At 41.8% G+C, this 230000-nt stretch overlaps 7 protein-coding genes and 1 long non-coding RNA gene across 14 annotated transcripts; 4 read left to right on the plus strand and 4 right to left on the minus strand.

Moving 5' to 3' along the window:
* Positions 1–17376: 17376 nt before the first annotated feature.
* Positions 17377–19687, plus strand: LOC123746935 (uncharacterized). The gene is made up of 3 exons (XR_011225656.1): positions 17377–17438; positions 17726–17830; positions 19479–19687. It is a non-coding gene; the product is annotated as an uncharacterized lncRNA (long non-coding RNA).
* An 11050-nt stretch (positions 19688–30737) lies between these two features.
* LOC123747028 (arrestin domain-containing protein 17) lies at positions 30738–166656 on the minus strand. Of its 6 annotated transcripts, none has more exons than XM_045728978.2 (11): positions 63765–63870; positions 61843–61962; positions 59249–59395; positions 58416–58630; positions 53725–53907; positions 50867–51049; positions 49409–49898; positions 45615–45764; positions 43147–43290; positions 39539–39590; positions 30738–35915 (listed from the first exon to the last, which is right to left on the minus strand). In XM_045728978.2, the coding sequence occupies exons 2-10, from the start codon at positions 61952–61954 to the stop codon at positions 39562–39564; spliced, it is 1653 nt and encodes a 550-aa protein (XP_045584934.2). In that variant the 5' UTR covers positions 61955–61962; positions 63765–63870; the 3' UTR covers positions 30738–35915; positions 39539–39561. The 6 variants fall into 6 exon arrangements, with proteins under 6 accessions (XP_045584934.2, XP_045584931.2, XP_069173507.1 ...); XM_045728979.2 differs by having other exon boundaries at positions 35774–35915; positions 39543–39590; positions 63765–63871; XM_045728975.2 differs by lacking the exons at positions 39539–39590; positions 63765–63870 and adding an exon at positions 166192–166656.
* LOC123747030 (anti-lipopolysaccharide factor) lies at positions 67567–72648 on the plus strand. The gene is made up of 4 exons (XM_045728981.2): positions 67567–67715; positions 70548–70675; positions 70777–70910; positions 72003–72648. Exons 2-4 carry the CDS (start codon positions 70557–70559, stop codon positions 72116–72118), a joined length of 369 nt encoding a protein of 122 aa, XP_045584937.1. The 5' UTR covers positions 67567–67715; positions 70548–70556; the 3' UTR covers positions 72119–72648.
* On the plus strand, positions 83702–106077 carry LOC123747029 (growth arrest-specific protein 1). Its single transcript, XM_045728980.2, has 5 exons — positions 83702–84192; positions 98500–98917; positions 100127–100323; positions 101137–101464; positions 104365–106077. The coding sequence occupies exons 2-4, from the start codon at positions 98507–98509 to the stop codon at positions 101462–101464; spliced, it is 936 nt and encodes a 311-aa protein (XP_045584936.2). The 5' UTR covers positions 83702–84192; positions 98500–98506; the 3' UTR covers positions 104365–106077.
* On the minus strand, positions 117150–117749 carry LOC138358891 (golgin subfamily A member 6-like protein 7). The gene has a single exon (XM_069317246.1). The coding sequence runs from the start codon at positions 117747–117749 to the stop codon at positions 117150–117152; it is 600 nt and encodes a 199-aa protein (XP_069173347.1).
* Positions 166657–170615: 3959 nt separating the features above from the next.
* On the minus strand, positions 170616–182181 carry LOC123747027 (elongation factor 1-beta'). Its single transcript, XM_045728973.2, has 4 exons — positions 182013–182181; positions 176745–176994; positions 176353–176542; positions 170616–170863 (listed from the first exon to the last, which is right to left on the minus strand). The coding sequence occupies exons 1-4, from the start codon at positions 182093–182095 to the stop codon at positions 170709–170711; spliced, it is 678 nt and encodes a 225-aa protein (XP_045584929.2). The 5' UTR covers positions 182096–182181; the 3' UTR covers positions 170616–170708.
* A 5219-nt stretch (positions 182182–187400) lies between these two features.
* On the minus strand, positions 187401–207825 carry ND-75 (NADH dehydrogenase (ubiquinone) 75 kDa subunit). Of its 2 annotated transcripts, none has more exons than XM_045728971.2 (15): positions 207729–207825; positions 204990–205155; positions 203725–203832; positions 200946–201104; positions 199917–200060; positions 199026–199163; positions 197057–197191; positions 196706–196895; positions 195290–195369; positions 192244–192462; positions 191121–191288; positions 190359–190568; positions 188837–189013; positions 188458–188592; positions 187401–187952 (listed from the first exon to the last, which is right to left on the minus strand). In XM_045728971.2, exons 2-15 carry the CDS (start codon positions 205143–205145, stop codon positions 187797–187799), a joined length of 2175 nt encoding a protein of 724 aa, XP_045584927.2. In that variant the 5' UTR covers positions 205146–205155; positions 207729–207825; the 3' UTR covers positions 187401–187796. The 2 variants fall into 2 exon arrangements, with proteins under 2 accessions (XP_045584927.2, XP_045584928.2); XM_045728972.2 differs by having other exon boundaries at positions 207634–207775.
* Positions 207826–221730: 13905 nt separating this feature from the next.
* On the plus strand, positions 221731–227844 carry LOC138358892 (uncharacterized). Its single transcript, XM_069317247.1, has 3 exons — positions 221731–221820; positions 227313–227475; positions 227594–227844. The coding sequence occupies exons 1-3, from the start codon at positions 221731–221733 to the stop codon at positions 227842–227844; spliced, it is 504 nt and encodes a 167-aa protein (XP_069173348.1).
* The last annotated feature ends 2156 nt before the right edge of the window (positions 227845–230000 follow it).

The following is a 230000-nucleotide window of genomic DNA, read 5'->3' on the forward strand; positions in this document are numbered from 1 at the left end:
TACTCAGGTGTTGTTGGTGTTACTCAGGTGTTGCTGGTGTTACTCAGGTGTTGCTGCTGTTACTCAGGTGTTGTTGGTGTTACTCAGGTGTTGCTGGTGTTACTCAGGTGTTGCTGGTGTTACTCAGGTGTTGTTGGTGTTACTCAGGTGTTGCTGGTGTTACTCAGGTGTTGCTGGTGTTACTCAGGTGTTGCTGGTGTTGCTCAGGTGTTGCTGCTGTTGCTCAGGTGTTGCTGGTGTTACTCAGGTGTTGCTGGTGTTACTCAGGTGTTGCTGGTGTTACTCAGGTGTTGCTACTGTTGCTCAGGTGTTGCTGGTGTTACTCAGGTGTTGCTGCTGTTGCTCAGGTGTTGCTGCTGTTGCTCAGGTGTTTCTACTGTTGCTCAGGTGTTGCTGCTGTTGTTCAGGTGTTGTTGGTGTTACTCAGGTGTTGCTGGTGTTACTCAGGTGTTGCTGGTGTTACTCAGGTGTTGCTGGTATTGCTCAGGTGTTGCTGCTGTTGCTCAGGTGTTGCTGCTGTTACTCAGGTGTTGCTGCTGTTACTCAGGTGTTGCTGCTGTTGCTCAGGTGTTGCTGGTGTTGCTCAGGTGTTGCTGCTGTTGCACAGGTGTTGCTCAGGTGTTGCTCAGGTGTTGCTGCTGTTGCTCAGGTGTTGCACAGGTGTTGCTCAGGTGTTGCGCAGGTGTTGCTGCTGTTGCTCAGGTGTTGCTCAGGTGTTGCTGCTGTTGCTCAGGTGTTGCACAGGTGTTGCTCAGGTGTTGCTCTGGTGTTGCTGCTGTTACTCAGGTGTTACTCTGGTGTTGCTCAGGTGTTGCTGGTGTTGCTCAGGTGTTGCTGCTGTTGCTCAGGTGTTGCTGGTGTTACTCAGGTGTTGCTGCTGTTGCTCAGGTGTTGCTGGTGTTACTCAGGTGTTGCTGCTGTTGCTCAGGTGTTGCTGGTGTTACTCAGGTGTTGCTGCTGTTGCTCAGGTGTTGCTGGTGTTACTCAGGTGTTGCTGCTGTTGCTCAGGTGTTGCTGGTGTTACTCAGGTGTTGCTGGTGTTACTCAGGTGTTGCTGGTGTTACTCAGGTGTTAGGAGGCTGTAACTTCACCTTGTGAATGTTCACATGACAGAGCACGAGGACCACAGGTGGGCGACCAGCGGGTCTCTGGCTCCAACTTGTCCAAACTTGGTGGTTTTTGGCGCCATTTTAAGAAACTTTAGACTCGTCTTTGTCCATGACGCTTGATAAAAAAAATTATCGTAAATATGTTGAGGATGTTTTAATAATTTGTAATGTGTGGGTATATGTGGATATGCTTCTTTTTGGTTTGGATTATAAATATACGTTATATAATTGATAATTGATAGTTATAAAATTGACTAACTACTTGATAGTTATATAATTGATTATATATTTATAAAGGTAAGCCTAATTTCATCATATACTCCCTTGATTCATTAGATACTAATCAGTGTTTAAATCAGTTATTTTGAATCATTGTAAACATCTATAGAATTGGGATTATATTGTTTTAAGCTTTGGTCCAAAACTATTTAAGAGAAATAATATTTCGGACCATAAGACCTTTGCTCGGCTGCACCATATTGGATGTGGAGATCATTTATGTGTTTTTTATCTAATACTTTTCCAAGCTAAAAGTTAATAGAGTATTGAGGAAACTTGTCAATGCTAAATTGTCACATCTTGGGTCTCTCTCTCTCTCTCTCTCTCTCTCTCTCTCTCTCTCTCTCTCTCTCTCTCTCTCTCTCTCTCTCTCTCTCTCTCTCTCTCTCTCTCTCTCTCTCTCTCTCTCTCATTCGTAAATGATGTATTATGTGAATTACATGTTTGTTTTTTTTCTAACGTTCAAAATTTTTTTTATTTTGTCTGTAATGATAAGACAGTAGATTGATCAACAGTGTTTGTGTGGGGAAGTTTGTATAGATCATCTTATTTAGTATATCTGATTTAGAACATCGTATTTAGAACATGGGATTTAGAAAATGTTCTTTAGAACATGTTATTTAGAACATCATATTTAGAATATGTTATTTAGAACATCAGATTTAGAACATGTTAATTAGAACAGATAATTTCAAAATATTGTTGGAAAATCAAATATCTTTGTCATGAAGAATCGTACACAAGTTTCTGGACCTAAGCCAAGATGGCGTCAATCATTTCATCCCTCCTTGTTTATCTTGTCTTTGTCCTGCTCTTAATTCCTTATTTCCATTTCATGTGCTTTATCTTATTGCCTTTTCCCCCCTTGCTTTCTCACTGTTGTTGTTTTTGTAAGTGTAAAGTGTGGCGGAGAGAGGAGGAGGGGGAGGTGAGGTTGGCGGGGCGGAGACCCCATCTTGGCGCCCACTCTTCGTGTCCGCCCTCACAAACTTTGTCTTCGGTTGAGTCTTTCATCACGTTCGCCCGCCCAACCGCCCACTCTATGCCCGCCCACACCCTCCACGCCCGCCCAACTGTTGAATTGAATGTCACGACGTTTCTGTCCGTCCAGGACCACTTAACAAGTCCCATCGACACGGCATATCAAAGTTCCTGGATGGACCGAAACGTCGTCACGACTTGATCAGGTGACTGAATGGACCGAAACGTCGTCACCTCACTTTCACATGTGTGGGTTGGGTATTAATTTCCAGCGAGGGTGTAGTAAAGTATTCCCTGTACATGTGAATATTATCCTCCCTCCGCCATTTTTCACAGCCATCAGCCGCCAATAATTTATGCTTATTAAAAATATTGAAGGTGAAATGTTTATTACATTTTTGTCTCGTTTGGCTTTTTAAATTATATAATATAATGGGGAGATGTAGCGGCCAATTTTTTAACGATGTGGCTTAAGGTATTTGTCTGGACATTATTTGTTACCTGTGATGGTTTCTGGTCAAATCCTGCAGTATCTTCTTGAGGTTATCTTGAGATGATTTCTGGGCTTTAGTGTCCCCGCGGCCCGGTCCTCGACCAGGCTTCCACCTCCCAGGAAGCAGCCCGTGACAGCTGACTAACACCCAGGTACCTATTTTACTGCTAGGTAACAGGGGCATAGGGTGAAAGAAACTCTGCCCATTGTTTCTCGCCGGCGCCTGGGATCGAACCCAGGACCACAGAATCACAAGTCAACATGTTTTGGATAAATGTTGTGGTATGGGAGGCTTTGTAGACACCATCTGTGGGCAGGTTTTTGACCAACAGCTCAGGTCGATATAGACCATCAGTTTCTGGTCACTGTGTGTGATCTCCAGAAGCCTCTGACCAACACCTGTGACCGAAGACGTCTTATGTCCAACACCTGTGACCGAAGACGTCTTATGTCCAACACCTGTGGGTCAGTTACAGCCTATGGTTAACATTTGGCTTCTCTAAATATGTTGAAGCCAACATGTTTAGTCTTGGAATACATTTGCTCACGTGTTAATCTCTGGGGACCAAGATGGCTACTAGAAACACGTCTTGACCAGGTGAGAGGATGCTCTTATTCGCCTCTGTACGTCCAGGTGTACCTGGAATTTACCTGAAGTCAGTTCTGAGAGTTCCTCTACTCGACTCCCCAACCTGTCCAAGCTTGTCTTGCGATAACTTGATCTAAAAAGCTGTTGCTGGGAGCGACCTGCAGGCCCAGATAGCCTGGTTAAAGTAGCTTGGAGTCAAACTCAATATCAGACTCCGCAGGATATTATTAAAAGAACCATTGACACAGTTCCACAGGGAAGAAGTGCCTTACTGGCATTCAATAAAGATTTTTTGCAAGAGTCTGCAAGCTGGTGGGCCCCCGGTGACTGGAAATTGAACGTTGCAGAATTGCAACGATGCAGGAGTTCTTGTTGGGGGCGGCACAGATAGCCCGCTGTCAATTGTTTGAAGACAGCCATCACAGCTCTCTCTGATGGATGACAAGATGAACCTCAACAAGACGTTTTACTTTTCCTTAAGAGTAGGACCATTAAGGGGCCCAGTATACCGGTGACCATGGTGGCTAAGGGGCTCAGTATCCTGGTGACTATGGTGGCTAAGGGGCCCAGTATCCCGGTGACCATGGTGGCTAAGGGGCTCAGTATCCTGGTGACTATGGTGGCTAAGGGGCCCAGTATCCCGGTGACCATGGTGGCTAAGGGGCCCAGTATACCGGTAATAATAGTCGCTAAGGGGCCCATTATACCGGTAATATTAGCAATTTAGAGGAATATAATGATTTCGAGGTGACTGCTTCTAACTAGTGGTTTATGGTCCAAGTGGCCTGCCAGCCGGTCGTTATGGGCAGGTAATCACACGCGTTAATCACCGTCATTATACTTGTACCACCTATTCGCGTTGGTCGTATCGTGCGGCCGCCAGCACCAGCTAAGGGGGCACGCTGCCTGCGTCGCTGCCGATGGCTTTGTTAAGTTATCGTACAGCACAACAACAAAAGGATATAGTAGATTATTACTGCAAAATAATCTATAATATTTATGTGTACCTTTGATCAACTATTCTTGTTAAACGTACTAGAAACAATTGTGAATCTGAGTGGCAAGGGACAACATAAAATAAAATTAACAATTTAAGGGTTTACAATGGGATTGAACTCCCTTGCTTGTCATTTGTTTTCAGGAGGTATGCTCGTGGTGTCCCGTCTTCCCATCACTCTTTGTCGTATAACGCTTTGAAACTACTGACGGTTTTGGCCTCCACCACCTTCTCCCCTAACTTGTTCCAACCGTCTACCACTACGATTGGAAAAGAACACTTTAATATTTGTTCGGCATCTTTGTTTCCTTGGCTTAAATCTGTGTCCTCTTGTTCGTGAAGTTGTTGCTGGTTTCTGGAATTCCTTTTTGTCAATTTGGTCGACTTCAGCTAGTATTTGACAGGAATAGTACCTGTATAGTCTGCTGGTAGTGTGTGTACTCACCTAGTTGTGTTTGCGGGGGTTGAGCTCTGGCTCTTTGGTCCCGCCTCTCAACTGTCAATCAACAGGTGTACAGGTTCCTGAGCCTATTGGGCTCTATCATATCTACATTTGAAACTGTGTATGGAGTCAGCCTCCACCACATCACTGCCTAATGCATTACATTTATTAACTACTCTGACACTGAAAAAATTCTTTCTGACGTCTCTGTGGCTCATCTGGGTACTAAGTTTCCACCTGTGTCCCCTTGTTCGTGTCCCACCCGTGCTGAAGAGTTTGTCTTTGTCCACCCTGCCAATTCCCCTGAGAATTTTGTAGGTGGTTATCATGTCTCCCCGTACTCTTCTGTTTTCCAGGGATGTGAGGTTCAGCTCCTTTAGCCTTTCCTCGTAGCTCATACCTCTCAGTTCCGGGACCAGTCTGGTGGCATACCTCTGAATCTTCTCTAACTTTGTCTTGTGTTTAACTAGGTATGAACTCCAGGCTGGAGCTGCATATTCCAGGATGTGTGTATGTGAGAGAGAGAGAGAGAGAGAGAGAGAGAGAGAGAGAGAGAGAGAGAGAGAGAGAGAGAGAGAGAGAGAGAGAGAGAGTGAGTGAGAGTGCGAGAGAGAGAGAGAGAGAGAGAGAGAGAGAGAGAGAGAGAGACAGAGAGAGAGAGAGAGAGAGAGAGAGAGAGAGAGAGAGAGATAATAACATAATACCCTTACATCTGTCACAGTTAATATCTTCCTTCATAAATGTTTAAAAAACTTAATATAAGACATTAAAAAAAAATAGTCACAAAATCTACGAAAAAATCTGTATTCAAATTACGAACCAGTCCTCAAATGTTCACAATAACTTTATGAACACAGCTGAACATACCAGATAGCAGAGACGTTAAATAAAAATGTTCAACGTGAATGGTTAAACAATTATCACGTCTGTCACTTCAAAGAAATAAATTTAATTTTGAATTAAAATATAAATGTGCCAGTTTTTAATAGAGGAAAAAAATCATAAAAAACGGGAATCTTAATTTGTGTGAAAACGGAGTTGAAAAAATATAAGTGAGACGAAAATAAAGAGTTAATTGTGACTAAGTGTTGACTTATATGTGTGTGACCAGTACACACACAGCCTCCAGTACACACACAGCCTCCAGTACACACACAGCCACCAGTACACACACAGCCTCCAGTACACACACAGCCACCAGTACACACACAGCCTCCAGTACACACACAGCCACCAGTACACACACAGCCTCCAGTACACACACAGCCACCAGTACACACACAGCCACCAGTACACACACAGCCACCAGTACACACACAGCCACCAGTACACACACAGCCACCAGTACACACACAGCCACCAGTACACACACAGCCACCAGTACACACACAGCCTCCAGTACACACACAGCCACCAGTACACACACAGCCACCAGTACACACACAGCCACCAGTACACACACAGCCTCCAGTACACACACAGCCACCAGTACACACACAGCCACCAGTACACACACAGCCACCAGTACACACACAGCCTCCAGTACACACACAGCCACCAGTACACACACAGTCACCAGTACACACACAGCCACCAGTACACACACAGTCACCAGTACACACACAGTCACCAGTACACACACAGTCACCAGTACACACACAGCCACCAGTACACACACAGCCACCAGTACACACACAGCCTCCAGTACACACACAGTCACCAGTACACACACAGCCACCAGTACACACACAGCCACCAGTACACACAGCCACCAGTACACACACAGCCACCAGTACACACACAGCCACCAGTACACACAGCCACCAGTACACACACAGCCTCCAGTACACACACAGCCTCCAGTACACACACAGCCACCAGTACACACACAGCCACCAGTACACACACAGCCACCAGTACACACACAGCCTACAGTACACACACAGCCTACAGTACACACACAGCCACCAGAACACACACAGCCACCAGTACACACACAGCCACCAGTACACACACAGTCTACAGTACACACACAGCCACCAGAACACACACAGCCACCAGTACACACACAGCCTACAGTACACACACAGCCACCAGAACACACACAGCCTCCAGTACACACACAGCCTCCAGTACACACACAGCCATCAGTACACACACAGCCACCAGTACACACAGCCACCAGTACACACACAGCCTCCAGTACACACACAGCCTCCAGTACACACACAGCCACCAGTACACACACAGTCACCAGTACACACACAGCCACCAGTACACACACAGCCTACAGTACACACACAGCCTACAGTACACACACAGCCACCAGAACACACACAGCCACCAGTACACACACAGCCACCAGTACACACACAGTGTACAGTACACACACAGCCACCAGAACACACACAGCCACCAGTACACACACAGCCACCAGAACACACACAGCCACCAGTACACACACAGCCACCAGTACACACACAGCCTACAGTACACACACAGCCACCAGTACACACACAGTCACCAGTACACACACAGCCACCAGTACACACACAGCCTACAATACACACACAGCCTACAGTACACACACAGCCACCAGAACACACACAGCCACCAGTACACACACAGTCACCAGTACACACAGCCACCAGAACACACACAGCCACCAGTACACACACAGTCACCAGTACACACACAGCCACCAGTACACACACAGCCTACAGTACACACACAGCCTACAGTACACACACAGCCACCAGAACACACACAGCCACCAGTACACACACAGCCACCAGTACACACAGCCACCAGAACACACACAGCCTCCAGTACACACACAGCCTCCAGTACACACACAGCCACCAGTACACACAGCCTCCAATACACACACAGCCACCAGTACAAACAAGTGAAATATTAATACAGGAGAAATTATAAAAATATATATATTTGAGTCTTTTTGCACCCAAAAAATCAAATCGAATTTTCATTCCAACTGAAAAGTACTTTTGAGCAATTAATCTTCCATTTTGTCATAATATTCGACCACTGCGAAAGAGAAAGTGTTTTTCTTGCATATTGTTAATTATTTGTCAAGCAGTTTACAAATAAAATAAATTAATAAAGTATTTTCGCACTCAATTGCGAAACGTCAGGTTATTATCAGGAGAAAGCACTAAGCCATTACAAACCTATAGCACTGGTAAGGGATCAGGATAGGGATTTGGGATGGGACGGGGGGAGGGGGAAGGAATGGTGGCCAGGCACTTGGACGGTCGGGGATTGATCCCCGGCCTGCAAGCCGGATTGACTGGACACCACTCGACATCTGCAGCTGTAACAATTATTCTCGCATAATAATAAATGGAAAAAATGTGCTTCCTTTCCCCTGACCTGCCGCAACCACTTGGGCTCGCTGGAGCAACCACGGCGTCGCTTCTTGCAGGTCGGCGTTCGGTTCCTGATGGTCCAAGAGGTTGAGCACCAATCCCCCCCCCCTCCCATCCCCAGATCCTTGTTGCCATATCCTTACCAAATGCTACATAGTTGCAGTGGCGTAGCACTTTGTCCTCATAACTACCTTCCCCCTCACTACCTCCTGTGAGACAGCGTCTCAGAAGTCTCCCATATTAAGAGGAAACTTTCGCCTGGGAGCTCATAAATTGTGTTCTTCTCATTGACACGTTTTCTTTTTATGGTGATGGAGGTAATCAAAGTGGAGAAGACAGCGAGTGTTTGGGTGGAAGGTCGTGTTGTCTGTCACAGTGACCCGGGAGGCGAGGTGGAACCCAGGAGGTAGAGTCTTGATGGTGTGTGAAGCCACTGGAGGACTCTAGAGAGGAACCTCATCCCACTGCCTAAGATGTGTTAGTGTGTAGTGCTGTGTAGGGGAGAGGCCAGGGGCCAGATTTACGAAGCACTTACACCAGTACTTACGAACGTGTACATCTTTCCTCAATCTTTGACGGCTTTGGTTACATTTATTAAACAGTTTACAAGCATGAAAATTTGCCAATCAACTGTTGTTATTGTTATAAGCAGCCTCCTTGTGCTTCGGAGCTCATTAACTGTTTAATAATTGTAAACAAAGCCGCCAAAGATTGAGAAAAGATGTACAGGTTCGTAAGTGCTCGCGTAACTGGTTCGTGAATCTTGCTTCTGCCTCTGAGCTTGCAGGTTGGGGACAAGGGCGGGAGAACGTCCCACCAACACTGTTTTATGGCGTGAAAAAATCCACTTTGAATGTGAGCGCGACTCTGGTGGCGACTACTGCAAACACACTTCCACCTCTGACTCCTCTCAATCCACGGGATTACGACGATACTTGAGGCTTATAATTAGCTAAAAATATATACAGTATTGAAAACAAAAGACTGGGATCTCGTGACAATACTGTTGAAACAATCAGGAGTGTATGGGGAGTCTGCTTTATATTATGTCTGGAAACTTTGGAAAGTACTCAGAATACGTATAAGCACAATTGTACTCACTTAGTTGTATTCACCTAGTTGTGCTTGTGGGGGTTGAGCTTTGCTCTTTCGGCCCGCTTCTCAACTGTCAACCAACTGTTATTAACTACTAACTATTTCCCCCCCCCCCCCCACACACAGACACAGGAAGCAGCTCCGGGACAGGTGTCTAACTCCCAGGTACCTATTTACTGCTAGGTAACAGAGGCATCAGCATGAAAGAAATTTTGTCCATTTGTTTCTGCGTAGTCCAGGAATCGAACCCGGGCCACAAAATTACGAGTCCTGCATGCTGTGACTTATTTTTGAAAAGTTTTTATTTAAAATAAGAAAAGTCTTAAAAAAAAAAGACTTATTTGACTGAAAATTACGAGTCACCAGGCTGTGACTCATATGTGAGGCTGCGAGCAGCCGCGTCCAACAGCCTGGTTGATCAGTCCAGCAACCAGGAGGCCTGGTCGACGACCGGGCCGCGGGGACGCTAAGCCCCGGAAGCACCTCAAGGTAACCTCAAGGTATGCTGTCCACTCAGCTACCAGACCCCCATGTGTGTGTGTGTGGTGACCAGGATGCATGCCACAACAGGTGTCTCACTCACAGGTAACTATACATACTGGTGGGTAAACTGACGCCTCAGGTGAAAGAAAGTGTGCCTAATAGTTTCTGTTTATATGTAAGCTACATCAAGAAGTTCTTTGTAGCTTCATGTATATTTTACCACGTGTATTTCATATTATGATTGTGTGTGTGTGTGTTTAGATACATATTCCAGGATACATCGCAGAATACATATTCCAAGAGAGACACACGTCTCCCCCGCGTCCATTCCGCGCCCTCCATGTTCCCGCCCCATGCATGGAGAGTGGAAACCACGTCCTCCATAATAACAGGTGGGTGTCCTGGCCCACCTCACTCACCTGTTATGCGCTGACGGAGGAGGCGACAGGGACCAGGTGAGAGGACACACACACACACCCTTCAGGACACGATTGCAGGCAAGACTGCACCTAGCAGGCTGGCCATGGTGGCCTAGCCCCACGTAGCATGGGTGCTGGGTGATGCTAGGGGCTCCTAGGGACGACAGGAGTATTTACATCCTCACAAGTATCTTAATCTCTTCTTATACACGTGACTCAAAACCGAGTCATCGGAATATATTATTTAGCTTCTATTGTTAGATTTTCCGGCAGGTTAGATAGTATATTGATATTAAAGAAGCTAGTGAAATATATATTTAATTAGCATGAATGCATAGCAATACATGAGTTGTAATTCACACGGATTAGTTTCCCAGCGAAAATTAAGGAGATTTTCATGCTTTAAACTCAATTTGCGACGTTTGCTACATTCATCATTCCCAGGGGCGTGACACGCCCACGCTACACCGCCCTCTCACGCCCTCACTGCACGCCCACGCCCACCACCGCACTCAAACAGTTTTTTGGCAACTTTCCGCGGCTAAGTGCCGGGGGAGGAGCGTTAGGAGAGTGGAGGAAACTCTAAGGAGAGCGCGCGCCGTCTTTCATCGCCGGGGTCCAGAGCCACACTGAGGGTCCCTCTGTCTGTGGTCTGGGAGAGGGAGAGGGAGAGGGAGAGAGAGGGGGAGAGTAGTGGGGGAGGGAGGAGACAAGAGTGCCGACAACTCCTACTTTCAATTTACTGTGGGGCGACATTCTCCACCACCACCGCACCCCCACACACATTAGTGTGTGTTTGCGTGCGTGTGCGTGTGTTGGCGTGGGTGTTTGAGCGGTTGCGTGAGGTCGGAGATGACAGTGTTATGTGGAACATCAAAGAGAGGAGAGGACACGGGAGCTTTAAGTCGGCCTCGTGACCTTTCACCTCACGACCTCGATCTATAACCGATCTCCACCATTCACAAGGAACTTGGAGGCAAGTCATTAATCCATACCTGGGAATCATCAACCATTACGTAGTGGCCTCTTACGAAACCTGTACATCTACCTTCAATCATAGCAGCAACAGTGGCATCTTTTAAACCTTGTTATGAGCGGATCGCCTCGAGGTGGACTGTATCAATAGTAGTTTTCCGTTGCTAACATTTCCGAACCAGTAATCTGTTTATCGAGAAAAGATGTAGCGGTTTCGCAAGTGGTGACAGGATAACAGTGTGGTCATGTGACAGGATAACAGTGTGGCCATGTGAGAGGATAACAGTGTGGCCATGTGACAGGATAACAGTGTGGCCATGTGACAGGATAACAGTCTGGCCATGTGACAGGATAACAGTGTGGCCATGTGACAGGATAACAGTCTGGCCATGTGACAGGATAACAGTGTGGCCATGTGACAGGATAACAGTCTGGCCTTGTGACAGGATAACAGTGAGGCCATGTGACAGGATAACAGTGTGGCCGTGTGACAGGATAACAGTGAGGCCATGTGACAGGATAACAGTGTGGCCATGTGACAGGATAACAGTTTGGGCATAAGGAACAGGATCTGTGAACCCGTGAATATCACAGATATTCACGGGGTCAGACTGAGCTCATGAACATGAGGAACGAGATGTCAGACCATATGATCATGAACAACCAGAACTCAGCCATAACCAGTATCTGGAAAAAGATTGTTTACTTCAAGACCATCAGAATTGAAATTGAAATAAGTTTATTGAGGTAAAATACACACAAAGGGATGAGGTAGCTCAAGCTATTCTCACCCCGTTCAGTACATCGTGTTCATACATATATAAACACACATCACAAACAATAAACATATTACCAAACATTCTTAGAGATAAACATATACATTTCCTCCTTGAGACAAGTAGTATGGTAAGACCATCAGAGACGACAGTTATCTGATGAGTGGTGTTGTTAACCTCAGCATCCTAAGGGTTAAAGGTCTAGTACACAGGTGTGTACACTTATAACACTATACTACAGTATAGTGTAGTCTACACTATACTACAGTATAGTGTAGTGTACACTATACTACGCTCTGTTCAAATAATCTCACACTCGTTCTCGTCAAATCAAATGATTAAACGTTTGTGTAGGTTCGGTGTATGGAATTTCTTCATTATCTGGTAAAAAGTAGATCAGTTTAGATCGTAGTTTACGACTCTTTATTGAAAAGAAGTTTTTGTTGTTTGGGTTCGTCTTCCTTCATGTTAGTGGTGAGTAGTGTTAGTTGGGCTTTCTGTACCCTTGGGTCATGTGTTAGGTCACAACTCTACACAATATTGACTGTTGTATGACTAATGGGGAAAATGTTCAGTATACTAACATTCGGTATATATATACATATATTTGTATACTTGGGCAGCAGGCGGGTCCTTCACACATATTTAGTTAAGTATGATCGCAGCGAAGTGTAAGGTTTGTATGCGTCTATTTATGTTAGTATCATATTATGAAGAGCAATCGACTTGAGAATGGTCCAGGACGGACCGAAACGTGGTCGTCCCTTCACCTTCTAGTGTGTGGTCTGGTCAACATACTTTAGCCACGTTATTGTGACTCATCGCCTGCATGAAGAACAATGAATTTACCAAAAATCATGGTAAAGAAACGTAGTTATAATTGAAGGATTTACTTTCCACAACGTTTCGTTTCCCTGTAGAAGATGTTCCGGTAAAAAAAATGAATACATAAGGTACAATGTTTAGTTAAATATGCTTGTGAAGGAGTCGAACATATGGGGTAATTGAGTGATAAAGAAGATTAAGCCACCACAGAGGTGGCACCGGCATACCTGGTTGATACCTGGTTGATGGGGTTCTGGGAGTTCTTCTACTCCCCAAGCCCGGCCCGAGGCCAGACTTTACTTGTGAGAGTTTGGTCCACCAGGCTGTTGCTTGCAGCGGCCCGCAGCAGGCCCACATACCCACCACAGCCCGGTTGGTCCGGCACTCCTTGAAGGAAAGAATCTAGTTTCCTCTTGAAGATGTCCACGGTTGTTCCTGCAATATTTTTGATGGTCGCTGGTAAGACGTTGAACAGCCGTGGACCTGTGATGTTTATACAGTGTTCTCTGATTGTGCCTATGGCACCCCTGCTCTTCACTGGTTCTGTTCTGCATTTTCTTCCATGTCGTTCACTCCAGTACGTTGGTATTTTACTGTGCAGATTTGGGACGTGGCCTTCCAGTATTTTCCATGTGTATATTATTTGGTATCTGTCTCGTCTCCTTTCTAGTGAGTACATTTGGAGAGCTTTGAGACGATCCCAATAATTTAGGTGCTTTATCTCGTGTATGCGTGCCGTATATGTTCTCTGTATTCCCTCTATTTCAACAATCTCTCCTGCTCTGAAGGGGGAAGTGAGTACTGAGCAGTACTCAAGACGGGACAACACAAGTGATTTGAAGAGCACAACCATTGTGATGGGATCTCTGGACTTGAAGGTTCTCGTAATCCATCCTATCATTTTTCTGGCTGACGCAATACTTGCTTGGTTATGCTCCCTAAACGTTAGGTCGTCGGACATCATAATTATTCCCAAATCCTTGACATGCTGTTTTCGTACTGTGGGCAGAATCGATTGTGTTTTGTACCCTGTATTATGTTGAAGATCCTCATTTTTGCCGTATCTGAGTACCTGGAAATTATCATTCCTAAACATCATGTTATTTTCTGGTGGCCAGTCGAAAACTTTGTTAATATCTATTTGTAGTTTATCAATGTCTTCAGCAGAGGTAATTTTCATGCTGATTTTTGTATCATCTGCAAAGGATGAGACGAAGGTATGACTTGTGTTTTTGTCTATATATGATATGAGAATAAGGAACAGTAGCGGTGCAAGGACTATACCTTAAGGTACAGAGCTTTTAACTGCGGTCGGACTCGATTTTACTTGATTGACTGTTACTCTTTGTGTTCTGTTCGACCGGAAAATGAGTATGAAGCGTCCTACTTTACCAGTTATACCCATTGACCTCATTTTGTGTGCAATCACTCCATGGTCACATTTGTCGAATGGCTTTGCAAAATCTGTGTATACGACATCTGCATTATGTTTTTCCTCTAATGTCTCAGCGATTTTGTCATAGCGGTCAAGTAGCTGTGAGAGGCATGATCTTCCTGGTGTAAATCCATGTTGGCCTGGATTGTGGAGGTCATTGGTTTCCATGAATGTAGTGACCTGACTCCTGGTCACTCGATCAAATACTTTTATTATGTGGGACGTTAGTGCAACTGGTCTATAATTGTTTGCCAATGCTTTGCTACCACCCTTGTGTAGAGGATCAATGTGTGCTGCTTGAAGCGCATCTGGTATCTCCCGCGTGTCCAAGCTCTTCCTCCACATTATACTGAGTTCCTGTGCTACTGGCACTTTGCATTTCTTTATAAATATTGAATTCCATGAGTGAGGACCCGGGGCTGAGTGCATGGGCATATTGTCAATTTCTGTTTCAAAATCTGCCGTGCTCGTGTTGATATCAGTTATATTTACAGGAGTTTGAGTATCATTCATAAAGAAATTGTCCGAATCTTCCATTGTCATGCTGAGTATCAGAGTGCTAAACATGTCTTCATACTGCTTTTTTAGGATTTCACTAATTTCTTTGTCATCCTCAGTGTATGAACCTTCACTAATACGAATAGGTGCAATACTAGCAGTGGTTTTCGGTTTTGATTTAGCATATGTGAAGAAATATTTGTGGTTTTTGTTGATGTCTTGAATTGCTTTCTGTTCTAGTTGCCTTTCTTCATTCTGATAGGAATGCTTCAGTCTCTGTTGGATTTCTTCAATCTGCCTGTTTAAATTATTTCTTCTTTGTATGGAGAGTCGTGTCTGCTTAAGCATTTCCGTTAATTTCTTCCTTCTTTTGTAATGTCGTGTGCGTTCTCTTTCTACATTGGACCTCTTTGTGGCTTTCCTCAAAGGAACATGCAGACGATGAGTCACAATAACGTGGCTGAAGTATGTTGACGAGACCACACAGTAGAAGGTGAAGGAACGACGACGTTTCGGTCCGTCCTGGACCATTCTCAAGTCAACTTGAGACTGGTCCAGGACGGAGCGAAACGTCGTCGTTCCTTCAACTTGTAGTGTGTGGTCTGGTCATCAAAGGAACATGTTTCAGACAGACTTGATATGCTTCAGAAGTCAGTTTTTTTATTCCTTGTGTATGATTTGTATTTCTTAGAATATTTTCCCATTGAATGTTTGTAAGTTCCCTGTTTATTTTCTCCCAGTGTATCCTTTTATTATTAAAATTGAAGTTATTGAATAGCCCTTCTCGCTTGTTGTTTCTCTTGGGCCTACTACCGTTATTAATGTTAGTTTGCACTTGAATGAGCTTGTGGTCCGAGTACGTAGTGTCTGAGACAGTAATGTGTCTGATTAGCTCATCATTGTTCGTGAATATCAGGTCCAGCGTGTTTTCGTTCGTAGTTGGTTCTGTAATCTGCTGACTGAGCGAGAATTTGTCACAGAATCTCAGTAGTTCTGTGACCTGTAGTTGGTTATTTTCAGGTTGAATTGCTGCTATAATGTTATTGTTTACTATTCTGCATGTTAAACTTGGTAGATTGAAGTCTCCGAGGCAGATGATATCTGGTACTGGGTTTGCTAGGTTATCAAGGATCTTCTCTATTTTGTGGATGTGTTGAGTGAATTTCTCAACTGTTGCATCTGGCGGTGTGTATATTAAAATAATAAGTAGAATCATATTTTCTGCCTTGATTCAAAGTACCTCTACCACCTCATTGGACGAGTTCAAGAGCTCTGTGCATGCCAGCTCCTCTTTAATATAGAGACTTACTCCTCCATTTGACCTAATTCCTCTGTCACATGTATATAGATTAAAAATCGGAATCCAGATTTCAGTATCCATGTGGTCTTTTTTGTGGGTTTCTGTAAATGCACCAAATATTTTTACGGGCATGAATAGCCCGTAAAAATATAGGGTGAGGTGATGTGGGTATTAAACAAAGGATACGGGAATGGGACCAATTAAAGAAAGAGTAAGGGGGGATAAGGGCCATGAAACATATGGCAAGGAGATAGGACCAATCCAACATTGTTGGGTAAGGCTTACGGTAAATGTATGGTAGTGTGGGTGGGCGAGGGGGGGGTGGGGTTGGGGGGGGGGGAAACGTTAGAGACGTCATGATGTGACGGTGTTCGTGTGTAAGTGTTGACTAGGAATCAAAGTCGTTATTGAGTATATTTAAGGTGTTTGTTTATTTCATTAGTATAGTTTCCAGGATTTGCAATGTTATTTAGTCAGTGCTACAATGCAGGATTTAGATATTATGTAGTAGGATGTTCCTAGTGAGTGTTGTGTTATGTTCACTTTTGTTTTGTAATATTAATTTATATACGAGAACAAACCTTTACTTATTTATATACAAGAAGATACATTGTGGGGTTAAGAGACTAGATAGTAATGACGAGGATTGACCATTCTTGCCAAGCCATTAAGTTTACTATTTAATAGTTCACCTAATTGAATCACATATAATATACACATATTTAATAGACGTTATGTTGAAATTGGTGTGGGTATTGGGGGAGGTTGGGGGAGGGGGGGGGGCTTTAACGAGTGTGGCGTGAGGACAGGTTGTGAAGCAGTGTTCGAGACATGTTCGATCATCACTTGAGAATCGTGTGTAAAATGTTAGCAAGAATGAGTAGGTAAATTTGGTGCTAGATTTATCCAAATGAAGTTATTGGTAGTTTATATATATTGCAAAAATAATTGGTGCTAAATTAAAGTGGATAAATTTTCAAACCCGAAAAAGAATTTTGTTTTACGATGTATTGGCCGGTGGATGGTTATTACGTTTATAACAATAGCCTTGTAAGCATCAAAAATAATGTTAGTCTTGAACATAGTTCACGACTAAAGTAAACTGTGTGTGTATATATACAGATAAGGTGGGTAAACTTTTGAGAGTACAATGTGAAGTTGAAAGAAATAATTGTTTGTTATCACTAGGCTATGGAATCAGGCGGAGCCGACCAATTAGAAGTGATAAACCGCTAGTTTGAAAAATGACGTCAAGTCAGGCAGGAAACGTGATTGGCTGATGAGTCGAGGTGTGTGAACGGGAGCGACGGGACGTTATTTTCCCCGCAGTAGTCACGGGTGACGGTTGTGTAGGTGTGGTGGTAGTAGTGGTCCTGTACCCTGATGCTTGAACCCAATTATTGTCGAGACTGTTTGTGGGTCGCTGGGGCCTACAGACCCATACGTAAACCCAATTAACTTATACACCGTCAAAACGTGACTACTTTGTTACGGGCTAGAATGAGCCCGTGCTACATGGACAATAGTTTTTGTATATTTCTATATACAAGAAATCTTGTTCTGATGCACAATGTTAGTGATCCCTCCCCCTATGTAGTTTTGTGTATAAATTTATTGATAATGGTTTGTTTTATTTGCAGGTGAAGGCGTTGTGGTGACCGTAACGGCTTTGGCCGTTGCAAAATGGCCACCGAAGTGGACTGTTGATATTGGTGTTAAGTTATTGGCGAGGTAGCCGTGTTAAGGTAAGCCAAAGTGTGCACTTTGTGGGTGGACGTGTAGTAGGTAGTGTCTGAATAGTGGGACGAGAAGTGTTAGCTCTTGAGGAGAGGAGTATTGTGGTTAAGTGGCCCCAGAGGGGCAAAGTACAGTGGTAAATTGCCTTTACGATAATTTAGAGGCGTAAGTGGAGGCCAAGCAGGAGTTGATGTGTTTGGCAGTTTGAAAGGCAGATGTTAGTGATACATTTATATACAAGTTTGGTATAGTTAAAAAATTAGCAGGGGGTGGGGGTAAATTATACGTAAGTGTACGGTCGCTAAAACTATATAGGGTATTTGAGTTATAGTTGTTCATAGCCACTATTGTGGATACGAAAGGGTAGTGTTAAGGTTGGAAAGAATAGTTAAAACGTACAGTTTTAGTACTCTGAATAGATGGCGTACTTAACGTTAAACATGTTAGGAATATGCTAGTATTTAATGTTTAAAAAAATCTTGGCTACTTTTATATAGTAAGACACCTAGCATGACTTATTTGGGATAGTTGCAAGTAGGGATAAGTGTAGGTAGTGTTGTATTGAAGGGTCAAAGGGGCATTTTAGGTCGAAAATATGTACATTGAATGTATTGGGGGTGACGGCAAGTACCATAGGAAATTGTGTAAACAAGATTACCCTTGTACTGATTACAAATAAGGGATACGTTAGTGGTTTTAAACATTTGCTGTAGCCACGTTCACTTATGCGGCACATCTGAGGCAGCAAGTCAAATGAAATTTACCCCAGTTAAGTTTGTTAAAAACTTTGAGGAAAACTGTTAGTGTCGTGTTTTAGTCATGGTTGTACAGAAGCTTAATTCTCCTACTCCGGGGTGCCGAACATGAAAGGGTACAGCTAAGATTTGGGTGATTGCATTTATCGAATAAGGCTTGACGACCTGTTTAGCGATACCTTAAGGTATGATGTAGTACAGAATGAGACACTCGTAATGGCAGGGTAGTGTAGTGTTCATTTTAAATTTTATTGTAGTAAATAAAGGTGTGGGAACCATGGGTTTGTAAATAGGGTTGAATAACGTTAGGTTGGCGACTAGTAGAGGGATCGTAGTTAAATGGCAGTGTTGAGAACTGGTCGAGGTGGCATTTATATTTGGAGGTTGAAATGTCTTGTTAACAAGAATAAACAAAAATGATAAAATTCCCCACCCCAATCATTGTACAATGTCACGATATCAGCATATCACGTGGAGGTGGATACATGTTTAGAGTAAAGTTTACGTATCCTCCATTGCTTGTATTTGTGTTGAGCTTTGAAATAATCAATATGGGGACAATATTTAGAATAATGAATAGATAACGTATATTTGGATAGTTAATTTGAAATATACGTTGAAATTGAGGTATAGATATTATAGGATCGTATTGAATGTGAAAAGGAAATTGTGGTAATTGTGTGGAGAAAAAAATTTCCTTAATATTTTTAGTTAGTGAGCGTAACTATTTAACGCTGAAACTATGAATGAAAGTTGATTGAAACATCATTTTAGCTGGAAACAATGTTCCTACACTCAGTATTGAAAGTAGTTCTCTATACATTAAATAAATCACATGTAACTGATTATGAATAATAGTGTCACATTATTGATGTATTAATTGCCTTTCTTTGTTCCAAAGGGTACAGGAGGAATGAGCGGGGCGAGCAGATCATGAAGGTTGATATAATACTGCAGGAATGACGAAGTAGCCGGAGGAAGCAAGAAATCTGGTGCATAGCTTGGACGGTGTCGTGCTGCATGAACTGTACCGGCCAAATCTAGCTTTAGGCTATCAACAGTATTAAATGAGTAGGAAAAGAAATGTAAGATGGTAAATAAAAAGTAATAGAATAAAATGTTATGACCCAAACGTACGACTAATGATTGATACCTGCACACGTACTAAATCTCCTGTCAATGTTGCATGAACTGTACTAGTATACAGATCATTAGTAGTTCCACTCAAACTCTTTTAATGTGAGCGTAGGTGACTCCTTCGTTGGAAACACGCATTAGTTAGGTTGATTTCAAAACGTAATGTGTACATACCTTTAGTACATGTTATTTGTGGTACCAAACGGCAGTTTGACAGCGACTACGTAACGTAAATTTGAAATACTTTGACCTTACAGGTAATAAAACGTTGTCAAACCATGAAAATAGTTAGGAAATAAGTATTGTAGATGTTGAGGTAAATCTGTTTACATCATTTACCATAGCTTGTGTAGAATTGGATGCTGGACAGTCGTGACCGCCATTACATGTCGAGTCGATATAAGGCCGAACTGTCTCGTATTTGCCATCACCGCCTCAGGTGCTTCATATCTATGAACCTTAGAAGCAAGCCAGGCTAGACTGTTGTTGATTACGTAACGTGAATTGCAGTACGTGTAGTATAATATACAAGGCAAATGTCTGGTGCAGCATTGACAGGTGTACGTCATGTATATAGGTTAGCGTAAAATTACTTCAGGTATATTGAACACATTCAGTCATAACATTTCATATACAGAGTCGTATGTATGCCAAAACACTATTTGAGGAATACTTTAAAACCCTTACATATATGTAGGTAGTTTAGATATTCTACATGCCGGCTAGTTGATATATATTCTTATATGGAATGTTGTACAAAAACAAGTATTGTGCCCATACTTTATTTATATTATCTAGATATATTAATCTGATGATTTCCGTATTGTCTACTAGATATGGGATATCCATCAAATACATATATTCCAGATATGCAGACTAAAACATTATATTCCTATATATAATATTAAGGCTGTAGAATAAGAATATAGCATATTATAATAATCTATATATATTAATGCATATATAGCAATATATATAGAATTACATATACAGGTTATAATACTATTTTATATCAATAATTCCATATATAGCTTAATCCATATATAAGAATATGTAATAGTATATGGATGAATATACTATCTAGATTGTATATATGATATATAATAGATTATTCTATATATCGAGATGTATATATATAATATCTTATATAGATTATTATACCATAATATAGAGAATATTCTTTAATATATATATACTATAATAATCTATAATAATAAATAACGTCTATATATAGTATTATATAGAAAGAATATTCTAGATATAGTATTATATATGTATATTTAATAATAGACTATATAATAAACTATTATATATATACACATGATTCTATATATACAATATTATGATACATTATATGTATAATAGATTATTATATATATACACAGATACATTATATGTATAATATTGTATATAGTATCATTTATATATATAATAGTATATTATGTAGTATACTATATAGAATATTATATATATACAATAATAATATTGTCTATAGAATACTATATATATAATCTATATAGAATAATATATATACAGAATATTCTTTCTATATATATATTATACTAATAGGTATAATATATATTAATTAGTATAATATATATACAAACAATATTCTTTCTATTTATATATATATGATGATATATAAAGAATATTCTATATATATACAATATTTATATATATAATAATCTATGATATTATATATATATAGAATATATATATATAGATATATACAATATTATATATATCGATATATACATTATTATATATATATTCTTCTATATATAGAATATTATATATATATTCTTCTATATATAGATTATTATATATATATTCTTCTATATATAGAATATTATATATATATTCTTCTATATATAGAATATTCTTCTATATATAGAATATTCTATATATATACAATATTTATATATATAATAATCTATGATATTATATATATATAGAATATATATATATAGATATATACAATATTATATATATCGATATATACATTATTATATATATATTCTTCTATATATAGAATATTATATATATATTCTTCTATATATAGAATATTATATATATATTCTTCTATATATAGAATATTATATATATATTCTTCTATATATAGAATATTATATATATATTCTTCTATATATAGAATATTATATATATATTCTTCTATATATAGAATATTATATATATATTCTTCTATATATAGAATATTATATATATATTCTTCTATATATAGAATATTATATATATATTCTTCTATATATAGAATATTATATATATATTCTTCTATATATAGAATATTATATATATATTCTTCTATATATAGAATATTATATATATATTCTTCTATATATAGAATATTATATATATATTCTTCTATATATAGAATATTATATATATATTCTTCTATATATAGAATATTATATATATATTCTTCTATATATAGAATATTATATATATATTCTTCTATATATAGAATATTATATATATATTCTTCTATATATAGAATATTATATATATATTCTTCTATATATAGAATATTATATATATATTCTTCTATATATATATCGATATTCTAGATATATAGAATATCGATATATATATAGAAGAATATATATATAATATTCTATATATAGAAGAATATATATATAGAATATCATATATAATGATATTCTATATATAGAATATTATATATATATTCTTCTATATATAGAATATTATATATATATTCCTCTATATATAGAATATTATATATATATTCTTCTATATATAGAAGAATATATATATAATATTCTATATATATAAGAAATATATATATTCTTCTATATATAGAATATTCTATATATATAAGAAATATATATATTCTTCTATATATAGAATATTATATATATATTCTTCTATATATAGAATATTATATATATATTCTTCTATATATATATCGATATTCTATATATCTAGAATATCGATATATATATAGAAGAATATATATATAATATTCTATATATAGAAGAATATATATATAATATTCTATATATAGAAGAATATATATATAATATTCTATATATAGAAGAATATATATATATATAATATTCTATATATAGAAGATATATATAATATTCTATATATAGAAGAATATATATATAATATTCTATATATAGAATATCATTATATATGATATTCTATATATATATTCTTCTATATATAGAATATTATATATATATTCTTCTATATATATATCGATATTCTATATATCTAGAATATCGATATATATATAGAAGAATATATATATAATATTCTATATATAGAAGAATATATATATAATATTCTATATATAGAAGAATATATATATATATAATATTCTATATATAGAAGATATATATAATATTCTATATATAGAAGAATATATATATAATATTCTATATATAGAATATCATTATATATGATATTCTATATATATATTCTTCTATATATAGAATATTATATATATATTCTTCTATATATATATCGATATTTTATATATCTAGAATATCGATATATATATAGAAGAATATATATATAATATTCTATATATAGAAGAATATATATATAATATTCTATATATAGAAGAATATATATATAATATTCTATATATAGAATATCATTATATATGATATTCTATATATATATTATTCTATATATATATAATATTCTATTTATATATAAAATATTATATATATATTCTTCTATATATATATATCGATATATACAATATTATATATATATATCAATATATACAATATTATATATATATATTCTTCTATATATATATCGATATATACAATTAATATTGTATATATCGATATATATATAGAATAATATATATATATAATATTGTATATATTGATATATATATATAATATTGTATATATCGATATATATATAGAAGAATATATATATAATATTTTATATATAAATAGAATATTATATATATATAGAATAATATATATATAGAATATCATATATAATGATATTCTATATATAGAATATTATATATATATTCTTCTATATATAGAATATTATATATATATAGAATAATATATATATAGATTATCATATATAATGATATTCTATATATAGAATATTATATATATATTCTTCTATATATAGAATATTATATATATATTCTTCTATATATACAATATTATATATATATATTCTTCTATATATATATCGATATATACAATATTATATATATATATTCTTCTATATATATTCTTCTATATATATATCGATATATACAATATTATATATATATATTCTTCTATATATATATCGATATATACAATATTATATATATATATTCTTCTATATATATATCGATATATACAATATTATATATATATATTCTTCTATATATATATCGATATATACAATATTATATATATATTCTTCTATATATAGAATATTATATATATATATTCTTCTATATATATATCGATATATACAATATTATATATATATTCTTCTATATATATATCGATATATAGAATATTATATATATATTCTTCTATATATAGAATATTATATATATATTCTTCTATATATAGAATATTATATATATATTCTTCTATATATATATCGATATATACAATATTATATATATATTCTTCTATATATATATCGATATATAGAATATTATATATATATTCTTCTATATATATAGATTATAATATTCTATATACCTATATACATTATTATATTATTCTATATATATATATGTCGATTTATTCTGTGTATATATATTTTTTCCTTATTCTAAATATATATAATATTCTATATATGTATATTTCATACATATTGAATATAACAATTCTATATCTAGATTCTTATATTATATATATACAGTATTATACTCTATATATATATATTTTCTATATAGAGCTACATATGACCTTCTATGTTAAAGGGATTGCTTATTCAAACTGAACATACCTTCCTTACCGCCACAATCATTTAAACACACACTCTACCAACATTTCTATTCAACATATACCACAACACAAATTATTCATCCACAATGACTACGAGCATTGACAAGATGATACCCCATACATAAATGACCTCAAGAACAACATAGTCCCCTACACCATCTCCTCACTCTCTTTCCATCTTGCCACTGACACACATGCATGAAGAAAACAAATTTCACAACCTTGACAACCTTCTAACTTGTGATATCGGTCACAGACCTATACACTTTGCTTCCAGGGTCACCCTTCCCACACAAAGACACAACAATATGACGTCAAACATTGCTAATATCAACAAAAAATTATTCTCAAAACACAACAAACCCACATCTCAAAATGCTATGACACATCAAACAGTAGCAATCATGCCCATTCTCGAAAAATAATCTCTGCTTGTACGCTCACACGGCCTTCTTAACAGTGGAACACAACGCACCACACTTCACCCGCAACCCACTATCGTGCAAACATTCAAAATGGTAACAAAAGCACACATCTCTGCAGGCCAACCATAATAAACTTTGTCCCTCTTTAAACAGTAGTGCAAATACACCAGCGTGCACCTATCCGATCCCCAACATGTATGCCACTAAAACCTAACTACGCTAATGACCTTACACCATTCAACTCACACTTCACAGATATCACCCCCCACAACCTTCACAGATTCCATGTACACAACCAACGAAAACATGCTTTCGAATAAGTCATAGCACAAATCTTACTTACACTGAACTTGAAGCCATGATTGATCCCCAAAGACAACACGGTATCAATCGCAACTTCAAGCCGCAGTGCAACGACAGGCGAGTCGTCACCTCCACAGCAAACACTAACATCGTAAACATAAAGAGCCGACAACATGCCAGAAGCAAGGGAGACAAAAAACACCATTGAGGGCAACCACGAAAATAGTACTGCTCACAACACTACCTTGGGGAACACCTTCGTATTCATCAAAACACCCACAGTGGTACCAACTCTCACTCGAAAGTAACAACGCTTCACGAACAAACGGACATTACAACAAACGCAAAAATAACAAACTTGCTATCACAATTTCGTATCTCAAGCTTGTGTCATAAGCCTTATCCTTATCAAAAAGCCCACCAACAACCGAGGTCTTCGCAGCAAAACCACTACGAATATACACCTATAAGTTCACAAAGACATCACTTGTCCTGCGGCATTTCCAACAAACACATTGAGGACGAGACAGGTGGTGATGGTGTTCCAAGAACCTTATCACACGAACATTTAGCATACCTTCAAACACTTTCCACAAACAACACGTGACGGCAATAGAGCGCAACTCCTTACGGGATGTCCACACACACCCCACTTTCCGAATAGGAACTACAATGCCATCAACCCACTCCTCAGGGACTGACGATGATTTCCATACCTGCTTATACACACGCAGTAATTACCGACAAGTGCAACGAGGTACATGGTTTCCCATCTCAATTAATGTCACCGAGCCCATTGCCGTACAACCCCACACTGAACTTCAGACAGAGAGAGGGGGATCGCTATAGGGAAGGCAGAGATTATTGCAGAAATCTAATGGATGAGATTCAATAACACCCTTACAAACAAAGGAACGATTGAGGTACATAACAAACAGAGGTAATTGAACAAAAGTCGGAACCCAGTTCGCTCGCGACCTCCACTCACTCCGCCGCAAGAGTACCACAAAGGTGAAGAACCGCCGACATATCTCGAACGAACTTACCACCAATCTTGTACATCTTCTCCAAAATCTGTGCTACAGCAGTATCGCACGTAATGGTGCAAATGTAACATTTCCAACTCTCTCACTTAGCTCTACACATGGTCCTACGGGCTACTGCACTTCCTTTCACAAACAAAATAGCACAATCAGCCGTCTGTCGCCGTCAGTGTTTCTTCCAGGCTGCACGCTTAAACCGGATAGCTCCAGCACAGTCCACATTCCACCAGGGAACACACTTCCGCATGCCCCGGGACCTACAGCGAGGAATACAGCGCACGCCATCATTCAAGATGCTGTCATGACAAACGAGGAGGGCGCCAGGAAAACGTACAAACGACAGGTCAGTCAGAATAGCACAGAGGGTGAATACGTTCCACTCACCTTTGCCAAACTCCCACCTAGGGAAGGAGAGGCGAGGGTGAAAAGAGAACAACAACACAAGAATGCCAAAATGGTCACTTTTATGGACGTAATCAACAACCCACCGTGTGAAATCTAACCAAACACACGACGAGCACAGACAAACATCAACACACGAAAGCGTGCGAGTGCCACAGTCCACATGAGTCGCTTCACCAGACTTCAGAAGAGACACAGAGGACAAACAATTCGAGAAGGCACCCTCGGGTGTTTCTCACATCACCATCCCAGACGGCATGTTAACACTTGAAATCACCCAACAGGAGCACACGCTCCAGCAAGGAGTCCACTAGGTGCATAACATCACCAACAGAAAGTGGGACATTTGGGGGAACATACATGGAACAAACCATATACCATTTACTCACAAACACACGGGCAACAGAGCATTGGAGAGGCAATTGAAAAACTAGGCAGATGAAGGGAATATCAGTACAAATCAACACAGCAGTACAGTTATGAGCCACATCAAAATCTTGGGGGAGAAAGCAATAACCACAAAACTCACCAGAACGAGCACCAAGCATTGGCTCCTGGAGATATACACAAAGTGGTGACATCTGTGTATTCAGAACTTGGAATTCATGCAAGTTCCCATAAAATCCACAAATATTACATGGAAAATTAGACATGGGCAAAATTGCAAACGCCACCAACAGAGAACAATGAAGAAACATACGTCAAAAAGAACACAGCATATGAAATAACCTCAGGATCAGGGTCAGCGAAGTCAGGCTTATGGGGCATGGGTAAACTGAGTAACGACGGAGTGAAAGGAGCAGGAAGACAGACCAAAGACAGACGGGTACGGTCCGGAGGAGCAGGAGACAACAGAGAGGTGCAGTCAAGGACAGCAGGAGAAGGGGGGGGGGTTGAAACTGGGGAGCGCACCTCAGCAAGGCCAGCAACCGAGAGGGAATCAGGGCCTAAAGAAACATCCATACCTGGGACCGGGGGCCCCGACCACCCAAATACGAGGGGACAAAGCCAGAGGGTCTTAGGTAGGGAGCCACGAACAAAGTGATGCCTTCCTACCCACCGGGGAGGTTATATCTTGAGGTTATCTCGAGAAGATTTCGGGACTTTAGTGTCCCCGCGGCCCGGTCCTTGACCACGCCTCCACCCCAAGGAAGCAGCCCGTGACAGCTGACTAACACCCAGGTACCTATTTTACTGCTAGGTAACAGGGGCATAGGGTGAAAGAAACTGCCCATTGTTTCTCGTCAGCGCCCGGCATCGAACCCGGGACCACAGGATCACAAGTCCAGCGTGCTGTCCACTCGGCCGACCGGCTCCCGGACCAGGGAGAAGAACCAGGCTTACATTTCTGACTCAGAGAGACAGGTGTTCCACCAACAAAGTACTGGGCCACAGACTCAATTGTCTCAACAGGACAAGATGAGGAGGAGTGAACAACATGAAGATTGCTGCGAGGATCATGGACACCATCCTGGTCAGACAGGCGGCGTGGAGGCCCACGAGACTGGAGGGGGAGGGGGGAGAAGGATTAGGCAAAGAACGGAAAAAAGACACAGGAGACATTGCAGACTGGGTACGAATGAGAAAAACTACAGATGGACAACCAGGAGGGGGGCCCCCAACGGGACAAAACGTAAACGAACAGGGAAGGTGTTGGTGGGCGTGTCCGCCTCTAAGACCTGGAAACAGTTGTGAGACTGAGTAACGTGGGAAGGACGAGGAGAGGTACAACTCAACACGCGACCATACGATACGCCAGCGAAAGGGGTGAGACGGCGAACTTGGCGTCTCGCTTCAGGAAAAGACAGACAATCACATTGTTTCAAGTTGAGGATGGCTTCCTCAACTTTGTTGTGTATACATGAGCAGGAGAACGTAGAGTGGGCCTCACCGCAATTGAGGCAGCGAGCCTGAGGGACAAGTGCACTCGGTCTTAGGGTCATCATCGTCCCCACACATGAGGCATACATACACAGTACTTGTGCATTTGAGGACACCATGCCCAAACTTCCAGCACTTATTGCAAAGTCTACGAGGGAAAATGTACTCCTAAACGGAGCATTTGGCACAAGCAACAATTATACAGGGCGGAAGGGTCCTACTATCAAAGGTGATTTTCACAACTCAAAGGGCCTGACTACGACGACCACCAGCGGGTCAGGTGAACGTGTCCACCTGCAGGACAGAATGGCCTTGGGGTTCGAGGATATCTTTAATATCCTCATGGCAGTCTTTTAGGTCCCTAACACCAATTGCAACATGGTGTGGGAGGAGAACAGTGCCAACACTGGCATTTAACCAAGCATTTTTGAAGACCCAAACAGGGGTCTCCCCAATGCAGGACAATGTGGCTAAGCAGGTAGCTCCATCCTGAGAACGAGCAGTGATGACACATGTACCAAGACGGGTGGGGTTAAAAGTAACAGAGCCATCTGCCGAATCAACGTGTTTATGGAGAAATCCTCAGGAGTAGATTCCAGACAGTGGAAATCAAAGTATTTACCCCACGAAGCAGGACCAAACAAAGCATTGTACGTATTACTATGAAAAGGGATCGTGCGAGTGCGGCCGTGGTGGGGACAGCGTTGAGAACCCCCTGAGAGACAGGTTAAAAGGTGCAGTAGTCACAATGAGCCGTGCCAGGGGAAGAGGTGGTCACCACTGGGGGCTTGGGACTCGACCCTGCCACGAAGGAGGGAGGGGAGTGGGGGTGGGGGGATTAGTCCGGTCTGGGCCCAATGTAGTAGAGGCTACAGAGCCCGGTCTTCCATCACACTCTGACTCGGGTGCCTCGTCGCCCATCCCATAAGCCTGGGTAAGAGAAGTCGTGTCAGTATCCATATATCATGTATTTTAAAAGGTCTGGGGCCTGCAACCAAGGGATACCACCTACCAGGGCAGCCAGGGAGGCCGAGCGCGGGCCACTGCAGGAAGGGGTACGTCGTCCCCAGCGGTGCTCCCCCCTTTTTTAAACAGGAGAGAGTCCTACTGCTTCATCCATTCTCCTACACTTGTGCAAACACCTCATTCTCCCTTTCGGCCCAACCTGGATACCCAGCCATTCACTTATGGCAGCCACTCACTGACGACCCCTCCAGCAGGTGGTCTGTTGGCTCACAAGACTCCTACGTTTGGTGTTCTTTCACACGTACAACTCACAAAGAGGGACAGGGAAAGGTGCAGGGGCAACCCTCACCGGTCTCGGAGAGGTGTACGTGAGCCCTCTCACCACGACAAGGAAACACAGTGGAAGGGGGATAATTGGAACAAACAACATTTATAATAATATAATATATTATATATATATTATATATATATATATATATATATATATATATATATATATATATATATATATATATATATATATATATATATATATATATATATATATATTATTAAATATGACCGAAAAAGTAAGATTAATAATTCTAACACGAATTTTCTCAATCTTTCGTACATTTCGTTTCACTGTTGGAGGTAAATCAAAAATCAATTCTCCAAAATTCATTTTTATTTCTAGTCTAGAAATAACAATGAATTTTGGAGAATTGATTTTTGATTTACCTACAACAGTGAAACGAAATGTACAAAAGATTGAGAAAATTCGTGTTAGAATTATTAATCTTACTTTTTCGGTCATATTTAATAATATATGTCTACAGGAAAGACTGCTACCAAAATATACTAATATATATATATATATATATATATATATATATATATATATATATATATATACATATACATACTAAACTCATTTCTTTGATTTTTATATCAAACTATTAATTCCTATTATGTATTTATATTCTCATGTATTGATATGGGTCTATATGCAATTGTTTGCTCGAGTAATAACAGGGTAGAAAATTCCTTTAACAATTACCACTTTATTTTGGTCCATCCAACTTGTATCACTCACAACGTGCATGTCATACAATTACCCACATTCTTACCTACTGTATTTCACATGGGGGCTACTGGTCTTTTTCATGCATTTCATGTCACCAACGTTCACTGTTATCATATTGGTATTCACATTCCTCATATCTAACAACATGTACAATCCCCCACATCGAATAAAATACATGTATGTACTAAACCATTACATACGTGTTTTTACTACTCACGTATACACTCTGGAAACACATACGTGAATAGTACAAACTTCAATTATTTAATGATGTAGTACTTTGGGTAACTCAACCATAATAGTATCTAAACATATTTATCCCTACATTCATATTATTCAATCTTTATTAATCAACATTAATAATCAATATTAATTTCAATCTTCAAATGTGTACCTATTGACATCCTTACCGTTTGTGTATTTGAACACTTATCATCCACTTCTTTACTTACCCTCAGTCCATAATTGGCAATTCTTTATTTTTACTCATTTTACACTTATGTAACCTCTTGATTTTACAATACTGTATTGCCTTCTATCTCAGCTTCATTTCCAAACTTCATCCTATTCTCCACATCCTGTATTTCAACATCCCTTGGTTTTCTTCTGTAAATCCATCCAATTCCATATCTTAGGTTATTCATTAAGTATGTCACATGTTGCTTCCAGAAAGTCTTCACATTACATTGCTATACTTTACATCCTTCGTGTAATACATCTTCAAGGTTTTCTTTTAACCCTCAAATTCCTTACAACCTAAAACATCATTCAACACTTCTTTCTTTCAACCTCTTCATGGCACACACAACTCCACAATCCATAGGCTGGATTATAGATGTAATATTATGAGCACGTGAACTAAACGTCTCAATTCAGGGCTCACCAGGTACATTATCGAGCAAGCCAAGACTATCTTTCACTTCAGTAATCCTGAGCATCAATTCCTGAGGATTCACATCATTTGATCCAGAGGATCAAATGAACTTCTATGTAATACACGTCATGAAACCAACTGAAAAGCATGTTTACACAGGAACACGCTTTCACCATCAACATTTAACAAGCACATTACTTGAACAAGCTTGCAACCCTTTACACTTCTTAGGTTGCCCAACAATTGCACATGCTTGCATGTGTCCTGTCACCATTGTCACACCCTCTCCTTGGTAACCTTATGCACTCCCACATTACTCTCACAGATACAGTTTTTCTACTCAAACTCCTCCTATGCAATTCACTTTCATCACCATTATACTTTTCTTCATGTCTATATCATTTAATGATTAAATACTTCAACATTATTTGTATCTACACTACACTCTTTCACCAACAATATTTGCCTGCAAATTCTGAATTCCTAGTCCATTTCTTGTTTATGTACCACAATGTCACAACACCTCTCCTTCCACCCTTCACAGGTTGCCGTGTATTTCATGCATACACCTTAATTTATTCGTATGTCGCACACGCTGCTAGTGCCTATACTTAAATCCTTTCACACTCACAGCCAATCGCCTATTTTCTCCCAGTTCAATGTCACGCAACTCACCATTTATTGTTACCACAGCCTTCCTTCTCTTAAAACCTGCATGATAATTGCCACGGCTACCACACATAATCCTATCAAACTTTCTATGAAAACTTATAATTATTTTTTCCACTAATAGTGCGTTACTATAGTATAACGCGAGGGTAGAGAGCACAGGCCTTGTTTAGTTTGGACGGCTCCACTTGGGACAGGCAACATACATAGGCTGCCAGCCACAACAAAAATACCCACATTTTAGCTGCAAACTACAGTCTTCAGCCTCTACACTTACTTTTTAACATACTATACTTGTATCACTTATCTATTATAATATTTTGTAACTTGTATAAAATATTACTGTACAAGTAATCTAATTTTTCAATATACGTACAATACTCAGTAACCCTCTTATCCCCAGATGGTCCCTCCCATACTCTGTGCTTCAATTAACTGTGCTGGACACAGTTAATACAGTACAGCCTGATGCTAATCTGCGTCATGCACACAAATATCTCATTTTCAGCGTTTCAGTCCGGATATGCACAACTTTGCCCACAAACACATCTCGATGTGATTTTGCCCACATCACACAAACATCCCCTTCGAATAACGGAGCTCGTACAGATATATTTATTATGGTCGCAGGCATACAGTCGGCTTCATACTTGACTTCCACTGGAAATTTCTTATTTTCAATCCCAACCGGGACACAATTGCTTGCCCACATTTCATATCACCTAATGCCCTCTTCACCTACCAGTAAATAGCTACCCAACAGTTTGTCACTTTATCATGCACTTGCATCCTGGGGAGGTCAATAAAGCAACTTTTGGCCCGACCTCGATGTAAGATTAGCATCTATAAATCACTTGCTGCCTGTCCCCACATCACTATATTATTATAATAAACACATTTTTGCCACACTTTAACATTCATACCTCAAAACATTTCTTATCCACTATGTCAATTTGAACATATTACTGTACTTCAATATCAAATATATATCAACTAAACACAATTTTAAAGTACAGTATCAGTTAATCTTTTACACAATCATGCTGCAGATATGTTAACACACACTTACATAAAGCTATTCATTTATTCTATATATTCTTATTCCAGAAAGGGGAGAACAAATAATGAGTCGGCATGCCAACATTACACCACACTGCCGTGTCATCTTCTCGTCAAACCTTGCCACACCCTCTGTTTTAACGCACTACACCACATTAATTCCCTTTGACTAATACTGATTTTCACATGATTTCTTTTCATTTGTCATACTGCCATATTATAAACTCAATCAAACACAGCCCGCAAAACACACACCGAAACTACGACGTTGGTACAATGGTCGAACAAGTTTTAACACCTCCTAACCAGTTATAACGACCAATATAGCAAGTTGTAACAACGTTCTAATACGTCATAAACATGTTAAGCCAAGATGTAACGACTTTATTACAAGTTGTAACGAGCGGAAAATAAAGACAGTTTTGGTTTGTGTTTCCAGGGAGACAGCATAGAAACTGGGAACCCTACCAAACACCCACTACTGTACTGCCCATCATTGTTATCACACACCGTATCATTATTTCAACTCGCCTTTCTGCAATTGTAACCAATTAGTCATTTTTTCAACAATTAACCATATTACTTGCTGACACACCAAGCGTGTGTAGTATGTGGTCGCCTCGTATGTGGGGAGCCGATCGGCCGAGCGGACAGCACGCTGGACTTGTGATTCTGTGGTCCCGGGTTCGATCCCAGGTGCCGGCGAGAAACAATGGGCAGAGTTTCTTTCCCCCTATACCCCTGTTACCTAGCAGTAAAATAGATACCTGGGTGTTATTCAGCTGTCACGGGCTGCTTCCTGGGGGTGGAGGCCTGGTCGAGGACCGGCCCGCGGGGACACTAAAGCCCCGTAATCATCTCGAGATAACCTCGTGTACAAATTCTACGTCTTTGTGTTCCCGTTCACTCGCCACATTTGCGTACCGTCACTATTCACTCGCAACCATTTTCTCTTCTTACAATTTATAACTCACACATACAAATTAACACATTTGACCATTTAACATACATTACAGTACTTCAATTCCAGCCAAATTCGGTCTAGTCATTTTCCTGTATAATGAGAGTTGACTGCCATACAAATATTCCTACTCTTCCTGGCTCATCATAACCAAATATCAGCATGTATTCACAACTACAATTCACACTCCTCAAACAACTTGTTTACAAAATTTATAACGCATTTTTCACACAGAACTCGGTGTGCAAGATATCGGGTGACACAAAAGACCAACGATACGAGGGGTATAGCAGCAAAGCACATCGACACAAACAACGGTATATTAAGTGAAGTGTAAGGGGAGGTTTACTCTCATTTCTACACATTATAAAGAGTAACTTGAAGACCACAGAAACAATCCCACGAGGTTATAACTGGATAGGACGTGTTCAGCTGGGATTGTTGTATGCTATGGCCCGCCCTCGGCTAGGTGCTCATCGGGATACAAGGCATCAGAGTATTAGAGAGCTAACTTTTACAGATACATTTACATATAATTTTGCAAACAAAATATCCAAATGACTTGAAACATATTTCTGATCAAAACTTATTTGTAAAAAATGACAACATTCAGTGGTACCTTATATGTACATACTATATTACAGTATTCTTGCTAAAAATGTACTTTACAAACGGAGTTTACTTTACAAACCTCACATCACAACTCTTAAGAAACCAATAACATGTATACTTTAACACAACATCTACCCCACATTGCATCAACTACAGCTAACCTGATAAGTTACCTACATCTAACTGGAAATATTCAAAATGTCTACCATTTTGATATCTTGCAAAAACTTTACTTTTTTAAACATAAATACTGTACTGTTTACTCGTACTATTTTTATGATAAACGAACCTAAATGAGAATACATATACGTACCTTTATTATTAGCCAACCCTTTTTAAAACTTCTTTAGTGGTAAAAACTAAAGCATTTGTGAAGTACATTTTCATCAATAATACACATTTTTTTTTTTTAGATAAGGCAGTTATATCCAGTGCATGAGTAATAACATGCCACCATGCCCTACTGTATCTTCTTATAACAAACGTTCATTCTCATTCATGGAAAAAACATCATTAAACATTAATACTGTACTGTACATTTTTGATTATTATGAATCCTACTTCTAAATATACACTAACCCATGCAGACCTTCACACAACAAATTATCATCATTATATTACTCATCACCACCTCCACCACAATCATCATCAGGCTCTGAGCCACCTTCGCTACTGCTGCTGGAGCTGCAATCTGCCTCTGGCTCTGGTTCAGGCTCGGGCTCTGGTTCCGGCTCGGGTTCCGGCTCGGGCTCGGGCTCTGGTTCCGGCTCGGGCTCGGGCTCTGGTTCGGCCTCGGGCTCTGGTTCGGCCTCGTGATCAGAGCCATCCTCGCTGCTGCTACTGCTGCTGCTGCTACTGCTGCCAGGTTTGGCTTGTGGCCGTTGATCAGGATTGTGGTATTCGTGGTCCGACCCCGAATGAGAGTGATGGTCGTGATGGTGAATGATGAGTGGCTCATTATCCACTGAAATTACACACACACTAAGTCACAATAATGTACCTAATAATTACACATCCAACCCACACATCTGAAATGAAAGCAAATGTAATATTTCAGATCATCTTGGCCTATGACTTGACAATGGTCCAAAATGCACTGAACTGTCATCACTTTCTTCTTTATCAGACGTGTGGGTTGGGAGTTTTCTTTTCATCCACTGAAATTTAATTATGAATACAATATATTCCAATATTCTATCATTCATTTATGATGAAAACAATGTGACTTAAATCATCCAATATCTTTACAATCATAGTCACTAAATAAAAACATCAAGACAATCAACATGATAACAATAACAATTGTTATCAATAACAATGATAACAAAACATATCAACACAGGACATTGCTGCTTCTAAATACAAATTCAATTTTATTCTTTATTGCTGCACGAGTACAACTATTCCTAAATAGACTATTGCAGTTATTTACATAACCTGTCTTCTCACCTAGTCCATAGCATTTTCAACACAACTGACCAATCTGTTAAACATGCGACATGCCACAAAACATTACAGCATTTTAATACTGTACTGATTTACAGCACTGTAATACTGTACTGATTTACAGCACTGTAATACTGTATGCATTTCTCTGCACTGCCACCGATACGTCAAGTGGCTTGCTTGGGTTTGTATGTTTCTTGTTATGCAAAAGTGTTGTATTTTTATGCCGTTCTGAATCAAGAGTATGTGCTGATTAAAATGTGTTTCAAAGTGCAACTCAAAATGCTATACAGTACTATATTCTATAACATGCAACATTAACAAAACAACAACAGTAATATCACTTAACTTCACTTTTCAGTTACTGCTTCACACCAAATAACTTTGCGCTACAAATCAGCTTATGAATAACTAAAATTACACCAGATGTTACGCTTTACTTTCCACCACAAACAATAACTATTATTATTTAAGCAACAACTACTCTAGTGATTATCCCAACCATTGCTCTGCTCATCAGCTAATACTTGAAGGAAAGGAAATTATGAAGAGGAAGTACTAAGCTACTACCACTACAGTCAACAGTATAGGGCAGGAATATGAGGACAGGATACGAGCTGGGCTATGTGAATGGAGGGTGAAAGAATGATGCCAATCCAATTCCACCACCACCAATCAAACACCTGCTGTGCAAGGAGTTAGTCCACTGCTCTACTGACCAGTCCAACTAATACTTTTACTAACAAACCTTCCCTGCTATACATCTGAACAAGTCTCAAACAAGCAAGAGTCATTCCAGTGCATGAAACTCGTGTTAAATTGGCAATGTTTTTAGACTGATATAAAATCTATTATCAATAATATCTCATCATATTGTACACATTATTGTACTACTACTACTTTGTAACATTCACGGAGTGCAATATGTTTCAGCCAATTTGGCTTTAGCCCTCAGAATACTAATGATGCTATTACAAATTTGCCTTAATCTACTAGGATTCTCGCAACAATTATTTTTCAACTCGGTCCATCCTCTCAGGCTGTCACATCACAAAACTATGCACTAAATTGCCCCAACCTAACATAACGGATTGATCCGTGCATAAACAATGATGTTCTTTGTGAGCAACTATGATTTATACTACATTACATTTTGTCTAAAGGGGTTTTTAACGTCAAAATACAATGTGTTATTCAAGAGAACACCTCACTCAACTCGCCTCTTCATTCATCCCATCCATCCTCTTCACTTCCCACAACATTACACAAACTTATATTAGGTTGGCCCAATTCAGTACATAATCTAACCTAACCTAACCAATGGACCCACACATACAAAACATACCAGTTCATCAATTCTGCGAGCCACTATGATATATCAGTGCATCAGCTTTTCGTGTTGGGGATTTTGACGTGTAAATACTTTGCGTCAAAACGTCACTTGACGCTCCTACTTGAACTTGAGCACTGTGTAATTTAAGCCCACACTAAATATATCTAATCATACCTTGTCAATACACACCAATACATAGCCATCACCACTACCAGACAAGTAGTCCAAGACACCATACTAGCACCTCTCACATTTCTTAACTATATTAATGACTCTCCTAATGCATCTAACCTTCTATAACCAACAACACTTGCTGAGGACACTACTTCATCTTCTTTAGCCCCAAAATTCCACCTCCTAAACTATACTCAAAATATAAATCATGTAAACAAAAATGTTCACTCATACATGCCAGAAAACTCACACTAAACAAAAATGCCCTGCTACATTTGATCGGAAACAAAGTCAGCTAATCAGTTAAACCTTAAAATAAAGAATACAAAATTTGATATTATACAACTGAGAACATTCTCAGCTCTATACAATACACACACAACCAAACAAGAAGCCAAAACTCTTGTCATACAATACAGTTGTATGACAAGAGTCATACAACTGTGAGTTGTATGAGTCATACAGTTGTATTGTCATACAATACTATGACCCCCATTCTGTTCTTCTCGCACTAATTACTCACTAATTTATCCCCATCTCACTCTTGTTACACTAACAACTGTCACCATAAGTAGTAGGCTCAAAGAAGCTGCCTACAATCTCCTCCTTTCTAGTCCAGGCATCATCCACCCATCATCTTGCTCGTACTCTGCAGGGCTTGATCAAATTTGCCTTTATTTTTGCCACGATTTCTTTTCCTTACGCTCTTTGATGAAGGCTGACAGCACAATACATTACTTTTCAGGAGTTGTTTGCCACTACCTTTAGTGTGGTTTCCTACTGATGAGTGGTACTGCTGCCCTGTTTGTGCCTACGAACTTTACGCCTTAATGCTAAGCTTCCACTTTCCCATATCAGTCATTTCCTATTTTTCATTTGCGTAGTGCGCTCTCTCTTTGGGTTTTGCTTCAAAGTGTTGTGTGTGGTTTCTTTGTGTTTAGGTTTAAGCCAATGTAACACTAAAAAATTCACACCCGTGGGATTTTGGTGGTCGGGTGTTGCATGCCCACTTCACGCCTCTCCTCTTGTGACCGAGCTTTCTCGTCGGGCTTTGCCCTCTGGATAGTGGCTCATGTTTCCTTGTGGCAATTTTTTTTTCTTCTATTAGGAGAGATTAGATTAGGTTCTTGGTTAGGTATTGCATTTTATCATGCCCTTTGCAATACTAATACAGTACAGTACTACAATGTATGGACTAACATTGTACGTATATCTCAATGTACATCATTGAGTACTAACAGTTTATCTACATTTATTTGAAAAAGCGCCTACAGTCAATATGCTCAACATAATTTGCTTGAACACGAGTTACATCCACATTCACAAAGACTGAATATTTAACACCAAGATAACCAACATTCACTACACACATACTTTTATTTGAACATGAAACAGCCAAGCAGATGATAAAAACTTTTCATAAAAACGTGTGGATTTTAAAAAAATATCTGCCTAATATAACAGCATAAATCAAAATACTATTTTAATTAAATACAGTATTTTTATATTAGTACAAATTTTAAAAATAAACATTTTAAATTGTGTATTCAAAATTCCTTAGCAGTAACTGAAAAGTTTAGTAATATAGTACTTTAGATGTAAAGTATACACAATATTAAAATTAATTTCTTTACCTACGTCACATGCAGAAGACAATTCATGCTGACTTGACGAGGATGTTTTTATCTTCAAAAAGAAGAGAGTGGAGAGATAAATATTCAAAGAGTTTTATCACACAACAACACGTCAAACACATTGCAATACATGCTATTATATGGGATGCTCTCTATTACTGTATATAGCATGCTTGCTAATATAAAAACCCATCATATATACAACAGATTGGATTGAGATTAACTTACCGGTATATACATTTCAAAACAAGGCACTTCGGCAGGATGACTATTTACTACTATTTGTGTTCTTAACACATTAACAAATTCTAAAATATTATTACCCAATACTGGATCAAAACAACATAAGTAATGACCTAAGTGATCACTGGCTTTGTTATTTGATACCTTAAAGCCATTAAATATCCAATCTAATATTATTCATACAGCTATCAAATTGCTTTAGCATATTTAAAATGCACTACTAGTAATTTGAACTATCCAGGTTGCCATACTTTGCTTAGGCTGAGGTAAAACATTGCTTTATTACCATTCTCTACGCTTTGAACCTCTCCTAAACTATTTGCTGTGAGAACAATGGATCAAATGGCCATATACTGTGCCTTTATCCAAAGATCACTAGCTCCAAAGAAAACTTCACACATTTTTTTATCAAAGCAAAGCAAAGAAGTATCATATACCTCCAACCTTAACAACTAAGTACTATGCAAACTAATACATGATCCAGGACAAACACTAGTGCCAGATTTTATTTGTGTTAAGAGTGACAATACCTCAACACTCTTCAACTGTTGTAAATGGTATGTATATTAGGTGCTGCAACAATGGTGGCAGCAGCAGCAGAAATACTGTGTTAGTACAGTACATTAGTAGTCACAGTGGAACTTGCAAATGGTGGAGATTCATGCGTCATAACAGCCAAAGCAGACACACGTGCTCTGCAGAAATCCAGTTTAAGCTTCTCGTAATGATAAGCCATCTAGCTAACAGCAGTGGTTATCCTGGTGGATGAGTAGTCTATGTAGTGGCAACATCCATATGCCAAAGAGCAAGTTACTTGCCCACAACGCATTTCTAGTGTGTGTGTATACTCTCCGAAAAGAATGCTTGACATGCCACAATAAAGAGTGCATTGACACTGCCTCATGCTTCCAATAATTACACTTAAGTATCTTCCAATTGGTTCCATCACACAGCACTCTACATGACAAGTGACACCTTGCTGTTCTGGCTAACCAAACGGCAAAAGTTTCTTCCTCTTGTACCACCCAAGGACATGAACAATCTCAGCTGCATCTATCATTCCTCATTACTGGTTATTCTCATGACAATATGTGTCACCACTCAACTAAGCTTTCAGACTGCATCATTAGCATGAGGTAGCTAGCCACTGAAAACACCACTATCACTGGACTGAGGGGCTCAACTTCTTCCTCGTCACTAATTTTGTGACATAATCTGAGGAGAAATAAATGATCCATCAAACTCAAACAGAACATTGGGGCTGCTGCTGCTGTTGCACTTCCCATCTCTCTCCTCTCCTAGAACTACAGATAACTGCATCAGTCCTAGGAACCATTGCCCAAGAGTAATCAAAAGGAAACCTGGCTGAAAATGCAACACCTATTAACCACAATTAACTTGATTATGATTCAAGATGGATCCAAACATTGTCGTCTCTTCATCTTCTGGTGTGTTGTTTGGTCATCAACTATTAATGTTAACCACTATTGCTGCTTGTACTAACCAAACAAACAGTAACTAGTCAGCAGCCACTTACAAAGTCCAAAGACATGCAAATGACTTGTATACTGTACATAGTGACAGGAAGTGTGCCTATACAGTAGTGTTGTAAATTCACTCCACAATGATAACCTGTTGACAATTTCAAGAATTACTCTATTCCTGCAGCCTAGCCTGTAGCCAGTAGCCTTCCCTGGTGATTGATTGATCTGTGAGGCTATTTGCCTTCATAGCCAAAAGGTTCACATACACAGGCTGATCTGGTAATCCCAACAGAAACTTGTCCAGTTCTCCCTTCATTACAGCTTCCACCGTTGTTCCAGTGACCTTTTTTTTACATTTGTTGTCAGTAGTGAATAGTCGTGGGCCTTTGATATTTTTAAGGATACATACATCACTTGCCTCAAGTTCAATCTTCATCTCTCCACAACTGATACAGGGCTCCATCAAGACAAAAATATGAGCATTTTCAACTCAGGTGACCCTGTTGTGGGGGTATGTGCTGTTGCCACTTTGTGGTCCAGGGATAGTTATCTGACAGGCAAACCTGAGGTAATTACCAGTCCTTGTGATACAAAGTAGTGCTTGGATTTGATTTATTTTTTTCTAGTAGTCATTTTGGTCAGTTCTGAGTATTTTCCAATGCCTCTCTAGCATCAGTATAACTCGGCAAAGACATCTAAAAACATCACTGGCAGTGCAAAATATCGACATCCCCCTAACAGCAAAAGATTTTCCTACCAATGAACCACAAGGATCATGCCTAAGGTGGCCAATCAGGTGCGATAACTCAGAAAATGTTCTTTAAATGTCATTGAAGTAAGAAAACATACCAAAACCAAACCTTTAACTACTGTACATGCTTGGAAAATACATGCAAATAAAACACTGATTTGTTTATATAAAAACATCATAATATACAGATGCACAATACCAGTCTGAATCTACTAGCTTTGATGATGGCAAGAAATATATCCACAGAAACTGCATAATATAATAACTACATGTTCTACATAACTTTATCATGAGTCACACTTCTAGTCTTACTTACTGCCCTGTAACTTATCAATTGCAACAAGCAAACCCAAAAAATGATTGGAATTAGACAGCAAAAACACTAGCAAATCTTTGGTTTCACGAAAACCCTAATATGTGTATGACGGAACGGGCCCAGCCCCAATTTAAATAAAGACTCCCCTGTAAACTACAGCGTTTACAAAATATACAATTCATTAAATACAGTAAGGTGTTTTGAAGATATTTAACTATTATACTAAAACAGTACATAATCACAAAAATTATCAAGATCTTTTAAACAAACAAAACTATCATGGTGCACAATAGAATAATAGCTGAACATATTATACTGTAAACACTACAGCACAACACAAATAAAGATTAAAATAAAACTTCATATACAGTACTGTACACAACAAGCTTTAAATACAGTACATTTTAATGTTTTCAGCACCATCACATGCCATCTATTATAAATAATTGACATTTTTCCATCTATCTACTCTAGTGTATTCATTGGCAAACATTTTGACATCCCTCACTCCAATGATTCAGGATTGGTCTTGCATAGTTCGCTAAATCGAGCTTTGATTTACTCGCACTGTATTACATTTTACACGTTGCGGAGTAAAGCCCTCATATACGTGGAATGTTTATTGCAGCTGACGTTGCGGCAAGGGAGCGGAACATGAAAGAGTTAATATAATTAATGCTACTCTCTTCTCTCGGCTTACTTCTGACCATGTCATGACAGTTTCTGTGGATAATACTTGTATGTTTATGCAATTTGATATTCCTAGCAAAACTAATAGACTACCTTAGCTGGTTGATCTTACATACAACCTTACCTCCTGTACAGTGTTCACTACTTGAACTGCTACTTGCACTCCCTCGACGTACATGACCTGCAGCTGCTGCTCCAGCCAGTCCACCAACAACTGCCATTCCACCGACAGCTGCTAGTCCACCGACAGCTGCCATGCCATCAATACCTGTCAAACCACCAGTCCCTTAAAAATCTAAATAATTCACCATCTAAAATAATATCAGTCTCATCATATAATGCACTAATCAATTTCCTTCTTTAAATGTGCTCTATTTCCATTTTTTAAACCTTAAATTGTCTTTATTAGAAGAGAAAAACAACTAAAGAAAAACAAGAAATGGATGAGCATCTCTCTCATTCTGTAGTGAAATTACAGAATAAGAGATATGCTTGTGGTGTCCCGGAAGGCTTCCCACCACAACACACTGTCGTGTGATGCCTTAAACTATTGATGACGCTTTTCCCATCCACCAACTTCTCAATTATTAACTTGTTCCAACCGTCTACCACTCCGTTTGCAAAACAACTTGTACCGCTTGTTTTTTTTCAGCAGCTTTGTTTCCTTACCTTGAATCTATGACCACTTCTTCTTAAACTTACGGGTTTCTCTTTCCCGTAAAATCTATGTGCCTGTAGCGTAGAAACTTAGTAGATCTGTTACTCAGGATCTGCCTGTTCAAAATTTATAGTTATTATACCATTTCTTTTCAGGTGTTCTCCCCATTTGTTTTAAATATCATTTTTAGTGTTTTGACTATCATGCTTGTCAACAATACAGGTTTATAATTAAGAGAGTCATTTCTGATACCATTTTTGAAGACTGGAGGTATGATTGCCTTTTTTCCATATTTGGTATCTACCAACACTCCTGTAAATAAAGATGACTGAAAATTCAATTGAAGTGAAATGCTTAGCTCAGATGTGCATTCTCTCAGATTTTTAATGGAACACTTTCTCTATCTGGGCCAACCCTATACCCAAACCTCTGGAGAAGGAACATCTCTCTCTCTCAGTGATGTCAACCAAAATTTTTAAAAATTTTAAGATATTTAAAATTATTTAATGCTATATAAAGACTGTTAGAACATTAAGCAAACCCATATTACAAAATCACATCCAAAAACATGTTTAATACACGTAGAACTGGTATTTAAAAATATAAAATGCTACATTTATTAGAACATTCGTAAGAGCAGTCATGAGGGTTCGAACCTATGCAGTGGGTGAGACCATGTCGTGGCCTAGTTGACTAGGCCGTGTGCATGGGAACATCCACTGGACAGGTTCGAACCCTCATTACTGCTCCTACGAATTTTCTCATTGACACATCACATTAGTGTGATTACTCTCTGTGTACTACATTTATTTGTATATATAACTATTAGATACATCTGCCATATAAAGTAAGCACTCAATCTGTGCGAGTGGCATTCCAGGAAACCTTGTGTAATGGGAATTAATTCACAGTGAAATTAACTTTGGGTTATATAAAAATATTTATGGCATGTTCTAGACTTCCAAAACCCATTTATTTTCTCTTAATAAGACACCAGCCTGGACATCATAACTAAATACAGTACTTCTACCATTTTACAGTCACGAATACATAACTTTTGAAGTGAAGTATGCATGTTGCCATCAAACAAAAGTGAACTATAAGCCAGAGTATGTAATTACCTAAGTGTAGTTACAGGATGAGAGCTACGCTCATGGTGTCCCGTCTTCCCAGTACTCTTTGTCATATAACGCTATGAAATTACTGACGGTCTTGCCCTCCACCACCACCTCACTTACTCTGTTCCAACCGTCTACCACTCTGTTTACAAAAGTGAATTTTCCTATATTTCTCCAGCAGTGTAGCAAACACTGCTACAAATTTCTCTTCTGTGAAGCAAACACAAAGTAACTGTGAGCAATCATGTCAGAGTATAAGAGTGATATATATAGTATCACATATAAGAGGTGGTGGTGGCCAGGTAGAGCCTGGCCTTAAGCCGGGCTCAGGGAGTAGAACAACTCCCAAGACCCTCTCCAGGTAAACTCCAGGCATACACGTGCACATCCTTTCTGTACAGTATCTGTTTGGAAATTCTTACAAAACAATTCTCATTTGACCACTCCCACTCCTAGTGCATTAATTTTAGTTTGGGGTTCAAAACATTAAATGTATAGAACCAAATAAGCCATAATCCAAACTCAAGAGTAACCCATCCTCTCTCTCAATACCTTGCATTTTCAATGGAGTCGACAAATCCGTTACAGATGAGACATATTAGTCAAAACTCATGTAGCGTAATAGGGTGATCATTTCTATGCATCGGTCTCAATATGTTAGGCGGGCTACTCAGGTTTATACATTTCTGGTTAGGCAAAACTGTTGCACTGTTTACTGGCTGGCAAATGGAGAGACCGGCTCCACACACCAGAGGCTCCCTTTATACACCATTTCCAACGCAAAAACTCTTAAACAACAGCATTTCTGCAGCTCACCTGAGGACTGCTGGTGCTTGGAATTCACTAGTGTGTAGGAGACATAATGAGGGGCAAATTTGGTATCATTGTGATCTTGGTTCTCGTCGTCACTATCACCCTCATTATACCTCGTGACTCCAAACATACACTGGTTGTAAGTCGGCAGGGCTGTCGAAAGTTTAAGATATTAATATAACATGACGACAAATATGATTTAACCAATACAGTATTATCATCAAAACAAAATATACTGATTGGTGCATTTTCAATTCACTACATACTCTGTTAACCTTACTAGTATTTTGTTACATTCTATATATTGTGTAATGTATAAAATGAAGGACATTTCTCTACTGACTCAAATAAAATATTTAACCAATTCCCTTTCAGTTCATTTAACTTGGGTTTTCAACTCAAATTTGTATTTCTTAATTAAACAATCTGGTTTCAGCTTCATATAATTATAAAATGTCTGACTGGTTTATTCTTTATTACTACTGTATAAATGTTTTTCAAAATTTTATACTAATTACACTAAAAAATTAATACTATGTGTAACTAATAAGATACAGTATTCTACTTGTATTCCTCTCCAACAGATACTTGGAAAATTCTTCTATTCAAAATACCATTATTGCCATCCCTTTACCTTTAATAACGAGGTGAGAATAGCTTGAGCTACCTCATCCCTTTGTGTGTATTTATACCTCAATAAACTTATTTCAGTTTTAATTTACCTTCAAATGGAATAAATAAATTTGCACATCTATTACTATTATTTCATTCTTCCTACACACACTAAAAATTTTTTATCTCTCTTAGTTCAGTCTTTAAACTTTAAATAATGGTACTGCACACTTAGGTAGGATTAAATAAAATAATACTAGTAAACCATTAATAATGGTTTATCTGTTATGTACCATGCAGCTATTTTTCTTAAGCAGTCAAGAACATTCCCTGTTCCTTTAATGTTCTTTTCATCCTCTTGGTAGGTCACATGAATGCCAGGTCAAGTTATACATACTTGTTCCACACATCACTCGTTCACTCACCCCTGGATCCACTCCCATGCTGCCTCACGTCTCGGGATCCTGCTCCCAAACTAAGCTTCCTCCCACCTATTCTCTTTGATACAAAGAGAATATACAAAGAGAGATACAAAGATGTATTCTCTGTCAGCGAGTACACAAATCCAGTAATGGCCTTTGCTTTGCACAATGTCATCTACAATACCATTGTGACATTAAACAGACTCCCTCATTTACAACCTCTTCAGATTGTAATTCATCATTCACAGCTGATATCACCATCACCACCACCTTTGTCTTCCTTGTCTTTTTGCATACAAACTGAAATATCCACTTCAACCATTGCTACTTTATTATTAACAAATTATATATATTCATCATCACCACCACCCTGTTTCCCCTTTTCATGGGGAGGAGGCATCAGAGAAAAAATAGAAGTACTCTAATAGAAAAAGGGCTAAAAATGAAAGAAAAAAAACGTCTATTCATCATATTTTACACTGGTCTCAGTATCAGCGGGAAACAGCACCTCTACACTTCATCCATAATGTCAAGGCTAGATACAACAATACATTCAATACCCAAGTTACAAAATATGCAACAGTACTGATATAACAAGTTCAGTAAGTGTGGCATCATTGTCAGGAAAGCACATCATAACATTAAGATGTATAGTGTCCCTCCCGAGTCTTCATACTGGTATGATGCCCGAAACGCTGTGGGTACTAGTGGCTTTACAAGAATGTAAACACATCATGCTATGTGCTCTCATAAACCCAATGTAACTTCCTGTATGTACTGGTATATATATATATATATAAATAAATAAAAATAAATAAATGATACACAGTACGTGTCAAGTGCAGTATTTATGTCTTCACAAACTACTGCAATCTACCGCTATTCCCTGCCACATGTCGTGCACAAAGCAACAACTCTACCTTGCCTACACCATCTTCCCATCACCAGCACTTACCACACTATATAAATACCTCACCCATTAGCCACGACCTAATCATTTAAATGAGCTGCCATACACCTTTCTTTTTTTTTCAGTGTAAGAAGCTCTCACCCTAAGAGGAATCTTTCCCTCCAAGAAAGGAAACAACCATTATAATTTCTGTATATGTAGAACAACTGAACAAAATAATTAGGAAACAGCATGTATATTAAACGATCTCAGTTTACCTGGTTCCTTATATATCACAGGCTTCCTGTCCCCAACAAAACTGAATTCCTGTATTATTTATTATAACAACTTCATTCATCAAAGTTCTTCAGTTAAATAGCATTCAAAAAGCTCCATATGTATTTATTCCTCTCTAGATATACCTTCATATTCATATACTTTATAGAAGCTTATAAATGTCATATAGACCTTATATCACACACTTTCTCAATTAACAGCAACTTTAATGCAAATATCTGATCATCACACCCTCTGTCACTAAGGAAACCACCTTGTACACCACTAGTTTTTTTTATTATTTTTCTGAGGCTCTTCCAGCCATTATCCTAAACACCCATTAAGTGAAAATACACTATACCTGTACTGTAGTAAAACCATACACTATACTGTACTAACCACCACACACTATGCTGTACTAACCACCACACACTATACTGTAGTAACCAGTGACCTTAAGCATGGAAATGAACAAAACACAGCAGGCTATCAAGCAGACAAGCATCACAAATGTGGACGACAATGGAAGGATGTAATGTCTGTTTCAAGTGTCTGTGGTTATCTTCTTGAGATCTTGAGGTTATCTTGAGATGATTTCGGGGCTTTTAGTGTCCCCGCGGCCCGGTCCTCGACCAGGCCTCCACCCCTAGGAAGCAGCCCGTGACAGCTGACTAACACCCAGGTACCTATTTTACTGCTAGGTAACAGGGGCATAGGGTGAAAGAAACTCTGCCCATTATTTCTCGCCTACTCCTGGGATCGAACCCAGGACCACAGGATCACAAGTCCCGCATGCTGTCCGCTCGGCCAACCGGCTCCCGACCGGTGGTGACTAAACATAGTGCCTAATAATGATACCAGTGCATGTATATGCCCGAGGAGTACAGGTATGTCAGTTCAAGTCTATCCTACGGCTTCAATATTTTCTCAACCATGTACCTAGATTCGCCATTTACTATCTCCTTCTACTTTCTCCATTACTGCCTGGTGATAATGCATTTCATTTCCTGGTGGATTCTGTTAGTCTTTTCTTACTATTTGAGAATGGTACTTAAATCATTTTTAAAGCAAAATTAACTCTTACCCTTTTACAAGTAAAATTAATGAAGAACATTTCAAGTATTGCATTATGGTCCCTCACATGAAAATGTGCAGAAATGTGAATAAATCTTTAAATGTCAGTGTGTACCAAATGAGAAGTATGCAATATGCAGACTTTAATCGTTCTCAATTACAACGTCATCTCCAATTGAAATCTAAGCAACAAACATTTTGAAAATTGTCACAAAAGGTCTCAAACAAATGGAACGTTCACAATGAAATCACGAAAATGCAATATATCCATGAAAAAAATACTGGAACAATATAATGAGTCAAGATACTTTTAGCCCATCTTGATCCATTCAGTAGTGTGTGTGTACCTGAGGCATTCAGAGCTGTGGGTTTGACCCCCCCCCCCCCCCCCCCATCATATGGCATCAATATTTTCTTAAACAGAAAATGTCCAATCACAAAAAAAAACATTTGAGAGAAACTTCACCGCAATACGAGGAATCAAATAGCACAAAACGGCCCGATAAAATGTTAGATTTACTTACGCATTCCTGGGTACTGCAGAAGTCCTGGGAATGCTACAGGTGCTGATGGAGCTAGTGATCCAGAATAGACTGAAGGTGGGTAATTGGGGTTGTAAGGAGAATAATTGGTGTCTGGCGAAATGCCACCTGCAAACGCAATTCCTGGTGCTCCAGGCTCAACTGGGTTGTACGAAGGCTGTCCCGGGAATCCAGGAACAGGTGGATTTGCTGGGTATCCAGGAGGAGGTAGACCTGGATATCCAGGAGCACCTGGATGGCTATTAAACATACCAGGTCCAGGAGCAGGACAAATGCCAGGCACTGGGGGCTGTCCAGGAGCAGGAATGAAACCTGGTGCAGGAGGCAGGCCTGGAACACCAACTGGTTGACCTGGATACATAACAGGTGCTGTAATAAATGAACTGAAGTACTGCCTCAAGGGTATAGAACCAATTACAACAGGCGATTTGTATTCCAAGTCTGTGTGACATCCTGAGGGATCCATTTCAAACTGTAAAATAAACAAAAATAAAAAAAATATTCTAACATTTGTACAACACTACTAATAATATACATGCTAAAGTAAGAAAAATGCAAGTATTTCACAAAGACAAATAATAATGCAAAAAGTAATTAAAAAGAGGATAGGAAAACACCTGGAGATTTGAAGGGGAAGCCAAGAGTTGGAGGGGAGGGGGGGAAGGGGGATTGAGAGTTGCAGAGAGAAGGTAAGAGTTGGAGGGGAAAGGCAAGAGGGGAAAGGGAGAAGGGGAAAGTTGGAGGTCTAAGGGAGTAAGCATATATCAATAGGCAACTATGCATGATTACAATTCAGTCTAAAAAGCGTGCTGATTTACAAGGAGTGTGCATGATGAACACAGACACTCGTTTTGATACACTTTTGTAATTGTGTACAGAAATCTTCACACATGACGTATATATATTCCGTATTTGTTAGCAGATAGGATCCATGCTTTTGATCCACCACCAACTGAATATACTATATTTACATGCATAAATTCATACTGTACCACCCTGTGCTAGACTGTACTGCCCTGTACTAGACTGTACTGCCCTGTGTTGGACTGCTCTGCCTTGTACTGGACTACACTGCCCCTAATGGATTGCACTGTCCTGTGCTGGACTGGACTGTCCTGTACTGTATTGTACTGGACTGCCCTGAACTGGATTGCACTGCTCTGTACTAGACTGCACTGCTCTGTACTGGACTGCACTGCCCTGTAGTGAACTGTACTGCATTGTACAGCTGTGTATAGTACTATACTCACTGTGTGGCATTGTAATGGACTGTACTGCACTGTAACTATAGAGATACCTCAAGTGAAGGTAATGCCACAGACTACCAAAGAGTGTCTGGGAATATTGTATACATTCTGTTCATCTAGATGGGTTTTCATTTGTATGTGCCTACAAATTAATGTGAAACTGATCCAGTTTTCCAAACTCTCTTACACGTACCTTAAATTCATATTCAATATCGATGATGCGACAAAACTGAAGGTGGGAAGGCGGGAGAGATGGGATAAGCATCTCGACACTGGACCAAATATCATCGTCACCTGGCTTAATTTCAGGTCTCTTGATTTCCGCTATTTTCCTACTTTCTCTCTTGCGACTTCCTTCTGCATGGTAAGTTATTGTCTGGTAAAAATTAAAATTACATGAGGCAAGTGACCTGTAATGAGATAGCAATATATGCTAAACATTTGAACACAAGTATATTTCTTGGCTTGTATGTTTGCATCAACTGTAACATATTCTGTTCAACACTTTTCTCAGTTACATTCGTTGGCCCCCAAAACAAGAGCGGCCATGTCCTCTGGACCTAGATCATCGCAAACAGCCAGGTTTGCCTGGAGTTACCTGGGGTTTGCTCTGAAAGTTCTCTTATCTCTCCCAGGCCTGGCCGGGCCGGGCTTGGGAAGCCCGGCCTGGAGTTAAGACTCTTGTGATAATTTGGTCTAAAAGGCTGTTACTTTGAGTGGCCCACAGCCCTACATATCCATTACCAAATGGTGACATTATAACCCCATTGTATAACTCAGTAAAGTGTGGCATTATCCTGGGAGCTTGTGATCATTAAAAAACAAGTCATGTAACTCAGTCATGCATCAAGTCATGCTCAAGTAACTCAAGTCGTGCATCAGGATTTCAGTCACTACCTCAACACTCTCTCTTTAAATCGTTAATTAAAATGGCTTGGGAGGGGGGGGGATGTTTCAGGTAAACTAAGGTATAACTGGTAAACATTTTCAAATAAACTAAAGTATAATTGATAAAAATAACTGATGATTTATTAGCTAAATCCCCTTACTTTTGTAGCACAATGATCTATGTCCTTGACTCACATTCAAGGTGACCAGGGTTCAATCCCCAGGTAGGACAGAAATGGTTGCCATGATTCCTTTCACCTGATGCCTCTCTTCACCTAGAAGAAAAATAGGTATCCAGGAGTCAGGTAACTGTTGTGGGTTGTATCCTGGGGCAGTAATTAGCCTAGGGGGGACCTCAATAAGTCTAAGTACACGCTTCCTGTCCCAACACCAAGAATTCAATGTGACAAGTCTCTTCAATCTTGTAATTTATCAACTTTTGCACTTCAGGTAATTATTGTCCTGCAATGAAGGACAGGATATTATCAGGAGAAAGCACTAAGCCAGTACAACTATATAGCACTCAGGATATAGGAACAGAGTGAAGGAAGGATGGCCAACCTTCTTAGACCATTCGGATTGAACATCAGCCCAGCACCAAGCAAGGGTCTCACTCTAACCAGTCTAAATGAACTAAGGTAACTCCAAAAGCATATCAATACTAAGGATCCTGGGGAGAATGTGATCATCTACAAGACATTGAGAAATGTGTGTAGAATAATCTACCCCCACATATCTTCTTTTTGAGGTTATCTTGAGGTGATTTCGGGGCTTAGCGTCCCCGTGGCCCGGTCCTTGACCAGGCCTCCTTTTTGTTACACACCCAAAGGAAGCAGCCTATACCAGCTGTCTAACTCCCAGGTACCTATTTACTGCTAGGTAACAGGGGCATCAGGGTGAAAGAAACTTTTTGCCCATTTGTCTCCGCCTCCACCGGGGATTGAACTCGGAACCTCAAGACTACGAATCCGAAGTGCTGCCCACTCAGCTGACAGGCACATTGAGTTAGGAAAATAATATTTGTCAAATATAGATTCTGCTCTTAAACGCTTCTCCCCACTTTTACACCCACAAGATAACGTAAATTTTAGGGGTTGACGAATGTTAATCTTCTTGTTTGATAAGCTGTTCACTTGAGACAATTGAGGAGTGAACCTAGCTGTGTCTGGGTACAAGTGACAGGATGAAAAACCCAGCAGGTTTTCTTCCTATTGGAGGGTGTTGTACATGCTAATATGATGGTGTGTCCACACACAGGATGAGTGGTGCTGCCCAATACTGTCACTATGGCGGTGTGTCCACTCTCAAGCTAAGTGGAGCTGTCCAATAAACTCGCCCCCTCAGGACAAAATTTAAAATTAAATTTCTAAAAACTATGAACAATCCACATAATGTCAAACATTTTAGCTGGAACACTGTTTTGCCTACTTTACATTTTCATGCATTGAGTGTTCAACATTTTAATGCACCGAATTAAAGTATTTGCTGGGGAATAGAACATATTTTTGGTCCACAACTAACAAACTACTGTATATATATTGTATTAACTTGAAAATCACTTCCAATAAATGTACTGTACGGTATATTGAAACATACAAATATTTAGTTTTTCATAAAATATCCTTCTAAAATAAGAGCATCATATATGCCAGCAAATACAATACAGTACATCCCAAACAAGTGGAGTGTTTCTTAAGCTGAAAGTTGAGCTTACTTAAGTGGAAACTGACTGGGGAAATTTTACATAGCAGACATGATCTGGTTTATGAACTAAGTGTACTTTAATTAATGTCATCAGTTGAGAGTTGTGTAAAGACTTTCTTGAAAATGGTTTCACCTCACTTTGAATGTTTAAAGTGCATGTATCAAAATAATTTTCACTCCAGACATCAAACATCTATGGGGTTATTCATGCCCGTGCCACCTCTTGGGGCGACTTAAACCTCATCAGTCAATCAGACATCAAACACTGCACCATCAGTGCATGGTGTATGACATCTGTTCAGTGTAAGTAATAAGATGACACGAGCTGTAAACACTTGTATATTATGAACTGAAAATCTTATAAATACTCAACATTCTTACTTCAACATTATAATATTCAAATGTTGAGGATAGTCTAAGTAAAAGCTCCAAAATAACAATCTACAGTACTATACTCACTTGGTGTATCACTGCCTTAGTAGAATTGATCTTATTTTTGGTCATATTTGAACACTCGGCATTGATGAGTATTTTCTCTCCAGGAACAAATCCCGAGCGATCAATTCTCAGCACAAGCGACATGGGTCCACTTCTACACCACAGGCAGCAAGCATAATCATGCTTGGTGCATTCTATCGGCAACTAAAATGGAAAACAGTAGTTTATTATATTACTGATAATGAAAATATTATTGTAATATTAATAATACTGTAATATTAATATTAATAATAATAATAATAATTATAATAATAATATTTATTTTAATATATGCAACATTAAATCACAACATTATATATCTATGAGAAAATCTTTGGAGTAGTGCATGGAATTGAACTCACACCGTGGGCCACAGCAGTCTCCATGGCGTAGTGGTAAGACACTCGCCTGCCGTTTCGCAACTGCTTTGTTCTGACTTCGTATCCTAACCGGAGAGGATTTACTGGGTACAAATCCTTAACTGTAGCCTCTGTTTAACCCAACAGTAAAATGGATACCTGGTTGTTAAACAATTTGGTGGGTCATATTCCGGGGAACATAGGATCAAGGACTTGCCCGAAATGCTATGCGTGCTAGTGGCTGTACAAGAATATAACAACTCTTGTATATATAAATAAAAATAAATAAAAAATAAATAAAGATGCACACCTTATTGACTTTTTAAGTTCATCATGCTTTATAGAGTGCAACTACAGCCAACCACAACTCAAGTTCAATTCCATGCTCTGCTCTGAGGATTTTCTCAATGTAATACAGTATATGACTTCTTACTCATTAATTTTATTTAGACTTGCATCAAAATAAAGCTAACCAATACCAGGCTTTGAATGAACATCAAAAGCGCCTCTCTGAGCCAAACTTAGATGCTCCATTGGACAAATCATGACAAAGTCAACTTAGGGTGATATTCTCTAACAATGCAACAGATATCTTTTCCAGTGTTTATGACACATCACATTGGTGCTAGGTAGGCACTGGAGAAAAGCTCAATCCAGCCCTGGCAACAAGAAGTTGATTCATAGCACTCAAAAGACTGTTCAGGCCATTATTAGGATCAGAGGTCCAACAAATAGCGCGGTTGTGAATCACCAGTTGCCCGCACGATACTTATTCCCAACCTTTACCAAATAGTAGCACACATGCTAACCTCACAAACCTGCTTTGATCCCTATCACATGACGACGGCCATGAAGTAAGAACTCTACACATGTAGGTATGAAACAGGAAATTGAGTGGAAAAAAAAGAGGTTTTCACTCAAAACCTTGATTTATGAAATATTCAAATTGAATGCTCTCTAAAGCAAGCATGAGATACAAGTGCAATACTACAACAAGAAAAATATTAAAAGAAACTTACCCGAGTTACAAAGTGGAGATCAACAAAACTATATAACTCCAACAGAAACAAAGCCAAGTACCTGAAGAAAAATAAAGTGCAACCGAGCAACCGATAGTTGTGAAATTCTAGAAAGGTACCAGGCAGCCACAAGCTCCAAACTTGAATCCAAACAAGGCATCCACTCTAAACGGAGCCTAAAGAGGAACAACATATGGAGATAAACTAACACGGATGACAGAGAGAGGGATATATAAAATTTGATAGCTAGCCAAGACATCTTTTAGTGGTTAAAAAAAGAGAAAGCTTGAAGATGTTAGAGGAAGAGCTACACCACCACCTCCACAAAGTATTAGCTTCCATGCAGATAGACTCAACTGGGCAATGCCAAATGTGTTGCTTATCCACAGGAAGTTGGCCTTGTCTACCTTCTACTTTGTGCACAACAGACAAAACAGGGAGAAGCACATTCGACACCCCTCAAATATGGACCACTCTTAGGAAATATCAATTCTGTATATCAGAAGCTTTAACCAGCATCCAACACCACAATAGATGGGGATCGACAGACCTGCCCTTGTTGAGACAGAATACTACTGACACGCTGTTGAAGTGGAGATGAATGATAACACCCTCCAAACTACTGCCATTTTCCAAATGTTGATGTAAGCCTGCAACAACATTGGAGGACAATGCCCCTGACCTGCTTGGTGGAGGCTGGATACAAATATCTGCAGTGTGAAAGATGATGAAAATGGGGCATAAGAGATACATAACTGGTTCAGCAACTAGATTCCAGTGGTCTTTTTAACTGAACATTTGTTAAAAGTAGTAAATTATTAATATAAAAATAATATTAATGTTAACGTTTATATATTTCTAACACTGATAAAATTGAACAAATTCTTACCAAGATATAGGAAAGCATAAGCTTGAAGTAAACAAGCTGTGTGTATGAATGACAAGACATTATCATGGTCATGTCTCCACTGCTAGTGCCACAAAGTATGTCGACCACAACACAGGTGGAGGCCCTGGCTACTGAACATCCCTTGCATATCCCTAGCTTGCCTGCACTCTACAGGTAAGGAAACTAGGTTATCTTGAGGTTATCTCAAGATAATTTTGGGGCTTGGCGTCCCCGCGGCCCGGTCCTCGACCAGACCTCCTTTTTGCTACACACCCCCAGGAAGTAGCCTGTAGCAGCTGTCTAACTCCCAGGTACCTTTTTACTGCTAGGTAACAGGGGCATCAGGGTAAAAGAGAAACTGCTCAATTGTTTCCGCCTCCACCAGAGATCGAATCCGAAGCGCTGTCTACTCGGCTGTCAGGCCCTTTAAGGTGAGACAAATCTCAGAATATCTTCCTCTTTTTGGTATGTGAAACATCAGTGATCTCCAGTGAGGCCAGCAGGTCATCATTACACAAGAATTATCTCTGGAAACTGCCCACATAACCACCCTAGTGTTATGACTACAACCTCCTACAATTCTATACCATAACATGGTATCTCAAACCAAAGATCATCTACTCTTACTGTTAAAAAAAAATTGTAAATGACCCTGCTTCCACATCTACCAAGCCCTAGGTTGGAAACATATTTGCACCCTACAGCCCGAGTGCAGCAAGTAAAATGAAAGCTCTTTCAACTACTGCACTAGACTAGGAAAATAACATAAATTACACACTTGATAATACCAAGGTTGGACTAACAGTCTAGGTAAAATTCCTGATTTAACCTTGCCATGTCCCTGAATGAGGATCAGAAATAGCAAAATTTCCCAAAATATATCTCCTACTCAATTGAGCACTTTCTACCATTACCAGAAAAATGAGCACACAACTATGTTCTCTAACCTTATTGAGGAGATCTCTAACTCTTCACCCAAAAGAAGGCATGGCCAGCAAAGGCAGAGTGATCACCCATGGTTATTTATCTGCAGAAGGAATATGGGTCTATCCCCATGATCCAGCCCAACCGAGAAGCGGTAAGAATACACACACAGTGAAAATTACCTCAACACTGTTCAAGAAGCTAAATTTTGGCTTCTAGCACTACCAGCTCTTCTTCAATGAACCAAGAATACTAGAAAGGTCCAAAATACCCAGAACATTTTTACAATGCAAATATTTCTGCACTAGCAAACTCTGACTAGCAGCGGCTGCAAATGCAGACCACAGCAATAAAAGGTCAATGAGGGGTTGATACCCACTAACAACACACCTGAGCCTAACATGCCCTTAAGTAAAATTAGCTATGAACTAATATGGCAAATGACACAAGCAACATTCATGTCCCTCCAAGTCAACTCCAAAATAGACCCTTTTAAATATACACCACTCAGAGTTCTCTCGTTTTCCCTGCTTGTCTGATCATTCTCACTAGCTAAATTATTGAAAACTTAGGGTGCCTTCGACAAGGTACAGTACACATAAGCAAGATTGCTGCCTAGACTTTTATTAAAGGACAGCTCCCTCAGAGAAACAGAGATTCTAAAGAGAAACTCTAACTAAACCCTGTCAAATAAACTGGATATTGAAGCACCAGGCACTCCAGTGGACCCCCTCCTATCAACAAACAATAGCTTGGAGGTGGGGTTATGGGTTTATGGAACAAATTTCCAGATACAGTAAAAAGATAGACATGGGATCACTGGATATAGGCAGTTGTCGTCTCACATGGACCAATGAGCCTTGCCATTTTCTTTTTCTTATGTTCTTGGGTGCACAACCATCTGTAAATTTAATCATCACTGAGGGGGAGATCAACCAGAGCCTGGTTTGTGAATGGTGTTCTGGAAGACCTGGGCACTCACTAAATAAACAACCGAGGGAACCTAGCTCAGAAAAAACATGATTTGGAAACGAGGTACCTTAGCTTACATTTAACCAAATGTAACTTAACCTTACTATGTACCAAACAACTACATGATATATATAGTAAAATCACAAAAACAATATATTGTACTGTATATTTATGAGAAAATATTAAAGCCATACAACAGGATCAAACCCACATCCCTGAATTTCTCAAGTAAGCACTACCGACTGGACCATGATGGGCTAGGCTATCTCAACCTGAAGTATCAGTGGTACATGTGTCCGAGGAGTTCAGGTATGCTGGTTTCATCCAATCCCACGGCTTAAATATTTTCTCAACCAGATGTTATCATGTGGGTTTAATCAATACAGTTCAACGTTACTGGCAATGTTTATCAAAATCACATAAGAATTTGTGTCTGAAATAGCTAAAAATATAACAAGTAATGTTTTAAACTTAAATGAGACTTATAAACGTAATTAATACAAGTCGTACCGCTGCCTGTGGATCTGTATTAAGATCATACAAAGTGTTGACAGAATACGGCCTGAGGCAAGTCTTGTCAGTCTTCCAGGGGATGTCCATCTTCGCCTTACACTGATGACGCACTTTGCCAATGTGCGACTCAAAGGAGGATGGAATTTCGGCAGGAAGAGTGTAATTGAAATTGAATACATGTGTACCAGCGGGAAGCTCTGATGTAGCCTGACCTGTAATGTACAAACATCTTCCCAATAAGAAATGAATATAGCATGTTTAAAATAACATAATAAACAGCACATTATATCATCATTAATCTACAGTCAAGCAGGAAGATTTTTGCTCACTATGCAACTTCTGACATTCTTTCTTCATTATTCTTCTCAGTTGTCTCATTATAGAACTATTTATCACCTAGGGACATAAAGTGTACAAATAATTGCTTTTTAAATTGTATTTTGTGTCTTGAGAATGAGAAAAATGTACTTTTGTAGCTTTCAACTACAAATATTGTCCTTACACATGAAAAATTTGTTTACTTGATTTCATCCCTAACTGCAAATGACATTTTTACAAATTACACTTTATAGTCTAATAAATTGCAACTTTATTGCTTAAAATTATATATTCAGAAGAAAATATAAAAATAAGGGAAATGCATCAGAGTAATGAATGATAAATCATGCAATTAAATGAGATTATCTAGTGATAAAAATATTCTCCCAGAACTGCATAGAATTACAGAACTGCATAAAACAGCATAGAAAATAAACTGCATAGAATTACAGGCATCATCAATTTATTACAAACATGATGAATAACCAAGAAAATAATACAAATGTACAAACCATTTCCCCAGACCCAGTAGGCCATTTCATAATAAGTCTCGTGACTAGTGTAATGTCGCGTCTCCGTTTTTCGGTCATCGCCCGTACCAGTTGTTCGCCGCTCTGTCCAGTGTACTTTTCCAAGGCCCTTGAATTTCACCTCAATGCCTGAAAATTTCATATACTAATACAATACAGTATACCTCTTTACAACATGAAATATCATGCTAAAAATTTAACAGTAAATAAGTTAAACTTCAGAATGAATGCAGTAAGCTTATCGAGATTATAAATTCAGAATAAGTAGATTGTCAAGAGTAATGAAACATCCCAATCCAAGAACACTATGACCATGCAAAGTATTGGATCACTTTTTTTACCCATATGGACAAATAATGTATATTTTTAGATGCACTCGTATCTAACAGCCTGGTTGACCAGACCACCAACCAGGAAATATGATCAAGAGACCAGGCCACAAGGACACTAATCCTTAGAGCCATCTCAAGATCACCTCAAGGTAGGTCTCCTCCAACTGGACAAGGAACGTGTGGGGATCGGAGATAATTTCACAACTGAGAGAAACTACCTGCTATGACAATGATACTAAATTGCCAAAGAACACTCTAAAACAACCAAAGTATTCAATACCTTACTACCCCAGTTGCCACCCTACTGACTAAAGGGTTAGGGGGGATGTGAACAACTTCCTAAAGAAAACTCCCAATAACGTTTTATGCACAGTCACCAAGAGACTAAATACAAAATCCAAGTAAGGAAACATCTGCACACAGTATAGGACACGTTTAAAATAAAAACAAAGTTTCATGAAGCTACTGTACTGTATTTCCATTATTTTTTTTTTTTAAATGCAGATAGAGACTCTTGACAGACAGACGGATTCAATCGTTCCCAAAAATGCAGAGAATGAGCTAATAACCTAGAGCCAATGCATGGGGACTATCAAATATACCATGATGGATAATACTCCAAGAAGAACTTGTCACAAGAAAGCATATGCTTCATGCAAACAAAATTATTCTTGTGTCCCAGCAACTAGTACAGTATAAGCAAGAAGTGCCATGAATTGAACACAATTTAAACAAAAAAAAGGAAGGCCATTTACATTTCAAGCAACACCAACTACAGTAAGCATAGCACACAGACTTTCGACAATAACATTTGGCAGCTATTGCAGATAGTCTTATTCCAAACCAGAATGCCGACTGAAACCTGCCCCCTCCCCAAAGAAAGCCAAAAGTTGTACGTTAGCCAGAATAAGGTTGGCACATTTGTCCTAGAAGCACTAGAATACCTAAACTTGTATGATCCAAGACCCAGAACTGACGCATGATTTTAACCTCATGGCAGGAATAACCATAACTCCTGTCTTGTTTGCACACAAGTGGCTTTGAGTAAACTTAAGCAACAGGGATGTGTCCCCTGTTGCTACAGGAAACACTGGAAACTACCTCAAACTTGGAGGGCAGATACAACAAATCTTCAGTAATATACACACTGACCTGGTGTCTAGGCCCCAGACCAGGTCAAAATACAACCCAAATTTTTTCTCAAATGCAGTTATCCTGACAATGACAAAGAGGTGCCTAGGTCACAATTCATCTCCACAACAGAGCCTGCCAACAAACTAAAGAAGGAGAAGGAAACCCAACCACATGGTTTTCTTCCCCCTCCCCAAAGAAAGGATTTCCCTGAAGTAGCCAACTCTAACTCTACACCCTTCCCCCAGAGCCTGCAAGCTCAGACTGTCACTGAACCAGCATTTATTGATGCAGCAGCCAATCGAAAACCCAACAAAATGAAGGTACCTATACCATCCACAAAGCATCTTATAGTACATAGGGTGAGCACCTAAAAGGGTGGGTTCATCCCAATATTTCAGAGCAACTCTTATCACTGACTACAAGGTGCCATTAAATCATGAAAACCTTATCAAGGAGAAGAGTACTTATTTGAGAGGCAAATCCACCAAGATAATTGCATCCACACAAACCCGGCATGAGGAAAAATGTCACGTATAAAGGCAATGAAAACACACATTCAGAGTTGCCACGGTATGGTTATAGACATTTTACTATGTAACAGGTAGCATATAGCCATTAGAGTATGAAATGTTACTGCTGTAATGGTCAAATAAGCCAAAAAACAAATCCCTTTTTATTTAGTTGAAAATTTGTAGCCTAAATTTTTTTTAATTGAAAACCAGCTACAATATTCTATACACAATATAGCAGTAAAACATATTAATTTTTAAAAATGGACTGGAGAATGTACTCGATTTATAAAATACAATAATTCCCCTGAGTGTAAATAAGTGTTTTAGTACATACATTACACGCTAACACTCGACTGCATGCAGATGGGAAGTGGAGGGTAAACACTTTACTAATGCATGTGCAATTACAAGCAGATAACTATCTCATCAAGCTAACAAATGAAATACTGTCATTCATGCATATTACTTCAACCCATTCAACAAAGTAGTACGATAAAATAAAAAGGCAATATAATACAGGCATAAATTATTGATTATAGTACAGTATAGGTATATAAAAAAATAATAAAATATATACATAAAAAAAGGCACATCTAACCTCTGCATGACTTGGGTTTGTCACATGTCACATTTATATGACCAGTGATGTTCTGGCCAGAGAAGTACACAGCTGTTGGGTTGTCAAATACGACTGCAATTGAGGTTGGCATCTTCTATTCTGTGGACAAATGATAATTTTTGTAATTCATACAAGACTATTCTCATACAAGACTATACTCATACAGGACTATACTCATACAGGACTACAGTACTTCCATTCTAAGTATTAACATCAAATAACATGTATGTATTGCCAGGCATGCAAATGAACCAATTACAGCATATTAGCTAAGAATAAAAACAATTCTATTCAGTTTAAATACAAATACAGTAACTTCATACTGCTGGCAACCTACATTAAAGTGATGCTAGTAATAATAATTCCCGTTGCCGGGGACAGGAAGCTTGTATATAGGCTTACCAAAGTCCCTCTAAGGGTACTGCACCGACCCTGCCCCAGGATGCCAAACACAACCGTTCCCTAGCTCCCGGGTCCCTATTTTACTGTTATGTAAATAAAGGCAACAGGGGGAGATGAAGTGTTCTCAGCCAGTGTTGTCCTGCACAGGTACACAGCGAGCCAAGCATGTAGACCACTATGCTACGAATACCTCTCATAAGTCAACACCATGGACAAGCTTGGAGCATGAATGAATGCATGAATTTTTAATAAATGGAGCTCACAGTCAATTTTCCCAGCACCATAACCATATCAGATGATCAGCATTGAGGCACTATTATCAATTTACCTGAATTTACCTGAGGGCTACTGTCTCTCTGGTGGCCTCGACAATGACAGGAAGCTGATGGCTTGTTAAAGATTCCTTCCTCCCCCCCATTAAGTCCAAGGAACAAGGTTTGCCTGAAATGCTGTGCTTCACTAGTGCCTTTATATAATAAACAATTACTTTACCCACTATGTAACCACTTTATCTTATTCAAAGTCCTGTCTATTGAAAGGAATAAAATATTATTATAAAAAAAATTAAAATTATTTATAAATTCAGTGGCTGATTCAGTTGGAAATTGATTCTTCTTAAGAATGTCTTTCCAGGCCAGCAAGGAAAGATTACTCATACAAGACTAAGTAAGATATACTACCGTTCTTATTTTATTATACTTTGAATATTCAGTAATATTAAATTGTTAAGACAATATTTGTTTACATTATGGTTGATTGTAATGCTCTCTGAAAAGTACTGTGGTACAGTACTGCAGTACTTTAATACTGAGGTACAGCAGTACTGTGGTGCTCCAATACTGTAGCTGTGTGATACTGCAGAACTGTAATTCTATGGTATTGTAGTACTACAACGTTGCCTTAATATAGTACTGTTGCAGTAGTACTACAGTACTGCAGTACCCCCAGTGCCTCAGTATTAAAGTACCCCAAATACCATAGTACTACAGTGTCACTGCACCACAGTACTGTACTTCAGTACCTCCGTGCCGTAGTACTGTGTGAATTTGGAAACAAGGAAACATTTGGAAAACTCCCTATATATACATATATATATACGTATAAACAATAAAAAAGTACCTTGGTATTAAAGTACCACAGTACCATAGTACTACAGCGTCGCCGCAGCACAGTACTTCAGTACCTGCAGTGCCTCGGTATTAAAGTACCCCCAATACCAGAGTACTACAGTGTCGCCGCACCACAGTACCTCTCAGTACTACAGTACCCCCAGTGCCTCAGTACTACAGTAGCAGAGTAGCAGAGTACCAGAGTAGCATACTTCACCCGGACTCAGTAGACCTTGACAGCCTCCGCCCCTCTTAAACAGTACAACACGCCCACTATCTCCCTCTACTCTCCAGTTCTCCCTTCTCTCACGCACTAACAACCACCCGAAGGTGTTAAAAACGTAGTAAATAGTCCTAGTATACTATTTCCAACACTCTAGGAGCACAAACCCTTTAAGGAGGTGGAAGGAAGTCCGAAAAGCACTTGTGATATCTTGCCCAGACGGAGTTGTTGTTGATAATGATAGCCCGACTGGTCACCAGAGGGCCGCTATCAGTTGAAACAATTTCTTATACGTTAAAATGCATCATATATAACATTTTGGTTATCAAATAATACGCTTTTATATGTTAATCTAGAATAATTATATTACAAATACGCTTATAGATGGAGGTATGAAGGTGAGAATATGATTCAGTACTAATTCGGTAGTAAGGTTACAGCAATTACTTTTTTTATTTTTTTTTATTTTTTTTTAGTATTGCCCCGAGGGCCGAGATGTTTAGGCACTGTCACTATTCCTGGAAGAGAACATGCCGCCATAGCAGCATTGCCCACTAGCAGCCGCTATGCATGTTAGTGGCTGTATAAGTATGTAAGAACTCTTGTATATATAAATTAAATTTATATATACTTATATAAGCAATGGACGATCACGAAACATTGATCATTTGTATGCGGAAAATCCACAAAGAAATTGGAAAGGAAGATGAACGTATATATATACAGTATATATAAATATATATATATATATATATATATATATATATATATATATATATATATATATATATATATATATATATATATATATATATATATATATATATATATTAAATTTATATATACTTATATAAGCAATGGACGATCACCAACATGCTTATAATATTAGAACTGCCCAAACGTCTAATGTATCAAACGTCTACCAAACGTCTCCTGTATCTACACACGAGTTTGTGTGATCACACTATTAAGTGAGATGGGGCGAAACGCATTACTAATTGTGGTGGTTTCGTGGAACGGAATTTGATCGAGTTTGCCTTAATTAGTGTTCAAATCTTATCAATGTTAGTACTGGTATGTATAAACTTGATCCATTTTTAAGTTACATTATTGCACAACAGCTTAAGAAAAAACTCTGAAAGGGTTACTATGTCTCATTTCAATATTATATTCATATATATTGTGTGTTCATTGAGGCTTTAATCTTTCATCCTTATTCTCTGACCGCTTAATCCTATTATTCTAAGCTAACTCTATACCTGCTTCTGGGTAATTCTTTACCTGGGGATATGTGGTCATGTTGACCAGACCACACACTAGAAATTGAAGAGACGACCCTCTGATTGTCGTCTCTTCAATTTCTAGTGTGTGGTCTGGTCAACATACTTCAGCCACGTTATTGTGACTCATCGCCTGCATATGTGGTCATATTCAGCTGTTGACCTGTACCCTCGGTCACTACGGGCTCACCATAGCCCGTGCTACTTGCCCCGCTCCTGTGCCAGGTACGTTACGGGCTCACCATAGCCCGTGCTACTTGGAACTTGTTCCGAGTAGCTGAAGCTATAACAACAACAACTGTACCCTCCCTTTGTTTCTGCTAGTCAGTCTGGTGTTGACAACGGATGTAACACGGCCGAAACGTTCATCTTCCTTTCCATATGCAGGCGATGAGTCACAATAACGTGGCTAAAGTAAGTTGACCAGACCACACACTAGAAGGTGAAGGGACGACGACGTTTCGGTCCGTCCTGGACCATTCTCAAGTCGATCAAAATCATCTTCCTCTCCAATTTCTTTGTGGATTTTCCGCATACTTATATAAATTTATGTAAGTATATATGAATTACATTTATTCACCTTTTCAAGTAAAAGGCGAATTTTCACAACTGAACTTGAACTTGAACCGAACTTGCCTGAAACGCTATGCGTACTAGTGGCTTTAGGTATTGTATGTACTACCTCTATCTTTAAATCAAACAGAATGTTTGTACTGTAACTCTGCAACTATGTATGTACTTTTCCTAAATAAATTATTATTATTATTATTATTATTATTATTATTATTATTAACTCGTCCTCGACTCAAGTCCATTATATCCAGCGGTCAACCCCCACAGACGCATTCATAAATTTGTATATGCTGTTCATTCAAAACGGGAATTTTCTCAAATATAAATTAATATTATAATATATTAGCGTTTTGTGCATATATAGGCATAGGTTAGGTGGTTAGGTTCTGTTCTCGATTATTTGTAATTGTTTTACGTGGGTAAAGCATTTATAGCATTGTGGTTCGAACAAAACTCGTCAGTGAAGCACTTGTTCCGGAAGTGTTCGAACGAAATCAGTTGTGAGTCGTGTGTAAACCGTTTTTCATTCATAAACAGGGAGGTTTGGCGGGTACATGGAATCACTTTCGGGTCTTTGTTTGGAGGACGGGCTGCACCATCAGAACTGAAGGTGAACATACGGTTTTCCGTACGTTCAGGGGAACACCAATATGGTGTTCCCCTGAAGGACACCACCTGGCAGGTGATCTCGGAGGGATTCCCAGCCCACCGACATTTATCTCCCGTCCCATTCTCCCTCTCCCTCTCTCTCTCCCTCCCTCCCTCTCTCTCTCTCTCTCTCTCTCTCTCTCTCTCTGAGCCGGATTTTTACGTGAGCGTCTAATTACCGCAAGCTGCCACAAGCTACACAAGCTTCACAAAGCTTCCTGGCAATACGTTAGTAATGAATAAATATGATAGGTTAGGTTGACCTAACCTAATTGTAATGTTATTTGTCTATTTGTACTCACTGCATTTGTGCGCACCTTGAGGGACTTGAAGTAGAGGGGGGTAGAAATAGCCTAAGCTACTCTATCCCTTTGAGATGTATTTATTGCCTATCTCAATAAACATACTTGAACTTGAACCTAACCTAACTTAATCGACGCTTGGATCGTCGACTTGATTTGGCGTCACCAGCTCTTTATTTTCGTCTAATTTCTTTATAAAAAGATACTTTTTCAGATTAAAATTATGTTTTTTTCGTGTTGTACATTCAGCACCAACATTATAATGAGTAAATACATCATATTTATTCATTACTAATTTATTGCCAGTGAAGCTTGTGTAGCTTGTGGTAGCTTGCGGTAATTAGACGGACCGTTTCTTAGAAGATCAATGGTAAAACTGTATATTTGCTTATATACACAAGCAAAAGTGCAACAAGAATAAAAAAAAAATCCTTTATTAAATAATATACAATATAAAGGTTAAATTTACATCAATTTCAAGGGAAATACTACATTACATATAAATACTACATTACATATAGTTTATATAATTCTCAGCAAGCTAATTTTCCATATCATCACCGAGCATGAGCCGTAAACCCGCAAATGTTATACCTGATCCTGCCTCGCAAGAACTTCAATATTTTGTCTACCAAGTAACCCACCTGCCTGCTTATCCACAAACAAGAAATGTAATCAGAAAGTATTTTTAATTTTCTTGCATTTTAGCTCCTATGAGACTTTGCGGTGTATTTAGATAATACACCGGTTGGTCTCACTCATAATGTGAGACCAACGAATTTAAAGACATTTAATTTGCCCCTAAATTCGGCACTGCCTGGGGCATCTTCATTCAATCTAAAATAAACAATTCCCATCTTCCCTTTGCCCTTGCCAAACCTTTAGTCGAAAAATACAATCCTCGTATTAGGTTTTAAAGTCCTAAAATTCAGTAGACAAAGCCTAGCTTCCATGTGAAATGGAGTTGATATTAACTCAAATACCATTGTGCAAAACGTATTTGAAATTTATTATCAATTATTTACAACATTTTATACAAATATATGTATGAATATATATATGGCGCCCTGCAACTGCATACAAAATCATTGTTCAGCGTTCAAAAACATTTCTTCTTGTATTATTGAGTCTATAATAGATTAAATTGTAATAAAAATGTTGATATCTCAAACCCCTATACTTATGAAAGAGTTATCTTATCCGAGCGAGATGCGTCACTGCCGTAGCCAGGATATACCATTCTGGTGGTCGTCACTGAACGTCTCGGCGAGGACCAGTGAGGATCCCACACTCGTCACAGCTCACAACAACTGAGGCAAGTCCCAAACAACCTCTTGTGCAGTGATAGTTTGGATAACGTTGTTCATACTGCTAGTTCGGGAATTCTCAACCCGTCCTGAACTCGAGTCCATTACATCAAGCGGTCGACCCCACAGACGCATTCATAAATTTTAATATGCTGTTCATTCAAAACGGGAATTTTCTCAAATATAAACTAATATAATAATATATTATCATATTGTGCATATATAAGCATAGGTTAGATTAGGTGTTTAGGTTCTGTTGGCGATTATTTGTATTTGTAGTACGTGGATTTTACGTACATTTACTAACCCGTCCTCGACTCAAGTCCATTACATTCAGCGGTCGACCCCACAGACGCATTCATAAATTTTAACATGCTGTTCATTCAAAACGGGAATTTTCGCAAGTATAAATTAATATTATAATATATTAGCATATTGTGCATATATAGGCATAGGATAGGTTAGGTTAGGTGTTTAGGTTCTGTTGGCGATTATTTGTATTTGTAGTACGTGGGTGAAGCATTTACAGCGTTGTGATTCGAACAAAAGTCGTCAGTGAAGCACTTGTTCCAGAATTGTTCGAACGAAATCAGTTGTGAGTCGTGTGTAAACCGTTTTTCATTCATAAATGGGGGGTTTGGCGGGAACATGGAATCACTTTTGGGTCTTTGCTTGGAGGCCGGGCTGGGATTTCTAAATAGCCCTCCTGTGTGGTGATAACTATATCATGATTCATAACGATCCACATCACAGGCATTACAAGTTCAAATTATTTTAGTGCGTGTCTCATCTTTTTTTTTAGATTCCTGGATATTTTAATGAAAATATGGCAATATAACAATGATAATTAATTTTGTCGAGGACAGGAAGCCTGTGTATTTACATATGAATTATATGTACTTGTAGCGAGGTCCCCCCCCCAAGGTTGAACTACTGGCCCTCCCCAGGATGCAGCCTCACAGCAGTTGCCTAACTCCCGGGTGCCTCTTTTAAGTACACATTTCTAGGTGAACAGAGGAATTAGGTGAATGGAAACGTGCCCAACCATTTCTGTTCTGCCGGGAAATTGAACCCAGGATCCTCAATTGAGATTAGATATTATTTGTTGAATGTTAATCAACATTTTGATGTTACAATGTCATCTTGCTTTAACAATGAAGTGCGTACACTCAGATAAACTCAGGTGTTCGTGTTGAGCTCTTGGTCCCCACCAGCCCAACTATGGGCTATTTAATGCAATGACTAAGTGGTTGGGCACCATTCCTTTCCCCCCGTCCCGTCCCAAATCCTTATCCTGACCCCTTCCAAGTGCTATATAGTCGTAATGGTTTGGCGCTTTCCCTGATAAGTCCTTCCTTACCACCCTTCATACATTTCCTCTCATATAAGGATTTTCCGCATACTTATATAAATTTAGATAAGTATATATGAATTATATTTATTATATTTATTCACCTTTTCAAGTAAAAGGTGAATTTTTCACCTTTTACTTATATTTCAAGTTTAAAAGGCTTATATTTCAAGTTTTTCATATAAGGGGGTAAAAGGATGGCACAACAATGAGTTTGTTATAAAAGTTTAGATTTAGAGATTACCACGTTATCTATTAGAGGTGGGATCAGCAAAAGGCTTCAAAAAGGTCACATAAATATATTACTGTGTGTACTGTGGCTTTGTATGACTAAACCATCTTGCGAGATGGTTAAGTTAATTATCATCAGAAAGCACTAAACCATTACAACACACTTGGAAGGCATAAAGGAATAAGGATTTAGGATAGAACAACTAGCTCTTGACCAAGTATGTGACCCTTATATAGTCTACTACGCAGTCTACCCGGATTGGTACATTCTTTTGATAATTACTTCGCATAGTCTAGGATAGCTGCATAAATGCAGACGAGACTAAATTTAAAAAACAAAGTGATTTGGTGTACAAGGGAGCTAGGTCTACTGGGCATGCAAAGCCTACTTGCATGCGACTGTAGGCCTTTGCAGTTTCATGTTTAGCAATCTCATGTTGAGATGAGATCGATTCCACGACTTCCTTTCTTAGCTCATTCCATTTTCCAACTACTCTTACAGTAAATGAGAACTCCACACAACCCTGAGACTCATATCTGTGTCTCTAGTTTCCATCCATGTCTTCTGTCATTGTTATCAGTAAACAGTTCCCTTTGTCACCTATTTAATGTCTTTCTCTGTTCTCTGATAGGTCCATCACCCAGCTCATCTAGTTCTAGAACCAGCTTATTTGTAAACTTCTGCACTTAAGCCTAGCACCAAAACAACTCTCTGCACTTAGGTGATGAAAATGAGTTTAGGGAACTAGGTATACGCAAAGGCTATATCCAGAATTTATGATTGGGGATCACAAAAGGGTAAATTCCATAATAACAAATAAACGAGTCATTTTAACTAGTTGAAACTTGACCAAAAATAGCTAATGTCTCCATTAGTATTGAAATTTAACATAAAAAACCTGGGGTCAGATTCACGAAAGCACTTACGCAAGCACTTACGAACGTGTACATCTTTCCTCAATCTTTGACGGCTTTGGTTACATTTATTAAACAGTTTACAAGCATGAAAACTTCCCAATCAACTGTTGTTATTGTTATAAACAGCCTCCTGGTGCTTCGGAGCTCATTATAACTGTTTAATAATTGGAAACAAAGCCGCCAAAGATTGAGAAAAGATGTGCAGGTTCCTAAGTGCTTGCGTAAGTGCTTTCGCGAATCTGGCTCCTGGACATTGAGAAGTAGGTACTCGCCATACACCAGGCATATTCCCACCCCAAATTTCCATCACTGGGACTAATAAAGGCACATCATTCTGCAGGTGTTGAAGATGAAGTGGTCGGTGTTGGTGGTAGTGTTGGCGATGGTGTTGGTGATGGAGGCGCCTGACCCTTGTCATGGCCAGGATTGGGATGACACAATCACCCTCATTATCAACAAGCTGGCAGGGTGAGTCTCCCAAACTCTGATCTTGCTTTTTGTCAAGTCTTATTTTATTATTATTTACAATGTAAGGGAAAGAGATAGTTATAAACTTATCTTTATTTTAGGTTATGGCATGAAGGTGAGGCTAAGTTTATGGGCCATAGCTGCCGCTACAGCTACAAGCCCACCTTCTACAGGTGGAAAATGTACTACAAGGGTAAAATGTGGTGCCCAGGATGGGTACCTTTCTCTGGCCATTGTAAGTATCCCAGTATGGACACGGACACATGTATATATATGTATGTGTAACTGAATGTAGCTAAACTCTGTAATGTACAATGGATGGAAGGTACAAAAAAAAATCACGTTTAGCACTATCAGAATACTGTAGAAGGTCGCGCCGAAAAGTGAAACTAACAATAAACCTGTTTAGCCTAAATAAGCAATTCTAGCCTATTATATACTTTTTAGGCCTAGTTTAGTACACATGTATTAGGCATAGGACAGTTTTGGTTTGGCTGTTTTCTCAACCAGTTATCTTACAAATTACGTCTGAAATTTCAATTGAAATTTTGTAAACGGGCAAACGAGCGAAAAGCGACGTAATTTTAAGAGGACGGGTTGGTTTTCTCTCTCTGGTGTTCTACAAATTTAATGGTAAAAAACGGTACATTTTTAGGAGTAACTCAATATTTTGTACTTCCATCCATAGTAATAAAAGGTACTAGCCTTTTTTGGACAGGTTAAAAAATCATATAACATTTTAACCAAAACATGTTGATAGCTTTTAAAACACGAATCGTTGCCATATCATACATGAGGCTTTTGTCGTATCATCGCAAAAAAATTACATATATAAAACATTGAAATAAAGCGTTGAAATTGCAGAAAGCCTACTAACCCATAGGAGGTAGCTCCTATTTATAGCTACCTAAACTCATTCATATATGTTAATCTACGTTAGAAATAATTAGATTCCGTGTCTATTGTTTCCCGGTAATCTGTACCGCAAATAACCCTTTTTCCAAAATAGTATTTACCCAGGTATTTTCAAAATTTAAACGTAATACTTTATTAATATTACGTAATTAAACGTAATTAACACTGTCACATGCTAGTTTCAGGGGAGAGATAGTACTTTCACACACCAGGATCAGGAAAAAGAGAGTACTCTCACACTGAAGTATTAGGAGAGTACTTTCAGACTGAAGTATTAGAAGAAGGAGAGTACTTTCAGACACTAGTATCAAAGAAGTGAGGGCGGTGTTCCGAGCGACTGTTATAACATGCTTGTTATCATGCACATCCTGAGAGCATTTATTAATCTCAATGTATAATTATGCCCTGACAGCCAGAACTGAGAGCAGGTCTGGAGCTATCGAGCACGCTACGCGGGACTTCGTCAAACAGGCCTTGGAGAAGAACCTGTTTACTGCTGAGGAAGCTTCAGCTTGGATAAAGAATTAGGAGTCTTTTCATTCCTGGTCCGGAGGTCTTTTTCAAGTAGTGGCTATCTAATGTTTGTACGAGTGGACCCAAACTGACGTCTCAACGATCTACATTTGATGCCTCTACAATCAAGTGGGAATCTAGGCCGGGATTCATCAAATATTTAAGTGTTCACTTAAGACTATATTCATGGTTCCTCAATTATTGCGGTTTGTTTGTATTTATAATGATACTAATCTGGGGGAGAACGACCTCGCAGCGCTTCAAATTTAAAAATTCAAATTCAAATTTGAAACGTCCAAGCTGTTAACGTGTTTAACAATTATAGAGTAAGTAGCCATGATTGACGAAAGATGTACAGATTTCGTAGGTGAATACTTAAACGCTTTATGAATCTTGGCTCAGCTGTCGCCTTACGTGTTTGTGATAAGAGTTACTTCCTGGTATCCATGTAAGAATTATTTTATTGAGAGAGTTTATCAAAAGGCTTAAGATAATGTCAGCCTGTTTATCATAGCACACAATTAAGTAATAAACTGTGGATATTATGGACGTATGCAATAAACAAAACGAAGCCTATTCCATTTGTAACTGCAAAATATGCTGCAGTTTCTCATATATATATATATATATATATATATATATATATATATATATATATATATATATATATATATATATGTCGTACCTAGTAGCCAGAACTCACTTTTTGGCCTACTATTCAAGGCCCGATTTGCCTAATAAGCCAAGTTTTCCTGAATTAATATATTTTTTCTAATTTTTTTCTTATGAAATGATAAAGCTACCCATTTCATTATGTATGAGGTCAATTTTTTTTTATTGTAGTTAAAATTAACGTAGATATATGACCGAACCTAACCAACCCTACCTAACCTAACCTAACCTATCTTCATAGGTTAGGTTGGGTTAGGTTGCCGAAAAAGGTAGGTTAGGTTAGGTTAGGTAGGTTAGGTAGTCGAAAAAACATTAATTCATGAAAACTTGGCTTATTAGGCAAATCGGGCCTTGCATAGTAGGCTGAGAAGTGCGTTCTGGCTATTAGGTACGACATATATATATATATATATATATATATATATATGTATATATATATATATATATATATATAATATATATATATATATATATATATATGTATATATAGTATATATATATATATATATATATATATATATATATATATATATATATATATATATATATATATATATATATATATATATACAAAAGCTTTTACAATATAATAAAAGTAATTTACGTTCTATTAACTTTAGGTGAATAAAGGTTTATAATACTTAAACAAGTGTTTATTTCTCTAAAATTTAACAATAAAAAATATATTGATAATCGTGAACAAAAATTTGGTCGTGGATTATTATTAATCATTTACCTTTGTTCGTGAATCAGATTTGAAAGCAGTTTGTGAAATATTAGCGAGGAAAGTGAGTAATAGGCATATCAATTGACAATTTGTGAGTATTGAAATGAATTCATTTAAATAAGGGAGACCCTTCCTAATGTTGGTATTCAGCATGAGGTCGACACAATCCTTAGCATGAGGTCGACACAATCCTTAGCATGAGGTCGACACAATCCTTAGCATGAGGTCGACACAATCCTTAGCATGAGGTCGACACAATTCTTAACATGAGGTCGACACAATCCTTAGCATGAAGTCGACACAATCCTTAGCATGAGGTCGACACAATCCTTAGCATGAGATCGACACAATCCTTAGCATGAAGTCGACACAATCCTTAGCATGAAGTCGACACAATCCTTAGCATGAGGTCGACACAATCCTTAGCATGAGGTCGACACAATCCTTAGCATGAAGTCGACACAATCCTTAGCATGAGGTCGACACAATCCTTAGCATGAAGTCGACACAATCCTTAGCATGAGGGCGACACAATCCATTAACTTGGTTAATACCCAAGTTAATGTGTATTAACTTGATTAGGCTCAGCTGGGTTGGGTAAGGTAAGGTTAGGTTAGGTTAGGTTAGGTTAGGTCAGGTTAGGTTAGGTTTTAAAACCCGTTGGCGAACCGCTTTTTTGAACGATGTAACTTGTATCCATTTCTACAGCCAGTTAATCAACGTGAAAACCCCAATCAGCTTCCAATCAAAATCTAAGGAAAAAGTGGTCTGTTAGTATTATATAAGGATTTGATTATTGTGTAGCATAGCCAGTCTGCCACAATACCTTTGATGTAATTTTTTGGGAGTATCCTAGTAATTAAATAAGAATTATTTTAAACTGGTATCATGTAAGATTACACGATAGGTAAACTTATGACAGCTTCGATCATGGTAAACCATTGTATCCCTCTTAAAATTAAGCGCATAAATGCACCATTGACTGGATGTGGCGGCAAGGTGATGATTTAAATTAATAACTCGAACACAAAAAGTAAGATTAATAATCCTCTCTCTCTCTCTGTTCATGGTCGTGTTGATATTGGGTTGGTTTGCATTATGCTCGATCAACCAGGCTGTGACTCATACGTCAGGCTGCGAGCAGCCGCGTCCAACAGCCTGGTTGATCAGTCCAGCAAAAAGGAAGCCTGGTCGACGACCGGGCCGCGGTGACGCTAAGCCCCGGAAGCTCCTCAAGGTAACCTCAAGGTATGTCTAAATGGAATTATAACGACGTATTTTCTTAACCTTTTGATACGAAACAAACTAGATTAATATCACTTGAGAACTTATTTTGCACTGTAAAACATTTTTCTTAAGCAATAACTGACAACTCTGCTTGACATTTAGGGGTTTAAAGTTCATGCTCTGTGATAATATGAAACAAATGCCTTGTAAAATTTATGTAAGATTTATATTGTATTTTATTAAATAAAGTTAAAGAAAAAACTCTGCTTGGCTTATAGCTCCGTTAACAACAGCAGCAGCAGCAGTTTGTGAAGCCTCAGAATGCAACCCACAACAGTCGCTTAAGCCCCTGGGGGCACCTATTTACTTCTAGGTGAACAGAGCCATCAGGTGAAAATAACGCCTACCCAATCGTGCCTGTCTCGGAGATCAAACCCGGGATCATAAGTTGAGAGCCAAGAACATAGACGATTTCTACAAAGTGAACCAGACATTTGGAGTAAGCGATAGACTAAACTTGATAGACACAAGGGGGGGTAGAAATAGCCTAAGCTACTCTATCCCTTTGAGATGTATTTCTTATCTCAATTAGCATACTTGAACTTGAACTTGATGGACAGCAAGAGAAGGAGGGGTAGATATAGCCTAGTCTACTCTATCCCTTTGAGATGTATTTCTTATCTCAATAAGCAATCTTGAACTTGAACTTGATGGACAGCAAGAGAAGGGGGGGGGGTAGATATAGCCTAGTCTACTCTATCCCTTTGAGATGTATTTCTTATCTCAATAAGCAATCTTGAACTTGAACTTGATGGACAGCAAGAGAAGGGGGGGGGGGGTAGATATAGCCTAGTCTACTCTATCCCTTTGAGATGTATTTCTTATCTCAATAAGCAATCTTGAACTTGAACTTGATGGACAGCAAGAGAAGCATTGTAGGAGGCAGCGTTTAAGGGTAATAATCCTCCGCCTCGCTAAGGCGCAATAGATCATCGCTAATGAACACCTTGCCTACGCCCGCGAACATTTCTTGAGTTGGTGTTCGGGAGAGACTCTTCAATTACGGGTTGAAACCGTTCGGGATTGCGACGTAGCGAGCTCCCAGATTACGGTCTTTGCTTTGGCTTTTAGCTAGTCGGATGTGAGTGGAATTTTGATTAGCGAATCTTGCATTCAGAGCTTGTGATAATACGTTTTTTTTTCTCTCAAACGATGATCACAAGTTGTGCAAGAAATAGGCATGACCAAACTCAATGATGAACGTCGCAGGAGTCGAAATTCTTATGGGAGGATTTATTTACGATACATATATCGATAGGCTGCAATTTGTTATAATATTTTAAGCTTGCTCATTAACCATATTGCTAATTAGAGAATGATTATACCGGATTTACGACAATAATCAGATGACTATGAGCGAGCATTGACAAAACTGGCTTGAATGATTAGATATGATTTTTTAGCGGGTCCCACATCAACCCGTCCTCATCAACAAATGCCAAATGCTCATTAATCCAGCCACCAAACACACTGTTCATGAATGAACAATACTTTATACACTACTCATAAGGCCTGGTCGACGACCGGGCCGCGGGGACACTAAGCCCCGGAAGCACCTCAAGGTAACCTACTCGCAGCTGATGACGTATGTTCTTCACAAATTCTGCGCGATTCCCACTTCTCCAATGGCTTCATCCACGTCCTGCAAATACTAATAATTACCAACAGACTCTAACCAAACTTAGGCCTAACTATTCAACACAAATTGATGACTGCATCGTTGGGGTTGGATGCCGGTTGGACGACCCTAGCCTGAAGACAGACCGCCTACATACAAGATACAATGCAATATTCCACCCAGATTTCTAGGTTAACACTCTTTTAACTAATATTTCACAAGAGTATTTAAGATCTTATCATAATACTATGTACGTCGGAGTTATTTTTCATTACTTTCTCGTAATTGGCTGGTTATCGCTGCTCGTGGTGTAATCAGTACGCATTGCATTAGGCTGTCCATGTTAATATCAAACTATTGACAGCTCCACCCATTCATCAGCCTCTCTGGAGATAAGCAGGAGCTAGGCGCTCCTCCCAGCAGTCCCTCCTAGCAGTTCCTCCTAGGAGCTCCTCCCAGGAGCCCATCCCAGAGTTTTTGCTGGCTATTCCGGCGCCTTTTTGCAGTTCATCTTATTTCTCGGGTTGAGACAATTCCAATTCTAACCTTAATGAACATCGTTGTTAGGAATAGGCACAATGGGAATAATCTGTTTTACTTTATATCAATTCTAGAATAATATACACAATACAGCAAATTTGTCAAAGATCTGTAAAAGAATCATTTATCTGTGTGTGTGTGTGTGTGTGTGTGTGTGTGTGTGTGTGTGTGTGTGTGTGGTGTGTGTGTGTGTGTGTGTGTGTGTGTGTGTGTGTGTGTGTGTGTGTGTGGTGTGGTGTGTGTGTGTGTGTGTGTGTGTGTGTGTGTGTGTGTGTGTGTGTGTGTGTGTACTGTAGACCACATTTTTTATTATTATTATTATTATTATTATTATTATTATTATTATTATTATTATTATTATTATTATTATTATTATCTACCACAGACGTGGCCAGACATTTACAATGCTAACCAGCATATATACATTTGCTCCTGTCCTCCATGGACAGGGTTAGAGATGTGTTAAAATATAGTTCGAGGGTTTATTGAACACTCAACCACAGAAGGTGATTCGGTGCTTTTAAAATGCTAAGCTAACCTATATACATAAATACATAGATACACAGATTTACGTACGCCCTACATAAAGTGTTAGATGTGTCTTTTACATAGTGTCATTAATGTACATTTACAAAGGTGAAATGTAATTCTGATCAGCTTCCATATATACTTTATACCCATACATATACATACACACACACATATACATACATATATACACACACACATGCATTCACATACATTTGTCTCATTTACTCTGACAGGGTGAGATAGCTGATAAAGAAACTAGTGTGCAATTAAGCACTTAATCACTGAAGGTGATTAAGGTGCTTTTACAAGCTCAGGTTATATAGTTACATCATATACATACATTGTATAATTAATCTATTACATGGTCAATCTTGGATACAAGTCCAATATATCATCAAGTGTTCCAGTACTCATATAGTAGTTACAGAGTTCAGCATACCTTAGCCCAGGAGGGCGAAAGTCAGCCAGTATGGGACATTCTACAATATAATGTTCAAGAGAGTGCATGTTTTTCTTAGTGATGTGGTGGAAGCTGACTCCATACACAGCTTCAAGTGTAGATATGATAGAGCCCAATAGGCTCAGGAACCTGTACACCAGTTGATTGACTGTTGAGAGGCTCAACACCCGCAAGCACAACTAGGCGAGCACAACTAGGTGAGACCCCACCCACTCACAGGGTGTAAAGATATATATGACTCTCTGGATTACACCTGCTACTGGGCGGTGGCCAGATATATGACCAAACACTCTATAATTCCACAATCTCGGTTCACATCTGGCTAGAGTCTCTACAGCTCCAGTTACCGGCATTTCTAACACCCTTCCGACTCCTGGTTCAACCCACACGCTAAACTCCCACACAAGACTGTCGACGGGATACCGCGCTCCACCTGACAATGAGCCCTGATACCTGGAGCAACCTGATACTGGGGTATAAGGTGTCTGTGTGTGTGTGTACCCACTTAATTGTGCCTGCAGGACCGAGTCTGCTCTTAAATCCCGCCTTTTCAACTGTTGGTAATGTAACGCAATGGTTCCCTACACATTGCTATCGTATCTGCCTTGCCTTACCGTGAGGTGGTTGGTGTCGGGGATCAATGTCTCCGCGGCCTAGTCTCTGACCAGGACTCTTGTTTCATGGTTTGGTCGATCAGACTGTTCGACCCCGCTGACAGCAAGCTCAAGTAGGAGTTATATACAGCCTCTTTCGAATGCACTTTAATGTGTTTTCTGCATTTATGGGAGACATGTTCTATTATATTAGAGGTTTTTCTTGCAATTTGGGCTTCTAGGGATCTTCCTCACCCTTCTCTTGTCTCTGTTGCTGTACTCACTGTTGCTGTACTCCTGTAGTTGTACTCACGCGACCTTCCCAACATGTTACTTAGCCTGCCGCTGCTACTGCACGACAAGTACGGTGCGTTACGTACGCTACTTCAGTACGTGCTAGTTCCCTCTTGGCCCATCACGGTACTATGGTGCGCCCACTCCTTGGGCTCACGGTGTGGTCTTGCTGCATGATTTGACTGTGTGTGATCTTGTCAACGAGGCAATTAGTGGTTCAGCCAAACAAACAACATCGTTAAGTAACATAACCATCACGTCATCATGTCATGATGATATGATATCATGTCCTTTTCCAATCTCCTCTCTCCCTGGCCACACTCGCACACTTTCCCACCGTCAATGTCAACAAAGGGTTGCACCCAGAATCCCAAAGGTGTCATATGAAAACATGTTTTCAAAATCAATATATCTGAAGTCACTATTATTTCAACTAGTGATAAAGTCTACGGACTCGCGGCTGAACATTTCACATTCACAGACTTTGCGAAGGAGGGACATTGGGGCCGCGCTCCCCTATAGGGTGGGCACTATTGATCCTGTAAGGTTTAATGAAGTAAGCATTAAGCTCCTGGTCTCCAACCTCGAACAGACAGACTATTTTATTGATAAAGAAGACAACACAAGAGACAGGCGGAGAGATAAATGAACAGCACCATATGGCAACATGAGAGGCACTCAAATAGTAAGGATATATACCCCGAGAGGTATACCCCAGCTTCTCGGTGCATATACCATATTCAAGACTAAAGTATACTTGCTGGTTGATCAGTCAATTGCAATGCCATGACCTCACCAGCTCTTCAAAGAGCACACACAAATTACCTTCAAAGATGCAACATGGCAACCCCCACGAGGCAGAGGGTATATAAAGGAGAGGTCAACGCGGCGCCCGCTCAGTCCTCACACTACCGGCGGTAGGGTGTGTCACTCTGCACCATAGATTATTCAGCTTACTGATTTTTTACTAGTTTTGGAAACCGTTTTGGATAATATATCGTAAGTGTGAAATTTAACATAGATTATTATTAATTTTTTTTTCACTAAAACTGTATTATCATGTGAGTTTTAGAGCTAATTCACGTGAATAAAATTCTTGTATTCTGTTAAGAACGAATCAAACTCGTTATCCTGAAACCACTTCTCTTGAAGCCAGTACTGGAGAGAACCACCAGCTCTTCTGAAGCCTGTACCGTCGAGAACCACTAGCTCTTCTGAAGCCAGTACCGTCGAGAACCAGCTCTTCTGAAGCCAGTACCATCAAGAACCAGCTCTTCTGAAGCCAGTACCATCAAGAACCAGCTCTTCTGAAGCCAGTACCATCAAGAACCAGCTCTTCTGACGCCAGTACCGTCGAGAACCACTAGCTCTTCTGAAGCCAGTACCATCAAGAACCACCTCTTCTGACGTCAGTACCGTCGAGAACCACCTCTTCTGACGCCAGCACTGGAGAGAACCAGCTCTTCTGAAGCCAGTACCGTCGAGAACCAGCTCCTCTGAAGCCAGTACCGTCAGGAACCAGCTCCTCTGAAGCCAGTACCGTCAGGAACCAGCTCTTCTGAAGCCAGTACCGTTGAGAACCAGCTCCTCTGAAGCCAGTACCGTCAGGAACCAGCTCTTCTGAAGCCTGTACCGTCAAGAACCAGCTCTTCTGAAGCCAGTACCGTCAAGAACCAGCTCTTCTGAAGCCCATTTCACAAGAGGTGAGTGAACATGCTATCAGCACTATACCTCATCACGTCTTAAAGGAAACTATCTAATAAAGAGCAATGTCTCAACAATCGATATTACAGTAATAAATAAATACTTTTCTCGTGTACTGTAATAACCTGTAAGTTACATAAACACTTTGACAGCAACAAAACCTATAGTTGGAAGTAGTTGACGGGAGTGGCCAAATCTGTCAACTGAAAACTGAATTCCTTGCCACTAAAAAAAAAAAATATAAGAAAATCGCCACTAGAAAGCAATTTCTCCTCCAACGTCTAATCTCGCTGCTATAATAACTATAATGGGAATATGTATAACCAAGACTTTCAGATTGCTACATTGTTTTATTAGGATATCATATACATTTTTTATTTTTTACTTGGTAACGAATAGGAGGATGGGTTATATATATGTATTTTTCACTAATGTGCAATTTCTGGACGAGTTCGGCAATACTGGTTGAGGATCACTGGTTTACAGAGTATGGTGATCTTCTGTCACCTGTACTCTGTCTTCTGTCCTCCTCTGATTCCTGTCCTCCTCTGTCTTCTGTCCTCCTCTGATTCCTGTCCTCCTGTCTTCTGTCCTCCTGTCTTCTGTCCTCCTGTCTTCTGTCCTCCTCTGATTCCTGTCCTCCTGTCTTCTGTCCTCCTCTGATTCCTGTCCTCCTCTGTCTTCTGTCCTCTTTTTATTTTTCTTGTCCTGTGTCCTATCCCCGGTCCATGTATAGTCCCCCCCCCTCCCGTGTATACCATCTTATCTTGAGGTTATCTTGAGATGATTTCGGGGCTTTTTAGTGTCCCCGCGGCCCGGTCCACGACCAGGCCTCCACCTCCAGGAAGCAGCCCGTGACAGCGAACACCCAGGTACCTATTTTACTGCTAGGTAACAGGGGCATAGGGTGAAAGAAACTCTGCCCAATGTTTCTCATCGGCGCCTGGGATCGAACCCAGCACCACAGGATCACAAGTCCAGCGTGCTGTCCGCTCGGCCGACCGGCTCACCATACCTACAGTCCTCCAGTATATAAATACTTCCAGAGGGTATAGACTCATTCTTCTCAATGTTTGCTGATGATTCAAAAAATATGAGAAGAATCAAGACAGATGAAGATAGACAGAGACTACAGGACGACCTGGACAGGCTGGAGGAATGGTCTAGAAAATGGCTACTCAAGTTCAACTCAGGAAAGTGTAAAGTAATGAAATTTAAGCGAAGGGAGCAGAAGGCTGAACACAAGGTACCATCTGGGAGGTGAAATCCTGCAAGAGTCAAATAGAGAGATCTGGATGTTGATATCACTGAACCCGTTCCCAGAGGCCCACATCAAAAGGATATCATCAGCGGCATATGCTAGGTTGACCAACATAAGAACTGCCTTTAGAAACTTGTGTAAGGAATCGTTCAGGACCCTGTATACCACTTATGTAAGACCAATCCTGGAATATGCAGCTCCAGCCTGGAGTCCATATCTAGTTAAACACAAGACAAAGCTAGAAAAGATTCAGCGGTATGCCACCAGACTCGTCCCAGAACTGAGAGGTATGAGCTACGAGGAAAGGCTAAAGGAACTGAACCTCACATCCCTGGAAAACAGAGGAGTAAGGGGACACATGATAACCACCTACAAAATTCTCAGGGGAATTGACAGGGTGGACAAAGATAAACTCTTCAGCACGGGTGGAACACGAACAAGGGGACACAGGTGGAAACTGAGTACCCAAATGAGCCACAGAGACGTTAGAAAGCACTTTTTCAGTGTCAGAGTAGTTAGTAAATGGAATGCATTAGGCAGTGATGTGGTGGAGGCTGACTCCATACACAGTTTCAAATGTAGATATGATAGAGCCCAATAGACTCAGGAATCTGTACACCAGTTGATTGACAGTTGAGAGGTGGGACCAAAGAGACAAAGCTTAACCCCCGCCAGCACAATTAGGTGAGTACCAACAGTACCCCCCCCCCTCCCCATTTTATATTAAATTTTGCCCCGAGGGGCGAGTTTATTGGGCAGCGCCACTCATCTTGTGAGTGGACATACCGCCATAGCAGCATGTACAACACTCCCCAATAGGAAGAAAACCCGCTGGGTTGTTCATCCTGTCCCCATGTATACCATATAGTTAAAGAAGCCGACATGTGTAGACTGCAAGCCCCCTTGAGGGCATCGGCCTCTCCCTAGCTCCTAGCTCCTCAGGGCGTCAGGGAAAAGAGATCTGCATTAAACAAAGTCCTTCTGCGGCTTGGCCAGCCACGTCACCGCTGCGAAAATACAAAACATAAAGAGATAAACTGTTTTATTGCTCGCTAACTGCTTGCCGGGCACTCGGCCTGTCTGGATAATTGAGTGTTTGATGAGTAAGCCGTACCCGGGAGTTGATGAGGCTGTCAACACCCTGATGGCCAAGTAGCTGGCTTGTCTGTGAGGACTTCATTCATGTCTTGGAGACGTAACCCACCCACCCCATGGTTTCTTAAATATTTAATAGCGGGTACAGGTAAGATCTGACGCCTCGGGGATGAGTCTCGGTATGAGTGGTGAGTATGAGGTGTGATTAGGGAGGAGCAGGAGCAGCGGGAGAGGCAAGGAAGGGAAGAAATAAAGGCATACGTGAAGAGTATGGTGATGATGATGTCGCTCTGATGATCCCAGCGCGCGGGGCAGGTCGCTCCTTGCCACACGCCGCCACACCCACCCACGCCTCATTTATTTCCACATTATCAAGTAATATCAACATCAACCATCTTTCCTTGGCTACAAATCATACCTTCCGGGTTATACTCTTCCGAAGGTATTTGATTTTGTCCTCATTTATCTGCTATATAGATTTAAAATAATAAAATGCGTGTATGGAAATGCTACCTTTTTTTGTATATGCCCTAAGGCATCCTACTCAAATGGTGGCAATTTTGTGCCAGATTTTTAATTTATCTTGTTTTAATTATTGGCAGTGAATTTTTGTTACCAGTCAGTCATACCAACATTGCGACTATGACCTATCGTCTGCTTTGTTCATCTGATAATTCGCTTCATAAAAGACAAATAGTTAAGGGGTTTATATATACCAAAGGAGGTTAATGCGATACTTGGCAACTAAGATGGGTACGGGGCGGAGCCTAGCCTCAAGGCATCAGTTACTCATTGCCTTATTCCACTATTGTATTTCCCTCTTGCATCCACCATAATACATTTCCTCATGGCCCTCTTCCACATGCAACTCTTGGCTACAACAAACACCCTACTTGGCGACATTCCCCAGAGTCTTGTAACGGTGTTTTGGGCTCAAGAAAGCGAGATGTAATTGAGTGTCAGCTCGGGGTGTGGTGAATGAGGGTAGCTTACAATCACGTCTTAATCTCAGTAGTGAAGGTGTCTTGGGAGGGTGTGAGTGCGCGCGCCGGCCTCTTAGCCTCTGTGAATGATCCATCATCCTCCCCCCAACACAATCTCCAGTGACGGTGTTTTCTCCTGAGAGGGAGAGAGAGAAAATAGGGGATTTCGCTGCGCCACGGAGCAGGGCGTGAGAGTGTAAATGCAAAAATAATTTACCAATGAGGCGGTTTTTAAGAAAGAAGTCTTGGTGATGGGCTGTGGTATAGCAGTCAGAGGGTAACACCCGTCCTCTGGCAACCACCAACATTAACCCGTTTGTTCACGTGAGTTCTTCTTCCTGTGTGGTGAACACTGGTACTGTGTGTTGAACACTGGTACTGTGTGTGTTGAACACTGGTACTGTGTGGGTGAACACTGGTACTGTGTGGTGAACACTGGTACTGTGTGTTGAACACTGGTACTGTGTGGTGAACGCTGGTACTGTGTGGGTGAACACTGGTACTGTGTGTTGAACACTGGTACTGTGTGTTGAACACTGGTACTGTGTGTGTTGAACGCTGGTACTGTGTGGTAGTCATCAGTTAACACTGGTACTGTGTGGGTGAACACTGGTACTGTGTTGAACACTGGTACTGTGTGTAGTCATCAGTTAATACTGGTACTATGTGTTGAACACTGGTACTGTGTAGTAGCCATCACTTAACACTGGTACTGTGTAGTAGCCATCACTTAACACTGGTACTGTGTAGTAGCCATCACTTAACACTGGTACTGTGTGTTGAACACTGGTACTGTGTAGTAGCCATCACTTAACACTGGTACTGTGTAGTAGCCATCACTTAACACTGGTACTATGTGTTGAACACTGGTACTGTGTAGTAGCCATCACTTAACACTGGTACTGTGTAGTAGCCATCACTTAACACTGGTACTGTGTAGTAGCCATCACTTAACACTGGTACTGTGTAGTAGCCATCACTTAACACTGGTACTGTGTAGTAGCCATCACTTAACACTGGTACTGTGTGTTGAACACTGGTACTGTGTAGTAGTCATCAGTTAACACTGGTACTGTGTGTTGAACACTGGTACTGTGTAGTAGTCATCAGTTAACACTGGTACTGTGTGTTGAACACTGGTACTGTGTAGTAGTCATCAGTTAACACTGGTACTGTGTAGTAGTCATCAGTTAACACTGGTACTGTGTAGTAGTCATCAGTTAACACTGGTACCGTGTGTTGAACACTGGTACTGTGTGGTAGTCATCAGTTAACACTGCTACTGTGTGTGTATACTGTGTATGATATTTAACACGGAAATGTATGATAACTTGTGTATGTTCAGTATGTTGGGTATGACATACACCACTGCTATACCACTTACATATACGACTGCTATACCACATAGTATAGACTGCTATACTAACCGTCAAGATATGATGAGAATAATGCTATTGTGGAGAAGATTGTGAAAGTATGGTGTATACAGTGTGTCTAAATGTGGGTTCTGTAGCACAGTGGCCTACGTCCTCGGCCCACAACCAAGGGACAGGGGAGTTCAATCGCTGGGCAGGACAGAAACAGTTAGGCTATTCTTCGAAAGGCAGTTGATTGGATTCCTGTTCACCCCTTTTTAAAAAACTTGAATTATGTGTGATGTTAGCGCCACTACCACTATTTTATTACATTACCACTGTCCAATCACTTGGAGTGGACGGTAGAGCGACAATCTCTCTTGCTGCAGGTCGGCGTTCAATCCCCGACCGTCCACAAGTGGTTGGGCACCATTTCTTTTCCTCCGTCCCATCCCAAATCCTTATCCTGACCCCCCCTTCCCCGTGTTATATAGTCGTAATGGCTTGGCGCTTTCCCCTGATAATAATAACTAAATACCACTATCTTTCATATGACCACAATTACTCTTACTGCCACTACCATTGTTGTCTTAAACTACCACTATTATATAGAGAGGGAGAGAGAGAGAGAGAGAGAAATATGAATGACTTTTCAATTCACAATAGTAAGTCTCAAGTTCGAATTCTTTCACCTCATGCCTCTCTTCACCTAGCAGTAAATACATATGTGACTTAAACACCTGTTCCTGGGGAAGTATATCAAATAAATATACATGTAATAATTTCCCCTGAAAATTAATATAAATATAATCTCCAATATTGTATATCATTAAAAAAAAATAGTCACATACATACATACATACATACATACACATGCTGTCGCTGCATGACAATAGTATTAATTATAATAATAATGAATTTCTCTTACGTAAATAATATACTAAAAGTATAAATTATTTAACTTATAAATGTTCAACCGTTAACGAATAAAGTTTTGAATTTGAAATTTGAAAAAAGACCTACCGCTCAATACCTCTGAAGCCAGGAGGCGCATACAAATATTGTTTCACCTTTATTGTTTAAGCTTTTATCTTTATTGACAGTATTATGATCATTATTATAATTTAAGACAGATTCATGTTAATTTAAGACAGATTCATGTTGTATTCACTAAGAAAGACCTGAATACCAGCGCCCGAAGATTATAACGTGCGCAGGTAGCCTATTGCTCGCCAGTTTTTCCCACAGGGATACACCCCCTTTCCCACAGGGTAACACCCCATTCCCCACAGGGGGAACACCCCCTTTCCCACAGGAGGAACACCCCCTTCCCATGGGGACACCCCCTCCCATGGCTGGTAGCCAAGGCCCCCCATGAAGCATTCAGTCACTAAGCTTGACAAATGAAGAACAGAATGCGAGATTTTGTTCATAGCCGCCCATGTGACTTAAGATATATTGTGCAGCGTCTCCGCCGTCAGGTGTGGCCCCAACCATGCTCCTACACCGTCAGGTGTGGCCCCAACCATGCTCCTACACCGTCAGGTGTGGCCACAACCATGCTCCTACACCGTCAGGTGTGGCCACAACCATGCTCCTACACCGTCAGGTGTGGCCACAACCATGCTCCTACACCGTCAGGTGTGGCCACAATCATGCTCCTACACCGTCAGGTGTGGCCACAATCATGCTCCTACACCGTGAGGTGTGGCCACAATCACGCTCCTACACCGTCAGGTGTGGCCCCAACCATGCTCCTACACCGTCAGGTGTGGCCCCAACCATGCTCCTACACCGTCAGGTGTGGCCACAACCATGCTCCCACACCACCAGGTGTGGCCACAAGTGCTGGCCACTGTAGGGAGCTTACACACCCCACGTCCCCCAACCTAAGCTGTCAAATAGAAGAGAAAGGGAAAAATTCCACCAGACGTGACGAGGCTAAGCTTATTTTCTGCCCGACCCAAATCTTGACGAATGAAGGAATGGCGACAGGTTTAGAAATGCCCATCTCCCAGTAAATACCATCCTCTGATGTATGGCCCAACCTGTGGCTTCCTTATTAAGCTTCGACATCAACTTTATATTTAATGACAGTAGTTATACAGAATTTCAAACTATATTTGGGAATCATTAAAGTATGAGGCTATATAATTGAGAATCAAGAGGTAAATATGGGAGGGTAGCCTAATATTGGAACACATACGAGGCTGCATTTGTTAATGGTCATTAATTTTAAGGCCGTCACTCTGGTCGTTAAAGACTGTCTACCATAATATAAGGAGTGTAAAATCTCCTCACTAATTGCCCTGTCGACTACATTGTCGCTAGCACTAATTATAACGAAGGAGAAGACCTTTTCGAGAGAGAGAGAGCGAGGAAGGGTGTTGGAGAGACGAACCAACCAACTTAAGTCTCTGGGGTTTAACAAATATATACCTCTAAGCTTCTGCCCCTCATTAACCCGGATTAAGAAGAGGCCGGTGTGGGGGGTTGGGGTCATTAAGACATCATTCATCTCGGTTGACCATCGTCCGGTTTCTTTCAATTTCCTTCACTTTCCAGCGCCTGTCCTTACAACCTGTATACCCTCTGCTCTGTCCTGTCGTTCCACAGTGTCAATATACTCACTCCCTGTGTGTATAATGTGTATATTAGGTGTATATGATGGATTGATGTATACGTATTAGTATTAGACTTGAAGCCTAGCAATAGCACATTGGGTCATTTGGTATCACCAATTTACTGACCAACCAATAAGTAAACTTTACCCCAGGGGTAAACTCGGTATACATTCACCGAGAAATGGGCTACACCTCTAGGTGATATATCCTTTGGATATAGTTATCCACACCTGTATCCCACCTCTTACCTCTAATTAGCCCCTGTGGACAGCAACGACCAGCTCTACTTAATTAATGCTCTTAGTGACATATATATTATGCTGGTGTCTCGAGACTCTGATAGTCCATCCAATGGGACTGGTCGGTACAGGGCCAACGTTCGATCCCCGATGGACTATGTGGATAGGCACTATTCCCTTTTCCCTCCATTCTCACATCCCAGTTCCTTACCTTCATATTCCAGCTCCTTACCATTCTTCCTTAGCGTTGTCTCACAATTATCATACCCAACGACTTAGGCTGAACGGTAGAACGACGGTCTCGCTTCATGCAGGTCGGCGTTCAATCCCCGACTGTCCACAAGTGGTTGGCCACCATTTCTTTCCCCCCGTCCCATCCCAAATCCTTATCCTAACCCTTTCCAAAGTGCTATATAGTCATATTGCCTTGGCCCTTCTCCTAATAGTTCCCGGTCACAATTACCGTCACTCCACGAGCCCAGATTAGACTTATCTAACAGCTTCGCATCACCGCTATTGACATTTCCTCGTTTTCCTAAGGCGAATATTGGATCCAAGGATCGAGAAATGATTTCTAGATCCGTGTCTATCATGTCCTGATACCTGGTGCACGAATTTCGCAATAGCCTAGCACGAAAGCCACATATCGCGGATGCGTACGTGTGTGTGTGGGGGGAAGAAGGGGGGTGAATACCCCTATTCTCCTACCCCCTACTAACCTCCCCCACCTCCCCACGTCACATAAACACGCGGGAACAAAAACCAGGACACCAAATTATGTGATGGATGGCGCCAAGTGTCTGCCATCAGCTCCCTGCACCGTCACTCTCATTTTTTTTAAGGACCCCCATAAAGTCGCTCATTTTTTGTTTGGTCGCCGTCAATGTGAGGCTTCGCGAGACTTCGTGAGGCTTCGTGAGGCTTGCTTTGCCTCATTTCCAAAATTTTGACGGGTAATGGTGGGGTGTGGGAGTGGGGGGGTGTGGGGTGTGGGGGGAGTATGGAAGATTGGCGAGTGGGAAGATATATGGAAGATAGACAAGAGGGTGGGTGTTGTAAGGAAGGAGGGGAAGGTGGCAGTTAAGTAGCTGTGTACCATGTGGGTAGATAGTAGTTAAGTAGACATGACAGACGGGACGTGGTGAGATATACGAACAAGTAGAGTAGACAGGCAAGCCGCTTTAAGAAGTTGTTAGGCAAGTAGTATGTTAGTAGATAAGTAAACAGATGAAAAGTGCATAGATAAATGGGGGACACAAAAGTAGATAAGCAATAGAAAGAAAAAGGGAGGGGAACGAGTCTTATCAAACTTTCCGATGTCTAATAGATAAATCCAATAGCAGAGAATTAGTGCTAACTTTCGTAGCCTAAATGGATAGGGAGACTGACGCGGGTAGTTAGTAGGTGGGTAGTTAGCAGGTGGGTGTGGTAATTGGGTGGTTGGTAAACTAGGTATGCAGCCAAACAATACATGTATGCGGGGCCGATAGATTAACCCAAAGTTTTAGGCATAGAGACACGTTGACAGGACAGGTATTTAGTCAGACAGAAAAGCGGACGGGCTGAATACAACCAGACAGAAGACCAGGCAGGTAGAGACAGATAAGCAGGACAGGGAGAGGCAAGCAGGCAAGCGGAAAAACAGGAAGTAGACAGAGACAATGGGTGGACGGGGGAACAAGGAGACGTGATAAAAGATAGGCCTAAACACAGGTAATAAAGTTCCTGGATCCTACGGGACAACCTACCTGGCTCTAGGTAGGCCTCTGCTGGGTCTCTCTCTCTCTCTCTCTCTCTCTCTCTCTCTCTCTCTCTCTCTCTCTCTCTCTCTCTCTCTTGTTGACTAACCAAACCTAACATTTGGAGTCCAATGCATGGAAAACGTGTATATATATATATATATATATATATATATATATATATATATATATATATATATATATATATATATATATATATATATATATAGCAGCAGCAGGAGCAGCATATATATATATATATATATATATATATATATATATATATATATATATATATATATATATATATATATATATATATATATATATATATATATATACCTAGAAGGGGTACCACCTCTGGTGCAAATGTAGGGACCCATAGCCTCGGAGAAGAAAATAAAGAGTACTCAGAGAAGACCTTGTGGATCCTCACTGAACACTTTGATATTTTCTTCTCCTACCACCCCTATTCTTTTGTTAAGTGTGTATATTTATCTAACTTTATTTGAAAATGTCATTACACAAAAAAGTTACAATATTGATTACATGCAGGGTACAAGGCTGCTTGTCACAAGTTGAATAGCTCCTCCAGCTCCTCAGATGGCGGGCAGGAACCATGGATGCAGTGAGCATTTCCTCTCTGGATTGCCACACTAAGGCGCTGAAAAAGAAAACTGGCAGCTCTAGGGTCTCTAGTTGTTTCGATTAGCTTAGACCCCAACTCCTTTAAAAAGCTAGCAGCACTTTTACCCCAGGCACCAAGTGTCTCTGAGGCAATGGGGACAAAATTATATATATATATATATGACAGTGTCAGACCATCTTCACTCCTTCTGATGATGTATTAATATACGAAAGTACTTAAGGAAATTCCTGTTTCAATTTTCCTCCGTGGTCTGACACTCACATTTTTAATCACGTGTTTATTTTTCGTGATTTACACACGTATATATACATCTATAAGCCGTTTTCTAAACATTATATTTGTAATGTTGGTCACGAATGTAAAAATAACTCGATAGTTGAGAGAGCGGGATGAGGAGTGAGGCCTCATCTGAGGTGTGGCTTTAAGTTCGTCTTGTGACAATCTTGACACATTGGTTGTGTCCTGACAGGAGGCGAGGGAGTGGCACCTCTGTTGAACTGGTTGGGCGACTGCTGCTCCAGTGGCTGCCTGCTACCACTCTCCACAGTCACCGGAGGCCACGATCACCAGGGAGGACGAGTTGGCAAACAATTGCCGTTCAAGTCGTGTATTATATCTATATGACCTTTTGAAGGTGTGTTGTCTAGAGCAAGACATATATCACTGAGCTCGTATCTCTGGGCGTACAGCCTCAATGTACACATCTTTGCCCACTCTCTCCTGCACCTGCTGCTCCTGCTGCTGCTGCTGCTCATTCTCCTCCTGCACCTGCTGCTGCTGCACCTGCTGCTGCTGCACCTGCTGCAGCAGGTGGAAGTGATGGTGCGGGGGACAAGAAGCTCTACCTTAAGCACGACACGACCTGAACCACTATATGACGCCTCCATCAACAATGCACCACCAAAACGATAGCAGGCAATCCTCATACATCAGGATTACAATTAGACACGAAGAGACTATTGCAGACCTTTGGTGTCTGATCGCCTGTACACAGCCACGTCGGTAGGATACGATGCCGTATAAACCTTATTGCAAAGGTTCATATATATATATAGGATTTCAAGCAGCATCAGGCTATTAGAGCCAAACCAGGCTGTTAGCTTACCGGGAGCTTATTGCGGTGTAAATAAAGCCATTTAAAAATATGTAAATAAAGCCAACTACTTGTCTAATATATTTTTTAAAATATGAACACTGGTATATGCTTATATATCACTTGTTAGGCTGTTCCATAGGTTCACCCTTTGCTACGTCACCACTGCTACAATCGTTATACTGCTATTGGTCCATACGAGGCAGCTCCTATTGGTCCATACGAGGCAGCTGCTATTGGTCCATACGAGGCAGCTGCTATTGGTCCATACGAGGCAGCTCCTATTGGTCCATACGAGGCTGCTCCTATTGGCCCATACGAGGCTGCTCCTATTGGTCCATACGAGGCTGTTCCTATTGGTCCATACGAGGCAGCTCCTATTGGTCCATACGAGGCTGCTCCTATTGGCCCATACGAGGCTGCTCCTATTGGTCCATACGAGGCTGTTCCTATTGGTCCATACGAGGCAGCTCCTATTGGCCCATACGAGGCAGCTCCTATTGGTCCATACGAGGCAGCTCCTATTGGCCCATACGAGGCAGCTCCTATTGGTCCATACAATGCAGTCTGTAACATTTTTTTTAGTAAATTCAATTTTATTAAATATTAAAGTATCTTAAGTAACAGCCTAGTAGGTAGGTATCCTACCTACCCTTAAGATAGTAGGTATCTTAAGTAGCAGCCAAGTGGATTGCTGGGTCGTTAGTGTGTATGTAGCATCTAAAGAAGGTACCAAGCCAGGGAGACCATGATGACCCAACCCAACTGACGGTTGAGAAGCGGGACCAAAGAGCCAGAGCTCAACCCCCGCAAGCACAATTAGGTAAGTAAATTAGGTAAGTACACACTTGAAGATGGAAGAGACGACGACGTTTCGGTCCCTCTTGGACCATTAACAAAAACAAGACGACTTATTAATGGTCCAGGACGGACCAAAACGTCGTGGTTTCTCCATTCACCGTCTCGCTTCATGCAGGTCGGCGTTCAATCCCCGACCGTCCATGTGCTTGGACACCATTCCTTTCCCCTCCGTCCTATCCCAAATCCTTATCCTGACCCCCTTTCCAAGTGCTATATAGTCGTAATGACTCGGAGGTTTCTCCTGATATTACCCTTCCCTTCGTTTAGCAGCGCTCCTAGCGGCCATGACCCGAAGTTCCCGAAGACCTCGTCAGAATTTAACCACTTCTGAAGTTGTTTGGATCACAATCCACACTACATATATGGGTCAGCAAGTTATTTACTCCAGATTGTCAGCAAATGTGAAATGCTATAATATGTCTCAATTTATCAGAAGATCATCCTTCATTTTGACATTTAAAAGGAAAACAAATGACGATTTTGACCCTCTTCTTCTCTCCTGTCATGTGCCCTCAATGGCAGACATTGCCCAAGTCATAAGACTTGCCGGCAGACATTGCCCAAGTCATAAGACTTGCCGGCAGACATTGCCCAAGTCATAAGACTTGCCGGCAGACATTGCCCAAGTCATAAGACTTGCCGGCAGACATTGCCCAAGTCATAAGACTTGCCGGCAGACATTGCCCAAGTCATAAGACTTGCCGGCAGACATTGCCCAAGTCATAAGACTTGCCGGCAGATGTGGGAACCGACCTGTGAGATTTATATTTATTTAATTTATATGAATTTATATTTACGTTAATTTATATACTTCGATAGCAATTTGTATAATGATAAGTGGACTGTATTTCTGCAATAATCTCAATCTCACAAATCGATCCTCTACACATTAGGGGGGGTTTAATAGTTTATATATATATGCAGCCAATCAAACTACAAAATTAACTACATACATTGAAGAGGTTCCTTATCTTATAGTACAGCAGGTTAGTCCACCAGGTATAACTAGGGTGTAGACACCTAATTATCCTCTTTGAGGTAGCTTCCATATCACCCAGTAACTGGTGCACAAATCTTGCATCCTCGACTTGACCTGTCAAAAGTGCGCTAGCTGTGAAGCCAGAATCCTATATATGACAAGCTATATCAGAGAAAACAGTACATGAAACATGAAGACCTGGCTTAATTACCTTTAGTTTGAGGCTTCCATGTGATCTAACCGGGTCACCCTATATAATGACATTAATGGCCACTAATGATAAATAATGGGTTTCGGAAAGAACACTTAACTTGATTTGTTGACAGCGTGTTGACAGATGGTACACCTTTGGTATCCATAACACTACGTCCAAGTAAATTTAACAGGAGCCGAATTTGCTCCCGTGTGAGCCTCTGGTCTCGTATAACAACAATGGCTGCCCTCCTTCCTCCACTCTGACGCCTGGCTTACATTGTCCAGATTTCAGAACGTGATAGAAGGGTCACATTTACTCTACTTTAATATTGATAATTAAGTTAATTTATATAAGATGTTTTTATGATGGTAAAGTCCAAAGACTTATGTATTTAAGAATAATTCCCAGCAGAATAGCTGGTGAATTATAATAGTATGTGGTGATGATATCCCGTTTTCTATAGACGGTAATTCCACTACAAGTTACGTTTTCTATGGTTAACTTGTTGGTAATACAGCAGCACTTATTATCTGTCTGTATGAAATGGTGTCGGATTTTCCGACATAATTCCCCAGGGGGCTGCTCACGGGTCGAAGTCCTATTTAGAACAGACGAACACCGATACTCCTCCTTCGAATTATTTGATTAATTTGATGTTAGTAGTTAGTAATCACACATTTGTGTGTCTGTTCGTACAGGACGGATGTCCCGTACTAGAGTTGCAGGGGTTAGAAGTCTAATGCAATTTCATTTCCCTGTCAACTCTTGAAAGGCTAATATTCAAGCCTTATACATATTATTTAACCCAGAAGACTGGATGTGATCATGTACTACAGTCAAGTATGATTCAGGGACTGCAGTGAGATCAGTGACATTAGATATAACTTGAAGTTTCTTCAGGTAACTGGTCACTGATATATAAACACTGAGGCCCATGGAATACATCTTGATTAAATAATAAATGTATCAAATCAGTCATCAGATTTACTGGGGTTTAATTTAATTAATTGATTCAGAAGATTGAATAGCTCATCATTAAAGTAAAGTATGGTTCTGAGACTGCAGTGGGTTCAGTGACATTGGTCGCAGTGACTTGTAGCTGTTTAAGCTACTGTTCACTGATTTGCCACTGAGGCCTCATGAACTCATCTTCAGCTTTAAATGATGATACTAACATCAACCTCTGTTGGTATAGTCAGCTGTAATCTCCTTAGTATAATGCTACTGGAGAAATATAATCAGCTGACAAATTTAGATCTCTACTGGTATTGTTTATCTGCAGGCATAGGTCTCCTCAGGCTTGATACTGGGCCTGAGAGTAATTTACCTCCTGCAGAGTTTAACATGGTTATACCCTGATATTTAGTAGGGCTACCGATGAATCGATGGTAGTAGTCTGTCCCCACAAGGACAGCCATTTGGCATTTGATTTGCTCAAATTTACCTGCAGCTGCTTGATAATAGCTTTCCAGGTCAGCATAATCAACTGTTGATTGTTGTGACAAATCTTCACATTTCTTGATCTGTCTTGTTAAGTGGCCTTTAAGACCTGCAAGGGTTCTTTTCATTCTCCCTGCATTATCCATACTGGCTCGTTGGTGAAGCCTTGTGGGACTTGTACTTGGGCTGCTCATAATACTGAACAAACACTAATGGTAGCCTAGGGTAAATTCTGCACTCACTAGGCAATAATCCTACCTCTACTAGAGGTTAGCACTTAAAATTAATACACATTATATATATACAATCATCCACACTAATGATTTGAGTGATAAACCAGTGTCACTGGAAGTACCTTTAGGTTAGCTCTTCTATATCACCCTAGGATGGTAGAGACACTAATTAATCACTCAAAGGTGTAATGATCATAAGTAAATTATTATATATACACAACTCAACTCGAGTTGATAAAAATTACACCCAAAATAGGGTCTGGACCATTCATTAATGGTGCTAGGTTGTTTAATATAGTACAACTGACTATGGTAATAATGGGACTAGGATGAACGATAATAGTTCAACTAGTCAATGGTTAATATCCTACCCTGTTGTGGGTTGGCAATTAGTAAATATTATATTGAGAACACTAGTGCAGTATATATTAAATAATTCTCTATTTTGGAGAAATAATATACACAATTATTGATAATAGCCTCTTAATTAGCCTCTATGAAACTTCTAATACTATCAAGAAGTATTAAATATTATTAGTGACCTCGCGAAATAAAGTCCACAAAATTCGTAGATAATCTCTCGCGAAATGTAACACCACGAAATCCGTGAACAATATCGCGAAGACAGTCACTAATTTGGCTGGATTCTATATTAGCGCTGTCATTTCACGAAATAACACGCCACCAAATATCTGTGGGTGTGCATGAAACCGCTGACGAAGCTGAACTGGGCTGAGGGAGGCTCCTGAGCTCCCTCGAGGCTAGGCTGCCGTCTTGACTGCTGGCCTTTGTTTAAATCACACTGCACTAGTATATTTAATGAATCCACTGGTTAACTGGTTCATCCGGTACTAAGATGACCAAATGTGGGTTCAAAGGATCAAATAATCCGTCATCCGGTTCGAAGATGACCAAATAATGTGGGAACCGACCTGTGAGATTTATATTTATTTAATTTATATGAATTTATATTTACGTTAATTTATATACTTCGATAGCAATTTGTATAATGATAAGTGGACTGTATTTCTGCAATAATCTCTTAATCTCACAAATCGATCCTCTACACATTAGGGGGGGTTTAATAGTTTATATATATATGCAGCCAATCAAACTACAAAATTAACTACATACATTGAAGAGGTTCCTTATCTTATAGTACAGCAGGTTAGTCCACCAGGTATAACTAGGGTGTAGACACCTAATTATCCTCTTTGAGGTAGCTTCCATATCACCCAGTAACTGGTGCACAAATCTTGCATCCTCGACTTGACCTGTCAAAAGTGCGCTAGCTGTGAAGCCAGAATCCTATATATGACAAGCTATATCAGAGAAAACAGTACATGAAACATGAAGACCTGGCTTAATTACCTTTAGTTTGAGGCTTCCATGTGATCTAACCGGGTCACCCTATATAATGACATTAATGGCCACTAATGATAAATAATGGGTTTCGGAAAGAACACTTAACTTGATTTGTTGACAGCGTGTTGACAGATGGTACACCTTTGGTATCCATAACACTACGTCCAAGTAAATTTAACAGGAGCCGAATTTGCTCCCGTGTGAGCCTCTGGTCTCGTATAACAACAATGGCTGCCCTCCTTCCTCCACTCTGACGCCTGGCTTACATTGTCCAGATTTCAGAACGTGATAGAAGGGTCACATTTACTCTACTTTAATATTGATAATTAAGTTAATTTATATAAGATGTTTTTATGATGGTAAAGTCCAAAGACTTATGTATTTAAGAATAATTCCCAGCAGAATAGCTGGTGAATTATAATAGTATGTGGTGATGATATCCCGTTTTCTATAGACGGTAATTCCACTACAAGTTACGTTTTCTATGGTTAACTTGTTGGTAATACAGCAGCACTTATTATCTGTCTGTATGAAATGGTGTCGGATTTTCCGACAGCAGACATTGCCCAAGTCATAAGACTTGCCGGCAGACATTGCCCAAGTCATAAGACTTGCCGGCAGACATTGCCCAAGCCTTAAGACTTGCCGGCAGACATTGGCCAAGCTATAAGACTTGCCGGCAGACATTGCCCAAGCTATAAGACTTGCCGGCAGACATTGCCCAAGCCTTAAGACTTGCCGGCAGACATTGGCCAAGCTATAAGACTTGCCGGCAGACATTGCCCAAGCCATAAGACTCGTTGCGGCCTTAGTTATCGCCGGTTATACAATCGCCTCGTTTATCGATGTTCGGTTTGTGGGGTCATACGTGCCTGGTCACGGCAGACGTGACCTCTTGACCTTGTCCCTGTAAAGGACAGAAATAAAATCCGTGTATACTGATTGGAGAATAAAGAACTTTGGGTCAGTGGTGATAGTAAGATTTTTTTTTTTTGGTGTGTACTAATTTGAGACATGCGCTTGTGTTTGGGTCATTCACCTGTGTTTGGGTCATTCACCTGTGTTTGGGTCATTCACCTGTGTTTGGGTCATTCACCTGTGTTTGGGTCATTCACCTGTGTTTGGGTCATTCACCTGTGTTTGGGTCATTCACCTGTGTTTGGGTCATTCACCTGTGTTTGGGTCATTCACCTGTGTTTGGGTCATTCACCTGTGTTTGGGTCATTCACCTGTGTTTGGGTCATTCACCTGTGTTTGGGTCATTCACCTGTGTTTGGGTCATTCACCTGTGTTTGGGTCATTCACCTGTGTTTGGGTCATTCACCTGTGTTTGGGTCATTCACCTGTGTTTGGGTCATTCACCTGTGTTTGGGTCATTCACCTGTGTTTGGGTCATTCACCTGTGTTTGGGTCATTCACCTGTGTTTGGGTCATTCACCTGTGTTTGGGTCATTTTGTTATCTGGGTTATAACCTTGTAGTGTGGGTATACTTGCAATACGGGTATACTTGCAGTATGGGTATACACAGCAAGAAGCGAGGGAGGCAAGTTTCCCCTAACGATCAGGCAAAGTAGTCCAGCCTCGTCTTAAATCATATCTAACAACCTTAGATGAATTCGCGAACAGGAAGCCTAATGTTGAGTACTCTATGACTGATGCAAATTGAGAGCTGTACACTGGTATACCTTCCTCTGGGTGTAGGCGGTGTAACACTCTCCACATGCACATTGTAGAGTGCAATGGTCTGCAATATTGTCATTATATATATTAATACTTTGATATCTTCCAATAGCTACTTGTCTCTCTGTTATCATTGATAATTTAGAGGCACTGAAAGTGTTGGTGTTCCTCCTTCAGGAGTGGCATGGGTGTGGTGGGGCGGGCGGCGGCGACCCTGGTGGTGCTGGTGTGGGCTATGGTGGCCGTGGGCGGCGTGGGCGGCCAGGACAACTACGACTGGGATTACTACGACAACGAAACCTACGACCACCCGTCCTTCTCCTCCAACACGAGTGACGAGGTGTTGTTCTCCAACACCAGCGTCTCCAACACCAGCACCACGCCCGCCAACACCACCACCCCGGCGTCGTCCGGGGTTCTGTGCGAGGAGGCCCGGATCCGCTGCGCCCTGCGGCGAGGCTGCGGCATGGCCCTGCAGAACTATATGTTAGGCTGCGCAGACTTGATGAGTGGCCGCATCGCTCACTGTGATGAGTACTGCAGGAACTCACTCATCGCTCTCACCTCTACAGAGGAAGGACACGAACTCATGGATGTAAGTAGTGTTGTGATTTACCTGGGCCTTACCTGGAGAGGGTCTTTAGCTCTTGGGCCCGGTGCTGGTACTTGTTAGGCTACTCAGCCACGTACACTCTTTAGTTGTCAGTGTAAGGTAGAGTGGGTGTGGGTGTAAGGTACAGGTGCGGGTGTAGGATAGTGTGTGTGTGTGTAGTGTGGATGTAGGGTCAAGTGGGTGTCATTGGGGCTATACCTACTACAAGGGGAACATGGCACCCACTAAGAGGGCAGAGCACCCTCCCTACATCTCCTGTGGTCCAGGGCGGGTCAGGTTAACTCCCAGTGTATTTGTCATGCTTGGTGTAAACCTCATTAGCAGTCTTCTAACTGTCTGGTAGTTCCCCCCTTTTTTCCAATGAATTATTGTAAATGATTAAACAAGGTTTGCTGAGAGTTTCAGCTGAACTATGAAGCAATCACAGGCAAGAGTTCAAGCATCTTCCTGTAACATATATATTGCGATATCTCCGTTTCAGAGTGTGTATGTGAGGGCTTCGTAGCGGCCCAAGTCCTATTAATGCCTCATTGTGACAATGTGTTCACTATGTTCCTCTGTATTTCTTCAGGCAGGATAGCACCAGTAATTGGAAGAGTAGGAGACCTGAGATGGCGTTCGGTGTTGTGACGGCTGTTATAACACTCTAGTTATCCTGGCAGGTGTTTTTAGTTATCCTGGCGGGTGTTTTTAGTTATCCTGGCAGGTGTTTTTAGTTATCCTGGCGGGTGTGTTTAGTTATCCTGGCAGGTGTTTTTAGTTATCCTGGCGGGTGTGTTTAGTTATCCTGGCAGGTGTTTTTAGTTATCCTGGCGGGTGTGTTTAGTTATCCTGGCAGGTGTTTTTAGTTATCTTGGCAGGTGTTTTAGTTATCCTGGCAGGTGTTTTTAGTTATCCTGGCAGGTGTTATATTGCTTTCTTAAGCTCGCTGAACAGATAGTCTGGTTTTACTGCTAGGATCTTTATGTGTAATGTCTAGTTTTTTTTAGATCTGATTGAGTCTGTGTAACAACCCCCCCCCCCCGCCAACCCACCCTCATCACCATCATCCCATTCACTCATCCTCCCCTACACCATCAATTCATCCATCATCCTCCACCAAACTATTTGCCTTGGCAATAACTACCTCTAGGAATGAACTTGGTTCTTCTCTTCCCTGTCCACCCGTCACCCATGTCTCCACCTCCACAGTGCTGGTGTAGTGACGATTACTGCCGGGAGACCAAGGGTCGGGTGGAGGTGTGTAGGACGGAGGTCATGGCGGCCAACGCTGACGCCACTGTCGTATCCTGCAGCGTCGCCCACTGGATCTGCTCGGCGGACACTCTCTGCTCCACCGCCATCAGCTACTACGATCGCTTCTGCCGAAGGATGTTCGTTGGGAAAGGGTGAGTGGGTGGGTGGAATGGGCGGGTGGGCCAGGCTTGGGGAGTAGAAGAACCCCCAGAACCCCATCAACCAGGAGTGGGTGGGTGGAGTGGGCGAAGCAAAGTGGGTCCCACTTACTTGAAACATTCCGTCCGTCATATTAAGTATATTTACCTAAGCTTAAGTCAACCTACTTAGTGCAGCATACTTACCTGAAATTACCTGAGGGGGCCACTATCTCTCCAGTGGCCCTTGGGGGGGGGGGACAGGAAGCCGGCGGCATGTCAAAGGTCCCTCTGTCGTTATGAGGATTATCTTCCCATTAACAAAGTGGAGACGGAACTGGTGTTGAGGTTGCGATAGAAACAAGTGTTGGGCTTAAGACCTATCACCCTCTAGTCTAGAGTCCAGACTCTAGACTTTACACGAGAGAGAGAGAGAGAGAGAGAGAGAGAGAGAGAGAGAGAGAGAGAGAGAGAGAGAGAGAGAGAGAGAGAGAGAGAGAGAGAGAGAGAGAGAGAGAGAGAGAGAGAGAGAGAGAGAGAGACAGAGGGCAGACTGACGCGGCTCTTCCCGTTTCTTCACCCTGTACAAAGCCCTTAACTGTTAAACACCAATTCTAGGGGGTTGGGGTTGGGGGAGGGGGTGTCGTAGCAGGTGTTCTCAGCTGCACAAGTGTTGGGTTGTGGTTGTCTGAGGGAATGAGAGCTGTAGATACCCCGGGACTGTTTATGGGACTCGCGCATAGAGGCAACATAAAAACACACAAGTGGTATAAATTCTAGCTAATACAAAGGCGGCCTGCAACTTACTGCGTGTGTTCTCCTGAACAGGTGCAGCCTGAGATGTAACAACAGCATCTCCATCCTGCAGCGGCAGAAGGCGGCTGCCAAGCTGGAGACGTGTGTATGCGACGGTACAGAGACCTTCGACTGTGCCGGCATCAAGAAGAACATGGCGCGACTCTGCTTCCACCAGTTCGATGAAGAGGAGCTGCAGAGAGAGGAGGAGGAGACGAACCAGGTGGATACCACTTCCGTCTCCAAGGCGAGACTGAACTCTGCGTCGGGTCCTGGAGGTGGCCATGCCGTCGCCTGGGTCACCACGGCTCTGTACGTCCTCATCTCCGCTGTTGTTCGGTGGATGACAGTTGTACATTAGGTGGGTTGATGCCAACTTCGTGTGTGGTGGAGTGGATCAGAACATTAGGTGGGTTGATGATAACTTCGTGTGTGGTAGAGTGGATCAGAACATTAGGTGGGTTGATGATAACTTCGTGTGTGGTAGAGTGGATCAGAACATTAGGTGGGTTGATGACAACTTCTTGTGTGGTGGAGTGGATCAGAACATTAGGTGGGTTGATGATAACTTCTTGTGTGGTGGAGTGGATCAGAACATTAGGTGGGTTGATGATAACTTCTTGTGTGGTGGAGTGGATCAGAACATTAGGTGGGTTGATGATAACTTCTTGTGTGGTGGAGTGGATCAGAACATTAGGTGGGTTGATGCCAACATCTTGTGTGTGTGGTAGAGTGGATCCAAACATTGGACCAGCTGATCCCAACGTCTCATTTAGTCTTTCCTCTTCGTCTTGGGTTAAACATTGATTATTATCACAGGGGAAAGGATTTAATGGACTCATCAGTTCTCCACGGCGGGTGCCGCCTCCACAACGCTTCCTGCCAAGCTATTCAAAGTCTCGCCCTGGGTGGCCGCATCGCAACACTAAATTTACGCCACTCGCCTCATGACGGAGAGGCGATAGTGTCACTGCATTGGCCCACCAGACACAATGCTGCCTACTGGCCCACCTGCAGGGGTGATGTCCATGGCCCACCTGCAGGGGTGATGTCCTTGGCCCACCTGCAGGGGAGATGTCCATGGCCCACCTGCATGGGTGATGTCCTTGGCCCACCTGCAGGGGTGATGTCCATGGCCCACCTGCAGGGGAAGTGTCCATGGCCCACCTGCAGGGAAGGTGTCCTTGGCCCACCTGCAGGGGTGATGTCCATGGCCCACCTGCAGGGGTGATGTCCTTGGCCCACCTGCAGGGGAGGTGTCCTTGGCCCACCTGCAGGGGTAATGTCCATGGCCCACCTGCATGGAAAAATGTCCTCATGGCCCACCTGCGTGGTCGGGACCGTCTTCCCTGTGGCTCAGTGTGGGCCATAAGACAGAATTGACATTTGTGGGGTACAATGTGAAATGGAATGGGACCATTGCATATTAAGTGGGCGATAGGAAAATGGGTAATGCTTGCTGAGTAAGTTAAGAGGATAATGCTTGCTGAGTGACCCATGAAAGAGAGAGCAGTACTGGTTGAGTAATTCATAAAAGTGTCGAACTCACTGAGTGGCCTGCTGATTAAAAGGCATTGCTTGCTGATTGGATTATAGAAGGCAAAGATTATAGAAGGCTCACTGAGTGACTCACAGAAGCGAAAGTGATGTTCACTGAGAGGTAATCGGGAAATATTATTTGCCTGAGTCCCATGCAGGTGGAGCCAGAGACCATGCATGTGGAGCCAGAGACCATGCATGTGGAGCCAGAGACCATGCAGGTGGGGGCCAGAGACCATGCAGGTGGCGCCAGAGACCATGCAGGTGGGGGCCAGAGACCATGCAGGTGGCGCCAGAGACCATGCAGGTGGGGGCCAGAGACCATGCAGGTGGCGCCAGAGACCATGTGCAGGTGAAGCCAGAGACCATGTGCAGGTGAGGGCCAGAGATCATACAGGTGAAGCCAGAGACCATGCAGGTGGCGCCAGAGACCATGTGCAGGTGAAGCCAGAGACCATGTGCAGGTGAGGGCCAGAGACCATGCAGGTGGCGTCAGAGACCATGCAGGTGGCGCCAGAGACCATGCAGGTGGGGGCCAGAGACCATGCAGGTGGCGCCAGAGACCATGCAGGTGGCGCCAGAGACCATGCAGGTGGCGCCAGAGACCATGCATGTGGAGCCAGAGACCATGCAGGTGGGGGCCAGAGACCATGCAGGTGGCGCCAGAGACCATGCAGGTGGCGCCAGAGACCATGTGCAGGTGAAGCCAGAGACCATGCAGGTGGCGCCAGAGACCATGTGCAGGTGAAGCCAGAGACCATGTGCAGGTGAAGCCAGAGACCATGTGCAAGTGAGGGCCAGAGACCATGCAGGTGAAGCCAGAGACCATGTGCAGGTGGCGCCAGAGACCATGTGCAGGTGAAGCCAGAGACCATGTGCAGGTGGCGCCAGAGACCATGCAGGTGAGGCCAGAGACCATGTGCAGGTGAAGCCAGAGACCATGTGCAGGTGAGGGCCAGAGACCATGCAGGTGAGGCCAGAGACCATGCAGGTGAGGCCAGAGACCATGTGCAGGTGAGGGCCAGAGAGAGAGACCCGTCAGGCGCACACCTTGAGAGGTAAATCGCCAATATTTTCCCCCGGAATGAACATACTGCTGTATGCTGGGATTTACGAGACGGGTTGGCGCGCATATCTCACCTCACCTGAGTCCCGCCAGTTAGATCGTGTCGTAACTCAGTGGTGGGTTAGTGGGCCCTTGCCCACCTGCACTCAGAAGACGTGAACACACACATTAACGCAGGAATGTGAGTTACTGAGGGGCGTGAGTGGCGATAAACGATGATAAACGTCGCTCTACAGCAGGAGTTTTGATCTACGTATCTCTAAACATGATTAATGTCCTCTATAGAACTCCGTACTGCATTTGGAACGCCATCTTGACGGCTCTGTAACTTTGGAAGCAAATATAGATAAACAATGTTAAACTATATTTTTCTTCTGGCGTGAGATTAGTGATTATTTTTAGCGTTGAAATTTGATAACTGTTTAGAGCAATGTTAATATTATTTTTGTCGTTGACCAGACCACACACTAGAAGGTGAAGGGACGACGACGTGTCAGTCCGTCCTGGACCATTCTCAATCGATTTGAGAATGGTCCAGGACGGACCGAAACGTCGTCGTCGTCGTCCCTTCATCATCTAGTGTGTGGTCTGGCCAACATTCTTCAGCCACGTTATTGTGACTCCTCGCCTGCTCATTTTTATCGTTCATTCCACAGGTAATATTAGCGTGTACATTAGCAAGAGTTTAACCTACCCAAAGGGAGACCAGAACTTCCAGGTCCAGTTCCAGAACTGGACCTGGAAGTCCAACTCTGGTCCAGCGCCCTCCACTCGGCCGGTGGACGCCTGTAGGGACGACGTCCTCTCAGTACAACTTCTGGAGGAGGAAGGAACCTTACTCCTGCGTCCCTTCGTCAGAGAGGAGTTCTCCAGCAATGTCAGGAGATGGATTATCTCCGTCGTCTGTGTCTTGTTATTCACGTGTGGGTGATATAGGGGTTTCGACTGTGAATGTTAGTGGCGGAATGACTGTTTCGACTGTGATTGTTAGTGGCGGAATGACTGTTTCGACTGTGAATGTTAGTGGCTGCATAACTGTTCCAACTGTGAATGTTAAGACACGAGTGAATGTTATCTACGTAGTGACGACCAGAGTGCCCTTCCACATAAGAGCTACTATCCCAACCCCTACTTCTGTAATGTCCTTATATTTCAAAGTCTGACTACTTCCATACTTGCTGGACCATAGCTGTGTGTCCCGTTGCTGTTCAAAGGTTGAAATACCCGAAGCCACTGTATCCTTTCATATCTTATGCCCCCCCCCCCAAAGACTTAACGCGGTACAGACTTCGCGGGACAGTTACCAAGGCAGTTTACCAACATCCCTCCTAAGAATGCTTCAGAGAATGACACACGACGTCGCTACAACGTCGCTACGACGTTCCAGCGAGGTTTAACGCGTATAATAATTGTAACAACCAATTAAGCAACTTGTAACAACGTTCTAATACGTTATAAAAACGTTATTACTAGTTACAATAAGGGGGAATTATAGGGACCATTAGGTTATTTGTGTTTGCAGAGTGCAAACTTCCGGATTATATCCATCCGGTTCGTAGCATGATAATTCCCCTGATGATGAACACTTAGTGAAGCTCACTCTTTAAGATGTCCAACCACTTGGGCTGGACGGTAGAGCGACGGTCTCGCTTCATGCAGGTCGGCGTTCAATCCCCCGAGACCGTCCACAAGTGGTTTGGGCACCAGTCCCTTTCCCCCTCCGTCCCATCCCAAATCCTTATCCTGACCCCTTCCCAGTGCTTTATAGTCGTAATGGCTTGGCGCTTTTCCCCCTCATAATCCCCCCCCCCCTCACTCTTTTAAGATGCTGTAAAATAATGCAACCTGCAGGACGTATTGAATGTTGTCTTGAGAGGCTCGCAAGACACCTTAACTACTGACTACAGTTCACTCAACGTTCTCACTGACTCACTTACAAGTCGATTACTCACCGGTTGAGCAGGCAACCCCCCCCCCCTTCCACACACACACACACTCACACACTCACACACACACACACACCCACACACCCCCACACACACACACCCACACACCCCCACACACACACACACCCCCACACACACACACACCCCCACACACACACACACACACACACACACACCCACACACACCCACACACACACACACACACACACACACACACACACACACACACACACACACACACACACACACACACACACACACACACAGAGGGTATTCAACCCTCCAAAGGGTTGAGTATTCAATCCTTTGGGAGGGAACACTGAGCACCGTATGTATAAATCCACCTGTCACATTCTGCCTATATATATTTTGTATGCAATGTTGTTGTATATAAGTACTGTAAATAAAGTATTTAAAAAAAATGATTCTAATGACTTAACCTTAAGTAACTACGGTCTCAGCGGACATTTACCATATATTTAGAAGAAAATATTGGCATAGGTGATTTACAGAGAAATGAAGGGAATTATCAGGGGGAAAGCGCCAAGCCATTACGACTATATAGCACTGGGAAGGGGGTCAGGATAAGGATTTGGGATGGGACGGGAGGAAAGGAATGGTGCCCAACCACTTGTGGACGGTCTCGGGGGATTGAACACCGACCTGCATGAAGCGAGACCGTCGCTCTACCGTCCAGCCCAAGTGTTACAGAGAAGCATTTGGAAACATTCCTCCTTCACAGAATGTTTCCTGCGACCTGTCTACCCTGATGATTGATTGATTGATGAAGATTAAGCCACCCAAGATGTAGCACGGGCATGAATAGCCCGTAAGTGTTGGCCCTTTTGAGCCATTACCAGTATCATCCCTGCGTGACGGGAGATGTCACCCGTCTACCCTGAGGTCAGCCTTAATATATATACTCACCTAGTTGTGCTTGCGGGGGTTGAGCTCTGGCTCTTTCGGCCCGCCTCTCAACTGTCAATCAACTTTTTTTCGCACATGGAAGATCCTCCGTGTTTATTTTATTCTGCAGGCTCAAGTTCTTGTCTCCCGCCTTTTTAACCGTCGGTTGTCTAATGTATTGACTGTTTTTCTAGATCTACATATGTTTCATACTACATATGATCATACTACATATGCTTCTCTTTTTCATGCACATATTTCCAGGATGCAGCCAGCAACAGTTGACTAGCTCACAGGCACCTATTTACTGCTAGGTGAACAGACGCATCACGTGAAAAAAAAACTGGCTTATTTGTTTCTGCTTCGACCGGGATTCGAACCAGGGTTGTGGACTGGTAATCCCGAACGCTGGCCGTTCAGCTACAATGACTTAAAGCACTCAATCCACCCCCCACCCCCCCTTCCACCGACATACACAAATTCTCTTTCTCATCGTCTTTAACTGTCTCTTATTAGCATATTCCAGTACTGAACGCCAAGCACCAAGACGATATGACACAAAAATAGCTGCCATGTTAACAAGACGAAGTGAGAGCGCGCCAGACTGACTGACAGACAGACAGACAGACAGACAGACAGACAGACACAGACACACAGACAGACAGACAGACAGACAGACAGACAGACAGATAGACAGACTGACTGACTGACTGACAGACAGACAGACAGACAGACAGACAGACAGACAGACAGACAGACAGACAGACAGACAGACAGACAGACAGACAGACAGACGTCACCACCGCAGATCTCAGCAGTCGCCTCAAGACAGCCAGCCTGGCGTCGCGGGCTCATCTCTCCTGATCCCTTACATCTCAGCTTATTTTGATGTTTGTATCAAGAACAAACGATGTTTTTTTTTGTTTTGCTTTCTCCCTGACACCCCCCCGCCCCCTCTCCCCCCCCCCGGACCACAACACCGCCGATTAGTGTCTCCTGTAAATGAACACCGAAGTTTTCTTAATATAATTTTACGAGTATTTGCCTCTTTAAACGTCCATGAAAGTTAAGTAAGTGTGACAAAGTGCGCTGTTTGGCTGGCTGCTTTATGCTTGATGGGATGCAAGCAACACACTTTGCCGTGACGAAAGAGCGCCGTAGTTCACATCCCTTGTGATTATTTAGGTAAACGTTTAAAGGGGGGTGAAATATATCTATTAGGTAGAGCGGTGTTTAATGGGGGCGAGGGTAGTAGAGTGAAGGCGGGGGAGACATCTCCCATCACGTAGGGTGCAGTCGCACCTCCACAGATCTCCAGTATCAGCTCTTGATACTGGTAATGGCTCAAAAGGGCCACCACTTACGGGCTATTCATGCCCGTGCCACCTATTGGGTGGCTTAATCTTCATTTTCATCAATCGTTTAATGGGTAAGTAAACCAGTGCTTTACCATCTTATTAACGGGTAGACGAGCCAGAGGCTTTGTCTTATGGTTAACTGTAAATAAGTCTCAGTTAACTGAAGATTTACTTGCAGCCGCTTTCACAGAAAACGGATCTCTTTGTTGATAAACAAAACCTTTAAAGCAAGATACGGCAAGACATGTAAATAAGGGAGTTAAAGAAGCGTAAATCTCTACGTTTTGTAAATGATGATGATAGATAAATAGCTCGGGGCATATAAGGAATTAATATAGTTGGAGACAGATAAGCTTAAATTATTTTTTGATTCCCGTCAACCCTACCTGGCCCTCCATCAACCCTACTGACACTCCATCACCCTATGATAACCCAAGACAACTACTGATAAAGACTCACACCCTCAGATAACCTAAGGAAATCCTAAATATCATTCCACGACACCATTAAGCAACTATAAACAATCCAGGTACATGGACCCAGATGAAATAAAAGAGAGTGGATAAAGACAGGTTACATAAACTACATAATTTCGTCTTAGGCTGTAAAATTTTTTACCAATTTACATATAAATCTAAACTCACGTTGCACGATATGGCCAGCCATCTTATGACCATTGATAACACTGTATCCGTTCTAGTAGATACATTCTCTCTAGTAGATAAGTGGCACATAAAAAGCTAAACACCTGTGTGATAGCTAAATGATAAGCTATCTTTTAGATAGCTTATCTATCTAAAGAAAAAGTTCGTCTATTACCTCAATATATCATTATTCATGGAAATGCAATTGCAATTTTTTGTAACAAGTTAACATTATAATAATAAGGTGTACAGGTGACATGTTAATGTAATAATCTCTGCTCAGGACTGGCTAATACTGCACAATAATCTACCACTCACAGGATGAGTATGGGGTGCACAATAATCTACCGCTCACAGGATGAGTATGGGGTGCACAATAATCTACCGCTCACAGGATGAGTATGGGGAGCACAATAAACTACCGCTCACAGGATGAGTATGGGGTGCACAATAAACTACCGCTCACAGGATGAGTATGGGGTGCACAATAAACTACCACTCACAGCATGAGTATGGGGTGCACAATAATCTACCACTCACAGGATGAGTATGGGGTGCACAATAATCTACCACTCACAGGATGAGTATGGGGTGCACAATAATCTACCACTCACAGCATGAGTATGGGGTGCACAATAATCTACCGCTCACAGGATGAGTATGGGGAGCACAATAAACTACCGCTCACAGGATGAGTATTAATCACGTACATAAAAGAGGCCAAAACCAATCAAAATACGAAGCAGAGATAAGACAAGGCACTTTAGAAGAGAGAGAGAGAGAGAGAGAGAGAGAGAGAGAGAGAGAGAGAGAGAGAGAGAGAGAGAGAGAGAGAGAGAGGGAGAGGGAGGGAGAGAGAGAGAGAGGGAGAGAGAGAGGGAGAGGGAGAGGGAGAGGGAGAGGGAGAGGGGGAGAGGGAGAGGGAGAGGGAGAGAGAGAGAGAGAGAGAGAGAGAGAGAGAGAGAGAGAGAGAGAGAGAGAGAGAGAGAGAGAGAGAGAGAGAGAGAGAGAGAGAGAGAGAAAGGGTTAGAGAAGAAAGGGGTGGGAGGGGGGCGTAGGTGATGATCGGGGCCCATCAGAGGGAAAGTAGGGGGTTCAGGGTGTAGGGTTGAGCTGATTTAATAGTGTGGGAGGGGGGTGAGAGAGGGGGGGTTGGTAGGGAGGGGTTACGGGAGGGGGGTAGTATTTCTGTCTCTGCCTCCTGCCTGGCTCTCCCATAGCCCCTCCCACCACCACAACCACCCTTTCCCATGTGATGGAGGCCTTTTACACACACTATTATAGCTTTTCCATCACACATAACACCCTAACCTAACCTTGCCAAGCCCCAGTTAGTTGTGAGAGAGAGAGAGAGAGAGAGAGAGAGAGAGAGAGAGAGAGAGAGAGAGAGAGAGAGAGAGAGAGAGAGAGAGAGAGAGAGAGAGAGAGAGAGAGAAAACCAAAATCAATGTAGAATCAACGTAATCACCTTAATATCAACATTTCTTTCATGTTACATCAACGTCGTTTAAATGTTGCATCAACGTCGCTTTAATGTTGCATCAATGTTGCTTGACCAGTAACGCCCTACGGAGGACGTCGTGAAACAAAGTGTGTGACTAGTTAACCCAGATTGTCGGCTGTTGATCAATCAACTGTTCCTAACTACTAATTCCTCCCCCCCACACACACACATACACAGGAAGCTGCCTGTAACAGTTGTCTAACTCCCAGGTGCCTATTTACTACTAGGTAACAGCTGCATCCAGGATGAAAGAAACTCGGTCCATTTTGTTTCTGCCATCACCGAGGATCGAACCCGGACCCTAGGATCAAAAACAATCCTCCATCCTCTCCTCCTCTTCCCTGCTCTCCTCCTCCTCTCTCTCTCTCTCGCTATATATATATATATATATATATATATATATATATATATATATATATATATATATATATATATATATATATATATATATATATATCTCTCTCTCTCTCTCTCTCTCTCTCTCTCTCTCTCTCTCTCTCTCTCTCTCTCTCTTTAAAAAGTAAATGTGATGCGAACTTGGTCTCTAGAAACTCTGCTTGTAAGTACTGATTCCATAACATACTCAAACATGGTATTTTACCTTGAGATGCTTTCGGGGCTTAGTGTCCCCGCGGCCCGGTCCTCGACCAGGCCTCCTATGATAGGTGGATGACATGATGGATGACAGTTGTATGCTGGCTTCAGTAAGATAATGTCTAATGTGTCTTAACAGCTTCTTCGTTGTCTTAGTGTATACACTAATGTGTATACACTAATGTGTATACACATTAGTGTATACACTAATGTGTATACACATTAGTGTATACACATTAGTGTATACACATTAGTGTATACACATTAGTGTATACACAGCGCCTTCACTATCTGGTTCACTACACTTGAGTCATTATACTAAGTGTATAACACACACAATCACAATAACGTAACGTCATCCTAGCGTCTGGGATGCTCTTGGACGTAGGTTCGAATCCTCGTCAGGGCCCTTGTGGATTTGTTCTAAGTGTATAACCACCACCTGTTCCTCAGACGACCACCTCTCTTCCCGCCATAAATAATGCTCGTATATCCGGCTTATACACAAATTTATGGCCAGATGTATTCTGCAGTAACAACAATGTATTACGAAAATGATTAATTATGGTCATTAATGTGTGTGTGAGTACTCACCTTACTAGTTGATCACACACACACACACACACATACACACACACACACATACACACACACACACACACACATACAGGGGCCTCGTAGCCTGGTGGATAGCGCGCAGGACTCGTAATTCTGTGGCGCGGGTTCGATTCCCGTACGAGGCAGAAACAAATGTGCAAAGTTTCTTTCACCCTAAGTGCCTCTGTTACCTAGCAGTAAATAGGTACCTGGGAGTTAGTCAGCTGTCACGGGCTGCTTCCTGGGGTGTGTGTGTGTGGTGTGGAAAAAAAAAAGTAGTTAGTAAACAGTTGATTGACAGTTGAGAGGCGGGCCGAAAGAGCAAAGCTCAACCCCCGTAAAAACACAACTAGTAAACACACATACACACACACACACACACACACACACACACCCACCCACCTACCCACACACACACACACACACACACACACACACACACACACACACACACACACACACAGTGTGAACTTTTTCAATGTCAGAGTAGTTAGTAAATGGAATGCATTAGGAAGTGATGTGGTAGAGGCTGACTCCATACCCAGTTTCAAATGTAGATATGATAGAGCCCAATAGGCTCAGGAATCTGTACACCAGTTGATTGACGGTTGAGAGGCGGGACCAAAGAGCCAGAGCTCAACCCCCGCAAGCACAATTAGGTGAGTACAATTAGGTGAGTACACACAGCTGTGAGGTAGCTCAAGCTATTCTCACCCCGTTATGGTTCCCATGCCGGGAATCGAACTGTGACAGGAGAGGAATGATACCAGCGTGAGAGGTCAGAATTGGCCACAGTACACCAGCCATTACCACCAACACGGTTGCCAACATCTTGTTTTTGTTTGAATTTTTTTTGTTGGTGATCTTGATTCCTCCCCCCCCAACCCCCCCAACCCCCCCACACCCCCTCGCTCGTAGGACGATCAACTGAGGGTGTGTTGTATAGCATTTGGGCAGCGTGTCTGTACTCACCTATTTGCGCTTGCGGGGGTTGAGCTCTGGCTCTTTGGTCCCGCCTCTCAACTGTCAATCAACTGTTTCTACTACTACTACTTTTTTTCCACACACACACACACACACACCCACACACACACACACACACACACACACACACACACACACACCCACACACACACACACACACACACACACACAGGAAGCAGCCCGTGACAGCTGTGTAGCTCCCAGGTACCTATTTACTGCTAGGTAACAGGGGCATTCAGGGTGAAAGAAACTGGGCCCATTTCGTCTCTGCCGGCTGCCGGGATCGAACCCTGGTCAGCAAAGACTCCATACCCAGTTTTTAAATGTAGATATGATAGAGTTCAGTAGGCTCAGGAACCTCTACACCAGTTGATTGACAGTTGAGATGACTAAGTGTGTGTGTGTGTGTGTGTGTGTGTGTGTGTGTGTGTGTGTGTGTGTGTGTGTGTAGTCGCCTTGTTCTATTTGCGAGGGATGAGTGACGGCTCTTTGGTCCCGCCTCTCAACTGTCAATCAACTGATGTCTAGGTTCCTGAGCCTACTGGGTTCTATCATATCTACATTTAAAAACTGGATATGGAGTCTGCCTCCACCACATCACTTCCTAGTGTATTCCATTTGTTAAATTCCCTGATAGTGATAAAATTCCTTGTAACGTCTCTGTGGCTCATTTGAGTGTTTAGTTTCCATCTGTGTCCCCTTGTTAGTGTACTACCCGTACTGAATAGTACGTCCTTGTCTGCCCTGTCTATTCGCCTAAGTATTTTGTATGTGGTAATCATGTCCTCTCAGTTTCTTCTGTCTTCCATTGACTTGAGGTTTAACACTTGCTGTCTCTCCTTATGGCTCATACCTCTCAGCTCTGGGACTAGTCTGGTAGCGAACCCCTGAACTGTCTCTAGCTTTGTTTTCTGTTTAAGGAGACAAGGACTCCACTGGTGTCCTCCTAATATATGCAGCTGGTGCTGCATATTTTAGAATTGGTCTGACATACGATGTGCAAGATTCTGAACGACTCTTTGTTTACATTCCTAAAGGCGAGATTCCTACAAGGAACCTCGACTCTTTTTGTTTAAATTCCTATATGGAATATTTCCTCCTAGCTGTCCTCTTTCTTGACTATTGGGACTTTGCCTTTTCCAGAGTTATGGGAGAGCTTCTGTTCGTAGCATTTCATTGAACACATCAGTTAGTGGGAGGCACCTCTGTAGCCTCCTTCAGTTGCCGGGGTGACATCAAGTCTGACTCAAGGGATTTTGCTTCCTCTACTTCCTCCAGGTGTTTGTAGCCTCTCAAACAGTGACTACTATGTCATCCAGTGTTTCCTCTGGCTTTTCATCACCCGACTATGATCACTATGTTGGTTAATTTGTAAAGACCTTCTGAAACCTTTTGTCGAGTTCATTGCGCATTTCTGTGAGACTTCCCACTACTTATGATAGACCACCTGGCCGGGGACCGGGCTGCGGGGACGTTGAGCCCCGAAATCATCTCAAGATAACCTCTAGATTGCTACAACAATCGCTCCTGTGCTACCGTGACTACTGTCGCTACTTGCCCTGCTACTGCTACTTCAACTACTCCTGCCCCCATTATCCCACCTCCCAAAGACACCAGCCAACAGCTTCACGCTGGTGAGAAGCCGCCAGTCACTCTCGTAGGAATTTTAAACGTCCCATTATAGAGTTGATACTCTACGCTTTGGACCCCGACTTGTTTTTACCAGGACGGTATATAATGCTGACACACACACCCCCTCCTTGCTTATATGGCAGGTGGCAACCATCCTGGGAAGTGTTGAGGAATTGTCTGTGTTTACATATACTCTCTCTCTCTGTCTCTCTCTCTCTCTGTCTCTCTCTCTCTCTCTCTCTCTCTCTCTCTCTCTCTCTATCTGTGTCTCTCTGTCTCTCTCTCTCTGTCTCTGTCTCTCTCTCTCTCTCTCTCTCTCTCTGTCTCTCTCTCTGTCTCTCTCTGTCTCTCTCTCTCTGTCTCTCTCTTTCTCTCTTTCTCTCTTTCTCTGTCTCTCTCTGTCTCTCTCTCTCTCTCTCTCTCTCTCTCTCTCTCTCTCTCTCTCTCTCTCTTCGTAAAGTGCTGCATCGTAGAATATTATAAAATATACTTAAAAGACCATAAGGGTGTAGGGAAGAAAGAAAACAGGAAGAAAGGGAAGAGATAGGCGTAGGAAGAGATATAAGAAAATTGGAGGAGAGAGAAAGGAGATTAGGAGGAATCTCCTCCTAATCACGAACAAGTGGGGAACAGGGGATTGGAGGAGGGGTGAAGGGGAAAGAGGGAGGGGGGGGGAGAAATGCGTGGGGGTTTAAGGGGGGGGGTTATAGGGTAGAGGAGGGGAGGAGGCTGGCAATCTCTTAAGACTGGTCCAACTCAATCCCAAGTCAAACAAGGGATTGAGTAAATCTCCTACCCCCTTCAACCCCCCCTTCAACCCCCCCCCCTCCTCTTCCCCCCACCACTACACGAGAAGGTACTCACCTAGTTGCACACACCTATTTGAGCTTGCGGGGGTTGAGCTCTGGCTCTTTGGTCCCGCTTTTCAACTGTCAATCAACTGATGTACAGATTCCTGAGCCCATTGGGCTCTATCATATCTAATGAACAAATCCACAAGGGCCGTGACGAGGATTCGAACCTGCGTCCGGGAGCATCCCAGACGCTGCCTTAATCGACTGAGCTACGACATGGTCAAAAGGAGTTGAAACCGAAGTTCTACTGAACTTACAGGATCCTGCAGCCTCTCCGAGACACAAACCAGGATTTTACACAACTCCCCCCATGCACTCGAGCTATGTCAATAGGCCGTTCTCCCTCTTCGCCCTTATCCTTATCATTTGATGCATCACGCAATTGTGATTTCTGTGTGTCTATCATATCTACATTTGAAACTGTGTATGGAGTCAGCCTCCACCACATCACTGCCTAATGCATTCCATCTGTTAACTACTCTGACACTGAAAAAGTTCTTTCTAACGTCCCTGTGGCTCATGTGGGTACTCAGTTTCCACCTGTGTCCCCTTGTTCGCGTCCCACCCGTGTTAAACAGTTTATCTTTATCTACCGTGTCAATTCCTCTTAGAATTTTATACGTGGTGGTCATGTCTCCCCTAACTCTTCTGTCTTCCAGTGTCGTGAGGTTCAGTTCCAGTAATCTTTCCTCGTAGCTCATACCTCTCAACTCGGGGACTAGCCTGGTGACATTCCTCTGAACCATTTCTAACTTCCTTTTGTGTTTGACTCCAAGCTGGAGCTGCATATTCCAGCACTGGTCTGACATATGTGATATACAAGGTTATGAATCCTTCCTTTCACAAGTTTCTGAAGGTAGTTCTTCAGACAGGTGGATGAAGACGTGGGGTAGGGGAGAGAGGGGAAGGAAGGGGAGATAGGGGAAGGAAGGGGAGGAAGGGAAAGGGAAGACAGGGGAAGGGAAGATAGGGGAAGGAAGGGGGAGACAAGACGACGTAATAATTAAGTCGCTCATCACTCGTCGACTAATTCCGTCTTCCTTACTCGCAGAGGTGATGTCACTCCCCTGGCACTGGCACTAAGGGGGGGGGAGAGAGAGAGAGAGAGAGAGAGAGAGAGAGAGAGAGAGAGAGAGAGAGAGAGAGAGAGAGAGAGAGAGAGAGAGAGAGAGAGAGAGAGAGAGAGAGAGAGAGAGAGAGAGAGAGAGAGAGAGAGAGAGAGAGAGAGAGAGAGAGAGAGAGAGAGAGAGAGAGAGAGAGAGAGAGAGAGAGAGAGAGAGAGAGAGAGGTGTAGTACTCAAGAGGAATTTGCTGCTAGCCTCCACACAATGGGTATCTGTGTTCACCTATGTACATACTTGCCCAACAGTTTTCACCCAACTTAACAGCTGTCAACTACGGGGTTATAGAGGCTGGCTGCAGTTATAAGGGCGATATAAGGGAAGATATGAGTAGTTATAAGGTGATATAAGTGTATAAAGGGGATACGAGGAGATACAAGGAGGATATAAAGGGACATATGGAGGATATAAGGTAATATAAGTGGATATAAGGGGATATAAGACCATTACTCGTTACTGACTGTATTGATCTTGAAGCCAAGATTCATCAAGCACTTAAAGTAACCACTGGCGAAACCGCTACATCTTTCTTCAACCATGGAGGCCTTTTTTACATGTATTAAACAGTTTACGAGCTCTGAAGCACTACGAGGTTCAATGCACACAGAAATCACAATAGCGTACTATATCAAATGAATAAATGAATAGATATATCATACATAAATGAATAAATGGATATATCATGCTATTGTGAGTTCTGTGTACTCACCTATTTGTACTCAACTATTTGTGTGTATTGAAGTAAGAGCGATTAAACAAAAACAGTTGATTTTAACACCTATTTTTTTACTACTAGGTGAACAGAGTCATCAGTTGAAAGGGAACGTGCCTAATCGTGTCTGTCCTGGACTGTGGGCCAATCACGCAGACCACTGTGCTACTGGACACACAAACAAGATGGAAGAGAATATTTTTGGAAATTTTTAACATCAGGTGGACAGGTGCACCAGTAGGCCTACTTTCTCTCCTTCCTCTTTCTTACCTATCTCCTCTTTCTTACCATCTCCTCTTTCTTACCCATCTCCTGTTCCTTACCCATCTCCTCTTTCTTACCATCTCCTCTTTCTTACCCATCTCCTCTTTCTTACCCATCTCCTCTTTCTTACCCATCTCCTCTTTCTTACCCATCTCCTCTTTCTTACCCATCTCCTCTTTCTTATCCATCTCCTCTTTCTTACCCATCTCCTCTTTCTTACCCATCTCCTCTTTCTTATCCATCTCCTCTTTCTTACCCATCTCCTCTTTCTTACCCATCTCCTCTTTCTTACCCATCTCCTCTTTCTTACCCATCTCCTCTTTCTTACCATCTCCTCTTTCTTACCCATCTCCTCTTTCTTACCCATCTCCTCTTTCTTACCCATCTCCTCTTTCTTACCCATCTCCTCTTTCTTACCATCTCCTCTTTCTTACCCATCTCCTCTTTCTTACCCATCTCCTCTTTCTTACCCATCTCCTCTTTCTTACCCATCTCCTCTTTCTTACCCATCTCCTCTTTCTTACCCATCTCCTCTTTCTTACCCATCTCCTCTTTCTTACCCATCTCCTCTTTCTTACCCATCTCCTCTTCCTTACCCATCACCTCTTTCTTACCCATCTCCTCTTTCTTACCCATCTTCTCTTTCTTACCCATCTCCTCTTCCTTACCCATCTCCTCTTCCTTACCCATCTCCTCTTCCTTACCCATCTCCTCTTCCTTACCCATCTCCTCTTCCTTACCCATCTCCTCTTCCTTGCCCATCTCCTCTTCCTTACCCATCTCCTCTTCCTTACCCATCTCCTCTTCCTTACCCATCTCCTCTTCCTTACCCATCTCCTCTTCCTTACCCATCTCCTCTTCCTTACCCATCTCCTCTTCCTTACCCATCTCCTCTTCCTTACCCATCTCCTCTTCCTTACCCATCTCCTCTTCCTTGCCCCATCTCCGTCTTCTATTCTTATTGTTTCTCCTCTACACATTCTCGTTTCTGTCGACTCCTGTCCCCCCTTTCCGTCTCCTTCCCTTCCTTTACTGTCTCCTCCACCTCCTTCTCCTCCTCCTTCTTCTCCTCCTCCTCCTCGTCCTCCTCGTCCTCCTCGTCCTCCTCGTCCACCTCCTCCTCCTCCTCCTCCTCCTCCTCCTCCTCCTCCTCCACCTCCTCCTCCTCCTCCTCACCTCCAACTCCGCCAAACAAACACACAAATATTTGTTTGGTTTAACTGGCCTGTTAGCGGACAACCGCAGACTCCTGATATATTTGTTTTGCTGTTGTTTGCTTTGTTTTGTATTTGTTGTGTGTGCGGGCGCGCAGGAGCGTGTTCAAGGGAGCTGTTGTGGAGGCGCGGGGGGCAGCCGGCCAGCGTGAGGGAGAAAATTTTGGTGAAATAGGGGTCGCGCGTTCGAGGACGCAAGTGTACGTACGCATTTGTGTGTGCGTAGATTCGTGCTTCGCGGACGGTAGAGCGACGGTCTCGTTTCACGCAGGTCGGCGTTCAATCCCCCGAGACCGTCCATAAGTGGTTTGGGCACCATTCCTTTCCCCCCGTCCCATCCCAAATCCTTATCCTGACCCCTTCCCAGTGCTATAGAGTCGTAATGACTTGGCGCTTTCCCCTCTCTTTCCCCTCTCTTTCCCTCCCCTTTCCCCCTTTCATAGTTTTCTTGCTCTCTTTAACACTTGAACGCAGGAACACAAAAGCGTCAAGATTGTACAAGATATAATAGAGGGAAATAGGTCGGGAATCAGTATATTAGACAACCGACGGTTAGAAAGGCGGGGTCCAAGAGCTACAGCAGCTCGATGTGTGGCATTAGCTCCATTCCCTTCACCTCAGGAAGAAGTTGTAGAAGCCACCTCTATCCAGAACGTTAAGGACAGATTCCTCAATGTATTTTAATGTCGAAATAGTTCAGTTGTAATGTAATAGGAACGACAAGTCCCAGCTGTACTCACCTAGTTGTGTTTGCGGGGGTTGAGCTCTGGCTCTTTGGTCCCGCCTCTCAACCGTCAATCAACTGATGTACAGATTCCTGAGCCTACTGGGCTCTATCATATCTACATTTGAAACTGTGTATGGAGTCAGCCTCCACCACATCACTTCCTAATGCATTCCATTTGTCAACCACTCTGTCACTAAAAAAGTTCTTTCTAATATCTCTGTGGCTCATATGAGCACTCAGTTTCCACCTGTGTCCCCTTGTGCGTGTGCCCCTTGTGTTAAATAGACTGTCTTTATCTACCCTATCAATTCCCTTCAGAATCTTGAATGTGTGAATGTGGAAAGCTGTGTCTGGGTACAAGTGACAGGATGAACAACCCAGCGGGTTTTCTTCCTATTGGGGAGTGTTGTACATGCTGCTATGGCGGTGTGTCCACTCACAGGATGAGTGGCGCTGCCCAATACTGTCACTATGGCGGTGTGTCCACTCACAGGATGAGTGGCGCTGCCCAATACTGTCACTATGGCGGTGTGTCCACTCACAGGATGAGTGGCGCTGCCCAATACTGTCACTATGGCGGTGTGTCCACTTACAGGATGAGTGGCGCTGCCCAATACTGTCACTATGGCGGTGTGTCCACTCACAGGATGAGTGACGCTGCCCAATACTGTCACTATGGCGGTGTGTCCACTCACAGGATGAGTGGCGCTGCCCAATACTGTCACTATGGCGGTGTGTCCACTCACAAGATGAGTGGCGCTGCCCAATACTGTCACTATGGCGGTGTGTCCACTCACAAGATGAGTGGCGCTGCCCAATACTGTCACTATGGTGGTGTGTCCACTCACAAGATGAGTGGCGCTGCCCAATACTGTCACTATGGCGGTGTGTCCACTCACAAGATGAGTGGCGCTGCCCAATACTGTCACTATGGCGGTGTGTCCACTCACAGGATGAGTGGCGCTGCCCAATACTGTCACTATGGTGGTGTGTCCACTCACAGGATGAGTGGCGCTGCCCAATACTGTCACTATGGCGGTGTGTCCACTCACAGGATGAGTGACGCTGCCCAATACTGTCACTATGGCGGTGTGTCCACTCACAGGATGAGTGACGCTGCCCAATACTGTCACTATGGCGGTGTGTCCACTCACAAGATGAGTGGCGCTGCCCAATACTGTCACTATGGCGGTGTGTCCACTCACAGGATGAGTGGCGCTGCCCAATACTGTCACTATGGCGGTGTGTCCACTCACAAGATGAGTGACGCTGCCCAATACTGTCACTATGGCGGTGTGTCCACTCACAGGATGAGTGACGCTGCCCAATACTGTCACTATGGCGGTGTGTCCACTCACAGGATGAGTGGCGCTGCCCAATACTGTCACTATGGCGGTGTGTCCACTCACAAGATGAGTGACGCTGCCCAATACTGTCACTATGGCGGTGTGTCCACTCACAGGATGAGTGGCGCTGCCCAATACTGTCACTATGGCGGTGTGTCCACTCACAAGATGAGTGACGCTGCCCAATACTGTCACTATGGCGGTGTGTCCACTCACAAGATGAGTGACGCTGCCCAATACTGTCACTATGGCGGTGTGTCCACTCACAGGATGAGTGGCGCTGCCCAATACTGTCACTATGGCGGTGTGTCCACTCACAAGATGAGTGACGCTGCCCAATACTGTCACTATGGCGGTGTGTCCACTCACAAGATGAGTGGCGCTGCCCAATACTGTCACTATGGCGGTGTGTCCACTCACAGGATGAGTGGCGCTGCCCAATACTGTCAGTATGGCGGTGTGTCCACTCACAGGATGAGTGGCGCTGCCCAATACTGTCACTATGGCGGTGTGTCCACTCACAGGATGAGTGGCGCTGCCCAATACTGTCACTATGGCGGTGTGTCCACTCACAGGATGAGTGACGCTGCCCAATACTGTCACTATGGTGGTGTGTCCACTCACAGGATGAGTGGCGCTGCCCAATACTGTCACTATGGCGGTGTGTCCACTCACAGGATGTGTGGCGCTGCCCAATACTGTCACTATGGTGGTGTGTCCACTCACAGGATGAGTGGCGCTGCCCAATACTGTCAGTATGGCGGTGTGTCCACTCACAAGATGAGTGGCGCTGCCCAATACTGTCAGTATGGCGGTGTGTCCACTCACAAGATGAGTGGCGCTGCCCAATACTGTCAGTATGGCGGTGTGTCCACTCACAAGATGAGTGGCGCTGCCCAATACTGTCAGTATGGCGGTGTGTCCACTCACAAGATGAGTGGCGCTGCCCAATACTGTCACTATGGCGGTGTGTCCACTCACAGGATGAGTGGCGCTGCCCAATACTGTCACTATGGCGGTGTGTCCACTCACAGGATGAGTGACGCTGCCCAATACTGTCACTATGGCGGTGTGTCCACTCACAAGATGAGTGGCGCTGCCCAATACTGTCACTATGGTGGTGTGTCCACTCACAAGATGAGTGGCGCTGCCCAATACTGTCACTATGGCGGTGTGTCCACTCACAAGATGAGTGGCGCTGCCCAATACTGTCACTATGGCGGTGTGTCCACTCACAAGATGAGTGGCGCTGCCCAATACTGTCACTATGGCGGTGTGTCCACTCACAGGATGAGTGGCGCTGCCCAATACTGTCACTATGGCGGTGTGTCCACTCACAGGATGAGTGGCGCTGCCCAATACTGTCACTATGGCGGTGTGTCCACTCACAGGATGAGTGGCGCTGCCCAATACTGTCACTATGGCGGTGTGTCCACTCACAGGATGAGTGGCGCTGCCCAATACTGTCACTATGGCGGTGTGTCCACTCACAGGATGAGTGGCGCTGCCCAATACTGTCACTATGGCGGTGTGTCCACTCACAGGATGAGTGGCGCTGCCCAATACTGTCACTATGGCGGTGTGTCCACTCACAAGATGAGTGGCGCTGCCCAATACTGTCACTATGGCGGTGTGTCCACTCACAGGATGAGTGACGCTGCCCAATACTGTCACTATGGCGGTGTGTCCACTCACAGGATGAGTGGCGCTGCCCAATACTGTCACTATGGCGGTGTGTCCACTCACAAGATGAGTGGCGCTGCCCAATACTGTCACTATGGCGGTGTGTCCACTCACAGGATGAGTGACGCTGCCCAATACTGTCACTATGGCGGTGTGTCCACTCACAAGATGAGTGACGCTGCCCAATACTGTCACTATGGCGGTGTGTCCACTCACAAGATGAGTGGCGCTGCCCAATACTGTCACTATGGCGGTGTGTCCACTCACAAGATGAGTGGCGCTGCCCAATACTGTCACTATGGCGGTGTGTCCACTCACAGGATGAGTGGCGCTGCCCAATACTGTCACTATGGCGGTGTGTCCACTCACAGGATGAGTGGCGCTGCCCAATACTGTCACTATGGCGGTGTGTCCACTCACAGGATGAGTGGCGCTGCCCAATACTGTCACTATGGCGGTGTGTCCACTCACAGGATGAGTGGCGCTGCCCAATACTGTCACTATGGCGGTGTGTCCACTCACAGGATGAGTGGCGCTGCCCAATACTGTCACTATGGCGGTGTGTCCACTTACAGGATGAGTGGCGCTGCCCAATACTGTCACTATGGCGGTGTGTCCACTCACAGGATGAGTGGCGCTGCCCAATACTGTCATTATGGCGGTGTGTCCACTCACAGGATGAGTGGCGCTGCCCAATACTGTCACTATGGCGGTGTGTTCACTCACAGGATGAGTGGCGCTGCCCAATACTGTCACTATGGCGGTGTGTCCACTCACAGGATGAGTGGCGCTGCCCAATACTGTCACTATGGCGGTGTGTTCACTCACAGGATGAGTGGCGCTGCCCAATACTGTCACTATGGCGGTGTGTCCACTCACAGGATGAGTGGCGCTGCCCAATACTGTCATTATGGCGGTGTGTCCACTCACAGGATGAGTGGCGCTGCCCAATACTGTCATTATGGCGGTGTGTCCACTCACAGGATGAGTGGCGCTGCCCAATACTGTCATTATGGCGGTGTGTCCACTCACAGGATGAGTGGCGCTGCCCAATACTGTCATTATGGCGGTGTGTCCACTCACAGGATGAGTGGCGCTGCCCAATACTGTCATTATGGCGGTGTGTCCACTCACAGGATGAGTGGCGCTGCCCAATACTGTCATTATGGCGGTGTGTCCAAACAAATCTCCCTTACACCGTCCTCGCAAACTCCCGCAGGAAGCGATTCTGTTTTGTTTATTTTGTTTCACACAAGGTCCCTATCTTCCTACCTCGTCTCCTCTCGGTGTGAGAGACTCCTTCCTCCTCCTCCTTCCTTAGCTACCTCCTCATTCCTCCTCCTTCTTCTTCCTCCTTCGCCAAGCCATTACGACTATATAGCACTGGGAAGGGGGGTCAGGATAAGGATTTGGGATGGGACGGGGGAAAAGGAATGGTGTCCAACCACTCGTGGACGGTCTCGGGGGATTGAACGCCGATTTGCATGAAGCAAGACCGTCGCTATACCGTCCTGCCGAAGTGGTTGGGCAGTATGCAGGCAACTGGAAACAGACTTTTCTCACACATACCATTCCAGATGTCTTCATATCTCTTTCCCCTCTAATCCAGATATTATTCAGCTTCATAGCGAGACTAGAATGGATGACTGGCGTGATTTTGTATCTTAGTGGGTTTTTTTTTTATTATTATTTTCTACCACAGACGTGGCCAGACATTTACAATGCTAACCAGCATATATACATTTTCTTCTGTCCTCCATGGACAGGGTTAGAGATGTGTTAAACATATAGTTCAAGGGTTTATTGAACAATCAACCACAGAAGGTGATTCGGTGCTTTTAAAATGCTAAGCTAACCTACATACGTAAATACATAGATACACAGATTTACGTATGCCCTACATAAAGTGTTTGATGTGTCTTTTACATAGTGTCATTAATGTACATTCACAAAGGTAAAATGTAATTCTGATCAGCTTCCATATAGTGTGTTTGGTTAGGTTGTCGTGGTTGGATAGAGGTTGTGGGCAAGAAAATGCTTCTCAACTCAGGTGGGTACATAAGTAGACACCTTCTGACGCCTGTTCCCAGCCATCCCTGCCCAGAGCTCATGATAACATTCTCCTAGTTTCCGTTCGAAGTCGTTCACCACTTAGCCACGAACTCCTATTTCTTCCCTCTCTATTTCTGTCTGTCTGTCTCTCTCTCTGTCTAATACAGAAATACACAAAATATTCCGTCCTAGCAACAGACACCAGGTGTATACAAAGAACAGTCCCCTCCTTACCTTACCTCTCCCCTAGCAATAGAAAATGGGCGCGAGGTTCATACCTTTGTCTTGTGTGAAATGAGGTCAAAGGTCAGATGAAGTCGTTGGGGCAGGCGGTGAACGGTTCAATAGATGACATCACGTTTTCCTGCTCTCTCTCTCTCTCTCTCTCTCTCTCTCTCTCTCTCTCTCTCTCTCTCTCTCTCTCTCTCTCTCTCTCTCTCTCTCTCTCTCTCTCTCTCAAGCTCCCTATCACTAACTATACAACTATGATTCTTGTTATTGTCGTAGTGCTGGTAACAACAGGTAACGGGGGTAGACCTATTATAGTATGTAACAGTTTAAGCCTATTCCAACAGGTAACAGGGCAGGTCTATAACAACAGGCAACAGGGTATAGGTCTATAACAACAGGCAACAGGGTACAGGTCTAAACTAGCTGTTAACACATTGTGTAAACACCTGTTGATCTGCAGGCCTAGACCTGCAGATCTCTGGGTCTGGGCTTGAGGCCAGGCAACAGATCCTGTAGACCACAGTACTTGGGGTAGACAAGGGAGGGAGGGGTAGACAAGGAAGGGAAGGGGGTAGAAAAGGAAGGGAAGGGGTAGACAAGGAAGGGAAGGAGTAGACAAGGAAGGAAAGGGGTAGACAAGGGAAGGGGTAGACAAGGGAAGGGGTGGACAAGGAAGGGAAAGGGGGTAGACAAGGAAGGGAAGAGGGTAGACAAGGATGAGAAGGGGTAGACAAGGAAGGGAAGGGGGTAGACAAGGAAGGGAAGGGGTAGACAAGGGAAGGGTAGACAAGAAAGGGAAGGGGGTAGACAAGAAAGGGAAGGGGGTAGACAAGGAAGAGAAGGGGTAGACAAGGAAGAGAAGGGGTAGACAAGGAAGGGAAGGGGTAGACAAGGAAGGGAAGGGGTGGACAAGGAAGGGAAGGGTAGACAAGGAAGGGGTAGACAAGGAAGAGAAGGAGTAGACAAGGAAGGGAAGGGGGTAGACAAGGAAGGGAAGGGGGTAGACAAGAAAGAGAAGGGGTAGACAAGGAAGAGAAGGGGTAGACAAGGAAGAGAAGGGGTAGACAAGGAAGGGAAAGGGAAGACAAGGAAGGGAAGCGGTAGACAAGGAAGGGAATGGGTAGACAAGGAAGGGAAAGGGGTAGACAAGGAAGAGAAGGAGTAGACAAGAAAGAGAAGGGGTAGACAAGGAAGGGAAGGGGGTAGACAAGAAAGAGAAGGGGTAGACAAGGAAGAGAAGGGGTAGACAAGGAAGGGAAAGGGAAGACAAGGAAGGTAAGGGGTAGACAAGGAAGGGAAGCGGTAGACAAGGAAGGGAAGGGTAGACAAGGAAGGGAAGGAGTAGACAAGGAAGAGAAGGAGTAGACAAGGGAGGGAAGGGGGTAGACAAGGAAGGGAAGGGGGTAGACAAGGAAGGGAAGGGGTAGACAAGGAAGGGAAGAGGGTAGACAAGAAAGAGAAGGGGTAGACAAGGAAGAGAAGGGGTAGACAAGGAAGGGAAAGGGAAGACAAGGAAGGGAAGCGGTAGACAAGGAAGGGAATGGGTAGACAAGGAAGGGAAAGGGGTAGACAAGGAAGAGAAGGAGTAGACAAGAAAGAGAAGGAGTAGACAAGGAAGGGAAGGGGGTAGACAAGGAAGGGAAAGGAGTAGACAAGGAAGGGAAAGGGGGTAGACAAGGGTGATGGGAGCAAGGGTTCACAGCCCGGGGGGTACACAAACACACTGAATGAGCTTCTCAAAATATACTAACAACCCAACAGCCCTCAGCAACACCAAGGGCCTCTCACCCCCTCATAAGGGCCTCTCAACCAGGCTAAAGGCAGCCAAAGTGTTGTTTAACGCGCTAAGAAAAACTTCCTTGAGAAGAGCGTTGATGATTTGCGAAACAATTTACCTGCTAATATCACTAAGATAGAACTTCGGTTTCAACCCTTTTAACCCTGTCGTAGCTCAGTCGATTAAGGCAGTGTCTGGGATGCTCCCGGACGCAGGTTCGAATCCTCGTCACGACCCTTGTGGATTTGTTCATCACTAAGATTGTTTCAAGCGTAGGCGAGACATGTATATGAATGCGTTGGGGGGGGGGTATATATATAAATAGGAGCGGCCTCGTAAGGGCCTTTACGGGCTATTCATGCCCGTGCCACCTCTTGGAGTGGCTTAATCTAAAAAAAATAAAAAGGGGTCTGGTCGAGGACCGGGCCGCGGGGAGGCTAAGCCCCGAAATCATCTCACGATCTCAACATCTTCAACAATCATATAGCCCAATATAGAAGCTTTTTGGCAATCTTCTAAATATACGTGAGATGGAGAATCCCAATCACTAATCCTCCAAATCCGTGGGATTACGAATCTAAATAGAATCTCGCTATAGTGTTTTGGAAGAATTTCTCACCACTAACTTGTTCACAGTGATGAATCAGGATAGCAATGCAGATAACATGGCTTCTGTTTCCTCCCGGATGGATATCCTTCCAGATATGTATCCACCTAAATGTTTATCCTTCAAGATATGTATCCTGGAGGCACGGACAAGTCCTGCTGGCAGTATTTTGGTGGTTAACTGGGCAGTTTAAGGACCATTGATCCCATGAGCTTAGACAATTATCTTAGCCTCTGACTGTCTAAGGAGTGTGTGGCTCTGATGTCTAACTACCCCTTTGTCAGAAACTACCATCGTGAGGTTATCTTGAGATGATTTCGGGGCTTTTTAGTGTCCCCGCGGCCCGGTCCTCGACCAGGCCTCCACCCCCAGGAAGCAGCCCGTGACAGCTGACTAACACCCAGGTACCTATTTTACTGCTAGGTAACAGGGGCATATGGTGAAAGAAACTCTGCCCATTGTTTCTCGCCGGCGCCTGGAATCGAACCCAGGATCACAAGTCCAGCGTGCTGTCCACTCGGCCGACCGGCTCACCATTGTAAAAAGTGATTAAAAAGCCCCCGAAACTACAATCACCTCAAACAACACATAACCCCAATCCGAATTGACCCCAATCGTAAATCCCCCCCACTTCCCAAAATTACCCTCAGTCCAAAATCACCCCAATTCTAAATAACCTATTCCCAAGATACCCGTTTAAATACGTCTCAAACCTACCCTTAAACTACTCCCATCCTAAACTACCTCACTACGGAGACTAATAGCGCTTTAATGAGTTAACAAACATGTAGAACCACCATTCTGCTACCGTCGTGTTTACATCAGGCTAGTGTGAGACGCTCTGCGCAGGCGCCACCCTGACGTCATTTGTTTTCACTGATGCATTGTGGATTGTTTACATTCCGAGGCGTTGTGAGGGTAATGTTATGATGGTGGCGTTAATTATAGTGAAATTAACGATGATGAAGGTGATGTTGAAAGTGAGGTGGAGGAGTCTCGTTATAGTGGATAGTTACTGTTGATGTATACGAGAGAGCCTTACGTTGCTCTGGGAGAAGTTCGATATTGGTTGTGAGATGATGAGAGACTTTCTAGATGCTATGGGGACTTTCTAGATGCTATGGGGACTTTCCAGATGCTATGAGATGTTCTCCCGATGCTATTAAACGCCAGATACTATGAGAAGGGAACTATCAGGGGGAAAGCGCCAAGCCATTACGGCTATATAGCACTTGGAAGGGGTCAGGAACTATCACGAGATAGGCACTGTAATTTGTTTTGTAGTGGTGACGGGTTATCTTGAGGTTATCTTGAGATGATTTCGGGGCTTTTTAGTGTCCCCGCGGCCCGGTCCTCGACCAGGCCTCCACCCCTAGGAAGCAGCAGCCCGTGACAGCTGACTAACTCCCAGGTACCTATTTTACTGCTAGGTAACAGTGGGGCATCAGGGTGAAAGAAACTCTGCCCATTGTTTCTCGCCGGCGCCCGGGATCGAACCCGAACCCACAGGATCACGCGTCCAGTGTTCTGTCCGCTCAGCCACCGGCTAGTCACCACCTCCAAAAACATTTGTACATTCGAGAAATTAACGAGGAATTATGGAATTAAATTATGGTTGACAGACAGTTATGTGGTGCTAGAATGGTTGAGTGTGGTTGAGAGTCAGTTATGTGGTACCAGAATGGTTGAGTGGTTGACAGTTAGCAGGTAAAGGAACTACTGAAAAGTTGAGAAGAAGAACACAGGGGCGGCCAGCAGCGGCGGTCGCAGCAGAAGCAGACAGGGAGCAAGGCAGAGGTCACAGTGCCGTAATTGTGAGTGTGTGGTCGACCTGCCACCCACGTGGGCGTCTGGTCGACGTGCCACCCACGGCCGCCAGTTTGTGGTAGGCGCCGAACGACAACCTTGGATTTCTCACTCCACCTGGTTCCCGTTTTGAGGTGTGGTGACTGTGGCATTTGTGGTGGGCGGCGGCGTGGGTGGTGGTGGGCGGCGTGGGTGGTGGTGGGCGGCGTGGGTGGTGGTGGGCGGCGTGGGTGGCATGGGGTACTGAAGCATCGTGGGTAGGTGGCAGTGGTTTGTTGTGGGTAGCCTGGGGCATGGTGGTGGGTAGGGTAGAGGGGTTAGGGGCCATTCTACCCATTGGGTCCAATCCATGGATCAGGGGTTCGATTCCCTACCGAGACGGAAATAAGTGAGTAGTTTCTTTCACCTGAAGCTTCTGTTGGTGCCTAAAGCCAAAAATTGTAATTGACATACTGTCCCGTTTTCTGTTTTGTGTCCTCTGGTAGGTTAGGAGAGGGGGGACTAGCACGACAATTTCCTGACTTTGGAAAATATATATAATAGACTACTAGGAGACCACAGACGTTGATCTAGGACTTAAAATGCTGTGAATGAGTGTTGACAAAATCTCAATTTTCTAGGCGATGAGTCACAATAACGTGGTTGAAGTATGTTGACCAGACCACACACTAGAATGTGAAGGGACGACGACGACGTTTCGGTCCGTCCTGGACCATTCTCAAGTCGATTGTGTCGACTTGACAACACAATCGACTTGAGAATGGTCCAGGACGGACCGAAACGTCGTCGTCCCTTCACCTTCTAGTGTGTGGTCTGGTCAACACTCAATTTTCTAGATTGATGGATGGAATGATGGTACACGATGAGTTCTCCACAGGCCTTCCACCATCGCCGCTTCAAGAACTTTAGGATACAGTTTTAAAACCCATGACAGGCCCTCATGTCCACGAAATACCTATGAGGGTATCCTTGTGCCCATGCGCCTATGGGATGGGTATGGGTAACCTAGTTCCCCATACCCACGGGATGGCCATGAGGACTTTGGTATGTATTATACTAAATCCACTAAAACTGTGTACATAGCGTTGATGTATGAATTAATAAACTGTAGCTGGAAACTAGATAGTTTCCTTCCAAGGAGTGCCGGACCAACCGGGCTGTGGTGGGTATGTGGGGCCTGCGCTGGGCCGCTCCAAGCAACAGCCTAGTGGACCAAACTCTCACAAGTCAAGCCTGGCCTCGGGCCGGGCTTGGGGAGTAGAAGAACTCCCAGAACCCCATCAACCAGGTATCAACCAGGTGGTTCATCCATGTTGTAACTTGCTAAGAGGGGAATCAGAAATCAGAAATCAGGCGGCCAGAAATCAGGCGAATTTTGCCGAAAGGTGGCAAAATTCGCTGGATTTTGGCCGCTGGTGGCGAAAGTCGCGCGATTATTGCCCGCCAGCTGCGAAAATCGCGTGGTTTTTGGCCGCTAGCGGCGAAAATGGCGCGATTTCTGGCCGCTAGCGGCGGGGGTCGCCGGTTTTTTGACCGCTGGCAGCGGAATACGCCCGATTTTTGCCCTCCAGCGGCGAAATTCGCCCGATTTTTGCCCGCTACCGGCGAAAATCGCGCGATTTTTGGCCGCTAGCAGCGAAAATCGCGCGGTTTTTGGCTGCTAGCGGGCGAAAATCGGGCGAGTTTCGCCGCTGGAGGGCATTATTTTTGGCCGCTGGCGGCGGGAATCGCGCGGTTTTTGGCCGGTAGCGGCGAAAATCGCGCGATTTTCGCTGCTAGCGGCCAAAAACCGCGCGATTTTCGCTGCTAGCGGCCGGGAATCGCGCGATTTTCGCCGGTGGCGGGCGGGGGTCGGGCGATTTTCGCCGGTAGCGGCCAAAAATCGGGCGAATTTTGCTGTAAGGTGGCAAAATTCGATGGATTTTGGCCGCTGGTGGCGAAGGTCGACCGATTTTTGCCCGCTGGCGGCGAAGATCGCGCGATTTTTGCAGTTTAGCAGTTACCAGGGAGGATGTTCTTAAACAAATAGTAAAACTCAAACCAAACAAATCCCCAGGGCCGGATGAAGTGTTTGCCAGGGTGCTTAAAGAATGCAAAGAGGAGCTTTGTGACCCACTGTCAACCATATTTAATAAATCAATAGAGTCAGGCAGAGTGCCAGAGTTTTGGAAAGTTGCTAATGTGATACCAGTTTTTAAGAAAGGAGATAGATCACTTGCGTCTAACTATCGACCAATTAGCCTAACGTCTATTGTGGGAAAGTTACTCGAATCCATAATAGCAAATAAAATTCGTCTTCATCTTGAAAAACATAAATTAATAATTGAGTCGCAACATGGTTTTATAAATGGCCGTTCATGTTTAACAAATTTGTTATCTTTTTATTCTAGCATTGTTGAGGCAGTTGATAATGGTAAGGATTGCGATGTTGTATACCTTGACTTTAGCAAAGCTTTTGATACAGTGCCACATGAAAGACTGATTAAAAAGATAGAGTCTCATGGTATTGGGGGTGCTATATTAAGCTGGATTAGGGCATAAGAACATAAGAACATAAGAACAAAGGTAACTGCAGAAGGCCTATTGGCCCATACGAGGCAGCTCCTATTCTATAACCACCCAATCCCACTCATATACTTGTCCAACCCGTGCTTGAAACAATCGAGGGACCCCACCTCCACAATGTTACGCGGCAATTGGTTCCACAAATCAACAACCCTGTTACTGAACCAGTATTTACCCAAGTCTTTCCTAAATCTAAACTTATCCAATTTATATCCATTGTTTCGTGTTCTGTCCTGTGTTGATACTTTTAATACCCTATTAATATCCCCCCGGTTATGTCCATTCATCCACTTGTAAACCTCTATCATGTCACCCCTAACTCTTCGCCTTTCCAGTGAATGCAACTTAAGCTTTGTTAATCTTTCTTCATATGAAAGATTTCTAATTTGGGGAATTAACTTAGTCATCCTACGCTGGACACGTTCAAGTGAATTTATATCCATTCTATAATATGGCGACCAAAACTGAACTGCATAATCTAAATGGGGCCTAACTAGAGCAAGATATAGCTTGAGAACCACACCAGGTGTCTTGTTACTAACGCTGCGATTAATAAATCCAAGTGTCCGATTTGCCTTATTACGAACATTTATGCATTGATCCTTTTGTTTTAAATTCTTACTAATCATAACTCCCAGATCCCTTTCGCAATCCGACTTCGCAATCACAACACCATCTAGCTCGTATCTTGTAACTCTATCATCATTACCTAACCTCAGAACTTTACATTTATCAGCATTAAACTGCATCTGCCAATCCTTTGACCATTTCAAAACCCTATCTAGATCAACTTGAAGTGATAGTGAGTCCTCCTCCGAATTAATTTCCCTACCGATTTTCGTATCATCGGCAAATTTGCAAATGTTGCTACTCAAACCTGAATCTAAATCATTTATATATATTATAAACAACAGAGGTCCCAGGACAGAGCCTTGAGGCACTCCACTTACAACATTTTCCCACTCTGACTTGATTCCATTTATACTAACTCTCTGTTTCCTTTGGTATAGCCATGCCCTAATCCAGCTTAATATAGCACCCCCAATACCATGAGACTCTATCTTTTTAATCAGTCTTTCATGTGGCACTGTATCAAAAGCTTTGCTAAAGTCAAGGTATACAACATCGCAATCCTTACCACTATCAACTGCCTCAACAATGCTAGAATAAAAAGATAACAAATTTGTTAAACATGAACGGCCATTTATAAAACCATGTTGCGACTCAATTATTAATTTATGTTTTTCAAGATGAAGACGAATTTTATTTGCTATTATAGATTCGAGTAACTTTCCCACAATAGACGTTAGGCTAATTGGTCGATAGTTAGACGCAAGTGATCTATCTCCTTTCTTAAAAACTGGTATCACATTAGCAACTTTCCAAAACTCTGGCACTCTGCCTGACTCTATTGATTTATTAAATATGGTTGACAGTGGGTGTTAAATATGGTTGACAGTGGGCATGGCTATACCAAAGGAAACAGAGAGTTAGTATAAATGGAATCAAGTCAGAGTGGGAAAATGTTGTAAGTGGAGTGCCTCAAGGCTCTGTCCTGGGACCTCTGTTGTTTATAATATATATAAATGATTTAGATTCAGGTTTGAGTAGCAACATTTGCAAATTTGTCGATGATACGAAAATCGGTAGGGAAATTAATTCGGAGGAGGACTCACTATCACTTCAAGTTGATCTAGATAGGGTTTTGAAATGGTCAAAGGATTGGCAGATGCAGTTTAATGCTGATAAATGTAAAGTTCTGAGGTTAGGTAATGATGATAGAGTTACAAGATACGAGCTAGATGGTGTTGTGATTGCGAAGTCGGATTGCGAAAGGGATCTGGGAGTTATGATTAGTAAGAATTTAAAACAAAAGGATCAATGCATAAATGTTCGTAATAAGGCAAATCGGACACTTGGATTTATTAATCGCAGCGTTAGTAACAAGACACCTGGTGTGGTTCTCAAGCTATATCTTGCTCTAGTTAGGCCCCATTTAGATTATGCAGTTCAGTTTTGGTCGCCATATTATAGAATGGATATAAATTCACTTGAACGTGTCCAGCGTAGGATGACTAAGTTAATTCCCCAAATTAGAAATCTTTCATATGAAGAAAGATTAACAAAGCTTAAGTTGCATTCACTGGAAAGGCGAAGAGTTAGGGGCGACATGATAGAGGTTTACAAGTGGGTGAATGGACATAACAAGGGGGATATTAATAGGGTATTAAAAGTATCAACACAGGACAGAACACGAAACAATGGGTATAAATTGGATAAGTTTAGATTTAGGAAAGACTTGGGTAAATACTGGTTCAGTAACAGGGTTGTAGATTTGTGGAACCAATTGCCGCGTAACGTGGTGGAGGTGGGGTCCCTCGATTGTTTCAAGCGCGGGTTGGACATGTATATGAGTGGGATTGGGTGGTTATAGAATAGGAGCTGCCTCGTATGGGCCAATAGGCCTTCTGCAGTTACCTTTGTTCTTATGTTCTTATGTTCTTATGAATCAGAAACTCGGGTTCGGTCCTTGAGTTGCACCATTGTACCACTGGTACAATGGTGCAACTTTGGTGTAGTTACACAATGGTGCAACTTTGGTGTAGTTACACAATGGTGCAGACCATTGTACCTCTGGTACAATGGTGCTCCAATAAAGGCTTTGCGACCCACATGATTTATTAAACACCGACACATATAAATTCTCCCGCATACACCATCTCTAGTAGCCTCGACGGGGACAGGAACCGAGCGGCTTGTCAACCCCCCCTCCCCCTTTCCTGAGAAACAAGAGCAACAAACACACAAAGCAATTTCAAGTGGGACTGTGCTGATACAGATGAGGCACAAACAAACAAACAAAAGACAAGAACATAGATACTAATGATGGTTGGCATAATTCAGTGAGTATTTTCATGTTAATTACTGCAATTAGGAAGGAAGAATCACTTAGCTTGTTTGGTAATTGGCGCTGGGTGGGTGGTCGGGTAGGGTAGAGGGAGAGGGAGAGAAGGAGGGAGAGAGAGAGAGAAGGAGAGAGGGAGGGAGAGACAACAAGTGAGAGAGAGTCAAAGAGGACCCTACACACACAGAGGTGAAGCTAAACAAGGCAAACAAACACCCATTTATTCACCAGGTCAAAGCAATAAATACACACAAAATGGAAAACATACGTACTAAAAGCCACCTCTAAGAGCCTTACACCCTTACAATGAGGTGCTATAGTGAGCGGGGGGGGGGGTCTCAGCCCCCCGCCCCCCCCTCCACTACACCATCGGGTGCTCGCCAATATATCATTGGAAAAAGTTGAAAAAAAATAACCCGTCGTAGATTACCTAACAAAGGTGAAGGGCTCAATTCACCTTTGAAAAATTGTCTATTAAATAGTCCAGATGGTTAAGAGGAAAGAAGTGATCTTGTTACACAGGAGAGAAAAGACAGGTACACGACAGGCAAGTTTCCCATACAAAGTTGTCCATACAAAGTTTCCCATACAAAGTTGTCCATACAAAGTTTTCCATACAAAGTTTTCCATACAAAGTTTCCCATACAAAGTTTTCCATACAAAGTTTTCCATACAAAGTTTCCCATACAAAGTTGTCCATACAAAGTTTCCCATACAAAGTTTTCCATACAAAGTTTCCCATACAAAGTTTTCCATACAAAGTTTCCCATACAAAGTTGTCCATACAAAGTTTCCCATACAAAGTTTTCCATACAAAGTTTCCCATACAAAGTTTTCCATACAAAGTTTCCCATACAAAGGGAACCACAAACGTGTATCCTTGAGCACAGTCACAAGCATCCACGTGGAGGCAATGCTGGAGCTATTGAATGGGATCGAACCGCCATCCGTGGACTTACCAGGCACGTGGGTTCGAGTATACGTTCTCAATATTTGATCACAGAAGCATCAAGCTGGTGTGTGATTTCCTTGTGCATGTCCAGATGGAGTCACTGTGCATCCTTAGAGGGATGGTGAAGATGTTGTTTGTCACTAAACCTCTAACTTGACAACCATCTATGGTACAGTATCTGAAGATTGTGACAAGAAAAAGCAAGGAAACGCAGGAAAAACCATCTTCAGGAAAACCAAGAAAATCAGTAAATAGAGAGGCTTAAAACATTGTTATAAGTTTGAACTATTAGAGTCAGAAACGCTGGCCACCTGGGTACATGTCAAACATACATTTCTGAAGGAGATGGGTGAGAAACTCCTTAGGCAAACTACAGAACCAAGGGCAGCCAGTTTCCAATTCCAGCGCCTCTGAGTTGCGATCCAGAGAGGAAACTCTCTATGCATGCTCCTTACCTCTGTGTAGGTGCACAACCCGTTCTCGCACTTGCTTACAGTAAATATTGGCTTATTTAATAAGTGCATATGTGACATACTAATTGATTGTGAATATTTTAGTTTACCTTTAAAAGCTTCATAGAAAACACCGACCTCACCTAACCTTCTTAGTATGTTAAGATAAGCATCTTATTGCTTCTTATTTACAATTATTACTTAACCTATCAACGGTATAGGTTAAGAAATAATTGTAATTAAGAAGCAATAAGATGCTTAACATACTAAGAAGGTTAGGTGAGGTCGGTGTTTTCTATGAAGCTTTTCAAGGTAAACTAAAATATTCACAATCAATTAGTAAGTCACATATGCACTTATTAAATAAGCCAACATTGACTATAAGCAAGTGCGAGAACGGGTTGAGGTGCATGTGGCTATTGAACGGTGGTTGTAAATATTAGTGTGTCTTGTGTAGTATATTATATATATCTTTCTTAATACCATTTCTTAAGAGGGAAACACCCCCCGAGAGCCTCCCGCCACTCCCCAACCATCACTTAATGTCTCCTAATTACCCACTCGCCACCTACGGCCGTTGTTTCTCACCAATTACTACTTAAAAACTTGCCTCAGCGGCACCTCACTTCTAATGATGTGGGTGGAATTTATGAAGCTAATTTTACAGCTGCTTGATATAGGACTGAACCCCCAAACCGGGCGATCAGACCCCCTTTAAGCTGTCAAGATCTTTAAACAGCTAATTTGTTGCAGAGGCTGAGGGGGGGAAGAGGCGGGGCGGGACTCTCTCTGACAAAAGCATCAATCAATTTCTTTATTGTGCACCCCATACCCATCCCGTGGGGTGGTGGTGTAAAGGATTACAGAGGCACATAATCGGTTCAGGAACTGAACCCTCTAGTTCGTTTAGCTAAGCAAGTAATAATATTTTGACGCTAGTTGTACAATTATTAATGTTATATCATGTTGATGAGGGGCAACTCTTACAAATTATGTCGCTTTTCGCTCGTATGCGCTACGACAAAAAGGCGTAATTTAAAAATTAAAAATTGAAAAAATTGGGATATTTTTTTTCTCCAAAACAGTAAGTTAAGGAACCTGTGGTAGGTTAAAGAGGACAGGAAGTTCTCCTGAGGTTTCAAAACGTCATGAAAACCGTTTATACGAAGTTTCCTCTTATAACATAGCAGTCTAATCCAGAGGACCCTAAACAGAAAACGGAACAGAACGTCACACAATCGACTTGAGAATGGTCCAGGACGGACCGAAACGTCGTCGTCCCTTCAACTTCTAGTGTGTGGTCTGGTCAACATACTTCAGCCACGTTATTGTGACTCATCGCCTGCACAGAACGTCACTTTCGTGAGCCGATTTCATTTTGAATTACGTCGATTTTTAGCCTGAGTGGCGCATACAAGCGAAAAGCGACGTAATTTATAAGAGGACGTGTTGACGAAGGAGCCGACGCTACCGACGTAGGAGCTGAAGGAGCCTAGCAAGGTCCTCTGAGCTATGTACGGTATCTCATTAAAATATAAATTAGTAAATATATTTTAACATGTAAACTACAATATCGTAATATAGAACTACTCAACTTCCCGTTAGTTCACAATCCCAGTAAATGTTAAAAGCATTTCTAGCCTTGTAATTTTCAAAATTAAATTTCTAATCACATGACATACATTATTTTTGGCATTATTTCAGAATATTATTCTGAATCTTTTCTGTATCACATTAGCAAAACATGTATTAAGCCATATTATTTAAGTCATACAACTTGTATTACCTTATATAAATATAGCCAAAGCCATATAACCTAAGCATTTATCCTTAACCGTATTAACTAAACCATATTAGCAAATTACGAACTGTGACGATCAAGTTAATGGATTAACTTTCACAATTTTTTTGTGTCTGTTAATTTCACAAGTCACTCCACCCTCTCACAAGAGGTCAAAGGCAATTGTTATATCACACACACACACACACACACACACACACACACACACACACACACACACACACACACACACACACACACACACACACACACACACACACATTTTATATATACATATATATATATATATATATATATATATATATATATATATATATATATATATATATATATATATATATATATATATATATATATATATATATAGTCATGAAACACACCAATACAACTCTAACTCCTTAAAACATTCAATACCAATGAGTGCCTTTATTAAAAAAATCCATCTTATGTGGTGATTGTGTCCAAGAATATTTACAAAAAATCTGACTAAATACAGAAATGTAAAAAAAATTGCAGATATAAATTTATACATAATCTTAATTACTCACATTCACACTTAACAAGGTTAACTTCAATTAGTGGGTACAATTGTAAGATTTAAAGAAAGGTTTAACTGGAATTGGCTAAATTTGTAAGTGAATCCGGATTTGAGGGAATTGGCAGTCAATTCCATCGTGCGCGCGAACAGACTGTGATAATCGATGTCCATCTATATCAAAACAACCATCAATTCCTATTTCACCATCAACTGATACCCATTAGAGGTCGCTAACTATAAACGACTGAACCATCTACCCTGCAACCATAGGGGTGCTCGGCTCCCCCCCCCCCTTTACCACATGAAAGGAGTAGGGGGGAGAGGTGGTAGGCTAAGCTGTTTTTTTTTTTTTTTTTTTTTTTGAGATATATACAAGAGTTGTTACATTCTTGTAGAGCCACTAGTACGCGTAGCGTTTCGGGCAAGTCCTTAATCCTATGATCCCTGGAATACGATCCCCTGCCGCGAAGAATCGTTTTTTCATCCAAGTACACATTTTACTGTTGCGTTAAACAGAGGCTACAGTTAAGGATTTGCGCCCAGTAAATCCTCCCCGGCCAGGATACGAACCCATGACATAGCGCTCGCGGAACGCCAGGCGAGTGTCTTACCACTACACCACGGAGACTGCGAAACCCTATAGGCCAACTGTTAAACCCTATAGGCCAATTAAGAGGGACATTACGGAGCGCCGGTGAGGCTATTAAGCTCTAAACAGCCATTAACATAAAACAAAACACGTGAAAGTATAATTGAAGTTGAGGTAAATTAAGATCACTATTTTCACAAACTCCAGACTTGTTGTAGTAATAATAATACTATATTATAATAATAATAATACTATAGTCGAACCCAGGCCGCCAGGAGACGCCTGGATATATATATATATATATAATATAATATATATATATATATATATATATATATATATATATATATATATATATATATATATATATATATATATATATATAACTGAAAACTCACACCCCAGAAGTGACTCGAACCCATACTCCCACAACTGGTATGTACAGGGACGCCTTAATCCGCTTGACCATCACGACCGGACATAAGGAAGTGATAGCCGAGGCTATATGAACCACTTCCCCGCCGGCACTCGGATGGTAATCTTGGGCATAGCATTTTATCAAATCACCTCATTCTTTGGGGCACACGTGAGGAACACAAATGCAAACAAGCCTGAATGGTCCCCAGGACTATATACAACTGAAAACTCACACCCCAGAAGTGACTCGAACCCATACTCCCACAACTGGTATGTACAGGGACGCCTTAATCCGCTTGACCATCACGACCGGACATAAGGAAGTGATAGCCGAGGCTATATGAACCACTTCCCCGCCGGCACTCGGATGGTAATCTTGGGCATAGCATTTTATCAAATCACCTCATTCTTTGGGGCACACGTGAGGAACACAAATGCAAACAAGCCTGAATGGTCCCCAGGACTATATACAACTGAAAACTCACACCCCAGAAGTGACTCGAACCCATACTCCCACAACTGGTATGTACAGGGACGCCTTAATCCGCTTGACCATCACGACCGGACATAAGGAAGTGATAGCCGAGGCTATATGAACCACTTCCCCGCCGGCACTCGGATGGTAATCTTGGGCATAGCATTTTATCAAATCACCTCATTCTTTGGGGCACACGTGAGGAACACAAATGCAAACAAGCCTGAATGGTCCCCAGGACTATATACAACTGAAAACTCACACCCCAGAAGTGACTCGAACCCATACTCCCACAACTGGTATGTACAGGGACGCCTTAATCCGCTTGACCATCACGACCGGACATAAGGAAGTGATAGCCGAGGCTATATGAACCACTTCCCCGCCGGCACTCGGATGGTAATCTTGGGCATAGCATTTTATCAAATCACCTCATTCTTTGGGGCACACGTGAGGAACACAAATGCAAACAAGCCTGAATGGTCCCCAGGACTATATACAACTGAAAACTCACACCCCAGAAGTGACTCGAACCCATACTCCCACAACTGGTATGTACAGGGACGCCTTAATCCGCTTGACCATCACGACCGGACATAAGGAAGTGATAGCCGAGGCTATATGAACCACTTCCCCGTCCCTGTACATACCAGTTGTGGGAGTATGGGTTCGAGTCACTTCTGGGGTGTGAGTTTTCAGTTGTATATAGTCCTGGGGACCATTCAGGCTTGTTTGCATTTGTGTTCCTCACGTGTGCCCCAAAGAATGAGGTGATTTGATAAAATGCTATGCCCAAGATTACCATCCGAGTGCCGGCGGGGAAGTGGTTCATATAGCCTCGGCTATCACTTCCTTATGTCCGGTCGTGATGGTCAAGCGGATTAAGGCGTCCCTGTACATACCAGTTGTGGGAGTATGGGTTCGAGTCACTTCTGGGGTGTGAGTTTTCAGTTGTATATAGTCCTGGGGACCATTCAGGCTTGTTTGCATTTGTGTTCCTCACGTGTGCCCCAAAGAATGAGGTGATTTGATAAAATGCTATGCCCAAGATTACCATCCGAGTGCCGGCGGGGAAGTGGTTCATATAGCCTCGGCTATCACTTCCTTATGTCCGGTCGTGATGGTCAAGCGGATTAAGGCGTCCCTGTACATACCAGTTGTGGGAGTATGGGTTCGAGTCACTTCTGGGGTGTGAGTTTTCAGTTGTATATAGTCCTGGGGACCATTCAGGCTTGTTTGCATTTGTGTTCCTCACGTGTGCCCCAAAGAATGAGGTGATTTGATAAAATGCTATGCCCAAGATTACCATCCGAGTGCCGGCGGGGAAGTGGTTCATATAGCCTCGGCTATCACTTCCTTATGTCCGGTCGTGATGGTCAAGCGGATTAAGGCGTCCCTGTACATACCAGTTGTGGGAGTATGGGTTCGAGTCACTTCTGGGGTGTGAGTTTTCAGTTGTATATAGTCCTGGGGACCATTCAGGCTTGTTTGCATTTGTGTTCCTCACGTGTGCCCCAAAGAATGAGGTGATTTGATAAAATGCTATGCCCAAGATTACCATCCGAGTGCCGGCGGGGAAGTGGTTCATATAGCCTCGGCTATCACTTCCTTATGTCCGGTCGTGATGGTCAAGCGGATTAAGGCGTCCCTGTACATACCAGTTGTGGGAGTATGGGTTCGAGTCACTTCTGGGGTGTGAGTTTTCAGTTGTATATAGTCCTGGGGACCATTCAGGCTTGTTTGCATATATATATATATATATATGTGGCAGCGTGGGTCTGGAACGAGTCAAGGCGGCGTGGGTCTGGGAAACACAGGTCGAAGGTCTGTAGGTGAATCACGTTTGTGGAACGGCGGGCGGAAGAGGCTTGGGAGGGAAATGTCACAGACGGGGTAGCGGGATGGGGTTCCTGTGGGTGGGGTTCCTGTAGGTGGGGTACGTGGGTGCGGGTACGTGGGAGAACCCCACGTGTGCCCAAGAACAAAAGTGGAAGACCCCAATACTTATTTCCGTTGGAAATGGTGTCTCCGCGCAAGTTGAGCGGTTATATCCTTAATAACACCCACCCTGAGTTAATGGTCAATTACAGATGCCTCGCCGAAATGACTTGACTGATTTTATTCATAATTCCATTCAGCTTAACCAAGTGTTGGTTGCTCTTACAGAGTTTTAGATATTTTGATGATACTTTTGTCTAAAGCCTATGGTATGCATGTCGTTTACAGATTTAAAACAAAATTCGATATAATACAACACAGTCAATCAGGCCAAATTGTTACTGGCTCACAATGTGTTTTTGTTATGCCAAAGAAGTTGATTACTTTAAACATCTGCGACAGATATTGAAAACTTACGTCACGGGTGTTTTTAGATCTCAATGACCTTCGGAGCAGCCATTATGCGAGACGGTGCAAAAATTTGACACCTGATTTTTAAATTAACGCCACAGGCAGGAACATCATGATGTTGTTGCCTTTACTTTGGCCATTTAGAGATGTGTTATTATAATTGTATATCCTTGCCCAGAAACCAACAAGGCTGTGCGTCATACTTCAGGCTGCGAGCAGCCGCGTCCAAAACAGTGTGGTTGACCAGCAAGGAGGCCTGGTCAGAGACCGGGTCGTGGGGACGTGGATTCTCGGAAACAACACACGGTAACCATACGGGACCCGGGCAAAATAATACAGGAAGCGATGAATACATATCAAACCACTGTCCGCTTATCTAACTTGAAATATTTCCGAACACTCCGAGACTGCCAAGACGCTGTTCTCTCTGCCAAACTAATCAAGAAAGTCATCAGAATCTGTACCTTACGAATATTTCCTTCACTCCCGGGTGGGCTCCGGTTTAGTGTCTTTGTTTTCTTAAACGACACGAATAAACGTCGATTTTGTCACGCGTCAACTGCATCGTTGAACAAGTCACAAAGCACTCAAGACGGTTCACCAACGTATTTCAACACAACCTAAACTTAACCTAATCCAACCTAGTTTACTACAGCCTAACCCAACTTAGTCTAATACAGCCTAACCCAACCTAGTCTACTAAAGACTAACCAAACTTAATCTACTACAGCCTAGCCTAACGATATACAGTTTTGATAATCAGAAAATTAGATTTATAGAACCTTTTTCGTGTAGGATTTGGTCTTAAAACTCCATTGAATTGAACCTTGACAAACCCGGGGTGCTACGAAGTACTGCCATCAACAGGGGCGAATTATACAGCCCGTTCTCTCCAGCGTCCACAACGTCCCTAACCTTATGTACTAAATTGCCTGAACCTAACCTAACCGAGGACCCATGAATAGGAAACAGGGCATCGTGTCAATTTTTGCCAGTCGCAATGATTTTCGGTACGTCATTTTTTTGGCCTTAGGGGATTAATACGTCAAAAGTCGATGTGCTATTCAAGTGTACATGTTAAATTACACACTATTATACACTATGCACATGTACACATTACTAGTGTAGTAATTATACACTACACTACACATGTACACTATTCAAGTATACATGTTGATCACATTATAATGTGATCGCCAATGAGAAATTATTGAGGAAATGTGGAAAAAACTGTTTTATCATGATTCCATTGTGCGTGATGATGTATTAAACAACATGGTATGCAACCCGTTCTCGCAAATTCGTAAAGTCAATATTGACTTATTAACTACGTGCATAGGTGATATACTAAACATAATAGATACCCTTAAAAAGATTCATAGAAAACACCAACCTTACCTAACCTTGTTAGTATCTTAAGATAAGCATCTTATTGCTTCGTAATTACAATTATTACTTAACCTATACCTATTATGGGTTAGGTAATAATTGTAATTACGAAGCAATAAGATGCTTATCTTAAAATACTAAATAGGTTAGGTAAGGTCGGTGTTTTCTATGAATCTTTTTAAGGGTATCTATTATGTTAAGTATGTCACCTATGCACATATTTAATAAGTCAATATTGACTTATTAAATTTGCGAGAACGGGTTGTGGTATGAGATGCCTTGCAAGTTTGGAAGGCTCACTGGTCGATACGTTTAAAATACAATATAGTTTAGGACAACTTCATGTAAGAACTTGTTTAGTTGCAGCTTGAAGAGAATTCATTTTGTCAGCCTCGAGCATTATGTTGGTTTTTCCGTGCATTCTGATTTGCGCTGCGATGTTCCACGTCCAAAAACAGATCCTATAGAAACGCTCCAGAAGTTGGCTCCGTGGTACTAGGCTACTCATTCACCTCTTGACAAAGAGGATTGTGGATCGCCTTTACAAATGCCTCCTGCTCCTATATGTGCTTCAGCCTACAGTTTAGACCTATTGTCTTATGTATGACCCTCTGTCCTGCGTGACAGTGAATACCAGCATTATCCTCACTTTAATAAGACTATCAAAATCCTCAGATTAGATATGGAGAAAGCGTGAGTCACGAAGCCATTCTTTCTCGCCTTTACGACATAGAGCATCGGGGGAGAGCTTGAAACGGTCTCCTTAAGTCACGCTTAATATTTAAAATTCTTCGAAATGCGCATTTATCGATATATATTCAAATCCAGAATATTATATTTAGACAGTGTAATTTGGCTTCTAGTTTGATGGTTGACTATAACATGTATTCGTGTAAACTGTAATGTTATTCAACTGGAAATATGTTTATATCTTAGACTTTGATAGGTTAACAGCGCAGGGATGAGAGGATGCAGTAACAGCAACAATAGAGGCAACACATCCACCAGCAACAGTAATACCACCACTACCACCACCAGTAACACCACCACTACCAGTAACACTAGCAGTAGCAGCAACAGTAACACCCCCACACAACATTTGTTTAATTATTTCACCTTTGTTAAATTACTTCTCGAGTTCCCTTTCCTTTCTGCCCGCTTCCAAACACACCATTCGGTTCACACTCAGCTATAATCAATGTTATAGATTCAGCTACTCGGAACAAGTACCAAGTAGCACGGGCTATGGTGAGCCCGTAACTTACCTGACACAGGAGCGGGGCAAGTAGCTCGGGTTATCCTATAATTAATAATAGCCTCAGCCTCAGATAGCGCCTCAGTACTTACTAATGCTTAAATCTAATTTGAATTAAGAAACACCTAACCCTTGGGGATCTTCAGTTAACCCTCCTATCCCCCCTTAACCAGTCCCCACAGTGAAAGAAAACCGGTTTACCGCCTCCACCACTATCCACACCCTAACGAACCTCACCTTAAGAGTCAATTTGCATTTTGTTTTATAGATAATTACCGTGTGATTCCACTCACGAGGAGCGTGGAAATAATTGTGAATGTATGTAGCGGTTAAGGGGGAGTGACCGCCGCCCACAGGAAATGGGTACGCGGCGGATAGGTTTTGGCGGGTCTTGGGGACAAGGGAGAGTACATGGGAGAAACACGATAAGAAAGAGAGAGAGAGAGAGAGAGAGAGAGAGAGAGAGAGAGAGAGAGAGAGAGAGAGAGAGACTAGTGCGGAAAGGCTTACCATGAGCTGTGTGAAAGGTAAGCTCTAAGCCTGCTAACAGGAGTCAGAAGGCGTCTACTCCTGTACCCATCAGTTAAAAAAACTCGAAAGAGAAAGGGAAGTGGAATAGGCTGTGGCTCACCGCACCCTAAACGTGTATAGTGTGTCAAGGTCTTCTTGAAGTGGTAGGCCTACCAGGAATTTGAGTTTAAATAACTAATTTTTTATTATACTTATTATTTTTAAAATTACTTAAATTACTTAAACTCATTTAAGTATCACATCAAGAATTTTGCTAACAAGAGAAAAAGGTTGATAACGCTCTATTAAAAATAAAGTTTTATATTGATCACTATAACAATTTATTTGACATATTATATGTATGTTTTTCTCTACATATTATATGTATGTTTTCCTCTGGCTGGACACGTGTATTTAATGTAAAGGATTTAATGTAGAAGTTTTATCTGATATCTATTTAGTGTGACTAATAAATGGCGCTGCCCAATACTGTCACTATGGCGGTGTGTCCACTCACAGGATGAGTGGCGCTGCCCAATACTGTCACTATGGCGGTGTGTCCACTCACAGGATGAGTGGCGCTGCCCAATACTGTCACTATGGCGGTGTGTCCACTCACAGGATGAGTGGCGCTGCCCAATACTGTCACTATGGCGGTGTGTCCACTCACAGGATGAGTGGCGCTGCCCAATACTGTCACTATGGCGGTGTGTCCACTCACAGGATGAGTGGCGCTGCCCAATACTGTCACTATGGTGGTGTGTCCACTCACAGGATGAGTGGCGCTGCCCAATACTGTCACTATGGTGGTGTGTCCACTCACAGGATGAGTGGCGCTGCCCAATACTGTCACTATGGCGGTGTGTCCACTCACAGGATGAGTGGCGCTGCCCAATACTGTCACTATGGCGGTGTGTCCACTCACAGGATGAGTGGCGCTGCCCAATACTGTCACTATGGCGGTGTGTCCACTCACAGGATGAGTGGCGCTGCCCAATACTGTCACTATGGCGGTGTGTCCACTCACAGGATGAGTGGCGCTGCCCAATACTGTCACTATGGCGGTGTGTCCACTCACAGGATGAGTGGCGCTGCCCAATACTGTCACTATGGTGGTGTGTCCACTCCACAGTGGTCACCACTATGGTGGTGACCTTCTTCTGGCCATATACTGCAGGTATGTTGACGACATTTTTGCACAGGTACCTGATGTCAGACATCTGCAGGAGCTGAAGGAGGCATTTGAGCAGAATTCTGTGTTGCGTTTCACTTACGAGATGGAGAACGATGGGAAGCTGCCCTTTCTAGATGTAACAGTCATGGAAAGGAGCGGAGGTTTCCACACCGCAGTCTGCACTAAGGAAACAAACATAGGAATGTGCCTGAATGCCAACAGTGACTGCCCAGACAGGTACAAGAGGAGTGTTGTTAATGCTTATGTCGACCGTGCTCTCAGCCACAGCTCAGGATGGAAGCAAGTCGATGAAGAACTCTGTAGGGTAAGGCAGGTCCTAGTCAACAACGGCTTCTCCAATGGTTTCGTTGAAGACATCATAAGAAGGAAGGTGAATCGCCATGCAACCTCTGAAGAGACAACTAACACAACACCTGTACCCCCTATTAGACTATTTTACAGGAACTTCTTTTCCACAGCTCATAAAACGGAGGAAAGGGTCCTGAAGGATATTGTTAATAGAAACGTTATCCATACAGACAAAAATCAGAAGATACAACTGACGATTTACTATAAAACCAAAAAAACGGCCAGCCTACTCATGAGAAACTCTCCAGACACAAAGCAGAACGCTTTAAAAGAGACCAACGTCGTCTATGCCTTCAAATGCCCACTTGGGGACTGTAAACCTCAAAAAACTCAGTATATAGGCAAGACAACAACATCTCTTTCCAGGCGATTAACGATGCATAAGCAACAGGGCTCCATTAAGGAACATATAATCTCTTCCCACAACCAGACCATCACCAGAGAAATCTTAGCAAACAACACAGAAATCATCGACAGATACAGCAATAGCAGGCGGCTTGACATCTGCGAGGCACTACACATCAAGAAGTCAACACCAGCAATCAACAGCCAATTAATGCACAACTATATTCTACCCACTTCAAGGCTCCGCTCCAATATAGAAGCATCAAGAAATATGGGCCAATAGGCCCTCTGCAGTTACTTCCATTCTTACCTTCAATACCCATTGTTTCGTGTTCTATCCTGTGTTGAAAGTTTTGTTCACCTCGTCCAAAACTGTCGTAACATATCACCTCACTCAAAATGCGGGTATAAAATGAAAAATGAAAGCTGTTTAAAATTACGGGCTATTCATGCCCGTGCCACCTCTTGGGTGGCTTAATCTTTATCAATCAATCAATCTGTTTAAATCATTGCATAGTAAGAGCTCTGTTTAGTGTTTGCAGGTTATAGTTGTCTGTGTGTAAACTAAAAGTCTTTGAAAATGTAATAAGTTATTACGAAACGCGTTCAAGTGTCGCGTCAGACTAGAAATAAAAATGAATTTTGGAGAATTGATTTTTCAATTACCATCAACAGTGAAAAGAAACATAAGAAATATCGAGAAAATTCGTGTTAGAATTATTAATCTTACTTTTTCGGTCATATTTAATAATAATAATAATATATATATATATATATATATATATATATATATATATATATATATATATATATATATATATATATATATATATATATATATACATATATATATATATATATATATATATATATATATATATATATATATATATATATATATATATATATATATATATATATATATATACATATATATATATATATATATATATATATATATATATATATATATATATATATATATATATATATATATATATATATATATTATACATATATACATAATGAAAAATTACATTTAAAGAAAAGCGTAATGTAAAAAAAAAAAAAATAAGAGGAAGGTATGCGTTGTGTGGTCGCGGTGGGAGGTCCCAGACAAGGGAAACTGGGCCGAGGGGTCAGCCCGGAAAGTTGTAATACGACGACGCCTCACTCCAGCCAACCGGGAATGATGTTCCTGTTTCCTCCTGTCACTCCTTTCTGCTTACTTTGTATAAGCATTTGTATGTCCCGGGCGTATTTGTAGATAACAAGGAATCGATAAATCGGGCTACTGAGAGAGCCAGATGATGTTGATGCACGTGTGTATGAACCAGAGAGAGAAAGAGATTGGTATTAAAGCCGCTATTTCACTCTTGTGTGGCCGAGCGACCCCCCGGTGTTCACTCACTCGTTCCACTTCTCTTCCTCCCTCCCTTTTCCCTTCCTTCTCTCTCCCTTCCGCCACTTCCTTCATCCGAAAGCCTTCATTCAATCCTTCACCCTCCATCCCGTCAAAAATAAGTCCTTTATTTATTCTCTTTAGCACATAAGAATCAAGGAAACTCATCCTATTTATATCCATCCAAACTCATTTATATATGTCTAACCAACGCTTGAAACAATCCATTGTGTTCTATCTGTGTTTTTTTCCCGTTCTCACGTGTCACTTATTGAAGAGGATGAGTGAAGGATGCGAGTGGATAGAAGGGACGAGAGAGGTGTGTGTGTGTGTGGTCTAATGGGGTTCGTCTATCCCAAAGTGTTTTATAATGGGGTATCAACTTCCCATGTGTCCTGGTGATTGATACCAAGAGACACCTAGCTTACATGTGTCTTGGAGATGGGGAGTTACCTTGCATGTGTGTCAGGGTAATGGGCGTCGTCTTGTACACGTATCCAGGTGATAGGGATCACGTTGTATATGTCCAGTCAATTTAATAACGTGTCCGATTAAAGGAATAACTTGATGTGCCCTGTTAATGGACCAACTTACGGCAGCGTCCACAAGGGTATATTATGCTAAAGGGACTCACAACTCCCCATTAGGAACGCCTTTACCGCAGCCTGATGTGGGCCGCTCTCTGGAGAGAGGGAGAGGGAGAGAGGGAGAGAGAGAGAGAGAGAGAGAGAGAGAGAGAGAGAGAGAGAGAGAGAGAGAGAGAGAGAGAGAGAGAGAGAGAGAGAGAGAGAGAGAGAGAGAGAGAGAGAGAGAGCGTAATAGGCTACATACGATTACTTCAAAAAGTATAAACACGCTAAAAGTCTACTTTACGGTATCTAAAGTGACGATACCTAAGAGTAATTATATCACTGTAAGACATCTTTCCCTAGAACAACATAATGGAAATTAACACAACGTTGATTTACACGAGGCTATGCAAACATCACTTGCAACAGGAAGAGAATCAGTCCCAGAACTGATCCTGGACACTCCAATGTTATAAATGAAGAGAAAACGAGGAGATAGGAAGGACAAAAAGAGAACATGGAGGCAGAGAGGACCAACTGAAGAAGAGGAGAGAACAAGGAGATAAAAAGAGACGGGAGAATATGATATACAAGAGACAGCATGTTCCGAGACACTGTATCCCAACTGACAGCGAGCCTGGGATGGGTCGTTGGTATGGTGAGGGAGGGGGTGGCGTTGGTATGGTGAGGGGGGGGGTCGTTGGTATCGTGAGGGGGGGGGGGGGTGGGGGGGTAGCTGGTATGGTGAAGCCATCAATGAATGAATGAAAAAGGAAAAGGGTCACAATAGGGGGGGGATGTGGAGCAGTAGGAGGATGATAAGGAGAAGGAAAAGAAGAGAAATAAGGGAAATGAGAGAGAGAGAGAGAGAGAGAGAGAGAGAGAGAGAGAGAGAGAGAGAGAGAGAGAGAGAGAGAGAGAGAGAGAGAGAGAGAGAGAGAGAGAGAGAGAGAGAGAGAGAGAGAGATGGGGAGTAAAATAAGGGAATGGTTAGTCAAGAGCACAAAGTGGCCTCTATTACTGCCCACTCAGGTGAAGAGGGGGTTGAGTAGGGGAGGAGGAGGGAGAACTCTGGTGGTCCTCAAGCACACGGGACTCGAACCGGTAATTCTAGAAGTGTGAGGCACTGAATGATCCTTGTAATTCAACCCAGCTGGTGAGGGTACTGGTGGTGGTGGTGGTGGTGGTATGGTGGTAGTGGTGCTCCTGGTGGTGCTGCTGAAGAGCGTGTCGACCTCTCACACGTGTGGTCCAGGGTTCGAGACCCATACAACAACCCAGGTGTATGGAATCTATACTGAGCACTGTCTCATTGTCAAGTTAACATCTATACTGAGCACTGTATCACTGTAAAGTTAACATCTATACTGAGCACTGTATCACTGTCAAGTTAACATCTATACTGAGCACTGTATCACTGTAAAGTTAACATCTATACTGAGCACTGTATCACTGTCAAGTTAACATCTATACTGAGCACTGTCAAGTTAACATTTATACTGAGCACTGTCAAGTTAACATCTATACTGAGCACTGTCAAGTTAACATTTATACTGAGCACTGTCAAGTTAACATCTATACTGAGCACTGTCAAGTTAACATTTATACTGAGCACTGTCAAGTTAACATCTATACTGAGCACTGTATCACTGTCTCAGTGAATGACCATAATGTGTATTATTACATGTAACAACAATAATTGTGTATCCCATTTCTTTCTCTTGTAGTTGAACAGTAAATCAATACATCTATATATTTCTATATATTTTACGACCTTTATATTATATATAAAGGCATGTCCGGATATATTATCTATTAAGAGAACATGTTTTTATATACCGGTCATGATTTAGATATCCAAGAACTGAACAAAACAAATATGTACTTGTTCACTGATGAACAAACTGGTGAACACAGCTGCTGTCTCTGAATTAGAACTCTCCCAATTTTTCTTTCCTTTTCATCGGCTCCCTTTCCCTTTTTTCCCGCTATTCCACGTCCCTCCCACTATGCCCCTTTCTCTATCCCACTTCCCACGACCCCTTTTCCTTCCATCTACCACGACGCACCTCTATGTAAATCTACTACGACCCCTCTCCATGTAAATCTACCACGACCCCTCTCTATGTAAAAATCCTAACATACAGGAGGATCCAAAGACTCAATAAGTAGATCGACTGGGCACTCAACCTCTGGTTCATTCCGGAACACAAAAGAATTCGATCTTTTGTCGAAGTATTTGAACGCCAAAGAATTCTCCACACCAGTCAAGCTTCAAAAGGGGTTCAGATCGCTTATATATTCATTCGCGAGCTGGTTGGTTAAATTCATTCTTCCTATAGTCATAGGAGACTATGGGTGGGACCTCTTTCTACTCTGAGGAGACTGAAGACCTTGGGAGAATACCTCTGATGAGGATATTAGGAATCAAATTCTCTCTCTACCATTCAAGCCCACCAATGACGGAACAGCTTCTGTTGTACTCAAGTGACCAGGTGCCAGATTCACGAAGCAGTTACGCAAGTACTTACGAACCTGTACATCTTTTCTCAATCTTTGGCTGCTTTGTTTACAATTATTAAACAGTTATAATGAGCTCCGAAGCACCAGGAGGCTGTTTATAACAATAACAACAGTTGATTGACAAGTTTTCATGCTTGTAAACTGTTTAATAAATGTAACCAAAGCCGTCAAAGATTGAGGAAAGATGTACACGTTCCTATGTACTTGCGTAACTGATTCATGAATCTTTTTTTTTTTAGATATATACAAGAGTTATTACATTCTTGTACATATTCTGTACATATTCATATACATATTAATATCATATAATCTGACCCCTAGCTGCCAGTTTCTGCTGGGAATGAACTACTCTGACTAGCCTAACCTGCTTCCCTAACTAGGCTGGAATGACAATATCTCGGAATCTGATTTCACGAATCACTATGACGGCTCAAAAGGCAACGTCGTTTAATCGTTAGCATAAGAGTTGCTTTATTTGATTCGTTGTCGTAGTGACTACACCACTCAGATGGGACCGAAACCCGAGGTCACTGAGAGGAAGAAACGAGAATATCAGAAATCGAAGATGATTGATTGCTGAAAATTAAGCCACCCAAGAGGTGGCACGGGCATGAATAGCCCGTAAGTGGTAACATTTTTGTTCAGTAAATCTATACAGTGCGCTGAGGTCGCATTTAATCGACAGAGAAATGGAAGTTCGACTCGAGAGGCCCCTAGATGGGATTTATGAGAGAGAGAGAGAGAGAGAGAGAGAGAGAGAGAGAGAGAGAGAGAGAGAGAGAGAGAGAGAGAGAGAGAGAGAGAGAGAGAGAGAGAGAGAGAGAGAGAGAGAGAGAGAGAGAGAGAGACACACACACACACACACACACACCTCTCTCTCCCCCCCCATTTCCTCACCCCCTACACTTCTTCTTGGATCATTGAACACATTCAATGACCCGTCAATGGGCACTTCTGCCATTAACTCTCAATGGTCTTGTGTGGTCTGCGGAAGAATTCTGGGACTCTTGAATTACCTGTGACACCTCTTGGTTAATACTAAGACTTCCCCTGTACCTTCTGACACCTCTTGGTTAATCCTGAGGACTCTATTTTCCCCGGAAAAAATCACGAGATTTTTAAATTCTTAATAAAATCTTGTAGATCGATCTGATATCTAGTCTGGAATTGATCACTTAAGCTGTGCCTGAAGCCTTCCAGATCTTTCTGAGAACTCATAACTTCTGTGGTCTCATAATCAATCCTGTGGTTTACATTTTCGTCTAAGGGGTTCCTAGTTCATCCTGATTCCTATTCACTTCCTTCTGAAACATCTTCCTGATTCTGGCATCATTTGTTTCCTCATGGCTGTTTCATGAGACGTTTCGTAACTCCTTCCATAATACTTCAATAATAGCATTATAATTTAATAGTAAATAATCAGCTTTATAATATATTTTTTCTCCGTCTCCCTCTGTACATGCGATTGTATCCTAAAGGACCCCTGACCCACGGTCTAAGACGCTGGGGACCACCTAAAGGACCCCTGACCATGGTCTAAGACGCTGGGGACCCCTAAAGGACCCCTGACCCACGGTCTAAGACGCTGGGGACCCTTAAAGGACCCCTGACCCACGGTCTAAGATGCTGGGGACCCCTAAAGGACCACTGACCCACGGTCTAAGATGCTAGGGACCACTAAAGGACCTCTGACCCACGGTCTAAGACGCTGGGGACCACTAAAGGACCCCTGACCCACCATCTAAGACGCTGGAGACCACTAAAGGACCCCTGACCACGATCTAAGACGCTGGAGACCACTAAAGGACCCCTGACCACGATCTAAGACGCTGGGGACCCCTGACCCACCATCTAAGACGCTGGGGACCACTAAAGGACCCCTGACCCACCATCTAAGACGCTGGGGACCACTAAAGGACCCCTGACCCACGGTCTAAGACGCTGGGGACCACTAAAGGACCCCTGACCCACGGTCTAAGACGCTGGAGACCACTAAAGGACCCCTGACCACGATCTAAGACGCTGGGGACCCCTGACCCACCATCTAAGACGCTGGGGACCACTAAAGGACCCCTGACCCACCATCTAAGACGCTGGGGACCACTAAAGGACCCCTGACCCACGGTCTAAGACGCTGGGGACCACTAAAGGACCCCTGACCCACGGTCTAAGACGCTGGGGACCCCTAAAGGACCCCTGACCCACGATCTAAGACGCTGGGGACCACTAAAGGACCCCTGACCCACCATCTAAGACGCTGGGGACCCCTGACCCACCATCTAAGACGCTGGGGACCACTAAAGAACCCCTGACCACGGTCTAAGACGCTGGGGACCCCTGACCCACCATCTAAGACGCTGGGGACCCCTGACCCACCATCTAAGACGCTGGGGACCCCTGACCCACCATCTAAGACGCTGGGGACCACTAAAGGACCCCTGACCACGGTCTAAGACACTGGGGACCCCTGACCCACCATCTAAGACGCTGGGGACCCCTGACCCACCATCTAAGACCCTGGGGACCACTAAAGGACCCCTAAAGGACCCCTAAAGGACCCCTGACCACGGTCTAAGACCCTGGGGACCACTAAAGGACCCCTGACCACGGTCTAAGACGCTGGGGACCTTACTTTTAAATCTTATTTATTCTCTTGCTAGACCACTCACCTCGTTTATGATCGCCAGAGATCGTATCACCTTAATCGAATTTAAGATTTGTGGGAGATGTTAACTGAGTCAAGTGGCGGGAATCCATTGCGGGAAGAGAGAACACGAGAGAAAGTAAGACAGAGACGAGGAATGATACAAAATACATATGAATACAGTGTTTATATAAGATCCTTATGTATTTACCCTTATATACACGGGCACTGTGGAGACACTTGATTTGGAATAAGCTCGATACCTCAATACCCCTTGTGGGTTCAGTAGAATCCCAGGTTACATATAGTATATTGTAGTTCATTGGTTTAGGGCGCGCACTTGGGAGTCTCTCCCTAGTTTGGTGGTTCGAATCTCCCCCCATGGCTCCATTTGATTTTCTTCACAGTTTCGGGTCCGGTATTGTGACTTATTCTCAACATATACTACGTAACATCGTTTGGGCAGCTTCGTGTAATATTAAAAACACAATCCTCAGTTCTTGTTGATATGTAAAGTAATTCCTATTGCAACTTATTGAAAGGATAATGTTACATTGCATTTCACAGCCATGATAACTCAAATTGAAACTGCAAGCCCCTGAAACTGCAAGCGACTTGAAGGGAGCCGGTCGGCCGAGCGGACAGCACGCTGGACTTGTGATCCTGTGGTCCTGGGTTCGATCTCAGGCGCCGGCGAGAAACAATGGGCAGAGTTTCTTTCACCCTATGCCCCTGTTACCTAGCAGTAAAATAGGTACCTGGGTGTTAGTCAGCTGTCACGGGCTGCTTCCTGGGGGTGGAGGCCTGGTCGAGGACCGGGCCGCGGGACATTAAAGCCCCGAAATCATCTCAAGATAACCTCAAGAAACTCGCATGAGGTCGTTCCTATCTATATCCACCCAAGCTCATCTGTCCACTTGTCTATCCTACGCTTGAAACAATCCAACGATCCCACGTCTATATGTTACAAAATCACACGAGAATAAAATATACTGCAGAAGGCCTATAGGCCTATTCTATAACTCAGCTTGCCTATAAGTATTTAACAAATAATTCCACCTGCCCACGTAACTGATAATGAGAAAAGTATCTAAAAAAATTTAAGATAGTGAGTCAGTATCTCAAAATCCATCACGTGACGTGAACATAACCTGTATTATTCCTTGCAGCAGAAGGAAATCTACAAGATTCCGGCACAAGGGCGATTGTTTACAAAAAACTACAGCTGGTTCTGTATTGTATCTGTTTGTAATACCACAAACGGTTCTCGACTATAATTATTATCATACATGAATCAAGAACCAGTCGTGGACCGGTTCCTGAGTCCCGCTGTACATCAGAACGAATGTAATTGGCATTATCTTAGCGCTACACGTAAACCTTAACAAGGAGCGACTGGTCGGGCCACCGCACGGTCTCCGGCAACGCCTTAAAGCTCTCTCACAAAAAAATGGACCAAAACTACCGATGATATACAAGTACGATCTCGGGCGTCATATATCAGATGAGGCGTTGGCTATTAGTCGCTGGGCCGCACCAGCCACTTATTTACACACGCGAGTAGCACGCACGCAAAGATTATGAGAGAGAGAGAGAGAGAGAGAGAGAGAGAGAGAGAGAGAGAGAGAAAAGAGAGGAGAGAGGAGAGAGGAGAGAGGAGAGAGAGAGAGAGGAGAGAGAGAGAGAGGAGAGAGAGAGAGGAGAGAGAGAGAGGAGAGAGAGAGAGGAGAGAGAGAGGAAGAGAGAGAGAGGCAGAGAGAGAGGCAGAGAGAGAGGCAGAGAGAGAGGCAGAGAGAGAGAGGCAGAGAGAGAGAGAGAGAGAGAGAGAGAGAGAGAGAGAGAGAGAGAGAGAGAGAGAGAGAGAGAGAGAGAGAGAGAGAGAGAGACAGAGAGAGAGAGAGAGACAGAGAGACAGAGACAGAGACAGAGAGATCATCTATACACAACCCTCCAGCAGGGGACAACAGCTAGACCAAACACAACACCGAGTCAACTGAAGCAGCTTCGAGGCGCGGTCCCAAATTTACACTCAAGTAATGTCAGCTCTCGCTATGAGGTTTTCTGAATTCATGGGACTTTATACACGATAAATCCCTCGTATTACCATTGTTCATACATGTTTTGGTGCCCATATATGCGGTGAAGGTTGAGGGTGTGACAGAAAACATAGAGGCTAGGCTGGACCAACCCAGCTTCCAGCTCCTGTATATTAGGCTTTATTTTATAGTGTATAATATAATTCTTTATTCTCTCGGCCCCTCATAACGCAGCCTTCCTCCACCCCTCTTAAAAAGATCAAATGCTTGTTATGCCAGCCGCCAAATCCCTTGTTTGTAAATCAAGAATTAAATGAATAACATTTTACCAACCCGTCCTCGACTCAAGTCCATTACATTCAGCAGTCAACCCCACAGACGCATTCATAAATTTTAACATGCTGTTCATTCAAAACGGGAATTTTCGCAGGTATAAATTAATATTATAATATATTAGCATATTGTGCATATATAAACATAGGATAGGTTAGGTTAGGTGTTTAGGTTCTGTTGGCGATTATATGTATTTGTAGTACGTGGGTGAAGCATTTATAGCGTTGTGATTCGAACAAAATTCGTCAGTGAAGCACTTGTTCCGGATATGTTCGAACGTCAGCAGTTGTGAGTCGTGTGTAAACGGCTTTTCATTCATAAACAGGGGGTTTGGCGGGTGCATGGAATCACTTTTGGATCTTTGTTTGGAGGACGGGCTGCAACCCGTCCTCGACTCAAGTCCATTACATTCAGCAGTCAACCCCACAGACGCATTCATAAATTTTAACATGCTGTTCATTCAAAACGGGAATTTTCGCAGGTATAAATTAATATTATAATATATTAGCATATTGTGCATATATAAACATAGGATAGGTTAGGTTAGGTGTTTAGGTTCTGTTGGCGATTATATGTATTTGTAGTACGTGGGTGAAGCATTTATAGCGTTGTGATTCGAACAAAATTCGTCAGTGAAGCACTTGTTCCGGATATGTTCGAACGTCAGCAGTTGTGAGTCGTGTGTAAACGGCTTTTCATTCATAAACAGGGGGTTTGGCGGGTGCATGGAATCACTTTTGGATCTTTGTTTGGAGGACGGGCTGCATTTTACTGATGACGTTCGAGTTTTTCAAGAACAGTGCTTCGCGGATTTGGTTCCAATCGACCCTCTCTAAACACTTTAATTTCACGTACAAGAAAAAATAATAGCCAACATAGGCTAAATACCTAACCTAACCGATGCACGAATTTAAAATATATAATAATAATAAGAATATTATTATTATTATTATTATTATTATTATTTGAAAAAATGCCCATTTTTAATTAATAGTATGTTTTAAAACTGATAAATGCGTCTTTGCGGTCGGCCGTCACTTGGACGAGCAGTCAGAGGCCAGCCCGTCCTCCAAACAAAGACCCAAAAGTGAGTCCATGCACCCGCCAAACCCATGGAATGAAAAACGGTTTACACACGACTCATAACTGATTTCATTCGAACACTTCTGGAACAAGTGCTTCACTGACGAATTTTGTTCGAAACACAACGCTGTAAATGCTTCATCCACGTACTACAAATACCAATAATCGCCAACAGAACCTAAACACCTAACGTATGCCTATATATGCACAATATGCTATTATAATATTAATTCATATTTGAGAAAATTCCTGCTTTGAATGAACAGCATGTAAAAATTTAAGAATGCGTCTGTGGGGTCGACCGCTGGATGTAATGGCAGAAGACGGGTTGGGGGGGGGTCGGCCACCACTTGGACGAGCAAGGGCGGGATGGGATGGCCACAGCTGGAGGAACATGGCCTGAGGGCGGGTCACAATATCCTCATCTAGTTCACTACACTTTCTCAGATCTCTTACGGCACACTTGCGTTAAGTGCTTTTTAAAGTTATTTATAATGCCTGACAGCTGGGTGGACAGCGATTTGGATTCGTAGTCCTGAGGTTCCGGGTTCGATCCCTGCTGGAGGTGGAGACAAATGGGTAAAATGTTTATTTCACCCTGATGCCCCTGTTACCTAGCAGTAAATAGGTATACCTGGGAGTTAGACAGCTGCTACGGGCTGCTTCCTGGGGGATGGAGGCCTGGTCGAGTACCGGGCCGCGGGGACACTAAGCCCCGAAATCATCTCAAGATAACCTCAAGAAGATAACCACCCCATACCCATCCTATGTGTGGTGGCGAAGGAGGACACAGATACACATAATGTGGACTAGGAACTGAACTGCCACATTTCACTTAGCTAAGCAAATAACAATCTTATGAAGCCAACGACACAATTTTTTTTTCCAGGAGAGGTAGAAATAGCCTAAGCTACTCTATCTATCCCTTTGAGTTGTATTTTTTTCTTGTCTCAATAAACATTCTTGAACTTGACACAATTTTTAATACATTGTACGTCAATCTTTGCCTCAGGGGGCGAGGCTATGCATTTTGATCAGTGCTAAATCTTTTATTGAGGGAGACAGTTCCCCTTCATTGTGTATTGTCTAGCATTCCCTGTACTCATCTGTATCACCTTACACGTTTTTGTATATGATTCCTGTACCTAATCTTCTAGTGTGAGATTGGGCTTGTGGTCGTTTCACTGTGATGCCTGTGGAGTGGCCATGTTGCCTGTGGGGTGGCCATGTTGCCTGCGGGGTGGCCACGTTGCCTGTCGCGCCATAAAATATACAAGGAACATAAGAACATAAGAACATAAGAACAAAGGTAACTGCAGAAGGCCTATTGGCCCATACGAGGCAGCTCCTATTCTATAACCACCCAATCCCACTCATATACTTGTCCAACCCGTGCTTGAAACAATCGAGGGACCCCACCTCCACAATGTTACGCGGCAATTGGTTCCACAAATCAACAACCCTGTTACTGAACCAGTATTTACCCAAGTCTTTCCTAAATCTAAACTTATCCAATTTATATCCATTGTTTCGTGTTCTGTCCTGTGTTGATACTTTTAATACCCTATTAATATCCCCCCGGTTATGTCCATTCATCCACTTGTAAACCTCTATCATGTCACCCCTAACTCTTCGCCTTTCCAGTGAATGCAACTTAAGCTTTGTTAATCTTTCTTCATATGAAAGATTTCTAATTTGGGGAATTAACTTAGTCATCCTACGCTGGACACGTTCAAGTGAATTTATATCCATTCTATAATATGGCGACCAAAACTGAACTGCATAATCTAAATGGGGCCTAACTAGAGCAAGATATAGCTTGAGAACCACACCAGGTGTCTTGTTACTAACGCTGCGATTAATAAATCCAAGTGTCCGATTTGCCTTATTACGAACATTTATGCATTGATCCTTTTGTTTTAAATTCTTACTAATCATAACTCCCAGATCCCTTTCGCAATCCGACTTCGCAATCACAACACCATCTTGCTCGTATCTTGTAACTCTATCATCATTACCTAACCTCAGAACTTTACATTTATCAGCATTAAACTGCATCTGCCAATCCTTTGACCATTTCAAAACCCTATCTAGATCAACTTGAAGTGATAGTGAGTCCTCCTCCGAATTAATTTCCCTACCGATTTTCGTATCATCGGCAAATTTGCAAATGTTGCTACTCAAACCTGAATCTAAATCATTTATATATATTATAAACAACAGAGGTCCCAGGACAGAGCCTTGAGGCACTCCACTTACAACATTTTCCCACTCTGACTTGATTCCATTTATACTAACTCTCTGTTTCCTTTGGTATAGCCATGCCCTAATCCAGCTTAATATAGCACCCCCAATACCATGAGACTCTATTTTTTTAATCAGTCTTTCATGTGGCACTGTATCAAAAGCTTTGCTAAAGTCAAGGTATACAACATCGCAATCCTTACCACTATCAACTGCCTCAACAATGCTAGAATAAAAAGATAACAAATTTGTTAAACATGAACGGCCATTTATAAAACCATGTTGCGACTCAATTATTAATTTATGTTTTTCAAGATGAAGACGAATTTTATTTGCTATTATAGATTCGAGTAACTTTCCCACAATAGACGTTAGGCTAATTGGTCAATAGTTAGACGCAAGTGATCTATCTCCTTTCTTAAAAACTGGTATCACATTAGCAACTTTCCAAAACTCTGGCACTCTGCCTGACTCTATTGATTTATTAAATATGGTTGACAGTGGGTCACAAAGCTCCTCTTTGCATTCTTTAAGCACCCTAGCAAACACTTCATCCGGCCCTGGGGATTTGTTTGGTTTGAGTTTTACTATTTGTTTAAGAACATCCTCCCTGGTAACTGCTAAACTCGTCAACCTGTCCTCGTCCCCACCCACATAGACTTGTTCGGCTGAAGGCATATTGTTAAGTTCCTCTTTAGTAAATACAGATACAAAATATTTATTAAAAATACTACTCATCTCTTCATCACTATCTGTTATTTGACCTGTCTCAGTTTTTAATGGACCTATCCTTTCCCTAGTCTTAGTACGATATAACTGAAAAAACCCTTTAGGATTTGTCTTTGCTTGCCCTGCTATGCGAACTTCATAGTTTCTTTTTGCTTTCCTTATCTCTTTTTTAACATTTCTAACCAGTTGTACGAATTCCTGTTCTAAAGTGACCTCCCCATTTTTAATCCTTTTGTACCAAGCTCTCTTTTTACCTATAAGGTTCTTCAAATTCTTTGTTATCCACTTTGGGTCATTAGTATACGATCTATTCAATTTGTATGGTATACTACGTTCCTGTGCTTTGTTTAGAATATTCTTAAATAAGTTATATATTGAATCCACATCGAAATCCCCATTTAAGTCACCTATCGTTGGGTTCATGTCTCGCTCCAAGACCGGCCCACACCCCATACCCAAGCCTTTCCAATCAATTTGACCCAAAAAATTTCTTAGGCTATTAAAATCAGCTTTTCGAAAATCTGGCACTTTAACAGAATTTTCTCCTACTGGTCTATTCCATTCTATGCTAAATCTGATTTCTTTGTGATCACTGCTCCCTAGCTCACTCCCTATTTCGATGTCATTAATTTGCGTTTCCCTGTTAGTTAACACTAAATCTAAAATATTATTTTCCCGTGTTGGTTCCTTAATGTGTTGCGTAAGAAAGCAATCGTCAATTAATTCTAGAAAATCTTCTGCTTCACTATTCCCTGTTTTGTTCAACCAGTTTATTCCGCTAAAATTAAAGTCACCCATGACATAAATACTGTTAGATCTAGATGCTCTAGATATTTCATCCCATAGATGCTTTGCTTCCATTCTGTCTAAATTTGGTGGCCTATATATTACTCCTATTATAATATTATTAGCTTTTTCGTTTAATTCAATCCAAATAGTTTCTGTGTGTGGCTCTGTTTTGATTCCCTCTTTGAGACTACATTTCAAATTGTCCCTAACATATATGGCTACTCCACCTCCTCGTCTAATATATCTATCTGTGTGAAATAGTTTAAATCCATATATTTGATATTCAGCTAATAGTTCTCTATTTTCTACATTCATCCACGTTTCGGTAAGTGCAATAATATCTATTTTTTCTGTGCAGACAAGAGCATTTAATTCGTTAATTTTATTTCTTAGACTTCTACTGTTAGTGTAATATACCCTAAGTGAATTGTTATTTTGCGGACCTTCTCTTTCCCTGATCGTTTTGCCAATTCCTTTCTCCCACAAACACATACTTTTATTACCTCCTTCCTCCAAATCAATTCCCATACCTCTATCTACTAACAGTTTAAACCCAAACAAACACCTCTAACCACTTCTTCTAGCGAGTTCGCAACAGCAACAACCCCAGCTCTCGATAGATGCACCCCATCACGAGCATACATTTCATTTCTTCCATAGAAGTGTTCCCAGTTGTCTATGAAAGATATTGCATTTGATTTGCAATATCTTTCCAGCCGGCAATTGACACCAAGTGCCCTCGATATCCATTCATTTCCCACTCCCTTTCTTGGAAGAATGCCACATATGATCGGGATTCCTCCCTTGCTCCTAACTAACTCTATGGCTGTTTTATACCTCTGAATCAGTTCCTCACTCCTGACTCGACCAACATCATTTCCTCCCACGCTAATGCAAATAATGGGATTGTTCCCATTACCAGCCATAATATCATTCATGTTGTTTATAATATCACCAATGCCAGCTCCGGGATAGCAAACCCTTAACCTGTTCCCCCTATCTCTAGCACAAAACGTTCTATCCAAATACCTTATCTGGGAATCTCCCACAACTAATGTTTGCTTAGGTACTTCCTTTACTTTCTGAGGGGCCTGCGCTTCCTTTCTCTTCGTTGCTTTCCCTTTTGCGCGATCCACAGTCTCTCCACAGCACTCGTCCTCCAAAACGTCAAATGAATTTGAAGTTGCTATGGCGTTTGAAGGCGGCTTTATCAAAGTCTTCTTAAGGCCCCTGTCTTTCGCAACTCTCCAAGACGAGGTCCCTTTACTGCTGGTCTCCTCCTTCGTTACTTCTCGTTGTTTTTTAAGCTGACGCACCTCCTCCCGCAGAGAGTCCAACTCTGTCCTCAGGGCTCCCACTAGAGTCACCAGGTCCTTCACTACAACTTCCATATTGCTATGATAATATAACACGCCTTAAAATAATTGAGAAAAAAGCACAAAGCCCTGGAGATGGGGTGGGGGAGGGTGCAGGGGTCCTTGGTGAGTTGGGGGAGGTTGGTGGGGGTGGGGGGGGTGTTGATTATTGTGGGGCGTGTGAGGGATGGGGGGGGTAGGGGGTGATTTCAAGCATCCCGCCTCCGCCGACATCTCAATCATCTCCAGAACCCTACCCCCCACCCCCCTTCTCTAACTGTTCCACCCCCCACTATTCTCCCAAACCCCCCCCTCCCTCTCTCTCTCTCTTGTCTAAGTTCAGGTAGGTTTATTGATACAAAATCAATCCTAATACCATAGAGTACCTTAGGATATCTCTACCCTATCTTTCAAAACACTCTAGAGGTCACATATCCATAGTGTCTTGTCTCTTATCACCAGGAGACCACCTCGCTAGGAGACCACTTACTACCCCTCCCCACTATCACCCCTTCTTGCCCCATCACCCCTCCTCTTTACCCCCACCACACCCCAACCTGCCGAAAACGTTGACCTGTCGTTCACTGCCTCAAGTGTCTTCCATAAGAACCTTCTCTTGTTAGTTCTCATTATCTTTTGTCTCTTGGTAATTGTGTTCGAGAAATGGAGGACACGAATAAGACAGACAAAGCAAAGATGGATGATATGTTGGGGAGATATACAAAACAAAATTTGCACCAAGATTGTAACTTTGTTGAACTGTCTAAATGTCTATTGCAAATTTTCTGTGTACCAACTCATACAAGTATTTGTGTGTATGTTTGATAACATACTACATGTGTACAGGAAGACATGTATATGTTTATCACTCAGAATGTTCGGCAATACGTTAATTGATTGTGATGTCTATATTGTATACAGTATATATATATATATATATATATATATATATATATATATATATATATATATATATATATATATATATATATATATATATATATATATATATAGCTTGAGCTACGTCATCCCTTTGTGTATTTATATCTCGATAAACTTATTTCAATTTCAATAAGATAGAGAAAATTAAGCTTAAAAATTAAGATGATTACGGGGGATAGAGGAAATAGAGAGATGGACGACGTGGGATATTGTGTGAGGGACGGGGGGGGGGTGGGGTGGGGGGGATGAGGTGGGTGTGGTGAGGTGTTGTGTGAGTCTAGTGAAGGTGTGGTGATGTGGTGGTGTTCGGGTGTGTGGGGGGGGGGGAGGTGTTAGTGTTGTAAAGGTCAAATGGGGTGGGGGGTTGGGGGGAGTATTATGGGAGTGCCGAAGCCTGGGGGAGTGTGTGGTGGGGGTGGGAGGGGGTGTTATAGCCTAGAGGGAAGGGAGGGAGGGAGAGCGGCTACTCATGATGGCTCAATTACCACATTCCCCCCCCCCCCCCCTGAAGGACACTGGTGTCTTAGGGGGGCGGGGGGGGGATGTGTGGTACTTACCTATCTGTGTTTAAGGGGGCCGTGAGGTAAGCTCTTTATACCCCGCCTCTTGGCCTTGTTACAACCTAACTACTTAGATTTTCAAATTGTCAAATGGGGCCATCATGTTGTGGATGGAGGTGGCTTCTACAACTTCCTCCTTCAGAGCATTCCAGTTGTTAACTACTCGTTACAGGGTACAAGTACTCTCTTACATCCCTTCGGCTCATTTGCGCCTCCAGCTTCCACCTGTGTCCCCTAGTGCGTGTGCCCCTTGTGTTAAACAGCCTGTCTTTATCAACCCTGTCGATTCCCTTGAGGATCTTGAATGTGGTGATCATGTCCCCCCTAACTCTTCTGTCTTCCAGCGAAGTGAGGTTTAATTCCCGTAGTCTCTCCTCGTAGCTCATACCTCTCAGCTCGGGTACTAGTCTGGTGGCAAACCTTTGAACCTTTTCCATTTTAGTCTTATGCTTGACTAGATATGGACTCCATGCTGGAGCCGCATACTCCAGGATTGGTCTGACATATGTGGTATATAATGTTCTGAAAGATTCCTTACACAAGTTTCTAAAGGCCGTTCTTATGTTAGCCAACCTGGCATATGCTGCTGCTGTTATCCTCTTGATATGAGCTTCAGGGGACAGGTCTGGCGTGATATCAACCCCCAGGTCTTTCTCTCTCTCTGACTCTTGAAGTATTTCATCTCCCAAGTGATACCTTGTATCTGGTGTCCTGCTTCCTACCCCTATCTCCATTACATTACATTTGCTTGGGTTAAACTCTAACAACAGCCATTTGTTCGACCATTCCTGCAGCTTGTCCAGGTCTTCTTGAAGTCTCAAGCTGTCCTCCTCTGTCTTAATCCTTCTCATAATTTTGGCGTCGTCAGCAAACATTGAGAGGAATGAGTCTATACCCTCTGGGAGATCATTTACGTATATCAGAAACAGGATAGGTCCAAGTACAGAGCCCTGTGGGACTCCACTGGTGACTTCACGCCAGTCTGAGGTCTCACCCCTCACTGTAACTCTCTGCTTCCTATTGTTTAGGTACTCCCTTATCCACTGGAGCGCCCTACCAGTTACTCCTGCCTGTTTCTCCAGTTTATGCATCAACCTTTTATGGGGTACTGTGTCAAAGGCTTTCCGACAGTCCAAAAAAATGCAGTCCGCCCACCCTTCTCTTTCTTGTTTAATCTTTATCACCTGATCATAGAATTCTATCAAGCCTGTAAGGCAAGATTTACCCTCCCTGAACCCATGTTGATGGGTTGTCACGAAGTCTCTTCTCTCCAGATGTGTTACTAGGGTTTTTCTCACACTAGGTGTGTGTGTGTGTGTGTGTGTGTGTGTGTGTGTGTGTGTGTGTGTGTGTGTGTGTGTGTGTGTGTGTGTGCTCACCTAGTTATGTGTGTAGTGATGGTGACTGGGTTTGTGGTGATATGGCTGTGGTTTCTATAATAAAAAGCGGTGAATCGTGCAGTGATAGTATGTGTGGTGATAGTGAAGATGTTTCTCCCTCTATTTGTACCCACATGTGTTGGGGTGATGGTGATGGCGGAGAGCTGGGTGACGGGAGCAGTGTATAGTGATGGTTACGGATGAGGTGGTGACAATAAGGGGTTGGGTTGAGGTGGTAATGAGTGTGTAAGGTTAGGCTGATCATTAACCTCTGGGTCACCAACATTATTCTTTAGCTCTATCCAGTCTCTGTATTGTGTTATTCATTTATTCATTTTTCCTTATATATTTTCTCCTCCTACTTCCATTAATTATTTCAGTTCTCCCTGCGCTCTTCCTTGCATTTTCTTTCATTCGTGTTTGCATTTTTCTTTCACTAGCATTTCCTCTTTTACTGTTCCATGCATTTAATATTTCGGTATTGACTGTGGGAGGCTAAATTTAAACAGTATTTATATCATATTATTGATGACCGTAATATTTATATCCTGTACAGTATGCAGTTCCCCCTGACCATCCTACATGCAGTTCTCCCCTGACCCTCCTACATGCAGTTCCCCCCTGACCATCCTACATGCAGTTCCCCCTGACCCTCCTACATGCAGTCCCCCCTGACCATCCTACATGCAGTTCCCCCTGACCATCCTACATGCAGTCCCCCCTGACCCTCCTACATGCAGTCCCCCCTGACCCTCCTACATGCAGTCCCCCCCGACCCTCCTACATGCAGTCCCCCCTGACCATCCTACATGCAGTTCCCCCTGACCCTCCTACATGCAGTTTCCCCCTGACCCTCCTACATGCAGTTTCCCCCTGACCCTCCTACATGCAGTTTCCCCCTGACCCTCCTACATGCAGTTTCCCCCTGACCCTCCTACATGCAGTCCCCCCTAACCCTCCTACATGCAGTTCCACCTGACCCTCCTACATGCAGTTCCCCCTGACCCCCCTACATGCAGTGTCGCCAGATCGTAGATGCCAATTTCACCAAACAGCTTAAGTGCAAGTGTTTACTGCGAGGCTCGAAGCATATTCTACTTTTCCAACTAGGTTAATCCGCCACTGCCTGCCTCTACCCCTCATAGGTTGTTCTTGGCATCCGGATGCACCCGTATACAATATATATGTATATTATATACATCTATACATTAATAAACTAATAAATACAATATAATCTATTGTTTACTTACCTTTCTGTCGCACAGGCTGGTCTTGATAACACAGGAGGCAGCATAATGCACTTACTGCATTGTCATGCCCACTGTTAAACATATATACTTGTCGCCCTGAACTATCCCTAGTCCTCAACGACCATGCAGGTTACTGCCACTCTCTCACTCATAGTCTAATTGTTCAGCCCCACGCTATAGTGCTGTACATAACGTTCATAAGCAGCAGCACCAGAATACTCATGCTTATAAAGATTTAATGCTTTATAACACTTCCCTTTTCACAAACTATATGATCGGCTTTGCTTTTTCTATTTTGTCAAAACAATGATCCGCTTTCCTTCTTAGCCGTGATCACCACTTATTACCCATGGTAAGCAGTTCCTCTCGTCCATGAGTTTAGCTCGCCAAGAATAATATATCAGTAGAAAACACAGGAACAATTCTTGTGTGCCTGAGGTCAGGCCGCTCTCACTCGAGGCGAACACGAACAATACTGGTAATCTGCTGGCGTCGTCGCTTCCTCTCCAGCAAGACAGCTCCTCAGAGCTCGCTTTCCGTTGTTGTTGTTTAAGATTCAGCTACTGGGAACTAAAAGTTCCAGTTCCTTTTAAACAAAAAAGTAAAGTTCCCAGTAAAAAGAACTTTTACTGGGAACTAAAAGTTCCAAGTAGCACGAACTATGGTGAGCCCGTGATGGGCTTATCTGGCACAGGAGCGGGGCTGAAACTTCTCGCTTTCCGTTTGTTACAACCGCATATATCGCTGGGTTAGAAGGTACTAGTTTACGCTACGTTGGTTTGGATTAGGTTGGGTATGATTGGGTAGGCTTTTAAAAACCGTTGGGAACCATCTTATGTGCGATATCTTTATACAGTAGCTAGTTTGTATGCATGCTTCAGACGAAACTGTTTCACAGACAAGCTCGTTGGTTCAATTTTTATTTCAGTATGAGCTTTGCAAAACGCTTTTAAAATATAAGTGTATTATTTTGGATAATATTTACAAGAAAATAATTAAAATAATAAAATTACGATATGTAAATTGCTTTCTTAATATTAATGTTACCTGATGATGTAAAACTAATAGGAATCAGAATGACCCTTACATGCCAGAGTTGGCACGTAAATGGTTACTAGGCTTTATCTAGGCCAAAAGCCAATTCACAAGAATAGTAAAATACTAAGACTTATTACAATATAATAAAATGATGAATACACATTCCTGTATGGAAGGAGCAAACCCTAGATGCAGACAATTTCAGATATAATGCAACACGCATACATCATAATTAAATACAGCTGCTTAACGTCTAATCGACATTCGTGAACAAAGGAGCCTAACTTGAGACAATTTTGAATATGCATACCTGAATGATGTTGGCTCTTACCCAAGAAATAATTTTTTTTTTTTTAGAAAAAGTTCAACATTATACAAGGCTGGTTTCCAAGCTACGAGGAAAGACATAGAAATGGACCGTACAATACAGAATAACAGAAATAATTACGAGGTTCAATCCCCCCCCCCAAAAATGTACAGTAATACTAAAATTCTTGTAATATAGTTTGTAATACGCGCTATATGATGACTATTGAATCACTGTAAATATTTGTAGTATACAATATGATTATTTGTCTACTGCATGGATACGAGCCCCTTGAAGGACAGAAGAAAGAAATAGCTTAACGCTACTCTATCCTTTTGGGATGTATTATGGAGATTTTTATCATCTCAATAAACTTATTGAACAAGAATACTAGGACCATATTAACGAAAAGCTTGAAAACCATAGATGTTTTGAAAGCCGTAAGACAAGGCAAGTTCTGCCTTGGTTGTTGAAACTTTATAAAAACTTTTTTAAATAATCTAAAAATGCTTCTCAGGATAGTAAAAGAAATTATCAAAAGGCATCGAATGGAAGACGGTCATAACTTCACACCAATGAGTGACAAACTCGAGGGTTGTATTACTTTCTTGACCCGTATACCCTGTAAGTTCCTCGATAAATTAATCAATAAACGACTATAGGAAAATCATGAGGGAATGAATTTTATAGCAAAGCTTCAAGACTGGTATTGCTAGCTTCATAAAGTATTCTTAATCAGTTTCTCGAGATCAAAGTACGAAACATTTAATGAAACTTGTACGAATGTTAATGGCATTTGAACTTTTTAGTCAGCTTCATTAGCCTGAATTGCAGTTTGTTTTGATACAACTGCAAAGGTATCAGATTCAATAAGGTTTCTAGCTGACAAATGACCTCGAAGTAAGTGGTGCACGACTAAGTGAGACAGCGAAGTTCGAACAATAAACAGGGCAAGGTTGCCTTCAAGTTAAACGTGTATGGGCAATACGTAACCTAGCCAAAGCCATCTCCCACTGTATTACAATGGTAGGAGGAATACCAAGGAAATGGTTTACCTTTAAGTGTGTTACCTGTAACACCAGATCAAAGACCCTGCAATGTCTCTGAGTAGTGTAGAAATATGAAGTAAGTAATTATCAAAAGAAGGCACCAAACCGGGAAGGCTATGTAGCACCATCAAATACGCAAAATAATCAGAGGGCGCTAAATATCACCAAGGAGTAGAAATATGAAAAAAATGTCCTCGTGGGACGTAAAAATAAGTACTAATTGCCACCGTAGCGACAGTGTCCTCACATTCATTTATAGTAGTATATGGGTGGGAACCCAAAACTCATCTTAATCCTACATAAGAAACAGGATTCATACAGTTAAATGAGTCTAGAGCCATGAGGACACCGTTGTCAACCAAAATGACAAATGGACGTTCACGTCGGAAAAGCAGTTGGCGAAGAGCATACAAAATTTCATAATGTTCTGGGGTGAAGTTGCAAGTCTCCGGAGGTAGGTGGCACATACAGGTTTTGGTCAGGCATCACAACGGAATAACCAACAGTCGACAGACTAACCCATCTGTGAATAGGTTAATAGATTGTGAATGCAAAGAATAAGCGTTGAAGAAAGTTATATTTCATAACAGGAGTGATACAAGCCTTTACCGTCTGGGTCAATATCTTGCAAAAGCTCCACAAGTGAGAACCTACATGGTGGCAAGGATTGTAAACAGGAATCTAGAGGTAATCTTGCAAGCCAAACATCCGTAGGAAAAACGGAAGGGGGTGAAATGGAACAGGGCCCACACGAGAGGCACGTCAAAGCACAGAAACTGAGGATCTGCAGGGACAGTTTAAGGGAACAAGGCAGTATATCATTGCTATCCTGTAGATATAGGACCCCAGTTTCAACAAAGCTCTGGGAAGGGGACGAACGAAAAATCACCAGAGTTTAGGTGCAAAGCATCAAGACGAAGTTACACACAGAAATCACAATAGCGTGATGTATCAAATGAACAAATCCACAAGGGCTGTGATGATTCGAACCTGCGTCCAAAAGCATCCCAGACGCTGCCTTAATCGACTGAACTACAACATGGTATAAAAATTGCAACCAGAAATTCTACTGTATTTACTTGGATCCTGCACTCTCAGAGACACAAAACAGGATTTTACACAACTCCTCCACGCATTGCAGCTATGTCAATAGGCCATTCTACCTCTTCGTCTGTGTGTAATGAAGTAAGGGCATCACAATAGCGTAATGTATCAATTGAACAAATCCACAAGGTTCGCGACAAGGATTCGAACCTGCGTCCAAGAGCAACCCAGACGCTGCCTTAATCGACCGAGCTACATGGTATATTGTAAATTGTGTAAAATCCTAGTATGTGTCTCAAGAGTGCAGGACCCAAGTAAATTCAGTAGATTTTCTGGTTGCAATTCTTATACCATGTCGTAGCTCAGTCGATTAAGGCAGCATCTAGGATGCTCTTGGACGCAGGTTCAAATCCTTGTCACGGCCCTTGTGGATTTGTTCATCAAGACGAAGGCTTGAAAAGGAGGCAAAGTACTAGGAGGGGCAGCCAAAATTAAGTTGAGGTAACTCGAGATAATGATTAGCTTTAAAGTACTTAGTTATTTTCGAGAAAACGCAACACCAATCTCCAGTCAATAACATACAATGTTGTATTGGACAAATATTTCTTGTAAAGTAACATTAAAGTAAGCAACCATCACAATTACATATTTTAATAAATACAGAACTCAAGCATCTAAATACATCAACAAAATCAAATCTGTTATTCCTTAATGTAAATGTAAACTTTAAATTACGTCCACATCTCATTTCTTAACTATTTTGTACCTGGGAAGCAAGTCTTCTCCCCACAGTCACTTACACATCTTGCAAAGTTTGTTAACCACCACCTACTGCAATCTGTTGAGGTCAAGTAACTTCCTATTCTTGCCTGTATCAACACTAATAACCAACCTGCTTGCCAATACAGTAATTTCCACTTTTATTACACCACAAGGAGGAATAGTAACTACACACTAGTGTAAAGAATAATGAAAATAGTAAACACTCAAGTTGGACACTTTATTAAAAATATTTTTTCGGCTTTTAGTTTTTTTAACGTGACGAATGTAACAATTGGAAGCCCCTAATAAGAGAGCGCTTAAACCTTGTTAAAGGCTGCTACATCTACCGATTGCACAAAGTCCTCAAACTCTTGTATCTTCTCAATAAGGTCGTCAACAGACACTTTTGCGTCCTCCACCGTGCACAGGATGCTCAGCTTCATGATACCGAAAGCCAGAGGATTTAACTTGCCTAGTAAAGAAAAAAAAAAATATGTTAAATAAATTTTTGTTTGCATCCAAAACACTAAACACATGCAATTGCACAAAGTTATCTAATGTTGTCAATGTTTATCATACGAGTTTTCATAGAATTTACCTCAGGATAAGCTATATATTGAAGAATAGAATATACACTTGGGTATGAATTGTAGCCAACAAGAAAGTATTTGCCAAACTGGCATATAAAGACACATTAATATAATGTGAACAGGAAGTGCAATGTTTAAAGAATCCAGTATTAGTATAAAAAAAATTCAAGTAAAATACCTTATTTGTTAGAAGACAAGACATTTTTCTATCCAATAACAAACGTACATATACATTGTATTTATACACATTTTGTTTTCATCTACAAAACTTTATGATCACATTCAAACGTACAATAAAAGTTTCCAAAACATACCTTCGTAAATTAGGTACCAGAAAATACAATAGGTATTAAAGAATGTTCAGCAAGTTAATATGACAAAAAAGAAATACCTGTAAGTAACCTTTTGGCTGTGGTAGACTAGCATTCCCTCCAGGATCAATCAGTACTAGAAATGGTTGCCTAGTGCTAAAAATTAAAATCCTAAAAAAGTTTTTATAGTTCTAATAGGATTTAACTGCCACATGCCAAATTAGATGCACCATTAAGATCATTATGTGCAAGTTAAGCCTCTATCCACAACTGATTAAGTTTTATGTGGATACTGAAAGAACTGCCCACCACACAACACACTACTACTAAAACTGGACGAACCACTACCAAAACGGCGCACCCTGGATCAGGGTGGAGAGGAGGAAGAACTACCAAAGCCCACCAGAAGAAGTGACACGCAATATGGGAAATCATTCATATTTGAAAACATACAATGTCTTAAGTCAATAAAAAATAAAGTTCATAAATGGCCTTCTAATAGAATCGAACTCAATATTTGGTACATTCACAGAAACTCACGAAAGATTACATGGATAGTAAAATCTTGGATCCCAAATCATAATCTATTTATGTGATTATAATCTATTGAGTAATTAAGAGAAGTGTCTATATATTAAAGAGGAACTGGCATGCACAGAGCTCCTGAACGCTACCAATGAGGTGGTAGAGGTACTTGGAATCAAAGCAGATAATATAAATCTATTATTCTAATATACAAACTGGCAGATGCAACAGTTGAATTCACAGCAGATACACAATAGAGAATATCCTTGATAACCTAACAAACCCAGATCAGATAATAGAAAAGATTTTTCTATTATCCATTATCTAAAAACTATCAACTATTATCTAAAAGATTAGATTGAAGTCATTGGAGACTTTCAATCTACCCAGTTTAAAATTGAGGATAGTAGACAATAACATTAAAGCAGGAAATCAACCTGGAAATAACCAATCACAGGTCAGAGAAGTACCGAGATTATGTGATAAATTCTCGCGCAATCTGCAGATTACAGAACCAAGTAGGAACGAAAACACACACTGGACCTGATATTCACAATGATGAGCCAATTGGAGATATTACAATCTCGTACTATATACTCAGACCACAAGCTCACTGAAGTGCAAACAATAATGGTAGTAGGTCCAAGAGAAACAACAAATAAGAAGGGTTAATTCAATTTCAACAGTAAGAGGATCAACTGTGAAAAAATAACCTTGTAAACATTCAATGGGAAATGGTATTAAACAACAAAACTGGAGAAAATGAGCACATTACTGTACAGAAGGAATAAAATCACGGAAATACTTAAGACACGACTATCACAATTAAGGAAAATAAATTTAAACAGGGAGATTGAAGAAATAGAGTAGATGCTGAAGCAATCATACGAGTGAGGAAATGGAATTGGAACAAAGTTATGCAAGAAAAATCCAAAAATATTTTTTCACATGCAAATTCAAACACCTCCATCAGTATTGGATCTTTACTTACAACTGAAGGTAAGTTGTACACAGAGGACAACAAAGAAATTAGAGAAATCTGAAAGGCCAGTATGAGGCCATGTTTAGTGCCCCAATCAACAACATGAAAGTTGAGGATACCAACAGTTTCTTTATGAATGACATCCATGCTGCAGATAATATAACCGATATTAACATGAACTATTTTGAAAAAGAAATTGACACTATGCCCATGCACTCAGCCCCTGGTCCTGACTCATGGAAGTCAGTATTCATAAGAAATGTAAAGTACCAATAGTGCGAGTACAGTGTAATATGGAGAAAGACTGGATACGGGGGGAGATACCAGCAGATATAGCTCTGCTGCACAAGGAAGGTAGTAAAGCTCTGGCAAAAAAGTATAGAACAGTTGAACTAACATCACACACAATAGTATTTTAGAGTAATTAGGAATCAAATTTCCAGTTTTATGGAAAATAATGAACTTCACAACCCAGGACATCATGGATTAAGAGCAGGAAGATCCTGTCTGTCAGTTACTCAACCACTGACAATCACATAAGCATTAGAGGAAAAGTGAAATGCAGATGTATACACAGACTTAAAGAATACAAAGTGACTTAATCTAGTAAGATCAAGCCCAAGTGCAGTGAAAAACTCTGTACCCCAGGGCACAGTCCTGGCCCCACTGCTATTTCACATTATCTCGGATATAGATAAAATATTAGTCACAGCTTCGTGTTAAACTTTGCAGATGATACAAAAATCAGCATGGAAATTGCCAATGTAGAAGACACTGAAAAACTACAGGCCAATATAAATAAAGTCTTCGATTGGGCAACAGAAAAAAGCATGACGTTTAACAGTGCCAAGTTCCAGGTACAGTGGTACCTTCATTTCCGAATTTAATCAATTTCCAGAGTGTTCGAAAACCAAAACTTTGAAAACCGAAACGCATTTTCCTGTAATAAATTATGTAAATTGAATTAATCCGTTCCACACACCCCAAAAATATCAACTTAAAAATGCCTTTTATACATACTACTATTTTGTACTACAGTATGTACAAGTATATCTTACCTTTATTGAGGACTTGTTGGCATATAGAAGACAGTGGGGGAGGAGGAGAGGCGTTAGTGTCTGGAAGGGGAGTCCCCCTTCCATTATAACAACAGTGATGAGATTTCTGGGGTACTGTCATGTTTCACAGGCATACCAGTAGGAACTGGTCGTGGCTCACCGTTTGCATGTCTTATTAAGAATCTGTTTATCGACATTTTTCCCCCCAAGGTTTTAACATTTGTCTGTAGTGAGATCACATTGTCATTATGAACGATCTCGTTTTTTCTTCTTCTAGCGTCACCCTCAACTATTTTCTTTGGTTGAACTTTTACCACTGACTTTCTTATAACCCATGGCATGATATATAATAAGAGATTATGTTCAGAAACCAAAAAAGCAAAACAAAATTAAATTCATCTCAAAAGAATTCAAGAGCGATTGTCACTAGGTGTGAGACACTGGTAAACTGAAGCATGCCATGTGTTCGGATGGCCCATACATGTATTAAACTAACACAGGCAAACCTCGAATACAGTCAAATTTTTTGAAGATTCGAAAAATTTGAAAACCGAGGTTCCACTGTACTTAACACTTTTGCCTGGGCATGACGCAGCATTGCGTCATCCACTTTAAATAATCGCCAAAAATCAGGTTTTTATCTGATTTTTTTGGGACTGGTTTTAAAATGTGCGCCGATGTCTTCCCATGTTCTTTGTTGAGCCTCGTGGCCCTCAGGTGGCTTGGCACACGCCGTCGGCTCATTGTTTTCGCTCCACTGTTGTGATCAATGTCGCCTCCCCTCACATCTCAAACATGTGAACATTTCGGCTATTTTCCGTGGCTATATTTCTTACTGCGGCTTTAGAAACTATCTACGCTTACTCCACGATGGATAGTGATCATGAACAAGGCCCTTCCAGGAAGACAATTGCAAAAGAAAGGCTTGAAAAGGAAGGGAATTGAGAGTGTAGCTGGAAGGCGTCCGAGTGCTCACTCGCGGCTAACGTGTGGCCCGTCTTCAACTCGTCGGCGGTTGGAGCGTGACCAGGTTTTTTATTTTATATGCTAATGTTCCTCTAGAGAATTCTATTGCGAACCCATTGAGACCAAAATGAAAGACCTAGGAAAAAAATTGAGGTGACCAGAGTGAAAATAGTGAAAACATTTTATCGCGTTTGCGCGCTCCTGGGTAACTCATTCGCACTTTGTTTGCTGCGGGTAATTAGCCAGGCTTTTGGAGTTTACAGTATATGCATTTAGTGCTGTAGAGAATTCTATTGCGAACACAGTGATACCAAATTTAATCTCGTAGGACGAGAATTAAGGTGACAAAGTTGGAGAGTATACACTTTTCAGAATTTACGCGCGCTCCTGTGACACCCTGGGTCCCATATCGCACAGTTGAAGGGTGGCGCGCGGGGTACGCCAAAGTGTTAAGATATGGTGGAAACGAGGAACTTTGACGAAACATGGGGTACAGGACACAGACCTACTCATAGAAGGAAAGCAGCATGTAAAAGATCTAGGAATTATGATGTCCGACGACCTGACATTTATTGAACATTATCAAGCAAATATAGCAGCAGCAAGGAAAATGATAGGATGGATTATGAGAATGTTCAAATCCAGGGACCCCATAGCAATGCTAGTACAGTACTATTTAAATCACTAGTGCTGTTCCATCTTGAGTATTGCTCATTACTCACTTCCCCTATAAGAGCAGGAAAGATCTCTGAATTAGAGGGAATACAGAGAGCATACACATCACACAAACTATAAAGCATCTTAATTACTGGAGCCATCTCAAAGCTCTTAAAATGTACTCTCTGGAAAGGAGATGAGAAAGTTATTGAAGATACCTGAAGGCCAGGTCCCAAATTTGCACAGTAGAATAACATACTGGAGCAAAAGGTACAGAAGGTAATGCAAAATAGAACCAGTGAGGAGTAGAAGTGACAGGCACAATTAGAGAGCACTGTCTGAACATCAGTGTCCAGAAGTGTTCAACAACCTCCCAGCAAGCATTAGAAATACTGCCGGAATAAAGGTGGATGTATTCAAGAGGCACTTGGACAGGCTCTTGCAAGTGCCAGACCAATCAGGCTGTAGTGGATGTTAGGGCCTGTGGCCCACTCCAAGCAACAGCCAGTTGGATCAAGTTATCACAAGTCGCTGGCCTCAGGCTGGGCTCGGGGAGTAGAACTCCCGAAACCCTCTCCAGGTATGCTATAATAAGCTTTAATTAGAAGAAATAAAGATAAAAGTATTGTGGATTCTAAAACTCAAACCAAACTATAACCAAATAGTACTTCAAAGTAATTAATACAAATTAAATGGGACCAACAGTCTTATATTTTCTTGTTTACCATTTTTGGGTATACACATGCAAAACTTACCTGGTTGATGGGGTTCTGGGAGTTCTTCTACTCCCCAAGCCCGGCCCGAGGCCAGGCTCGACTCTAAGATATTAGATATTAAGATAATACTTAAGATATTTAAAATAATGTACTCACTTGCACCCCAGACAAGACCATCCATTGCAACAGTTCGAACTTTCTCTTCCATTTTCTTCATGTCTGTCTCATCATCCCATGGCTTGCAGTCTAATAAAATCTGGGATTTGGCAATGGGACCAGGTTTAACTGCCTTCTTTGCTGCGTAAGCTGCCAAACGCTCCTCCCTCACACGGGCTGCTTCTGGATCCTAGAAATTATTTGATGCATTCAAATCCTCCTTCCCAATATTTATACTGGCATAATTTCAATATAAACATTCAGATACTATCTAGCAATGCACATTGTACATAGTTCACTTAGCAAGTTAAATCATCATAAAGAAGCAGAATCAAATATTATACTAAAGATGACGAGGCTTTTTATCACCCCAATATGAACACTGAACTAACTTCTTCCTCGTCATCATCGGAGCCGAAGAGATCCACCTCCTCATCATCATCCTCCTCAGCAGGAGCAGGAGCAGCAGCTGGAGCTGGAGCTGCAGCACTACTATATTCCACCTTCACTCCGGGGAACTTGGACTTTTCGGCCCCAAAGGAAGCAATGTGGTTAAACCACCGCAAGGCATGTGCAAACTTTACTGCTGGGGCTTTGCCAATGCTTTCATAAACACTCACATCAGCTTGAGATGGCAAAAATCTGAAAAATACAAAAAACTACTTAACACTTTCGCGCTCTCGGCGCTCAAAAAAAAAAAAAAAAAAACAATACCCCAGATGCTTTCGGCACTTCGCGCGCCTATGCGGTAAGACCGAAAAAGTGTACACTATTTTGACTGTCCTGTCAATAATTGAAGGCGCACGTATTTAAATTTGGTATCACTGTGTTCGCAATGAAATTGTCTATAAGAGCATAAAATGCCGCCCAAGCATAAGGAGTATCAACACCAAATAAAAAACTATGCAGATCACTCGCCGAGAGCGCCAAACAGCAACAAAATGTTTCCACTCTCTTAATGGTTGCGAAGCCTACAGTTGTCCTACATCGCTAATTTTGGTATCATTGAAATCGCAATGAAATTCTCTACACGGACATATGCATATGAATGTTTAATATAGGTAATTGCCCACCCGCAAGAGTGTGTGAAGTGGAGAGTAGTTAGCCGCGAGCGCACTGGGGAAAACACAGGGGGGAAATCATGCTTGGAAAGTTTATACGTTTCCTGACCCTACTTTTCTATGTACGTATTTCTTTTTTATACCAATGTGTTCGCAATAAAATTTTCTATAAGATGAACTGTATAACATTTGTACAAAGCATGTGTAAGAGAAGCGCCAAATATAGAACCACGTCGCTCAGTATGCGTTCGCGGCAGAAACGAACGCATTGTTTTCGTTCGTTTGATGTTTGTCATGTTTATACTTGTTGAAACATTTTATAATTTGTATGACAGTGATCGCAGTAAAATTCCCTACATAGACATATACATAACACATACAAATATTTCCCACGTGTTGGATATATCAACGGCTAAAGGGAACCCACTGCCACACGCTCGCCACACCCCCAAACATACTTTGTGTATTTTTTTTTACTCATAGAAGTTTATGTGATATAATATTCATTCTGGTACCAAAAAATTCGCAAATAAATTCTCTACAAAACAAAAGTATCCCCATCCATTTCGGGTAAAAAATGGAATTTATAGAAATATTTTTTCGATGGACGAGAAAAGTAGGCTGTTATGCGGAATCGTAAGAAAAAACGGCGACAAGTTATCTCTAATCTAAAGCGCGAAAGTGTTAAGGCTCCACGAAAGATTAAAAAAAAAAACATAACCACTTGACTGCATGTGTGGAGAGGATGGTACCTGCTTTTGTTTCAATGCATAATGAAGTACCATACAAGCAAATTATGTAATTTATGCAAAGAAAAAATTTTTTGGATGTAGAAAACATGTCACAATATTGTGACATGTTATTGGCTGAAACCAATAACCCAACTCCCACATTAAACAAAATGTTAAGACTCAAGGTCCAAGGTGGACCAAGTAAGTAATTATCAAAAGAAGGCACCAAGTCGGGGAGGCTATGTCAAGATGGACCAAAACGTCACCACATGGTTCAAATGTGGGGGTGCTTTGAGTGCCTAAAAATTATTTGCAATATCAACAGTAAATTACCAAAATTGGAACTACAGTACAGTACTATACCAAACCATATACAGCATGGGGCTAAGTTGGCCTAGTCCCATATATTTCAACAATTGTATACTGTACTCTTCGGCCAAGTAATTTATTTATTTTTAACTTTTTAAGACAATTCTAGGACTTGATTCAACATACAGTACTGTAATTTGGCCTACCGGGCATTTCTCACACATTCTTTATAAATTGTACACACCCAGCAACGAACTATAATTTACCCAATTTTTATTTCAGTACACCGAACCAGTACCAACTCCTCACTCCTCTGCCAGGCTTCTCACTCTTCAGCATTGATAACCTTCCCACAACAATCTATCCTCTATGTCCACATTTAGATAACTTTCCTTCCTGCCTGGTCTAACTAGATAACTATTGTTGGCAGATATATATTCTACTTACAAATAGAAGTATCAAAGATAAATTAATTAAAATCTTTGATAAACTAGAGGGAACACCTCACTAGTACAAACATTAAATGGACTGGGGACACCTTGCTACTACAAACATACTTAATGGACTAACATTTATACTCATGTGCCACCTAATTCCAGAATTTCCAAGATTAATTGTGGGGGGGGGGGACGAAATGTGAATAGAATTATTCGGGTACAAACCAAAGTACTGTACAGTATCCGAGGACCAGCCAGAGATTACCTCCCAACCGCATTATTTATAACAGTAGTTCTTTTGTATATCTACCTTGCAAATTACCAGTGAAAATATTAGTTTTTTCTTTTTTATAGCTATATTGATAGATTACATATGTACATTCACATTTAAATTTTATGAAAAAAATTAACTGTTGACATTCAACTCAACTCTTATTAATTCATTGTTTTGCATCCCTTGAAAATGTTTAGACATCAAATGTACTTACAACCCCCCCCACCCAAAAACGGGTACACACATTTTAGGCATTGCTGCATGGGTTCCCGAGAGACCTGGAACATTTACCGTCAGGTAAAAGGCGAAGAGGGTTACACGTCCAATTTTTGGGAGATCGTACAGGGCTATTAATATCCCGAGCAAAGTTACTACAGTATATTAACAAAGAAAGCTTATAGGGGCACACACTCAACAGTTACACACAAATGAGAATAGCGTGATGCATCAAATGAACAAGTCCACAAGGGCCGTGATGAGGGTTCGAACCAACGTTCAAGAGGATCCCAGATACCTTAATCGACTGTGCAAGACATGGTTACATGAATTGCAACCGGGCATTCAAGTGACCTCACACGGATCCTGCAGTATCTCCGAGACAAATCAGTTTTACACAATTCCCCCATGCTCCCGGGCTCTGTTGATAAGCTATTCTATCTCTTCATCTTTACTTCATTACACCTAAGGGGAATTTTGTAAAACCCTGGTTTGTGTCTTGGAGTGACTGTAGGATCCGTGTAAGGTTAGTTCAACTCATTGAACAGTTATCCATACACTCAGAAGGATGAATGTGATTGTGTGGCCAGGATCAAGCCCAAGTCTGATTTGTTGTCCAAATAAGAGTTAACATTTGTTAAAATTGTTTGCACTGGGAAAAAATCTATATCCAAGATCATTTAAAACGATCAGGTTCCTTGTGATTTATCAGGTTCAGTCCCGTGCATGGATATCTAGAACGATATTACATGAATGGGTTAAACGTCATCTTGTACCCATTGTGCTGATAAAAGGATTAACCGAATTGCCACCTTTGCCAAACAAATTATAAAAATATAATACCAAGTAAGTGTTCAATGTTAATGCAAGTCAGCATTATGTAATGAATCTTATATATTAATTTTTCCTTAAAATTAAATATTAACTTTGGTGGTTAGGAACTTCACTCCAATTTACATCATTGCAAATTGGATGAAAAAAATAAAAAATAAATGGAAGCTCATAAAATTGCAAAGGAATCTGTAGAAAGGTTGGTGAAAGATATACTTGAGAAAATCAAACCGATATCATAGTGCTACAGAAGACATTGGTAGGCGATGACCTCAACCCAAGATTCAGCGATTATCAGAAGTCCTCTCTCTACCCTATGGTGGTGGAAACTGTGTCATAACTAAAGCATCAATATACCTACTCAGATTACTGACGATCTTCATGTGTAGGTTGAATATGGATGACTTGGGGCAACCTCTTCTTGAACAACAATGTATTACACATGCTAGTGGCTTTAGAAGAATGTAAAATCAACTTAATTTCTATGTTCTCTGTTAACCCCACTGTACCTTTTTGTATATAAATAACAAATAAATAAATTCTAAATATATACCTGTACTGTAAGCATGTGCCACAAATAAATTATCTTGACATGGCCAGATGTTATGAATGAAGAGCCTACCCTGCTGATCAGTGACCAGGCACCAACTTCTTTAACATAACTAATCAACCAAATTATAACGCAAGGAACCTGTCCCTTTTATGTTCGAATAAGTGATGATATTACAGCACTGGGTGATGCCCAGTCAGCACAACTCACGAGTCTGGACTATGCACTTCTGAACGGGCAGGACAGGGAAGCCAGTACACATTATGCACAGTCTCTGCAGTGATCACTGGGCACTGCTTATCACCATCGACAAGTAAGGAGAAATGCAAATGAAAAAGAAACCATCCCTCAAAGCAGACATGGGGCTCTACTTTATAAATATGATGAGTGGTCGATTCATTGAATATCAAATCCCTGATATTGTTGAATTATTGTGACTTTAATAACCAAATTGAGAGCTGTCTCAATCACATGAATGGTAGGAGGGAATCCCCCAAAAGAAAACTAAATGGCATGAAAAGGAGTACAGTATATAAACTATAATTTTTGCAAGTGGAGTGAAGCAGCCGCCGCCTTTTCCTTCTTACAGAAACAAGTAGAGAACAGATCCTGCAGTTAAATCTAAAAATCTGAATGAGGACGAAATACCCACGTCATTTATATATTCGTAGACATAGATATGACCGATCCCTACAATACAGGAGACAGCACCGCTCCTGTGCCAGACAAGTCCACTACGGGCTCACCATAGCCCGTGCTACATGGAACTTTTAGCTAATAGCTGAATCTTAAACAACATCCCTACAATAACCTTTAGTGCACGACTCGTGTGTCTGACTCTGGGTGTGGCCACTCCACACCCTAAGCAACAAATCCAGCTATACAAAAAAATCAGGAGAAATTAGAGGATCCTTCGACAAACCACCGGCTTCCTGTCCTCGTCGAGGCCACTCAAGACAGCAGTCATCAGGTAAATTCAGGCAATTGTCCCGTTAAAATTGACAGCTGGCCGCCGGGTTAAACAGATATGAAGTTACGTGGCTGTTTAAAAAAACACTACACCATTATTTCCTAACTAACCAAACGTTTGGGTTCTCAAGAGCAGTGAAGAAGATCTTAAGGAACTATGTATCATCTCCCAAGACGCCTGGCCTGAGGCCCGGCGGTGCCCGGGGACGTAAACACACACATGGCCATTCCTGCCCACGCCGACTCCTTCACATTTGACCAATTTTACACGCGAATACTTACCCATCGACGTAACTTTTGTCCCCTAAATAATCGTCGAGGGCCTTGACGCCATCCTCGCTCTTCAGATTGCCGAAATTAGTCATTTTGATGGTTTTATTCGACTAAATATTAGCGCCCTGTGCTTGGTCCTGCCAATTCGGCAGCAGTCAGACGGTCAGAGGCCCGCCACGCGTCCCGACACGTCCACCATGACTTCTTAGTTTGCATTGTTTCTACCTCCCACGAGTCTCTATAATCATAATTTGCTATCTAATAAACAGGGTGTATCTATATTAATCATGTATTGGGTGCTTTATCTAATATACATGTATTTTTTATACACGAACAAATTTGGTTATATTAGGAAGCTTAAGCCAGAGTCATACTTCGATCGCCAGTCTATCCTTAGAGAAGGTGGCTGGTTGGTTCCTAAATATATACTTAACATAATTTTAAAGAAAATCTATTAACATGTATTAAAATCATAAATATCGGTCAGTGGAAATTTTATTGTATCTTATTTGCCTCTCAAAGTTCTCTACCCATCTTATGAAGAAGCTTCTAAAAATAGTTTAGCAAGCCGGTAAAGGACAAAATTTTTATTAGCATACTACGGGTTTTCTTATATTAACAAGTTTAGGTATACGCAGCAATGTGCTGCTATCCTATCATGTATGAAATATGTTTTCCCATTATCGAGGACATGTGGAGTGAAAACACTAAGCCATTACAGTATAGCACTTGGAATGGATCTGGAAAAGTAGCAGATGGACACCCTCATAAATACTGTCAAGCAGATAGCAGGCCGCGATAGCAGCCACATAGCTAGGACTGACGATTTAAATGCGAGCACAGCACGCAGTATATCCTTTCACGAATAAAGAGCACATTCACTCTAAAAAATCTACCACTTACGGGCTATTCATCCCCGTGCCACCTCTTGGGTGGCTATATCTTCATCAATCATCTGGATAAGGATTTGGGATGGGACGGGAGGGAAGGAACGGTGCCCAACTACTTATTAGACGGTCGGGGATTGAACGCCGACCTGCATGAAGCGAGACGCTCTACCGTCCAGTTAGGCTGACCATCCTAAGGATGCCACTTTTTTTTTTTAAACAAATTTACTTATAAATAAATTTACCTGAGGGCCAATAGCTCTCTCTAGTGGCCTCGACGGGGACAAAAAGCTGGAGGCTTGTCAAATGTCCTCTTCATGATTTTTGCCAGCTGAATTTTTGAATTGAAAGTGTTGAGATTTCGGCTCCTCCCTCAAGTGTTGCATATGAGGAACTACAGAGTATGTTGATCAAGAGCTAGCTATATTTAATATCATTATAGGTACTGTAATTAGCTATAGCTATTGTTAGGATGGTCTGATAGCTGAGTGGACAGCGCTTCGGATTCGTAGTCCTGAGGTTTCGGGTTCGATCCCCGGTGGAGGCGGAAACAAATGGGCAGTTTCTTTCACCCTGATGCCCCTGTTACCTAGTAGTAAATAGTTACCTGGGAGTGAGACAGCTGCTACGGGCTGCTGCTTCCTGGGGGTGTGTAACAAAAAGGAGGCCTGGTCGAGGACCGGGCCTCGGGGACGCTAAGTCCCGAAATCACCTCAAGATCTCTATTTCACAGGATTACAGCATGGTTATTCACATACGGCATAAACAAAAATATGCGAGAAAAATATATGCATGCCTATCATTCAAGATAGAATATTTGAAATCAATCTTATGGCTTCTGTGTGGTAATGAAAAGGCTTCAATTGAATTATTGAATGCGCATCTTGGCAATTATGGCTTCAGCGGATAAGCTGTTCCTTGGGTTCATAACTTTACCTGGGAAAGTTCCCGTCTATGCCCAGGCCTTTCTCTCTCATCTCTCTCTCCCTATCCCTTCTCTTTTTCCCATCTCCCTTCTCACATTTTTTGCTTCTCCCCCAATTTCCCCCCTTTCATCTTTCCTCTTCCTCCATTTGTCTTCCCCTCTCTCTTCAACATCCCCCCCTCACCCCACCCTTCTCCCCCTTATCTTCATCTGTTTGTCTGTCTGCATCCCTCGCAGTTGTTCTGTCTGTTTTCTTCCTCCCCCCCTCTCTCTCTCTCTTTGCCCTACCTAATCATTCGAAGGACTCATGTTAAAGCTTTGCCCACTTACTGACGTCACCTCCAGTATTTGTTTTTTTTTTTATTAATAAGCTTAGGTAAACACAGCAATGTGCTGCTACCCTATTCTACATGAAAGATTACACAGTGTAGATCAAAAATTTGCTATAAGTTCATCTAATATTCCCATCTCACAAGATGGTTAGTCATATACGGAATAAGGGCGAGAAATTACCTGCCTCAATACAAAAACAAATCAAGTCTGACTAAAAATCAGGAGAGAACATAAAATGTAAGGCTGATCTATTAGCCTCCACTAGCAAAACCTGGGTACAGCACAAGAATATCTTCTTCTGCAAGTGCTCTGGCTATTGGCCCGGCTGCAACTAATGCCTTCCTTCGCCGTTTTTGCCACGGCCACTGATCCCTTTAGCTTTGATGTCCAAAGGGATTGGAAAGGATGGGGGAGGTAGAGGGATGGGGAGATGAAATTCAGGAAGAGGGTGCAGGTGTAGAGAGAGAGAGGTGGTTTGAAAGATCCCTTTAAGCCCCTCCTCCCCCCCATATTGCTACCTTGCTTTTTTTCCGGTGTTCTTGGGTCTGGTTGTCACAAGTGGTTCAATGGGTAGTCGCCTTTAGCCAGCCTGCAGCTTGTCCCCAACATGCAGTGTTCTCCATTTCCCTCTCTTCTGTGTCTTGGGAGTTTCGGGCTCATGGGTTCTGGAACTCTACTCTAGATGTTTCGCAGCTCAATATCTGGTCCTTATTCCTGGATTGCTCCCTCCAAAGTTTGTCATCCTATTTCTCCACATTGTGGTCTTTTTTTATTATTGTTCCAGTGATAGCCAATGCGAGGGTAAAAATAGCCTTAAGCTACTCTATCCTTTTTGAGATATACTTTCTTTTCCCAATAAACTTATTTGAACTTGATAGCCCAGGGAACCATCGAGGGGAATTCCTGGAAATCCAGCATTGAATGTAATGACACTTTTTCTGGTAGATCTCAAACTGACTCCTATTCCTGCCCTTCCGTTCTTTTGTGGTACTCGGGTTGTTGCAAGGGCGGTATGCGAGTGATGGATCTGGCTCATTGATACCCCTCAGGTGGGTATCAAGTGTTGCTAATTAGTGGTTACTTGCTGCACATGAACATGGGCATGTCTGTGTCAGGATTACCAATGTTGTTTATGCAGTTACTTGCTTTGTTGCAGCCTTCCTTATTGGTGGTTTTTCTTTAGGTTACTATGGTCGTCTAGTACCCAAGATGTCTCTTGCCCCTACTGAGAGAGCCATATACTGGTATTGGGCCCCCCCATTAGACCTCTGTAGATCTTAAGAGCCTGGTATGATAATGTAGGTTTGGAGCTTACCAGCAGGTGGAAAGATCTGAGAGGCACCAGAAACAGGCATTAGTATTACATTCAATTCTGTACATTTCTTGACACCATCAGTAATAATAATTAAGGAGGCAAATGTAGTAGAGCTCTCAGTCATTTTCTCATATTTTGGCAATTTGGTGTGTGTGTTGAGTGATTATTGTATGATGTTTGTATAATAATTTGTTGTATGCGAGTTATTTTTTAACTATTTCATCGATATTTGGATTGATAAGTGTAAATAGTATTGCTGATAAATAAGCAATGCCAGTCATCCATAGCAACACCACACTGCTAATAATATAAATAAGCAATTTATTGCCTCTCATGAATTGAATAATGCTCCTCATTATTTTAAAATACTGTGCGCTGCTTTCACCAAGCTGTGTACCTTAATATACTTCATGTCATCCACACTCCTAGCTCCCTCACACACTTATGTCTCTACCTTCTGTCTGGCTTTCCTCTTCTCCTTTGATCCTCAAATTCACTTTAAACATGCTTTTCAGATTGCCCATTTTTACTGTTCTAACTCATGATTTTTCACAATTATACAAGATCATCATATAGAACCTGTACATAAAAATTGGTCCTACCATTCCGTGCAGATCAACATCTGCATTTATTCCCATCATTGCACAAGCCGCTCTCCTTATCCAACTTGACCTACTCTTATCGAGCATCCAAATAGAAAAATTTATGCCATATTTATTACAATAGTGAATGATGAATTATGAAGAATATAAGTAGGCCTTTGTAAACTGCCTTTTCTTCTTGCTCAATTTGCAGCCATTTCTGAAGATCAAACCAGAAAATGATGACCATCAGAAAATGAAGAAATGACAATGTTTTGGTCCATCATAGAACATTGTCAAGTCGTGTAATGACTTGATAATCAAATTCTAATTAGCACCTATAAATATTATCAAGTACAGTAATATTTGAATTTTTATAAAAAAAATGGTAAAGCAATTCTCAAGCTCTCATGATAACACACACACACAATTATAAAATTGTTTCCATTATATTTCACAAGTGCAACATATTCTTCCTGGCTTGGCACCTTCTTTTGATAATTAATTGTATTACACAATAATGTACTCGTATCATATGTATTTTATTAAAATATCAGCAAGTTTTCTGCAGTAGTACAGAACAAGCACAACACAATGAGAAATAATTCTTCCTTGTTTTTTTTTTCTAATAGTTTGTGCCTTCAAAGTATAAAAAATGGCTATTATTTCCTCTGAAACTTTGCCTCAGACAATTTAGGAAATTCATCTAGTAGCTACTTGAAGGCTGCCAATTCCTTATCTAGAGCTGTGACACAATGAAGAGTTCTGCGCTAACTTTTACTAGTAAACACTTGTTCATCAATCCTCGTCACTCCATGGAAATCAACTTGTATATGAGGATAGTACTGTTGATCTTTGTCACCTGTTTGCCTTTGTCGTTCCATATCGTTTACCTCTGAATTGAATGATCAAGATTCTCACCTTATTCAAAGTCTTGTCCCATACCTCCAGACAGGCAAAAAGCTCACTTATTTGCACTCGTCAATTGTGTTGTCTAAACGAGACAATGGCTGTCCCCATATATTCAGCGGCTTCACCCTCAACCACTAATTGATGCTTTGGTGACTCCGATACCTTTAGTATTATATACCTTGTCTTTTTGTTCTTGCAATTTCATCTTGAATGATGTCTAGAAATTTTCACTATGTAGTACCATCTGCTGAACAGACTTGGTGCCTCCATTAAAAAATTACTTTCATGCTAAATACGAATTTGCCTTTAAATTTAAGCATTAAATTTAAATTTAATGCTTAAATTTAAATTTAATGCTTAAATTTAAATTTAAAGCATTAAATTTCTGAGTGATAATTTTTTCTTTACAGTGTAAAACTAGATGAAAAGGATACTGACACCATATTAGTTATAAATTCCTATAATTAGGACAATCTATACAAATAAAATATAGACATCTGTACAGTGTAATCTTTTAAAGAATCTAAATTGATGAAAGTCAATGTTTACAATCTTGCTGAAATGAAATCAAATGTTTTCAACAAAAATTCTTCAATAAATACATCACCAACAGCACCGGTAATTCAACAACTTTTCCAGTTTTAAATTTCAACTAACTTTGAAGCAGAACCCTTATCCAGTAGTTCCTAAACCTGCTAATTTTGTCCCCAGAGAAAGACAAAAAACATATTAGATACAATACAGAATGTATTATCATTGACTTGCCTGGAGAGGCCACTAATTTATACAAGTTCTACTGCAATACACAACTTTTCCAAACTATTCTTTAAGCAGAAAACATTATTCAACGTATTTATTTGCCGTTTCTTTCTTAACTGCTGCAATGCATTTGGCCATTGTTGGAGAAGCCCGCGTAATGGAATTCGTCATGTAGAAATCCTCCAGTTTCTTCTGTGGAACATCGATTGGGGCTGCAGCTTGTTTGCCAGTCACCAGCTGATAGAAGACAGGGAAACTTGAAATTTTATGTTCAATATTAGTGGGGTGGTGGGGAAGAAAAGTGGGAAGGAGGGAATGAATGACAAGGAAGGGGTAGGAATGGTGGGGGCAGGAGTAGGAAAAGGGAGGGAAGGGGGAGGAAAATAGAGGGAAGAGAGAGGGCAGGGGAAGAGGGAAGAGTGGAAAAGGGGGGTGGGAAAGTAAAAGGTGGTAATGGATGTGTATTAAATGCAGATGGAGTAATGTTGGTGTACGGTGAAAGTTGCTGCAAGAAGAGGTGTAGAGGGTGAAGTTGCCTCTAACATATCGAGTAACCAGTCCCAACATGAAATTTCCCCGACAAGCTGACGACAACACCAACAGTCCATCCGCTACATCCTCATGACCACCCATTACCACCATCCCTACTTGCCAATTGGCCCCCTTCTGCTTGCCAATCAACCCCCCACCCATCAACACTGCCACTTTAAACAAGGTTCACCTGTATCGTTAATCAAGTTACCTGTGCAAGATCAGAAGCTTGGGAAAAGTAGTTGGCTTCTTCTACATCCCCATAACGTGTCAAATTCGGTGATACTTCCGTCATGCGATTACGAACCTCACTAAGATTGTCATAAGGAAGCTGGATACCCGCAATCTGGAAAAAAATATAAAATATTTGGATAAATCAATATTCTACAGAGTACACTGAAATTTAATTTATACACAAACAATCCTAATTTGAATATTTACAGCTGATCACAGTGGAAGGAAAATAGTAAAAAATTGTGTACAAAATTATTACCCTTTCCATTATAACTTAATACAGTAATAATAAATACAAGTTCTCAAGTACAGTATGAAACACCCCCTCAAAAGCATGTCCAAAATTTTCCGTGTACCTCTGAAAGAGCTCGGATGATCTTCCAGTCTTCACGAGCCATGCCTGGAGGGACCAAGGCAGCTCGTGTCTGTTGGGCACGTCCCTCGGTATTAACATATGTAGCCGTCTTTTCTGTGTAGGCAGCTCCGGGAAGTACCACATCTGCCATTTCTGCTCCCTGGTCTCCATGATGACCCTAATAACAATAAGTTAGTTTAATTGTATATTAGATTTATAATAAATATAAATAAATGTGCTCTTTCCAGTTGTGCCAATAAATTTTTTTTAATAACATTTGTGAATCTCCATTTTCTAATAGAAATATGGTTCAATTAACTCAATACAAAGCATAAATGTTTCCAAGACATATACTGTAGTATTGTTATAAACACAACCAAGAGGCACTTATTCAAGGATAGTGTTTTTAGCCTATGGAGACAGAAGGGAAGGGGACTAGTAATCTACATTCTCATTATATTTCTAAGAGGAAAATTTTGTTATTTTTCCATGCATATTGTAACATGAGAGGTAAAAAAATATAAAATATAAGTACATACTGTAAACAAATAATTACCAAAATAAAAGCTAAATAAAAATCCATTTTTATTATGTACCTATAATATAAAAACTATGTTGAGTAATTCAATACCAGGTCATGTGTGTTTCTAAAGCTAGAATTTCATCATACATACCACCACTAAGCCTACTCAGAATCAAAATAAGTGATTAGTTGAAAGGAAACCAGGCCACCTCATTATTCAATGCCTCCGAGTCACCATAAGATAAGAAAAAGTATCGGCTGTCGAGTTTTGCCAAAATGCAATGTTCCACCCAGTATCAAGTGCTGAGAGATGCTCAAAAGGAGCATCCATTTCTCTTGGGGAGGAAAAATCACAAGCAATTTCTTGAAAGCAAGGGGAGGGGGGGGAAGTAAGTAATTATCAAAAGAAGGCACCAAGCCACAAAGACTATGTACCACTGAAAGCAGGGAGTTACAGACGACTCCAGCTGGGCCTTGGGGCACCTTGAGCAAACCCAAGCCCCTCAGCAAGAGGAAAAGGTGAAGCAGCCAGGTACTTCCTGGCCATAGTAGCAGCAGTTTCCATTATATTTCATTTTAGCTATTTTTTCCTTTTTCATATCCCCAACAATTTAAAATAATTACCATGCTTATCTATAATGCATTAAGTCCTTAACTTTCTTGGTAACTCTCACCTTGACCTCTCAGACCCATTCATTTATACAATGACCAACCATGGAGAAATTATACAGCCTTGGCATATTTTTACATTTATATCAAAGTGCTACTCTGAGCACTTTAATTCCTATTCATGATCTGGTTCCTTCATAAAAAAAAAAAAAACTCACTGCATTAAACATTATTCCAACTCGACAAATTTAACACTTTGCAACTTTTGTCTATTTTATACTTGCTCCAGAATCTCAAAGGCACAAGAGGACTGGAAAATATCAGACTCCCAAAACCTCTTCCACTAGAAAGTCCACCTTAGCATTAACTTGTGCACTATAGGAATATGTACCTGATAGATCACAAGGGTGTCCTTGGGAAGATCTTCTCTGGTAATGGCGCCTTCATCAGCACCCAGAAGATACAAGACCTTTGGAGGAGTGTTGCGTATATCTGCCACGCCTGGAGTATAGCCAAGGTCAAGAGCGGCAACTTGTGAAGCCACTCGTTGCAGAACATTCAATACCCGCCATCCAGTTCCGCCTTCACAACCACTGCGCAGCTGCAAGAGACATTATGATTATTAATATTGTACTGGTAACTAACAAAATCTGTGACACCTGATGATACACTCCAGGTTCACCTCATTATTCTTCAACTTCCTCTGCCTCCATGTTGCCCTTTAAACAACTTTTTCAAAATGATTTTTTTTTGCTATTTGTGCTGTTCTGTCCTTTCCTGTGTCTTGAATTTTTTTACGAATACATGTCTATTAAGGTAATCAAAAGAGGTACTAAAGTATAAATAAAAAACTAATAATAATAATAATATTTTTTTATGGGAACAGGAAGGCTGTGTATATACGTACTTTAGGTTTGTATCGATGTATCCCCAAGGTTGAACTACTGACCCTCCCCAAGCTGCAACTCCACAATAGTTGCCCAACTCCTAGGTATATATTTTCTGCTCAGCAAACAGGTGCATTAGGTGAAAGGAAATGAGCCCAACCATTTCTGTCCCGCCTAGGCGTTGAACACCGGATCCGAGATTGTGACTTGAGAACTACTATGAATGCCACGTCTGATCCCAGGAAACACCACCTGTTTTTACTTACCTTCTGGGACAATTGCAGAAGCTGAGCATACAATGCACCGCCATCGGGACGAGCCAGGAGTGAAGTTCCAACTACAATCATTGGTCGTTTAGCAGCTGCGAGACGTTTTGAGAATGGATGGGAGCCACTCAAAAGTTTTCCAATAATGGATGGATCGTCTCCCAAGTGCTGGAAATACAAACAGTAAATACTGTATAACCAGTGTTGCAGTATTACCAATATTAACTCATGTTTTACAAAATTAATCCAGATCTCTAACCAATTCTAGAAAACCAAACATGTTTGTTTAATTTACAAACTTGCATAAACAAAATGCTAAGAAATATTAGCAATCACAAATACAGTACAGTATACCTTGAAAAAAATGTATATTAGTTTAGTCAATCTGACCAACCCATTTAATACAGCACTTTGAATTACTGTTTATTTATACTAATTTATACATTAAAATAGCTGTATTATACTGAATATGGTAACATATAAGATTTCTAAAGATAAGGTTTTCTCTCATTATTTTCTTTTACTTATGTCTTTCAGGTACAGGTTATGTTTCCTACTACACAAGAAGTACACAAACTCTTCAATTTCTTTACTACCTTGAAAATGTTTGGTGAGGATTTTGAACTATACTCCCAAGAAAAGGAAGCTTATACAAGAATCATTCCAGGATCAAATATTCAACAATTTATGGCATTTTGTAGACATTACCAAGAGTGCCAACGCACAGTGACACTTTATAACTGGAACAGCATAAATTGTTACAAAAAATCAATACTAGACTATACTAATGCTTGGGAGGCACTGGAAAAAGAGAGCTCAATCCAGCCAATATATACAGAAAGTATACTGCTTTGGTATCTTGCGTAGCTTCCCTCTACCAAAAATTCCAGTACATATAAAATGTACAGGAACATATATATACTGTATAATCAATATAACTATTGTCCTTCAGAGGATTTGAACCCAGGCTGCCAGGGGTCATCCCACCAACACCACTATTACCTTGACCACTGCACCAGAGATCACTGGTGCAGTGCTCATATTTACCTAAGGGCCACTAAAATGTGAGAGAAATTATAGAATAACCGCTCTCCCCCAAAAATTAATAATAAAATATCCTCACCTCACAATCATAGGTAAGGTCCACTTTTGGTCCAATCATAGCAGCATCAAGTTCATTGTATGTCCATGCTTTACGAACTCGGGCATTGAATAGTGGAGCTTCAAATCGAGGATTGGTACCAACAAATACAATCAAATCAGCTTCCTCGACACCAGTAATTTTTGTATTCAGTAAGTAAGAAGAACGAAGGTCAGTCCCAGTTCCAGCATCAGGGAAGATCTGTATAAAAAGTGAAAACAATTAATATTTTGGTGTATGAAAATAGTTCAGTAACTTTATGATATAGTAATTTTGATTACCATCTCTGCCTAATCAGGTACAGTTATCTTGAGATGATTTTGGGGCTTTAGTGTCTCCGCGGCCCGGTCCTCGACCAGGCCTCCACCCCCAGGAAGCAGCCCGTGACAGCTGACTAACACCCAGGTACCTATTTTACTGCTAGGTAACAGGGGCATAGGGTGAAAAAAACTCTGCCCATTGTTTCTCGCCGGCACCCGGGATCGAACCCGGGACCACAGGATCACAAGTCCAGCGTGCTGTCCGCTCGGCCGACCGGCTCCACTAATAGTATAGTGTTTCTGGCAATAAACCTTTCTGTCATGCCATTATGGGGTCCAGCATCACTCCCATACACACTGTAAACCAGTAGACACAGGGTTTCGTAGTTCTATGGGGCCCCGGGTTCGATCCCTGGTGGAAGTGGAAACAAATGGGCCAAGTTTCTTTCACCCTGTTCACCTAGCAGTAACTAGGTACCTGGGAGTTTGACAGCTGCTACGGGTTGCTTACTAGGGATGTGTGTGGGGGTGTTAGAGAGAGATATATGTAGTAGATATAAGAGAGGATAAATAGATTGGTTAGGTTTATCTCCCGACCATCACAATTATAATTGTGTTTGTGTGTTATCACTAGAGCTTGAGAATTCCTGTACCAAATTTTTAGCTCGGGGTCCAAGAGCTAAAAGCTCGATCCTGCAGACAAATGGCAAATACACTGCCAAGTAAATAATAATTTATAATTGATCACTGGCATTTGTACATACACACCAACCATCTTATCGTTTCATTCAAGAAACGCCAAGCAAAAATTATTATGATTTGATTAATACGCCCGAGACTGTTCAACACGCTTCCACTACACATACGGGGCATAACTGGCAATCCCCTCACAGTGTTCAAGAGAGAACTGGATAAGCACCTCCAAAGGATACCTGATCAACCAGGCAGTGACTCATACGTCAGGCTGCGAGCAGCCGCGTCCAACAGCCTAGTTGATCAGTCCAGCAACCAGGAGGCCTGGTCGACGACCGGGCCGCAGGGACGCTAAGCCCCGGAAGCACCTCAAGGTAACCAGCAGTCCAGCTGCAATATATGTGCAGGCCAGGCTTGCCAGGGCCACTTCATGCATAAGGCAAACAAGGAAGATGCTTCAAACAAGATTCTGATGATTTTCCTAACTAGGCACAAGAAGTAGGCAAACAAGGAAGGCCACTAGGGTGGCAAACATAATGAAGAGGAAAAGTATGTATGAACTAAGAAGAATACAAATTTGTCATAGACATGAGCAAAGTGAGGAGGTTCAAGGGCTTCACACACAAGTTTTGCATAATACACAAAAATATCCCTACACTTAATTAGGCTGTTGGCAATCTTGAGAGATAAATGTCAACATAATGACCTGTACATGTGGCACATTTACAGGTCATGTGGCACATGTACAGGTCCTGTGGCACATGTACAGGTCCTGTGGCACATGTACAGGTCCTGTGGCACATGTACATAACTAGGTATGGGGCCATGTGTGCGCGCTAGTGTTTATATCATTATTTACTTTCCTTTACCATCTTAATATTAATTATAGTTCCAAATGAATCTCATCAATACCACAAATACTAAGGATTTACATTATTGACTCAACTTTTTTCTCAATTAAAAACTCTATTTTCTTTCCTGTTTTACTACAGTATACAGTATTTATAACCTTAACTTCCAACGAGGAGGCCTGGTCGACGACTGAGCTGCGGGGATGTTAAGCCCCGAAATCATCTCAAGGTATCCAGTCACTAAAACTGATTACAGTACCTGAGCAGTGCTATGGTCAACATGTGGCCTGGTTGAGGACCGGGCCGCAGGGACATTGAGCCCCGAAATCATCACAAGGTAACCGCAAGGTATGGTATGCCCTATCTTATTAATAATCTAAGTAAATGATCTTCCAGAGGGAACTGACTTCTTCCTCTCAATTCTTGCTGCTGATGCAAAACCTATGAGAAGAATAAATATGGAGAAAGACAGTAAAAACTACATGACTTTGATTAACTGAATGGAATAGTTTCAACATTTAGACTAGATTTCTGAATATAGAAGTCTTTCTATATAGAATATATTCTGAAAAGAATAGTTCAACAAGTGGCTACTAGAATTTAACTTGAACAGATGCATAGTAATGAAGCTGGGTGCAGATAACAAAACCTTTACACAAGTACCAAAGGGGAAAGGAAGAAATCCTCATGGAACTGAAGACAAAGAAAACAGACTTGGGGGTGGGAAGGAGGGGGGGGCAATAAATTAGTCAATTTGGCGGGGGAGGGGGGACAATATTAGATTAAATCTGTCCCCCATGAGGCTCACACCCAATGGCAATCGTGTACTGCATACACCACTAGGATAGTGTCACAGCCAAAGAGGTATGAATTACGAGGAAAGACTGACCTCACACTGCTGGAAGATGAATGAGTTAGGGAATGTATGATTACTATGTACAAAATTGGCAGGGAAAATTACAAGGAAGAGGACACATTGTTTAAAATGGTCAAGACACGTGGAAACTGCGTACCCAAGTGAGTCACATACTCTTTGGAAATCATTTTGTTTATGCTAGAAAAACAAACAACTATATACAGCATCTAATGTTGACGAGACAGCAGAATTTGCTCCGGAACCTGTAAACAAGTTGACTGACGGTCAACAGGTGGGACTAATGAGCTGAAGCTCAACCCAGTAAGCATAATTAGGGAATTATAAGTGAGTACAGCATACACACTTACCTCTTCAGTACAAGTAGATTCACCACCAAGGGTATTGACAAGATCCTTCAAAGCAACTAGGGATTCAGCATCAGCTAACCCTATGGTAAAAGATACATTCCCTTAGTACACACTACCAGCCAGAAAATATATCAATACATATAGATAATAAACAAAAGTTAGCAAACTTTTGTGGGTTATATTCTGGGGAAAGGTCAGGAGGCCAGTAATTCAACCTAGGGAAAACCTCAGTACAAGCCTAAGCACAGTACTGTTCCCGACAACAGTAATTATGAAACGGAAGACAATTATTCCACATTAGTCATTTACATGGAATATTACTTTCCAGAGCTTTAAGTAGTTGGTAATACTGAAAAATAATAGACGAATACGGCAGCATGTTTAAGGATAGGGAAATTATCAGGGGAAAGTGTAAAGCAAGGATGACTATACTTATATAGCATGATTATTTCACAGTACAGTTTGTCCAATTTTAAATTTAATACCAGTATACATGTTTATATTTGTGAAAGGCCATTAAAATTGGATGACAAACTGGCACCTCTCTGGCTCACCACTAGCGTCTACAGCATATGGCTAGTCTCTTGAACCATGCAAAACTTCAGCTAACCACAAATTTCAGTTAAAATCTCTAATAGTATTGCATGTACAAACTTTACTATACTACTTTTCTTCTATAGACATATCACTCAATTTATCCCACAGATTAGCCTGAAATGTCATTAAAAGTACAGTGGAGTCTCGACTCGGCTAATGTCTGGTTGGAGCGTACACTTTCCATGCCAGATTTATTCGCCCAATTTGACGAACAAGAATTCGCTGAAGCAGAGGGTGTGGGGTTTTGCTTAGGATGTTGGGAGGGAGTTCACAGATGGAGGCAACATTACAAGAAATAGTTGGGACCTTGGGAAAGCCACTAAGCATTATTAAAATCAAATTCTATGATTCTTTTTTATTTCCAGTTGCAGAGGTTTTTGTTCAGTAAAATATGGCTCTTTTTCCTTTGAAAATGAGATTTTAGGGCTTGGGCAAAGTAAATATATTAGATGTATTTAAAGGGGTATGCATGGTAACTCATCTCCGATTGCAACAAATACCTCACTGCAACGGACTGGGATTGGTCCCATATAGTTGACGATTCAAGGTTGTACTGTACTTTGATTACGCTTGAATAAGTTACATAACACCACTCTTCAGCACCCCACTGTTTTATAAGATCCAATGTAATGCTCCCCATAGATTGTCATTCATTACCTACTTAAATACCAATTCCACCCAGCATTGTCCGTTGCGATATCCTGCGCACTGTTTGCACTAAATACCTGTGCTTCTTCACACACACACTAATTATATGGTTACCTTCATGAAAACGTATCTAAAGAGATCAATGTATACTAATTTTCATGAAATTCCTACCTCCAGCAACAGCAGCAACAGAACCATTTGCTGCTTTCAGAGCCTTGGCAGCCACAATAAGGGCATCCTCCCACTCACAGGGACGTAGCTCACCAGACGAATCCTTCACCATCGGAAAAACTAGACGCTGTCGCTTCAAGCCATCATAGGCAAAGCGGGACTTGTCTGAAAGCCACTCTTCATTGATATCCTGTTTATTAAAATTGAATATTATAGATCTACAACTTTAGAAAATAAATTGTATTTATTTATTTATTCATTCATTAATTAAGTACACAATGTATATTCATTGTGCACACAAATATCCATTGAATACTGCAGTTTTACTGAATACGAATTCCAGTAATGTACCTCATTTACTTGAGGTAGGATTCTAAGTACTTCTCCTGTGCGATGATTAACCACAATGTTGGACCCCAGAGCATCCATCACGTCAATGGAATCAGTGCGTCGAATTTCCCAGGGGCGGGCAGTGAAGGCATAAGGCTGGAATAACACACTTAATCAGGGACTTAATTTGTTTTCTGGCATCACAAGATTTGCCAAGATACATTGAAAACACTTTCTTTACACATTCTAAAAAACATACATATCAACTATTTATAGTACAGTGGTACCTCGGAATGCGAGTGTCCCTGTATGCGAGTTTTTCGGAAGACGAGCAGGATTTACTCCAAAAATATGTCTCGGAAAGCGAGGGTTACCTCGGGACGCGAGTTTGTTGATACGTGTACAGGCCGACTGGCGCGTGGTGGCATGGCGATCGCGCCTCAGTTTACCAGTGTCTCGTGTCCAGTGACTATCCCACCTGAATTCTTCACAAGGATTTACAGTTTTTTATCGGTTTTTTGGCCATTTGAGCATAAAAGTTGTCATTATATATCTTGCCATGGGTCTCAAGAAAGCCATTGGTCAGGTTCAACCTAAGAAAATAGCTGTGAGTAGAGGCAGTAGAGGATGTCCCTTCTTGATTAAGAAAATGTGTGAAGTATGGGAAGAACTGCAAAGTTTTGTTGAAAAAACTCACCCAGATAAAGCTGTAGCAGGCCGTTGCATTGACCTTTTAAATGATAATGTGATGTCTTACTACAGACAAGTGTTAAAATGTAGGGAAAAACAAGTGTCATTAGACAAATTCTTAGTAAAACAAGCAAGTCCTAGTGGTATGAAGGCAAAATGTGCCAGAGTGTGCATACCAGTGAAGTCCTCACTGCCTGACGTGATAATGGAAGGGGACTCCCCTTCCAAACAGTAACTCCTCTCCTCCTCACCATCTTCCATATGCCTACAGCATTCAACAGCAAGGTAAGTAATAACTTGAACATAGTTTTGTAGGTTTATTTAGATGAATTAGGTATAAAAATTTAGTTTGATGTGGGGTTTTTGGGGTAGTCAGGAACGGATTAATTCATTTCCCTTTATTTCTTATGGGGAAATTAGCTTCGGCATGCGAGTTTTCGGAATACGAGGCGTCTCCAGGAACCAATTAAACTCTTAAACTGAGGTATGCCTGTATAGGGAAACTGGTGGGGAAAGGGGCCAATATATTTTCAGATTGTAAGAGTTAGGTATTCTGGTAGCTATTTGTCTAGTTAAATTTGGCCAATATAAAATATATAGCAAAGAATTACTTTAAATAAATGGTTAGTTGTTAGCCATGGAGGCAACAGCAAAAATAATCAAGACTGATTCTTAAAATAACCACACAACACTTTTTTTTTAAATGGCTGAAAATTCAAACACCATGACATAAAAGTTTTAATGTGTAGGCTTTGTGTTGATTTAATAAGAATGTTCACAAGCCACTAGCCAACATCACATCTCCAATATACAGTATACAGTACTGAACACATCCTAAACACATATTCAACAATAAATCTGACAATGCCTTAATTGTGAACGACTTCTTGAAATTTGTACATTCCATGCCTTGAATGATCATTAGTATGTACACATTACTTTTCTTACCATGTCCTATTCTTTTCTTGCAAATAGTATCCAACTCGTTCACAATCTTTTGCAAGTCCACCTAAATCTCAGTAGAGATCATCATCATCATCTACATGCAATTATTCCAACATCAATCACTTATCCCCATTACAGTCCACTTCTACTCCTGTCTTCAGGGTTTTCTGGCTTCTACTCTGCAAGTCTCACGTTCATTGAGTACAGACAAAATTCCCCAGTAAGTGCTTCAAGTTTTAATGAGTCACTCAAGATTATAATATGCAGAAACCAGGAGGAAAAAATAAATCATGGTCTTCATACAAGTGAAATATATATTAAAAACTATCAAACAGTTTAGTTCAATTACGATTACCTTTGAGGTGAGAGCTCCAACAGGACAGAGATCAATCACATTGCCTGACAATTCAGACAAGAGCATCTTCTCTACATATGTTCCAATCTGCATGTCATTCCCTCGTCCAGTTGTGCCAAGGTCTTCCACACCCGCAATCTGGTCAATAAATGCATATTATCCATCATCAATCTTAAATATTACCTAAACATGAAATTGGTGTAGTATAATGACTGTTCAAATCACATTTTATGAGTTTATGAATCTTAACAGGCCATGGGAGGTAACAAAGCCACGCTTCCTAGTACACTAAGCTTCCAAGGTTTCCACTCCTCACGAATTTGTGGTGATTGTAGTGCATATTGTGCATAACCTCATCATGGAACAGCAAACGAAAAAGGAGCAAATTTATTGATAAAATAGTTACTGTATATACCGAAGCATCCATTATCAAAATTCATGGTAACCAAATAATTTCTCACATAATGAAACATTGTTTTAATATTTACATGTAAAAATATATCAACAATGAACAAATGCACAAACTAACAAATAATTTACTGTCTTGCTAACTTGTTGCTCATATTGTAGTTTCATCATCACTATGGTAACAAATTACTATGCAAGCTTTTTTGATTTTCCTCATATGATGGAAAGATGTTTGGCAAATATTTATGAGATAAAGTAAAACAAGTGATTATTTATAATCATGTGGAACAATATGTTCTGCAGCATCCTTCAATGGGTGGCATGACATCACACCCGTGAATGAAAGTGTTAGATGTATTGGTACTGGCGTATTAATATGATAGATTAGTAAAATATAAGGAAAAATCCTGGATAATTATATGTATATTCTTAAAAGGGCTATAAGAAATAACTTTCTATTAGATACATAATGAAAAAACTCACCTCTGTGGCAAAACGAACACAACGAGTACACTGAATACATCTTGTCATGATGGTCTTAACAAGGGGACCCAGGTTCTTGTCCTGAACAGCTCGCTTGGTGTCCAAGAAACGAGTCCGATCGCTACCAAAGGACATTGATTGATCCTAGGGGGGAAATTTAACATACACTATTAACAATTTTACTGATATTTTCAGTAATGAGTTGCTTATGAGCTCCAGGTCACTAAACCAGAGCAATAAAGTACTGTATCTCTCTGCCATGTATCCTCTGTAATATAAGGCTGATACACAATAATGCTAGGAATAAAATAATTTGATCAGAGTACAACTATGGATACAAAAGTTAAAATTCTGTAAGATTTAGCTGACAGGCTATGTTAAAAGAAAAAAAGTCATTTTTTAAAAAGTAGTTACAGCATGTTCAAGTATTTTTAGATATAAATAAATACCTGTACGATCCTCATTACTCAAATATTGTAAAAGAAAAATAATACTATTGAGACCCATATAAAGAGTATTCATAATAAACATGTGTATTACAAAGCATCATATGGAAATATGATTATATAAGAAAGATATAATTCAGACTAGACCTCGTGCTCACGCACTCGCTCGCTCTCGGGTTCATTCATGACCTTTAGGGACAGAGGCACAAGCCTCGATTGTAAAAGCTCCTTTCCAAAAACAATTTGCAGTATATATATAATTTTTGTGCTACAAATGTGGTGGTTTAATATTTTATTTCATTTAATGAGCATCATTATGATGAAACAAACAAGCGGTACAATATCACATCCAACCTGACCCTTGACAGAAGCCTTATGAAGGTGAGCCATGTTACGGCTACACTTTCATGAGAGCTAATCTTGACCAGCAACAGTCCAAAGAGAAAATCATCATAAAGAACTGACATTTCTTTTTTTTTTTTTTAATGAAAATGATGTGCCTGACTGCCTGCATTAGGACTTGCTATCTGGATCATAATGCTCACGACACTATCGTTCAGGATAAAAACAATTCACATCTCACCTGCAGATCACATTCTCCTCCCTGATCACAAATGGGGCAGTCTAGAGGATGGTTAATAAGTAAAAACTCCATGACGCCCTCACGAGCTTTACGTGTCATTTCACTGTTTGTCTTGATGCGCCAACCTTTCATCACCGGCATTGCACAAGCAGCTACAGGCTGGAAGTAGTTTTTGTACAACTGAGTGGTTAAATTTCAGTGCAAAATATAATGCACGTTATCACCCGAATCTCAATGATAAAGTTCCATACAGACACTTGGCTCTTCAATGTCATTAAAAGTTGAAAATTCCCCACTAATACTTTAAACTGACCTTCCAAGAAGCTGTGGTCTAAACCATTAACAGGGATGGCTCTAGGAGTATCTCAAAATGTGCTTCTAATACCAACTTCAAACCACATGAACTGAATGACAATACAAATTTTCAAAATACACTCTAAATTGGATTGCAGTTTTGAACAACCTTCACCTAAAGATGCCTCAAGACTGTTCTTGAGCATCTTAACAGATATGAGCGCACACAACACAATATTCAAACCAGACAAATTCTTGAAATTTTTTTGCATAAAAATAAAATTCCGAGTATAAAATACTATTTCATCTAAGCTTCTTTTAAATAATTGGAGATTTATATGAATCTCTTGACTTTAGCTATGCTTCTACAGCATAGAGAACATGAAAAACCAGTACAGCATGAAAAATACCTATCCAAATGCTCTACAGAAGTATAAAATGCATACTAAGAGCATTACCAACAAATTTATTATTTAAACCTTAACAATGCAATTGATGCAAATTTAATAAATTTACAGAACCCATTAAAAGTAAATGTGGATAACATTAACATTATAGTGAATGACAAAATTCTCCAAGTAGGAAAAAATGAAAATGGCAAATTACTGACAATGGTTGATCAGTTTAAGTCCCTAGGCTATGCATAACTGCTAGATGATGTATTTGTACAATGAAAACTGAGAGCAGAGTCAAGGCAGGGAAGGGACGTGGCTGGTGCAATAAAAACCCTGACTAAGAGAACCAAGATAGGAACAGAAGAAGCTTGAGGTAGTGATAACCTTTGTATACAGCTAGTGTCAAAACAACAGTGAAGCTTGAATGTTAAAAGTTTGAATTAGTGCAGCAAAAATAGACACTCTGAGAAGAATGTGTCGAGTTAGGAGAATAGAGTAATAAGTAAATAAAGTTAACAAAATAACAAGATTGAGAAAAGTGAGAGAAAGGTTGCAGACAACACACAAAATGGTAAAGGTGCAAGGGATATGAAAGCAGAGTCTTTGTATGTAATGCATGTAATTATTTGTATACAGTACAGTGTTTGTATGTAATGATTACAAAAATTCAGGAGAATCGGTGTACTGGACATCAGGTCTTACGAAACTGTGGAGTACCGCTGTGGATGACTGCCGCTGTGTGGAAAAAGCAGGGTCCCCAACTTACAATGATCCTACTTACACCTGACATTCATAATTACGGCAGCTGCGTGTGCTTTCTCAATCAGCCATTTTATGAATCAACTCGAAGAGCAGTGTGGGATTCAGCATTATCACATTTACTTTAAGTAAAATGCCCCTTAACCCCTACACCGCGCACCTGTTTTTGGCAAAAACTTCAAAGTGAAATTATTAAGGACATATTTGTTGTTTTTATAAATGTTCAGGTAAAGTTAATGTCAAAATGTTTCCAAACTCAACTATTTTCATTTCAAAACACAAAGACTAATGAAAACTTACTGTCTGGTCAACAGTAATGAAAACATTAAAAACATTAAAATATAGCCTAACTAAAAATAAAACAGAGAACTCTAAAAACAACATTTGTTGGCCGCCGCAGTTGAAGGGTTAACCAATGCACTGTGCCAAACAACAAATGCCGTTTTGAGAGTTGAGTTTTTTTTTTTACTTAGGCTATATTTTAATGTTTTTAATGTTTTCGTCACTCTGTTTTTTTGAAATGAAAATAGTTGAATTTGAAAACATTTTGACATTAACTTTACCTGAACATTTATAAAAACAAAAATATGTCCTTAACAATTGCACTATGAAGTTTTTGCCCAAAACAGGTGCACAGTGCAGTTAATCATGTTTGGCAAGAGGTTAAAGAATGGAAGAGAGGGGAGGGGAGGGGGAGAGAAAGGTAGAAAGAGGGGATGGGGAGAGAGAGAAAGGTAGAAAGGGGGAGAGAGGGAAGATATAGGTAGAAAAGGGAAGGAAAGGGGGGGGGGAGAGAAAGGTAGAGAGAGGGAACAGAGGAAAATGGGAGAAGGTGGAGACTGTGAGAGACTGGTAGAGAGGATGGGAGGAGGGAGAGAAGTAGGGGAGGGGAGATGGGGGGAGACACCCAGGCACAACTGGGAACCTCATCTAGCATATAATTAAGAAATATTTTTTTATTGCTTTTTAAATATGATTGAAATGAGGCTGTAGCATTAATTTGTGCAGCAATGTATGCACCAGAACAACATCTGCACTGTATAAAAGCCAACTTTAAACCTAAAATTGCTTTACAACCTTGCAACATACAAGAACTGTATTCAACAAAATCTATAAAAGTTTAAAAAGTATTTTCATCTTAAATTTGGGCCTGCATCATAACAGGTTGCATACACTTAACCCTCAAACTGCACAGCTATTTGTAACTCCAACCCCATCGTGTGTCTGAAACAAGTATTGAAAATCTATACTGATCAAGTGCACATGGCAATTTGTGCACAGGAGGAAATTACAGATAGTGATTGGAGCCGTGTACAGACTAAAGAACTGACCTTCACAGACTTCTCCACTTCAACAAGACACATGCGGCAGTTACCCGCCACGGAGAGTCTCTCATGGTAACAGAATCTTGGGATTTCCACTCCAACTTGAGCAGCAGCCTGAAAAGTTAAGAAGTGCAAACTACATTGTATACTTCAGTTCTCAAGTGTTTAGAGCTAACAGTCCATAAACACAGCGAGCCAACACACACAGAGATCACACTAACGTGATGCATCAAATGAACAAATCCACAAGGGCAGTGACGAGGATTCAAACCTGCGTCTGGGAGCATTTACAGCGAGCCAATACAAAAAAATCTGGAGTTAATGGTTTATAATAAAATACCGAACAATAAAAAAATTACTACTGCAAAGTTTAAATCACTTTACAAATATACATTTAACTTCAGAACATGTAGCTACCATAAAAAATGTCACCTTGCTTATGAAAACAAAATCAACAAAATTTGTTCATATAGAATGATACATGTGATGTAAATATGGTTACAATACATCTATATGGATGTACTGTAACAGAATTAACCAAGACAAGTGAAAAATATTCTGATATCATATTTATTTTGTTGCTATTGATGAAGTTATTTAGTACAGTACTATTCGTCATGCGATTATAGCCAATTCATAATTTGAAGCTTCCAGCTGGTGTTTGAATATTTCTGGACGATATTATCAGACAGAATAGCAGTAAAAGAGTGGATTGCAAAGACATTTTCTTTGAGCTGTGCCAGGAACAGATTTACAGTATATGTAATATAGATGTACACATTATATTGTAGGCATTAAACAGCCCATGCACCCCCTCGCCACAGTCCGTGTACCCATCACCACAGTCCTTGTACCCATCGCCACAGTCAGTGCACCCTTAGCTGGTATCCTCACATATGCACGAAACAAGATATGGGTTGGGTTTTTTGTACGCTCCTTACTTTTTACATGTAAATGTATCATTTTATAAGAACAAATTAAGTTTTGTACTTTTTCAGCCCTGGCAGAGGAACACCTATGATTTTAGAAGGAGCACCACTGTTTAAAGGTTAATAGCACCATTTCCATTCTTCTAAAACAGAATATTTCTAGGCGTAGGATAATAATAAGAGTGAGAAATACAGTATATATACAATATTACCTAATATTATATACTACATAAGCACAAAATTTATGATTGAAGTCAAAATGAAGGTTATAAGGTTTCTAAATCATAAAACAGCTCATTATTTTCCCATTAACACATACACAAATGTTATATACGAGTTCACCTGTAGTACAGTAGTTCCTGGTGCCACCATAACAGGAATATCATCAATGAAAACTTCTATTTTATCTGGTGCCGATGACTGAGCCCGTGATGCACTAACAACGGCAGCATGCCTGCTTCCATGCTGAAGCAAGCGAGATGCTCCTATACGTAGCATCTTGTTGCACCTGTGGAAAGGCAGCAAGCACAAATTAATAGATAAAAACCATCAATAAGTCATAATTACATTGTGTCATCGAGCCAAAAATTGAGTCATCGAGTATGCAACCAAAAATCAAAACATGTCTTGAGCTAACTTAATATGCTTAAAATTAAATGTTTGAATAATTCCTAATGAAAAAAAAAATAATTTTACAGTCCAATAATAATTAATACTCAAAGTTAAGCCTATTAAAATCTTTACCAATCATCCAAATAGAAGTTAACCTGTGGACTATGGTACAAATGTAAAAAAAAAAAAAAAAAAAAAACACCTTAATACTTTTAGAAATTTTAAGGCACTGGATCTTGGGATAAGCCTGCAACTAGAAACAAATCTCTATAGACAGGTTCTCCTGTTAGTTGTCCATCATGTGATAGGATTTGTTTCTCGTTGCTAGTTTATCCCAAGAGTGAGATATCCCAAATTTATTGGGATATCTCACTCTTGGGTTATTTGTTTCTCGTTGCTTGTTTATCCCAAGTGTGTTTATCCAGTGCCTTAAAATTTTTAAAAGTACTGTATTAAAGCCTTTTTTTTTCTTGTCCATCATATGACAGGATAAAATATTAATTTCTCACAATAAAGTTCTCCTATACAGTAGCACATGGAAGATATGAGGGGGATATGAATGGGACTCCTTTAATTTGGTTCTAATTGTGTTTTTAACTATTTTTGTGGCTAGAGTCAACACTAAAATAAACAGCTTGAGTCATGGGAAAGCTGGTGAGCATACTGTATTAAAAAAAAAAAAAATCCATGGTTCAATTTCATTTTGAATGGGCACAAATTTTATTCATGGTCCTTGCCACATTGAAAATAAAGTTTCAAAACTGGATGAGAACAATATTTTAAGTGTGGTGAAATTTCTAAGCACACAGGTTCTCCTGGTACTTGTCCATCACATGAGAGGTTGAAATTAAAAATCTGATCTTGAGGTTATCTCGAGATGATTTCGGGGCTTTAGTGTCCCCGCGGCCCGGTCCTCGACCAGGCCTCCACCCCCAGGAAGCAGCCCGTGACAGCTGACTAACACCCAGGTACCTATTTTACTGCTAGGTAACAGGGGCATAGGGTGAAAGAAACTCTGCCCATTGTTTCTCGCCGGCGCCCGGGATCAAACCCGGGACCACAGGATCACAAGTCCAGGGTGCTGTCCGGCTCGGCCGAACTGATCAGTGAACTTAGCTCACAGAATGTAGAATACTGTATTGGATTATGAATGGTAATTCCTTTATTATGGGTCCCATTGTGCTTTTAATGGCAATATTACGAGAAACAGTTGGTGCCTTTGGAAACCAACTGAGCACATTTAAAACAATTCTATATTCATTTTGAATATAAAATGTATAAAATGTATAAAATGTATAAAATGTATAAAATGTATAAAATGTATAAAAGTATAAAAAAATATAGAAAGTTTGGCAATAAATGACCAAATAATGGCAAAGTTCCAGAAATCCAGATTGGGTTTGGAATGACAATCTTGATCAGGTTTGGAACAGTATAATCCAGATTTTGAAAGGGGCACCAGAAGGGAAGGGAACTATCAGGAGAGTATGCCAAGCCATTTACCTACATAGCACTAGGAAGGGGTCAGGATAAGGATTTGGGGTGGGACGGGGGAAAGGAATGGTGCCCAACCACTTGTGGACGGTCGGGGATTGAACGCCGACCTGCATGAAGCGAGACCGTCGCTCTACCGTCCAGCCCAAGTGGTTGGGCAAAGGGGAGCCTGAACTGCAGTGTGCTGCCACAGTGGACTCTGGTTGAGTGACAAGGTCATCGTTTATGGTGTGACACAGCCACAGTGGGCTCTTGTTGAGTGTGACACAGCCACAGTGGACTCTGGTTGAGTGTGACACAGCCACAGTGGGCTCTGGTTGAGTGTGACACAGCCACAGTGGGCTCTGGTTGAGTGTGACACAGCCACAGTGGACTCTGGTTGAGTGTGACACAGCCACAGTGGACTCTGGTTGAGTGTGACACAGCCACAGTGGGCTCTGGTTGAGTGTGACACAGCCACAGTGGACTCTGGTTGAGTGTGACACAGCCACAGTGGGCTCTGGTTGAGTGTGACACGTTCATAGTGTGACACAGCCACAGTGGACTCTGGTTGAGTGTGACACAGCCATACTTTATGGTGTGACACAGCCACAATGGGCTCTGGTTGAGTGACACAGCCACAGTGGACTCTGGTCGAGTGTGACACAGTCATAGTTTATGGTGTGACACAGCCACAGTGGACTCTAGTTGAGTGTGACACAGCCATACTTTATGGTGTGTCACAGCCACAGTGGGCCATAGTCTAAGAGTGACATAGCCAGCAACTTGTGGCTTAAGGAGACGACAAAATAAACACCAGACTAAAGAGTCCCGGTCCAAGACACCGGCCGCCTCTCCTACTCAAGGCTCGGCCAAGGGAACACATCTAGTTCACTCTTACTAAATACTGTGGCTGGTGGACAAAATGGCGAGCGAGGAGGCTAGAAGAGGACAGAGCCGGGAGCCAGAGGGACGAGAAAACACTGGAAACCATACCACAACAACAATCAGCTGAGAGGCAAGATGGAGACGTCCTGTTGACCAATCAGCAGCCAGGGAACATTTGGTAAATCTTTAAGATGTCCTTTTTGACCAATCAGCAGCCAGAGAGCATTTGGTAAATCTTTAAAATCGAGTTCTCTGTTATAATTGGTATTTATTAGGTTTTGTTATTGTATTAAAACATTAAATTCCGTCTGGTTCGACTATAAAGATTTGGTTATTTGATAAAACTCTCAAATGTCGGCTTGTCAGGTCGCAGTAAGTCTGGCGGGAACTTCAAACTCCCCACCACATGGCTAACAAAATAATTCATATTGAACAGACTTGAACAAATCTTAGTTGACAAAAGGCATAATATGCGACTTTTTTTGTCGCCCTTGTCATCATATCCCAGCTCCTTGTCCTAAATGTCCTCTATACCAGCGCCTTGTCCGTGCATCCCAGCTCCTTGTTCTCACATCCCAACTCCTTGTCCTGAATATCCTCTATCTCAGCGCCTTGTCCTGAATGTCATATGTCCCAGCTCCTTATCTCCATATCCCTTCCAAGCACTATATAGTCATACTGGCTAAGCGCTTTCTCCTGATATAACTTGACTCTTTTCCCCCTTACATAAATGGCAGAAGTCTGGTATATATATATACTTCTGACACACATGTTCTCAGGTTGACAATGCCGACATGATTGGGCTCAGGGAAACACGAGGACGAGAAGAGGCAATGGAAGGGGAATTCGACTGATGGCTAGTATGATCTATCCCCATTCTGGCTGGGGGTGGCTAGTATGATCTATCCCCATTCTGGCTGGGGGTGGCTAGTATGCCTTTAGGTCGTGTCTCAGTGGCACGATTCTACCTCCCCATGACTGGGAAAAGGTCCATAAGTAATGTCCCTTTACCACAACTCCCACCTCAGACCCAGGACGAACTTGGATCAATGACATACCATATATTATGGTATGTCATATGTTATGGAATATATGTCCACCATATATTACGGGTATCATAATGGTGGACATATATGGGAGGTGCCTCGTACGAGTCAATTACCCCTCATGTAGTTTCTTTTATTCTATAGCTAATTTAATTCATAGTGCACCCCATACCCATCCAGTAGGCGGCAGTGGAACAGTTACAGAAGCAAAGATTACTATCATTACAACGTAATAATAGTATTACCATTATCGTCATTGTTAATTTTGTTACCTTTTAATGAGGCCGGCATGCCCCTGCACAGCTTAAGAGACACACAACGACCTCTGATAAACGGCACACCGTAAGAAACATTCATCTGGTCCATTAAGGTTGAAGATATTCACTTAACCAGATGATTGATAGTGCTTCACGCAGCTGTGGTAACGTTGTGTTGAGCGCGGGCGGGTCTGAGAGCCTCTGGGGCCGCGGCCACCAGCTGCCCTGCCTCTCACAATGGCGGTAAGAGGCATCGAATCCCCTTGAAATGAGTTCTTGTGTTGCGGTTCGCTGGAAGAGCGGCTTAGTGTGTTTCAGTCATGGTGGAAAGTCATGGGATGCATTTAGGGCTTGAAGGCCGTATTGGTTGTGGTGTGGACGCTGAGGGGGGGTCGATGCCCCATGGACGGGGGGCGAGCTCAAAGCGAGTCATTGTGCCGGCAGGTCTTGTGGTGTCCGTGGGATTCCTGGAATTGTGAGTCGATCTTTCAGACAGCCTGACTCGGCGCCGCTACCCTTCCCAAAAGCTTTTTCCACCTTCGCCACCTCCAATAACTCCCTCCCCCCCTCCCCACCTCCCATAACCCCCTCTCCACCTCCCATAACTCCCTCCACCTGCCCATCACATCCATTAACCCTGTTCCTCTTCCATTGTTGCAGTAATTATTTTTGTATGATCCAGAGAGTGAGCAAGGGATCTGAAGTACCGTGGTCTGCGACTCTACGTCCGGGGATCCCGGGTTCGATCCTCTGGCGGGACAGAAACGGTTGGGCACGTTTCCTTTCACTTAATGCACCGTTCACCCAGCAGTAAACAGGCACCCAGGAGTTAGGGAACTGTTGTGGGGTTGCATCCTGGGGGAAGGTCAGTAGTTCGACCTTTGGGAGCTCTCGATACGAGCCTAAAATATATATATATACAGGCTTCCCTGTCCCCCGACAAAATGAATTATTGTTTCTGCAGACATTTACCCATATCGACGGAGTTTTTTTTATTTCTGCCGAATATCTTGTGTATATTCTAGCTCATCAATCTTCTATCTCATTCAACCTTATGATTGAGCATTTTGTGCAGCGTCTCCCCACTACTGCCTCTCCAAGATGTCTTCCCTTCCCTGCCTCAATGAGGCAGGGAAGGGTAGACATGCCCTTCCCTGCCTCAATGAGGCAGGGAAGGGTAGACTTGCCCTTCCCTGCCTCAATGTTATGCTCCTATGTTGACATCCCTCTCATGCTGGACCTTTCCCGCTCAGTAGCCTCGTATCCCTTGCATGGCGCTCATTTAATGAAATCACAAATAGTTATTATTAGACTTGTTTCCTTATATCTTACCTGTGCACTCCTTCACCGAGGAGTGCACATACATCTTGATACACATGTCGCTCCTTCTTCAACGTCACACGAGTCAACTTCACAGGATTAAACATCGTAGGATTCAAACTCACAGGACTCAGCATCACTGGTTCGACGCCTCAAGTCGTTAAAGTATCCATGATTAACGGGTATGTCTAAGATATGTAAAGGAAGGTGGACTCCATGAAGACGCGACCATCACTGCTCTGTCTGTCGCTCCTATTAAACTGTTCTACCGGAACAGCTCACTGAAGGCGGGAAACTCCTACAAGACATCTTTGGCAGACGCGTGGCCACTACCGACACTAACCAAGTAAGGCTTATCAGTTTACTACAAGACCAAGCAGACTATTGCTGACGAAGAACTCTCCCGACACCCAGCGAAACGCCTTGAGACAAATGTTGTCTATTACACACAGAGATCACACTAACGTGATGCATCAAATGAACAAATCCACATTAAGGCAGTGTCTGGGATGCTCCCGGACGAAGGTTCGAATCCTCATCACGGCTCTTGTGGATTTGTTCAAATGTTGTCTATGTCTTACATGCCCACATGGAGACTGTTAGCCCCAACGATCTCAATATAAAGGCAAGACTATAACATCTCTTTCAAGGTACTCAGGTACTCATATATAGCTAGGTGAACGGAGGTATTAGATGAAAAAAAGCGTGGTCAACCATTTCTCTCTCGCCCGGAAATCAAACTCGGGATCCCCGATTGTGAGTTGAGAACGAAGCCAAAATGGTGGCATTCCTGTTGGATGCCAAGATAGGCTTACCAACTTTCCCTGCTATCTTTGCCTTGAGGAGATCAGGGGTACCAAGGCGCGCTGCCATAGGCGGGAACTGGACCGAGTTCTCTGTGGGGACGAACAGTGTGAAGGAACCACTGGTGGACCACTGGAAGGTGCTCAAAGCCACCACTGCACATGTGTCACCTCTGCTAAACAATGTGTCACAGCTCCATATAAGGAGTCGGCAGCCTTCATGTACCTTCAAGACGTCTGGCCTAAGATGTCTGCAGTAAACCTTCAGTAAAGCTGAAGTCAAGCCAGCGTCCACGTCGGACCACAGATAAACAATATTAAGTTGTGTAAAACCCTGGTTTGTGTCTCGGAGAGGATCCAAGATCCTCAGCTGCAGGATCCAAGCATTAGAACTTCTGGTTTCGACTCTTGTGACCATGTCGTAGCTCAGTCGATTAAGGCAGCGTCTGGGATACTCTCGGACGTAGGTTCGAATCCTCATCACGGCCCTTGTGGATTTGTTCACTTGATAAATAAGATCCTTCAGTGCTAATAATTTCCAAAGAACCTCGCTAGGAAGGAGAAAGTAGCTTGGAACAGCTTCGTGAAGCGCTTCAGGACCATCTGGGCAATCACATAAACTGGCGAAGATCTACGCCACAATGGGCTGCAAAATGTCCATCAAAGTCCATATCCTTGATGCACATCTTAATAAATCCAAGAGGAACATAACAGCGTACTCCAAGGAGCAAGGCGAGCGTGTCCACGAGGATATACTGGACTGTGGAACCTGCTGCCAAGGATAGTATAACTAGATCATCACCGTTAAGGGGGCGGATTTATGAAAGGGATGGGCAGTATAATCGCGAATCTCAGAAAACTGATTGTTCTTAAATCTTTTGGGGTAACTTATGTAGAATTTTAGCACAAATACACATGTTAATTTTTAACCACATGTGTATTTCATCTATCATCATGCTATCATGCAAGAGGAGCTACACATCTATGGATCATCCAATAAAATCAGCAGACTTCTAGATGTTACTGCTGCTCGGCTTAGACTCGGTTACAAGTATCTCTGGGAATTCTCATTATCTGCTGATGTAGACCTGACCAAATGTAAACTGTGTCAACAAAATTATTCGCACACTCTCCGTCACTATGTGATGGAGTGCGAAAAGATACGTGAATTTAGAGACAATTCTATAACCAATGTTCCAAAGATGTGTAAATATTTCATTCAAAATGATCTGCTACCAGAAATTGTAGCCAAATATCCCCAGTTTGCTAACTGTAGGTAGTAACTAAGTGATTGTAACCTATCCACCGCTGCCCACTGGATGGGGGGCGGTGTGCAGGACAAACATATCAATTGTGACACTAGCTCTCCACATATGTCAGTTGCTTAGAAACTGTACTTGTGGTCGATTTCGAACCCATTGCTGATGTGACACTTATATTGAATTTTGTAACTAGCTCATCAAGACTGTAACTTGCTTAGCTAAATGAATTGTGGGGTTCAGTCCCTGAGCCCATTATGTGCCTCTGTAACCCTTTCCACTACCGCCCACAGGATGGGTATGGGGTGCATAATAAATGAACTAAATTAAAACTGCTGTTTCTCTGATTTAATGTGAACGAAAAGACGAAAAGTTAAATTTTTTCACTCAGAAATCAAAATAGCGTTAAATGAACAAATCCTCAAATCCTTGTGAATTTATTTGCTCATTTGATTCATCACGCTATTGTGATTTCTGTGTGTAATGAAGTGCGTGTGAAGAGGTAGAATAGATTATTGACAACCTCGGGTGCACGGGGGGGGGGGAGTTGTGTAAAAACCTGATTTGTGTCTCGGAGAGGCTGCAGGATCCGTGGTAGGTCAAGCTGACTTCCCGGTTGCAATTCTTTTGACCATGTCGTTGCTCAGTCGATTAAGGCGCATCTGGGGATCCTCTCGGATGTAGGTTCGAACCCTCGTCACGGCCCTTGTGGATTTGTTCATTAAATTCCTCTCGGATGTAGGTTCGAACCCTCGTCACGGCCCTTGTGGATTTGTTCATTAATTTTTCTCATTGTAAACAGGTAAATTTCAACCTATAACTACCCTGGTCACAAAAAAAAGATTGAAGACCTAAAATAGCCATTTCCTGTATCTTTTAATAATCAATAATTGACTGTGTCGGGGGACAGGCAGCCTGTGTATATATAGATGTTAGGCTTATAGCGAGGTCTCTTCCCCTGAGGTTGAATTACTGACCCTCCCCCCCCCCCCCCCCAGGATGCAACCCCACAACAGTCTCCTCAACACCTACTTACTGTTAGGTGAACAGAGGCATTAGGTGATAGGAAATGCGCCCATACATATCTGTTCTGCCTGGGATTCGAACCCGGAATTCTCGATTGTGAGTCGAGAATGAACCCGCCTGCACTACCGGGACGCTATACACCTACTCTATAGGTTTATATATAGTCTATAAACATTTTAATAAGATATATTATTGAAATACGAAAGTACTTAAGGAAAATTCCTGTTTCAATTCCTCCTCCGTGGTCTGACACTGTCACACACACACACACACACACACACACACACACACACACACACACACACACACACACACACACACACACACATATATATATATATATATATATATATATATATATATATATATATATATATATATATATATATATATATATATATATATATATATATATATAGGGGGTACCACCTCTGATATAATATATATATATATATATATATATATATATATATATATATATATATATATATATATATATATATATATATATATATTAATTCCAGGCAGCGCAAACTAAGGGTAGTCTGAAATCGTCACATTTCATCAAAATTCCTCAACTCCGCACAATTGTTTGACTAAGATTGTCGTCCCTGTGACTGTGTGAGTGTGTGTGAGTATCTCGTGAGTATGAGGTATGAGTATCTCACACCCCCCTCACACCCCCCTGCTCACCACCGTCATATTCACCAAGGAAACGATACCTTAGGTGCATCTACGACACCTCAGGTGCATCTACGACACCTCAGGTGCATCTACGACACCTCAGGTGCATCTACGACACCTCAGGTGCATCTACGACACCTCAGGTGCATCAACGACACCTCAGGTACATCTACGACACCTCAGGTGCATCTACGACACCTCACGTGCATCTACGACACCTCACGTGCATCTACGACACCTCAGGTGCATCTACGACACCCCAGGTGCATCTACGACACCTCAGGTGCATCAACGACACCTCAGGTACATCTACGACACCTCAGGTGCATCTACGACACCTCAGGTGCATCTACGACACCTCACGTGCATCTACGACACCTCAGGTGCATCTACGACACCTCAGGTGCATCTACGACACCCCAGGTGCATCTACGACACCTCAGGTGCATCAACGACACCTCAGGTACATCTACGACACCTCAGGTGCATCTACGACACCTCAGGTGCATCTACGACACCTCAGGTGCATCTCTGTGCCTGACGACAATGGCTCCAGCAGCACATATTGTGTTTACCTTCCCATAAATAGACATTTCTCAATGACTCGCGAATGAGAATACATTTTGAAATCTCAATACAGTGCGGAAGATTCCTTCCTCCCCCCTCTCAAAAAAACAAGGGAGCGTCGCGCCCCCCTGGCTGCTAGCGCCATCTATGGGCTGCCAGGATATATGTGATACAGTGTAGTGACTATTGAATTGACGTCACTCCACAGGAAACAATCACTACAATCAGGGACCTGTATTGCTACAATTATTGCAATCAGGGACCTGTATTGTCACAATCATTGCAATCAGGGACCTATATTGCCACAATCACTGCAATCAGGGACCTGTATTGCCACAATCACTGCAATCAGGGACCTGTATTGCCACAATCACTGCAATCAGGGACATGTATTGCCACAATCACTGCAATCAGGGACCTGTATTGCTACAATCACTACAATCAGGGACATGTATTGCCACAATCACCACAATCAGGGACCTGTATTGCCACAATCACCACAATCAGGGACCAATGGGGGCCCCTAAAACTTCTCAATCTCTCACTGAACAACACACGCATCCCTGTCCTGAACATACATATATTTAATACATACATTTATTTAAATACATATATATAGTATTGTCATGAATACTGCCTACCTCACTGATGCGTGTTGAGATCTAAGCACTTTTGGATTTTCTTCTCTTGTTTAAGATCACGAATACCTTATCTTTAAGACGAAACATGTTAGGAGGCCAGGGGGGGCCAGATTCACTAAGCAGTTACGCAAGCACTGACGAACCGGGGGCCAGATTCACTAAGCAGTTACGCAAGCACTGACGAACCTGGGGCCAGATTCACTAAGCAGTTACGCAAGCACTGACGAACCTGGGGCCAGACTCACGAAGCAGTTACGCAAGCACTTACGATCTTGTCCCGTCTTTTGTCAATCTTTGGCGGCTTTGTTTACATTTGTTAAACAGTTAATGAGCTCCGAAGCACCAGGAGGCTGTTTATAACAATAACAACAGTTGATTGGCAAGTTTTCATGCTTGTAAACTGTCTATTAAATGTAAACAAAGCCGTCAAAGATTGAGGAAAGATGTACACGTTCGTAAGTGCTTTGCGTAACTGCTTCGTGAATCTGGCCCCGTGAATCTTCCAAGTAATACTGACAATGTTTTTAAAAGGTAACACATAATCTTGCATGTAATATTTACAATCTTCCAATTATCAAAATATTCCAAGTAATAATGCGTATATTTCGACTGATAATCGAAAATCTTCCAAGGAATGATCTAAAATCTTCCAGCCGACATTCGAAATCTTGCAACTGCTAATCAAGATCTTGCAAACTAGTAATCAAGATCTTCCAAATACCAAAATATCATCTTACAACTAACATACATTTCCTGCGTCTAACACATCATCTTTCCTCACAGTAAAAAAAATAACAGTTTCCAAGTAACGAAGTAAATCTTCCTATAAAAAATTACAAAACATCTCTTCCAGGAAGTAGCAATCTTTCTCTAAGCAACAAAACATATGCACATAATCTCCTTCTTCCCCCTGGAGGCGCGAACAAACTCCTTCCAAGGAGCGCGAACAATCCTATTCTCTCCCCCCCTCTCTCCCATGTCACGAAATTGGCTTAGAAATATGTCCTGGGGAAAAAGGGGGGTTGGGGTGTTAGATAGATGGCGTGTATATAAGCCAGGTGAGGCAAATGTTCCCCCCACACATCATCTCCAACTCTCTCAGCGTCAACACCTTCTCCTCCGTGTCTCTGCTCTGCATTCTCTTAAAGTTCAACGAATTTCCAGTTGATTAGCTCTCTACATTGGTTCGGATCCTCTGGGTGAGTACACACACACACACACACGTTCAGTTACGGCAATCCTGATGGGTAGGTTAAGCAATCAGAGTTTTAAAGAGTTAGGACTAGCCAATCACACAGATTATAGTCGGGCTTTTGGAGAACAGCGCTAAATGCCTGTGTTCTCACTAATCCACTGTGAATCCAGCCAATCAGAGTATTGTAAGTCACTCTTCCTCACTCTCCTAAAATCTGGTCCAGGTAATCAGACATTTCTACTGATTGGCTCTCCTCATAGTACTTTTATGTAATTACTTTACAACATTTGCTTACTTAAGAGTGAGTAGTTTACAGAAGAATTTTAAGTATCATATTTATCGTATAATTAATGAATTAATAACAATAAACTGAAAATTCATAAAAACGTAGAAAACGGCAAAATATTTTATTATTATTAAAATAAATCCAAAATATTATTTTGGATTTATTATATTATATATTCAGATTTATAATCTGAAGATTTATTTATTATTTTGGGAAGATTTATTTAATCTGAAGATTTATTTTGGGTATATATAATTTAATTCCTATATAATTTCTTGTACTCACTAGAGAGTACAAGGAATTATATAGGAATTAAATATACACGCATCTAGGTGCGTTACTAATTATACTCACCTAGATGTGCTTGCGGGGGTTGTGCTTTGGCTCTTTGGTCCCGCCTCTCAACCGTCAATCAACTGGTGTACAGGTTCCTGAGCCTATTGGGTTCTATCACATCTACATTCCAAACTGTACACAGAGCAATAATACATGTTCACAATATGGACTGTTGAACAAAATCGAATTTATAACTGAGCCTTAAAAAACAAACGAATACTGCACACACACACACACACACACACACACACACACACACACACACACACACACACACACACACACACACACACACACACACACACACACATGCTGGCCAACATACGAACGGCATTCAGAAACTTGTGTAAAGAATCATTCAGAACTTTGTATACCACATATGTCAGGCCAATCCTGGAGTATGCAGCCCCAGCATGGAGTCCATATCTAGTCAAGGATAAGACTAAACTGGAAAAGGTTCAAAGGTTTGCCACCAGACTAGTACCCGAGCTGAGAGGTATGAGCTACGAGGAGAGACTACGGGAATTAAACCTCACTTCGCTGGAAGACAGAAGAGTTAGGGGGGACATGATCACCACATTCAAGATTCTGAAGGGGATTGATAGGGTAGACAAAGACAGTCTATTTAACACAAGGGGAACACGCACAAGGGGACACAGGTGGAAACTGAGTGCCCAAATGAGCCACAGAGATATTAGAAAGAACTTTTTTAGTGTCAGAGTGGTTGACAAATGGAATGCATTAGGGGGTGATGTGGTGGAGGCTGACTCCATACACAGTTTCAAGTGTAGATATGACAGAGCCCGATAGGCTCAGGAATCTGTACACCTGTTGATTGACGGTTGAGAGGCGGGACCAAAGAGCCAGAGCTCAACCCCCGCAAACACAACTAGGTGAGTACAACTAGGTGAGTACACACACACACACACACACACACACACACACACAGTGAATTAAATGAGCAGTCTGTAGAAGTGGAATTCATAAATAATTTCAACAGCAGATATGATAAGTCATGTGTCATGCCATTAGACAATCAGTGTCTTAGAAAGGCGAGGTCCAAGAGCTAAAGCTCCATCCTACAGACACAAACTGGCTCGTAAATGTCTAATTTACGCTTGAAACTATCCAACCATCCCACGTCTATTCTGTATCCTGATCATTTGTTCTGTAAACTCTTGGCATTGTTTCCAAACCAGTATTTACCCAGGTCTTTTGCTGAATATAAACTTATCCAATTTATATACATCGTTACCTTTAGGTCTTCGTATTCGTAGAGAATGTAAAAATGTTTTTGTAAATTGTATAAAAATGTAATTTTGTAATTTGTAAAGAAAAAATTGATATTTCTGATTTTCGGGATAAACTTTGCTATTCTTCTCTATACGCTTCAAGTATTTTTCTGTGTTACAGCGATAGGAACTGAACTATGCAATCTAAATGGGTAAGGGTATTGTTAAGAGGAAACCCTAAACCTATTTAGGGTTTCTAACTATTTAGCAAACGGGAGGGATATGAGGACAAGGAGCTGGGATATGGGGACAAGGAGCTGGGATATGAGGACCAGGAGCTGGGATATGAGGACAAGGAGCTGGGATATGAGGACAAGGAGCTGGGATATGAGGACAAGGAGCTGGGATATGAGGACAAGGAGCTGGGATATGAGGACAAGGAGCTAGGATATGAGGACCAGGAGCTGGGATATGAGGACCAGGAGCTGGAATATGAGGTCAAGGAGCTGGGATATGAGGACAAGGAGCTGGGATATGAGGACAAGGAGCTGGGATATGAGGTCAAGGAGCTGGGATATGAGGACAAGGAGCTGGGATATGAGGTCAAGGAGCTGGGATATGAGGACAAGGAGCTGGGATATGAGGACAAGGAGCTGGGATATGAGGACAAGGAGCTGGGATATGAGGACAAGAAGCTGGGATATGAGGACAGGGAGCAGGGCTATGAGGACCAGGAGCTGGGATATGAGGACAAGGAGCTGGGATATGAGGATAAGGAGTTGGGATATGAGGTCAAGGAGCTGGGATATGAGGACAAGGAGCTGGGATATGAGAGCAAGGAGCTGGGATATGAGGATAAGGAGTTGGGATATGAGAACAAGGAGCTGGGATATGAGGATAAGGAGCTGGGATATGAGGGCGGACTTTTTTTTTATAATTATCTACCACAGACGTGGCCACACATTTACAGTGCTAACCAGCATATATACATTTTCTTCTGTCCTCCATGGACAAGGTGAGAGATCCGTTAAACATATAGTTCAGGGGTTTATTAAACAATCAACCACAGAAGGTGATTGTAGTGATTTTAAAATGCTAAGCTAACCTACAGACATAAATACATAGATACACAGAGTTACGTCTGCCCTACATAATGTGGTCGATGTGTTCTTTACATAGTATCATTAATGTGCATTTACAAAGGTGAAATGTAATTCTGCCCAGTTTCCACATATCCTGTATACACATACATACGTACATACATACACATACACACATGCATTCATATATATACATATATACACATATACATACACACATATATATATACACACACATATACATTTATGGCTCTCCTACTCTGAGAGGGTAAGACAGCTGATAGAGAAACTAGTGAGGTATTAAGCACTTAATCACTGAAGGTGATTAAGGTGCTTTTACAAGCTCAGGTTATATAGTTACATCACATACATACATTGTATAATTGATACATTACATGGTCAATCTTGGATACAAGTCCAATATATCATCAAGTGTTCCAGTACTCATATAGTAGTTACACAGTTCAGCATACCTTAGCCCAGGAGGGCGAAAGTCAGTCAATATGGGACATTCTACAATATAATGTTCAAGAGAGTGCATGTTTTCTCTTTCACAAAGTTGACACATTGTGTACTCGACATTTGGGTTTTGAGAAAGCTGCCAGATACGTCTATATCCCAGGCGTATTCTGGCCACTATAACATCACATTGCCGGGTTCTTGTTCTATTAGTCCCATATGTGAATGTCTCCTCACGATATCTATCATAATATTTAATGCTACAACTTTCAGGTCTTTGTGAATTTGTTAGGTCGGTGAGATCTTCATTAGATATTTGTTTAAGTATTCTCTTTGTCACTGCTAATGAAACACCCATATCAATTTCTACCACTGGTTTTCTACAGGCTGACTTAGCAAGCATATCAACAGTGTCATGCCTTGAGATGCCAACATGTGATGGTATCCATAGGAATTTAATTTTAAATCTGTTTTCTTTAACAGCTAATTCATTCGAATATCACTGACTATTTTCTGGGTGTCACTATTATGTGCGTTCAGTGCCAGGAGTGCACTCTGCGAGTCACAGGCGGAGTGAGGGAACGGTGCCCAATTGGATGGATACTGTTCGTATACCTAAATTTTAGATCATATTAGCCCAAGTGGTTAGTAGTAGGCATCCATCAGTCTCAGGAGACTATGGAGTTGCGCTCTGGTTGTCGGTCTGGAGTGGCCTCTCCAGGGCGCAAAGCCAGGGTAGGTTGATATGGAAGAGAAGCTGTTACCCATGCAGCAGGTTCCCCCTCTCCACGGCGCCGAAAGTCTCCAATGGAAAGGCAAACACCAATACGATATAACACCAAGTGGTTAAAGCTGCAAAACAGCACAATATACCAACCTGAGGAAGATTGAAGAATAGGCGTTTTGGACCCCCACGAAAACTGTATACCTCGGGCCAGATTCACGAAGCAGTTACGCAAGCACTTACGAACCTGTACATCTTTTCTCAATCTTTGGCGGCTTTGTTTACAATTATTAAACAGTTATAATGAGCTCCGAAGCACCAGGAGGCTGTTTATAACAATAACAACAGTTGAATAACTGTAACCAAAGCCGTCAAAGATTGAGGAAAGATGTACACGTTCGTAAGTGCTTGCGTAAGTGCTTTCGTGAATCTAGCCCCCTCGTCACGAGGTGCCACCTTTCTAAGACCTATTTCAAAAGGTGCTCTCCCTCTTTGGACCTCTTAAAACCTTGACTACGAAAAATAAAACAAAGGCAAAAGCCACGAAAGTGTTAGATCTTCCCCCTAGAAGACTGCCAACGAGACCAAGCAACGCTAAGAGATATACTCTGTGGTATCTGCAAGGTAACGCACATATATATAAGTAGCCATATATGTATTATTTTGTCCTGCTTGGGAGTTAGTCAAGAGCTCCTATCAGAACAGTTATGAAATGTAACTGGGATTCCCGCTCCTTAGGTCATTGAAGGAGCCAGAAGGAGGCGGATATTGTGCGAGGCTCGTTAGCTTAATCTGCTTCTACAAACGACTGTAAACAACCCTTTTGGAATAGCCACACAGTGGAGAATATTGTCTCAGGAGACATAGAGAACGTCTCCTCGCTGCATGATCTCCTCATTCTGGGAATTTCCTATTAGCTGTGCATAATTGCTCCATAGGCACTCTTCTTGACCGTTGGCACCTTAGTATTGGTGTTTCACCTTACGCTCCACCTTGCTGCACCTGTCTACACAGGTGCCCCCGTATTCACCGAATTGTGCTTACAGGGGGTTGAGCTTCGGTTCTTTGGTAAGCCGAAGCTTACCAAAGCGAAGCGAAGCGAAGTGAAGTGAAGCGAAGAAAATTGCAAAACATTAAGCAGACAGTAACATCAAAAGAAGTCTGGCTATAGCTAAATGTCCAGCATCAAGAGAGCCCCCAAGTGTGCAGACCTGACGGCAGTCACAAGCGTCCAGATGGAGTCACCTTGCATCACTGAAGGTGCGGTACACAGGTTGTCTGGGACTGTGTAAATCTCCAGTGGCGGATTCCTATCTGTAGTAGAGTGTATCTGAAGGCGGTGGGATCTGCCACGGCTCTTGGAATTTTAAGATATTTAAAAATATAGCCCAAGGACCCATGTCTGCAATAGGCACATGTCTTGATCTGCAGGACCTCCGTATTGCAGTCGCTCTCCGCCTTGTTGCCCCTATCCACTCTCTTCATAGGTGTATTTGTGGTGAGGCAGATGCTGACGAATATGGATTGCATGGCCTGCACTGTGGAAAATCAGGCGATTGGCATTCACGACACGACAAAGTCAATGACATCATTAAGAAGAGCCGTGCCTCCACTGTACCATTGTTTTTCTCTGAATGCTCTGTGTTCCCTTCTCTGAGGCTGTGGGTCCCTATAATTGCACCATAGGTGGTACCCCTTTTTACACACACACATACACACACATGCTGACTCCATACACAGTTTCAAATGTAGATATGACAGAGCCCAGTAGGCACAAGAACCTGTACATCAGTTGATTGACGGTTGAGAGGCGGGACCAAAGAGCCAGAGCTCAACCTCCGCAAGCACAACTAGGTGAGTACACACACACACACACACACACACACACACACACACACACACACACACACACACACACACACACACACCCATATATATATATATATATATATATATATATATATATATATATATATATATATATATATATATATATATATATATATATATATATATATATATATATATATATCTATCTTATATATAGTGGGTTCTGGGAGTTCTTCTACTCCCCGAGCCCAGCCTGAGGCCAGGTTAGACTTGTGAGAGGTTGATCCAACAGGCTGTTGCTTGGAGCAGGCCGCAGGCTGAGCTCGGGGAGTAGAAGAACTTCTTGCAGCATCTATTTGCTTCTTAAAAAAGTCCACTTTTGTTCCGGCAATACTTCTAATGCTTGCTGGGAGGGTGTTAGACAACTGTGGACCTCTGGTGTTCAGACAGTGTTCTCTGATTGTGCCTATGGCACCTCTACTCTTCGCTGGTTCCAATCCAGAGGAAATCTGGACAGATTAGTTGGTTCATCAGACACAGTTTTACGCAGCATTGCTTGAAGCTAAACTACGCCTCACTAATGATCACAGCTAAACATATGTAATATAGTGAGACATTAAATTTCAGACCTCATGTCTTATTTCACACCTCATGTCTCATCTCATACCTCATAACTAACCTCACATCACATACACCTGGTTATATAACGCAGTATCAGCCGACCTTCACCTTTTTTTACAATGATAAACATTTTCAAGTGCTTATGCAGTGATAATTGCCTTTTCTTGCAATGTTTCTTGCTAACACGATAAATGATCGTGTAAGCTTCCCGCTCTCGGCTACGGGGACTTTCGAAGGTGGGCCTCACTCCTTGGGAGAAGTGTAAGACCGGTTCTATACAGGGTAATGGAGACCTGGACGGAAACCCATTATCGGATTGTGTTCCAAGGAAAGCCAGAAGTCAGAAAACGTAAATTCGCCCATCAACAGACGTTATTCTTTGTACACAAAAGCGTGCATGCGAGTGTATGTGTGTGTGTGTGTGTGTGTATGTGTGTGTGTGTGTGTGTGTGTGTGTGTGTGTGTGTGTGTGTGTGTATGTGTGTGTGTGTGTGTGTGTGTGTATGTGTGTGTGTGTGTGTGTATGTGTGTGTATGTGTGTGTGTGTGTGTGTGTGTGTGTGTGTGTGTGTGCGTGCCAGACACAACACCTGGGCAGGTAGACAGTCTGGCATGTTATGCTCTAGACTCATTACTCAGGTCTTTCAAGGTGATAAGTCCGGGGCTTTCCTTACCCAGACAAAACACTCCATTTGTTTTCATTCATGTATCTATATTTGCCCCAGTGACGCGAGGCTGGACTTGCTGTTCCAGTGACGCGAGGCTGGACTTGTTCCAGTGACGCGAGGCTGGACTTGTTGTTCCAGTGACGCGAGGCTGGACTTGTTCCAGTGACGCGAGGCTGGACTTGCTGTTCCAGTGACGCGAGTCTGGACTTGTTGTTCCAGTGACGCGAGTCTGGACTTGTTGTTCCAGTGACGCGAGTCTGGACTTGTTGTTCCAGTGACGCGAGTCTGGACTTGCTGTTCCAGTGACGCGAGTCTGGACTTGCTGTTCCAGTGACGCGAGTCTGGACTTGCTGTTCCAGTGACGCGAGGCTGGACTTGCTGTTCCAGTGACGCGAGTCTGGACTTGCTGTTCCAGTGACGCGAGTCTGGACTTGCTGTTCCAGTGACGCAAGCACTTACGAACGTGTACATCTTTCCTCAATCCTTGACGGCTTTGGTTACATTTATTAAACAGTTTACAAGCATGAAAACTTGCCAATCAACTGTTGTTATTGTTATAAACAGCCTCCTGGTGCCTCGGAGCTCATTAACTGTTTAATAATTGTAAACAAAGCCGCCAAAGATTAAGAAAAGATGAACGTAAGTGCTTGCGGACTGCTTCGTGAATCTGACCCCCCCACACACGTCACCCTCATTGTTACACATGCGCAACATCTGTCTCCTGTTGCACAGCTTGCATCTGTTGCATACACATCTGTTGATCTCAGGGAAGGAAGGAAGGAAGGAAGGAAATTATCAGAGGGAAAGCGCCAAGCCATTACGACTATATAGCACTTGGAAGGGATCAGGATAAAGATTTGGGACGGGACGGGGGGAAAAGGAATGGTGCCCAACCACTTGTGGACGGTCTCGGGGGATTGAACGCCGACCTGCACGAAACGAGACCGTCGCTCTACCGTCCAGCCCAATTGGTTGGACAATCTCAGGGAGCCGTCAACATACCAGTGGCTCTCAAATATTCCGTTCAGTTAGTGGTTACAGCTGTCAATTCCCGCCTCAAAGGCTTTAGCGTGCTGTCAATACAAAGGCTTCAGCGTGCTGTCAATACAAAGGCTTCAGCGTGCTGTCAATACAAAGGCTTCAGCGTGCTGTCAATACAAAGGCTTTAGCGTGCTGTCAATACAAAGGCTTCAGCGTGCTGTCAATACAAAGGCTTCAGCGTGCTGTCAACACAAAGGCTTCAGCGTGCTGTCAATACAAAGGCTTCAGCGTGCTGTCAACACAAAGGCTTCAGCGTGCTGTCAATACAAAGGCTTTAGCGTGCTGTCAACACAAAGGCTTTAGCGTGCTGTCAACACAAAGGCTTCAGCGTGCTGTCAATACAAAGGCTTCAGCGTGCTGTCAACACAAAGGCTTCAGCGTGCAATAAACCCAACTTATCTTTCTGAAGAAAGGCACACAATCAGCAGAGTGTGAACGCCTCGTCAACGGCGCTAGTGATGATGTGTTGTTATGGTGGAGATAATCACTATCGGGGGTCTGAGCCAGCTCATTCATCATTAACACGTACACGACGGCTGGTCAAGATAGGGCCTCGGCCTCGTCTGGGTACTCAATCAACACTTGCGTCACTATATGTCTGGCCATGCTGTCATTTCCGGGGGTGGGGCTTTGAAATGTCGTGTTTTCTAGGGGGTGGGGCTTTGAAATGTCGTGTTTTCTAGGGGGTGGGGCTTTGAAATGCGGTGTTTTCCGGGGGCGGGGCTTTGAAATGTCGTGTTTTCTAGGGGGTGGGGCTTTGAAATGGTGTGTTTTCTAGGGGCGGGGCTTTGAAATGTTGTGTTTTCCGGGGGCGGGGCTTTGAGACACTTTGATTCTACCAGGAAGTACTTTCGGACACATGAAGGTCTCTACTGGCGTGATCTTGGGGTCCAGACATAACGTTGTCCAGACCAACTGTGCTTCTAGTTGTAATATGACCGATAAGCCACAGGTTATCCAGGGGTTAAAATTAGTCCAAAGGTACGAACTCCAGCAAGTCGCGTCCCCTTTTTGTGAGGTGTTTGTAGGTGAGCCAGAGGCCACTGTGGCCTCCAGATGAACAGTGCCAGATCTTGGTCGTGTCTGGCCCAGTCCGGATATAGATCTGTGTTCCGTTGTTGTTACTTGGGGGCGTAGGTTTGCATACATAAAATATAAATATCTGCTACGCATGGAATAGACGTAGGGTGGGATTACCACGAGTCTTATTTAGTGAGAATTGTTACTCAATGAGAATCGTCACTCAGTGGTGAATACACCTAGTTTGGAATCTCTTCATCCTCTCAGATTCCACCACCACCTGTTGGTCCAGGAGCTTGTAGGAGAATCAAACTATGTCAGTTTCACATACAGAGATCACACTAACGTGATGCATCAAATGAACAAATCCACAAGGGCCGTGACGAGGATTGGAACCTCCGTCCGGGAGCATCCCAGACACTGCCTTAATCGACTGAGCTACGACAGGGTAAAAAGGGTTGAAACCGAAGTTCTACTGAACTTACTGGATCCCGTAGCCTCTCCGAGGCACAAACCAGGCTCAGTGTTAAGCAAACTCAGGCTCAAACTATGTCAGTTTGATGGCTCCATGGGTATCTCGAACCTCATGGCCATCCAGGGGTTCGAGGGATAGTTTATACACAATCAGGTCAAAGATGTAAATACATACAGTACGTATGCATTTACATCTATCTTACATCTATCATCTATAAAGGGCGTATCTTATTTACGCCCTTTATCTACATAACTACAGCTGTTCTCGCTATTGTTCTAGCCATCAACACAGCCACTGGTCAAAAAAGATGTCCAGCAGATGGAGACCCCTCATAGCTACTGTCAAGCAATATCCTCCCCCCCCCCCCCGCGATAGCAGCCATATAGTAAGGACTGACGGTTTAAATGTTCGCTCAGCACACAGTATATGATTTTACGACCAAATGTCACATTCACTCCCAAAAAATCTTCCACTTACCGTTGTCATTCAAGAGGTGCCACCTCTTGGGTGGCTTAATCTTCATCAATCAATCAATCAATCAATCAGCAACTTTTCTGGATAACGTCGTTATATTTATCCCCACGAATGATTGTGGGTTCAGACAGATCCAGCGGTGTTATTTGATGCTGAAGGCTGTGTTGGACCACCTGGCCACCTTGGCCAGGGGAGGAACACACAGCTGTTCTGCTGAGAAAGCCCCTTCCCCCCCCCCCCTCTTGCTGCCCTCAGCTCAAGCTGGCAAGCTTGAGCTGACATCAACAAACCTCTTGACGAATAACCCGTTCTCGCACTTGCCTTCAGTCAATATTGACTTATTTAATAAGTGCATATGTGACATACTAATTGATTGTGAATATTTTAGTTTACCTTGAAAAGCTTCACAGAAAACACCGACCTCACCTAACCTTCTTAGTATGTTAAGATAAGCATCTTATTGCTTCTTATTTACAATTATTACTTAACCTATCAACGTTAGCCTGTTCCCTGATGGCTTCCTTTGCCAGAATTTGCATGGCGTCACTGAGGGTGATTAGACCTGCACAGCAGTCAGGTGAAGACACTAACGTCTTAAGTGTGCAAGCTATTTTGTGTCTTGGGTGTAGCTTAGTTTAGAAATACCTCGTCCCGCCTTCACCTTCCTGACCTCAGCCCATCTAGAAAGCAAAACTGACCTATCAACAACAACAGCGGAGGAGCCCTCTGGCGGCAGACGTGAGACGCGCTCACTGCAGTCACGACATCGGAAGACGGGCGATAAGGTGCTGTGTCAGTGTCTTGCGACAGTGTCAGCGTCTTGTGACAGTGTCTTGTGACAGTGTCTTGTAACAGTATCAGCGTCTTGTGTCAGTATCACAATGACAGAAGAGGCCTCCCACGTTCACAGATGGTGTCAGAGAGCCTTCCACCTACACAGACGGTGTCAGAGAGCCACCCACCTACACAGACGGTGTCAGAGGCCTTCCACCTACACAGACGGTGTCAGAGAGCCTTCCACCTACACAGACGGTGTCAGAGGGCCTTCCACCTACACAGACGGTGTCAGAGAGCCTTCCACCTACACAGACGGTGTCAGAGGGCCTTCCACCTACACAGACGGTGTCAGAGAGCCTTCCACCTACAAGAGATTGTAAATAAAAAAAAATAGTTCAGCAAATCAATCATTCTTGGGCTTCATATCGCCTAACCATCCAGAGACGACCCCGTGGACGGCGGCGACGACTCCTTGGGCGGCGGCGACGACTCCTTGGGCGGTGGATACGACCTCGTTAGCGGCCGTAGTAACAACCTCGAGGACACTGGCACCTCCTTCCTGACCCTCCTGGGGTGAGGTCTCCCCCGTCGCCTTCTGCTGTACTTCCCCCAGCAGCTGCTCCTTCCGCAGCTGCTCCTGCAGCTTCCTCACCGCCTCCTCGTTCTCCAGTCTCTCCTTCCTCACCTCCTCTCCTTTCTTCCTTGTCTCCAGCTTCATCCTGTCCACCTCGTTGCCGAAGGCGAACATCCACGCCGAGCACACAAGAAGTTCCACCACCACCATTATCTTAGTCTCCTCAAGAAATAACTTTTAAGTTATAAAAAAGGTTTTTGGAAGTCACTTATGTTTAAACTTGTATTCGAGATGGGGAAAAGGAGATTTAGACCTGTGTATAGTAATGGATATTGGCGGATTGGTATTGTTATGGGTGGTGCTGCCACCTCCATGGTGACAGGATTGGGCAGCGTCACTCATCCTGTGAGTGGACACACCGCCATAGTGACAGTATTGGGCAGCGTCACTCATCCTGTGAGTGGACACACCGCCATAGTGACAGTATTGGGCAGCGCCACTCATCCTGTGAGTGGACACACCGCCATAGTGACAGTATTGGGCAGCGCCACTCATCCTGTGAGTGGACACACCGCCATAGTGACAGTATTGGGCAGCGTCACTCATCCTGTGAGTGGACACACCGCCATAGAGACAGTATTGGGCAGCGTCACTCATCCTGTGAGTGGACACACCGCCATAGTGACAGTATTGGGCAGCGCCACTCATCCTGTGAGTGGACACACCGCCATAGTGACAGTATTGGGCAGCGCCACTCATCCTGTGAGTGGACACACCGCCATAGTGACAGTATTGGGCAGCGCCACTCATCCTGTGAGTGGACACACCGCCATAGTGACAGTATTGGGCAGCGCCACTCATCCTGTGAGTGGACACACCGCCATAGTGACAGTATTGGGCAGCGCCACTCATCCTGTGAGTGGACACACCGCCATAGTGACAGTATTGGGCAGCGCCACTCATCCTGTGAGTGGACACACCGCCATAGTGACAGTATTGGGCAGCGCCACTCATCCTGTGAGTGGACACACCGCCATAGTGACAGTATTGGGCAGCGTCACTCATCCTGTGAGTGGACACACCGCCATAGTGACAGTATTGGGCAGCGCCACTCATCCTGTGAGTGGACACACCGCCATAGTGACAGTATTGGGCAGCGCCACTCATCCTGTGAGTGGACACACCGCCATAGTGACAGTATTGGGCAGCGCCACTCATCTTGTGAGTGGACACACCACCATAGTGACAGTATTGGGCAGCGCCACTCATCTTGTGAGTGGACACACCGCCATAGTGACAGTATTGGGCAGCGCCACTCATCCTGTGAGTGGTCACACCGCCATAGTGACAGTATTGGGCAGCGCCACTCATCCTGTGAGTGGACACACCGCCATAGTGACAGTATTGGGCAGCGCCACTCATCCTGTGAGTGGTCACACCGCCATAGTGACAGTATTGGGCAGCGCCACTCATCCTGTGAGTGGACACACCGCCATAGTGACAGTATTGGGCAGCGCCACTCATCCTGTGAGTGGACACACCGCCATAGTGACAGTATTGGGCAGCGTCACTCATCCTGTGAGTGGACACACCGCCATAGTGACAGTATTGGGCAGCGCCACTCATCCTGTGAGTGGACACACCGCCATAGTGACAGTATTGGGCAGCGCCACTCATCCTGTGAGTGGACACACCGCCATAGTGACAGTATTGGGCAGCGCCACTCATCCTGTGAGTGGACACACCGCCATAGTGACAGTATTGGGCAGCGTCACTCATCCTGTGAGTGGACACACCGCCATAGTGACAGTATTGGGCAGCGCCACTCATCCTGTGAGTGGACACACCGCCATAGTGACAGTATTGGGCAGCGTCACTCATCCTGTGAGTGGACACACCGCCATAGTGACAGTATTGGGCAGCGTCACTCATCCTGTGAGTGGACACACCGCCATAGTGACAGTAT

Source organism: Procambarus clarkii, chromosome 87, assembly GCF_040958095.1.
Source record: "Procambarus clarkii isolate CNS0578487 chromosome 87, FALCON_Pclarkii_2.0, whole genome shotgun sequence".
Classification (NCBI taxonomy): Eukaryota; Metazoa; Arthropoda; class Malacostraca; order Decapoda; family Cambaridae; genus Procambarus; species Procambarus clarkii.

Excerpts from the sequence above, each read along its gene's own strand:
- LOC123747030 (XM_045728981.2), top strand. The coding sequence starts at position 70,557 with ATGAAGTGGTCGGTGTTGGTGGTAGTGTTGGCGATGGTGTTGGTGATG. Across the intron at positions 70,676-70,776 it reads ATTATCAACAAGCTGGCAGG|GTTATGGCATGAAGGTGAGG; the intron begins GTGAGTCTCCCA and ends TCTTTATTTTAG. Across the intron at positions 70,911-72,002 it reads GGTACCTTTCTCTGGCCATT|CCAGAACTGAGAGCAGGTCT; the intron begins GTAAGTATCCCA and ends ATGCCCTGACAG.
- LOC123747029 (XM_045728980.2), top strand. The coding sequence starts at position 98,507 with ATGGGTGTGGTGGGGCGGGCGGCGGCGACCCTGGTGGTGCTGGTGTGG. Across the intron at positions 98,918-100,126 it reads AAGGACACGAACTCATGGAT|TGCTGGTGTAGTGACGATTA; the intron begins GTAAGTAGTGTT and ends CCACCTCCACAG. Across the intron at positions 100,324-101,136 it reads AGGATGTTCGTTGGGAAAGG|GTGCAGCCTGAGATGTAACA; the intron begins GTGAGTGGGTGG and ends TCTCCTGAACAG.
- LOC138358892 (XM_069317247.1), top strand. The coding sequence starts at position 221,731 with ATGTCCAGCATCAAGAGAGCCCCCAAGTGTGCAGACCTGACGGCAGTC. Across the intron at positions 221,821-227,312 it reads CTTGCATCACTGAAGGTGCG|CTTAGTTTAGAAATACCTCG; the intron begins GTACACAGGTTG and ends TCTTGGGTGTAG. Across the intron at positions 227,476-227,593 it reads GACGGGCGATAAGGTGCTGT|ATGGTGTCAGAGAGCCTTCC; the intron begins GTCAGTGTCTTG and ends CCACGTTCACAG.
- LOC123747027 (XM_045728973.2), bottom strand. The coding sequence starts at position 182,095 with ATGACTAATTTCGGCAATCTGAAGAGCGAGGATGGCGTCAAGGCCCTC. Across the intron at positions 176,995-182,012 it reads GACAAAAGTTACGTCGATGG|ATTTTTGCCATCTCAAGCTG; the intron begins GTAAGTATTCGC and ends TGTATTTTTCAG. Across the intron at positions 176,543-176,744 it reads CCGATGATGACGAGGAAGAA|GATCCAGAAGCAGCCCGTGT; the intron begins GTTAGTTCAGTG and ends AATAATTTCTAG.
- LOC138358891 (XM_069317246.1), bottom strand. The coding sequence starts at position 117,749 with ATGGGTAAGGAAGAGGAGATGGGTAAGGAAGAGGAGATGGGTAAGGAA.
- ND-75 (XM_045728971.2), bottom strand. The coding sequence starts at position 205,145 with ATGCTACGTATAGGAGCATCTCGCTTGCTTCAGCATGGAAGCAGGCAT. Across the intron at positions 196,896-197,056 it reads TCCTACCTCAAGTAAATGAG|GATATCAATGAAGAGTGGCT; the intron begins GTACATTACTGG and ends TTTAATAAACAG. Across the intron at positions 191,289-192,243 it reads ACCTTACCTATGATTGTGAG|CACTTGGGAGACGATCCATC; the intron begins GTGAGGATATTT and ends TTGTATTTCCAG.
- LOC123747028 (XM_045728975.2), bottom strand. The coding sequence starts at position 61,954 with ATGCCAACCTCAATTGCAGTCGTATTTGACAACCCAACAGCTGTGTAC. Across the intron at positions 59,396-61,842 it reads CAAACCCAAGTCATGCAGAG|GCATTGAGGTGAAATTCAAG; the intron begins GTTAGATGTGCC and ends TGAAATTTTCAG. Across the intron at positions 53,908-58,415 it reads ATACAGATCCACAGGCAGCG|TTGCCGATAGAATGCACCAA; the intron begins GTACGACTTGTA and ends TTTCCATTTTAG.